Source organism: Macaca mulatta, chromosome 6 (genome assembly GCF_049350105.2).
Source record: "Macaca mulatta isolate MMU2019108-1 chromosome 6, T2T-MMU8v2.0, whole genome shotgun sequence".
Taxonomy (NCBI): domain Eukaryota; kingdom Metazoa; phylum Chordata; class Mammalia; order Primates; family Cercopithecidae; genus Macaca; species Macaca mulatta.
Window position 1 is genome coordinate 172584026 of NC_133411.1, and position 288358 is coordinate 172872383.

Consider the following 288358-nt stretch of genomic DNA (forward strand, 5'->3'; position numbering starts at 1 on the left):
ACATCATTTACATGTCCTTTTTTATTTTTAGAAATATCTATTTAGACCCTCTGTTCATTTTTTAGCTGGATTATTTGTTTTCTTTTTTTAGAGTTGTATGGGTTTCTTATGTATTTTCGGTATTAACGCTTTATCAGATATCTTGTTTGCAATTATTTTCTCCCATCCTTTAGGTTGTCTCCTTACTCTGTTGTTTGTTTCCTTGGCTGTGTAGGGGCATTTTAGTTTGATGTAACCCTCTTTGTTTATTTTTGTTTGTTTGTTTGTGCTTTGAGGTTCCTATCCAAAAAAGTATTTGTCCAGATCAGTGTCATGGAGCTTTTCTTCTATGTTTTTTTTTTTCAGTTGTTTTACAGTTTCTTTTATTACATTTAAGTCTTTAATCCACATTGAGTTGACTTTTGTATATGGCGTGAGATAAGTGTATATTTCATTTTTCTACATGGGGGTTTTCAGTTGTTCCAAGACCGTTTATTAAAGATATTGTCCTTTCCCAAAGGTCCAGTGTATGAGTCCTTGGCACTTTTGTCAAAAACCAACCAGTCATAAATGTGTGGTTTTGTTTCTGAGCTCTCTGTTCCATTGATCAGTGTATCTTTTTTATGCCAGTATCATGCTGTCTTGATCATTATAGATGTGTAGTATATTTTGAACTTGGGTAGTGTGATACCTATAGTTTTGTTCTTTTTGCTCAAGATTGCTTTGACTATTTGGGGTTTTTTGTAGTTTCATACAAATTTTAGAATTGTTTTTCTATTTCTGTGAAGAATGTCATTGGAATTTTGATAGGGATTGCTTTGAATCTGTAGATCACTTTGGGTAATAGTGACATTTTAACAATATAATTCTTTCAAACCATGACCATGAAAAATCTTTCCATTTATCTGTATCTCCTTTGATTTATTTCACCAGGTTTTAGTGTAAAGTTTTCAGTGTACAGGGCTTTCACCTCCTTGGTTAAATTTGTCCATAAGCATTTTTAATTTTTGTGGCTATTTTAAATGAGGTTATTTTCTTGATTTATTTTTTTGGATTGCTTATTACTAGTGTATAGAAATGCCTTTGATTTTTGTATACTAATTTTATATCCTGAAACTTTGTTGACTTATTTTATTAGCTCTTACAGGTGTTTTGGTAGAGTATTTAGGGTTTTCTATATAGAAGATCATGTTGTCTGTAAACAGGGACAATTTAATATCTTTCTTTCCAATTTGGATGTCTTTAATCTCTTTCTTTTGTCTAATTGCTCTGGCTAGGACTTCCAGTACTATGTTAAACACAAATGGTATGTGTAGGCATCCTTGTCTTGTTCCTAATCTTAGAGGTCCAGTACTTTTGATGATGACTTGGCAGGTATGCCGATGAATTAAAAAAGGTTTTTGTGCCATCCTACTGAACACTGCCAGAGTAATACTGTCACATATTAACTTTGTTTGCTGATTCTCTAAATAAGATAAAGTAGTTGAGCCAATTATATCAGCTTCTATTTTTTTTCTTGGGTCTTAGGATAAAATAATCCCTTGAAAAATCTTTCCTACCCTTCCTTCTGGCATGTTAACCTTAGAGGAGAGGCGCCAAGGAGAAGCTGGTTCTGCTCAGGTGGACAGAAGTTGGGAGAAACCCTTTAAACTCTGAGCTCTAGTTTGGAATCTGGAGATGTAAAAGTTTTATTAAATCTGTAACTGAGCAGCTTAGTGGCTTAGCCTTGAACTACATTTTAAAACTCCTTTTTTCTTTTCCCCCTTCTCCTCCTCACTGCCCAGTCTCTAGATATAACTGAGATAAACTGCATATGTGTTATCTTTCATCTTGAAATGCAGCCTCAGAATGTGCTGTGAACCTCCACTCCCTTTCCTTTTCCATTCTGTACTCCTATGCCTTATGCACATTTATTTACCTAGATGCTTGTTAAGCACACACCATGCTCACTTTTCCAGTCATATATTTCCTTAGAAGCTTCAGAGGTCGGATCCTGATAGGGACCAGACACTTCTTTCTAAGAAAAGATTACTTCAAGGCTGGAACCTACTCCCAGCTAAACAGTGGCTATAAGATTGACTGCAATTAATTCATAACCTGGTGGGATCCATGATGACATCCTCCCCTCACCAAATGGAACAATAATTCAATATGAGCCATTGGAGCAAGTCATGCCACCTGGTACCTCCTATTCCCCCTTACCTCTTCTGCATTCCAAACCCTTTCTTTAAAAACCCCTACACTCCCTCCACAAACTGAAGAGTGGAACTGCTTTCTACTCTTCCCTTTGCTAGCACCAATGATAAAGAAATCTCACTCTTTTTAAAATCACAACTCACTGTGATTTTAACTTCTTTCTACAAGCAGCCAGCAGCCAGACCCTTTTACCAGTCACATCCACTACATCAAGACAAAACTCCAAGACCCTGCTCAAGTCCTTTAGCTGCTCCCAGGATGGGGAAGATGTTTCTAGAAAAATCATAACATCAGGCCAAAGGCAAGCTACATCCATCCCAAAGCATGACATGCCCAATTATTGAAACTGATAATGGAAGAATATGAAGGTGAAGGAGACCTGGAGACTGGTGATATTACTATGTTTTCTTTTTTGTTTTAACACACCAAATAAATGAGATCTCCTCTCTTTTGTGTCCAGCTTAGAAGCTGCTTAATTTGCTTAAGTTGTATGGGTGACCTAGGGAAAGTTAATGGAAGTGAGAAATGATTGTGGTGAGCCCACTTGACCCATTGTGCAACACCTGCAGCACCTGGTACCTGTAAGCATTTGGGAAATGATTGCTTTCTTCATGCTGGATGGTCCTGGCACCTTTCAGGGGCTGCTTGTTGCCTTATTCGTTTCTTTTCCTAAACCTCAAATGATTCTTGTCGTTCCTCTGAAACTAAAGTTATCCCTTTGTCGTCATCTCTCCTGTCTTTATCTGTGGTGACTTGGTTATTCCTAAAGCCAATGATGTTGAGTCCCCTGAAATGGGGATAAGAGGAGTGTTCTGTTCACAAGCATTAATAATTTTTAATTAGCCTCCTCAATGGGCACCCTTTATGTTGCAACTTTTTATTTTCTTTTCTAATTTTTTAATTATCCCTAACCTTGAAAAAGTCAAGAATGATTCTTCTTGGGGCTGTGTTGGAGAGTACCTCAAATAGCATCATCCAATTTCATCTTTAAAATTCTTTCTCCATTTAACCTAATCAGTTTTGAGATAGGATTAAATTAAATTAAATATATTCAGTCCTTTTCTACTTTTGGATGACTGTGATTTATTCACATATATTTATTTCATGTCTATTATATGCCAAGCATTCTTTTCATATTGAGGAAAAAAAACCTTTCCAGCCCTAATGAGGTACTTAAAATAGTAGGAGAAATAGATAGGATGATCAGAGGAGGTGATATTTGACCATGAACTTGTATGAAATGAAGGATCACTCCATATGAAAGCCCTAGGTAAAGAGAGTTTCAGGAAGGAAACAGAGAATAAGACTAAGCCAGAAATGAGCCTACTGTATTCACACCATGGCCTAGGAGGCCAGGGACGCTGGATTGAGTGAGATGAGGGCATGGTGGCCCAGAAGAGTCTGGAGTGATAGCCACAAACAGACTGTACAGGACTCTGTAGGCCATGGCCAAGAGTTTGTATCTTAAATCTGTTAAGGAACATTCTCACTTATTTAAGAATTTCTATTCCAAAGTTGTCAGCAGAATTTGTCTCGTCATCTTTTCCCCCTGGAGATCCATCAGGGTTTCTCATATGATGTCATATCTCACTGGTTCTGAGATAAAATGATAAAAGATGAAATCTTTTTTTCATTTTTACGTCTCTAAATTTGGGATATGAGCTGCAGCTGAGAATGCCTTGGCATAGTGCCATAGTTTGACCTCACTTGTCTTTCTTAGAGGTAAAGAAAATAATGGGGCATCTTATAACAGATGATGTCTTAATTTGGGTGAAATATGGTATGTCTAGGACTCCAAAATGGTTCACAACTGACATCTTTCACATCTCTCTGGCTACATGGTGACCTTGTAGAACAGAACCACACTGGTAAACATTGAAGTTTCTTACAATGTCTCCTAATCATTTAGACTCAGGTATCAGTCATACTTCTAATTATGAATTTTCAAGATAATACTGATGAGAAACAGAAATGTAATGACAGCTCTGGGACTGTGATGTTATATATATATCATTTCTTTTCTTCTTTCTCTCTGTTGACCAGACTGGAGTGTAGTAGTGTGATCTTAGCTCACTGCAGCCTCTACCTCCCGGGTTCAAGCAATTCTGCCTCAGCCTCCTGAGTAGCTGGGACTACAGGAGCATGCCATCATGCCTGGCTGATTTTTGTATTTTTAGTGGAGATGGGGTTTCACCATGTTGGCCAGGACGGTCTTGATCTCCTGACCTCGTGATCTGCCTGCCTCAGCTTCCCAAAGTGTTGGGATTACAGGCATAAGCCACTGCACCTGGCTTATATATGTTTTTGTCCATGGCTCCATTAAACTTCCATAGTCCTTGTTTTGATGTTATGTGGTTTAGGTCTCAGGGAACAAAGTCTCACTCCTGTCCTCCTTTCACCTGCCTCAAGCCAGAACTCCCATCTTCCCCGTACCTATCTGATTGCAGGTTTTAACACTCTTCCCAGAGAGGGTCCCACCTCTGGGAAGGAGGAAGGAATGCTGACATCACGAAGTCTCCATAAAAACTCAAGAGGACCAGGTTTGGGGAGTTTTTGGGTAGCTGAACACGTGGAGGTTCCTGGAGGGTGGTGTACCCAGGGAAGACATGGAAGCTTCCAGCCCTTTCCCCATACTTCACCCTACACATCTCTTCATCTGTATCCTTTGTAATATCCTTAAATCAGTAAACATAAGTGTTTCTCTGAGTTCTATGAGCCACTCCAGCAAATTAACCCAACCCGAAGAGGGAGTTGTGGTAACCTCAACTTGAAACAGTTGGTCAGAAGTTCTGGAGGCCTGGACTTGTGACTGGTGTCTGGGGGTGTGAGAGGCAGTCTCCCCACGAAGCCCCCAGTCTGTGGAATCTGACACTCTCTCCAGGTAGATGGTGTCGGAATTAAATTGGAGGACATCCAGCTAATGTCTGCTGCTTGGTATATGGGAGAAAGAGGCTCCCACATTTGGTCAGAGTCTTCTGTGTTGATGATTGTTGCTGTGGTGGTGTGAGAGTAGGGGAAAAATGTGGTTTGAGATTTTTTTTCCTACACAGAACATAATGTGCTTATGTGCAGAGCTAACTGGGCCACAAAGGAAATGTACATACTACCCTGATTCACTAACCAACTAAACTAAATAAATAATGAAACATCTGTGGATATGGCACATTCTTCTAGTTTTTGACAACTTTGGCGATTCCTGTCTTCTCTCCTGAGGTCTTAAGACCATGCACAGGGGTCTCTACCTTTTAAATGAATGTTTGGAGTGCCCATGTTAAAATGATTTTTGCTTTCTTCCTATAGTGCAGCTGCAGAGCTCCTTGAGGGCAGGTACTGTGTCATTCGTTTCTGTATTTTTAGTGCCTACTAGAAATGCCTTGCTCATGGTAGACATTCAGCAAAAATTAAGTAGATGTCAAGAGTTCATCACGTCAAGGAGCTTATGTTCCAAAGAAAAGCTTGTTCTTAACATATTGAAAACTTGCACAGATTCCTCGTTTACTAGGACCAAAGATGTATTTTCTACAACTCAGAAATAAAAGTCAAGTGGCTATCTTGATGATTTTTTATAACTGACTTCATCTTGTTCTTGGATTCTCATTTAAGCGGGCAACAGAAAATGTTTAAACTTTATGTTTAAAGTTAATTCAAACTCTTCAGGTATAAAAACAATCTTCTTTGGATAAATATTCAGTTCAAAGTTTGGCAACTTGTCAGGCTTATTTTTCTCTTCTTGGGCAGCTTTCCTTCTTTCTTCTGTGATGACATCATGGGGAGAGTGACCTTGGTTCAAATTACCTACTATTTCCTGGCTGGCTCCAATGAAATGTTAGTTTATCAATTCACTGGGTGTTCTTGGCAAGTGATACTAAGATATGGCATGTTGCACCTGATCTTTTGGGGGATTTTATATTGGTCCCAAGCTGCCAGGGTGTGAGAAGACCCAGGCCCAGCAGAGAGTCCATGCCTATGTATTCCAGCTGACACTAGCCTCAGCTAAGGTGTCTGGTACAAAGCCAGCATTGACTGCCAGACATCTGAATGAGTGAGCCTTCTGATGCTTCCAGATTTCAGCTCTCAAGTCTTCCAACAGAGGTTCCAGACAGCAGGGAGCAGGGACAAGCCGTTCCTGCTGTGCCCTGTTCAGATTTCTGAGCCACAGAATCCATGAACATAACGAATGGTTGTTTTATGCCCCTAAATTTTGAAATAATTTGTTATTCAACCTTTTCCCCCTCTTTTGTCTGCCTCCTCTTCTTCAAAAAATTATTTTAAAGACTTGGAATATTTGGAGGGCAGTCTTAAAAATAGGACCATTTCTTCAAAACCATACTAATTAGTATTTTAATCATGGGGTCCTTTGAAAATGCATTAGAGAAAAGCATTCACTTTTTTTTTTTTTTTTAAAAAAGGACTTTTGTTAGAGCAAAATTATATAAGAGATTTTTTTTTTTTTTTTTTTTTTTTTTAAACTCAGGACAATTCCACCAGCTTCACCTAAGGCCAAAAGCTATTTTCATTAGAGAAAAAAATGTTTTTCATTTCCTCAAATGGTAATATGTGCACCCAAGTAAGTACAAAGTTGAAAGTCAAAAGTTGTGATACAGCTGGCTGCATTGCTTGATCTCTATCTGAATGTTAGTGGCATGATTATTGGAGTTTGCTGTCACAGCAGGGTGGGGGGACAACGTGGCAGCATCAAAAGGAAATTACATTTGCTAAAAAAATATGGGTGAAAATGTCTTCAGCAATTACCATAGGTCATCTCTGCTGCACACAGCAAATGGCAGAGAAAAAGGGCTTCATGTGGGAGGAGCAGAGAGGAGGGTTAGAACGGTGCTGTTGTGATGTGTGGAATCAAAAGGGACCCCCCGTCAAGCAGGCTTGCAGCAAACAGCAATATTAGTAGAATGGGCTGTAATAAATTACCAGTAGTTTTTAAGATTTCTTTTTTGTTCTTTCAGGTCAGCAAAAATGCCATAATCTTTCCTTGCTTTGTGTCGTCTGCACTTCCCTTTTAGATCCAGATGACTCCCATTCTATTCCAGCCGGCTGCCTTTAGATTTTTGAATTAGCACTCAATATATTTTAATTCAATTTGGGAACTAATGGATGCCTGAACTTATTTAGCCCATCCATTCAAGCATCTTGAAGTGCAATTTTGATTGAGGCAATTTTTCCAATTACAATTTTAATTCTTCATTTTTCTTTATGTCTCTCAAAAATTAAACTCTGCTTCATTGATGACTGGGAAATTCTAGGTAAGCAGTCTAGGAAAGTAAAATATAAATGGCTCTTCCAAATATTTTTTCCCAGTATGGTGGAACGATAAATATTAAATAATGTTGGATTTTTGTAGATTATAACAGCCTGGTGTTCAACTCACCTTATTTTTAACCAGATTTTATGGGTAGTCTGGGGGTCAAATTGTGTTTTCTCTAATCAGAAAAACAACAACACAGGAAACAAAGACCCAACTTGTCAGGGTTAACCTACCAAATGGGTGTTTCTCTTGTTACCTTGCTCCCAAGGGTTTTAAAAGGGTTCATATAGTTGCATTTAAGGACAAACTCAGTAGCTTTCCACTTCAATAAGGTAAGTATATATTCCCTATGTCATTTTGCTTTGCTTTTTGAAAGCATCTTCCTTCACACTGGGAGAGAGATGCTTGATGCCAAAATAGAAATCAAGATATCACTCTCTCCACAACGAGAAGGAAGGGTTGTTTTCCTGTTACTGAGATCAAAATGTCTGGACAGCCTTTCCGTTAACAGCCATGTTTAATCACCTAAAGTGGATAGTGGTAGCTCTTTCTTGGTCATCTCAGCAAACTTTCTCATCTCTCCCCTTTCTTGATAATGCACTAAGGACCCTGAATACAGGAATGGCCAGAGTGGGGGTCAGGCCTTAGTTCTATTATCCATCTCTCTAGCAATAGAAATAGAAAAGCCTGGGCTCGTGACCTGTGCAAAGACCAATAGACGCCTTAAGTGATGTCAGCTTATAGACACTGAGAGAAAGAGGCTTACACTTTCTGATAAGAGTATTTGTTTTGGCTAAGGTCCCTATGTTTCCTGTCATTCTGACTAACCAATTTCAGTTAGAGGACATGACGCATAAATGCAAGGAGAAACAGTGTTGCAATGATGAAAGATGGATGTGGGGAGAGCATTTGTGTCCCAACAGCACGAAGTCACTCATTCTTCTCCTCTAGGTCCTAGATTTTTGCAGTCTCCCCATCAAATCTGTAACCCACTCCAGTATTCCACCACATTACCAAGACATTTCTGTTTAGTAAAGTTTAGGCCGAGTTGGATTTCTATGACTTGTAATTAAGTCATGTTACATTGGACTGCACAGGTAGGGCAATGTGTTTAGGTGAGTATTTCCTTTTTCCATTGTAAGAGATACATGGGGCTGGCCATCCCTGTTACCCTTTTTTAGTACCTTCTCCTCTCTCTATACATTATTTCATAGAGATATTTATTAACAACATACTATGTACTGACTATTGAGGTTGCCAAGACCAATAAGAAATGAGTCCTATTTCCAGGAAGACTCTCTGGAACATGTAGATAGCCATGTAATAAGTCACATTTCCCGAAATATTTGGAGGAACACAAATTATTTGGTGAAGAAAGGGATTCCTGCTTTCAAAAATTTTATGACTGTGTAAAATTGGGAAAAATGCATCCAACCATAATCCCTTAAGTTTCATAGTGCGTATTAGCATATTAAAATATACAGAAATGCTACATCTTTAGCCAAATATTTCATAATATATAGAAAATGAAAACTGTGGTTTCCTGTATGATCTATTGACATTCCATGAAACTAGTGCTCTTTGGAAAGTATTTAAATAAAGATAGACAACTGTGAAAGAATGGAAATGAGAGAATTGGGTCACTTTTGGAGGGGATAGAAATGACTTCACAGAGGAGGGTAAGAACTTGAATTGAGCATTAATGAGTGAGTTTATCAGCTCAGAAAAGAGAAAGGTATTCCAGAAAAAGTTACGAGATGTAAAAAGGCAGAGGTATAAGAATACAACTAAAGTTTATCTGGGAATAGTTAGTATTTTATGGGACTAGAAATGGTAGCAAAAAGAAGAAGAATAAAGAGATTTTTTAAGAAGCTAAGATGGAGGGATATAAAGAGTCAGGTAAAGATATTTGGGTTTCTCATTATAGTGACAACCACTAAATATTGCCTTCTCCTGCAAGGTGTATATTTTATTTCAATCACAACACAGCACTTAATGTTTTGGAAACAAATATTTTAAAACATTTATCTAGGGCCTCTTTTCCTAACTGAAGTTTGAAAAATTTTGCTGATTGGAAGAATAAATGGGCTAAAATGGAGGGGTTTCATTTAGAAAGAATGAGTTTTGTTTTCTTTCACCCGCAAAAGTTTATTCCCTCTGACATTCTCTCTTATTTACATAGTGCCGGGCTTTACATTGGAACAAACTCGATGATAAACAATATCTTTGAGTGTTAACCATAAGGATATTTGCATTTTAGTAAGCTCCATTGTTTATCAAAAATTATTGGAAAGTCTCCCTTCATTCCATTTTACCTGTTTACACTCCTCTAAATCTGATTTGGAATGCCATCTCTTTTCTAACGTCTTTCTTCTGGAAACTCCAACCTACTCATTCATTTAATAGGCATTTTCTGAGTGCTTAATGTCTGCTAGAATCTTTGCAAGGCACTGGAAATCTACTACCATGCAGGAACTGCAGGTATCAGTGAACTTTGAGTCTAGTGGAGAGTCAGAGATGGAAACAGATATTCCAATATGGTATCTTGATTAGGGTAAATACAAGATGCTGGAGGAGTATCCAGGTGGAATAGCTTTTAAGTATATGTGTGGGATCTATCTGTCTGTCTTGTGAAGGGTCAGAGAGTCCTTCCTAGAGGAGATGACATCTAAAACTAAATTAAAATGAATAAACAATAATAATCCAGACATAAGAAAATGGTTGAGGGTAAGGTCATTCTGGGCAGTGAGAAGACAGCTTGCCAAAGGCCAGAGACAGGAAACCTTGGTGTTCAGTCTGGCCTTGAATATGAAGAAGAATGGTAGGAGATAAAGCTGCAGAGACAGGCAGAGAATGAAGAACTCTTGTATCATTTAATGTAATTTTGATTTTATCTGACATCTGGGGGGCATCCTCAAAGTGGTTAAAGCAGTGAAGGTGATTTACTTATGTTTGCATTTTAAAGACACTAATCAAAGTTCAGTATGGGAGCAGAAAGGCTGGAGTCTGCAAAGGCTGCTGAAATCGTCAAGGCTAGAGATGCTGGTGACTAGAACAAGGGAGGAGCAGTGGTGATGGTAAGAATGAGTTGAGGAGAGAGAGGGAGAAGGGAGAGAAGATGGGAATTAGTGAATGATTGGATTGAAGGGAAGGGAGGAGAAGGGTTTTGAATGAATTCCCCACCCTATAAACTTCTGTAACTATTGAGTTTATCAAGTGTTAGATGACTAAAAATATTTTGTCTCATGTAGTCACTCACCTTCCCTTTGCATTTGTCTTCTTTCCCCATCTAAGCATAAGCCTTACAAGGAACAGGGACATGTTTGTTTTATATGCAGCACATGGAAAGCATATAGTAGGTGCTAAAAAGAAAAACGGTGAATCCTTTTTTTTTTTTTTTCCTACAAAAAAGAGTCACATTTTGCTTTCATCTTTTTTTGTTAGAGAAAAAGCAGTAAGTGTTATTTGCCACATTGGGTTTTCAGAAGTTTAGTTTTTCTTTTCTTTTTCTCTTTTTTTTTTTTTTTAACTTAGATACAAACTATTAGCATCTAACCAGATTCTTAAACGTCTCTATTACTTTATCTGGATGTTTTAAAAGTAATTTTGGTTACTTTTCTCTTCCATTTTCTCTTAGTTTCCATTGTCTCTTCCAGTTGCCATTTAATTTCAGCTGAAAGTGCTTTTTCCCTTCTCTCACTAACCATGGCCACCATATCTCTAGCAAACTTACCATGGTAGTCGCATTTTACAGTTCTAGGTCAACCCTGTCCTGTGGGAGCAAACTAGGTGTGGAGTGTCTGATCTGGGCCTTCTAAAATATAAATGAGGGAAGGGAGGAATGCCTTTGCTATATCAAAACACTCCAGCCCCAGTTCCACTGAGCATTGTAGATTCTTCATTAATCAGAACAGGAAGTCCCGGAGACCTCACTGCTGGTTGCTCCCAAAGTATGTACCTGGTTCAGAAAGTCTGGATGAGCAGAGAGCCTGGGGGGCAGGCAGAGGTGGGAAAGAAAGACCTGCCATTTGTTTGTGCTTGCTATGGGGCCAGTCACTGTGCCAACAAACCAGGGGAGTAGATATTTATTCCCACTTTACAGATGGGTAGACTAATGCATAAAAATGTAATCAATGTGCTCAAACCTATGCACAGGACAAGAGAAACGAGTGGAATGAACACCTGACAGCAAGGCTTTGGTCTCTCCATCACCACTTGCAGCCTTTATTCTTTGTGGTTGGCTGGGGATAAAAACATGATGCAGATATTTGTAGCACTGAGCATGCGTGAGGAACACTAGTTTAAGGAGGGGGACCCAGGAGAAGACTGTTTTTTTTTTTTTTTTTTTTTAATGCTGTCATGGACATTTGGAGACTTTGATTCTGGTTCTGGTTCTGTTACTTTTAAGGTCTCTGGTTTTGAGCAATTTATTAAATCAACTTGGTCTTTAGTCAGGACTGCTGTGTCTGGTTGTGCCGTTGGTGCACTGCGCAAAAGCACTAGGCTAAACTAGCCTGAAACAAGGCTGCATTTCCCCAGAGGAGCTACACAGGCTAACATTGGCCTTGACTTTAGTTTTCATATCTTCAGAGTAGGTAAAGTCCTCAATGAGGAAGAGTATTATTATTATTCAAATAAGTGAAAAAAACCAGTCCTTTTCTGTGTAACATTTTATAATGAATACTCTTACCAACTTTTTGGACCAGCATTATTTGTGAAGAAATATCTCGTAAGATATTATGACAGTAGGAGTGAGAACTACATCTTTGAGGTTTATAGAATGAAACATTTATTCCTGGCTCTAACACTTGCTAATTTTGTGAATTCCTATATCTGTAAAGTGGGGATAACGATAATGCCTACTTCACAGGATTGTGAAATTTCTGCGAATGAATACAAGGAAAAGTTTTAGAGCAGCACCCGACAGGGCTCATATTTATGGAGTACTTGTTACTGTAACTATTATTTTCCACTTAGATCTTTGTGTCTCCCCTCTAAAGGCTCTGGAGCTTCCCTCACAAACAGTAAATAAGTTGTCAATTTTGACTTTTCATCCTTGAATATGGTCACTGAATTCTCTGTAATACTTTTTCTGTTAGCAGGACTTTTTTTTTTTTTTTTTTTTTTTTAAATCACCCACCTCAAATTGACTTAACACAACAACAGCAACAACTAGGATTGACACTGCAAGCTGCTAGAACCGGAGGTTCAAATAATGCCAGGGGATGGAGGACTTTCCTTCAATCAGGTAACTGTTCTCGTCTGTTTCAGCTTCATGAGTAAATGGAGTAGTCTGCTCTATAGGCTGAGCAGCTCCTTGCTTATCCCTTATTTTTATTCGGTTCTAGCAGAAACCTTTTCCCTCTGTCCAAGGAATCTAATAAAAGTCCCTGAATGTAGTCTATTTGTCTTTTTGGAACATGTGTTTATCCCTGAATCAGATACTCTGGCCACAGGAGAAATGTTCTGATTGGCCAGGTTTGGGGCATCTGCCTGTTCCTGGGACTGGAGGAAGGTATGGGGTCAAACAACATTTAATATGGGGACAGACAGCTTGTTCCTCAAAGGAAATTAGGGTGCTGTTGGCAGAAAAAGACAGAATGTATATTAGGAAGGCAAAAAATGACAGATGTCTACTATATTCCTCTTGCCCTTTTATGCTGCTATTGTGTTTTGAAATCTACATTTAATAATGGACCATCGTACAATAATACTCCTTTAAGCTATATGGAAAAAGTGCAACTCGGACCATGTACGTAAAGTGGTGGGGAAAACTGTGGTTTGGGATTTTTCTTATTGTACGTCTGCCTCAAATGAGTTGCAAAACCATTGCGAAGCATTTCTCTTTACATTGAGGAGGCTGCGTTCTGTCTTTAAGTATGCTTTCAACTCTAATGTTCTGTGATGGTTGTGAAATAATGCCCATTATTGGCAATCACTGGTAACCTCGGGGTTTTTTTTTCTATCTCAAAGTGGAGAATGGTGCATGTATCCCTTGCAAACTTTGGACTATCGTAAAACCTATAATCTGTCACTTTTGAAAAACAGAAAAAGGGCACCAATACAAGATACCAGCTTCTCTCTAGATTGCCCTAGAGTAATACCTCCAGATTCTGAACAGAAAAGGTTATGTTAGGAGAAAGACACATTTTATCTTTTACTTCCTTCTTTCCCCTCCAGCACCTTTGCCTCCACAAGGAAGGAATAATAGAGAGGAGGTAATGTGTGACGGGGATAGAGGTGACCCCCCCCCCAACCCGTGCCCTTGAAAGTTATATGCTGGAAATGGCAGAGCTTCTGACCCAGCTTTCCTGAATGACTGAAATACAGAGCAGGCGAGACCCAAATTGGGGCTTAGCTGGGGAAGGTTCTTGGCTTCACTCAGGAAAGAATTGTAAAGCAAGCCAGTGGTAGAAGAAAACAGCTTTATTGAGGCAGCTCCGTGACTGCATCTGCAGAGCAGGGCTCCCCCCAGGCGGCTTGGAGAGTAGCAGCTCAGGGGCAGTTCTGCAATCATGTTTATACCCACTTTTGATTATATGCAAATTAAAGGGTGGATTATGTAGAAATTTCTAGAAAAAGTATATTTCTGGGTCATTAGGCCATTGCCATGGAAAGGGGCAATGACTTCTGGGTGTTGCCATAGATAAACTGTCATGGCACTAGTGGGCATGTCTTAAAGAGAGGTGCTTTTGCCTCTTGCCTGTTTTTGCTAGTCTTCAATCTGGTCTGAGTCTGAGCTCTATGTCCAGAGTCTGCTTCCTACTTCACCTGTAGGCAGCAGGCCCTCCCTCACCTTCCCTGCATCCTATGTTCCCACTCATGTTAACTGATTTGGAACTACTGAGAACACTTTTCTGTGTGTTTAGCCACTGTCCTTTTGGTTTAATTTCCTACTGCAGCCCAATATAGCCTAATGCAATGTATTACAAATTGTGGAAGGGGATAATATTGGTTAGAAATCACAAACCACTGCACAAGTTTGGCCACACTATGTTTATTTTATTTTGATTGAATTGTTTGCCAGTTGATTTTATTTAATACCCAGATTTCCAGCGTCTCTAAAAAAATTGGAACGTGGCAATTCTTTGGCAAAATTAGAAGAATTGGCAATATTGCAATTCTACTCCTCATGAAGACAATTTTCTGGAGCTTGGTGACAGTTCTGTGCATGGGGCCTGTGTTCTCAAGTTGTCCACAGTTCCCATCATTGCCTCGAACACTCCTAGATGTTTCTGGCTTCACTCACTTGCTTTTCTGACTTCTGTAGGTGTTTTACTTTACACCCCTCATCTAAAGGGCAGACCACCAACTCAGAGGCAGCCACTGAACACAGCAGCCACCACGAGTACAAAAGTTCAGGAGCTTACCTAGCTTAGGAATAAATTTGACTGCAGTATTTTAAAAATTGTGTATGTAAAATATGGTGCTAAGAAAAGGTTTAGTGCTTAGAAGAAATGACATTTAAAAATTTGGCATGAGTCCTTTTCCAGAACTTGCTATGTCAGAAAATGGGATGCGCATGTGATTGTTTAAAAGTTTAACAAGCTAAATCTGAGTTTGCTTCACACTGCAGGCAGGGCAGAAGTGCGGGTGTGCGGCGGATCTTTACTGAGAGGGAATCTCCATCGGTGTGATTACTCAGTAAGGACAAGTGCCAAGCAGCATCCACTAACTTCTGTGTTTTCCTGTGTGAAGGAAAATGACACTCTTTCCTGCTGATGTTGGCATACTGAGTTTCAGTTCTTCTTAATTTAAATTCCCTCACATGTTTGGAGAAAGCACTGGAAAACACCCAATCATTTGCCATCAAGGACGTGAAGATGATAGAGAAGACTAGACGGAGAATGATCCCTTGGGTGCACCACCTTCCTACCCAATTACCTGGAAGAAGCATTGACCTTTTTCTCAAGCCGGGGAATCATCTAAATAGTAGTGGTCATGAGGTGTTATTCAGAAGAGGCAGACAGAAGAAAATAGGCCTGTGTGTGTTCTCTCATGTTTTAGATAGAGTGTCCTGATCAGAACGCTTTTCTAATGCTGGAGAGCACTCACAATCCCACCTGCCCCCAGTCTCTCTCTCACCTGTCTTCTTGTGTGGACTGCTCATTGGCACAACTCTGAGTCCTGGTCTTTTTGGTTTGACTGTGGGGCTGTTCCCTTGTGCTGTACCGCCAAGTCTCCTGCCAAACCTGCGGTGTCGGCATTCCCACTGCAGGTTGTGCTTACGTGTGCGTCTCGCTTGTTACATCTCTTAAATTCAATTAGCGCCCTCATGCTCTGGGAGGCCAGGGCGCTCTCAGAGAGCAGGGTAAAAACAACAACAACAAAAATCAGAGCTTTTCTGTGGCCCTGTCTAGGTGTTTTCATGAAGCCCTTACCTCGTCACAATTTAAATTCAGTCCACAGGATCACAAATCAGCAGTTATTGGAATGTATTATGAAGAAATAAACATTTATCAAATTGTTTTTCGAGGAGGTGAATAATTTAGCAAAAGAAAAAAATTACCACCACCGTCACTGCAAAATTGTGCTGCTGACTGACAATTTATTTTATTCCCGTGAGAGGCGAGGAGCTGACGCATGCTGAGTGCATATTGATCAGCTGGATGTGGAGAAATGGAATTTTTACATTCTTGGGTTACTAACTTGTTGCCAATTAAGAGCCAAAAGACAGTTAAATGCCCCCATAGTATTAGTAAAGACCCCAGAGTTTGCTGCTGACTAAGGTTGCTGGTTTGTTATTGCCAAGTTATTGCCTAATTATGAGTTATTGCAGGAGTACTGGAGAGAAGCCTTACTTCTTGGTCTATCCCTGTAAAGTTGTATTTCTTCCTGGAGAATATTTTCTGAGCATCTATTGATTTCATCTTTTCTAATATGTATTAAGCACTTACATTGTGTTAGGTACTATAGCATCTCTTTCTGTATAACTGATCTAATTTATTCCTAACAACCCTGTGTGAGAAGTCCTGTTATTTTAATTTTACCCATGGGGATATGAATGCTCAGAGAGGTAGTTCACTTTCCCCAAGATCACACAGCTTGTGAGTTTCAAAGCAAAAGTTTGTGTCCTGCTCAGTCTAAGTCTAAAGGCTTTGCTCATAAACACAACTGTATCCCATGTGATTTCAGACATAAGCCCCTTGTGACTGACTTCAAGTCATCCTCCATGAATGTTCGTGATTTTGGGAGTCAGTGATGGCATCTTCCTTTCCAACAAATGGGGTAATAAATAGGAGATTTTCTAAGCTTAAAATCAACAGCCTCTGGAAACTCACACAGGGAGCCCTTCACCTGTGAACAGAACCAGGGCTGCTTGATTAGCATTTCATCCAGCTCACTGGTCACACATTAAGCACCTACTGTGTGTTCATGGGTAAGGAGGAAGGCAAAACAGAGCAGTGAGCGTATTTGTGAGCACTGGATTGGATTAGATTGTGCGGCACTGGATTGGATTGGAGGGCAGTGAGAGATTATGGATAACAAAATCCATTGCACAGTGTTGAAGTTGGAATGCAGAATCAGTCCCGCATTAGTCTGTTTTTACCTTACTATAAAGAAATACCTAAGACTGGGTAATTTATAAAGAAAAGAGATTTAATTGGCCTATAACTCTGCACCCTGTACAGGAAGCATGATGCTGGCATCTCCTTGGCTTCTGGGGAGGCCTCAGGAAACTTAACAATCATGGTGGAAAATGAAGGGGGAGCAGGCATGTCACTTGGCCAGAGCAGGCGCAAGAGAGGGAGGTGCCACACTTAAACAGCCAGATCTCACATAAAGTCACTCACTGTTGCAAGGACAGCACCAAGGGCATGGTGCTAAGCCATTCATGAGAAATGCACTCCCATGATCCAGTCACCTTCCATCAGGCCCCAATTCATATACTGGGGAGTACAATTCAACATGAGATTCAGGCGGGGAGGGGGGGAACACATCCGAACTATATCTGATTTGTTATTAGATATCTAACTTTTGGTAAGTATGTCACATTTCAGCCTAAGTTCCTTGAACTGATAAACGAGGCTGCTGGTACTTCATGCATAGGATATTTGTCTCTTTGCTCTCAGAGTCACTCTTAACCCTTCCTCAGCTCTGAATCACAGTGGAGTCTGACACCTGCAAGCTCCCTTCTTAATTGGCGTATCCTAGGTTTGGCCCACAGAAGGCACTGGTAGGAGAGTAAAAGGTGAAGAAAGGGGAAAGTGAGAGTATTTCTCCCTCTGTGGGCTCCGTGCAGCTCCTCTGGCAGCAGCTGCTTTTCCTCCACTGTTCCAGCTCCCACAGGACCAGCTGACTACTGCTGCAGCTTCCCTGACAGATGGATATGGGGACATGCCGTCTCCCTGGTCTCTCCAGCCCTGAGCTAAGAGCTTATATTCTGGGTAGCCTTGCCATTCCTGTTAGGCTTCTCAACTCTTCCATACCCAGTGTATTGGATTTCATACATTCGGTTTCTTCTGTTTGAAATATCTAGAGTGGTTTCTGTTTTTCTAACGAGTATGACTGATAAATGTTACTTTCAGGTGTGCTAGGATTAAGTGGAGAAATGCTGTTACAGCACGCAGCATAGAAGAGGTGCCCAGTAAACCTCAAAATGCTTCAGGATACAGGGATAGTGAGGAAGATAAAAATCTAAAGAATAATGATAAAGTAGATTGTAACTGAGGTAGTAGAAAGTGCTTCAGGTGCGAGTCTGAATCCTCGTGTTTAATTTCTGGCTCTCAGTTTAGCCATCTATGAGAAATTAAGTGAATACCTTAGGTGCAAATGGGCTCAGTTTACTTACCTGTTAAATAAGACATTTGGAAAATAAAGTCTTCCTCAGCTACAAAGAGATACATATTAATTTGGTTTAGAATAAATGGTGGTGCTCAGGGAGAACTTCATTAAGAGGAAAAATTTGGCTGAGTCCTCAGAAATGATTTAACCCGAGGCTATAAATGTCACAGCCAGACTGGATAGCTGGTCAGGGTGTGGACATTCTAGATAAGGGCACTGGAAAAGATTATGTCAGAAAGTCGGAGAGCTCTCTACAAGGCCCAAAGAGAACCAAGTCTGTTGCAGATGTTTAGAATCCTTAATCAGGAGAAAAGGGATACGATTTGATGACATTCCCAAAGTCCTCCCACTCCTTATTTTATCCTTCTCTTGGCCACAAACCCTAATCTTAGAAATCCTGCTGAGAAATAACAATGAAGAATCCTAGCAAGTTTTGATATTCTATTTCCTAGTGAGAAATTTTGCCCTGTACTTCTGCCTCTTACCGGGTAATTTGGGATCCAAACGTCTTCTCAAGAGAGATCATCCTTTGTATCCTGAAGCAAATAGGGGTATTGGCGGGATATCTGCTACTCAGAGTTTTAGATAGTTTCTGAAACCTGAAGGTAACCTATGATACAGCCTCTGCAGAAACTCCAGAACCTTTCCTTTCCTAGGTAAGTAAAGAACTGTAAGCAGATAAGTCAGGATTCCTGGGACAAGGACCTTGCTACAGTCTTGTGATTTAATGTCCTGAGATACATCTGAATAAAGCCCTTCAAACAACTCAATAGTTGGAGATTGGTCTAGGACAATTTGGAAAACTCTCCCTTTAGAATTTTGGATGCATTAAACATTTTGGCATTTTCAGTGGCTAGAGGCTAAGAAAATATTTATTGGGCGCAGAAAATCTTTTCATCTGGGAGTGAAACCTGTCTGTATTTGTAGTTAGTGTTTTCTCCTGCGGGCTTTCTCACATGACGTTAATGAAGAAGTAGTTAAGTTGGAGTGAGTGGGACTGAAGGAACAGGAATATACATTTACAAAGAACGGTTGCATTTTTCTATCTGAGTTTCTACTGCCAGATAACTTGGCAGGCACCAGAAACAGCTACTGCAGGACTGGAAAGTTACATGAATACCAGAGGGAAAAAACTGATTTGCTCACTAGGAGGCTCTATTAAGTGAACATCTGTTAACTGTAAAAATCCCATGCACCAAATGGGAAAATATAATGAAATTCAGAGCTTTCGAGCAAATTAAAATCATAAAATACCAGTGGGCAGGAATCGCTGTGTGTTTCACCATTCTGAAATTTACACGGAAACTTGGAGCGAGGCAAAACAAAGCAGAAACACTTAAGCTTATTTACTATAGGTATGGAATAGAGCTATCCTGTGCTTTGAAAGAAAGCTAGGAGTTGGGGGAAAATGTGCTCAGTTAGGAAGTTCATGTGTAAAGCTCCCCAGCTGGTAAATATTGATACAATGAAAGATTGTGGCTCTGCAGTAGGAGGGCTCTAGTCCGAAAAAGAAATGTCTGGGACTTGGCTCTGTGCTTTGAAGAGTTGGGGACTGTTACAGATTTCTGCTGTCCAGATGCTACTGGATTCCTAAAGGAGGGAAGGGAGAATCAGGGAATGTGTGATTTTTCCATATGGTGTGTGCCTAAGAAAAATGCCTTAGCAATGTGGTGTGTGGAGGGAATTGTGTTTAAAATGCTCATCCCATTTGGTGCATTGAATACAAAGGACAATGCCAGATTGGGATTTGTGCATGCTCACAGTTGTGGAAATTCCATTAGCTGTTTCCTTGGTTGTTTTGAATTGTAACCATCCTAGACTGGGCAACAAGAGGAAAGCACAGGTTAACTAGGAAGAACAGATCTATGTCGAAGATAAGGTGAGGTCAGTTTAATTTCAATACTACATAAATCCCTGTGGCTCTGTGGGCATTTGTTATATTAATGGCTTTGAACATTTCAGCAGTGGCATTAGAGTTATTTAATCTTGTGATTATCTGCACTGATTTCCTATGGGAGCAAAGGAGGGGTGGAGAGTTAACAAGGGAATGTGAAGCATAACGAAGGGGTCAAAGGTACCTAGCACACGAGAAAAAATTTGATTATTGTCAGGTGCATATAAATGGAAGGGGCTTCTGGAAAGATGTGCTCTGCCCCATGTTTTACTGAGCTTTAATTGGAGACCTAGCTTCCCTAATTGTGTGGTGAGGTCCAGCTACTGTAGTTAAGAGGGAAGCTGTATATCAGGGGGCAGAGGGTAAAGCTTTTAAATAAGGCTTCTTTCCCAAATGCCTAAGCAAGAAATTGGAACAGAAATATACTGTAGAGCTAAAAAGTCTTAAAGTGCCTCTTAAATCTTTACTACAATTACCATAATGTAGAATAATAGAGCCGATACTATTTTTAAAAGCTTTTGAAGGTTGCAAGTAGCAGCCATAAATTGTGGGTTGCAGAAAATCTGTAACTGTAGTTTTTCAGAGGCTTTTTATTTTAATGAAAGAGAAAAGGTTTTAATAAAACCAGAGAGAACTAATAGGGGACATTATGAGGTAATGGGAATGTCTCCTTAGCTCTAGAAGTGCAGAGGAGTCTAAATGATTGGTCAGCGTGTGCTTATTAAAAAAAGAATCAGACACTCCTTCCTGGCCACATTTGGGGACATTCAGGTAAGTTTCATTTATTAAGTAAACAGCATGAAGGTAGCCAAGCGTGACAGCGACAAGGAAAAGTAATCTGACACTGTCCAAGATGTAAATCTTTTGGAGAAAATGAAAAAGGTATTCTGGCTTCCTTCATGAAAAACAACAGCAAAAACAACAAAATGCCGTTAGGATGCCCTTGATGTAAAGAGAAACTCAGTACCAATGACACGATCGCCCTGGTGAAAATTGTTCCCGTGTCTAATGAGATTTGTTGTGGGTGGAGTTCTGAAAGAGAAACGTCTGATCTGGAAGGGATGCTTACAGATGACTTCCCTCCCCCACCTCTCTATCCTCCTCCCCTGCACATTCTTTCAAATAGAAGAAAAGCAAATCTCTTTTCAGCATCTACAGTTAGATGCTAATCAAGGACACCATTCCCATTCCCATTTGAGATCAGTGATTAATCCATCATGCATCCACAAAAAGTCAATAATGATTTGATAGTTGACAGGAACGTTGTTATTAACAGCAAGTGGGTCTGGTAGGAAAGTCTGGCAGATGGAGGCCCAAGTGTTTTCAACTACAACACCCTTCTCAGCTCCACTGGCTCTGATGATGACCAGGCAAATAATGCAGAGGCAGAACCGAATGGTGTGTGAGAAGGATTTTTTCTTTATTTCCCCCTTTCCTTCTTTTAATCCCTTCTTCCCCACATGTTGAGCAAAAGCTCTTTGAAGGTGAGGACCGTCATGGTGTCAGGGAGGAAACGCGTAAGGCAGTTAGAGAGTAATGTGAAACTGCAGTGACAGTGGGGAGGGGACACAATGGTGGGTGCACACCCCCCCCACAGAATTGAGGAGGGTGGCCGAAGGCAGTAATTTGTCTGAAAATGTACTACTAAAAGGAGCTTTGATGGATGAGTTGGTTGGGGAGGAAAGGGAGGTGGGAGAGAGGAGTGAGGAATGAACAACGATGGAAGACTAAGACATTGCCCATGTGCTGGGGGAAACAACTGTTTGAGGTGGACAGGTGAACAGAGCTAGGATCACAATGGTGATGGACATGCTGCTTGGTGCTCAGGATGTTTTAATAAACATTTACTGGAAAAAATTTATGAATATCTGGCCAGTCGTTGACTTTTCATTAGTAGTCATCGTAATTATATGCCTCTGATTCCATCTAGTCAATTTCTGCCTTTTGCATTTTTAGTGACAGTGCCAAAGTATGTGTATGTCTATGTTGTTTTTACTCATGTGATTCTTTGCCCATGTATTTTTTACCAGCCATTTTCCAAGACAATGCCAATGCTATCTTCTCCACAGAGTTTTTCCTCTGTGATCTGTGGGATGTAAATATTCTTCACTCTTCCATGGTGGACTTTGGTACCACTTACGCCTCCATTTCTCCTGTTACGTTATTGCAGTGATTTATGAATCTCTCTTTTTCCTTATGTGATTCTGATCTTCTTGGGGGCAGTTAATCTGATTTTTGTTTTGTTTGCATTTCTTCAACTACCTAACACAAGATTGAAAAGTAATATTTATTTAAGTGAATGAACAATGGATTAGTAGATCTCATCAAAGGGTCTTCTGGTGTAAAGAGAATCTCTGTTTTAATCCTATTTTGTCTGGTTTCTGTTAATTTTATACTATTATTTTTTTGACAGCACTTTAGTAATGCCTCCGATAATCTTGTCATTGACGCTGCTGCTGTGTGTCAGTGCTGAGACACAAAGGAGAATAAGATGTCTCTCAGATTTTACATTTAGGCAAGAGAAGAGTGAGAGGCACTTAAAAATGATAGTATAATGGAATAGATAAGCACTAGAAAAGAGACATATAACCATGTGCTTTCAAAAAGCAAGGAAGGAAAGGACCAAATGTGCCTCAGGAAGATATCATAGCAGATGTATGGGTATTGTGACTCACAATTTTGAAATTATCACTTTGTTCATGAACTCCAAAGTAAAGGGCAGATTAATATTCTACTTTACAAGTTTGATTTTGGATACATTTGTTTTTGGTCTGTGTTTTAAATAATTTATAGTTTTTTTGGATTATAGTCATAAATCATGTGGAAAACTTAAAAAAGACAATTTTCACGAAGTTAAAAATTACTCATAATTCTATTGCTTAGAAATAATTCCAGCTAACATTTTTACATGCTTGCTTGTTTCCGCCTCTCCCTTCTCTCCCTCTCTCATTTATATGTATATGAAAATAGAACAATACATTTAAAAACTAATTGGGATTATGCTACATACATTTTTATATCCTTATTCCCCTTCCTCCCATTTCAGTTCTATGGCACTACAAAAAAAATGTCTGTACATACAGAGAATATATATTTCATTCCATAAGCTTACAAAAATAAAAACTATACATGTTTTAGTTTTATTTTGTTAATTTTTTTTGTTCTATAAGTGTATCAATAAGAGTAGAGAGAAATGAACCCCTTATATGCGCTTTACCCAGCTATAGTAAAAAATAAACAAATGGCCACTCTGATTTCATTTATACCTGTACATATTCTTCACCTTCTCCCCAAACACATTTGCAAATACCATAAATATTTCATCATGGATCTCTGGTTCCCTAATATTTTCAAATATCCAGTTAGTGCAACTTTAAAAAATTATAATCTATTAAAATTAGAATGGAAGTAAAATCTACACATTGAATTTGGCTGCTATATTTCTTAAGTTTCTTTTTATCTTCTTACAATTTGTTTGGTTAAGAAACAATGTAAACTACATTGTTTGTTCTCTAGTATTTCCCTTATTCTGAAGTTTGCTGGTTGTGACCACTTGTTGTTTAATATGCTCCTCTATACCCTGTATTTATTATTTATTTATTTATTTGAGACCGAGTCTCACTCTGTCACCCAGGCTGGAGTGCAATAGTGTGATCTCAGCTCACTGCAACCTCTGCCTCCTGGATTCAAGTGATTCCCCTCCCTCAGCCTCACAAGTAGCTGGGATTACAGGCATCCACCACCACGCCTGGCTATTTTTTGTATTTTTGGTAGAGATGGGGTTTTCCCATGTTGGCCAGGCTGGTCTCGAACTCCTGATCTCAGGTGATCCACCTTCCTCGACTTCCCAAAGTGCTGGGATTACAGGCATGAGCCACTGCACCCAGCTTACCTTGTATTTCTTATAAACTCATTTTTTGCATCTAGAAGTTTGATCTGATTCACGTTATTTTATTTTATTGTTTTTGGTCAAAATACATATTAGATTATTTTGTGTACTTTCATTAGGAGACAAATGATGTAAATTGTCTGTTTTGTGATGTTAACAGACTAGATGATCCTTGTCTAGATGAATTATTTTTGAGGGCAGATTATGGGTTTACTACATGATATTTTTTATTTTTCTTAAAGATGTCATTCCATTGTCTTTCAGATTGCATAGTTTCTGATGAGAAGTCTTTGAGGATTCTTAGGTTTTTCTCTTCTATATATGTAACTTGGATTATTTTTCTCTAGCTGCTTTAAATATTTTCTCTTTATCCAGTTTTTCGGCAGTTTGATTATCATATGCATTGATAGAGTTTTATTTATATTTTCTTTGAGGTTTCCAGACCTTTTTTGGTCTGTGGATTCCGAGTTTTCATCAAATTTGGCACAATTTTGGCCATTGTTTCTTCAAATACTTTTTCTGTCCCTGACACCATTCTTCTGCTTAATAGTTTCCTATAATCTATTGTGACTGTTTATGTTATTACTTTTTCCTCTGTGCTTTATTTTGGTGTATTTTTTTGCTATATTTTCAAGTTCACTTTGTTCTGCAAAGTGAATCTACTGTTAAGTCTTTCCAATGAATTTTTCACTTCAGATATTTTATTTTTCATGCTAGAAGTTCCATTTGACCTTATATCATCTGTGTCTCTTCTCAGTATGTTTATGGCTTTCTTTAACTATTTGAACATAGTTATACTAGCTGATAAATATGTGTCTACTAGCTCCATTATCTGTGTCACTGCTGAAAAAATTTTTTTTTTCCTTGACTGATTTTTCTCCTAGTTTTGTGTAACATCATTGCTGGGGCAGAATGAGCTGCTTATTTTATTTTATTTTTGATAGGGATATAAGCTCCATGAAGATAGGGCCTTATCTGCGTTATTCTCTACTAAATCCCCAGCTCCTGGAATAGGGATTAACTAAGTGTATCTGCCATGTCAGTGGCAGAGCTGGAACTGAAAATCCAGCTAGGGTTCTGTGGATGGGTAAAACCTGAGATGTGATATATTAACCAAGAACTAACGGTACTCACTCTGGTCTAAGAAAATATCTCGTATTTCTTTGCCTTTAATTTTGTCCTCTCCATCCCTTCCCATTCCCACTATTATATCTTCTATGATCTACCATTTATAGAAAAACTCTAAATGTGCCTCTTTTGTTTTTTGTCCTAGAAAATAAGTTGAAGAAGCAAACAACAGTTTGGCCATTAGCTTGTTACTTGGGGAGGGTGAGGAAATATAGAGAGAACAAATCAAATGAACATTTGTAGAAATTATTCTGATTTATACACACATACATATGTCTGGTTAGTTCTATATTATAGAGTCCTAGAAGTGGCATAATAGGATCTTGCCAAATTGCTAGCTAGTATGTAGAGAATATTTGGGTTGAACGTTAGCCAGATTTTCCAGATAAGAAGTAAAATGGAGGCCGGGCATGGTGGCTCACGCCTGTAATCCCAGCACTTTGGGAGGCAGAGGCGGGCAGATCACGAGGTCAGGAGATCGAGACCATCCTGGCTAACACGGTGAAACCTCGTCTCACTAAAAATACAAAAAATTAGCCAGGCATGGTGGCGGGCAGCTGTAGTCCCAGCTGCTTGGGAGGCTGAGGCAGGAGAATGGTGTGAACCTGGGAGGCACAGCTTGCAGTGAGCCGAGATCGCGCCACAGCACTCCAGCCTGGGTGACAGAGCAAGACTCCATCTCAAAAAAAAAAAAAAAAAAAAAAAAAAAAAAAAGGTAAAATGGAGAGCTCTACAACACCGTGATGGTTTATTTTGGTTCCCTCCTTAAATCTATACTCATTCAACAGCAAGTGCTCTGTCAGCATCTAAAAATCCTAGGTGTTGCCCCATTATCTAATCCAAAGTTGCACTTGTTTATTGAGTTCCAATAGCATCCAGTCTTCACCAACCCTCTGATAAGTCCATGGTTGGAGGAGTAGTTCAAAAGTCATGACATGAAGAGCAGAAAAAAGGAATCTGTTGTACATTTATTAGAGACTAATCCATTTCATCCCTCTTAATAATTTCCTGTTTCTATTCCAAAGCAATCTCTTGATATGAGTGCATTAGATGGAGGTGCACAAACACTTTGTCATTTACCGAAATACAATACATCATAGGCAGGAGAAAAACAAAACCCAAGACAAAAACCATGAAAAGATGTTAGCTCTGTGTTTTTTTCCATGACACTAAAATTATATTTATTATGAGTTTCAGTGTACAATAGCATTTGATCACTGGTCAAGCATATGCTTTCTTTCTTTTACATCTTTCCCAATTTTAATAATTAATATTTAATTACAAAAGTTTATTATGACATTACTTATTGAAAGTTTCATTGAAGGGGTGAACTTTTAAAATTATAATTGATTAATATGTGTTAATGATATTAAGGATATTGCTACGGACTAAATGTGTCCCCCCAGAATTTATATGCTGAAACCCTGACCCCTATTGGAATAGTATTAGGGGATAGGGGCTTTTGGAAGTAATTAAGTTTATATGAGGTAATGTATTAGTGCATTTTCATACTTCTGATAAAGACATACCCAAGAGTAGAAGAAAAAGAGGTTTAATTGGACTTACAGTTCCACATGGCTGGGGAGGCCTCAAAACCATGGCAGGAGGTGAAAGGCACTTCTTACAGGGTGGCTGCAAGAGAAAATGAGGAAGAAGCAAAAGCGGAAACCCCTGATAAACCCATCAGATCTCATGAGACTTACTATAAAAAGAACAGTATGGGAGAAACTGCCCCCATGATTTAAATTATCTCCCACTGGATCCCTCTCACAATGTGGGAATTATGGGAATACAATTCAAGATGAGATTTGGATGGGGACGTAGAGCCAAACCATATCATCCTGCCCCGGCCCCTCCAAATCTCATATCCTCACGTCACAAAATGAATCAGGCATTCCCAACAGTTCCCCAAAGTCTTACCTCATTTCAGTGTTAACCCAAAAGTTCACAGTCCAAAGTCTCATCTGAAACAAGGCAATTCCCTTCTGCCTATGAGCCTGTAGAATCAAAAGCAAGCTAGCTACTTCCTAGACACAATGTAGGTACAGGTATTGGGTAAATACACACATTACAAATGGGAGAAATTGGCCAAAACAAAGGGGTTACAGGGCCCATGCAAGTCCAGAATCCAGTGGGACAGTCAAATTTTAAAGCTCCAAAATGATCTCCTTTGACTCCATGTCTCACATACAGGTCATGCTGATGGAAGAGGTAGGTTCCCATAGTCTTGGGCAGCTCCACCCCTGTGGCTTTTCAGGGTATAGTCCCCTTTCTGGCTACTTTCACAGGCTGGCGTTGAGTGTCGGCGGCTTTTCCAGGTACACGGTGCAAGCTGTCGGTGGATCTCCTGTTCTGGGGTCTAGAGAACAGTGGTCCTCATCTCACAGCTCCACTAGGCAGTGCTGCAATAGGGACTCTGTGTGGGGGCCCCAATGCCACATTTCCCTTCCATACTACCCTAGCAGAGGTTCTCCATGAGGGCCCTGCCCCTGCAGCAAACTTTTGCCTGGGCATCCAGGTGTTTCCATACATCATCTGAAATCTAGGGGGAGGTTCCCAAACTTCAATTCTTGACTTTTGTGCACCTATAGGCTCAACACCACGTGGAAGCTGGCAAGGAGTGGGGGTTCCACCCTCTGAAGCCATAGCCCAAGCTGTACATTGGCCTCTTTCAGCCATGGCTGGAGTAGCTGGGACACAGGGCACCAAGTCCCTAGGCTGCACACAGCATGGGGACACTGGGCCTGGGCCATAAAACCACTTTTTCCTTCTGGGCCTTTGGGCCTGTGATGGGAGGGGCTGCCATGAAGGTCTCTGACAAGCCCTGGAGACATTTTCCCCATGGTCTTGGGGATTAACATTAGGCTCCTTACTACTTATGTAAATTTCTGTAGCTGGTTTGAATTTCTCCTCAAAAAATGGGTTTTTCTTTTCTGCTGCATCGTCAGACTGCAAATTTTCTGAACTTTTATGCTCTGTTTCCCTTTTAAAATGAAATGCTTTTAACAGCACCCAAGTCACCTTTTGAATGCTTTGCTGCTTAGAAATTTCTTCCACCAGACACCTTAAATCATCTCTCTCAAGTTCAAAGTTCCACAAATCTCTAGGGGAGGGGCAAAATGCCGCCAGCCTCTTTGCCAAAACATAAGAAAAGTCACCTTTGCTCCAGTTCCCAACAAGTTCCGCATCTCCATCTGAGACCATCTCAGCCTGGACCTTGTTGTCCATATGTCCATATCACTATAAGCATTTTTGTCAAAGCCATTCAACAAATCTCTAGGAAGTTCCAAACCTTCCTACATTTTCCTGTCTTCTTCTGATCCCTCCAAACTGTTCCAACCTTTGCCTGTTACCCAGTTCCGATGTCACTTCCACATTTTTGGGTATCCTTTCAGCAATGCCCCACTCTACTGGTACCAAATGACTGTATTAGTCCATTTTCACTCTGCTGATGAAGACATACTCAAGACTGGGAAGAAAAAGAAGTTTAATTGGACTTACAGTTCCACATGGCTGGGGAGGCCTCAGAATCATGGCCGGAGGTAAAAGACACTTCTTACATGGCCACAGCAAGAGTAAATGAGGAAGAGGCAAAAGTGTAAACCCTTGATAAACCCATCAGATCTTGTGAGACTTATTCACTATCACAAGAACAGTATGGAAGAAACTGCCCCCATGATTGAAATTATCTTCCTCCGGGTCCCTCCCACAATACATGGGAATTATGGGAGTACAAGATGAGATTTGGGTGGGAACATAGAACCAAACCACATCAGGTAATGAAGGTGCTGCCTTCATGATGGGATTAGTGTCTTTAGAAAAAGGGAAAGAGAATAGAGCTTCCTCTCTCTCTGCCTTGGGAAGATGGAATAGAATGAGATGATGGCATCTGCATAACAGGAAGAACACCCTCATTCTAGACACCAGATCTGTCAGCACCTTGATCTTTGACTTCCCAGCCCCCAGAACTATGAGAAATAAACAGTGGTGGTTCAAGTCACCCGGTCTGTACTCTTTTGTTAGAGTAGCCCAATCTAAGACATGTATACCATACAGCTAGATGGTTTTACAATGTTATTTTTAGCATTCTGCCTATACTTGTTTCTTCTCCTTTCTTCTCTGATTATATAATTGTTAAATCCACTCTTTAATCTCCTAAGCTTTAAAACTCTAAGTCATATTCAATTTTTCACTCTTCCCCCTAACTGCTATGCATTGTGTTTCTTCCATAATATCGATATTAATTTTCTGTTGCTGTGGTAACAAATTACTGTAAACCTGGCGGCTCAATACAGTGCAAATTTATTGTCCTGTAGTTCTGGAGGTCATAAGTCCAAAACTGGTTTTGCTGAAATAAAATCAAGGTGTTGCTGGGGCTACATTTCTTCTTGAGGCTCTGAAAGAATTCCTTTCCTTGCCTGTTTTCTCTCCTAGAAGTTACCTGCATTCCTTGGCTCATGGCCCCTATCTTCAAAGCGAGCAATGCAAGACTGAATCTTTCTCACCTTACGTCACTCTACCACAGACCCTTCTGCCTTCCTCTTCCACATTTAAGGAGTCCTGTCATTACACTGGGCCCATCAAGAAAATCCAGGATAATTTCTCTATTTTAATGTCATCTTATTAGCAACCTTAATTTCATCTGCAACACTCTCTTTTCACAGATTCCGGGATTTAGGTCGTAGATCCCTTTGGGGGAACATTATTCTACCTACCACAATACCTATCATATGTATTTCTTCTTTTATTATAACTATGTGACTCTTTTATTTCAGGCCCACTTAGTAAGATCATCACAGTAACTTTTGACTTTCTTTTCTGCCTTTAGTTTCTTATCTCTCTCTAGACATTCTAATGTCTGGTGGCGAACTCCATAAAGGCAAGTGTAGATTGTTAAATCTCTTCTCAAAAAGCTTCATTAGCAGCCTCTTCAGTAAGGCAGTGCTCACCAAGCTCTTTTAATTGTGCAACCCATCAGTACAAATTTGTACGTATACTAATATGTTCTTATTTAGTTATTTATGTTCATATACCATTGTACTAATATATTTTAAACTTATAAACATACATAAAACAAATTCAAAAAGATGAGCAAAAGACAAAACAAACAAGATATTCAGAGATTAAAATTTTTAAATTTGTAACTCAATATTTTCCATGATAGTATGATGAGTTTATACATGATTATATTATAAGAATCCTAGCTTAACATTTTGATTTAATAAATTGAATATTTTGGAGTTAAGTCCAAATTATTTGCTGTAAGTGTTATAATTTTGGAAGGTCCCTCAGAAAATACATACGAGAGAGTATAATGTTACTGCAACAAATCATGACACTCAATTTTGAGTGTTTTGCCAGTTATGTGAAAATTTTTTCTTTTTTGGCTGAAATTTGACACCTAAATTTCTGCCTTCCTTAACATTAACAGGTTTTCTTGCAAATTAATTATTCAAGTGTTACATATTAATAAACACTTCAAACCATCTGAAACTTCATTTAGAAGAGTTCTATAGACTAGAAAAATGCATTTCTAAATTTAAGTGTGGTGACTTTTTTTGAATACATGATATACTTAAGTCATTTTTAGTAACAATTTGTTTTTAAAAATGGAAGAAGTTTTCCAAACATTGATATTCTAAATGTTCTCTCCGTAGCTTTTTTTCTATCCCAAAAGCTGTACTTTTTTTTTTTTTTTTTACTTTCTTAGGTATGAAAATATTTATATTTACCAGGGAGAGGCAGGTAAGGCATATGTGAGAATAATCTATTGTTATCCTAGAAAGTACTTGCAAATTTGAAATATATTTTCTATAGAAGAAAAACATATAACTCATCATCTTGAATTTGACAACCGTATAACTCCTTTAGGTATGCTCCCTTCAGATAACCAACAAACATCTGGGTGATCCATAAGATGTTCTTGGTGAGTCTTCATCCTATTATTTAAAGTATGTAAGAATGCTACTAATTAAAATTACCCATATCAATAACATCTCAAGGTGGCTATGTAAGTGCTGAAAGTGAAAGCCAGGTTCAGAGAAATGGCCCTCTCTCTCTCAAGACTCCTTATATGTATCCCTTGGTGATTCATGTGCATCTGACATATATGTCAAATAAAGCCATTTCAATTTTTATATTTCAAAAACTTTGGTAATGAAATACTGTCATTTTCAGCAACATGGATGAAACCGGATGTTATTAGGTTAAGAGAAGTAATCCAGGCACAGAAGAACGAATATTGCATGTTCTCACTCATATATAGGAGCTGAAAGAATTGATCTCATGAGGTAGGGAGTAGAATGATAATTACCAGAGTCTGGGAAGGGCTGGGGAATAAGGGGGTTGAAGAGGGGTTGGTTAATGGGTACAAACATTCAGTTAGATAGAAGGAATTAGGTCTAGTGTTTGACAGCACAGTAAGATGACTAAAGTTAACAATATATTACATATTTCAAAATAGCTAGAAGATGTGAAACATTTAAAACACAAATGGTAAATGTTCAAGATGACAGATGTCTTAAATACCCTGATTTGACCATTACACATGTATGCATTTATCAAAATACCACATGTAACCCCGAAATATGTACTAATATTGTGTGTCAATGAAAAAAAAACAATGAAACTAGATGCTTTTAACATGTTCTTCCTATGTGGATAGATTGGTTATTTTTTAAACCCCAATTTTTAGAACTGTGTGCTAGGATATAAAACCCATGCTGTTGTAATGGAGTTCAGATCTCATTTCAATTTGATGACTCACCTGTGATTTTTCTACCCGGTACATTTCCTTATGTTATCGCTCTACATAGATTACCATTCTCTCTTCTTTCTTTAATTTTACTTTACCTGGTTCTCAAAATTCCATGCATCTTTCAAGCCACAGGACCTGACTTATTGCAGCTGCACAGCACATGCTGGCTGAATGAAAACCTTCTGTTTGTCTTTTGGTGTACTTTTCCGAACTTGTAATTACATAGCCATTTATTTGCTGACCTGCTTGTTTGTCTCACTGAAAAAATTCACGAAGATATATAGGGACTGTGGCAGCTTTATTTACCATCAAATAAATATTCGCACCTTTGTCAGTTACTTGTACAAAGTAGGTGCTTTATAACTGCTTATCAGTGAATAAAGGTTATAGAATTGTGAAGCTTTCACTGATATTTCTTACCAACTATCCATAATTAATATTTTCCTTTTCTGTTTTTTAGGATTTGTGCTTTGTATAAACTAGATACTCAGTAACTATTGAGTTAGAAAAAGATGCAATAAGTGACTCAGGCTTTTTTATTGTTTGCTTTTTGTTTTGTGGTTAGATCCGATCCAGCAGTAAAGGTACAAGTGGAGTGTTGATTGCCAGAGTGCTGTATAGTTGAGATGGAAAGTTATTTGGAAGGGTGCCTGATGCTGAACATCAAACCTTTAGTTGTTCACTTACCGAAGTCATGTCTGTATATGCCATTTCACAGCATTGTGCAAATTGCTTATGACTGTACCCGGTAGAAGGATATTCAACCCAAGCTCAATTGCAGCAGTTTAAAAATAAACTCCAGAGTCCAATATCACAACTGTTTTCTTCCTTTTTGATCTTACCTCATTAGGGGGACAGGGTAAGGGTGGTATAATGTGCCGAAATCTGTCAATACTTTGTGTTTCTCATTCATTAAAACCTTCAGATCTGTTTTCCTAGAGGCTCCATTTACGAGGGAGGGCAAGAAGAAAAACACTAAACAGGTGTTCTTGACTTGAAAAACAGCAATTTCAAGCAACTCACAAGGGGAGAAGTTGGAAATTTTCAGATTCAGAAGTTGTCACAGGGAGATAAATTTGGGTTACATATTTGTCTTGTAAACAGACTTTCTTTAACATAAATTTGTGCAGTGCATGAGACACCTGATTTCTCTGGGGGCAGACATGCTTCATGGAACAATTGTGCTGTAGAGAGAGAGTGAATATTTTCCCAGCCTTCTTCCAAATACACAAGCTTGAGCTGAAGGAGTACTATGCTAAGCTGCTAATATGGAATGCCAGCTTCCCCTAGGACGAAAAATATCTACAGGAAAAAAATATCTATGGTAAATAATGGGGTTGAATGATAGGAAGTGCCTGAATTTTGAGTAGTCTAAATCAACTTTAAATGTTTCTATAATGCAATCATATTATTTGTCAGATAAACAAGCTGGTACATTAAGTATCTTATACAAAAAGACTGGACAGTACTGTGTTCTTCTCTGTAGCAGCATCTATCTGAGGCAAGGAGAAAGTTCGAAGAGCTATTTTCTATAAAAGTTTTTCTCAAAATGTGGTCCACAGGGCAGTAACTTAGCGTCACTTAGTAGCTTGTTAGAAATGCATATTCTTGGGCTCCACCCCAGAAGTACTGAATCAGAATCTCTGAGAGTGGGGTCCAACAATCAACAGTTTTACAGGTACTCCAGGTGATTCTGATGTATTCTAAAGTGAGAAAACCATTGTTCTACAGAAATTCATTACTTCATTCAACAAGTATTTGCTGAGTATCTAATAAGTTTTAGGCGCTGATAATACAGCAACATGAACAAACACCCAAACTCTTGCTCTCTTACAACTTATATTCTCATGGATAATGTGGAAAAGTCAAGGGAAATAAATTCATTGGCTGGAATATACCATTTTTGGCCCTGCAAGATGCTCTCTCTTTTTTTTTTTTATTATTATACTTTAAGTTCTAGGGTACATGTGCACAACGTGCAGGTTTGTTACATATGTATACATGTGCCATGTTGGTGTGCTACACCCATTAACTCATCATTTACATTAGGTATATCTCCTAATGCTATCCCTCCCTCCTACCCCCTCCCCACAATAGGACCCGGTGTGTGATATTCCCCTTCCTGTGTCCAAGTGATCCCATTGTTCGGTTCCCACCTATGAGTGAGAACATGCAGTATTTGGTTTTCTGTTCTTGCGATAGTTTGTTGAGAATGATGGTTTCCAGCTGCATCCATGTCTCTACAAAGGACACGAACTCATTCTTTTTTATGGCTGCATAGTATTCCATGGTGTGTATGTGCCACATTTTCTTAATCCAGTCTGTCACTGATGGACATTTGGGTTGATTCCAAGTCTTTGCTATTGTGAATAGTGCCACAGTAAACATACTTGTGCATGTGTCTTTAGAGCAGCATGATTTATAATCCTTTGGGTATATACCCACTAGTGGGATTGCTGGATCAAATGGTATTTCTGGTTCTAGTTCCTTGAGGAGTCACCACACTTTCTTCCACAATGGTTGAACTAATTTACACTCCCACCAACAGTGTAAAAGTGTTCCTATTTCTCCACATCCTCTCCAGCACCTGTTGTTTCCTGATTTTTTAATGATTGCCATTCTAACTGGTGTGAGATGGTATCTCATTGTGGTTTTTCAGTTACCACGATGTTAGAGGTAGGCTCTTGTCAGAAGTTTCAAGGTAAGCCTTTTGTAACTGAAGCAGATTTATTTCATTTGAAAATGTAAATTGCATTTCCTGTCATGGCCATCTCTCCGGGGACTATTTTCAACATTTCTACTTGATACTCATACACAAATGGGTAGTTGATCTGCATATACTTGTTCTCCAAAATAATTTGTCATCTTTCTGTGCTTGACGCTGTAGGCACTGGAAATGCAGTGATTGACATGATCCTTGGTATCTGGGCTGTTACTCTGTGAAGGAATATCATTGAACCACGTGATATCAAGGACATACAACTAACAGTCAACAACAGATGGCTCAGATTATTAAATAAGTGTAAATAAACATTCTTATCGTAAAGCATTGGAGGAAGAGTGGGTTCTGAGCATTGGGTGTTAGGTAGGCTGGAATCAATAGGAAATAACCATCTTTCTTCCAGCTAGTCATTTATTCAAATGCTATTTTTTCCAACTTTGAAAATATTCATAATAAAACATGTGAATAGGTCAGGCACAGTACACAAATATAGTGGAGTACCTGACGTTCCTCATAACTGTTTTCCATAACTGCTCTTCACATTAGGCCTCAGTCTGCCCATCTGTGAAACCCACCTGTGAAATGTGTTTATTGAAAATGTTTGACATATTGGTGTGTCAAGAAAAACAACTCAAAAAGGAGACATTTACCAGTTATGTAGTATTTCTAGGGATTTGTAATCAATTCTTATGGTTCTGTGCAGGCCGATTTCTGTTTTTCATTTATGTGTTTCATGGTAAAATGGTGTGTGTGTGTATGTGTTTGTGTGTGTGTACGCATGCACTTCACTTAAGAAGTAAAATGGATAAATCAATTTTTTCATTATAGTACAAACATTTCAGGAAAATTAGTAGTTAATTTGCATACTTTCAAAAGGCTATGGTCTAGAGCAATGCTGTCTATCAGAACTTTCTGAGATCAGAGAAATATGCTAACTCTGTATTATCCAATATGATAGCCACTGGCCATGTGTGGCTATGGAGCTCATGGAATGTAGCTGGCATGAATGAGGAAGTGAATTTTTATTTAATTTAATTTAGCTTAATTTAATTAATCTTAATTTAAACTTAGCCACATGTGGCTGGTGACTACCATTTTGGGTAGAGCAGGTTTAAAGAGATGTTGAAAAATACCTTTTAAAAAGGTCAACATCTAGTTATGAAATCTACAAATTAGATTATTTTAGTCTTAGATTCTGATTATTAGTTTATTTTCATTATTTTTATGCCTGAATTACATTCTCAAATGTAATCATTGTATTCCGTGGTACTCATATTTGGTGGTGCTCATGTCTTCCTTCTTCTTCATTGTCTAGTAGTATTTGCAATGTTATCTGCCCCTGCTTTAAGATGGCACATTAGCCGCCTTAATGCTGCAGCATCCTGACTTTCTTCCTCATTCTCTCCTTGGTCTTTTCCTCTTCTTTCCAGTTTCCCTCAGTATTATGGATATTCACTACAACTCAGACTTACTCTTTTGGATTCAGCACAAAGCTCTGACTCATGTGTTCCATGAGAAAATATGTCTAATTCTGATCTTCCAGTGGTCTATCTTAGCATCTCACACTTTCTCCTTGAAATTTCCTATTTGATACTCAAAAATCTAAGTTTAAAATTAAAATCTAACTCATAATTTCTCTTCCAAAATTAATTCCCCATGCAATGTTGAAAAGGCACTGCTGTATTTTCTGTTATCTCAACTGTTATTTTCTGTTATCTATAATAGAAGGCTTGGCCATCCTTGACTTTTCACACTTCCTTGCACTCCCTTTCAACTCAGTCCATACATCCTAGCTGTTCTTCTTCTTCTTTTTTTTTTAAATGGACAGTGCATGAATTTGTATGTCCTCCTGGTGCAAGGCCTACGCTAATCACTGTATCATTCTAATTTTAATATATGTGTTGTCAAAGTGAGAACAGTTCTATCTTTTTACTAGATATTAGTTCATAATATGTTTCCTTTTCATCTGTCCATACCAGGCTTAGATCTTCTTTAGTTGACATGCATTATTTTCAGTCCCCAAATTGGTGTTATTACCTTCAGTCTCAACTGGGGTTGTACTACCCACTTCAATTCTCTCTCATCCAACTTTTCTTCATGCATCTTATCCTTCAGGTACATGGGACTGCCCATTCTTGCTGACTCAGGCTTGCTTTTCCAACCATGTGCTTTTGCTTAAAACAGCTAGCTCTGACAAAATTGAGTTGCCTTAATTGTATATTCAAATCCTACATGCCCAAGTCTTTAAGGTTTATTCTGTTATTCACACATTATTCATCAACTGCTTAGTGAGTGTATGCTGTATGCAGGCATTGAGCTGGGCTAAAGAAAGTGAGAACAGGATCTCTGCTTTCAAGGAACTGACATTTTAGTGGGAGAATCTGGCGAGTAGGTAGGGAGTTATGATAGAGTGTAATCAACTTTCATCTCATCATCTTCTGGAAACCATCCCAAGGCGTGTTGGCTCCTCAGAACTAAGATATTACTCTTAATTACACTTAATTATATTACTAATTTTTATCTGTTTCCCTATCACTGATACATTTTAATTTGTTAATCTTATTTGCTTGATTAGACTATAAACTCCTTAAGGGCAGAAAGTAAATTTCGTATAACTGAATATGCCTCATAGCCTCTAGCCCACAATATTTTATATAAAACTACATATTCAATATCCAGCAATTTATAAGAGAACTGTTTTTTTTAAACTTTGGGAATCTTGCCTATACACTGCATAATCATTTCTCTGCCCATATAAAATAGAAGAGTATAGTGAGAGAAAGTGAGGTTTGTTCATATTCAGTTTATATTGAATGCCACTTTTTTCCAATTTTGCTGTTGAGCCCATCCACTGGGTTTTTTATTTTATTTTATTTATTTCCATGGGTTTTGGGGAAATAGGTGGTGTTTGGTTACATGAATAAGTTCTTTAGTGGTGATTTCTAAGATTTTGGTGCACCCATCACTCGAGCAGTGTTCACTGTACCCAGTGTGTAGTCTTTTAGCCCTCACTCCCCATCCCACCCTTTCCCCTGAGTCCCCAAAGTCCATTGTATAATTCTTATGCCTTTTCATCTTCGTAGCTTAGCTCCCACTTATGAGTGAGAACATACAATGTTTGGTTTTCCATTCCTGAGTTACTTCACTTAGAATAATGGTCTCCAGTTCCATCCAGGTTGCTCCAAATGCCATTATTTTATTCCTTTCTATGGCTGTGTAGTATTCCATGGTGTGTGTGTATATATATGTCACATATATATATACCATATACATATATATACCACATATATACACCATATATGTGTGTGTATGTGTGTATATGTATGTGTGTATATATATATGCACCACATTTTCTTTATCCACTTATTGATTAATGGATATTTGGGCTGGTTCCATATTTTTGCAATTGCCAGTTGTGCTGCTATAAACATGCATGTGCAAGTATCTTTTTCATATGACTTCTTTTCCTCTAGGTAGACAGATACCCAGGAGTGAGACTGCTGGATCCAATGGTAATCTATTTTTAGTTCTTTAAGTAAACTCTATGCTGGTTTTCATAGTGATTGTATTGGTTTACATTCCCACCAACAGTGTAAAAGTATTCCCTTTTTACTGCATCCATGTCAACATCTATTATTTCTTCATTTTTTGATTATGGCCATTTTGCAGGAGTGAGGTGATATTGCATTGTGGTTTTGATTTGCAATTCCCTGATAGTTATGTTGAGCGTTTTTTCATATGTTTGTTGTCCATTTGTATATCTTCTTTTGAAAATTGTCTATTCATGTCCTTAGCCCCACTAAAAATCCTGCTTTTTGATGGGATTTTTTTTTCTTGGTAATTTGTTTGAGTTCTTTATAGATTCTGGATATTAGTCCTTTGTTGGATGTATAGATTGCTAAGATTTTTCTCCCACTCTGTGTGTTGTCCATTTACTCTGGTGATTATTTCTTTTGCTGGGCAGAAGTTTTTTACTTTAATTAAATCCCATCTATTTATCTTTGTTTTTGTTGTTTTTGCTTTTGGGTTCTTGGTCATAAAGTATTTGCCTAAACCAATATCTAGAAAGGTTTTTCCAATGTTATCTTCTAAATATTTTTTGGTTTCAGGTCTTAGATATAAGTCTTTGATCCATCTTGAGTTGATTTTTGTATAACGTAAGGGATGAGGATCCAGTTTCATACTGAATGCCAATTTTAAATGTGAATTGAATTGCTTATATTATTTAAAGTATAATAAGTATTAGAAAATGTTAGATGCTTATGCTTCAGATTGCCCTTATTCAAAATCCTCAATAAATCTTAAAAATGCAGAACATAAATTGGAATTGTAACTACAAACTACTATGAAATTTATGAAATATATGCTAATAATAAGAAGCCAATAATAAAATAATTGTAAGATTATGTCAACGGATGTTGACATTTTTTGAAAGTGCATCTTTTATTAATGTAGTTGAATATATGAAGCCCTAATTGGAAGAAGCAGATTTTTAAAATAGAGTAATTTTTAAAACTAAGTATAAATGTGCACTTGGCATCTGAGCAAAAAAATGAGAATTATTCTTTTTTTTAAATTATACTTTAAGTTCTAGGGTACATGTGCACAACGTGCAGGTTTGTTACATATGTATACATGTGCCATGTTGGTGTGCCGTACCCATTAACTCGTCATTTACATTAGATATATATCTCCTAATGCTATCCCTCCCCCCTACCCCCTCCCCACTATAGGACCCAGTGTGTGATGTTCCCCTTCCTGTGTCCAAGTGATCTCATTGTTCAGTTCCCACTTGTGAGTGAGAACATGTGGTATTTGGTTTTCTGTTCTTGCAATAGTTTGTTGAGAATGATGGTTTCCAGCTGCATCCATGTCTCTACAAAGGACACGAACTCATTCTTTTTTATGGCTGCATAGTATTCCATGGTGTGTATGTGCCACATTTTCTTAATCCAGTCTGTCACTGATGGACATTTGGGTTGATTCCAAGTCTTTGCTATTGTGAATAGTGCCGCAGTAAACATACTTGTGCGTGTGTCTTTATAGCAGCATGACTTATAATCCTTTGGGTATATCCCCAGTAATGGGATGGCTGGGTCAAATGGTATTTCTAGTTCTAGATCCTTGAGGAATCGCCACACTGTTTTCCACAATGGTTGAACTGGTTTACAGTCCCACCAACAGCGTAAAAGTGTTCCTATATCTCCACATTCTCTCCAGCACCTGTTATTTCCTGATTTTTTAATGATTGCCATTCTAACTGGTGTGAGATGGTATCTCATTGTGGTTTTGGTTTGCATTTCTCTGATTGCGAGTGATGATGAGCATTTTTTCATGTGTCTGTTGGCTGTATGAATGTCTTCTTTTGAGAAGTGTCTGTTCATATCCTTTGCCCACTTTTTGATGGAGTTGTTTGTTTTTTTCTTGTAAATTTGATTGAGTTCTTTATAGGTTCTGGATATTAGCCCTTTGTCAGATGAGTAGATTGCAAAAGTTTTCTCCCATTCTGTAGGTTGCCTGTTCACTCTGATGGTAGTTTCTTTTGCTGTGCAGAAGCTCTTTAGTTTAATTACATCCCATTTGTCAATTTTGGCTTTTGTTGCCGTTGCTTTTGGTCTTTTAGACATGAAGTCCTTGCCCATGCCTATGTCCTGAATGGTATTCCCTAGGTTTTCTTCTAGGGTTTTTATGGTATTAGGTCTAACATTTAAGTCTCTAATCTACCTTAAATTAATTTTCATATAAGGAGTAAGGAAAGGATCCAGTTTCAGCTTTCTACTCATGGCTAGCCAATTTTCCCAGCACCATTTATTAAATAGGAATCTTTTCCCCATTTCTTGTTTTTGTCAAGTTTGTCAAAGATCAGATGGCTGTAGATGTGTGGTATTATTTCTGAGGGCTCTGTTCTGTTCCATCGGTCTATATATCTGTTTTGGTACCAGTACCATGCTGTTTTGGTTACTGTAGCCTTGTAGTATAGTTTGAAGTCAGGTAGCGTGATGCCTCCAGCTTTGTTCTTTTGGCTTAGGATTGTCTTGGCAATGCGGGCTCTTTTTTGGTTCCATACGAACTTTAAAGCAATTTTTTCCAATTCTGTGAAGAAAGTCATTGGTAGCTTAACGGGGATGGCATTGAATCTATAAATTACCTTGGGCAGTATGGCCATTCCAATTCTGTGAAGAAAGTCATTGGTAGCTTAACGGGGATGGCATTGAATCTATAAATTACCTTGGGCAGTATGGCCATTTTCACAATATTGATTCTTCCTATCCATGAGCATGGTATGTTCTTTCATTTGTTTGTGTCTTCTTTTATTTCACTGAGCAGTGGTTTGTAGTTCTCCTTGAAGAAGTCCTTTACATCCCTTGTAAGCTGGATTCCTAGGTAAAAAATAAGAATTATTCTAATTCTCTTTCCATATAAACTTATTTCTCTTTGCTTTTGTTTTAATTTTTAAACAATGGTTTATGAAGGTATAGTTGTTCATAAAATAAACTACACATATTGTAAAATTTGATATATTTTGATGTATGTATGGGCCTGTGAAGCTATCAACACAATCAAGATGATGAAAATTTCCATCACTCTAAAACATTTCCTCATTTTTAAAAATTCTTCCCAACACCCCTCCTTATCTCCCCTGCCAAAGGCAATCGCTCATCTCTTCTGTCAGTATAGATTTGTATTTTTTTGTAATTTTGTGTAAATGGAATTATATACTTTCTTGTCTGGCTTCTTTTACTTAATATAATCTCAAAGAGATTCATCCATGTTATCGCATTTAACATTAGTTCACTCCTTTTCATTGCTGAGCAGTATTCTATTGTGTGTGTATACAACAGTTTTTCTATTTACTAGTTGCTGGACATTTGTATTGTTTCCAGTTTGGGGCTATTACAAATGCATGTACCTATGCTTTAGTCTATTGTAGATAAGTATCTAGGACTGGAAGGACTAGGTTGTGTAATAAGATGTTAGAAAGCCGTTTTTCAAAGTTGTTGTGCCATTTTACATTTCCAGTCACAGTGTATGAAAATCCCAGTTGTTACACATCCTTGTCTACACTTGGTATTATCACCCTTAAAATTTGGGCTGTTCTAATGCATATGTAGTTACATTGCATTATGATTTTATTTCATGTTTTCCTAATGACTAACAGTGTTGAGCAACCTTTTATGTGTTTTCCAGCCAATTAAATATTTTTGTGACTATCTGTTCAAATATATTGCCCGTTTTTTGTTTATTTTTCTTCTTCTTATTTAGTTATAAGAGTTATACTCTGACTACAAGTTCTTTATGTGATATGTTTTGTTACTGCTTTCTCTGAGTTTGTCGTTTGCCTTATTTTTTAATCTTTGAAAAGAAAGACAATTAAATATAATGATGTCTAATTTATTTTAAAAATTTTGTGCCTTATATTTTATATGTTATATCAAAAAAAACCTTTGCTTCCCTTAAAGTTACAAAGATTTTCTTGTTTTTCTTTTAGAAGTTTTGTGGTTTCAGGTATTGCGTTTAGGCTTATTTCCATTTGGTACGGATTTCATATATGGTGTAAAATGTGATTTAAAATTCATTTTTTGGCATGGATGTTTTAGCACTATTTGTGAAAAAGATGAATCTTTCTCCACAGAATTACCTTCATGATTTTGATGCCTTAAACAATCATTAAGCTAGTTTCTGTCTTTGTAGACTTGCCTGTTCTGGTTATTTCATATAGACGGAATAATAAAATATGTGATATTTTGTGACTGACTCATTTCACTTAGAATACTGTTTACGTGTTGTAGCATATATAAGTGCTTTATTCATTTTTATGGTTGAAAAATATTTCATTGTATGGATCTACTATATTTTATTTATTTGTTCATCATTTGATGAATATTTGGGTTATTTTCATTTTTTACTATTATGAGTAATGCTGCTTATGGACATTTGTGTACAAGTTTTTGTGTCGACATATGTTTTTATTTATTTTGATTATTTGCGTAAGAGTGGAGTTGCTGGGTTGTGTTTTAACTCTGCCTTACTTTTTGGGAAACAAAGTTTTCTCTAGTGGCCACATCATTTTACATTCCCACAAGTGATGTATATTGGTTCCAATTCACCAACACTTGTTATTTATTGTCTTTTTAAATAGGTGTGAAGTGTTATCTCACTGTAGTTTTGATTTGCATTTCTCTAGTGGCTAATGGTGTTGAGCATCTTTGTATGTACATATTAGCCATTTGTGTATCCTTTTTAAACAAATGACTATTCAAATTGTTTGCCCATTTTTACATTGGGTTTTAGTCTTTTTATTGTTGCACTATAAGAATTCCTTATATATTCTAATGCAAGTCCCTTATTGGATCCGTAATAGTCAAATATTTTCTCCCATTGTGTGGATTGTCTTTTCACATTTTCATGATTTCATTTTCTCTGTTATTTTAAAGATTGCTTTAGGATTTATGGTATACATTTTTAATTTATCACAGTCTACCTTCAAGTGATAGTGTGTTATTTCACATATTGTATAGAAACCTAGGAAATTTACAATAGTGTATTTTCATTTTCTTACTCTTGGCCTTTGTATATTGTTGTTAAGTATGCTGTGGATCCCACATTACATTGATAATTATTATTTTTGTTTAAGCAATCCATTATCTTTTATGTGGATTTAAGTAAAATAAGAAAATTTATGGTATTTTAGATTTATTTCTATAGATCTATATTTTTATCTGGTAGCACTTACCAATATTTCTACCTGAATAATTTTTTTTCAACATTTCTTCTAGTTGAAATTTACTGATGATGAATTCTTTCAACTCCTGTATGTCTGAGAAAACCTTTATTTTAATACTGTTTTTGAAAGGTATTTTTGCTGGGTATAGAATTCTAGGTAAAGAGTTTTAGTTTTTTCCTTACTTCAGTATTTAAAGGTGTTACTTCACTGTTTTCTTGCTTATGTTGTTTCTGATGAGCAATCTGCTGTTATTCTTACCCATAAAATATCTTTTTTCTTTAATTGCTATTATGATTTTCTCTGTCTCATTGATGTAAAAAATATTTATTATGATGTTCCCTAATGCAATTTTAAAAATATTTCTTGAATTTGGTGTTGATTGAGCTTCTTGGATCTGTGGGATTATAGTTTTTTTTGTTGTTGTTTGTTTTGTTTTGTTTTGTTTTGTTTTTTTTGAGATGGGATCTCACTGTCACCCAGGCTGGAGTACAGTGGCATGATCATGGCTCACTGTGGCCTTGACCTCCCCAGGCTCGGGTGATCCTCCCACCTCAGTCTTCTGAGTAGCTGTGACTATAGACATGCCCCACCACACCTGCCTAATTTTTTGTATTTTTGTAGAGACAGATTTCTCCATGTTGCCCAGGCCAGTGTTGGATTCCTGGGCTCAAGCAATCCACCTACCTTGGCCTACCAAAGTGCTAGGATAACAGGCATATTTTTAGCATATTTTTGTTTATTATTGCTTCAAATATTTTTTTCCTCCCCATTTTGGGGACTCCAGTTACATTTATGCTTAAAGTTATTCCATGACTCACTGATACTCTGTTCTTAATTATTATTCTTTTTTTTCCTTATGTTTCCTTTTAGATAGATTCTAATGGTATGTGTTCAATTTTAGTAATATTTTCTTCTGTAATATCTGCTCTTAAGTTATAACAATTATAAATATCCTTGCTTGTATTCTAACATCCATGTTAATTTTGGTTTAGTTTCTGATTATGGGTGATACTTTTCTGCTTTCTTGTATATCTGGTAATTTTTAATAAAATGGCAGACATTATGAATTTTATCTTACTAGGTTCTGGATATTTTTGTATTCCTACAGATGTTGTTAAGTTCTCTTTCTGGGATGTAATTAAATTATTCGAAAACAGGTTGATCCTTTTGTGTCTTTGTTTAAAGATATTATTGAGAGGGAGGCAATGTTAATCTAAGACTAATTACTCCCCACTACTCAGGCAAGGTATTTCTGATCACTCTGTCTAGTATCCCATAATTATGATGTTTTTAAGTCAAGCTGGTGAGAGTATGCATCATCCTGGTCCTACATGATTACTGAAGACCTTTTGCCTTTTGTATTGTTCTTTTTCCTTGGCCTTAGTTTCCTCACGTGCGTGTGATGATCAGCACTCTGTTGAATATTTGAGAAGAACCGTCTCCATATCTTTGGAGTTTGCACTTTGTGCTGCTTTCCCTTCCTTGGTACTGTGTCATTCAAGTTCTACTTTTCTGGTTTCCCTGGAAGCTCAGCTTCATCTTCTTATCTTAAAAAGTAGGATATGAGTGGGGCCTCTCCAAGCTGTGGCCTGGAAATTCTTTCAAGGTTGTACATTGGGAAAGTTGTAGGACTCACTTTTTTTTTTCTCTCAGAGATTACTGTTCTTTGTTTTCAGATGTCCAGTGCCTTGAAAATCATTGTTTCATATTTTGTCCATTAATATGGCTAATTTAGGCAGCAGGGCAAATCTAGTCCCTGTTACTATAGAGGCTGTGTAAGGCAGAAGTTTAAAAATGACCTTGCAACATTTGTCATCCTAATGCCCAAGACTAAATGTGGTAGGTTGTTAAGCCTGTGAATATGTTACATTACATTTCAAAAGCATTTTTGCTAATGTAATTAAAGTCAGCAGACAACTGACTTGAAGATGGGGAGATTATGCTAGATTATTTAAATGGACTTAAGTAATCCCATGAACCCTTTGTTCCAGGTGTGAGAGATTCCAGGTGTGGGAAGGATTTGTTGTATCATTTAAACTCATCTTTAAAAAAAAGTAGGGGGCTACCTAAGAAGGAATGCTGGGTGGCCTATAATAACAGCAAGAAGCTCCCAGTTGACATACATCAAGTAAATAGGGTCCTTAGACCTAAAGCCACAATGAAGTGGATTCTTCCAATACCCTGAATATGCTTGGAAGTGAATCTTCCCCAAAGCCTCCACACAAGAGCTCAGTCAAGCTGACACCTTCATTTTGGTCTAATGAGACCCTCTGCTGGATTTTCAGCTGACCTACAGACTGTAGTATGACTAATGGATCTTGTTTGAAACTACTAAGTTGATGGTTATTTGTACACAGCAGTGTAACGCTAATATAGAAACACATAGTCTTTACATTTTCCCTGATACCAAATGTATGGCTACTTTGTATAAGCTCTATGTATTAGCCCAGACTTGTGCTTGGTACCTTTCTAGTCTACTACTAGTATAATCCTCCTGCTTTACTGGAATTCTACCTTTTTTTTTTTTTTCAATTTTCCTGGTGATCACTTTTCACTTCTAGCTCAGTGTTGCTACTCTAGGCTTCTCCATCATTTATCCTGGTAATGAGAAGTATCCTCTATTTAGCCACCATTTTCTCTCTCTTTCTTTCTTTTTTTATTTTTTTGAGACAGAATCTCGCTCTGTTGCCCAGGCTGGAGTGCAGTGGTGTGATCTGGGCTCACTGCAACCTCTGTCCCCCGGACTCAAGGGATTCTCTTGCCTCGGCCTCCCGAGTAGCTGGGATTACAGGTGTGTGCCACCATGCCCAGCAGGTTTTATATTTTTAGTAGAGAAGGAGTTTCGCCATGTTGGCCAGGCTGGTCTGGAACTCCTGACCTCAGGTGATCGTCCTGCCTTGGCCTCCCAAAGTGCTGGGAGTACAGGTGTGAGCCACCATGCCTGGCCCAATCTTTCTGGTATTATTTGCTACATAAAGGTTTAGTAGCCTCTGTCTTTATTCCCATAAAACTCACATAAAAGGCTGCCTGAAGGAAACTGGAATGTAGAAAACGAGTAAAATGTAACTGTTCTTCATGTTCACAGGCTGTGCTCATTACAGGAGATGCCTCAACTCGCACCCTTGATCTGTGTTGTCCCATCCTAGCTGGCCACCTCAGTGATGAGACCCACACTCTTGATCATCCTACTGTCTCATTTCCAATGTTGGTATTTATTAAATACTATTAAATGCCATTGTTAGGATTAATTCATCTTCCCTTTGAATTCTGGACTGAAAGTTTTAAACTATAAGATACATACCTTTTAAAAAATGCCTCTAGTAACTAAGTACAATTACCATGGCTTAAAAAGTCAATTTGTTTTATTTTTTTACTTTGACTTTTTGATACTTTCACAGTTTATCAGCATATTGGAAATGAGAAATAATTTTATTTAAATGTATCTTTTGGTTTCCTTAATAAATATTACTATGACTATGCATTTATTAATGTTTTAAAAATCCCTGAAATATGTTTATTCTATTTGCCTAATTTGCCTATATTTACCAAATAAAGATCTCTTCTTCTGAAAAACTAAATAAATGTATCAAGTATCAAATATTAGGTTGTACCAAATTCATTTTACTGAACTAGACTTCTTAATTTAAAGCCTGAGTAATATGGCTTTAGTTATTGCATACAATACAATGTGATGATTGTCATTTAGGCTAATTTTTCTACTTATTTTAAATATTCAGATAGCAGGAATTACATGGTAACAGCGGCAGAAAGTTTTTGAGAGTAGATCAGTGTATGCATAGGATAAAGTAGTGTATATGTAGGATAAAGTTTTGAGAGTAGATGTATATATAGGATAAAGTTGTGAGAGTCAATCAGTGTATATATAGAATACAGGAGAAATTCTGTAGGCTGACATCATAGATTGTACAGCTGGATAAAATGGTAGTAGAAAAGGTCATCACCTAAGTAGAAACTGTAGCCATGGCATATAGAGTTGATAATCATCTTACTTTCCATTATTGTAAGTCTTCAGGTATCTGAAAAAGTCTATGGAAAATCCAGATTTTACCACCTGTTATCTCTGGTGGTTAGGATTCATTACTAGTGATTTTTATCTTTTTCTTTTATTGCTTTGCTGTATTTGTCTACAGTGTATATTTAGTTTTTGTGTAGATCTTTGAAAACGTTAATTTAAAAACCTCTTTGGCATACCATAGTCTTTTTTTCTAAATTTGTAATTGATAAATTAGGATCACTCAACTGACTTCATAGACTTTTGCATTAGAAAATTTTAAATGCAACTATTTTCTTAATCAGAGGATTGTTCGGGTGAAGTTAGCATGTGAGGGAAACGGATAGAAATGTAAACATAGAATACTTTGAAAATTACTAGCTATGGCATTCTTGTCTTTGGCATCACCAGTAGTTACTGTATAGGGCACTTTGGATTGCCGTATCTCTAAGGGAATTAGTTTCTATAAGGCTAAATATCAAGGGCTTTGTGACAGTAGTTTATTTTGCTATCAGCAAGATTAGTATCTCAGCATTCTAGACCCCATAGAATTCCTATAGCCATTGCAGAAGACTGACTATATTGACATAGGATCACTTGGTAATTACAGCCTTAGCATGAGAAGTCACTGTCCAAGGTGAATGGTATTTCTTATACATTCTAAATATCAGGAATACCAGTATTACCAGGGCTGATCCAGAGTGTCTGTCAAATTCTCCAGACTGCTGACATCTGAACATTGATCAGTAGCTTCATGTTAGCATTTTCACTGTATCCTGAACTTTAAAAATCCTGAAACTGGACAGGTAGCCTGGGATTTGGGGAAAATGCTCACTACATCTTATTGCTAAATCTGAAAGTTAAGAGTGGTTTAAAAATTATTGCTGTATGAAAGAAAATTGTCCATTTTTCTGATTCTATCATCCTTGTCCCCAAGAAAATTGAATAAAGGAAAGCTCTTGTTAAATTCATACAAGGGTATATTTCTGTCCTTTTTTCCTATAAACATTGGGAGTGACTAATTGAAGTTTTCCCATCATATTCTACGAAGTCAAAAAAGTAAGGAGGGCTGATTACTTATTAGCTTGGAATATAATTATCTAATGGAATGGAAAATTCCTTGGGCAATATTTGACGTCATTGAGATGAATGACTTCATGATGTATCCTAATTGTAATTTACAATCATGGCTTTGAATGCTGTCATACAAATCTCATGTACTGAGGAGTCACAACAGATGTGTTTATATAAATAAAGACAGGATTTGATTTTGTTAATATTGTCTTAGGGATAGACACAAAGGTCAATGAATAAAAGTTACAGGAACAGAAGGAAGAATTTACCAGAAAATGGGGTTATCTTAAAGTATGGAGTGAGCTTTCACTATAGGTGGTGAATTCCTTTTTTCTGAACAGGACAATTAGTAATGGGACAGGTAGCCTTTGATGTTACTCCTTTACTGAATTCTTGTTATGTATTAACATTGTAGACATAAACTCAAAGGCCTTTCAGTACAGATAAACTCAGTTTCATTCAAATGGAGAGTGGAACCTATGGCAAATTGAAGAGAATGCCTGCTCTGCCTAAAGTAATTTAAATTCAAATAATAAATAAACTCCATTGTGCTGGCTAAATAACATTTATTATCTGGCTAACCTTCAGATCCACAGTGGTAGGCATATTCATATGCAAGATTTTTGTCTTACCATTAAAATCTATATTATTCTGATTTTACCCATCAAGAATATGAGATAAAGGAAACCGGGTAATTTGTCTAAGGTCAAATAGATATTCAGTGGAAGAGCTAGGATCAAACTCCAAGTATATTATATCATTTAATCTTCCTGATAACACAGACATTGAAAAGTTAAATCGCTTACCTAATATACCCAACCTGTTTTTTAAAAAAGCCCCAAACTGGTATATTTGCTACTTTATTCTAAGTCTGTTTGAGTTGTTGCATTGACATCTGTTGGTAGTGATGCTATTTTATAGATGACATCATGGGTCCTTGGGAAGGGTGATCCACATTCAATTTCAGGCGTGGTGCCATAAGGAAAATGAGAGAGGGATACACAGACAGAGTCATACCTTTATTTAAACAAAATAGTTGACCACAAATAAGATATGGTGAGCGTAGTGAGCTGAAATGTCTCTCTTCCAAATTTATGTCCAGCCAGAACCTCAGAATGTGTTTGGATTTGGAAATAGGGTATTTGTGGATGGATTTAATTAAGGATCTAGAGATGAAATCATCCCTGAATTTAGGTGGGCCCTAAATTCATGTCTTGTGTCCTTTTAATAGAAAAAACAGAGAGACCAACTAGCAAAGAAGAGCTAGCAACACAGAGAAGAAGGCCATATGGAGACAGAGGCAGATATTGGAGTTAAATGTTGCCACAGCCAAGTAATGTCAAGGATTGCCAGCAACCACTAGAAACTAGGATAGAGGCATGGGACAGATTTTTCCTCAAAGTCTCCAGAAGGAACCAACCCTGTTGACACCTTGATTTCAGGCTTCTAGGCTTCATAACTGTGAAAGAATAAATTTCTGTTGTTTTAAGCCAGACCATTTTTGGTACTTTGTTATAGTGTCCTCAGCAAACTAATATGGTGAGAAATTCTAAAAATTTACCCGCCCTTCACCCACGTCTTCCCTTCCACCCACCCATATACATATATACTTTCTAGCTTTGTGCCCTTGAAAATGCCACCAGTAGAATTCTATTAAAGCATATTCTTAATAGACTTTTATAAAAATAAAAATATGTTACCTGGGAAGAGTAACACATCAAGCTATTAAGTATTAACATAATAGCAGAGTTCTTTAAAAAATGATGATTGTTTCTAAAATCCCACTATAGAAGCTCTTATGCTGATTCAAACAGTATTTTAACTGGATTTGAGTGAGAATATTTGAAGGTAAAAGTCAAGTGCTTCTGGCTATTAGTTTCTGAGAGTTGCAATTATTATAAATCATGAATATATCTTTAAAGCATAATTTATATCGTATTAATGTAGTAAAACTCATGGTGGTATAGAATACATGATTATAGTTTGCAGCTCAAATAAAGTATTTTTAAAGCAGTAGATTTAAATTTAGTATTAAACTTGTTCTCTATTTTTCAAGTATAGTAGGACTACAAATTCAGGTGGTGGCTGAGAATCTGAGAAGATAATTAAGCCTATATTTCTTACCACTTTAGGTTACTTGGAAGGGTAAATATTTTAATGGGTACATTTTCTATGTACTTTCTCTTCAGATGCTGTGTGCAGGCTTTATTAAGCATAAAGAAATGAACCCAGACTAAATTTATGGCAAGTCTTTTTATTCTTAATAGAATAAAGCATAATTTTTACTTCCTCTGCATAAAATGCACATACATCGCCCATATAAATTTGAATTATTTTTTATCATTTTCTTAGAGATGATGATTTCCTAAGAAGAATTCTAGCCAAACTTCTGAATTGCTATTAATGTATTTAGATATTATTTCATTCTTTTAAGCTTGTCTTTACAAACTATTCTTTTATCCTATCTGCAGAATGCCCTGAAATTCCTGGCATATTCTTGTCTCGCCATCATTGGCTGCTGTAAATACTACTTCTGTATCATCGTAGATCAGCATTTCTCAAACTTGTACTATTAACATTTGTGCTGGGTAATTCTTTGGGGGAGGTGGGCTGTTCTGTGCTTTGCAGCATATCTGGTTTTATCCAGTAGATGTCAGTAGCACCTCCTAGTTGTAATAACACACACGTCTCCAGATATTGCCAAACATAGCTTGGGGTGCAGAGTGCCCCCTGGTTGAGAAGCACTGAAATGTACATGCATTTTCTTCTTGATGTTAAATCTGCTGAAGGACTTCCTGAGGATTTTGGGATTGTTACATTCTTCGATTTCCCCCATATCACTGACATTACAGACTGCTGAAATTTTATAATTAATTTCAAAGCCTTTTACACAACTTTAAAATTGGAGATTCAGAAAGCCTATGACTTGTAATTCTCAGTCAGAGAATTATTAAAATATTAGCCTAGACTCTAATATTCTTTTCATTTTATAATCCTTGTTTACCTTCCCCTGATTTAGGACTCATTAATGTTAATTTGCATTTACTTTTTCCTTATTCTTCCATCTAAAAATCTACTCTTCTCAATATTTCCTTCTTCATTGTCTGGAGTTACCATCTCTCTAATCTGCTCCATGAATATTTCTAGTTCTGTGCAGTAGAAAAATTTGCATCATGCATTGTTTATTTTTCTTTCCATTTAATCATTTTATTCATCCAGCAAGTACTTACTGAGTGTTTTTCTAGAGTAAGATCCTGTGCAAGATTATGGGCATACAATAATGAATAGGACTGTAACTATTGAATCAAAGACATGTTTTGACACGAGCAAATTAAAAATATTTTTGTAGAGTGTTAATCAGACTTCTCTTGGCTTCATCTTCCATATAGCTCTCATCAGCTGAAATCTGATTATGTAGCCCGTAGCAGATGTGGCATTTTTCTTCTTTCTGGCTCTCTAGTTTCATTTGCCTAGAACTTTAATCGGGTTTATCATATGGCCTGTGGAAGCCTCTCCCTCCACCCCCAGTGAATATCCAGCTATGATCTTTTTCCCACCTCTTCAGAGGATCCACATATTGTTCCCTTCTAAAAAGCACAGTTTTATTTTTGTCTAACGATCTGGTCTGCTGAGGATTTGCTGGGTCATCATGGCTGACAATGATACAATTGTTGAGTGAGTCACTTGGACCACTTTACCAAATTAATTCTCAGTACTCTGGGTTATTATCATTCTTTCCAAAATTGTAAGGACTTACCCATGAAGATGTATTTGGTGCGCTCCTGGGTTTACCCACCTCCCATCCCCCGATACTTATTTTTAGGGTTAAAATACTTCTCTTTCAAAATGCCTGGTGCAGAAGAGTGATGGACAATAGAAAGATTATGTGGGCCACATATGTACTTTTAAAATAAATAGTAGCCCTATAAAAAAGATAAAAAGAAATTGTTGAAATTAATTTTAACAATATATTTTGCTGAATCCTACATACCCTGTTACCATTTCAGCAAACAATATAAAAATCATTAATGAGATATTTTATGTTCTTTGTGATGTGCTAGGTGAAATCCAGTGTTTATTTTATGCTTACAGCACATCTCAATTTGGACTAATCATATTGCAAATTTTAATAGTCCCATGTGGCTAGCAGATAACCTATTGGATGGCAAAGGTTTAGAATATTAATTTGATAGGTCCACCACACCCAGGGTACAGAAAGTTCCAGCAAAAAGGTTATGGTGACTTCAGGACTGATATATCTTCCCAGTCAGAGATTTTTATCTTGTTATTATCTTTAAAATTTTTCATTTTGTAATTGAAAAATCGTTTGAGTTTGCTTTCCATGGAAATGAAAGGGTTATTCCTGCTGGATTCTTCACCATAGCGAAGGTAATAGTTTGGGGTTTACACTATTATGTCCCTATAAAGCATGCTGTACATCTCCTAACAAGACTGCCATTCATTTTTTCAATAAATCCTGCACAAGGGTATTAGGGTCTGTGAACTGACAATTGATTTACTGCCTGGAAAATTATTCTTTATTGATTTATATTACATGGAGGCGACTGCAAATCTATAGTGTCTCTAATCAGAGAGAAAATACTAAACTTGGTGTCATTCCTACTAGACAGGCAATTCCAAGTAGGAGAATTGGTTTAGCACCCCCAGGTGACATCTACATATTATTCAATTATGAATTCCAGTAATCCATAAATTATAATAGATACAGCAAGTGAGAGCAGGATAATTGATTAAAAAAGAAAACCAAGTGTCTTTTGTGCAAACAAGTACTTTAAATGTCAACCTAGCATTCTTTTTTGGTGTGAAATTGGACACCTTGACTTGATTTTTTCCTGAAAATTCTGCATCATATCTGGCTGGTTATTTACACATTGAAAATGCAAAAGTGTTTTTAAGTGAGTAAAACCTTTTAAATAGAAAAGTGCCATAAGTTGATTAATCAGGTTAGGGAAGGTTTCTAAATACTATGTTAAAATGATTTACTAATTTCTGTGAGCTACTTCAGGAAGTTCTCTAAAATTGGGAAGGGTCTGAGTGAGATCACCTGCTGTCTTCCCTGCCTTTGCAAACTTCTTTTTGCAGCATGTTCTAATCAAGAGGTTTCTGTCCAGAAAATAACCTGAATTTAATTGAAATGAAAAGAGAGGAAACATAGCAGCATGTAGATCACTGCTTGGGCAGAAAGCAATGGAAGATGTAGGATCTATATCTATATCTATATCTATATATATCTATCTGGTTTGGTTTTGTGTCAAGTAATTTCACTGAAAGGAAACTTGGGTACAATTTGTTATCTTGATCTCTTTTGAACCAAGTGCATTTTAAATGATAAATGCTTTCTTTTGACAGTTATGGGCTTATTTTGGGACCTGTAGTGACATGCAAATATGTATTTCTGTATATATATATATGTGTGTGTGTATATATAGAGCATATATATACACACACGTATATACACACACATATAGAAATCCCACAGCTTCCATTATTTAACAGTTAGTATTCCAAATAATTTAACAATATCCAGCTGTAGGATTTTGGGAGGATCTACAACCTCTTTGAAATTGTATGTAAAACAAGTACATGTTTAAATGTCCATTCCCCTGGGGAGAGGGTCTGTATAACAGATTGTCAAATTTATCCATGACCTCAAAAATTCTCAGATATACACTGCATGTTCCTGTTTGAATCCGTAGCACCAAGCACAGTGCTTAGCAAACAGCAAGTTTTAGTAAATATTTGTTGGATAAATGAATGTTTTCAAGTTGTGTCAGCATGATAAGTGGGTTTCCTAGAATACTCCAGTTTGTCCAAAAAACATTTTTCACTTTGCGTAGTTTCTTACAATTCCGACCAAATGTAACCATTGTTTAATTAATGGTATAACTGTACGTATTTACAGTCAAGCAAAAATTGCCATTTGGAGTTTGGACCTCAAGATCTTGATCTGATTATCCCTGGTGACATTTGTCCATTTCTTATATATATTTTTTTCTTGTCTTGGCTCCCAAAGCTCTTTCTCTTCCTTTGATGTGCCCCCAAAATGGGAGAAAAAGTGAAGCTTGGGAAGGAGTTTTCTACCCCATAAAAAGTTAATGATGAAAGGTATCATTGTGACATCCATTCAGAGACACTTTTTGTTTGATTCAATGAGAAATTAAAATCCATTTGTTTATTTAAAAGTCACCCTCGATTGTAGGCTTGGACCTGGTGAAATACACAGAGGCCTTGTCTTTATGGAGCTTACACTTTAATGTTGAAATAGCAAAATATATATTTTTAGTCAACAGTGCAGTGGTTTGGTTTTGTATCAAGTAATTTAACTGAAAGGAAACTTGGATGCAGTTTGTTACCTGGATCTCTTTTGAACCAAGTGCATTTTAAATGACAAAAGCTTTCTTTTGGCAGTTTTGTGCTTATTGCGGGGCCTAGAGTGACACGCAAAGTCCTAGGTAGCAGGAACTGTGCATTTGAGTTTATTCTTGCTGGGTGGGCCCTGCTTTGGGGCTCAGGGCAGTGGGTTAAGGCTGTGTGTGTGTGTGTGTGTGTGTGTGTGTGTGTGTGTGTGTAAACAAAGGCAGGCTACTCCTGTCTTCCTTTATTTTCCTGTCTTCCAACCTAAGACAGCAATAACAAAGGTGTTCTCAGTCCTGTAAATAATGTCTAATTCTATTCTTCTCTACAAGGAAGCACACATCTAGATTTTGTATTTACCATACAGTGCACCATTAGGTTTAGTATTTTTCCTCATTCGATTACTTTTTGTTAAAAAAATTGAAACAACAGAGATACTGGGTCTTTAAAAACTGAAAACTAGATTTTTTTTTTTTTAGTCATTGTAGACAAGCAGTTTAATGAAAATGCTACTGAAATGCTTTTTCCTTTATGAAAACTAGTAAATCAATTACAAAAGCAATTTCCTTACACAGTATGATTTTATTGTGTTTGACCAGGGCATTTGATAAGTATTAGTTCTTGCTGAGAGCAAAGAGTAAATTTTATTTCAAGCTTTTCTTTCATGCAAACAGCGAGAGAAACCTTACAAGGACAGTTGGATGCAGCCTTGCCTTGGTTATATGTGCACAGAGGATAAGGGAATCCATGGGCTGGCCCGACTGCTTCGACATCTACACTGAGAAAAGCAAGAGAGAGACTCTCTTCCTAATAAAAATGGTGGAAATGATGACAAATTCTCATTTCTGGGCTTATTGAATACGGAAGCAAGGGTATTCTTTCTTTCTTATTTGAAAGATCGTTCCCCATTACGCAAGCACATGTCCACATTCTAGCAAAACAGTATATGAAAATACAAATAAATAAATCTAGGTTTTTATGTGTGAACATATTAGAGTGGAGGATTAGCAGCTATGAATTTCCTTTCAGTTTCTGAGAGTAATATACAGATTGTCTTTGGGCCTAATGATATAAAAGCAGAAAAAAAATGCTTGCAGTTTTCTGTGTGCCTAGTACAGTCTTAGGATTCATGTGACTCACATACCCCACTTTCTTTGTCCCCAGTGTATTTTATGTCACCCACCAATGACTGAGGCAATACATGTATATTGACTCAGTGTCTCTGTTTCCCAGCTGTAAATTGCTGAATATAATAATATCTATGCCATTCTATCTCATACAGTTGTAATAAGAGTGAAATGAATTAATAGGTGTGCTCAACAAATGTTAGCCACAGAAAGTGCTGGAATGAATGAGACATGCTATTTTATAACAGGAATATAGACAAATGAAGTATAATAATATTCTTAATGACTTCTCCCATTCATCTTCCTCCTATGCTCAGTCAGAGGGTGCTCTCTTCTCCCTGCTTCCACAGTGCCATGTATATACCTTATCACACATTAATTGTATCAAATTCAAGGCCAGGCACGTTGGCTCATACCTGTAATCCCAGTACTTTGGGAAGCCAAGGCAGGCAGATCACTTGAGGTCAGGATGGCCAACATGATGAAACCCTATCTCTACTAAAAATTAGCTGGGCTTCGTGGTGGTGCCTGTAGTCCCAGCTACTCAGGAGGCTGAGGCAGGAGAACCATTTGAACCCAGGAAGCAGAGGCTGCAGTGAGCCAAGATTTCTCCACTGCACTCCAGCCTGGGTGACAGCAAGACTCCATCTGAAAAACAAAAACAAAAACAAAAACATATATGTATATATGAAATTCAAATACCAGCCATCCCCAACCTCAGCATGCAGACTCTTACATGGGAGAGTATATTACTTAATTTTGTTTTCTCAGTAACTAGTCCCATTCCTGAAATGGACAGGAATAATTGAAAAATGTTTGTTTACAAAGGGGGCAGAAAGCCAAGAACTGAAGTAGTCCTTTGAAGATAGGATAAAAAATTAATTGGAAGAGATGAAAACATCCAAGATTATGGCAACAGAGCAAGCATAGGTCACAGGAGGAGATAGGGGAGGAAGGCAGTACAGAAGCGTAGGTAAAGAGGGAAAATATTTGAAAATAGGCTAAAAACACACAAAATCGATGTTTTGGTAAGAGTGTTGAAAACATTATACGTATTTTGTTGATAAGGTCTTCAGTGTCAACTTGAAGAATTTGATAGGAATTTAGATTTTTGAAATAAGAAGGCATGTAATTGATCAGATATTTTATATATTATGCAAAGTGTGCAGTTTGAATCCTATGTGAGTTATTAGGTAAATTCCAAACACAACCTTTAACCTATCAGAAGACTTACAGTATCATTTGGGAAGACAAGGCTTGAATTCTGATGGGTATAAGATGAACAGAAGATTAGCGATAGCTGACTAAAACTTTTCAGTCTGTAATATTAACAAGACTCATTCAATAAATATTCAATGATGAACTACTGTTTTCTAGGCACATGACTAGAATATAATTTTTTTTTTTTTTTTTTTGAGACAGAGTCTTGCTGTTGACCAGGCTGGAGTGCAGTGGTGCAATCTTGGCTCACTGCAAACTCCGCCTTTCGGGTTCAAGCGATTCTCCTGCCTCAGCCTCCCAAGTAGCTGGTACTACAGGCCTGTGCCACCACGCCTGGCTAATTTTTTGTATTTTTAGTAGCGATGGGGTTCCATAGTAGTGTTAGTAGTGTTAGCCAGGATGGTCTGATCTCCTGACCTCATGATCTGCCCACCTTGGCCCCCCAAAGTACTGGGATTAAGGCATGAGCCACTACACCCAGCCGGATCTAATGTTTTAATGGCAAGCATAATAAAAGCGGTCCTTGGCTTAAAGGAGCATTCAGTCTGGCAGAGGAGACAGAAAATTAACTAGGCAACATCACTGTGTGCTAAGAGTTGTGGGATTATATATGTGGGATATCTAACCCAAACCTAAGAGAGTAGAGAAGACTTCTCCAGGGATGTGAGGTCTAATCAGGACCTAATCATAGAGGTACTTATAAGCCATATAACAAGAGCAGAATTCCCTATCTATCTATCTATCTATCTATCTATCTATCTATCTATCTATCGTTCTGTCATTCTATCTATCATCTACTGATGATCTATTTTCTCTTTATATAGTTTGGAAAATGATTGAGAGGCTAAAGACTGAGAAGCCTTTAGGAGGCTTTTGGGGTATTCCTGAGAGTTAGTTGTGGCTTGACTAGAGCAGGGAGAATAAGGGCTTAGAGACAGATGAACATTAAAAAAAACATTTAAGGAAAGACTTGTGGAGTTAGGGAGAGGGGGCAGATTTAAGTTTCATTGGCTTGTGCACCATGCTGTTTTGGTTACTATTGCTCTGTAGTATAATTTGAAATTAAGTATTGTGATTCCTCCAGTTTTCTTCTTTTTGTGTAGGGTAGCTTTGGTTATTCTGAGTCTTCTATGGTTCCATATAAATTTTAGGATTCTTTTTCTATTTCTGTGAGGAATGTCATTGGTATTTGATATGAATTGCATTGAATTAATAGTTTGCTTTGGGTAGTATGGACAATTTTGCAATATTGATTCTTTCAATCCATGAACATGGAATATTTTTCCATTTTTTGGTGCCCTCTTTAATTTCTTTCATTAGTGTTTTATAGTTTTCATTATATAATTCTGTCATTTATTTCCAGGTATTTAATTTTATGTGTGAGTATTACAAATGGGATTACTATTTTTGAAAAATTTCTTTTTCACATTGTTCACTATTGGTGTATAGAAATTCTACTGATCTTTGTATGTTGATTTTGTATCCTGCAATTTTCCTGAATTGGTTTCTCAGTTCTAAGAATTTTCTTGTGGAGTCTAGGTCTTTCCAAATATGAGATTATATTATCTGCAAGCAAGGATAATTTGACTTCTTGCTTTCCAATTTGAATTTTAAAAAAATTCTTTCTATTGTCTGATTGCTCTAGCTAGGACTTCCAGTGCTATTTTGAATAACAGTGGTGACAATGTGCATTCTTGTGTTCCAGAACTTAGATGAAATGCTTTCAGTTTTTCCCCATTTAGTTTGGTACTAGCTCTGGGTCTGTCATGAATGGCTTTTATTATGTTGAGGTATGTTCCTTCTATCCCCAGTTTTTTGAGAGTTTTTATCATGAAGGGATGTTACATTTTATCAAATGCTGTTTCAGAATCAATTGAACTGATCATATGGTTTTTAGTTTTCATTCTGTTCATATGACGTATCACACTGACTGATTTGCATACTTCAAATTGTGCTTGTATCCCAGGGATAAACTCCACTTGGTCATGATGAATGGTCTTTCTAATGTATTGTTGAATTTGGTTTGCTTGTATTTTGTTGAGGATTTTTGCATCAATATATTCATTGGAGATGTTGGCCTGTAGTTTTCTTTTCTTTATGTGTCTTTGGTTTTGGTATCAGGGTAGCAATGGCCTAGTAGAATGAGTTTGAAAGTATTTCCTCTTCCTCTATTTTTTGGGTTAGTTTGAGTAGAATTGGTACTAGTTCCTCTTTAAATGTTTGGTGGAATTTGACAGTGAAGCCATCAGGTCCCAGGCTTTTCTTTACAGGGAGATTTTTTTTTTATTATGGCTTCGATCTTGTTACTTATTGGTCTGTCCAGGTTTTGGATTTCTTCCTGGTTCAGTCTTGGTAGATTGTATGTATCTAGGAATTTTTCTATTTCTTGTGGATTTTCCAATTTCTTGGCATATATTTGCTCATAGTAACCACTTTGAATTTCTGCAGTATCAGTTGTACTGTCTCCTTTTTCGTTTCTGATTTTATTTGGATCTTCTCTCTTTTTTTCTTAGTTTTGCTAAAAATTTGTCTATTTTGTTTAACTTTTCAAAACACCAACTTCTCGTTTCACTGATTTTTTTTTACTATTTTTTTAGTTTTAAATTTTAATTTCATTTATTTATGCGCTGATCTTTATTATTTCTTTTCTTCTACTAATTTTGGGTTTGGTTTGCCCTTGCTTTTCTAGTTCTTCAAGATACATTGTTAGATTGTTCATTTGAAGTTTTTCATCTTTTTTGATATAGGCATTTATAGCTCTAAACTTCCCTTTTAGTAATGCTTTTGCTAACCATAGGTTTTGGTATGTTGTGTTTCCATCATCATTTATTTTAATACATTTTTCAATTTCCTTCTTTTTTTTTTTTTTTTGAGACAGAGTCTTGCTTTGTTGCCCAGGTTGGAGTGCAGTGGTGTGATTTTGGCTTACTTCAACCTCTGCCTCCTGGGTTCAACCAATTTTCTGCCTCAGCCTCCTGAGTAGCTGGTATTATAGGCGCCCACCACCACGCCTGGCTAATTTTTGTATTTTTAGTAGAGATGGGGTTTCACCATCTTGGCCAGGATGGTCTTGAACTCCTGACCTCATGATCCACCCACCTCAGCCTCCCAAAGTGCTGGGATTAACAGGCACGAGCCACCACAATTTCCTTCTTAATTTCTTCATTAACCCACTGTTCATTCAGGAGCATATTGTTCAATTTCTGTGTATTTGTATAGTTTCCAAAATTTATCTTTTCATTAATTTCTAGTTTTATTCCATTGTGCTCAGAGAAGATGCTTGATATTTTTTCAATTTTTTGAATGTTTTAAGACTTGTTTTGTGACCTAACATATGGTCTATTCTTGAGAAAGATTCATGTGCTGAAGAAAAGAATGTGTATTCTGTAGCTTTTGGAAGAAATGTTCTGTAAGTATCTATTAGGTTTATAGTGCAGATTAATTCTGTTTCTTTGTTGGTTTTCTGTCTGGAAGATCTGTCCATTGCTGAAAGTGGGGTGTTGACATCTCCAGCTACTATTGTATTGGGGCTTATCTTTCTCTTTAGCTCTAGTGATATTTCGTTTATATATCTGGGTGCTCCAGTGTTTGCATATATATATTTGAAATTATTGTATCTTCTTGCTGAATTAACCCCTTTATCATTATATAGTAACCTTTTTTGTCTTTTCTTATAGTTTTTGTCTTGAAGTCTATTTTTTTCTGATGTAAGTATAGTGACTCCTGCTCTTTTTTGGTTTCCATTGGCATGATATATCTTTTTCCATCCCTTTGTTTTCAGTCAATATGTGTCTTTATAGGTGAAGAATGTTTCTTGTAGGCAACAGATTAATGGTTCTTGTTTTTTTTTTTTTTTTGTCATTCATTCAGTTGGTCTATGTCTTTTGATTGAAGAATTTATTCCATTTATATTCAATGTTGTTATTGATAACACTTTATTACTTGTTTTCTGGTTGTTTTGTGGTCTTCTCTTCCTTCTTTCCTTCATTCCTGTCTCTCTCTAGTTAGGATGATTTTCTCTGGTGATATTATTTAGTTTCTTGGTTTTTTTGTGTGTGTATTCATTGTATGCATTTTTAGCTTCAGTTTAGCATGAAGCTTGCAAATACTATCTTGTAACCCATTTTTAAATCTGATAACGACTTAACACTATTTATATAAACAAACATGCAAGCAAAAAGAAAACCTAATAAAAACTTGTCTTAACTTTGTCCCCCAGCTTTTTAACTTTTTGTTGTTTCATTTATGTTTTATTGTACTAAGTCTTGAAAAGTTGTTTTAGTTTTTTAAATTAATTTATCATTTAGTCCTTCCACTTAAGATAAAAGTAGTTTATGCACCACAGTTAGTGTTATAATATTCTGTGTTTTTCTGTGTACTTACCATTACCAATAAGTTTTGTACCTTCAGGTGTTTGTTTATTGCTCATTAATGTCCTTTTTTTTAAATTGAAATACCCCCTTTAGCTTTTCTTATAGAATGGATCTGGTATTGATGAAGTCCCTCCGCTTTTGTTTGTCTGGGAAATTCTTTATTTCTCCTTCATGGTTGAAGGATATTTTTACCAGATATACTATTCTAGGGTACAATTATTTTTCCTTCAGCACTTCAAATATGTCATGCCACTCTGTTCTGGCTTGCAAGGTTTCCACTGAAAACTCTGTTGTCAGATGTGTTGGAATTCCATTGTACATTATTTGTTTCTTCTCTCTTGCTGTTTTTAGGATTCTTTCTTTATCTTTGACCTTTGGGAGTTTGACTATTAAATGCCATGAGGTAATATTCTTTGGGTTAAATCTGCTTGGTATTATATAACCTTCTTGTACTTGAATATTTATATCTTTCTCTGGGTTTGGGAAGTTCTCTATTATTATCCCTTTGTATAAATTTGCTACCCCTGTCTCTTGCTCTATCACCTCTTTATGGCCAATAACTCTTAGATTTGCCCTTTTGAGACTATTTTCTAGATCTTGTAGGCATGCTTTATTATTTTTTATCCTTTTTTGTCTCCTCTCACTGTATTTTCAAATAGCCTTTCTTCAAGCTCACTAATTCTTTCTTCTGCTTGATCCGTTCTGCTATTAAAATACTCTGATGCATTCTTTAGTAGGACAATAGCATTTTTCAGCTCCAGAATTTCTGCTTGATTATTTAAAATTATTTCCATCTCTTTGTTACATTTATCTGATAGAATTCTGAATTCCCTCCTGTGTTATCTTGAATTTCTTTGTGCTTCCTCAACACAGCCATTTCTAAAAGGTCATATTTCTCTATTTCTCCAGGATTGGTCCCTGGTGCCTTATTTAGTTCATTTGATGAGGTCATGTTTTCCTGGATGGTTCTGATGCTAGTAGATATTGTTTAGTGTCTGGGCATTGAAGAGTTAGGTATTTATTGTGGTCTTCACTGTCTGTGCTTATTTGTAGCTTTCCATCTTGGGAAGGCTTTCCAGATATTTGAAAGAACTTGGATGTTGTGATCTATGCTGTTCCTACTTTAGGGGGCACCCCAAGCCCAGTAATGCTGTGGTTCTTGCAGACTCTTAGAAGTATTGTCTTGATAGTCTTGGCTAAGATCTGGAAGAATTCTCTGGATTACCAGCAGACTCTTGTTCTCTTACTTTACTTTCTCCCAAACATACAGAGTCTCTCTTTCTGTCTTTCTGAGCCACCTAAAGCTGGAGGTGGTGTGACACAAGTACCCCTATGGCCACCACCACTATGACTGGGCTGGGTCAGACCTGAAGCCAGCACAATACTGGGTCTTGCCTATGGCCTGCTGTAACCACTCTCTGGCTACTGCCTATGTTTGCTCAAGGCCCTAGGCCTCCACTATCAGCAGGGGGCAAAGCCAGTCAGGCCCATGCCCTTCCCTTTAGGGTAGTGAGGTCCCCTCAGCACTGGTTGAGTCCAGAAGTGTTGTCCAGGAGTCAGAGGCAGGAGCCAAAAACCTTGGAAGTCTACCTAATATTCTATTGTATTATGGTTGAGCTGGTACTCTAACCATAAGATGCAGTCCTTCCTACTTTTCCCTCCCCTTTACAAAGGCTGAGGAGTCTCACCCCCATAGCTACCACCACCCCTGGCCACAGGGAGTACTGCTGGACCACCACTGATGTTTCCTTAAGGCACAAGGTCTCTTAAGTCAGCCTGTGGTGAATGTTGCCTGGCCTGGGACTAACCCTTCAGGGCATTGGGCTTCCCGCTGGCCCAGGGCAGGTCCATAAATGCCATCCAATAATCAAGTCCTGGAATTGGGGACCCCAAGAGTCCACTTGGTGCTCTATCCACCTATGGCAGTGTTGGTACCTGAAGCCAGCAAGTCTCAGAGGCTCAGTAAAACCCTTCGTGTAGTACCTAGGTATCACTGCTGGTTATTCAGGGCCCAAAGGCTGTTCAGTTAGCAGGTGATCAACGCTGGCAGGACTGGGTCCTTTCCTTCAAGGTAGTGGTTTCCCTTCTGGCCCAGGGTGTGTCTACAAATGTGGTCTGGGAGCTAGTGCCTGGAATGGGGGCTTAATGACACTGACTGGTGCCTTACCCTGCTGTGGCTGAGCTGGTATCCAAGATGCACGACAAAGTCCTGCCACTCTTCCCTCTCCTCTCCTCAAGCTGAGGGAAGGAGTCTCTTTTGGAGCTGCAAGCTGTGCACCCTGGGGTTAGGGGAGGGGTGATGCCAGAACTCCCTTGGCTGCCCTACCCGGTGTCTCAATATATCACATGCCCCCCATCCCCAGTCCACGGTCTCTAGGCCAGGTTCAGCCCTAGGACTCACCTAAGGGTTGCAGTCCTTATGGCCTAGACTGCCTTTCGAGTTTACTCGGAGACCCAGAGCACTTTGTTCCTCAGTGGCGAGGTTTGTAGGCGTTCCTCAGTGGCGAGGTTTGCGCGCGTTCCTCAGTGGCGAGGTTTGCACGCAGTTCCTCAGTGGCGAGGTTTGCGGGCGTTCCTCAGTGGCGGGTTTTGCGGGCGTTCCTCAGTGGCGAGGTTTGCGGGCGTTCCTCAGTGGCGGGGTTTGCGGGCGTTCCTCAGTGGCGGGGTTTGCGGGCGTTCCTCAGTGGCGGGGTTTGCGGGCGTTCCTCAGTGGCGGGGTTGGCGGGCGTTCCTCAGTGGCGGGGTTTGCGGGCGTTCCTCGGTGGCGGGGTTTGCGGGTGTTCCTCGGTGGCGGGGTTTGCGGGCGTTGCTCGGTGGCGAGGTTTGCGGGCGTTCCTCGGTGGCGGGGTTTGCACGCGTTCCTCGGTGGCGGGGTTTGCGAGCGTTCCTCGGTGGCGGGGTTTGCGGGCGTTCCTCAGTGGCGAGGTTTGCGGGCGTTCCTCAGTGGTGAGGTTTGCAGGCGTTCCTCAGTGGCGGGGTTTGCAGGCACTCAAATTCAGACCGTTATCTAGGGTTCGTTTAAATGCTCCCTCTGTGGATGGGTGTTAGCTAGTTAGCTTTGCTTTTCCTTTCTGCTCTAACAGAACAACACTGAGTTCAATGCCTCACCATTTTTGTGTTCTCCCTCCTCCAGTGTCAAAGATGCTCTCTGAACCACGCTGCTGCTGCTGCCAACGGTTGGGAAGGGGTGGTATCAGTGATTCAAGACTGGTATTTCTCACTCTTCAGTGCCTCTCTCAGTGATGTGTTAAACCAGGTACTATGAGTGCTCACCTGTTTTTTGGTTCTTAAGAAAAAACAGAAAGTGTTTTTTCTGTGTAGATAATTGTTAACTTGGTGTCCTTGTTGAGGGGTGATCGGTGGAGCTTTCCAGTCTGCCATCTTTCTCCATCTCCTCTCTAAAATTCCTAGATATTCCTTGTATCAGTAAAACTTATAATAAACTTTCATATGTATATATGCACATAGTTTCACGGAGAACTGGCCGTTAAGCATTTATTTGAACAGCACTGATCACATACATCTCCCCATGCAGTTCCCTCACACCCTTTTGCTTGTTGCCTTCATCCCTGGCCCCATGTAACTGTTGATCTATTGTCATTGTAGATTATTTTTGCCTGTTCTACAATTTTATATGTATTATTATATATTTCAATGTATTATTTTATATAAATGTAAACATACTCTTTTGTATAGTGCTTTTTTTTTTTTTTTTACTCAATATCATGTTTTAGAGATTCATCTGTGTTGTTACAACTATCAGATGTATCTGTAGTGGGTATTATTTTCTGATTGCTACATAGTGTTCTACTGTACATAGGTACCATGATTGCTTTTTCATTCACCTGTTAAAGGACTTCTTTTTCTTTAGTTTTTGGCTATTATAAATAAAGCTGCTCTAAGTTTTTGTAAACAAGTTATTTCATGGACTGATATTTATCATTTCTTTTGGAGGAAATACCTCAGAGTAGAATTGCTAGGTCATATGACCTATGGAACATATGTTTTATGTTCTAAGAAGCTACTAAACTTTTCCAAAGTGGCTGTACTATTTTACATTCCCCCAGTCTTGTCTGAGAATTCCAGCTACTCCACATCCTCACCAATACTGCATTGTCTTCATCTTCTTAATTTTAACCACTTAAAATGTGTGTATAGGTAATTCATTGTGGTTTAAATTGGCATACCATTTATGAAGACGTGAAGAAGCATAGTAAAATATCTGGAATATGGAAGTGAAATCCAAGAGGGGAGCGTTTAAAGAAACAGAGATGTGTGCAGTGTTACGTAATGCTAAGAGGATAAAAAAGGCAAGAACAGGAAAGTGTCCATTTGATTGAATAGCAGAAAAGTCATTTTTACTTTGGTAGGAGTGATGATGGAGAGAAAACTGGAATCATTCAGTGGAAACTCCCACTATTTTCCACTCTTAATCCTAGAATTCAATGCTATTCATGTCATGAAGGGTCCAAGTATATTATAAAAATTATCTTTTCTTGTGGCTCAAACCTCACAATTGGACAAGGAAGAATCTCTCTCCTCAAGTAGAATCTTAGGCTGACACTGACCTTTCTCTTGCTAGGACATTTGATGTTCAGATGAACCTAGGAATAAGCTATTCTCATTTATTTGCTCTCATTATTTGCTGGAAAATTCCTTTTTGAAATGAATTATTAGAGAGTAAGTAAAACTTTATCCCATTCCCAATGTCCTTCTAACTTGGTGATTTTCTTTTTTCCCAAAAGGGGATGATAAATCATCTGAATTGTCCCCTGATTTGTTCAGTGTCGACAGCACAGGTTTTTATTAAATCAGTGATTATATTAAATGAGTGAAAGGATGAATGAATGAAGGAGTGAATGAGATATATAAAGTAGGTTCTTGGTTAAAATCCTCTGTTTTCAATTTTCATTCCTTTTGGTTTTGTAAGTACTGAAGGCTGTACTAAAAGGAGCGGGTATGTGTTAGCTGCTGACAAGAAGTCTTGGAAGGAAGCTTGGGGAGTTGGCACTCTAGATTCTAGTTCTGATTCAAGTCTTTGAATACAAGAAAGAGGAAAGTCATCTCTTCCAAAGTATCTAAGAAAATGTCCAACAGCCTAAAAGTGGCAATAAAAAAAAAATCTCATTATGGGCCAGGTGTGGTGGTTTATGCATGTAATCCCAGCACTTTGGGAGGCCAAGGTAGGTAAATCACCTGAGGTCAGGAATTTGAGACTAGCCTGGCTAACATGGTGTAACCCTGTCTCTACTAAAACTACAAAATTAGCCAGGCATGGTGGCTTGTGCTTGTAGTCCCAGCTATTTGGGAGGCTGAGGCAGGGGAATCACTTGAACCCAGGAGGCAGAGGTTGCAGTGAGCTGAGATTGCCCCATTGCACTCCAGCCTGGGCAACAAGAGTGAAACTCCATTTCAAAAACAAACAAACAAAAAAAGGATGCAACTTGTTTGGTAATGATATTTGGGGCTTCTGTTTGGTCTTCGATCCAGGTTTCTGTTGAAGGTATGTGGTATCTGATTCTACAGAAAGACCAGGTCTCTTAATGCAAAATTTTTCTTAAAGCGGGAAAAGATAGTCAAGGTCTATAGGAAGGGCATAAAACCATTTTGTGAGCTAATGCAGAAAGCTAGGAGAGACAGCTGAAATGTATCATAAAGGAGCTCCAGTGCTCAGTGTGCTCCTGGCAAGAGCCCTACTTCTGGCTTCCCCCATACCTGTGGTCTCTCCTCTACACAGTAACTTGGAGTCCACCAGGAATAATCCCATCATGCCCTTTTTTCCATACACTTCAGCCTCTGCAAAAAGTCTAAGACTGCCCAGAACACCTCTCACAAACAGGACGACTTCATCCCCATTTGGCTCTGTACATCCTCTTATGTGACTTCACCCCTCTGGCTCTGTTCAACTCTGCCTAGGGGTGTGCTGTTTTTGTTTTGTTTTGTTTTGTTTTTAAATCATTGTCAATTAGAGATCTTTGCCTTTCTACTCCCCCAGAGTCTCTAGTCTTAAAACTTAAAGGTCAGGCTGGGTGTGGTGGCTCATGCCTATAATCCCAGAACTTTAGGAGGCTGATGTGGGCAGATCACTGAGGTCCAGGAGTTCGAGAACAGCCTGGTAAACATGGTGAAACCCCATCTCTACTAAAAATACAAAAATTAGCTGGGTGTGGTGGCACACACCTGTAAACCCAGCTACTCTGGAGCCTGAGGCAGGAGAATTGCTTGAGCCTGGTAGGCGGAGGTTTCGGTGAGCCAGGATTGTGCCACTGCACTCCAGCCTGGGCAACAGAGCGAGACTCTGTCTCAAAAAACAAAACAAAACAAAACATCCCTTCCCCCCCTTAAAGGTCAGATTATACCTCCTGTTACCCCTTTTTTGTTGCAGTATTCTAGAAACACAAACACCTCTCTTCCTCATTTCCTGGAGATCTTAGCTTCTAGCCCACTGTTGTTTTCTCTAACACTTTCCCATCATCTTGTTCCTTCTTTCATTTTTGGGCTTAATAATTCCTCCACCCCTGTGACTTCAAGTTCCTCAACTCCTTCCCTTCCGAGGGTCTTGTAATCTACCTTAATGCAGCCATAAATGTCCTTATTTGAACCCCAGAACTTGAGATTCTCAAAAGTTACGCTCCTATAATTTTTATTACAAGTATTTCATGCTTCAACTATCTTATCTTATCTTTCAAGCTGACTCCCTCTGATATCTAAACCAACAATTCTTTCATTCCATAGGTTTTACATAACCTCAAGTTTCACTACCATTCTCTTCCCTTAGGCCCTGCTTAACTTGAGTTCTCTGGTGTGATTATGAAATATCTCGGCTCAAAACTTGCACTGGAACTTCAAGGTTTGACCACCGCTTGGTCCTAAGTCTGTTCCAATCTTGTACCTACTCAGAAAGACTAGACTGGATCACTCTTTACCCCTAAACCAATTTGACTCTAAGTTACTTTATCCCATCTAATTTGGATTAGGATCTGTTGTATTCCCATTTAAATGATCAGTTATACTGAGATAAGGACTGATCCTAAGAAATACTTTTATTATCTTTCTTTACAACTGAAAATAACTATTAGAATCCCATCCTATTTGAATAGAATTTCCTCCTTCTTGCCCTGTATCTAGCCTCAGACTTCATACTCAGAGGACCTCATTGCTTACTCTAGAGTAATTGATCTTTCCTTTACCTGGCAAACTAATACATTCAGCTTAGATATTTCTGGACTTTGGTTATTCTTTAAACAAGTACATTATTTTAGTCACTTCCCTGTATATACTCTCAAGTACATTGTCCTTTCTTCTGTTATCCCTTCATTGTATTTACCCAGCAACATCCAACCGTGGATGAATCCAGCTTTCTACTTACTCTGCTTCTGAACGTGAACAGTTGAACATTACTGGACATAAACCAAGCTATGTGGAAATTCATGGTCACTTTCTTCAAGAGGGCTCTTCTACTTTTGGGCAGTTATATCTTGTTTTCCTAGTCCATTCGTTCTACTCTCCTAAATCAACTTTTTCTCTTTCATCTCCTTTACATCAGACTTTCAACATGTACTTTCTCACTTTCATTCTCAGCTGATAACCTTGCTTTCTATTTCGCCAAGAAAATAGATGCACTTAAAACTGTGTGGTCTCACTCTGACATCTGCCAGTCTACTTGAAACTATACCCATGCAATCTGCCTTTCTTGCATTATTAAGAATGAAATCTCTGTGCTTTTCTCTAAGGCCAAAGTCAACACTTGTGCTCCAGCAATTTTTCTATCTTTCTTCTTTTTTACTTTTTTACTGATAAGAATTTGCATTCTTATCAGCATGCAAAGAGGCTGTAATTTCTCACATACAAGAAAACATTTTCTAACTTCACATATTTCTGCCCTATTGTTCTGCCCTGCTTTGCAGCAAAACCCCTTAAAAGAGAGGTCTGTTTGCTTGCTCCCATATTCTTCTGAACGTACTCGAGGCAATTTTTACTCCCACCACACTACTGAAGGGACCTCTCAAAACCAATGACCTCGTTAATCCAATGTCAGCCTCTCAGTTCTCATCTTTCTTGATGTCAGAGTCTACACTGGGATTCTGGGATACTGTTTTCCTCTTAGGTAACTAGTCACTCCTTCATCTCCTTTGATAGTGGCTTATTTTTATTTTTTATTTCCCCATCTTTGTCCTTGGATCTCTTCCCTTTTCTATTTACTCTTACTCCAAAGTGATCTCATACAGACTTTTTTCTTAAGACCATTTAGAAATCCATGACTTCCATTTTTTTTTTTCCTGAGACAGAGTCTTGCTCTGTCTCTCAGGTTGGAGTGCAGTGGCGTGATCTCAGCTCACTGCAACTTCTGCCTCCGAGGCTCAAGCAGTTCTCCTGCCTCAACCTCCTGAGTAGCTGGGATTACAGGTGCATGCCACCACACCCAGCTAATTTTTGTGTTTTTAGTAGAGACGGGGTTTCACTGTGTTGGCCAGGCTGATCTCGAACTCCTGACCTCGTGATCCACCCACCTCGGCCTCCCAGAAGTGGTGAGATTACAGGCATGAGCCACCACACCCAGCCAACTTCTAAATTTCTATCTCCAGCTTGGGCCAGTATGACATCATATAACTGGCTGCTCTCAGCAATTCCACTTAGATAACAAGTTGGCATCTCTAACTTAATGTGCCTACAATTTAGCTGCCAATTCTTCTCTCCACCCTAACTTCTTTCCATCTTCTCCATCTCAGTGAGGAATACCTCCATCCTTACAATGATTTATGTCAAAATCTCAGATTTGCCCACAACTCTTGTCATTTTTCGCTATTCTGCCTCCAATACATGAGAAATTTCATTTGGTGCTACCTTTAATTTATATATATATATAATTCGAATCATTTCTAACTACCTCCACTTCTATTTTCCTGATTCAACAACTATAGTTTCTCACCTGAATTATTGCAATCACCTCCTAATTGTTCTCCCTGCTAGATTGACATGGTAAGTTCCATTTCCAATTCAGCACTCAAAATGATTCTTTTAAAACATCTCAAATCATGTCACTTTCCAATAGCTTCCAATGATGTGGTAATATCAGAGCAAAAGAAAATGTTCTTCCATTACATTGGCTTATAATATCTTTTAATATCTGGCTCTTTCCAATCTTTCATATTGCAACTTTTGCATATGTTGCATATGTTTGCATTACATCCTGTCCTACAACTTTTCCCTATGCTTTCTAAACTTCAGCATCCTGGCCTCCTAGCCCTTCTTCAAACACGCCAAGCACACTTCTGCCTTACGGCCCAACCTCATGTACTTTTCCTTCTGCCTGAAACATTCATTCTCCAATAATCACATGGCTTGCTTTCTCTTATATGTGCTCAAATATTTTTTATTAGAGAGGCCATCTTTGACAACCAGAAATAAACTTCACCCTTACCCCTACTGTTTTTTCTTTCTTTGTTATCTTGCTTTATTTTTCTTAATTCTTATTTATTACCATATTTTATATTTATGTTTTTGTTTGTTTACCATCTGTCTTCCAATTAATAAACTTTAAGTTGTAAATTCTAGGCCACTATGGGCTTTGTGTTCTAGTGGCCAGCACAAAGCAAGTGTGTATTGGTAAATTAATTAATAGGATATCAGTTTTTAGCTTGGTTTCCAGATTTTGGCTTACAAAATGCTACTCCTAGTTCATCATTGGCTTTAGTGACTGGCCTTGCATGCCATTTCCCAGTGTTTTCCTATTTGATTAAACAAATAAACAAAAAGGCAAGAAAATAAGCATAGAGGCATATAGAGAATCCTAACAATACATTTTATTAGCACGCGGTAAAAATTAAGAAATATTCATGGAATGATAATGGCGTCTGATGATGTTTCCAATTGCTGGAGGTTTGGCTAAGTTGGGGAGATCTGGACAGGCTGCTACAGATGTCTCCAGCACTGGAACTGAAGGCTTGAGGAGCAGGCCAAGTTTGCATAAGTAAGTTGGAATTCATCCAGAGTCAACATTCTTTGCAGGCATTTTAATTGATTTAAATTGTTGCAATTAGCACTAAAAACCATTATTTATCTATTTCAGCATTTTAATCGGAGTGCCATGTACTCATTAAAATGCACATTTTGTATAAAGCTCATGATCAATCTGCCCCTTGGCCTGAAAATTTGGTACTACAACCCCTGTGCCAAGGAAGTGTCCCTTTGTCTTGTGGCAATTGGGGAGGTGGTAACCTCAGTTCAGAATACAGATGGTGATTGAAAACAATGCAATTTAACCTTCTTAACATGACCTTGACTAGGCTGCACAGGTCTCCCTGTGCCCTATAAATTACAGGTAATTACGCAGAAATAGGAGAGAGGCTCATTCTCTTGAGTCACCAGTGAAGTGCAACTGATTTCACTTAAGGCTGAACAGCAGTAAAGTATATTAATATCAGCTTAATTTGTGGTAATTGAGGTAGCAATAAAGAATTACCCCTGGAATATTTTATTCCCATGATTATCCGAGTGTTTAAACTATGGCAGTGATTTTTTTTTGGTCATAGTATAAAATATCCCATTCTCTCCCATCAGGAACTTAGTGTAATTATCGTCTGGCAGACAACACTGTGTTCAGCCATTTCCCCTGTCCCTTGGATGCATTTTTATTAGCCGAACCATCAAGTAACCTTATTTATTATTCTAGATAGAAGCATTTTGATCTCATTAACATGGATAATTTTCTCCAAACTTATGTAGTCATACTGCAGCCAAAGCTCCCTTTATGACAATTAAGATATACTGTTTTTTCGTCGGGTGCCCTAATATACAATTAAGATACCATTCAAATCAGTAAATTTATTAGTATATTAACACACTAATTGGATTACAAACACATCCTCTTATTTCTGAAATGTTTATGATTTAATTGACTTGTTTAAACTAATTTTCATCTCCCCGTGCAATTATAGTTTGTTGTTAATTGAACTTATTTACACATGGAATACTGATACTGTATTCCCTTGTACCATGGAAATAGATCTAAAGGTCTCATCAGAGGGCTAGATTTTTGGCTTTATTCTTTGGGCACCTGAAACTGCTACCAGAGATAATAATAATCATGTAATATTCATTTGCTGAGATGTGTAAGGATTAGTTGCAATAACTTCTAGAAGAAGTAAGTATGATTTCATTAATTTATAATTATTGACTTATTCATGCACACTATATGTGGAAGAATTATTACTTTAAAAACATTCTTTTCCTCCCTCCCTAATTCAGTTATGGGTCCATAACTGAGATGGTCAAGCCCAGTGTCACAGAGATAATGGGATATGGTGACATATTTTGGAACGCTGGCAATCTGCACTGCTGTTTCCATGTCTGGAATACTCCCTGAATTAAAGATTTTAAAAAGAGTCAAAGAGACATGCATGCACATTTATGAAAAATAATTCCAGGTGCATTGTAATGCCTAATGGTAATGGTTTACTTTCAGGGATAAATTTCATGGCTTGAGCTTGTATGTTGTCCTAGAGAAAGGTAGCTAAGATGTAAAAAGAATTGCTTGCAGTAATTTTGAGGGCTTTTAGCACTGTGGTTTTCCTCCTTGCAGCTTCAAATTCCTTCTTTTTTCATTATTTTTGTTGTGAAATATAACCCACATTTAGAGAAGCACATAAAACAAAGATGAATACCTGTGTGACCACTCCCTAGATCAGGAAATAGAATGTTACCTGCATGTCTCAGCTCTCCTTTCTGTCTCCTCTCAGTGCCTCTTAATAAAGGTTACCACCATGCTGACTTTCATGGGAATTACTTTCCTACTTTTCCTTATAATTGTATACCTAAGTCTCCATTCTTAAACACTATAGTATAACTTTGTTGCTCTTAGCTTTATGTGGGCAGGTACACAATATATATTCTTTTGTGTCAGGGTCTTTTACCTTAATAATGTTTGTGAGTCTGTGTTCAATATCCAAGTTGCCTGTAGCTATAGTTTACTCGTTTTTATTGCTGTATAGTATTGAATTGGATGAACATAACCAAATGTTGTGTCCATTCCATTGTTGATGAACATTCTGGTTGTTTCCAGATTGGAACGGTGATATATAATGCTACTTTCAGGTATACGCTGAAGTGAAATTGCCAGACCAAAGTTGCACAATTTACTTCTTCGAAGTAGCTCAGGAGGAGTCCCATTATTTCACTTTCTTGCTCACCTTTATTGTCAATCTTTTTACCCTGTGCAATAGTATTTAGCTCTGATTTTTATTAGCATTTTCCTGATGACTAACAAGGCCTAGAAACTTTATATTTATATTGGCTGTTTGGATAATTCCTTTTGTGCAGTGCCCACTAAAATCATCTGCCGATTTTTCTATTGAGTTTTTATGAGCTTTCTCTTACTGTTTTTTGGCAAATTTCATTTATTCTGGATGCAGCCTTTTGTTATATGTGTTATACATATCTTTTCTTATTATGTGTTTTGCCTTTTACTGACACACATCTTTCAATGAGCAGAAGCTCTTAGATTTTATTTTTTTGTTTGAAGTCATGATGATATTTGGCTGTATTATTTTCTACAAGTAAGTTATGTTGTCATTTACATTTACATATATAATTCATTTAGAATTAATCTTAGTATATGGTGTGAGGTGGATGTCTTCTTTTCTTGTATGGTGTGAATTTGGTGAGTTGTATATTTCAAGAAATTTTTCCATTTTTTTCTAAGTAGTTGAATTTGTTGGCATATAATGTTGATAATTTCTTTTTTTTATTGTTAGTAAGAACTGTACTGGTCACTCACGATATTGCAGATTTGTATTGTTTCTTTTTTTCTTTAGTTCAGCAATGTGTTCATTGGTTTCATTGATGTTTATATAAAATGAACTTTGGCTTATTAATTTTCTGAATTGTTTTTTCATTTTAAAATTCCGTTTACCTTTGTTCTTCTTCCTTCCTTCCTTCTTTTTGCTTCACATTTTATTTCCCTTTTCAGTGTTCTTCAGGTACAACCTTAGGTCAGCATTTAAAGCTGAAAGCTAACCATTTCCTCTAAGCACAATTTTGGTTGAATCTAGAGATTTTGATATGTTGTATTTTAATAATCATTTAGTGCATAATGTTTTCTAATTTTCTTTGTGAGTTCTTCTTTAACCCAGATTACTTAGAAGTATGTGCTTCAATTTTAAAAAGATGGAACTTTCTGAGATAAATTGTTATTGATTTTTAAGTTAATCTTATTGTGCTCAAAGAATGTACTCTATATTATTTTAAAAATAATAGACTTTGATTTTTGAGCAATTTTAGGTTTAAGAAAATTTAAACCAAGGATACACAGAGCTCCTATATTCCCCCTCAACCTCTCACACCTGCCAGTTTCCTCCAAGCCCCTTGTCACTTACATGCCGTTTCCCCCATGATTAACATTTTGTATTAGTGTGATGCACGTGTTACAATTAATGAATCAATATTGATACATTATTGTTAACTGTAGCCTATTCTTTACATTAAGGTTCACTCTTTGTGTTGTATAGTTCTGTGGGTTTTAACAAACACATAATGTTTAATATCATGTTTCCACCATTTCAACTCTACAATGAGGGAGGGTCTTAACTCTGCATCTGCTTCAGGTTGCTCCTCTGAGTGAAATCTCTCAGGGTCCTCTTTTTCTACATTTGGGTCAAGGCAGTGTTCTGGCCCTGGTCCCTAGGAACTGATGACCCAGGTCAATCCTGTCCTCTTAGTGGATGTTGTGACCTTGGGAAGTGGCCAAAATACAAAGATACAAAATATGGATCTCCTCTGTACATATTTTGGGCCTGGGACTCAGTGCCCTAAGAAGACAAATTATTTGAGTCAAGGGCATTCCAATGGCAAAACAATGAGGCTGGGTTGGCAGATCTTCTTCCAGTTGGAGCTTTGATCCTCTTGCAAGATGGTCTTTCAGATATGGTTTGCCAGATCTTTATGTCTCAGCAGGCCTGAAGGTACAGATCATTCCTCAGTGCCTGGAGCCCTATGTTGCTCAATTCTCCATTTACAGTTTGGGAGCTTCTATGGTTATTGGATCTCTGGAGGTGTCTTGACTTGTTTTGGGAGCAGTGGACTCCATAAATTGTTAAACTGCTCTGATTTGTCCTCACTGCCCTGGAAGGCATGAAGTAATGCTAAGGTGTTCACAGAATGCAGCTTATAGCCCTGCTCGGTCGTTCTGGACATAATCCTTTCTCTTCTCCAACCACATCTGAATGTGCACCCTCTTTATTGCACATATCCAGCTGCTCATGACCAACAAGTGGAAGGATAAAAAAATGTCTAACCACCACATGACAGGTTGCAGCTTAACCCCAGAGAGAGGCCAGCACGTGATGAAAAGAACCACACTCTACATGGAGAACACAGTGTGAGAAGGAAGAGGGACAAACCCCTGCCCGATCCCTGCCTCCAGGAGAAGGCTGTGATGGGCAGGCATGAGTCTCCCTGGCCTGCGAATGTGGAGGCAGAAGAGGTCACCCACAGGAACTCTGGAGATGAGCTCCCTGGGACAGTTCCATAGAAAGGGAAGGGGGCCAGGCCGAGTCAGCAGGAAGGCGGTCAGTTCCGTGGGGGCAGTGGAGGGTCTGCTGGTGGAGGGTGATTCCATGGATCTGAGGTTAATGAGTGATTCTGGGCGAGGGCATGGGTTCAGGTGAGGACATCTTTCCCTTGTCTGCCCTGGACCCTGAAGGACTCAGAGACTGGGACCCAGTTCTCATACTCTTCTCCTTAGACAAATCTCAGTCCATCGTTAATCTTGAATAATGCAACTTTCTACCTGAAACTCACACAACTCTGTGTTTCTTTCCTGTTACTCTTTTTAGGAGAGTAAAAATCATTCTTTATTGTCCCTTTTTGGAAAACTCAAAGAAGTGCTTTTTGTGCATGATCTGCCATTGAGATTCTGGTCCGTGGTCCTCTGCCGAGAACAGGTGCATTCGAGGAATGTGTAGCCCACAGGTGTGTGTGTGCCCCATCAGGTAGGACTCTGTTCCCTGAAGACAGAGCTCAGATTTTAGCATCTGATCAGAGGCTTCCAGAGACTTGGCTTTGCTCTTCACATCAGTCCTGAAACAGGGGCTGGGCCCAGAGACACCTGACATATGACAGAGGATGATGAATAACCATTGTGTGACTCTGTGTCCCCAGACAAATCCTACACTCTCTTAACAATCCGTTCCAAGGACACGGAGTCACAGTTTTTGAAATTTTACCCTGGAGTCCTCTACCATCCCCTGATTAGTCTATGAGCTTGGACTGAAGCCTTCTGCTGCTCACTCTCTTTCCTTAAAGGAAAATGTCCTAATTTTTCCTGAGAGAACTCAGCTCAGAAGTCTGTTCAATAGAAGTGATTCAGGAAAGTGGGAGGAGGAACAGAGAACACGAGAATCCCTCTGTGTTCTGGAGGGGTTGGATCTGGGGTCCCTTACCTCATTTCTGTCTCTTTCTCAAATGGATTCATTTGGAGGAAGTACAGAAAAAGAAGGAAGAGCTATGTGGCACACGGTAAGAAGAAAACAAATAAAATGGCCCATGGAGGGTGAGCTCAAGCTACAGCTCTTCAGGAGGTAGGGATCCATCCCTGTCTTCCATGGTGCACTCCAGCCTCAGGCAGCACTGGGCCCTGGACACTGAGCCTGTGAGCTCTTGCCCAGAGATGCAGCATCACTAAACCAGGGGATGGTCCTGAAGAACCCTCAGGAGGGGAAAGTGAACCCATGCTCTTTACCTCTGTACAAATTTCTTTCAATATGTTTCCAGATATGAACTCAATCCAACTGTACTTGTTGGCATTCCCTCCTTTGTAGTCACTAGTTCCAAGATCTGAGAGTTTCTTGTTTTCCCAGGATTTTTGATTAATTCCCAGGGCTTTACTCTGTCTTTTGCTCCAGTTTCTCCACATAATCGGGCCTCTGTAGAGTAATTTCAGTGCCCTAAAAATTCCCTGTATTCTACCTGTTCATTTCTCCCTTCCCATAACCCCAAGTAACCACTGAACCTTAATTGTTTCTGAAAGTTTTGCCTTTTTCTAAAACATATTGTTGGACTCATATGGTCTTTACCCATTCCAGAATGACTTCTTTCACTTGGGAATATGCATTTAAGGTTCTTACTGCCTCTCTCTGCTTATGCAGTACCCCACCTTGCTAATCCGTTTCTCTGGGGTCCCCACACTCCAACATAAGTCACTCATGAGTATACAGAGTAGTTCTACTCTCCTAACCATCTATCTCAACCTGCACAGTTAAATCCATCTGGGTTTGGAGCCTGGGTGAGGTCTTCTGTTTAATAGTAGTTTGAGTTTTATAAAGCAACATATTTGCTTTTTTTTTTTTTAAATTTATGCCTGTGGTTACTTACCCTGGGAATGGTTTTCTTTTCTTCTTCTTCCTCCTCCTTTTCCTCTTCCTCTTCTTCTTCTTCCTCCTCTTCCTCCTTTTCCTCCTCTTCTTCCTCTTCTTCTTCTTCCTCTTCATTTTTCTTTTTTTTTTTTATGTTCTATTTCCTGTGTTTTCACCCAAACTGCTTTTGGTCTCTCAAAAATTCTCAAAACAAACAATGAGGTTATATACATAGAGTATACAGTGGTCCCTAGGTATTCTTGAGAAATTAGTTCTAGAAACTTTCGTATCAAAATCCTCAGATGCTCATGTCTCTTCTATAAAATGGCATAGCATTTACTTATAACCCATGTACCTATCCAGTATACTTCAAATCAAGCATTTCCAACTCATGGTCCATCGTTCACATGTGGTCCAGGAGGGCTTTGAATGAGGCCCAACACAAATTCGTGAACTTTCTTAAACCATTATGAGTTTTTTTTTTTTTTTTTTTTTTTTTTTTTGCGATTTTTTTTCTATTTTTTTTTTTTTTAGCTCATTAACTATCATTAGTGTTAGTGAATTTTATGTGTGGCCCAGGACAATTCTTCTTCCACTGTGGCCCAGGGAAGCCAAAAGATTGGGCACCTCTGCTTTAAATCACCTCCAGATTACTTATAATACCTAATACAATGTAATGCTATGCAAATAGTTGTTATACTAACTATATTGTTTTCTTACTTGTAACATTGTTATTGTATTGTATTGTTATTTTTTGTCTTTTAAGAATATTTTTGTCTGTGGTTGATTACATCTGCAGATGCTAAACGTGAAGATAGGGCCAATTGTATATCAGATTTATCTCCCAAGATTTGGCAGCATTTAACAATGTATAATACTAACTGCTTCATTACTGACAGTCTGTGACTAGGTATTCTCTGAAACAATATATATTTTCTCTGCCATTCCCATCACTTCCTTGTGTCTTCATTGGCAGAGTCATTACCATCCATGTTTCTACTAAGACTTTATTCAAGGCAGTATCAGCTTTTTCTATCATGTTCCTCAAATTTCTCTCATCCTGTTCCCAATTCCCACTTCTGAAAAAGGCCTTCCACATTTTTAGGTATTTTATGTAGCATCACATCACTTCCAGGCACCATTATGTGTATTAAGTTTCCCTTTGCTGCTCTAACAAATTAACACAAACTTAGTGGCTTAAAAATGCATATGTACACTTTGGGAGACTGAGATGGGTGGATCACAAGGTCAGGAGTTCAAGACCAACCTGGGCAATATGGTGATACCCCATCTCTACTAAAAATCCAATAAAATTTAGATGAGCATGCTGGCGGACGCCTGTAGTCCCAGCTACTCAGGAGGCTGAGGCAGGAGAATTGCTTGAACCCGGGAAGGGGAGGTTGCAGTGAGCTGAGATCAGACCACTGCACTCCCGCCTGGGTGACAGAGCAAGACTCTGTCTCAAAAAAAAAAAAAATATATATATATATATATATATATATATATGTATATGTATTATAGTATGCTTCTGAAGGCCAAAAAAGGGTCTCACTTGGTGAAATTAAGGTGTCGACAGGGCTGCACTGCCTTCTAGAGGGTAAGAGGGAACCTATCTTCTTGCCCTTTCCAGCTTCTAGAGACTGTCCACCGCCCTGGGCCTGTGGCCCCTTCCTTTCTAGCATCAGATTTCTCTTACACTCAATATCCTGCCTCTGTCTTTCATTTACAAGGATTCTTGTGATTACACTGGGCCCACACACATATTCCAGGATAATCTCTCTTTCTCAAGGTCGCCTGATTGGCAACCTTAATTCCACCTGCAGCCTTGACATATAACATAACACATTCCCAGGTTCTAGGGATTAAGAGGTGGGCACGTTTGGGGGTATACTACTCTGTCTACCACAATGGTTGTATGGGGAAAGGGTTAGGAAAACATCATGAATCACAAACGCATTCTGGTTTATGCAATCTTTATCATGAATAAGTTTATATCCTTGAACTTATTTATATCTTTGTTGTCAAAGTAGAGAATTGACCTCAATATTGTAAAATTTTGCAGACAAAAACTCTCATAGGTAAAAATTCGTAGGAGAAAAAATTGAGGGTAAGTTCCTGGTCAAAATAGATCATTTCAAATCTGGAGTTGACATAGTTTGTTTGGGAAGTTCCTTTTACCCTCAGGCAGATCATACGGCTTGAAACAAATCTGTTACACTGCAGACATATTTATCATTTTTACCACTTCTTTCAATTTGCATTATAAGAAATTCATTTGGGAAAACTGGAGAATACTTCTCAAATTCACGCTGTTGATTAAACAGGGCAGAGTAGCTGTGGACCAGAATTGGTAAAGACTTGTAGAGAGAGAAAGCAGTGGGAATTGATGTGAGTAATGGTGTCTATCCACGTCTTGAAAAATCCTCTTTAAATTACACTTGTGAGTGGATGGGAGAGCACATTCTCTTGAAGCCACCATCAATCCTCTGCAGAGGTTACAGTTCTCTTTAATACATCAGCGAGCTTCTCTTTCTTGCAAACCCACTCTTCTGCTGTGTAGAGATGAGAAGCCATCGTCTTCACAGTGACAGAAGAACATGAGGGCCATTGATTCAAGAGTGAAATCAAAGGACAGACTATTTAGTCTCAAATCCTCTGGACAATTAAGCTAACCACCTATGGTGAAGGTTTTCTCAATATAAGGTGTTTGAAATTGGGCTGAATTGAAGTTTTGACTGATTCTTTTTTAAAGGAAGTAGAAGAGTCTGCTGATGAAGAACAAATTAATCAGTTTTCTTTGCTAATTCTTAGAGTATGTTCTGATGTTTTTTAGCTATTGCTTGAGAGTTGTTTATAACAGAAACATTTACAACCTAGTTCTCTAGTAGAAGCAATTTAGCCTAGAATTTAGGAGCATACCATTGGGATAATTTCGATTTGGAATTAAATCTCAGCTCTACCATCAGGGAATTGTGTTGGCTTAGGCAAACTAATCAATTTCCTTATCTGTGAAATGGGAATAACCATATCTAACAGATAGGATGATTGTTAGTATTAAATGGGTCATATGTACAGCATATAGTGAAGTGCTTCTGTATAATGTCCTGCTATCATCATAATCATCTTTCACCAGACTTCTTAATTTCTTTCAAGAGCCATGCAATTGATGCACCTCTGTTGGAAGCTGAGTGTAAAATATAGTACGTAGGAGAATTATAAAAAATTGGTGGGCAGAGGAACATAAATTTAAAATTCCCTAAAACACTTGGTGCACCAAATAACATGTGACCATGGAACAACATTGACCTTCAGTTTACTGGCCTTCCCAGAGACCTTTCACTCACCAGTAATCACACAATCTTGGAGCCTTTGGAGCTAGACACACCAGAATTTTAGGACCTGGTTCTACTCCTTCCCTGGCTGTGTGAACCACTTTTAGTTTCAACTAACCTTAAGCTATAGAATAAGAGCATTCATATCTACCTTACGAAGATGCTGTGATGATTAGAGGTAATATCTTTAAAATGTCTAGGAAGAGCTTTGAAACTGTAGATGCATAATGTATGATGGAAATGTATTCTCTCAAAAACAGACATGGAAGAGGTTTTCATCTTCCACCATGCTCATTATAGTTATTTCAGCCTTTCTGGAACCACCTACTTCTGTCTCCCCCATTGTGAAATGATTCTTATTTTGCTCTCTTACTTTATCACAAAACCCCACATAATTAGCTGTATTCAGGTTTAATAGGGCACAAGGGAAAAGGAAAGATATTCCGTTATCCAGCTACATAAATAGAAAATCGATTCCTGCGATGCAAGTTGAAAAGCTTTGGCATGTATTGTCTCAAAGTAACAACCGTACACATTATAGTCAGATTTTGTGTAATAGTATTGGTACTTTTATACAAATGCAAAGTACTTTGTGGTTACTCATAGTACCATAAATATTGTTTATAACGTGGTTTCTAGGGGAAAATACTCCAACCAAGCAGCTTATACATGAGATACAACGTAATAGAGTGAAAATATAGGTTTGGGAGTTAGAGAGCCTTTCATTTAAGTCCCAGGGTTACTGCTTACAAGCTGAGTCTCTTAATCTTTCTGTCCTTGAGTTTCTATATCTGCAAATGGGAAAGGCATGCATACAGTCCTCATGCAGTGTTTGGAAAAATAAATGAGACATTGTATGTCAAACATTGGGTAAGCATATAGTAAGACATCAGATATTAGCTGTTTAAAATTATTGTCACCATAGGTTATGTTTAAAAACTCTTTTTAATGTGAGCCAATGTTTCTATTTAGATTCTTGGAAATGAGAGGGCAATTGAAAAAGGCCATTTGAGATACAAAACATAATTTCCTAAATAAATATTTTATTTTGTGTATTTATGCAGCAGTTAAGAACCCTGTCATAAAAGCATTTGGTGGTCTTAAACTTAATTATTGTTATTCCTAGCTTAACCCTGAATAAGGCTAAAAGCAGACACAAAGTGGAGAAATCAGAAATGAAAACCTACTGATGATATTAGAATAGTGACAAATGTTTTCTTCTATTATAGTGAAGTTTAAGGTAAATATATTTTGGAGGTAAAGTCATTTTGGAGTAAATATATAGTGTGGCCTTTTCCTAATACTTTCAATAAAGTGTATGGAAGAAAATATAATGCTTTGTATTATACTGTAATTGATTTCTCCTATATCTTTACATGCGCAGACACACTGTTGTGTTTTCCCAGCCCCTGTATCTTTTATTAAACGAAATAACATGGACATAATATTAAATAAAAGAACAAGGGTGAAGATAACTCAGGAGTTTCTGTCTGTGGCATTTTCTATTACTTATCCTGGGAGGCACTAAAGCATAGTTTCTGTTGATTCACAGTAGGAAATAAAAGTTAAAGAAGTTGACTGTGTAATCCATCTTTCCACACACAAATTAAAGGTCTCTCTCAATGTTTATATAGTGCTTATTGCAGAATATAGAAGAATATGCCTTAGCACATCATCTAAGCTGATTTTTACTTGATATTTAGCAAGATGTTAGACCTATTTTAGAGACTAAAACTAGCGCTAACACCGATATAATGAGCAGGGCACACCTGATTTTATTCTAAGGTGATTGAATACACTATAATGTAAAATATTATAATGAAAGATATTATATAAATTGCATTGACTGTGTTTTCTTATTTTCTGTCTTAGTGCTCTGGCATATGGGGCCTCACTGGCTGGGGGAGAAACTGCCTCTCCCAGGGGTAACTATTTCCTAGAGATGGCAAACACTTGCTGGTGAACATACTTTTGATGGGCAAACCAGCCAATTCTGTGTTCATACCTTTCCCTGGCTCCATTTATCAGTCCTGCAGTTGGGGACACTATTTCTCTGTGCCAAATCACCCTAGAGCCAAGTACCACACAATTAGAGACCACTCCTATATCCCAGGGCTTGACAAAATTATTTACAGTATCTAGTGACCTGCTCAGCTGCTTACCCTGCCTTGCCCACTTCTCTTCCCAAAACCCACAATACAGACTTTTGCCCAGGGTTTCCTCCCTACTTTGCCTCCTGACTGACGCTGGTGCCTCTTCCTGTGGCCCTATGCAACGGTGCATGACTCATCCTCTTGGGAACAGTTAGTAATAAACCATCTTTTCCCTGGGAATCATCTCCTGATCTCTTGGCTTCACGATAACTGAATAAAATCAAAATCCTGGGTTCATTTAAAGGCATATATCTAGTATATTTTTATAATTAAGATTAGTTTTAGTATCTTAAGGATGATAGAAGAAACCTTTTCCTCTCAAGGAATGGTTGGTAGAGAAAATAGTAGCAAAAAGAGTATCTTTTCCCCTTGTTTCATTCCTTATTTTTCCTCTCTCCCAACAGTTATTGATTATTTTTTATGTTAGATGTGACTTAAATAGGAAATAGCTTTGGGGAGGGAAAACACCCCTCAAAGGAGCCCAATCTCATGGGAGAACAGACAGGAACATCAGTGAGTTTAACCAAGTGTGCCAGGTGCAAGGATGGAGGCCCATCAAGTTTGGTGAAAAAAAGGAGAAAGGAATGATACACCAGGCTGAAAAGAATGGGGGCAGGGAACTTTCCAAAAAGAGAAGATAGTTCAGCCAAGTTTTCCTTCTTTTTATTCTTTAAAAGTCAGGCTTACTGAGGTAAAATTTATATTCAATAAAATTTACCCTATGAAAGTGTTCAGTTCCAGGGCTTTTGCCATTATGTAGTTGCGTAATTACTACAACAATCAAGATATCATATTTATATCTCCACAGGTTATTATTTTGCCCTTTTGCAGTCAATCTTTTATTCTTAACCCCAATCACTGGCAATCACTGATCTATTTTCTGACCCAATAGCTTTGTCTTTTTCAGAATGACAGATGAATGAATTCATACATGACGTACTTTTTTGTTTCTGGCTCCTTTCACTTAGCTTTATGCTTTTGAGATCAAACCTTTGTGTTGCATGTACCAATAATTCACTACCATTCATTGCTTAATAGTACTTCACTATATGTTTCTACCACAATCTGTTTATCCGTCTACCAGTTGAAGGACATATGGATTGTTTCCAGGTTTCAGCAATTATAAAAAAGAGTAGCTCTAAGCAATTGTGTTCATATCTTGTTGCGGTTATATATTTTCACTCCCCTTGGGTAAATACCTGGAATTGGAATTGCTAGGTTATATGCTGGGTCAAACTGTTTTCTTAAGTAGTTGTACCATTTTGCATTCTCAGCAGCAGTAGATGAGAATGTTATTTCCTCTGCATCCTCACTAGCAGTCAGTATGGTGAATATTTCTTCTCTATCTTGTTCCAGATTTTAGGCATTCTGCTGGGCATGTAGTGGTATCTCATTGTAGTTTTAATTTGTATTTACCTAATGACTAATGATGTTGAGCTATTTTCCATCTATATATATTCTTTGGCTAAGTGTGTGTTCAAATTCTTTGCCCATTTGTAAAATCTGGTTGTTTCTTTTATTATTACATTGTAAGAGTTGTATTTATATTCTGGATAAAGCCTTTTTATCAGATATATGTTTTACAAATATTTTCTTCATTTCATTTCTCTGTCTTTTCATCTTTTTTTTTTTTTTACAGAACAGAAATTTTCAATTTTGATAATGTCTAATTTACCTATTTTTAATTTTATAGTCTTTGCTTTTTGTGTCATAGTTAAAAAATATTTGCCTAACCCACGGTCACAAAAATTTTCTCCTAAATTTTCTGGAAGTTTTATAGTCCTAACTCTTGCATTTAAGTCTATGATTCTTCCACTTTGAATTAATTTTTATATACAGTGTGAAATAAGACTGGAGCTTCTGTTTAAAGACTATGTTTCCTTGATAACTGAGTTAATCTTCAGCATTCTTACCACACACACAAACACACACACACACACACACACACATACACACACACAAGGTAACTATGTGAGGTGATGGATATGTTAGCTAGCTTGATTGTGGTAACCATTTCACAATGTATATATGTATGCCAAAACAGTACATAGCATATTTCGAATATATACAAATATTTCTCAATTATACCTCAATAAAGCTGAAAAAATAAAGACTATACATTTTCTATAGAATTTTCTTGACAATTTTGTTGGAAATCATTTGCATATGTGTGTGTGTTTTTCTCTATTCTCTTCCTCAATTTGGTGTCCAGTAAGACACTGTTTTGATTACTTTTGCTTACTAGAATGTCTTGAACTCTATTCTTTTAAGTTCTTCAGCTTTGTTCTTTACTTTCAAAATTGCTTGGATTTCTAAAAGTCCTTTGCCTTTCCATGTTAATTTTAGAATCAGCTCCCCAATTTCTGCAAAGAATCTGCTGACATTCTGATTGAGATTGCAGTGACTCTATAGACCCACTTTGAAAGTATGGACGTCTTACCAAGAATGAATTTCTAATCCATCAACATGGCTTTTTAATGTACTTACTTAGGTCTTCTTTAATATTTATCAGCAATACTTTGTAGACTTCAGTGTATGGTTCTTGCATATATTCTGACCAATTTATTCCTAAGTATTTTATGTTTCAATGCTATTGTAAATGCTATTATTTCTTTAATTCCAATTTTCAACTGTTGGGAAAGTGTACCTACTAAGCTTTTTTGGGCACTCACTTTGACCTTCCAGTTTCTGTTATGCAGAGTGATCAGAGTTTCATTTTGTCACATGATTAAATCTTAGAAAGAACAAAAAATAAGACAAAATACTCAGTTATAACCTGTTTTTATGTTTTTTTATTTTTTATTTTAAATTTATCTGGTAACAAACACCTCTCAAGGATAGCTTGGGACTGCTAACTCATTGCTTCATGTTGCCAGGAGAAGTATTCACTATTCCCCTTACTTGATGTGCTGGACAGTTGTGCTGTGGCCAGGCCATGGCCTGTAAGACACATGAAGTAGGCAGATCACCAGTTGGAAGAGTCAGTGGTTAACATGGATAATTATTGATTAAATGTATGTGAAATACATGTAGGAAAGGGAGGATGAGAATATTGAGAGTGTTCTGAACATTATTGCGATAACAATGTTGACATTATATGGAAAAACATACAGATATATACAGATATATATTTTATTGTTTGGCTATTTTTTTTTCATGAGAATAACAATATATTTAAATTTGATTGCAATGAACTAAAAAACTAACAGTGCATGCTTGTAATAATTTAGTAAATTTAGTACTTTATTTCTGCTTTTCTAAAACATTGATGGAGAACATGTAGCTTACACAAAATATTTGTCTGCAATTACTATGTGCCTTGGAGACCACAGTGATATCAGTGACCACACAGAAACAGAAGACGAACATGCTAAGGAAGCATCAGTGTCTCCTTATAAGTTAATGGTAATATTAAGAATTTGCCTGATGACTATGATTTAATTTGCAGCTGCAACAGATATTTTTACATATCACTTTGTGAAATATCATTTATCATTTAGATAAAATGACCATTTCTGATGGCTTTAATTCACTTTTTAGTTCCAGATTTTCCTGTGCATGTATGAAAACTGAAGCAGTAGCTGTGAATATATTTGCTGCATTCACAGAAGAATATTTCCAATTATTAAGTGATGCCAGGCTTATATTAGTATGTTTGGATCCTTCAAACAGAAAACTATTTAATTCCAATACTGCATCCATGTTTTTTTCTATCCAGTTTACCAACTCAAAGTAAATGCTTTTGATGTTCAGTCTGTCAAATGTGAAATATCTGATATTATGGTGGATGCTTATAAAATTCAGTTAAAAGCTTCAAGATTAAAAATAAAATAATTTGGTTTTGCTTCATTACTACAAATTTGGGTTTTATTTGGTTTTGCTGCATTACCATGTATGGTGGAATGCAGAATCACAGGGAAACAATATAGTTACTAAATTGAGTGACCTTGGAGCGATTCATCCTGGTGAGCACATAATGTATTATTGTTTCTATTCTATTAATGGTAATAGAAACAATACTTGTCAAAATTTCTACACTTTTAAATATATAACAGTTTACAGTAACTGAATATAAAATGTTTATGTAGGAAGCTTCTTTCAATAAGAGCAAAAAATAGTTGTAGCTGGCAGATGTGCTTTTCATCTTTGCTGCCCACCATCAATCAGATATTAGAAATGTAGGCTCTGAAGACTTTGGAAACAAATCTAAATGCCCTACCACGATGCTGAGTTATTTTTGAAAAAGAGTCATCTAAAATTTTTGTTATATTTCATTCAGAATCAGTAGGACATAGTTAATCAATGCATTTTTGGATGAATGGAGTACCAAAACACATTAGCTTGTAATGCTTTTAGCAAATTGCAAGTGTTCGAAACAAAACTTATGAAAAGGAAACTGTTGCAGTGCATCCCCATAAAAGCAGGGGATGATTGGAACAAATTAAATATTATTTCTTAAATGGTTTACAATTTAAATTTGAAATTTTATAGCTGCATTTTGAAATATCTCAAATTAGGCTGGTCATGATGTCTCACACCTGTAATCCCAGCACTTTGGGAGGCTGAGGCAGGAGGATTGTTTGAGTCCAGGAGTTTGAGGCCAGCCTTGGCAACATAGTGGGACCCCATATCTACAAAAAAATACAAACAGAAAAATTAGCTCATGTGTTGGTGTATGCCTGTGGTCCCAGCTACTCAGGAGGCTGAGGCAGGAGGATCACTTGAGCCCAGGTCAAAGTTGCAGTTAGCAGTGATGGTGCTACTGTACTCAGCCTGGGTGACAGAGTAAGACGCTGTCTCCAAAAAAAAAAAAAAAATCTCAAATTGGGGGAATTTTTTTTTTTTTGATGGAGTTCCTATTTCCAGTTGAATAAATTTATATCCTATACTGGAAAGGATTGAGTTTGAATGGTTATTTGAGTTTTCAACATTTATATTTGGTGAAAGTTTTATAAAAATTAGAGAAGACATTTGAAGGTTCTTATTTTGTACAAATGGTTGTGAAGAAAGGTGCTTGGAATGGAGACAAAAAGCTAGTCAGTACTTATAAGTATATTGGGCTTAAGTATTTACAAAGTTTCACATGAAAACATTAGAAATGAGGATATTCTCCATGTCACAGAGTTTATTCTATTTCCCTTGGAACTCGGAGTGTAATTCCTTATTTAAAAGCATTGAAGTCTACAGAGAAGGGTCAATTAAAATTTTTTTACAATTTCATATTTATTCACTGTCAAATGCAAACTTGAAAAAATTGCAAGAAAATTTGCTAATAGCATTATTATATAAATAATATGTTTCAATATAATAAAATTTTACTATTATAATCTTATTATTTCATAAGATTATATTGAAAAATGCACATTTCAGAAAAAGACCTGTGGCATGATATGAGAGACATATGAAGTACAAACAATTATTCTTTTTACACTGCTTTTAAACATTCAGGTAATTAATGGAAACAAATGTGCTTAAATGAACACATGTATATGTTTTTACTTTTAGAAGATATTTTATTCACTTTCTGAAAGTAGTTTTTGAATATAACTATTTTACAGGTCTAAAAATATGAAGCAAACTTGTTAGTCAACAAATACATCTTTTGAAAAGTGTATATTTTAATAATTTAGCATTGCTTTTGCTTCCCCAACTTTCTCAATTTGAATGGTACATTATATGGTCTCCCTATCCATCAGTTTAATTCTCCAATAATTGCCTTTGGCAAATTATCTCAGCTAATTCTCTTTCCAAAGGCATGTATCTATATTTAAGAAAGTGATTCAAATGTAATTCTTCACTACAAGATTCCTCTTTTACTTAACTATTTCAATACTGTCTGTTAGAAGGTTTATATTAATATAAGCTTAGCAAACTAACACAGGAACAGAAAACCAAATGCTGAATGTTCTCACTTATAAATGGCAGCTAAATAATAAGAACACATGAACACATAGACGGGAACAACACACACCGAGGCCTGTTGGAAGGTGGAGGGTGGGAAGAGGGAGAGGATCAGGAAAACAGCTAATGGGTAGTAGGCTTGAATACCTGGGTTCTGAAATAATCTGTACAACAAACCCCCATGACATAAGTTTAGCTATATAACAAACCTGCATATGTATCCTGAACTTAAAAGTTTTTAAAAAAGACAAAAACCATTACTAATATTTTGTTAGAATATCTCATGTTTATATGATTAATATTCAAAGTATAGAATCTATTGAATGTATTAATCATTGTCCATGCCCTTTCTAGTCTATTTATTCCTGATTTCATTATGTTTATATCATTGTTATAATTATTTATATTATGTTGGGCAGGGGTCAGCAAACTATGGCCCGCATGCCAAATCTGGCCCCTTGCCTCTTTTTGTAAATAAAATAAAGTTTCATTAGAACACAGCCACAGTATTTATTTCTACAGTGTTTGTGGTTACTCTGACAACTTTGTTTTGAAATTTTACATTTTGGTTTTATGCATCATCAAATTTTTCTATATGGATGGATGTAGGTGTTGTCTACAAAAGTTTCTGTTCAGCTTCTTAGTTACTTAGCCTCTCAGTTAAATTGATTGACATTTGCCAATGGAAGTAATTGATTAATTGGCACTGAATGTTGAACTCTGGATAATAAATTTATGCAAATTTCTAGTTGTTCTCAGGAGAAAAATTTATCCAAAGCAAGGTCATTCAATAGAGCCACAGAAGTTATTCCCCTTGTTTTTAATATTTAAGTTTTTCCATACACTCAAATATTATTCTCTGTTCATGGACATCCAAGATGGCTTCACTGACATATCTTGGTGGGAATAGCTAGAAGGCCAGGCTCAGCTGGCACTGTCAACTAGAGTGCTCACAGTATATTTTTTAGCCGTGATAGAGACCGGCAGGCCATAAAGCCAAAATACTTACTATCTGGATATTTACAGAAAAAGTTTGCCAAGTGTAATATATAGAGAAAATGTGTTAAAAAATTATTGTAAGGAGACTTTCCTGAGTGGAAACACTTTCTATATGCTAGAGCTAGGAGAGTCCGGGGCGTGGTGTTGCAGAGTCATCGTTTAGCTGCATAGTATCACAAGCCAATAAGAACAAAATCAGTAGCTTTTCCCTCACTCTGGGTATTTCTCAACAGAAAGTAATATGGACTGGCTTCACCTCAGGTTTAGAAGAAATGATAATTGCGCATCAATTATTAAAAAATCTAACAAAAATTTGTGATTTAGTAAGTTAATATGAGATGCATATAATTAAGCATACATTTTATTTGACTTGAATACTGAATTTACCGTTATGTAATGCCCTTCTTTGTCTTGTTTTTTATCTTTGTTGGTTTAAAGTCTGTTTTATCAGAGACTAGGGTTGCAACCTCTGCTTTTTTTGTTTTCCATTTTCTTAGTAACTCTTCCTCCATCCCTTTATTTTGAGCCTATGTGTATCTTTGCACGTGAGGTGGGTCTCCTGAATATAGCACACCAATGGGTCTTGACTCTTTATCCCATTTGCCAGTCATGCTACCTGATCTCAAGCTATAGTACACGGCTGCAGTAACCAAAACAGCATGGTACAGTAACCAAAACAGCAAGGCTACTGGTATCAAAACAGATATATAGACCAATGGAACAGAACAGAGGCCTCAGAAATAACACTACACATCTACAACCATCTGATCTTTGACACACCTGACAAAAACAAGCAACAAGGAAAGGATTTTCTGTTTAATAAATGGTATTGGGATAACTGGCTACCCATATGCAGAAAACCAAAACTGGACTCCTTCCTTACACCTTATACAACAATTAACTCGATGGATTAAAGATTTAAATGTAAGACCTAAAATGATAAAAAACCTAGAGGAAAACCTAGACAGTACCATTCAGGACACAGGCACGGGCAAACACTTCATGACTTCAAAACTGAAACCAAAAGCAATTGCAACAAAAACCAAAATTGACAAATGGGATCTAATTATGCTAAAGAGCTTCTGCACAGCAAAAGAAACTATCATCAGAGTGAACAGGAAACCTACAGAATGAGAAAAAATGTTTGGAATTTATCCATCTGACAAAAGGCTAATATCCAGAATCTACAAGGAACTTAAACAAATTTACAAGGAAAAAACCCAACAACCCCATCAAAAGTGGACAAAGGATATGAACAGACACTTTTCAAAAGAAGACATTTATGTGGCCAACAAACATATGAAAAAAAAAAACAACTCATCATCACTAGTCATTAGAGAAATGCAAATCAAAACCACTATGAGATACCATCTCATGCCAGTTAGGTTGGCAATCATTAAAAAGTCAGGAAACCACAGATGCTGTAGAGGATGTGGGGATATAGGAATGCTTTTACATTGTTGGTAGGAGTTTAAATTAGTTCAACCATTGTGGAATACGGTGTGGTGATTCCTCAGGGATCTAGAACCAGAAATACCATTTGACCCAGCAATCCCATTACTAGGTATATACCCAAAGGATTATAAATCATTCTACTATAAAGACACTTGCACACATATGTTTATTGCAGCACTATTCACAATAGCAAAGACACGGAATTAACCCAAATGCCCATCAATGGGAGACTGGATAATGTGGCACTTATACACCATGGAATACTATGTAGCTGTAAAAAAGAATGAGTTCGTGTCCTTTGCAGGGACATGGATGAAGCTGAACCCATCATTCTCAGCAAACTAACACAGGAACAGAAAATCCAATGCTGCATGTTCTTACTCATAATTGGGAGTTGGACAATGAGAACCTATGGGCACAGGGAGGGGAACATCACACACTGGGGCCTGTTGGGGAGTTGGGGGCAAGGGGAGGAATAGCATTATGAGAAATACCTAATGTAGATGACAGATGGATGGGTGCAGCAAACCACCATGGCACATATATACCTACATAACAAACCTGCACATGTATCCCAGAAGGTAAAGTCTAAAAAAAATTTCATATGGATTTTTCAGTGCATTGTTGAATAATTAATTTGAATTAGGATTTCCACATTACTTATGTTTATAGGATTTCTTTCCAGCAAGTGTTTTCAAATGACTTTTAAAGTAATTTTCAAAATTCATAACTTCTCTATATTTCCCAAACTACTGGGATTTTAATCTTGTGTGCTTTCTTATATTTGTAAGGTCCATCTCCATTGTGCATTTTCATGAGCCTTTGAATGAATATGAGAGAAATAAATGCATGTCCACATCCCATGCATTATTTTTTTTTCTGCAGAGTAAGTTATTTTATGTCATCAGATGTAACTGGAATAACTAAAGACCATATCATATTTTGTGCATTCATTAGGGTTTCCTTCAGTGTGAGTCCTTTCAACATTTCAGAAAGAACTGAAAAACCAGATGGCTTTTCCACATTTGTTACATTCACAAGCTTTTTTTCCAGTTTTATTCCTTTCATGTCTTTGGAGGAAACTGTGAAAATTAAATGCTTTCCACATTCCTTACATTCATAGGATTTCTTTTCGATATGTGATCTTTCATGTATTTGACAGAAAGTAGAACAACTGAAGCCTTTTCCACAATTTTACAATCGTGGGGCTTTTCTCTACAATCATTTTCATATGCTCAAAGGAAACTGAAAAAAGTGAATGCTTTACCACATTTCTTACATGCATAGAGGTTTTCACCAGTGTGTCTTTTATATGTTATTGCAAGTTAGCAAGACAATGAAATGCTTCCCCACTTTTCTTATATTCACATGGTTTCTCTCCAGTATGAGTTCTTTCATGATAATGAAGGTTACTGGAACAGCTGAAGATTTTACTAAATTTCTTATATTCATGAGGTTTCTCTCCAGCATAAGTTTTTTCACAGTAAAGAAGGCTACTGGAGTGACTAAAGGGTTTACCACATTCCTCACATTTATACAGTCTTATTCCAGTATGAGTTCTTTCATTGTCTTAAGGGGAACTGGAATATCTGAAGGCTTTACCACATTTCTTACATTTTCTGGGATTTTCTCCAGAGTGAATTCTTTGGTGTCTTTTAAGAGTATAGGAAAAACTGAATGCTTTTCCACACATTTCTTACATTCATAGGGTTTCTTTCCACTATGAGTTCTTTCAGGTATGAGAAAGGAATTCGAAACACTGAAGGCTTTACCACGTTGTTTACATTTATAGGATTTCTCTCTCGTGTGACTTCCCTGAAGGATTTGAAATGAACTGTGAAAATCAAAGACTACCATATCTCTTTGAACACTTGTAAGATAAATCAAGTAAATGAAGGCATTCCAACATTGGTTATCATTGTATGGTGTCTTTACACATTACTAATAGTCATATGATTTGCCTCTAGTTTGAGATATAATGTGCTTTAAATTTTTCCAAGAATTCTTTACTGATCTTCAATGTTGATGTTCCCATTTGTTTCCATAGAAGCCAGATTTATGACAATTTCCTGCATCACATCTCTGTAGAAATTCTGGGAAGGATCTAGCAAAGCCCACTTCTGTTGGGTGAAGGTTGCAGCCACATCTTCAAAGGCAACTAAGTCCATATTCCAGATTCCTGTGTGTCCTGGCATCCTCCCCATGCATCTCCCAGTACCTGCCGGTCACAGAGTGACAAAGGACATGCCATGGCAGAACTCCCTGGGCCTCCTACAGTGAAGAAGAAGGAGTCGTGAAGACTGACTGAGCAACGGACATGTGGGCATGAAAGACCTGAGTAGATTTATTTATTGAAATGTGAGTTTAATATTGTACTAGGCTCAGCTAGTTTTTATGAATGAAAGATGCTAGTTTTTTTTTTGATTCTTCTAATTTCTTCCTTAATTTCAAAAAATAAATGAGCCCAAAGGAGAGGATACAGAACTTCTACTTCAACTAGTTCACAGGCTAGCAGAAAATTATTAAGTCAATATGTTCTAAATTATTTTTGTACATTATTTAAGAACCCTAAGGGTTTCTAGAAAATTAGAATGTTTATTTGTTTTAAAAATCACTTGCTATTACAGAAAAGATTGGGAAGTCAAGTAATGGAAAGAGGAAGGGAAGAATGGTAAAAGTAGTGGAAATTGAGCTTATTCTTTCTTTGACGCTTTGTTGCTTTTACTCATTCATTGATTTAGTCATTTGTGTATCAGTCCATCCGTCTAACTGTCCAGTCATTAGAATTTTGAATTTCTTTCTTTTCATCAAAGTCTTGACCACTACTGACTAATCTAAGCAGAAAATGAATTTATTTGCAGAAAACCATGCAGTTCATTGAATCAAAGTCCTGAACACAGAAAACAGGTCAGGAAGACATCGCAGAGCACAGTCAGGTAGGTGCCCAAGCTTGTGCATGGTCTTCTTATAACTATGATTGCCAATCATGGTATCCATAAGCTCCTGAGATCACAGATGCCACTGTGAGAATAAGCTTTGTCTTATATGCTTTGTTTTCTCCCATGTGGATTTATAGTCCTGAGTAGGAATGTTCAGTTGACCAATCCTAGATCTGATGCTTATCCTCTAATTTCCAGATGTCAGAAAATGAGCATTTCTAGTCCCAAATGACTTCTATCATCTTTGACTATTACCAAGACTCATGTTTTCATGAGTTTTCAGTAAAAGCCAGGAGGTTTTCATGGAGGTTTCAGTAAAAGCCAGGATACTACGTGGATACTGGAGTATTAAAAAATAACATATTTTAACTATGGCCAGTCATTTTTCAGGATCTGTATTGAATACTCACGATGTAATAATAAATTTTTTTCCTGCTCAAAAGAATCTCACACTGTGATAATTAAAGATGTGAGAAATTAGTGATTTATACTATTTGATTACACAGGACATAGCTACTAGACCAGCTGGGGGCACCACTGGGAGACAGGCTAGTTGGGAACAGAAAGCTTCCTGGATCACTCAAACTTAGGAAGGATTAACAGAAGTTAGCCAATGATGAAAATGTTGAAGACAGATGATCTATGCTAAGGGGTGAGAATGATTGAAGTTTTAGGGGAAGCAGAAAAAGTATCTCATTCAGGTAAGTTTAAGATGTTCAGAGCAAGTAGTTTTGTAGATAGTAATATGCATTTGTCCTGGAGAGGTGCCATACCATGAACAGTGCTGTATGCCATACTAAGATGTTTAGACATTATCTTGAGGGAATGGGAAGAGAAGGACAGAGGGTAGCTTTGAGGGATTTTAGTCAGGAGAAGGGAGTAATTTTATTTGGTCTTTGAAAAAAAATACTCTGGGTTATTCAAAATATTATGAATTTAAGGCTAGGGGAAGGGGATGAATTAGGAGGGGTTCTAGGAAAAAGTCCATGGAGATGGAAATAAATACGCTGGGTATATTACTTACCTTAGAAACCTGAACATTCTTTTGTTGAAAAACTAAAAATATTTTTTTTCTTAGTACAATTGAGTGAAAAGTTAAGGCACTCTAGGGGAGATTTAATCTGGGTTTCATTTCTTATTTCTCAAGTTCTCTATCAGATTAGTTTAGTGGAAATATTATTGTTTTCCCTTACCAATTGCTAGTAGCTTTTTATTCTGCAGTTAGTGAAATTTACCAGCATGACTGTAGCTGGTCCATGTACCATACTATCTGGCACTGTTTCAGAGCGCAAGACCTTATATTAGAGAACAATGCACTCTCATTTAGTCCTGATCAATTTTGAAAGCTTCAAAAATAATTTGCTCCTACTCGCTTCTCAGCTTCATTAATGAAAATACAACCCTTAAGCCAGAAAATTCTCTAAATTCTATATTTAATAAACAGCTCTAATAATGATAATAATTTCAGTTTTCAAACTTGATATTTTATACTACAATATTGGTATCTGTATTATCCAACTTTAACCACTAATTATTTGAGAAATCTTCTAATATAAATTTAGCATTACATAATAACCTGCAGAAATATTATTAGAAAACAAACAAAGTGCTCATGATATTTTAATGTTAAGTGCTAGTTAAATGGATAACACAATTATGAAGTCCTTTGAGGCAGGCTTAGTTAAGAACATTGTAGTAACTGGTAAATCCAAATGTTTCCTGAACCATTCCTCATATCAATAACCCACACTGTTATTCCATTCTTCTATGCATGAGAACTTCAAAGACAGAGGAAAAATTTCCAAAGTCATTCTGAACTGCTGTTTATTCAAATTATACATAAAGATTTGCTGACATGGCATGTTCTATGGTGAGCAGTCCCATGCAATTCTACCTTCAAAGGCAAAGAGAACTGAGAGACCAAAGAAATAGGGACTATGGAACAGAAGCCATTATCTTTGGTGGCTTTGAGACAAGATGGTTGATCCTGGTGCCATTACCTCTAAGACCCAAGGCTTACATCACATAGGGAATCAATATGTAGGACAATTGAATCCAAACCCTCAGGGAGAGGCAAGAGTGCTATGTGAATTTGCCTAAAATCAGGATTTGTGGTCAAGGTTGTTTTGACCTAAGGGAAGGACTTAGGGTAACACTGTATAAAGTAGAAATCCTAGAGGCATTTCTAGAACAGGGGTTAATCAAAAGTCAACATAGTGGATTAGCACCCAAGATAGAGTTGCTTTTATTTTTAGTGAGCATTCTGGAACCCAAATCATTTCAGTTCCTCTTCAGAATTCATGGATTTTCAAAGTTGTATCGTAATAATCAAGCCTAAAACTTGAGATAGGACAGATGGTGGCCAGGGTTCAGGGGAGGAGTGGTAGCAGAAGGAAAATTCTGATAGTGACTCTATAATGATGAAGACTCAAATTATTCCATCAGAAATTCTCACAGTACCTTTCTGACCCCTTCCCAAATAGTTATCATGTGCCACAAGAGACTGTTAACTATAGGCCAAATAGTTTTTTGAAAGCAACCCCGAATGGCTTCCTCAATTTGCTAGAGTTCTTATTCATACTAGTTTCACATCAAGCTGTATAAATAATATTTATAAATTTAAGTTTCTAAGGAGCTGATGTATGGATGTATCTGCCTATAGACTATTAGAATATTGCCTTTATATTTTTAGCTAATGGTTTTTATTACTACCAAGTGTGACTCTGATTTTTTTATATATGTAGATCAGTTCAGCAGTTCCTGTCCTCAAAAGAAAATCTTCTTATAAATTTCTGGTACATAAAGATGTGCATCTATGTGTGTGTTCACATACATACATACAGTTTGTAGCTCTAGCTGCTGAGAGGACTTGATGCAATGATGCCCAGAGAACAATGAACTCACCTAGCATTCCAGTCTTGGTATCTAAAACCTAGATTACTTGCTTTCTACATATTCCTTTATAAAAGGAATCAGGGATTGTTGGAGAAATGAGTGCTTCCATAGCTATGTCTGAGAAAATATAAGATGAATTAGGAACATGTTGAAAGTGGTTCCAGAAAGTAAGGAAGTGCTTAAAAAATTATATGGTCAGCTTGAATGGATACAAAAGCAAACCTGAAGGAGTTCCCAATGGCCAAAGCTGGGATACTCTGGGCAGCAAAATAAGTAATGATAGTATCAGATTATAATTCAGAATAGACAATTATCCATGAGTTTGTACAGAGCATCTATATCATCTATATCTGTGTCTTAAATAAATAAATACATGGGAAGCAAAGGATAGCTCTTCTTGACTGAAGAATTTCAATTAACAAATGTAAATCCAAACAAACTTGCCTCATCTTTTCTCACACTTAGGATCTCTATATCTGTCCTAGTACTTACCTAGTACCCATCTGTACTAGTATCCACCAAGTATTTCGGGATGCTTATACATCTCCCAGGCAGCTCCTCTAGCTCCCAATGTTTTCTCGTTTGAAAATGTTTTATGTTTTTCCTCCTACACAGATCAGGTTTCTAGACCTACTTCCTTTAGTTGTCTCAGTCTCTCAGGAAAACCAATGGTTCTTTCCACTATTACCAAGTGATTCTTCTTACTCTCATTCCATATCTCAAATTTTACTCTTGGTTTTACTTGTTATATTAAAACACTTTTAAAACTACCTGTATTCTGGCGCTGTACACTTCCAAGAGAAGAGATTACAGGACCAAAACAACCCCAAATACTCTGGGCAGATTAGGAAATGACAGATACTCTTCTGGATTCTTCTCTTAATTACATTTGATTGCTTCCCTCTTCCACCTCAAGCCCATACATAGGCTTCGTAAGGACAATCTCTATCGCTATGTCGTTAACTTTATGTACACGAATGCATTACATTTCCCATCCTACCATGCAGACAATATTATCTTCATTTAAAAAATATAGAAACAGACACTCATAGAGGTTAAATTATTTTCCCAGGGCTACTTGACAAACAAATAATTCAGTCGGAAATTGAATCCAATGGTGTTTTAAACTTTAAAGCTAATTCAGTTTGTTCAAATTGGATTACAATTTTTGTATTCCTATTCTAGTGCTTTATATCCATAAATGCCTGATTTTTTTTTTGGTCTGTGGAGTATATTCATTCATGAAATTTGGTGCTTTGGGGTTCCGCCCTATGGATAATAGGAAATGAGTCACTTTTCTTGTGTCCCTGCATCTGCAGGACATGCACTCCTCAAAAGTTCATGTGACATCATTGAGTCCTTGTTTCCTGTGACTGTCACCTCTGCTCTTTTGTGCCATAGGGCTCCCTGACTTAGTTAATATCATTGGAGTTTTGACAGAGATTTTCTTATTAGTTGATAAAACCAACTCTATCTAGTCTTATTTTGTTTTCTTAAGATGAAAGAACACAAGGAAGGACATAGTTCAGAACCAAAAAAAAAAAAAAAAAAAAAGACTCTTTTGTCATTGGGTAAAGGGAGAGAAGGGAGAGTCAGAGAGAACATAGAGAAAGCAACAAAATTTGAGGCAGGGCAGGCATGCAGGCTCCGAGGGCATAGTTTCTGAGTACAATTTTTAAGTCTGTGTTTTCATGAGGAAAGATGAACATTGTATTTCCATTTTGGTGACCTCCTCTAATAACTTTCTCTCTGTCTCTCTCTCTCTCTCTCTCTCACACACACACACACACACACTTTTTTTTTTCTTTTCTGGGAGAGGGGTCCTTTCATTTCTTTCAACTGTAGCTTTAAAAAAAAAACAGTGAATTAGGACTATCTAATTAAAAAGTGAAACCTATATTTGGCACCACATAAGACCATAAAATGGTTTCATTAATTTTTTCTTTAGAATTTTCTTTAAAAACTTCAGTCACACAGATTTGTATATAGACTCTGGCAATTAGTTTCCACTGAACGTGGTTCTACAGGAAGATCTGATTCCAGAGTATCTAAAATCTCTGCTAATATTGATGCAAAGAGAAAATCCATCAGAATCACACTTTTTTTTTTGATGGTTCAGGCATATTAGATAAATACAATTTCATCTAATACTCACTTTTAATAAGTAAATCCAGGGCATAAAGGACAGGGGGAACAAAAGAATGGAAATATTCTTCAATTGTAATTGACGGATAGGTCAGTTTATAGTATGATCAGACATTAGTTTAAAAAAGTAAAATGAATTCAAATAGAGTTTACCCTTTTTATCTAATTGCAGTATTTCAGAGAAAGCACATCTAATTCAGATCATTACCTTGGGCTGAAAACCCATATTCTTTATTTTTACCTGATCTTTAGTATTTGAAACAATAATTTTCCCATATGACTCAGTTTTTTCAGCATATATGTCAATGCATGTAACCGAAGATTTCAGTTGTTAGTCATGAGTGAAAAGGAGGCATAAGATTCCACATCATCTCGTTTTCCATAGGAGTTTTCTAAGTAGCAAGATTTATTGATCAAGTAGATTTTCTGATTGCCAAACTTGCCAGTAGTATGTTTTTTTCTCCCAATCCAAGTAAATACACCCTTCAGAAATTACTCTGAATCAAATTATTTGGGATCTGGACTGAGAAAGCTGAGGAAAAGTATGCAGTAACTATTTTATGTTTATTTTGCATCACACATTGTGAAGTGCTAAGAGAAGAGCAAATGCTTTAATTAAAACGAACAATTTTCTTAGGAAAAACAATCACAGTGTTTGCTAACTGAATCTAATGTGTTGCATAGCCAAACTGGGGCTTTAATATATGCCATCTTTTTAAACGTCAAATCAACCAGCAGCAGTTGTGACTGCATATTTATTCAGTGTAATTGATAGAAATGTTTAATTAAGTATTATGAAGGGTAATTCTCTAGCTTTCTCTATCAGACAAATTGAAACCATCACCAGCTTCCGAGATTATTCTTGTATAATTAAATAAAAACACCCAAAGAACAGAAAAGCAACACTGCCGGAGTTCAAGATGGCTTTAAAATACTTTTGTTTGTTAAAACCCTTGATATACATCTCCCCAGTTGTTTTTTCTAATCTCTCTCTCTCTGCTTCCCTCCTTTCTCTCCTCTTTTGTCTTGCACCTGTAATGTAAAATGATTATAGAGCAAAAAATTCAGGAAAATATGGACCTGTCATTAGTTTGTGGACTAGTTGTAATGGATTCTCTAATAATTAATGCAGATAATAAATGTTACAGAGGAGAAGAAAATAAATTATACTTTCAAATTGAAGGGGTGATTTTTACTTATTTTTTTAGAACCCCCTTTGAAATTATTCAAATTTAAAATTTTTTCCCAATTAAACAAATATACTTTCTTGTTATATTTTAGACTCTCTTCCTTGCCTGAAAGATATATATATATATATATATATATATATATATATATATATATATATATAATTTAGTAATCAAACTTTAAATAGACGCCCCTATCACAGTGTGTGTTAGCCATAAGTCAAAGCCGTATTATTCCAAGGTTAACTATTAATTTCTGCACTTGTATATTTTAACCATGAGCATTAAATGGTAAAGGTATGATCCCCTTTGAAAACTTACTTTTTTTTAACAAAGTATCTTACACAAGTGATTAAATATAAAATAAGACTAAATGACATAGTTAAAACAGTTGTCCCCTGCTCCTTCCTTCACCGGCCTTCTGCCCCCACATCATTCTCCAGAACAACTATTTTAAAGTATTCTAGCTGTTTTATCTGAGATTTACCTCCATGTCTTTAAATAGCAAGATTATCCTGCATATTTCTTTGTTGAATGGCATAGCTATACCAAAGACAGCAATTTGGAAAGTTTTCTATCATGCACATCTATTTGGCCTATTTTCAGAAAATGATAACTAGCTTTCCTTGGATGATCTGAAAAATTAATTTATGCCTCAGCCTTTTCGAATAGAGATGTAATATAGTTTTACCATTGAACAGACAACCAGTCTTTTCTAGGTGTCAATTTAATTTATAGAAATTATTTGTGCCAAGTAGAAAATTAATGATGTCAGAAGGGCAAATGCTTTACCTTTATTATGTTTGCTCTATGAAAAACAATAGTGACATGCCAGGAGCTCCTATTTTGCTAAGCAAAGACGCATCTTGAATGTGAATGTTGCTCTCTAGCCAAACTCACATATCCTTACACGACTGAATCCTATGATGGTATACACCATGGAAATGAACTCCTATTTTATGTGGCATCAAGGCCGAATCCCTTCATTGGGTCTTGCTCTCCATCCTCAACCCATGAGATTCCACTGATCCCAATGATGGATGTGCCGATTAAGTTTATTTTTCTTACATGCCCTAAATAATGCTTGTTTTATCTTTATGGTTTTTTAAATGTGCTTCCTAAACTGTGTTTCATTGTATGTTAGTTCCATAATGTGTTGGCTAGAATTCCATGGTCAAATATATTTGAGAAATACTATATCATATTCCTCTCTAGGAGATTCACAATACGCAATAGCATACTGAAGGCTCTGAAAATTCCTACAGTGTTAAAAAAGGAAGCAAAATAAAAATGTCTTTTACTCAATTTAAACCAGACTTTCCCCAGCTTGTTTGAGACAGAACACTTGTGCTTTGTAGTACACTTATTAACGGCCTGCAAAATAATGATGAGCAGGAAACTGGTTCTGGGAACCTTGTTTTATGCTATTCCTTTGTTGGTAATGTTCACTAAATTTTTTTTTTCACCACTTTCTTTTAAAATGCCAATCATCCTACAAAAATTGCATTCTGCTTCCATGGAAATGTGCATTACATTTGAGTAAGTAGGGAAAGGTGAAGGGCACTGTGAGTAGGGGAATAACCAAATAATACAACCACATTATTCATCACACATTGTCAGTATCTTAGCTTCTTTTATCAACTATATTCTAAGATTCTTGAGAGCAAGGATTTTTTTTTAATACTGCAAACCAGACTCAGTACAACTTTCCCAATTATCCTGAATACCAGTTGTAATTCCAGCAGTCACACCTCAAAGAGACATAATGCCAATTAAAAAACAGATCTAGTGAAGGATTGAGGACAAGGAGTTACTATGTGAAATTAGAGTTAGAGACATTAGTCTAAAGAAAAAATCGACTTTTTGTCCAAATCTGGTAATATCAGTCACCCCAAGGAGACCTTATGTGTGATTTGAGCAAAGTAAGTATAGGAAAAAAATGAAAGGAAAACACGACAGAATCACTAGCAGATGGGTGAAGCAGAAAACATAAATGAACATAAAGAGATTTTAGACAGGTTTAGAAATAGCATAATGCCTCTTAAGAGAAGCTTAGAATACACTCTTATTTTTTGTTTGTTAAAGAAGAGAACAAGTTTCTTCTATGGGCTAAAAAGACTTCCTGAGATGACAATTTTCCTAACATGTTTCAGACGACTATCATGTATTGGCTGTGCAACCTTATGCAATTACTTAACTTCTCTGTGCTACAGTTTCTTCATCTGTAGAAAGGAGAATTACAATCGTGCTGATGTCATGGAATGTTATAAAGATTAAGCAGCTCCTGTCTCTTAGAAGGGCATAGTAGGTATTTTTATTATGATTTCTTCTCTATTCCCCATGGTGACTGATAATGATAATATTAGTGACTATCATTTGGTGAATTGTTAACATAAATTTTATTACTCACTTTCATTATCCACTTAGTTTTCACAACATGGATAAGTAAGTATTATCATCTCCACTTTACAGATACAGGAAGAGAAAGTTAGTTAGGTTAAGAAATTTCTCCAAGTTCAGGCAGCTAGTAAATCAAGGTTTGAATCCAGAGTTCAATTCTGAAACCTCTGATTAGGAATCAGGACATGCTCTTCTTTGATTTGCAGCTTCTCATCAGTGGGCTGGGAATGAGTTTCAGGGGTGCCAAGCATGTTTCAGTTTGCTTCTTTTAGTCCTAGGAGGGAATTTTACTTCAACGCATTAGTGTTACAATGTGAGACACTTAGAAAGGAAAACGGCTGGCCCTCAAAAAAGGCTAGTGAACTGAAGAAAAACACAAATTTGTTTGCAAGATTTTGCTTGGAAAGACTTTTGCATTCTCTTCTCCTGATAGTAGCCACCATTTACTCCAGACTTCAACCCTGCAAAGCAGCCCATGCACTTTTATGTCTTGACAGATGTTCTTCCTCCATCACAAATGCCCCTCTATGTTAGATTATTTTCTACCTGTCTGGGACCTACTCCTGCTCACGAGGCAGAGTGTGATTTGTGAAACATGTATTTCACTTAATAGTGACTCCATTAGACCTAAAGTGTGACTCCCAAGTTCATTTATGCTCCCACACATAGTGTGCATACCTGGATTGTGATTCTTACCACTTTGGCTAAAACTCTCCCTGTGACGGTAAGGTGTGCTACAATGCAGACTTTCTGAGAGTGCAGGAAGGACCTTTGCCTGTTTAGTTTTGTCTCCATTGCCTAACATATGGTGTAACATCATAATCACTCAGTGTCTTACATTAATGGAACAAAATCTTTAACTTATTCAAATTGTTGTCCTTAGTGTAAAATGATTTCCTTGGATTGTGAAGATGGAACGTAGGTTTGGACTTCACCTACAGTACTTTGGTTTGCAACTTCTGTTTTGATGATGGCATTGTGTTTTTGACAGGAGAAAACTGTGAAAAACTTTTTTAAAGCACGAGAGCTAGGAATTAATCAATCTTGTGTATCCATTAAGATCTATATCTAAATTTTGCTTGAGACAATTTTTTAAAAATTGATCATTGATTTTGTAAGTGTTGTTGCTCATATATAGTAAAAAAGAAGAATATAAATGCAAGTGATCTGCAAATGATTTGACAGCTTTTCAGCATTATAGGGATTGTATTATTGAAATTCTTCTTCCACGATGGCATCTTACTCAGGCATGGTATGAAAAACTTTCCTAGACTTCAGTTGCAGCAAGTCTTATTAGGGAAGAAAGATTTTTTTTACATATCCCAAGACATCTTAAAATATACAAGGTTATTTATCGAGGAAATTATTGTCTGTGAGTGTGATTCTATTTAATGATTTTGATTTATAATCATTTGATCTTATGTAAAAGAGAATATTCCAAGGATACCAAGGTGTCATGAATGTGATTTAAAGATTTTTGAACTAAAAAAGATTTTCATTCCGATAAAAGAATTGTAATCTTGAACTGTCCTGTGGCCTGGTGATGTATTTTATCTATGCTAAACTTGCAGCGTCACCATTCGGATGTCTCACTGTATTTACAGGAAGCTTAAAAAAAATACAGGTTCTGAGATCTGGCAGATTTAGGGGTGGTTTCTTTCCTCTTTATTTTTTCCTCTACTAATTTAACTTGCCCATGAATTATAGCTATTTATTAATTGAGTAAATTTCCTATTATTGGTTTATTAGTCATTTAGTCATTTTAATGAAATGTATTCATTGTGTGAGACACTTTGATCATAGTTCCTGTCACCATGGCAACCAGTTATTGATATTAATAGTGCCAGAATCATAGATTTTATACCCAGAATTGACCCCTTAATATTACACTATTTTAGGCTTTGAAGTACACCCAGGCCAATACTTCCTGTGTGCGTGTTTCACAGAAACCACAAAAGGTATTACAAATGAATTTATTAAATTGATCCTTAGCATTTGCGGTAGAGAGGGCACAACACCCCAGACTTCTCAAAGTGTGGTCTGTGGACCTCTGCTTATGAATCCATCCATGAAGTTCTGTTTAAAAGGCAAACCTGGGGACCATAAAACTGACCTACTGAATTAGATCCTCCAGGAGTCCTAGAAACTGCACATGGTACAAGCAAACCAAGTATAGTCTGCTTACTGTGGGAGATTAAAAAATAATAGTATTTTCAATTATGGAGGTCAACAGATTATCATTAAATCTATTAGTGACTAAATAGATGATTATTTAATGCTTTATTCAAATCCCAGTGGTTTCTTAATCATCCACAGAATACAAACTTTCCTGGACTTTTATTTTGTATTGTGGTTGAAAAGCACATATATGAGATCTACCCTCTTAACAATGTTTTAAATGTGTAGTACAATATTGTTAACTGTAAGCACAATGCTGTATGGTAGATCTCAGGAACTTTTTCATTTTGCATGACCAAAACTATAACTATTGAACAGCAACTTTCCATTTGACCTTCTAGACTTTCTTCTATTTGGTGGAGCATTTCTGATTGAAAAAGAGGAATTCTAGTCGTTCATTCAATAGGCACAGTGTCACAAATTCAAATTGTCCTTTCAATTCAATGGTCTTAGGCATAAATAGGCATGTTTGTACTTGTACTTTCCTTGGATTTATTGCTTTGTCACCACTATTATCCAATTGAAAGTTGTGTTTTATGTGGAATAAATCAGAATAAATGAAAGAATGTAAAATTTAGTCTAGGAATTAGAAGAGAAACACGTGAGTTGTAAGTTACTTTTTTTCCTATTACATAGCGGAAGAGGCAAGTGATAGAGAAGAAGTTTAATGCGTAATAGCATCTGATATTTACATATAGCTTCATCTTTTGTGGAGGTCACATTTTCATTGCTTCTTTACACTGGGTGGATGAATGGTTATAATCTTTTTGAGGAAAATGCCTATCGTTCATATCAGCCATACATAATTCACTTCATTTGTGTTCAGCCTTTTACAAATGTTACAAATGACATAGCAACAAACAAATATGGAATGATGATTTGTGAACCATGTGCAAGGTACTGCTAGTAAATGAGTAGGTAAAAATAATCTTTACACTGAAGAAACAACAATATTGAAAGAGAGATGATGCTTTCTGAGTGATTTGATTTCCTAGGGTAGAATGAGGATCAAGACTCAAGTTTTTCTAAAACCAAAACAAATCTACACTTAGGGGTTGTGTCTTTTGGAAGGAGATGGAGATAGAGAGGTAGAGAGAGAGGAAGAGAAAGAGCGGGAAGAAAAGAGAGACAGCATCCATTAAACAGTGCTTTCTGAGACTGAAGTTCAGACACTTTAAAAGGGACATATTGACCTTTCCCTCCTTTTTTCGTGCAAATGAGAGCAGGGGGGCAACGAATGAATTATAAATCCAACAAGTATACAGTACTAACATAGATTTTATGAACCTTTTGAAATTGGAGGCTTGGGGGGTCATTGCTTTGTCACTTTTCAGTCACATAGAATAATCAGCTCTTTTCATTTTAATTTCTTTGGAATCCTTGGATTTAGACAAATGTATGGAGGATTTTGCTAAATTATAAGGGCAGATCATTTTAAGGTTAAAGGATGCAATGCAATTAGCCTCTAAATTCAGACCTGATTATTGAAGTCAGATTATCCTTTGGTTTAGAACAATGTAACCAGACATTTTAATGCACAAATGTGTTCACTAGTGGACAATTAGAGTTGTCAGTTTAAGTAGTCAATTGCAGAGACAGGTTAAACTGAAATTGGTAGTGTCTCTGCGACCTTGTGCTTAGAGACGTTTCTCTGGAAATAAAATCGTGAGATTTGAATTGGTGAGGGAAGTAGCAGAGTCTAATCATGGCTTAAGTACCAATATCTACACTCTTTTCATATACATCACAAACAACTGACCCATGAAAGGACAGACACTGGATGGATATTCTAAAAAGGCAGCAGTAATTGGTACTCAGGTAACCAAGAGGATCAAGCAATTTTTGCAGCCTATAATATACTTTTGAAATAGAGTTCTGATTGGGGAGAAAGAAGGATAAAAGAAAACACTGTTTTCTTTACCTTTACCTCTCTCCTGTTTTATGTGCAGGTACATGAAATTTGCAAGAATTCTGGTTCTCACATGAACATGCAAATAGCATCTTCTTATCTGATGGCTAATTAGTCATTTTTAATGATCTTTATTCACTCTGAGACACTTTGTCCAAAGTGCCTGCCACTATGGCAACCAGTTATTTAGAAAGCACATTAGGCTAAAAACAAACATTTGTATGTGGGAGAAAACTGCTTTTTCCATTTAAATTTGTATTTAATTGAGTGAGTGATAATGCGAGGTGAAATGAGAGATAATTAACCCATACTATCAAGAGTTTCTCAGAGCAAAAACCTGAGCGAAGTATTCTTAATCCAATCTCAGCCTGCAAATAGCAGCTAGGGACATGTGAATTCCAAGACAAGCAAGAGAACAAAGACAGGGACTTTAAATGGGTGTGGCCTGCTAATTTTGGGAAGAAAAGATCATCAATACTTCCATCTAGATTCAGTGTTGAACACTGGCTGTAATATATTCTCTTGTTCTTAAGACAGAATTATTCTTAGTAATTAGACGTCATAATATCATTTAATTTTACACTTTGACTTGTCTGTAAGGAATTTTGTAGGTTTTGAAGAAGGCAAATGTAAAAATGGTTATAAGGGAACAATTGTTAAAAATGAGTAGATTCATCAATTGTACTATAAATAGTTGCCAAACTAATGCATTAATTTAGTCCCCTTTTGACTTTGCTCCTTTGCAACCTTTTTCTGTAACAATTCTTTGCAGAGTATTTCTCTCTATTACCACATATAAAGTTAAGTCCAAAAGAATATTAATGAAGTTAAACTAGATAAAAGCAACTGCTAGCCAATAACTAAGACTTTGCTTAATTAAAATTTATAATATATAGTATCATTTCATCACTAAACTTGTGAATATAGATTGGGTGACATTTTCACTTATTTCTCTCCTCTACTTTCCCTCCTACATGAGAGCCTAGTAAATGTTTAGTGAATTGCAAGATACTATTTACTTCAATTCTTATTTGAAAGTAATTTATAGACTAATAATTCAATTTTATGAGATAAATGCTATTTTTTTTCATAAATTATTTACTTACCTATAAGGAGATCAGAAATCTATCAGAGGAGAAAATTGACTACCCTTAACCATTTCTCATGATTTAGTCTGTACATGTTAGGTATCTTTTTATCAAAAGGTGAAGTTGCATGAAATGTGAAGATAGATACATGAAGCCATGGATTACCAGTTTGTACACTGAGGTGCTCCGATGAAGTGATATTGTTATGAAACTCTAACCATCTAGATAGGAAAGAGAAATTTTGAGTTCTTGATTATTATACTTCACTGAAATTGAGTCAGATGGAGTTTTCTTTGTTGTTGTTGTTGTTTTCAATTTTGTTGCTAGAGTCTCACATCAAATGTAAATTTTAATTATATTCTTTTGTGAGACTCCTGGGGCAATGAATCATAATTCTGAACAATAGTTTTTATTGTATAATGCTAGAGATGTAAATAAATAATAAAGCGGAAGGAGGTAAATGTGCTCTGAGCCCTGGACCAGAAATTCCCAAGCTCTGTGTCAGCCACACATTCCAGAGGCATGGCTGATTCAATAAACAATTTGTCTTTCTGAAATATATTCCATGTTTAAAGTATATGCACTTCTCTAATGGATAATGAATTATATATTCATTTATAAGCACTACTGAATTCATTGTAATGTGGTCATGGCATTTTCTTTTTTTTAGAAAACCTAGTTAAAAGTAAACTACTATAATGTGAGAAGAACAGGCACTAATATTTTAAATTGATGATAAACTAATGTTTAGTGACTGTTAATTACACATTAGATACTTTTCTAAATACTTATATTTTCTAATTTAAATTCTTACTGACGTTATAGCATAAGTGGTTTCACTTCCATTTTACAATTAGAGAAAATGAGGTAGAGAAATGAATTATCTAGTCCAAGTTCATATAGACAGGTATTGGTAGTTAAGGAGATGTTTAAAAAAATTTCTTCCTACTAATCAATACCGTGAAAATGGCCACATGGCCCAAGGTAATTTATAGGTTCAATGCCATCCCCATCAAACTACCAATGACTTTTTTGACAGAATTGGAAAAAACTACTTTAAAGCTCATATGGAACCAACAAAGGGCCCACATTGCCAAGACAATCCTAAGCCAAAAGAACAAAGCTGGAGGCATCACTCTACCTGACTTCAAACTATACTACAAGGCTACAGTAACCAAAACAGCATGGTACAGGTACCAAAACAGATATATAGACCAATGGAACAGAACAGAAGCCTCAGAAATAACACCACACATCTACAACCATCTGATCATTGACAAACATGACAAAAACAAGAAATGGGGAAAGGATTCCTTATTTAATAAATGGTGCTGATAAAGCTGGCTAGCCATATGTAGAAAACTGAAACTGGATCCCTTCCTTACACTTTATACAAAAATTAATTCAAGATGGGTTAAAGACTTTAATGTTAGACCTAAAACCATAAAAACCCTAGAAGGAAACCTAGGCAATACAATTCAGGACATAGGCATGGGCAAGGACTTCATGTCTAAAACACCAAAAGCAATGGCAACAAAAGCCAAAATTGACAAATGGGACCTAATTAAACTAAAGAGCTTCTGCACAGCAAAAGAAACTACTATCAGAGTGAACAGGCAATCTGCAGAATGGGAGAAATTTTTGTAATCTATCTATCTGACAAAGGGCTAATATCCAGGATCTACAAAGAACTCAAACAAATTTACAAGGAGAAAACAACCCCATCAAAAAGTGGACAAAGTATATGAACAGACACTTTTCAAAAGAAGAAATCTATGCAGACAACAGACACATGAAAAAATGCTTATCATCACTGGTCTTCAGAGAAATGCAAATCAAAACCACAATGAGATACCATCTCATGCCAGTTAGAATGGCAGTCATTAAAAAGTCAGGAAACAACAGGTGCTGGAGAAGATATGGAGAAATAGGAACACTTTTACACTGTTGGTGGGACTGTAAACCAGTTCAACCATTGTGGAAGACAGTGTGGCAATCCCTCAAGGATCTAGTACTAGAAATACCATTTGACCCAATAATCCCTTTACTGGGTATATACCCAAAGGATTATAAGTCATACTACTATAAAGACACATGCACATGTATGTTTATTGTGGCACTATTCACAATAGTGAGGACTTGGAACCAACCCAAATGTCCATCAGTGACAGACTGGATTAAGAAAATGTGGCACATATATACCATGGAATACTATACAGCTATAAAAAAGGATGAGCCCATGTCCTTTGCAGGGACATGGATGAAGCTGTAAACCATCATTCTCAGCAAACTATCACAAGGAAAGAAAACCAAACACCGCATGTTCTCACTCATAGGTGGGAACTGAACAATGAGATCACTTGGACACAGGGCAGGGAACATCACACACTGGGGCCTGTCAAGGGTAGGGGCCTGGGGGAGGGATAGCATTAGGAGAAATGCCTAATGAAAATGATGGGTTGATGGGTGCAGCACACCAGCATGGCACATATATACCTATGTATCAAGCCTGCACGTTGTGCACATGTACCCTAGAACTTAAAGTATACTACTAATAAAAATCCAGCACTCAGAAAAATATATTTCTTCCTACTTGAAAAATTTGGGACCTATTTCTCTAGATGACAGCATTAGTAAAAAAATTCCTTAGGAGACTTTGTTTTGGTCATTTGTCAGCTGCTAATATTTGAGGAGATAGTAAATCTGGTAGATAATATGGAAAAATTGGGCTGAAGTTAGCTGTGGTTTATTCCAAGTTGGTATGACAGAGAGGTCTGATGGGCAATATTACTGTCACAGGGAATGTGTCTGCTTAGTATTCCTTGAGAACAGCTGCTTTTAGCCTTTTTTGAGGTTTTCAGCACTGCAACAGTCATAGTCCCTGGGGTCTCTGTAGAATCCAGGCGCTTGTTTGCCAGGCAGACCTGAAATAACTGTTATTTATTTATAGCCTCTGGCACTGTCTGAAACATTGTGCAACACAACTAGGTTAACAACTTCAAGTTAATGTAAACACTCCAAAAATGAAAGCACCAGTGCTGAACTGCAAATATGACCAGGCAAAGAAGAGGATAGGGAAAAGGTGAAGGCACAGGCCACACACAGACTCCAGAGTCCCTGAGACATTCTCTTAGGGGGAGGTTGCAACGGATGGGTTGTTGGTGACTGTTGGATGCTATGAGGTTGTCCACTGTAGGTTTGTGGCTCTCACCATTTGGATATAGCAATTATAGGTGAAGGGAGTGGGACTAAGAGACAAAATTTTATGACGGAATGTTCTACTCAAAATTTTGAGCCACTGCTTAAAATTCTGCAACTCACTGAATGTAAATATGCGTCCTTGCAAATGGCTTTCATCATCAGCTATCATCTGAGCTATACATTCTTTTATTGATTGATTGATTGATTGATTGAGACAGGGTCTCACTCTGTTACCCAGACTGGAGTGCAGTGTCATGATCTTGGCTCACCACAACCTCCACCTCCCCTACTCAAGTGATTCTCCTCCCTCAGCCTCTTGAGTTGCTGGGATTACAGGCATGAGCCACTACTGCCCAGCTAACTTTTTTTTGTATTTTTAGTAGAGACAGGGTTTCACTACTCTATTATTTTTATTTTTTTGAGACAGGGTCTTGCTGTGTCACCCAGGCTTAAGCGCAGTGGCATGATCATAGCTCACTGCAACTTTAAACTCCTGAACTCAAGCAATCCTCCTGCATCAGCCTTCCGAGTAGCTGGTACTACAGGCATACACTATCATGCCAGACTAATTTTTAAATTTTTTTGCAGAGACCAGCTCTCCCTGTGTTGTCCAGGCTGGTGACCTCAAGTGGTCCTTCTGCCTCAGCCTGCCAAAATCCTGGGATTACAGGATTACAGGCATGAGCAACCATGTCTGGCTGACAATCCATTCTTTACTTAGGCCATTTCAGCTACAGGACCACTTGGTGTTCCTTGAACATGCCTAGCATGTTTTCACCTGGGTGCTTTACTTACTGCCCTCTTTGCCTGATATTGGCATGGCTTACTCCCTTATTTATTTCAAATGTTTGCTCAGATGTCACCTTGTCAAATAAGTACTTCTAACTACCTGTTCCACTTATCTATTTCTGAATATGAAACTTTTCCCAAACACAGTAGCTTAAAATAACAACCATTTTTATTTTAGATCACAATTTGGGTAGGGCTTTGCTAGGTGAATTTTTATTTTTATTTTTTTGAGACAGAGTCTCGCTCTGTCACCCAGGCTGGAGTGCAGTGGCGTGATCTCTGCTCACTGCAGCCTCCACCTCCCAGGTTCTAGCGATTCTCCTGTCTCAGCCTCCTGAGTAGTTGGGATTATAAGCACGTGCCACCATGCCTGGCTAATTTTTGTGTGTCTAGTAGAGACGGGGTTTCACCATGTTGGCCAGGCTGGTCTCGACTCCTGACCTCAGGTGATCTGCCCACCTCGTCCTCCCAAAGTGCTGGGCCACCGTGCCCGACCTAGGTGAATCTTCTATTGCCAGGCATCGGCAGCAGGTACTTAGTGTTATTCAGTTGGTGGATGGGTTCCAAGGGAAGCAAGACTCCCATGCCTGGCACCATAGCAGGGATGAACGGAAGGCTGGCCTCAGCTATAATTGTCTTACAGTGTATTCATTGTCTGTTGCAAGCTACTCCCCCAAATGAGTAGCTTAGTATGACAGAAATTATTATCTCACAGTTTCTGCTGGTCAGGAATCCAGGTCACTTAGCTAGATCCTCTGGCTCAGCAGCCCTCACTAGGCTGCAATCAAGGTGTTTGCTGAGGTTGCAGTCATCTCAAGTCTTGACTGGGAATGGACCAGCTTCCATACTCATTCATGTTGCCGTCAGCAGGTCTTATGTCCTTGGTGGTTGCTGGCTGGAGACATTAGTTTCTTGTCACATGGGCCTCTCCATAGGTTTACCCACAACATGGCAACTTGCATTCCCCAGAGGGAGGGATCATAGGGAGAGGGAAAGCGAAAGAGAGAGAGAGAGGGACAGAGAGAGGCCAAGCAAAACAGCAGTGACAGTTTTTTAGTAACATACGCTGGAAGTGATATTCCAATACATTGGTGGTATTCTCTACGTTAGAATAAAATCACTAGGTCCAGTCCATACTCAAGCAGAAGAGGGTACACAGTATGTGAGTATCAGAGAGTGCGTGTCATTGGGAGCCATTTTAGATGCTGCCTATCACAGCCAACGTGTCTGTCTACACAGGACATCTCCAGCTTGGTGCTCTCAGGGGTCCCAGGGAGACTATTCCAGGAGAACTTCCTTTAGCAGAAGCTGCAAGAATTCTTATGTTCTAGCCTCAGAAGTCTCTGAGCATCACTTTCACTGCATCCTATCGGTCAACTTAAAACTCACCAAGACCAGCCAGATTCAAGGGGAAGGGAATCAGATTCGACCTGTGAACGTAAGGAGTGGCGAAGAGTTTGCCATCATCCTTCATTCACCACACTTTTCTATATAATGTCATATGCCTCCCCCGACTATGCACCAATTATTTCCCTTACATCACCTTTTTATTACAGCCCATATATTTTTAAAAATCTGTTTGTATCTAACAACTAGAAAGTGAGCTCCCTGAAGTCAGAAAATTCTACTTTTTTTTCCCTCCCACTGTTCTAATCCCCAGGATTTAGAGCAGTGTCTGACACAGAGTAGGTTTTTAATAAATACTTAGTACAATTATTTGGGCTTTGGTCAGGCCTTTCATGATCTTTGCCAACCCTTTTCTCTAGGTCAAAGTTGGTGGACTTTGCCAACCCTTTTCTCTAGGTCAATATTCTCTGGCTCCGTTGACCTTTTTTCTGGTCATTCTCACTAAAACATGTGAAGTTTTTCATTTAAATTCTCACAGTGTTGGCCTCAGCTGTCCCAATTTTTGCTTGATTTCGGAAGAACTGGGTGCTTTTTATTACTCAGGTGCAAGTTTGAATGGGACACCTCAGGAAGTGCTATATTAGGTGTCTGGCCATTTTCCATCTTTTCTCTAGTTTTATTTTCTTCATAGCACTTCTAACGAACTAATAGTTTCTGGTATATCTGCCCCCTTTGTTTTTTTGCCCCGCTGAAAAATAGATTCTGTGAATTTAGGGTCCTTGCCTGTCGTATTGAAAACTCTATTCTTTAGCACCCAAAACAGTGTCTGACCCATTGTAGGCCCTCAATTTATTTTTTTTGAATGAAACAAATGTGTTGATAATCAGTGCTTTAAAATGGTGGCTTTCTTAACTTTTCTTTTTCTCATACAACTTAGTTAAAATCCAGTGCCTGTAAGTCTCCTTTTCATCATCACTCCTCCCCCATTTATTGCTATAGTCATGAAATCACTGAATGTCATTACACCTCTTTTATTAATGACAGTAAAATATCTACTCAAGATGAGCTTAATGGCCTGGAAGTAATGGCAAGAGTATGCAAACCAGAGGGCTGCCAGTTGGCCAACAGGGCTGGTATTTTATACAGAGAACCTTATCCCCACAGCAATAAATCAGGTTCTGCACTTGCCTGTAGCCCCGTCATGTGAATTGAGAATTAAAACTTGGGAGAGTTTGAAAAAAACACCTGAAGACTAAAATCCTTTTAAAAGGTATATATGTGAATTGGTGGAAGGTAAAATAAAGAGAAACCTTTAGTGTACGTAGGCTACAATTAGACTCTCCCAAATTGTCAACAGATAGAGATATCTTCTTGATTTAAATTATTCTAAGAAAACATTTTTGGTATTTTAAGTATGTAAGGGAAGAGAGGCGTGTTTTTAAGTTTTTATAGTTGGTGACTTTATGGTAGCACAAACAAAATCCTTTGTATCTAACTTTTCTCAATCCCCTCTTCAGGTGCTTTACTGATGGGAACGATTTCTATATGTTCCCTTGGTACCAAGAGGTACTACGCAGAGAAACCTATTACACCAAGTTACTTGCTTTGCTTTCCTCCCTATGATGTGATAATACAGTAAAAGCTTCCTTATCCAGCAGAAAAAAAGTAAAAATATAAAATACAATAAAATCCATGCCTTTGTTTCTCCCTTTTTATTCCTCAGCTACAAAGCCATTTTTGGGGGGAAGACAATAAAGATGTCAAAATATTATTTCTTCTATCACCCCAAAGCACAGGAAAAAGTGATGAGCTCAGCATCATTGGACAGTTCTTGATTCCCTGGATAAACTTGTTCAAATGACTGTAGGGGAATTGATCAGGTAAAGGAGAAAAGATCAGTGGAATTCAGTGAAGTCTCATGTCTGTTAGTCACTGGGAACGTTGGAAACATGACCACTTTGACCTAGTTTGTTTTAGACAGTTATATCCCCCTTGATGGATCCAAATGCCTTTTTAAGCATACTTCATTTCTAGTACCACTATTAGCCAGAAAACCATGCATGTTGAAAAATAACTTTAAGTCAGATCTGAGTTTTCAAAAAAAGAGAAAAGATTAAATGATTGAAGAATCTGATGGATCAAAAGAAGATAGTTCACGAATTCCAGGCTCAGGTCACTGGATTCTGTCCAGCTGTCTCCTTTCTCCAGTCGGGATTGTAGCATATTTAATGAGAGAGCTGTCTGAACTAGGAGCTTGTCTAGTGCTACTTCTTTACAATGACATGCAATTATATATATATGTGTGTATGTGTATGTGTGTATATATGCATAATTCATGTATATGTATTGATTTACATACATATTTGGATAAATCAATCATGTGTTTTATTAGCATAATAACCAATATCATAGGGTTTATTGAGTGATGAACATAGCCTTGAACCTTACTGCTATGAATATGAAGTTGAATACATTGGCAGTTCATAGAGGTAAAAAGGTTTTGACTTAGGTTATATTTTAGTGGGTAAATAGTATCAGAACTTATTGACTAGAATTGCATTTAGAATGTAGTCTTGTGCTTTGTTAACAATAGCTTTTTCATCCTTTTCAAGAAGGTAGTAAATCTTTCACTCTCCTGATCTTTCTCATTTCTAAATTCCAGTCTTCTGCCTAAATGTTCCTTCAAAGTCCATGTGAAAGTGACAAATTGTAGGATGGCTTTTAGAAGGCAATAAGATTGTGGTAGAAAAATCACTGAACCAGGAGGTGAAACTCTTTTTTTTTTTTTTTTGGTATGTTTCCCAGCTTTATCTTTTGATGACTTTTGACAGGTCAAAAGATGACCTTTTTTTCTTTCACATTAATACATTTTAAAAGTTATTTGAGGTTAAAAGAAAAGTTATGTGAGAAAGTGTTTTAAAAAATATATAACTCCACAGGAAAATAGGTGTTATTTTGTACATGTGTGTTTATGTATGTGTAGTGTCTGCTTATAGATGCAGCTACAAGTGCTCTTGGAGACAGAAAAACTAAGATGCTAAATTTAAAAGTACCATCCTTTCCATAATGGAATTTACCATATATATGACTAACTGTTCCATATGACCCAGTGTTTTAAGTGCTATATTCAAGGTAAAAATAAAACCTTGAAGAGGAGGGCAGATCAATCCAGATTGCTTGGAGGTAGTAAAAAATATTTTCTGAGTCAAGTTGGTAGTAAGGACTTATGTTCGGATTAAGGGGGCAGTGTAAATAATGGAATAATAATGATCTTTTACCAGATCATAAACTTGTTAAAGGAAGGGTCCAAGGTGTAAGGTTGTATTTCAATGTCCGAAAGATAGTAGATGCTTTACAAATAGTTGGGAATGAATGAATGAGAGTATAATTAAGGAACAATGAATATTTTGATGTATTTAGATAAAGCTGGAAAAGAAGATGGATATGATGTCATGGCTTCTGAGTAATCTAGGCTTCCTTTTCTTCCTCTCTTTTTGATTAAGACAGTTTTATAATGCTTGTAATGGTGAACTGATAGTACTAATTCCCACAAACATTTGAAGAATTTTCTATTTTCTCCATTTCCCAAGTCAGGGTAATAAGAGTTAGGTTAAGTAATTGGCCTGAGGCAATAATGCCAGTAGTGGCAGGGCTTTCATGTAAGAGGAGGCACAGGCAGAAGCCTGCAGTAATTCATTCCTTTATGTTACTTTCACTCCGAAGGGCTTTTAGATCTTGTATCTAAGTCTTGCAGATGATCTTGCGGGGTTATCTATTAAGTGAGTGAACTATTGTGTTTAAAAACATTGACAACACAGAATTCCTCTGAATCACAAAAAATGACTACGTTTGGAATGTCAGAGATTCAGGAGCTCCAATTTAATATTTATTACTATCCTTCCATTTATATTTTAAAGATAAAGAGAAAAAAGTGTTTCTTGATGTAATCTTGGACCACCATGTTGTCTTTAATGACCTTACTTTAAAATCTCACAAAATGAGGATAAGCAAGATGCTCCATGACTGATTAAAATCCCTATTCTTTCAAGCCAGTAGTACATTTTAGAAGAGTAAAGGAAGCATCCCCCTGCTGCTGTCTTATTGATAATCCACCAAAATAGAATGCTTCCAGCATCTGTGTATCTGCTCATTTCATAATCAACACTATCACCTTCATCATAGTCCTAACAAGAGTTTACTTAGGGCTTTATTCTGTAACAGATACCCTGCTAGGCACTTTAAATGCATTATATGGTTATGTGTGCACAACAGCCTATGAGGTTACAGAATCTGGGAGGAGACTCAGACTTACACAGCATACTCTGCAGGTTAGATTGTGATAGTGAGTTAATTAGTCAGGTGGATGCTGAGAGACAGCAGGACCAGACGCAATACATTTTAGCAAAGCTTCACATGTTTCCCAGAGTCCCTAACTGGAGATCTATGTTCATAATGGTCTGTCTAACCAAAGATAAAGAGAATATTACGAAATAGCTAAGAAAAATTGCTTTCAGAGGTGTAACAACAAGAGGTATAACAACACATTGCTTTCAGAGGTGTAACAACAAGAGTGATGAATGGATAGTCAGTACAAATGATGGAAGCCAGGAGATATTAAAATATGTCTCTAAAGTGATAACAGGAAATAATACACAACCTTAAAAACTCAACGTGAAGAAAATAGCAGTATCAGGACTAAAAAGGAACTCACTGTCAGGAGATTCAGAGTAGAAGAAAAATTTAGAGGTATTCTTCAGGCAGAAGGAAAATGATTCCTAATAAAAATATGAAATTTAGAAAGTAATGAAGAACAATGAAAGTAAATATATGGGTAAACCTAAATGTATATTCACTTAAAATTATAAATAGAATGAATTAAAATAAATTAGAATTATGCAAAATTTTGGAGAGGAGTTAATTTATTTACAGTATTCTAAAACCCTTGCATTTTCCTGGTAGTTGCAAAAGTACTCATTTATAGTAGAATTTAACAGTCAAGTATGGTAGTATAATCTTTAGGGTAACATTTAAAAATAATAAAATAAGGTATAACAAGTAAATCGTGAGTGAAAATAAAACTAAATATTGTTGGTTACTTCAAAAGACTACAAGAGAGGAGGCAAAATGAATAAAAAAACAGATGGGGCCTTTAGAAAACAAAAAATAAGGTAGTAGATAAACCAAAATATATTAATAGTGACACTAAATGTAAATGAACTAAAAAACCCAAGTAAAACAAGTATTCTTAGTCTAGATGTAAAAAAAAACCTGAATATATACTTTTTATAAGGGATATAGCATAAAAATAATAACAGAATACTGAGAGGATTAAAAGTAAGATAGAAGAGGTAAATACAATGCTTGCATGGTTATACTAACATCAGGAAAGTAGACTATGAGAAAAAGAATATGACTGGCTGTGCACAGACATTTCATAATGATAAATGGATAAATTTATTATAAAAATATAACAATTCTTTTTATATAAAGTAACATAAGTAAATAAAGCAAACCTAATAAATCTAATATTAAAAAATAGTTAACTTTACAAGTTGTAGTTGAAGATTTTAATGAACCTTTCTTACATGATATAATAGACAAAAAATTAGCAGACACATAGAAAATTTTAGCAACTCACGTGACCTTATTGACACATGTAGAACACTGTATCAACATCTGTATCAGCATCTGTATTTCAAATGCACGTACAATAGACCATATGTTGGTTCCTAAAGCAAATCTTTACAAGTTCCAAAGATTGGAATCACACAGAGTGTGCTCTCCTCCAGAGTGAAATTAGTGGAAGATCAATAACAAAAAGCTATCTTTGATAATATAGCTTACACTTCTAAATAATTCATGGGTCAAAAAAGAAATAAAAGCAAAATTTGGAAAACATTTCAAACTAAATCATAAAAATACCATTTACTCAAACATGTGGGGCGTGGCTACAGTCATAATTACAGGGAAATGTATTGCCTTAAAATGTGTATATTGAAAAAGAAAAACCTAAAAAGACAATGATTTTATTATCCAATTTAATAGCAAAACTAGAGAAACAACAAATGATGTGTGTTACACAGAAAACAAAATGTTGTTGTGAGAAATTAAAGACTTCAATAAATGGAGGGTTATACCATATTGATGGAATAAAAGACAGTATTGCAAAAATGTCAATTTCCATCACAATAATTTAGGAGTGCAATGCAGTTTCAGTCAAAATATCAGTAAGTTATATTTTCTTGTGGAAATTGATAATTGATTCTTAGGTATACATGGAAATGCAAAATACTAAAATAGCCAAAGAGTTACTGAATACGAAGAACAAAATTGGAGGACTTATACCATCAGATATTAAGACTTGTGAAACTACAGTAATTAAGGCATGTGTTATTGACACAAGGATAGACAAATAGAATAGGGTCTAGTAATAGACCCATGCATAAAGGATCAATTGAGTTATTAAAAAGATGTCACTGCAGTGCACTGAGGCTGAGAGTTCTTTTCAATAAGCTGTGCTGGATCAATAGGAAGTCTAACTGGAAAATAATAATTCTAATTCCTCTTTGGCACCATATAAAAATGTGGATGGTGGACTCAGTTTGAAAGGCAAAATAATAAAGATTTTAGAAAAGAGCATAGTTCACTTTGTGAACTTCAGAGAAGAAAAAATTCTTAAGGAAAACATGGAACATACTAACCATACAGAAAAATAAGGAATTATTGATGAACTGAATTTCTTTAAAATTATGAAGAGCTGCTTAAGGACTCGCGAGTGAAAAAACAAACGACAGTCTATAAATAATTTGCGATATGCGTATCTCACAAAAGATTTACATCTGCTATGTAGAGAGAGCTCTTAAAAAAAAAAACCAAAAAGATGAATAAATTTAATAATGGCCAATGACTTCAGTGGCTATGTCACAAATGGCCAATAAATATGAAAGTGCATTTAACTTTGTTAGTCACCAGGGAAGTACAAAATTGTAACACAAAACTACTGTATACCCACTAGATTGCTAAAACTGCCCAGTGCTGCAGAGAATGTGGAGCAATTGGAACCCTCATATACTGCTGGTAAGTATGTAAATAGGTATAACCATTTTGGAAAACTCACCCAGCTATTCCACAACTCGGTCTAATCCTATAGGAAATGTATACACATGTTTACCAAGACATACATAAAAATGATCATAAAAGCACCCTTGGTAATCTCCTAACCCAGTGGTCTACAGCCTTTTTGGCACCAGGGACCAGTTTTGTGGAAGACAATTTTTCCATGGATGGGGTGAGGTGGGAAGTGGGGGCTGGGAGGATGGTTTTGGGATCTGTTCCACCTCAGATCATCATGTGTGTGTTAGATTCTCATAAGGAGCACGCAACCTAGATCCCTTTCATGCACAGTTCACAATAAGGTTTGCATGCCTATGAGAATCTGTTGCCACTACAGGAGGCTGAGCACAGGTGGTAATGCTCACTTGCCCGTCACTCACCTGTTGTATGTCCAGGTTCCGGTCCATAGCCCAGGGGCTGAGAACCTGGTCCTAAATGACAAAGATCCCAAGCGTACATCAACAGTGAAATAAATAACTTGTGACATACTTATAAAATGTACTTATGTATCACAATGACAATGAATAAAATACCCCTACATGCAGCAGTATAGATGAATGTCAAACATAATGTTGTGTGAATAAAGCAGTCACAAAAGAGTAAATACTGTATGCGTCTACTTACATACATTTCAGTAAGATGTATAATAATCTTTGGTGCTAGAATTGGAATAGTGCTTCACTTGTGGGAGGAAATGGGAAGGAGCATGAGGGAGCTTCTGGGGTACCAGCAACTTTTTTATTTTTCAATCTGGGAGGGAGTTATGTGGTCATTTTAAAAACATTCCTCAAGCTATACATGTATGATTTGTGTGCTTTTTGTATTTATTATATGTCAATAAAAATTTAAAAGCTGTAAGAATTTTGAAAGTCTTTTGGAGAAAGCTAAAGGAAAAATCTTGATTAAGAATCAAACTTTCTAAATTGCCTAAGATGTGATGAGTTTCCATTTAATAGATGCATCGGTTCAGTGGCCTCCCTGTTCCATTATCATATGACTTTTCTGACCCTATCTTGGTGACCCTTGCACAGGTGACTTAATCTTCTTAAGGAGCAGTTTTTTAAAATATAGATTTTACTTCTATATTTAAATCAACTGTGCTGAACAAAAGAGATGGATTAATTGATGCTTTAAAATCCTATAAAAATGCTAAATCCCAGCACATGAAATCTACATCTTAAACAATCAATTTCCACAAGAGAATGTATAAGCTCAGGAAGAAACAGACTGGCAAATTCATCTGGTGTTCTGTATAAATACAATTGTAAAATACCTGCAGTTTCTTCATGCTATGCCATCTGCTGAATGGCTCTTGGAATGGAATTTTAATCTCTAATTGCAAATGCAGGGATTAAAAAGGTTACGTTCAAAATGTGCTGGGAGACCAACTAACAATTCAGAAAGGGAAAAAATCTGTATCTGCAGGTTTTGCTGGCGTAGATGTTTTCTGGAAATGATAACCTGACACCAGGTCTTTCACAGTCAGAGGTGGAAAAGGAAAATAACCTGCCTCGATTGGGTCTGAACTGTCTGGACCTTGTTAAACTCCAGCTGCTTTTGACTATGGAATTGGAGCAAGAGTGGACAACTTCACTCTTTCAGTTTCTTAGAAATTAGAGCATCATTTTACCTGTCACTGAAACAATTAAAGCAAAGTAAAAAGCATATGCCATACTTTTTGGTTGGGGGATACCCAGGATAGATTCAGTTAAATGAAGACATTGAAAACAGTCACAATTGGAAATGGTAAATTCTATGCAAAAATATAAAATCTACAAACAAAATTACAAACTGATACCCATGCTTCTAAGGTGAGTAGACATTTGTAAAAAGGTTTTATCTTAATTTTTAGTTTGATGTGTAGACGTAGGCATCATGTCTCTTTCCTTCTGAACTTTCTTTCTTCCTGCTTCTTCCCCCAGGCCTTCTGCTCCTTTGTAGATGATACATTAAAATGTGCACACCGTGCTTGTACCCTCTCCTGTGGGTACTTTGCCTGTACTGTATCTCTTACTTGGACTGGCAAGCCAAATCATTTATATGATATCTTTGACAAGGTGGAGGGTCATTATGGAATAGGATTGTGTATATTTCTGTACTCTTTAACACAGAAACTTGAACTTGATTTTCTTGTTCTTCAATTGTTTTACATGTAAATCTTTGGTCTGCTCAACTCCAGATCAGGGCCCATGACTTCTTGTTTAATGTTCCCTAATAAAAGAGAGATTACAGGGGAATTATAAAATAAGGGCTTTAAAAAATGCTCCAAAAAGACCATTTAAAAATTACAATATAGGCCGGGCGCGGTAGCTCAAGCCTGTAATCCCAGCACTTTGGGAGGCCGAGACGGGCGGATCACGAGTTCAGGAGATCGAGACCATCCTGGCTAACACGGTGAAACCCCGTCTCTACTAAAATACAAAAAAAATTAGCTGGGCGAGGTGGCGGGCGCCTGTACTCCCAGCTACTCGGGAGGCTGAGGCAGGAGAATGGCGTGAACCCGGGAGGCGGGGCTTGCAGTGAGCTGAGATCCGGCCACTGCACTCCAGCCTGGGCAACAGAGCTAGACTCCGTCTCAAAAAAAAAAAAAAAAAATAAAATAAAATAAAAATAAAAATTACAATATATAGCATTGTTTTTGTAATATAAAATATTTTTATAATAATTTTTTTTTTTGAGACGGAGTCTCGCTCTGCCACCAGGCTGGAGTGCAGTGGCGTGATCTCAGCTCACTGCAACCTCTACCTCCCAGGTTCAACCGATTCTCCTGCCTCAGCCTCCTGAGTAGCTGGGAGTACAGACCCGTGCCACCACGCCCAGCTAATTTTTCGATTTTGAGTAGAGATGGGGTTTCACCATGTTGGCCAGGATGGTCTTGATCTCTTGACCTCATGATCTGCCGGCCTCAGCCTCCCAAAGTGCTGGAATTACAGGTGTGAGCCACTGTGCCCAGTCCTTTTATTCACACATTCCATGTTTTATATGACTTTGAATGGGCCATGCCTGTATATATGTAAGCAAATAGTCATTCTATAATGAACTTTGCAGTCTAAAAAAACTTCTAATATTCATCTTCCTTCCTTTCTTCATCTCTAAAATGACTCAGAACACCCAATGAAATTAATGTTAGATATGATCAAACAGCTGAAATGGGAAAATATTATGTCTCCCAGAAGTTCCTGCTAGAAAAATTGTGGTGAATGTATCTAATCTTGTCTCTGAATATTGGCGGTGGTATGGATAAGCTACTGAAACTTAACCAAAAATTATTCTTGCTAATGGAGAAATGGAGGAAAAATGAGCTTCCAAAGTACGTACAGGGTAAATCTTCCCTTAACATATCATTAGCAACTCAAAATAGGGACAGACAATGAAACAATCAAGGATTGATGATTTGGAGTTAGTTTTACCCATCCACGAGCGTAGACCCCATTCAGGAATATTATCTCACTTTTGAAATCTAAACATTGTTTAAAACTAAATGAAAAATTCTTCTATAAATCTAATTTGAAGAAAACAATGTGACAAGCTGTAAATTCAAGAGTGAGATGGTCCACTGCTTTCTTATGTGATTTTGTTTTTTTTTTTTTAAGACAAAAACCCTACCCCAAATTCATAACCTCACTCTTTAAGCCTTTCCATCTCTACCCTTTCCAACCTTCATAATTCTGCCATTGCTTTATGCTTGAAAGAGAATAAGCAACTTAAAAAAGTGTTTCAAAATTCAGCGGTCTCCAGTCTAACAAGATGGTGACAGAGACGTCACTGGAATTTCAATAAAAGCCCTCGCTCTTCAAAACAGCATCATTTCTGCAAAATAAAACAAGTCTTAATGATCACCCAGAACATCTGCTTGGGCAAGAGAGACTTCTCAATCCTTGAGATCCTGAACTTCCATCTCTTCTGCTTCCAACTAGGTCCCCTGTTCTGCCTTTTGTTCTTCTAGCATTTCCTCCGCAGACACGTGTTGCAGGGATATGTTGACCTCCTTTTCCAGGTCAGTTTTTCTTTATACACCACAATTTCCTCCCTGGATGACAAAAATATACCCAGGGAGATCACCATATTTTTTTTTGCCAAGATGAATAAAGTTAGTTTAATGTAGCATTAAGTTGACAAAATAATCACTGCTTCCCAAAGGATCTTTTGAGTGTCTTACCATCTCAATCAAAGAGTGTGTAAACTTTATTGTGAGCTGGCTTAAAGGGTGAATGGTGATGAGTGTACATACAGAACCCCAAATTCTATGTCTCCTTGTGTCCATGGCAGTCATTTCCTCACGTGACCTGTCATTTTCTGTTTTCTTAAAACAGACTTCATGAAACTGTAAAACTTTTCATGCGTAAATCTATAAAAATTGATGACTCACACAACTCTATAGTCTATATAGGATGTGTTGCAACTAAGATTGTTTCTTTCTCTGTGATGATTTTATATTGCCAACAATAAAAAATCATTGACTTATCCCTAAATATCTAGTGTGTGCTATTACAGTGTCTTTTGCAGAGTGTATATAAACTTTATTTTTATTATTATGATTTTCTTTTTTTACCAAAACTGTTATTGGCTTTGGAAGTGCCTAAGAGTCAAATGGCATATTTTGCAAGATACACTTTAACGATATTCCATGAAGCCATTCTGGTGGGTTACGCTGGTCTCCAAGGAAATCACAAAACTTATTAGTGAGTGTATGATCTGAGAGACGAAAATAGACACCCCTTTATCAACTAAGATGAGCTCTAAGGTTAAGGAAACCAAGTGACCTACAGGTCAAGGGTTCAGGGTCTGGCTGGTGTGGCACATTTCTAAATTCTTATGGCTAAACTCCCTAACAATAGGAGCTATCAATGCTGATGTACATTTCAGACCATTACTATGATTGAACAGAGAACTGGCTTTGCAAACATTCTTTTCTCTTGAACGACTGCAGACTGGAGACAGCCAGCTTACAGAGGCTGCCCACAAACCATCTTTGTGTCCTACAGTTTACCTTTTCATATAAGAAAAATTCCACCTCATTTTAATGCTAAAACCCTGCCCCAAAGTGAACATGGGATGTCTGTTACATACGTGTTCATCCAATCCCTGTGCACTCGGCTCCCGTCATAAATATGTATGGCTTTCCCCCCAAACCTGCTTAATATGTATGATACCACCTCTATGAGGCATAAAACCCAACCTGGCCTTCCTTGGAAGAGAGGGTACCTTTGGTCCTCATGGAATACTTTCTCTTTTCTGATTTGCAAACTGATATTGCCAACAAAGCTCTCATTTCTACTGTTTAGCCATCCTGGTGGCCTTTTGGATGACAAGTGTTAAGGCAAAAAAGCAAAGCAAAACAAACAAACAAAATCTTCCTCCCGCCCCCAAATCCAAAACAAATACAAAGCTCTTAATGTTGGGAAGCAGTACCATTAAAATAATTGTGTCAGCTGGAATCAAGTAAATGTACCCATCATTTTATTACCAATGTGTTTCCTGCTCGTCCTAATTGAATCACTCATGTTAAAGCTTTGCCCGATCTATCGTATGCCTGGATTGACATCAAAATGGAACATACTGTCAAAGCCAGCTGTTTGTTGGTGTAGAGATAGGGTATGAGATGGAACAAATAAAAAAAATTCTCAGTGCCTATTGAGCTTTGGAAGAATTTGACTGGACTATGTCATCCTATACTGCCTAAGTGAAAAAACTTTGTAGAAGCCACGTGCTCCTGTCTGTCATCAATCTGTTTGTCAAAGTGAGAGGAGCTAGAATGCTGAAGAAAAGGCTTCAAAATGATGAGATGTGGGTAGGAGGGAGAGAAAAGGCCTTGAATTGGATGTTACATGCAGAAATGAGGAGAAAATATGAGTGGAGAAGTCAGGAGTGATGAAATATTGAAAGACTGTGTTGAAAGGCTGTGGTTCAAAGAATGCTTTTTAGAGATATCTGGTCATTATTAATGGGTGACTGAAATGTGTAAGGGAGTTTGTGTGGTTAGTAAAAGGGCAAAGATTAAGAATTGGGGAGAAGAATAATTTACACGTAGTTTTCAAATCAACTACACCAGTGTGAAATGCCAGCTACCAAGTCACTTGTTCTTTGTATAGGACTGAAATCTGTATCTCCTTCAAAGTTCTGTTATACTGTCTTATAGCCCACAACACACCAGCCCAGGTATGTGTACACACACACACACACACACACACACATTCCTGTATATTTGGGAGTCTTCATAACTTGAATTGATAAGGAGTGATGATAATGAATTTACTGATTATTGAATAATTACTGATTATTAGTGATATGTGTTTCAAACAAGGGGCAGAGTTTCTTCCTTAAGCCTCTTCACTGAAAAATCTCCAGGATGTTTGAGGGAGGGTGTTCACTTTGGTGTCTGAGCATGGTATTTGTTATTATAGTTTTCACCCTCATGGAAAGAAGCTTTTCCACCATTGGAATGGCTGGCATATGTCAATAGAAATCAGGAGAAATGTGCTTGAACTTAATCTGTCTTTAGTGGCATCCTCGTTGCTATACATCAAAAGGGTTGGGAAGAATGTCCTAGTCTTTGGTTATACAAATATCTGCATTTCTTTATTTCCCTAAAGCAAACTTCAAAACAGATAATGGACCTCCTCTCTAGCACTTCAACAATTCTTCTGACAGATAAATTTGAGGGCTTCTATTTTATGAAATGCATTTGGAAGAGCAAACCTAATTTGCAAGGGGGAGCATATAACTGAAACATAGTTTAAGATTGATGAAAACATATTTGTGGGTAGGTAGGGGTGAGGAGAACCAGTTCAGAGCATATTCACAGAAGGAAATGACTTCTTTGATACAGATGGAAAGCAATATTTTAATGTCCTCCAACCTCTTTCCTTACTGAATACCTCTCACAGTGTCAGACACTGGGCTAGACACTGGGGATGAAAAGGTAAATACAATGCTGGGTTTGCCCTCAAGTCACTCATGGATTGGATAGCTATTTGATGTTTTGTTTTTCTGTTGTTGTTGTTCTGAAAATATGTGAAGGGCATCAGCAGAATAAGAACAAGAGTGCAATTGAAAAAGAAGAAAAAACTCTCAATTGAAGTTTCTTTGTTTATTAGCACGTTTGTTTTCATAGGTAGCTGGGAATAAAACATGAAAGTCACAGAACAAGGCCGGGCGCGGTGGCTCAAGCCTGTAATCCCTGCACTTTGGGAGGCCGAGACGGGCGGATCATGAGGTCAGGAAATCGAGACCATCCTGGCTAACACGGTGAAATCCCGTCTCTACTAAAAAATACGAAAAAACAAAACAAAACAAAACAAAAAACTAGCCGGGCGCAGTGGCGGGCGCCTGTAGTCCCAGCTACTCGGGAGTCTGAGGCAGGAGAATGGCGTAAACCCGGGAGGCGGAGCTTGCAGTGAGCTGAGATCCGGCCACTGCACTCCAGCCTGGGCGACAGAGCGAGACTCCGTCTCAAAAAAAAAAAAAAAAGAAACTGAAAATCACAGAACTACTGGTAGGGTTACCAACTTCCATGGTTTGCCCAGGACAAAGGAGTTTCACGGACCATGTGATTTTCAATCCTAAAACGATAAACGATAAAATTCTTATGCAAACCTTTGCATTTTGCAGAGAAAGAGCCATTTTTAACTATTTAAGTCTTTTTTTGGTTTGGGACGGAGTCTGGCTCTGTCATCCCAGGCTGGAGTGCAGTGGCAGGATCTCCGCCCACGGCAACCTCTGCCTGCTGGGTTCAAGTGATTTTCCTCTCACAGCCTCCCACATAGCTGGGATTTCAGGCATGCGCCACCATGTCTGGCTGATTTTTGTATTTTTAGTAGAAATGGGGTTTCTCCATGTTGGCCAGACCGGTCTCGAACTCCTGAGCTCAGGTGATTTGCCCAACTCAGCCTCCCAAAGTGCTGGGATTACATTTGTGAGCCACCGTGCCTGGCCCTATTTAAGTCTTTAAATTGCTTATTTTTAAGGAGACTATTTGATAAGAAGTTGATGTGTACTCACTTCCTTTGGCAGAATGTACAAAGGGAGTATCTTATGGAGTGTTGCATTTCTTTTTGATAATGTAGCTAAATATAAGGGTAATGATCTGCAGTGAATCCTTATGTATGGTAAAGTTATTGCAGTAGAGTAAGAAAGACGAGATAGAGAAGAACCTACTAACGATTACCCTCTCTTCCTGAGTTTTTCAAATTGGTCCTTACTGTAATCATTTATAAATGTAGATTCCTGAGGTCACTTCCAAATTCATAGATTCAATTCTTTGGAAGTAAAGTCTAAATACCTTTAGTTTTCATAAGCAATACACGTTAACATGAAGAGATAGCTGCTTTATCCTTCTTGTTTTGTTTAAATAAATCATGCAATTCAACTCTAAGTCTATAGTTTTCATCCTGTCTGTAATCTTAGGGCAATTTTAAATAATACTAGCTTCTGTGGGGAAGCATGCTTGAAGGGATTAAAAGATGCAGAACATTAAATTGTAACTGTGGATGATATATTCACCACTTCCTTTTGTCTTACTCTTAATTTAAACATCCTTAGGAATGTTTTCTTTGTTGCTATTTGTTGTTTTACTTTAGAGAAGAACTATTTATTGCCCCTATAGCTCTTTCATGCTTAATAATGAAACAAAACCCTCCTGTATTTCTGTAAACATGAGCTCTTTTTGTTGTTATTGTTTATTTATTTATTTGTCTCTGACTTCAAGTTACACTTTATTTCTTATTTATTCTTTGAAAAATGTACTTTGGTTTCTAGTGTCATAGGAACATTCAAAATTATCTGGCAATATGAATATTCCGTTGTAAGAAGTGTAAAATTTACACCTGTAGCAAGATTTGATGAAGCAAATATGAAATTTACACATCAATTAAACTTGGCACAGCAATTGAAAATCACTGCGTTAGCTGTCAGTAGGAAAGCACCAGTAAATGCTTACCACTATAAATGAATAAAACACTTACAATTTTTTTTGGCCATAACACTTAGGTGTGCAAGAAAACATAATATATCTTTCCATAATTGAACACAGTTTCTAAAGTACCTACTGGAAGAAAACATAACCTTACATTTTTGGAGCACACCCATATTTTAATGGTCTCAAAGTATCATTTTCACTGAATTGATTTTGTTGTAGATATGGTAGAGTTTTGATCTATTTTATTCTATTCTGCATATTTACAGTTCAGGTGTTTTTATATATCCCTCATACTTCTAATGAAGCAATAATTTAAGACCCTAATGCTGATGAGTAATCAATTTATCTATGGTTTATGAATTTCTAATTCTAATATATTATCTATGATATCTGTGATAATATATTATATATGAAATAATAGATTATTATGACGATAAATTTTCTATGGCTAATAAATTAACTATAGATTAGGCTAATGATTCTCATAGTGTGGTTCCCAGACCAGCAACATCAGCATCACATAAAACATTGTTAAAAGTTCTCATCCCTCATCCCAAACCGCCTGTAAACCAAAAAGAAAAGAAAAGAAAAAAAAAAAAAACAACTAACCCCCTCAACCATCTCAATAGACCCCTCCTCTTGGCCAAGGGCATTCCAGCGTTAACCTGAAAAACTAGTTCAGGCCATGTTGGGAAGGTCCCCCTTCCCAACGTGCCTAAATATATCCTTTTCCCTTTAGAAATTCTTGATAGGACAGACTCCTTAAGTCTGATAAGAAACACTTACAATCTATTCTATCTGAACCTGCTACCTGAAGGCTTCATCTGCATGAGAAAGCGTTGGTCTCCACAGCTCCTTATTGTAACCCCAAATTCCTCCTATTGATAACTCTTTCAACCAATTGCCAATCAGAAAATCTTTGAATCTGTCTATGACCTGGAAGGCCCCCGCCCTTTCCATTTATCCTGCCTTTTCAGACTTAACCAATGTACACCTTGCGTGTACTGATTGATGTCTTATGTTTCTGTAAAATGTATAAAACCAGGTTGTGGCCTGACCGGCTTAGGCACCTGTTCTCAAGGCCTCTTGAGAACTGTATCACAGACCATTGGTCACTCATATTTGGCTCAAAAAAACTCTTCAAATATTTTACCAAGTTTGACTCTTTTTATCAATACTACTGAATTAGAAACTTGGGTGGAACTGAAATTTGAGTGCTTCTGGCTTAAGCATCTTGTGCAGTGGTAACATGATGGACTTGGCAATTCATCCTAAGTGTTTTCTCTCTAGAGAAATCCAGTATGAAAGACATAGAGAAAAGATGACCAAGAAGAACATGTTGCTACTCACCTAGAAACAATGCAATAATTCTCCTCTTGTCCTGAATGCTGTGAATATTTTCTAAAATTTATAATTGTAGTAGGCACAGTGAACTCATCTAAGATATAATATGCCCACTATAACTTAACTTTGAATGAGAGATATAAGAAAGTTTTAATATCTCTTAAAAGCATTGCAACTTGTAAATGTTTTTCCCAGTGAAATATTTTGGGGTTCAAATTAGCTTATGGGACAAGAGAAGATAAATTGTTGTTTTAAATATGCTAGCCAAGTTTTCCTTTAGAGAGTGATAAGGTGTGATACCATCAGCATCCAGTGAACAAACCCAGATAAATGATCTACCATTTCCAAAAAGGTGAGAGTATAGGGACTACTGGCTTAGGGCAGACTGACCTTGAATTCTGTCTCTTATTTTCAAAGGGATTTCTGTTTTCCATTCCACTCGACAACTGTGAGCTGCACCTCGGTGAACTCTTTAAAAAGGATATCAATAAAGATGCTTTGCTTTGCATCTCTAAGCCACACAGAAGTGACTATTCTGTTATCTGTCACCTTCCATCTCTTCTAACTATGCTTGGCATCAGCAACAAAACTAAAGCAAATCAAATTGGAATGGAAAAGTTTTCTTTTTTTCCTTCTCCTTCTAACAGGATAAGATATTTTAGACATAGTGAAGATATTATCTTGGGTGTTGAGGTAAAGCAAAATGCTTCCTGGAAATCCTGTGCTCCAATTCTGTAACTGATACTCAGAAAGTCAGAGATTTGGGAAAATTTTTGAAAGCATATAGTTCTCCTGCATATCAGCAGGAGATATGTTCCAAGACCCCCAGTGAATTCCTGAAACTATAGTGCCAAACCCTGTATATAGTATGTTTTTTTTTTCCTATACAGACATACCTTTGATAAAGTTTATACGTTTGGCACAATAGGAGATTAACAGCAATAACTCATAATAAAATAGAACAACTATAACAATATGCCAGCATTACTACTCTTGCACTTGGGGGCCATTATTGAGGAAAATAAGGGTTACTTGAACACAAGCACTGTGATACCATTACAGTCAACCTGATAAACAAGAGGACTACTAAGTCACTAATGGAGTCAGAGAGCATCTACAACATACATATGCTGGAAAAAGGAATGATTCATATCCTGGGGAAGATGAAGTGGGATGGTGTAAGATTTTAACATGCTATGCAGAATGACGTATAATTTATAACTTATGAATTGTTTATTTCTGACATTTTTCATTTTTGGACTGCAGTTGACTGTGGGTAACTGACACCATGGAAAGAAAAACCACAGATAAGGAGGAACTACTATAGTTAGAGCAAAATGATGAATTTTTGTTCCTGAACTGGAAATAGAGGGTTACATGGTGAATTGCTGCATATGTACATAAAATACATTAAAATATCACAAATCTAAAGATATGCAAGATTTGATATGCTAGTTTATTGCACTTTTAGACAATAGTATAACAATATGAGTAATGATAGTAGTATTCACATAAAATAATACAAATACACACACACACAAATTTTTTTTCACGTAATTTCAGGTAAATAAAGAATTCTCCACAAAGCTTAGATTTAGTATTTGTTCTAAGCAAATCTGTAAAGTTGAAATGATTACCCTATTTATGGGTAATAAATAACACCATACTGTTATTCTTGTTATTTAAAGAAGACTTCTCCCAAGAGCTAAAGCTACCTCTTCCTTTTTTTCTTTGTCTTTGGTCAACCTAATGTTTTATTAATGAGAGTTATTTGAGATAATCATTCTGAGATCTTAGTGGAGATTACAGTGTACTGTGGACTCAAACATTAAGTCATGTTGGAAATTGTACCTAACATTTATTGGAAACTCATAAATGTGTAAAATGCACATAGTATATTGGCTTACAGAGAATGTGTCTTTGTTCAACTGCTATAAAAGAATACCATAGATTGGAGCCTTGTAAACCACAGAAATGTATTATAGCTCTGGGGGCTGAAAAGTCCAAGATCTGGTGCCAGCAGATTAAGTATCTGGTGAGGACCTGCTTCTTCATAGGCAGCCATCATCTAGCTCTAACCTCACATGGTAGAAGTCAGACAAGTGGTCTCTCTTGGGCCTCTTTGATAAAGACACTAATCCCATTTATGAGGGCTGTGCCCCATGACTCAATCACTTCCCAAGGGCCCTACCTCCTAATACCTTGGTTTTGAAGATTTCAACATATACATCTGGCAGAGAAAGGGCATAATTATTCAGATTATAGCAAGATGCATGGCAATTTTTTTTCCTTGGGGTAGAATGAAAAGAGAAACAATACTTGCAGACATCTCTGTATATCTCCCTCTTTTCCTTATATGGCCCCAGGGACTGAGAACTAAAATACTTTTACTGAGCTCTGTATATCCTGTTAATTCAAAACTACACTTCTGTGAGAGTCAGGCCCCCAGAGCCTTTACGATTCATGTTTAGAAAGTGAATATTGAATATTTATTTAACACTAATGACCCCTCTGCAAAACTTCCTTTGTCAGATGTGTTTTTTTTTTTTTTTTGGCTTCATTCTATTATAGTCCATCATTTTTGTAATGTATAACTATGCAAGTGACATCAAATATGAGAAGGTTTTTGATTCATATTATTTTTCCCTACCTGTTCTATCAGAATTATTGACTTTTAGAATATATCTGTAGTTCTTGCCTGTGAGTACCACCTATTATACAATAGTTATTTCTTATGAACTACATGTCCTGTCAAATTTACTTCTGATTTCACCAATCTTGTAATTTATTTAATACAAACAATTGTGTACATATAGACTGACTTCATATGTATTAACTTGTATTCAAAATAATAGTAATACAAATGAAATTTATGGCAATTAATCATTTATACAATATTATTAATTATTAAATATCCAGTACATACGCTAGGGGAAAATGAAGAAAAGTGCATGTATGTGTGTGTATGTGTGTGTTTAAAAACAATGGTACCAATAAATCACAAGCCACATTTAACATTTACTTTTAAAATATCATCCATTACAAAGGTACCAATAAATCACAAGCCACATTTAAGATGTACTTTTAAAATATCAGTCATTACAAAGGGAACATGGGAGGGGCATTTTCATGAAGACAGAGTCTTTTCTTTCTTTTTCTCTTTGGTTTCTACAATTCTCTTTTCCTCTGTGGTTATAATCTTCAGCTCATGGTATCAAAGTCTCCTCTATAGTAACGAAATTAGTTGTGATACAATGAGTACAGCATTTTGACTAAAGGTGAAAAATCATCCAAAGTAAATGAAGTACAGAATAAATACTAAAATTCTGTTACTCTAATTATGTAAATATGATCTGATTGTTTTGGGAAGTCAGGGACCCAAAACGGAGGGACTGGCTGGAACTGTGACATAGGAACATAAATTGTGAAGATTTCATGGGCTTTTATCATTTCCCTAATAATACTCTTATAATTTCTTATGCCTGACTTTTCTTCAATCTCTGAACATAAATTGTGAAGATTTCATGGACATTTATCCGTTCCCAAATAATACTCTTACTTTAATCTCTTAATCTTGTGATCTTTATAAGCTGAGGATGTACATCACCTCAGGACCACTATTGTACAAACTGACTATAAAACGTGTGTTTGGACAATATGAAATCAGTGCACCTTGAAAAAGAACAGAATAACAGTGATTTTCAGGGAACAAGGGAAGACAACCATAAGGTCTGACTACCTGCGGGGTCGGGCAAAAAGAGCCATATTTTTCCTCTTGCAGAGAGCCTGTGAACAGACGTGCAAGTAGGAGAGATATCACTAAATTCTTTTCCTAGCAAGGAATATTGATACTTAATACTCTGGGAAAAGAACTGCATTCCTGGGGGGAGGTCTATAAACGGCCACTCTGGGAGTGTCTGTCCTAGGCGGTTAAGGACTGAAATACACCCTGGTCTCCTGCAGTATCCTCAGGCTTATTAGGATAGGGAAAAATCCCCACCCTGGTAATTTGAGGTCAGACCAGTTATCTGCTCTCGAACCCTGTTTTCTGTTGTTTAAAATGTTTATTGGCCAGGCTCAGTGGCTCAAGCCTGTAATCCCAGCACTTTGGGAGGTCGAGATGGGTGGATCACGAGGTCAGGAGATTGAGACCATCCTGGCTAACATGGTGAAACCCTGTCTCTACTAAAAAATACAAAAAACTAGCCGGGCGTGGTGGCGGGTGCCTGTAGTCCCAGCTACTCGGGAGGCTGAGGCAGGAGAATGGTGTAAATCTGGGAGGTGGAGCTTGCAGTGAGCTGAGATCCGGCCACTGCACAGGCCCTCATCAGTAATTCTAATTTTGCCCTTTGCCTTGTGATCTTTGCTTTGTCCTTGCCCTGTTTCTTCAGAAGCATGTGATCTTGTTCTCCTTTTTTGCCCTTTAAAGCATGTGATCATTGTGACCTACTCCCTGTTCATAAACTCCCTCCCCTTTTGAAATCCTTAATAAAAACTTGCTGATCTGTGGCTCAGGTGGGCATCACGGACCTACTGATATGTGATGTCACCCCCAGCGACCCAGCTGTAAAATTCCTCTCTTTGTACTCTTTCTCTTTATTTCTCAGACCGGCTGACACTTAGGGAAAATACAAAGAACCTATGTTGAAATATTGGGGATGGGTTCCCCCGATATCTGATGAAAAAGAAAAAATATTACAAACTAATTAAATATACATTTGAGTTGTTCATCAAAGACCAGATGATGTAGATAACCACAAATTAGCTCCAGTTTTCCAGAGTACACAACATGTTGATTTGGCTGCCTGGTGTCTATTCGACCACCTTCTACTAACTATCTCAATTCTCCTAGGAGCCACCCACCATCACCAGCTGTCTTTCCAAGGTTTTCCAGGAGAGTTGACTTCATTCTTTATTCACTAGTGCATCATATAGCCCGAGCCTTAGCTATGCACAGTGATTAAATCAGAAGTGAGTCCATGACCTAATTAGAATCATTTAGAACTAGTGATACAATGAAACCTTTCTGAAAATTCTGGAAAGCATCTCTCATTCTTTCCTGTGGGCTTACAGTTTAGAAGAGAAGATCTGGATTGGATTCACTTATCATAGAAATGCAAAAGAAAAGCTCTCTAAGAACAAAGCTAGCACACAGAAGAGAGCAGAGCCAGGTCGGAAGAGTGTCATTGTAACATCAATCTGTACCTGAAGTGAGCTCTACTGCTCTGATCTTTCCATTCAGAAGAGCTAATAAATTCCTTTCTGGCATAAAATCATTTGATTTGGGCTTTCTGTAATCTGTAGCTGAGATTGAATAGGCTCTGCCCATATGAAGAGGACATATAAAGGGTTGGCAACTCTTAAAGTTTCTCCCCTTGGGTAAGAGACTAGATTATCATCAGAGATAGGTCATAAGTTTATAGCATACCAGCGAATCCTGGACCTGCAACAACACAAACATTAGTGGTAGAAGAAATGAGAAAATGATGTCATATGCAAAGGCACATCCACGATAAAGAAAGTAGCAGAACAAGAATGGCCATTATGTCCATGTTGCCATAGGCACAAACCTAGCTAAAAGGTTTACTAATTTGAGTATGTGTACATAATATAATCCAAACATTTGCCTAAATTTTCTGTTACAGACATACCTCATTTTACTGCACTTCAATTTAATGAACTTTGCAGACGTTGCATTTTTTAAAAAACTGAGGGATTGTGACAACACTGCAGTGAACAAGTTGTTCAGCACAATTATTCCAACAGCATATGCTCACTTTGGTGTCTCAGTGTCACATGTTGACAATTATTACAATATTTCAAACTTATTTTATATGTGCTATGAATATCTGTGATCAGTGACCTTTGGTGTTACTATTGTGATTGTTTTGGGGTGCAACAAATTGCATTCAGATGACAATGAACTTAATTGATAAATGTTGTGTGTGTTCTGACTGCTCTACAGATCAGCTGTTCATCAGCTCTCTCCCTCTCCTCAGGGCTCTCTATTATCTGAGACACAGAATATAAAAATTAGGTCAATTAATAACCCTACAGTGACTTCTAAGTGTTCAAATAAAAGGAAGAGTTTCACATCTTTCATATAAATCAAATGCTAGAAATGATTAAGCTTGGTGAAGAAGGGATGTTGAAAGCTGAGACAGGCTGGAAGCTAGGTCTCTTGCACCAAATAGCCAAACTGTGAACACAAAGGAAAAGTTATTAAAGGCAGTTAAAAGTTGTACTCTAGTGTACACGTGAACAATAAGAAAGCAAAACAGCCTGATAGCTGATAGAGAAAATTTTATGGTCTGGATAAAAGATTAAATCAGCCACAACATTACCTTAAGTCAAAGCCTAATTCAGAGAAGATAACTCTTCAATTCTATGAAGACAAGAGAGGTGAGGAAGTTTTTCATAACCTAAAAATGCAAAATATGGCTACAAGTGCTGATGGAGAAGCTGCAGCCAGTTACCCAGAAGACTTAGCTAAGATCATTGATGAAGATGGCTACACTAAACAATAGATTTTCAATGCGATGAAACAACCTTATATTGGAAGAAGATGCCATCTGGGACTTTTATAGTTAGAGAAGAAAAGTTAATACTTGACTTCAAAGCTTAAAAGGACAGGTTAAGTCTTGTTTGGGGCTAATGGAGCTGGTGACTTTAAGTTGAAGCCAATGCTCATTTACCATTCTGAAAATCCTAGGGTCCTTAGGAATTATGCTAAATCTACTCTGCCTGTGCTCTACAACGAAGCCTGGACGATAGTGCGTCTGTTTATAGCATGGTTTGCTGAATAATTTAAACCCACTGCTGAGACCTGCTTTTCAGAAAAAAGATTCCTTTCAAAATATTACTGTTCGTTGACAATGCACCCGGTTACCCAAGAGCTCTGATGAAGATATACAAAGAGTTTAATGTTGTTTTTATGCTGCTAACACCATCTGTTTTATAGCCCAGGGATAAAAGAGTAATTCTGATTTTCAAGTCCTATTAAAGAAATACATTTAATAGGACTATAACTGTGATAGTGATTCTTCTGATAGATCTGGGCAAAGCAAATTGAAAACCTTCTGGAAAGAATTTCCCATTCTAAATGCCATTAAGAACATTCATGATTCATGGGAGGAGGTCAAAATATCAACATTAATAGGAGTTTGGAAGAAGCTGATTCCAGTCTCCATGGATGCTTTGAGGGGTTCAAAACTTCAATAGGGGAAGTCACTGCAGATGTAGTGGAAGGAGCAAGAGAACTAGAGAATTAGAAGTGGAGCCCAAAGATGTGACTGATTGCTGCAATCTCATGGTAAAACAGATGAGGAGTTGCTTCTTATGAATGAGGAAAACAAGTGATTTTTTTGAGATAGAAAATACTCCTGGTGAAGATGCTGTGAACATTGTTAAAATGACAAGAAAGAATTTATACTGTTACACAAACTCAGTTGATAAAACAGCAGCACAGTTTAAGAGGATTGACTATAGTTTTGAAAAAAGTTCTACTGAGGGTAAAATGCTATCAAATAAGAGCACATGCTACAGAGAATTTTTTTCTGTGAAAAAGAATCGATCAATATCACAAACTTCTTTGTTGCCTTCATTCAAGAAATTGCCACAGCCACCACAAAATTCAGCAACCACCACCCTAATCAGTCAGCAGTCATAAACATTGAGGCAAGTCACTCCAATAATAAAAAGATTACATTCACATTACTAAAGGCCTACTTACTGCAATTCCTTTTACCCAGTGCATCATATTTGACTATCAAGAAAAAATTGTAAGATATACCAAAAGAAAAAAAACACAGCTTGAAGAGACCGAATTACAACCAGACTCAGGTGTAGCAGGGATATTGGAGATTACTGTCTGTAAATTTAAAATAGTGTGATTTATATGCTAAGGGCTCTAACAGATAAAGTAGAGAGAAGGTAAGAACAGATGGGGAATATAAACAGAAAAGTAAAACCTCTAAGAAAGAATAAGAAATGCTTCACTGTAAGAGAAATGAAGAATGCCTTTGTTTAACTCATTATTAGACTAGGCATGACTGAGGAAAGAATGGCAGAGTCTGGCTGGGCATGGTGGCTCATGCCTGTAATCCCAGCACTTTGGGAGACTGAGGGGGGGTGGATCTCCTGAGGTCAGGAGTTCAAGACCAGCCTGGCCAACATGGTGAAACCCCATCTCAACTAAAAATACCAAAAAAAATAGCTTGACATGGTGGTGAGCACCTGTAATCCCAGCTATTTTGGGAGGCTGAGGCAGGAGAATTGGTTGAACCCAGGAGGTGGAAGTTGCAGTGAGCTGAGATTGTGCCATTACACTCCAGCCTGGGTGATGAGAACAAAACTCTGTCTCCAAAAAAAAAAAAAAAAAAAAAAAAAGAAAAAAAAAAGTTACAGAGCCTGAGGATATTTAAATACCAATTTCTAAAACTAAAGAAGCAAGCAAGCAAACAAACAAACAAGAGAATAGAATATCCCAAACACTGTAGGAGAACTACAAAAGATGTAACACATGCATAAGGGGAATATCATAAGGAGAAGAAAGAGACAAAGAAAAAAGACATATATACAGCAATAATGACTGAAAATTCCCCTAAATTAATATTTGACATCAATCCAGAAAACTCAGACAACACTGAACAGGAGAATTGCCAAAAAAAGATACCAAGGCCTATAGTATTCAAACTGAAAAAAATCAAAGAGAAAGAAAAACTGTTGAAGGAAGCCAGAGTTTGGTGACTGGGGACACCTTACCCATAGAGGAGCAAAGATAAGAATTACATCTGATTTCTCCTTAGAAACTATGTAAGCAAGAAAAGAGTGGAGGGCAATATTTTAAATGTTGAAAGAAAAAATCCACTGTCCTGAAATCTATACCCAGAAAAGTTATTTTTCAGAAGTGAAAATGAAATAAGGACTTTATCAGATGAATAAAAATTGAGGGAGCTTGTTGCCCATAAATCTGCCTTGTGAGAATTATTAATAGAAGTTTATTAGGGAGAAGGAAAGTAATATATGTAAAAACTAGGATCTACATATAGAATGGAAGAAAATCAAGAAAGGAATAGTGAAGGTAAAATAAACTTATTTTTCTTAAGTGATGTAACATAATTGTTCATTCAAAATAATATAGTAACAATGTATTTGATTATACACACACATGCTGCTTATTTACATGTGTTGACATATAAGTGAAATGCATTACAGCAGTGATATAAGAGATGAAAGGAAGAGATTATAATTATTTTGTAATTTTAAGGTACTCATTCTACCCTTGAAGTGGCATAGTGTTATTTGAAATTGAACTTCGATTTGTTGCTAATGAATTCTGTAATATTGCACACCCTAGGCCAACCACAAAAAAATGTATTAAAGAAAGAAGTATAATATGCTAAGAAAGGAGAGAGAATAAAAATATGTACAATGCTCCATTAAAACCACAAAAGGTAGGGAGAGAATAAAAAACAAAAATAGAAAGAACAAGAGCAATGAATAAAAAACGGTAACAAGAATGGTAGGTGTTAATCCAACTGTTTTAACAATTACTTTAAATGTCAATGGCCCAAGTACACCCATTAAAAGCCGGAATCATCAGATAAAAACAAGAGCTAACTATAAATTGTCTACCAGAAACTCATTTGAAATATAAAGAATCATATAGATAGGCTGGGCGCGGTGACTCATGTCTGTAATCTCAGCACTTTGGGAGGCTGAGGCGGGCAGATCATCTGAGGTCAGGAATTCGAGACCAACCTGACCAACATGGAAAAATGTCTCTACCAAAAAACAAAAGTAGCTGGGTGTGGTGGCACATGCCTGTAATCCCAGCTACTCAGGAAGGCTGAGGCAGGAGAATCGCTTGAACCCAAGAGGTGGAGGTTGCAGTGAGCCGAGATCACACCATTGCACTCCAGCCTGGGCAACAAGAGCAAAACTAAGTCTCAAAAAAAAAAAAAAAAAATTCATTTAGATTAAGAGTAAATGGATGGAGAAAGAGATGTGTTGCTAACAATAACCAAAAGAAAGCAGAAGTAGCTATGTTAATTTCTGAAAGAGCAGAGTTCAGAGCAAGAAAAGAGCAAGCAAGAAAAGTTATCAGGGCTAACAAAGAGGGGCATTACAAAATAATAAGGAACCACTTCTCCAAAACTGTATAACAATTCTTAACAGGTGTGTGTGTAAAAACAGAGTGTCAAAGTATGTGAGGCAAAAACTGATAGATAGGCAAGAAGAAGAAATAAATAAATAAATCTACAATTATGCTTGGAGACCTCAGCACTCTTCTATCAGAAATAGGCATATTCAACTAATTCAGTAAAATAGTAGAATAAAAAATTATCACACAAAAATTAACATCAAGCTCTACAAAAAAGAAATCAAGAAAACAATGCCATTTACAATAGAATATAAAAAAATACATACTTAGGAATAAAATTAACCAAAAAGATGAGAGGTCCATACACTGGCAATTACAAAATCGTTATTTAAAAAAATTGGAGAAGATACAAATAAATGGGAAGATAGCCTATGTTCATGGATTGTGGAATTTAATATTATTAAAATATTCATAGTACTCAAATCTATAGATTAAATGCAATTCCTATCAAAATTCCAATCACATTTTTAACAGAAATAGAAAAAACACTATCCTAAAATTCATGTGGACTCTCAAGGAACTCTGAATCATCAAAACAATTTTGAAAGAGAAAAAGTTAGTTTCACACTATCTGATTTTAAATATATTACAAAGCTATAGTAATCAAAATGGCATGGCAACAGACTAAAAACAAACATATAGACCAATGGAACAGAACACAAAGCCCAGAAATAAGCCAACACATGTAAATTTACAAGATCATTGCAAGCATGCCAAGACCACACAATGTAAAAAATTTAGTCTCTTTGAAATATGGTGCTGGTAAAACTGGGTATCTACCTGCAGAAAAATGAAATTATACTCTTTTCTCATGTCATATACAAATATCAACTAAAAATGGATTAAAGTCTTAAACATATATCCTAAAACTGTAAAACTAATAGAAGGAAACAGAAGGGGAAAGTTTATTGACATTGGTCTGGGCAATAAGATTTCTTTTTTTTTTTTTTTTGAGACAGAGTCTCATTTTGTCACCCAAGCTGGAGTGCAGTGGCGTGATCTTGGCTCACTGCAAGCCCCGCCTCCCGGGTTCACGCCATTCTCCTGCCTCAGCCTCCAAGTAGCTGGGACTACAGGCGCGCACCACCACGCCCGGCTAGTTTTTTGTGTTTTTAGTAGAGACGGGGTTTCGCCGTGTTAGCCAGGATGGTCTCGATCTCCTGACCTCGTGATCTGCCCGCCTCAGCCTCCCAAAGTGCTGGGATTACAGGTGTGAGCCACCGCTCCCGGCCAAGATTTCTTATAAATTATCCAAAGGCATGAGGAAAAACAGCAAAAATTGACAACTGGGATTGAATCAAACTGAAAATTTTTTGAACAGCAAAGAAAACAATGGAGTGAGGAGACAACTTATAAAATGGGAGAAAATGTTTGCAATCTATATGTCTGATAATGTGTTAATATTCAAAATAACAAAAAGGCAAACAACACAATTTTAAAAATGGGCAAAAGAACTTAATTAGCATATCTTAACAAAAGACATACAAATGGCCAAAAGTGCACAACTTAACTGCCAAGGAAATGAAAAAACCACAATGAAATATCACCTCACACCCATTAGAATGACAATTATCAAAAATTACAAAAGCTAACAGGTGTTGTCAAGAATGTGGAGAAAAGGAAACCCTTTCACACTGTTTGTGGGAATGTGAATTAGTACCATAATTATGGAAAATAGTTTAGCGGTTTCTAAAAATTAAAAATAGAATTACCATATGGTCCAGCAATTCCACTTGCATGTATATATCCAAAGGAAGGAACCTAAATCAGGATGTCAAAAAGATACATGCATTTTCATGTTCACTGCAACAATATTGACAGTAGCAGCCAAGACATGGAAGCAACTTAAATGCCCAGTAATGGATGAAGAGATAAAGAAAATATGGTGTATCATGCAGCCTTAAAGAACTGTTTCTGACAACATAGTTGAACCTGGAGGACATCGTGCTAAGAGAAAGAAGCCAATTACAAGACAAGTCCTGGGGTGGCCTTGGCCAGCCCAGCTCTTCTTGTATTATCCCTTGTAGTTCTCAATAATAATTATAGAATGTGCTGGGAATGCAACATCCTGAGATAAAGAGAAACTGGTCAGAACAGCATAGGCTCTGTTACTGTCCTTCCTGTGACAGAATATCCTGTGACACTTTAGCCCGATGACTAAAGTTTCTCCTGGTTATAAAACCCAGGGAAGAGCACATTTGAAGTCAATTGGAAAAAATGACTATAGACCTTATTAGATAGTTGAAATATTAGTTTTATCAAAGTTGGAATTTTGTGGGTATGATTATGGTATTGTGGTTATGTGGGAGATATTTCAAGTACTTATGACTAAAGTGTCTTAATGTTTGCAACTTTAAGAAGTTTCAACAAGAATATGTAAACATGAATTAAGTTATTTTGTCTTTCAACATAAAAAAGGTTAACAATAATAATAATAATAATACCTGCGTATAATGAGACCATGTAAAGGTAAATTCATATATTACTAATTGAAATATAAATTGATGTTACTCTATAGGAGGCAATTTTATACAATTTTAGGAAAGTTTAGAGTATGTGTGTACACATTGACACGGCAATACCACTTCTAAGAATTTATTATATTGAAATAATCAGAAAATAGTGCAATGACATACATAAGAATATTCCTTGTAGACACGTCTATAATAAAAATGCAAATAGACAACCTAAATTTCTACTGATATTGGGTTGACTTTACTCAGGTTTTCAGGGCTGGGCATATGTTAGTCTTGGCCAATGAGAGCATTATATCTTTCCACCTGCAATGGTTGGTTCAGGATTAGGCACATGATCCAATCAAAGTAATGTTGTGACTTTTACTGGGGTGTTTAAGAGAAAAACATTTACTTTTTTACTCTATTTGAACCCAAAAGAATGTAACCCAACTTGCAGGAGAACACTTTAGGCAGAACTTTATTCAAGGAAAAAGCTGGTGCATAGGAAAAAGGATTTAAGTTATGGAGAGAAACTCATTTAGAATCTGGATCCATCCATAGTTGAAATTCTAGACTCTCATTAAGTAAGTTACTAAGATTGTTGCTATGGTTTGAATGTATTTGTTCCCTCAAAAATTCATCTATTGAAAATGTAGTCACTCAGCTCGGCACAGTGGCTCATGCTTATAATACCAGCACTTTCGGAGGCCGAGGCAGGTGGATCACATGAGGTCAGGTGTTCAAGACCAGCCTGGTCAACATGGCAAAACCCTGGCTCTACCAAAATACAAAAATTAGCTGGGCGTGGTAGCATGTGCCTGTAGTCCCAGCTACTCAGGAGGCTCAGGCAGGAGGCAGAGGATGCAGTGAGCTAAGATCACCCCACTGCACTCCAGCCTGGATGACTGAGTGAGACTTCATCTAAAAAAACAAAAAAAAAAAAAAAAAAAAGAAAAAGAAAAGAATACTTAGTCATAAATGCAGCAGTGTTGGGTAGTGGGGCCTAATAAGAAGTGGGGCCAAATACTTGGTGGGGCCTAATGGGAAGTACTGCTGCAGAGCCCTGGTGAATAGATTCATGCTTCTATCAAAAAGGTTTGCAGGAGTGAATTATCTTTCTTCTGCTCTTCTGCCATGTGAGGATATAGAGATTCTTTCCTCTGGAGAACACAGCATAGGCACCATTTTGGAAGAAAAGAGACCGGGTTTTCACTTGCCAGTGATCTCATCTTGGACTTCCCGGCCTCCAGAACTGTGAGAAAATAAGTTTATGTTCTTTATAAATTACATGTCTGTGGTATTCTGTTATAGCAGCATAAAATGGACTAAGCTGGATTTTGTAGTAGTTGTGTTTGCTTTTGTTTTTGTTTTACTTATTCCGGTTTTTCTAAATCCAATTTGAGTAATATTTTCTGTCACTTGAAACAAAAATCATTCTGACCAAAAAGATATTCTTAGACATGAGAATTAAAAATTTTTCAACATAAGGGATGTGTAAACAGGTTTTCAGGGTATAGACCCATTATTTACACTTGTAGAGTGTAAATACACTTTCAGAGTATAGACCCATTATTTACACTTGTAGTCAGAAATGAAAATTGCCATTAAATATGGATTTAAATCACATAATCATATAATACTTCTTCTCAGTGTTATTTTTAATCTCTGCTTTTTCTATCATTATTTTTAATTTGGACGTTTAACTTAATGAATCATGAAAAAGATTCACAGGATGCTCTTTTTGTTTGTTTGATGGATATCACCAAGCTCATCTCTATCACAGTGATTCCCTCTTCTGTTTTCTACTGAGTCACCTTCAGACACGTAGGGCAGCAATCTAAATTGTAATTCACATTGTAAATGGAGTAAGGATGGCTCCAGTGAAAGCAAGATGAAAATAAGAAATTTTTTATGTATGGAGATGGAGGTTGCTATATGAAGTATTGGGAGTCTCAAAATCAGTTTTTCAATGGTTTCAAATGTCTTAAATAGGCTAGTGCTGTGGATATGCAATACATAAAAATATAAGCTGATTTCTTCTATTTGTCCTTTTTAATGTTTATTATTCTGTGAAATGTTTATTATTCTGTGAAATCCGAACAATAAAAATAAAATAAAGTAACATAGGCTTTTGAAATTAATGTATTGACTTTCAAACTTGGTTCCTTGAAATGGTGCTTTAGCCATTTCACAACGTTTTACTTCTTTCCTTTGATTTAAAAACGTGCTTTTAGTATTGTAGGGAGTTGAATGCTAACCTGCCTCCACCCAGCTAAAAAATGTATCCAAGTTCTAATCCCTGGTAACCTGTGAATGTGACCTTGTTTGGGAAAAGGTTATTATGGATATAATTAAGTTAAGGATCTTGAGATGAAATTATCATGTATTAATTGGTTGGGTCCTAAATCCAACGACAAATATTCGTATAAGGGCCATAAAATAAGGGAAAGCAATTTGGATGGGGGTAGAGATTGTAGTAATAAAAGCCACAAGGAATGCCTGGGGCCACCAGAATCTGGAAGAGGCAAGAAAATTTGTCTTGCTGAAATCTCTGGAGGGAGTACACTGCCTAGCTGACACTGTGATTTTGGACTTCTGGCTTCCAGAGCTATGAGAGAATAAATTTTTTGTTTCAAGCCACCAAGTGTGTGGCAATTTGTTACAGCAGAAATAGGAAACTAATATGATACAGATAGTTCTTAAATCTTCCATTAAAATAAACTATGAAATCACACACACACTATATATGTATATGTGTGTATGTGTCTATAAGTATTACATATGTATATATGTATTATATATAATTATATATTATATATATTTTTATAATTATATAATATACAATACATATATGTATGATATGTGTATATATACATATTGTATACATATATACATATATGTAGTATGTTTGTGTGTTTGTAGATAATCTACCAAACCTAAATACACTGGAAACCACTAGTGTATTCTACCTTTCAGGGGATCCCATTTTTGTGCAGGACTTGGATATCTGGATAAATATTATCTTGACCTTTACCCTTATATTAAAGTAATATTATTCTAAAAATTCAAGATAAGGTGTTAAAATATTATTACCTTTCAATTAATTATCTTAGTGCATCTGATTGTTTAGTTAGATAGGGATTTTTCAGATGCAAGCAAAAGAGAGACAAACAGAATTTATTGTTTTATAAAACTTAAACATTCTAAAGTAGTAAGCTTGATTCAGGAACACACTCTTAGAATAAAATTAAAATTCCTTTTCTTTAGACTAAAAGTTCCTACAGTGCCTGAATTCCTTCTATTCACTGATGTCATGTCTTTCCATTCCTCATCTGATCCATGCCAGTTCAGCTTCAGTAAACTTCTCAAAGTTTCTAGAATACATTATGTCAATTAAGCCTCACAGCAATGTTTGTTTGCCTGGAATGTTCGGTTTGAACATAGTTTCCTCATCCATAGCATTATAATCTCTGTTCAGATGTCACTTCCTTAGATAGTACTTGTTATGAGTTCAATGCTTGTATTCTCCCAAAATTCGTATGCTAAAGCCCTAACCCCCCAAAGTGATGATATTTGGAGGTAAAGCTTTTGGGAGGTTATTAAATTTAGATTATATCTTAAGGGGGGATCTTTATAACTAGATTAGTGTCCTTATAAGAGAGAAAGAGGGAGAGAGATCTTTCTTTTTCCAAATACAAGCATCAAGGAAAGGCCATGTGAGCACCCAGTGAGATGACTGCCATCTGTGAATCAGGAAGTGAACCTTCACCAGGAGCTGAACCTGTTGGCACCTTGTTCTTGGATTTCCCAGCCTCCAGAAACATGAGATATAAATGTTTGCTCTTTAAGCCACCCAGTCCATTGTGTTTTGTTATAGCAGCCTGCACTGACTGTGACAGAGCTTCTTTGGCTACTCTATATAAAATAGACACCTGTCTTTTATCTCTTGCTTTATAACAAACCACCAAAAGCTTAGTGGCTTAAAACAGGGACTTATTGTTTATGATTCTGTGTGTCAGGAATTCAGGAAAGATTCAGTGGGCTGCTTGCCTCTACTCTGTGTGGTGTTGGCTGAGTGGATCGACTAGTGCTGGAGGCCCCAATACGCCTTGGTGTTGACCTTTCAGTGTGGCACCTCAGTTCTTCTCCACTTGGCTTCTCTCCTCACACAATCTCTCATCCTGTGGATCTTCTCTTTCCTTGTGTACTATCTCTCCAGCAGGATAGTCTGCACTTTTCTGTATGGTAGCTGCCTTCTAAGAGCTAAAGCTCTAGGCCTGTAAAGGCCTAGGTTTGGAAATCTCAGAATGGCATTTGTATTAGTCTGTTCTCATGCTGCTAATAAAGACATACCTGAGACTGAGTAATTTATAAAGGAAAGAGGGTTAATGGACTCACAGTTCAGCATGGCTGGGGAGGCCTCACAATCATAGTAGAAGGCAAAGGAGAAGCAAAGGCATGTCTTACGTGGCGGTAAGCAAGAGAGTTTGTGTAGGGGAACTCCCCTTTTAAAAATCATCAGATCATGTGAGACTTATTCACTATCACAAGAACAGCATGGGACAGACCTGCTGCTGTGATTCAATTACCTCCCACCAGGTCCCTCTCATGACATGTGGGAATTATGGGAGCTTCAGTTCAAGATGAGATTTGGGTGGGGTCACAGCCAAACCACATCATCATTTCTACCTTATTCTATTGTTCAAAACAAGTCACAAGACCACCATAGATTCAAGTGGTGGGAAAATAGACTCCCTCTCTTGGTGGGAGTTGTGATATGTGTGTTCAGTGATTGTTGGTGGCCATTTTTGCAGATAATCTTCTTCAGTCCACCTTCTGGCTATGTCCTTTCACATTTGTTCCCATGTGCAAAATATATTCACTCCCTGAAGACCCTCAAATATTGTCCAATTATAGCAACAGGGTATTTTTTTAGACTTTTATTTTAAACTCAGGAATACATGTACAGGTTTGTTAGGTTGGTAAACTTGCATCATGGGGGCTTATTGTGCAGATTATTTTGTTACCCAGGTATTAGGCCTGGTATCCATTAGTTATTTTCCCTTATCCTCTTCCTCCTCCTGCCTTCCAAACTCAGGTAGGCCTCAGTGTCTGTTTTCCCATTCTTCATGTTCATGCATTCTCACCATTTACCTTCCACTCATAAGTGAGAACATGCCATATATAGTTTTCCATTCCTGCATTAGTTTTCCATTGCTGCATTAGTATGCTAAGGATGATGCTCTCCAATTCCATCCGGTTCCTGCAAAGGACATGATTTTGTTTTTTTCTTATGACTGCATAATATTCCATGGTGTATATGTACCACATTATTTTTTTCCGGTCTACCTCTGATGGGCATTTAGTTTGATTCCATGTCTTTGCTATGGTGAATAGTGCTGCAGTGAACATACATGTGCATGTGTCTTTAGATAGAATGAGTTATATTCCTTTGGGTACACACCCAGTAATGGGATTGCTGGATCAAATGGTAGTTCTGTTTTTATCTTTTTGAGGAATCACCGCATTGCTTTCCACAATAGTCGAACTAATTTACATTCACACCAACAGTATGTAAGTGTTCCTTTTTCTCCACAATCTCACCAGATCTGTTATTTTTTGACATTTTAGTAATAGCCATTCTGACTGGCATGAGATAGTATCTTGTGGTTTTGATTTGTATTTCCCTAATGATCAGTGATTTGAGCTGTTTTAAATATGCTTCTTGGTTGCATATATATCTTCTTTTGAAAAGTGTTTGTCCATGTCCTTTGCCTACTTTTTAAGAGGGTTTTTTTTTTTTTTTTTTTTAAATTTAAGTTTCTTACAGATGCTGGGTATTAGACTTTTTCAGATATAGCATCAGGTTTAAAATTCAGGGTTTTGTGATGCACATCTGCTCTGGAGAGGATAAACCCATTTGAATTTAGTTTCTCTTGGTCTTGAGATTTGAGAATTAAAAGTCGGGTTATCCTTTTCCCACACCAACATACAGCGGTGAGACAAGGACAGGCTAACTGCAATAGACACTGTCAGTCAGCAATGGGAGAAGGAAGGCCCATCGTAGTTCCTGGTCTGTAGCAATTCTGAAATCCTTCTCAACATATCATCTACTCACCTATTCAGTAAAATGTTTATTCATTAGGGCCTGATTCTTCTACTCCTTGATAGGGGTCCACTAGTCCACTGTTTTCCCTCACACAGGGTTGCATGCACTGAAAATTCCTGAGTTTGCAGTTTAGCTGATTCCTCTCCCTGCTTCCTACTCACAGAAACCTGAGGCTCAGAGGCCTCTCTTTATTTTCCACTGTCTCAATTTCATTTAATCCAAGCTGGCAGTGCTTCTGTCACTGTTGCTCTCTTAAAATATTTATGAGGTTTTCAGATATCTGGAACTTTTCAGATATCTGAATCTTTTCAGATATATATAAATATTGAGGCAGATATCTCTCTACTTTGGGAATATCAGATTGCTGTGAGGCATTGTCTTAAGATTCTTAGATGTGTCTTAACTCAGCCAAAGGTATAATACCCATCACTTTAAATTCTCTGAATTCTTAACCAAGAGTTTTATGGACATATTCTTGATTTGATCTTTGCTTGGAGGCCATTTCTTACTTTCAGAACATTTTTCTCACTGGCAAAATTATCCTGGGTCCTCTATATTTTTCTCTAAATTATGCTTGAAAAAGAAACACTTTTTCTTTAGTCTCTATTTCCCTCCTTTAATTAATCATACACAGCTATAAGAAATCAATTGGCACTTTTAATCTTATGCTTAAAAATCTTATCCAGATTCACAAATGTTGTTAAATGTACTACCACTATGTAACACAAATCATCCTTTCTCCAGTCTTTTATAGGATTTTGTTCAATGCTTTCCAAACTTCCCTTAAAGGTTCCTCACCTTCCATCAAACCTCTGCCTGCTACCCAAGCCCAAAGATGATGCTTTGTCTTTCAGGTTTCTGTCACAGCCAACTCTAGTTCCGGTACCAACTTCTGTTTTACTTATCTATTACTGCAAAACAAAGCATACCCAAATGTAGTTGCTTAAGGCAGCCATCATTTTATTGCTTATTATTCTGTGAGTCAGGAATTCTTGGTGGGGTTTAGTAGGAATGGTTTATCTCTGCTTCACATGGGAACTATTGGCAGAAGAGCCTTGACTGAGGCTAGAAGACCAAATACAGCTCCATTCATGTGTCTAGGGCCTTAGTACTGTGGCTTTTCTCTCTACATGGTCTCACATCTTTCACTCTCTCTCTCTAGAATAATAGACTAGACTTCCTTACATGGGGTCTGGTTTGCAAGAGTAAAAGTAAAAACTACAATGCCTCTTAATATCTAGGCTTAGAAATCTCAGAATGTTACTTCTACATCATTCTGTTGGCCAAAAATGTTTACAAGCTCAGCCAAGATACAATCAGTGGTGAAATAAACTCTACTTTTTGATGAGATAAGTGACATGCTTGTAGAGGAACAGAAAAAATTCTTGACAACTATTTGGTAGAACAGCAAATTTTTTCTATAAAGGGACAGATAGTAAGAATTTTAGGCATTGATAGCCACATACGGTATCTGTGGCATGGTCTACCTCCTCTCTCCCTTGTAATAATGCTTTCAAAATGTACAAACTACATTTGGTCCATCTGATGTAGTTTGCTGCCCCATGCTTTTGACTATATAGAACACCTACCTAGTCCTTCTTAGTATGTTTTGCCTTATTAGTTTTACATTCTCCTATCACTCTGAAATTATTTAAAAATTTATATTACTTTTGTCCTCACTACACATGTCCTGGTCCCTAGTAAATGTTTTAATAAATATTTGTTGAGTGAATAATTTAATAACTAAATAAATGCATCAGAATTTACTTATACTTTATCTTGTGGGGCTGTTTTCTGTTTTGATGGAGTCATTCTCAGGCCCTGTTTAATGTTGGCATGGCTGCCAATAGCTCTAGGCCAAACGCTTCCAGGTTCAAACCCAGTGCTTTTCTCAGTAATTGCAGACAATTTTCAGGGTGGGACTCTCCGTTGGCTCTTAACTGTATCAAATACTCTGTTTGAAATTACTATAGCCAGGAAAAATGAGAAGGCCTGATTGGCCAAACCTACATCATATGCCAGGGATTGAGTCATGAGCATCACCAAATATGTGAAATGAAAGTTGGTAAGTGTCTTCCAGAGGAAAATTACTTTACTACACAAAAGATGAATAGATACTTTCTAGTCAAAATATGTCCAAATTGAAGCCGGGCCTGGTAGCTCACACCTGTAATCACAGTACATTGGGAAGCCAAGGTACGCGGATCACCTGAGGTCAGGAGTTTGACACCAGCCTGGCCAACATGGTGAAACCCCATCTCTACTTAAAAAAATAAAAAAAAAAGTCCAAATCATAGACTTTTTTTTTTTTTTTTTTTAACACCAAGCATATTGCTTTAGTGGACAGGAAACATCTTCGCTAAAGCAAGAACTTTCCATCAGAAATCTATTGTCTCATAGAAATCTGAAAATCCATATATGATTATTTTTCTACATACTGCTTAAAATCAGTTATTTTATCTAACATGTTGATTAAATTTTTTAAAAATTCAGCTTATTGCAAATAATTTTTTTTAAAAAACAATGAGTGTTTGAGCATATATATCCTACTCTTCCTCTACTATCTGAAGCAAAAATGGATGTAGAAAACATCAGAATCTTGTCTGTTCCTATAATAGCTCTTACATTCATATAGCTTCAGTTATGACCCATTTCCAGCCTAAATTTTTCAGGCCAGATAAACACAGAATAGATTCCCATATTCCAGTTTTTAATCACTTGGCATTGTTTGCCTCCGTACTTTGCTAGGTTGGTTCTTCATTTGCATATTTTGGGTAAGAAGTTTCTTCATTCAATATTACATATTAATTATGCCCTTTCTCAAAGATTGCACGGATGACAATAGGAGACCAAAGGTGTGGTTTCCAGTATCATTTAGAAAACATTGATTGCAAGTTTTTACCAAGACTGTTGTAGGTTTTTCTAACAACCAATTTGGAAATGCAGGCAGAGTTGACTAGATGGTACTATTAGCAAACTGCCCAGACTGATGCAATTACTATTTTGGAACACCTCTTTTCAGCCAATTTAGAATCAAAGCTATATTTCTGAGGAATTACATAAGTACCAGTTATTCCACGTTATTTTCAAGGCAGTGTGCAATATTGTTACGTGCTTGAACTCCCTCTATAATTTTGTACACAACAAAACAAGAGATTTTGTTCCTTTTTGGTAAACACTAACATTGATGAAAATAAACAAACAATAATTTCACTCCTACAGTCCCCTTGTTTTATCCACCCCCCCCACCTTTAAGTAGGCGTGTATAAAATTGGGATTATAAACAGCTCATCAGAAAAATCTTTCTCCCTTTTCCTCATTCAGTGAATTACAGCACAACAGCTATGTATTTCAAAGTGACATGCACAGAAGAGACTGCCGAATGCTTTTTCTCTAAAGCAATGCAATCTATGGATAGCTCACAGTAACTTTATTTTATAGTAAGTTCTTGTTCTCTTTTCGTTTTCCCATCCCTCTCTTATTTTACGATAAATTCCAAGTCCTCCCCAAGAAGTCACCATAATCATGTAAAGACATAAGGAAATGTACATTGTTTTAGTTATCCCAAGAGTTGAAATGAATTAACACTCCATATTGATTATTCTAACTTCTCATTCTTCCCTGAAAGATATTTGATGGTTCCTTCTGGTAGACCCCAATGTGTCATCACTTTTCTGCCAAGCTCTGGTGCAGTTTTGTTTTTTTGTTTGAGCCATCTGATCTAATCCATTCTGTCTTCTTATATTGAAATTAACAAGGCATATACCCTGAGGCATAGGCCTTATCTACAATAGTGAGGCACAAATGAACTTGAACATGAGGTCAATCAAGTGCACAAAATACATCACACAGTTATTCCAGGGCTCACGCTGTGTCTATAATTGCCCCTTGTTCTGTCATTAGAGCGCCCTTACAAGTCATTATTTTGAGTCAGCAGAGCTACAGGGAATATTCTTCCTGATGGTTAGTATAAACTTGAATTGATAACATAAATATCTCCCAGCACAAAATATAAGTAGCAGGTATTTAGATTAGATCTAATAAAGTGTGCAGCTGTTCAGTCTCTTTATGAATCTCAGCTAAAACAATAATCACAACTTTCAATATGGGTTCTCCTTCAGTAGCTCTGTGAAAGAGAAGCTATGTTTTTCTAAATGAACGGACAGATGCCCTATTAGAATTTGCCTGTCTGCTTTTATCCTAGATTGCTACTGTTTTTATTTGGCCAAGACCAACATTATTCAGATTTCATGGGATTTTTTCCTTAGTCAGCATGGTATAAAAGTCATTCCATTTTAAAGTAGAAGCATCATTTATTCATGTGTTTTGTGGAGGGAGGAGGTATGAGTTTAATGCCAAAATTATATACCAAGTTTGTAGCCTCAAGCACATTTTTAGAAGTATTACCTTTGCTTGGAAAGGAGAATTCAGATGTCCTGCTCAAAAAATGGCAGCTGACAGGGCTCAGATGAGGCTGATAGAGAAGAATGCAATATTTTCTTCATGTGGATCTAGCCTCTGGACAAAAACAAAGTAATAGAAAGAATGGAGAGGGAAGGCCCAAGTGATTTGGAAATATCCATGCACTCAAATGAGGACACTAAGTTGTTTTTTAAAACGTGACCAAATTAGATGAATTGACACCCCTGAGGTCCAATTACTTGGCTTTGGGAAATATATATTATCTCTTTGAATGTCTTTTCTTAATTGTAAAATGAAGGGATTAGAATGGAGAATGCAAAATACTGGCCTGTGGTCAGGATCAGATCCATAGAAATGGTTGTGTTTGAGCAGCTATTAAAAAAAAAAATTAGCTGCTAATTTTTAAAAATTAGATTTCACTTTCCTAGGTTCTTATCTGAATTTCTGTATCAGTTATCTATTACAGTGCTAACAGTGGGTAACAACACTCTATAATCTATCTGTTTATTGAGTCTGCTGTCCTGGATTAGCTTTTTTTCATGCAAAAGTAAATATGAAGTTACTGCATAATTACATTGCTTAGATACACAAAGAGTGGGGAGGGTCATTTTCGTCATCTACCACATTTTGCTTAAATATTCAGGACATTTGACAATTTTGGAATCACATTTCATATGTGGCAACAATGGGTAAGCCTGGGTTGCAGCTACCAGCTTTAGATGCTCATAAATTTGCCAATTCATGGTAATACCTACCCACTCCTTATTATTTCTCTGAGACTAGGACCAATGATGGTTTGTCACTATCATGGCACTTTTGCTGTAATTTTCCTTAAATTATATGCTGTACCCATTCCTTTATGAAAAATGGGCACAAGAGGCACACCAAATTAGCTATATATATGTATATATATATATATATTTTTTTACATGCAGATTGCTTCATTCACTTGTGCTATTTGCCCAGATTCTGGAGTCATCTAAATTTGGGACCCAAATGATTTATAATTTTGAAACAGTCTTCAGAACTTTAGAATAAAAGTAGAACAGATGCATTGGAAATCTTCACACAGTCCGAACAAACAGAACGTTCATAATGAAATTGTAAAGTTTGTAAAAATATTCCTGTGAAAACTGGAAAGAGCTGTTAGTTAGAGTGCAAACACACACAATTGATTTGCTCCATAAACATCAATTTACCTTCTACCATGGACAAATATGCATATCCTACATAGATAATGGATGGGTTTTTAGAAAAAAACAAAAGCGCTAATCCAGGCCAATAGACTTAAAAAAAGTAAACAGATTAAAAACATGCTTTTTGTTTTTTTCCACATTGCCTTGCATTATATCTCTCCAAGAAAAGCTTTTAGGCATGAATTGCCAATACCTACCACAAAACATTTATTTTCTGTCTTTTTACTGTCCTCCAGGCTAAGAGAAAGATGTATTCCCAAGCGTTCTGTAAGTCTGTCTTTATTCCTCATTTCTTGCCCCTTTAGGGCCTCACTCCATTTATTGTTCATTCTTTCTATTATTCATTCTTCTTCATGCAGCCTTTTGAATATATGTGGATATGTATATGAGTGTATACATACATATATGCCTATATACAATTTTCTTGTATCGCTATGATCACTATAAGTTGTATCATGTTTGCATGTTTTTGTGTGGTAGAGAAGACGACAGGTTAGGGTAAGATCATTAGCTGTGGGGAAGTTAATTTGTTAAAGAGGCAGGCTTATGTACAGTTAATCTACTTTCATGCCTCAGTTTGGTCATCTATGTAATTGGGGATAATGGTTTATAATGTAAATAGAATATGACCCAAATCACAGTATTAATATTTGCTATTACTATTGTGAATATTACTGCTGTTGCTATTCCTGTAACTGTCATTGCAGAAATTGTGTGGAAACACAAAGATAGAGTTAACATGATATAGGTATGTGCTTTTAGCATCTTTTTATTCCTTCTTTTCACTTGCCCCCCAGCCCCCATTTCCTATAAAAGGATATTTCTTTGTTTTGCCTCTATATTAGAGTATTTTACTTTTCTTAAATGAACATACTTTAAAAGCTATTTTTCTCTCCAAAAATATACATACAAACATCACACTCCATTGCTAGGCTTTGGGAGGAGACTTATGAGGGCTCCTTCCCCCATCCCTCCACACCCTGCTGAAACGGGAGAGTTCCCTTATCTCCCTCGCAGGGAGTGCAGTGACAGTGCCCTGGTGCTCAAAGCCCTAGGGGCAACATGCAGATGAGCAGGTTGTGGGGAGCGTTTTTGGGCTTCAACCCCATGGCAGTGTCTAGAGGTGGCTTGTGTTAATCAGCTCAATTACACCCTCTTCCTTACTACAAGGACAGAGGGCTTTCTGTATCCTGGGTTCTTGCCCTTGTGTACTGCAAAAATCGGGTCACACGTGGGCTTGGAGGATGAGTGCAAGATTTTATTGAGTGGTGAAGGTAGCTCCCAGTGAGATGGATGGGGGGCCAGAAGAGGGATGGAGTGAGAAGGTGGTCTTCCCCTGGATTTGGTCCTCCCCAGCGGCCAAACTCTCCTCCAACTGCCCCTGGATGACTTCCCCTTGGCATCCATGTTGTTCTGCCATCACTGGCCTGCCGGTGTCTGCTGGTGTGTTCTTCTGCTCCTCTCAATGTCCAGCCGCCTGTGTGTGTGCCTGCTACGTTCCCGAGTTTTTATGGGCACAGGATAGGGGGCGTGGTGGGCCAAAATGCAACATTTTGGGCACAGAAACAGAAATGCCTGTCTTCATTTAGGTCTGTGGGCACAGACCACCTGAGAGTGGAGCCCTCACCAGGGACCCCCACCCTTCTCTACCCAGCACTTCCTGCCCCCTCTCCTGTATCACTTCTAGAGTGAGGGAGATTGCTCTGTAAACCAGCCTCATTGCTCTCCAGGAAGCTCTTGCCTTGCGGTAAGCTCAAGGTTCCCTTTTGCAGTCAGTTTGAAATATGAAACCCTGATACATTCTATGCTTCACTGAGGACATTACATTTTCCCCCAGAGTAGGAGTCATGTGACCCTCGATGGTCTTAGTGCCAATACAGTGCCTTTGTGTGGTGGCTTCACCATCACTAGCGAGGCCATATCAACCCTCTCTAGGGCATAAACACATAGAGAGGGATGCATTATCGATCCTTAGTTGGTGATTTTCAATGAGCAAATATAAGCATCCAGGACAGTTTTATGTCCCCTTAGTATGTTACAAAAGACCTCTATTATTACCTAGAGCAGCGTGTGTTCTGCAGATAACCCATTCAGTGGGTTATTTTGCCAAAACAAAACAAAACAAAACAAATCCATACTCAAATGTATTTACGAAGTGTTGCAAGCTGCTGTCCTCAAGAGTGATTTGATTATAAGCAAAGGAACTCTGGCTACCAAGCCTGAATGGAATTCTGTGGAAGGATATGGGGTAGCTCAGAGCACTGAAGGAAGCCTGAACCCCTAGGCTCTGGGAAGGAAGGGGGAACCCCTTAGCAGGAATAAAGCAATGATGCTTCATGGCCCTAATTTTTACCTCTGTGTCCGTTTGCTAAAAGTGGCACTTTCCTCAGAGGGAGAACCTGATGTGCCTAGAATGGGTCATTTTGAGACAGGCGGACTGTCTGGTTTCCTGTTTTGCTGTGGTTTAAAGGAAAAAGAACAAGCCTCTTACCCAGCTTCCCAACTTACCCAACTTCTAGCCCATCAATAACAAAAGACCCAAGAAGCCATTAACCTCAAGTTCCTGGTTTAGCGGGTTAGGGACTGCTCCAGGGTCCCGTCTGCACAGTTCAACTTGAAATTACCCCTTCCTCATTTTAATGCTAAAGATCACACCCAAGGATGGGGATTTAAAATTTCATTATGCTACATGAGATGTACGAAGAAACACATAAGGCCACCATGCAAGCGCCAGAGAAGCCCGTCCTATACATGCCCTGCTGAAACCCTTTCTTTCCTATAGAAAGGCCCTTTAAAACTACCCTACATACTACCCTCAGGGAGCAGCCATGTCTACTAATTTGGAAAAGGGGGGTATAAATTGAACACTCTGATAAAAATCCCAATGCAAGCAGCATTTTGCTCTCAAAAGGAAAAGTAGGGGTGATGAGGGAAGAAGAGACTTGCATGTATTTCACACCTCCCTTTTGGAGTTTCACAGTGCACATTTCCTCTGAATACTCTTGACAGTGAAGAAATCTGTTCAACAACATTTAACTTACCCCTTTTCATATTTTTTGTTTTTCTGTAGTATCTATTACCCTCAGAAGAAACTAGTACACCTTTGTATACTCCCTGGAAATGTTGACATATCTCTTGCACATCACACTTTAATCTTTGATTGGATTCCTTCCATAGGATTATCTTAACAGTGTCCCATATTTTAAAATAACTACTATGGGTAATATGGGTGTTTGCTTCTTAATCACTTTGAATTGAAAAAGTGTATGTAAAGGTGCTGTTTTGCGGCCATCAGTCTTTCTTCCCTCCTCCGTGCCATTATCCCAGTCTACAATGATTCTCCCATTTCTGAAGTCCTTTGGAATGTCCTTTGTCCTCTCTGGCTCGTCTTTGCACACTTCACTCTCAGCTTTGAGGCCATACACGAATACAGCTCCTGACAAAACCTTCTTTCTCAGGACTTTCAGTTTTTCTTGTTGTTGTTGACCTTGAACCCTTTCTTGCCTCTCAAGTGGACGTATTCTGTAAATACTGCCACTCACAGGGTAGCCCACACCTGCCCTGCATCTCACTGCTGTCTCATTCTTTTGTGCATGTGTCACTTTACTTATTGATGATTTGATCTTTCTTCCATCCAGGGTACCTTCGATATACTTTTTCAGGTCGTTTCAGGATTTGACTTGTAATAGCAAATTCTGAATTGACAGCAACTCTGGAAGGAGAGGGAGATGATTCACACAGATTATAACAGTAATAACTGTTTACCAGGCATGAGGCCATCCTGTAGTCTGGGGGATATAACTCAAAACATCAAATTTCAAAATACAGGCAAATTTGTGCTTGACTGATTCTTGTTTAATGACTGCTTACTAATTCTGTGGTTACCATCAGGTGATCATCTAACTGGTTAGTAAGTGATGATCATCTTTTATGGGGGGTTATTCACATCTATCAAATTGTTTTCATAAGCCTTCCTTTAGGTTTCTTTTCTGTCAGTTTCCCACAGCCCATCTCTCATTCTGCTCTTGTATTTCATTTCTTTTGCTTTAAAATTGGAAAGGGACATAAACTGGCTGCAGAAAATGGACACCTGTTTTATTCCCTCTCTTCTCAAGGCCAAGATAGTTTACTACATTCTACCTTTTTTATATTTATTTAACAAAACTCCTAGTAGCAATATAAGAATAAAGAAAGATAAACCCTTCCCACTCTGGTTTTTGACAGTTTCCCAGTGCCATTCTCTATTTATTATACAGTGATGGATGATAGAATTGAAAGGACTTACTTGAGTCCTGTCCCCTGGCTTTATGCCATATATCTAATCTTTTCTAATAGACATCCAGGCTTTGTCTGAATCAGATCAGTAGACACAGTGTTTCAATGTCACTCTTGATGTTCCCTCTGTGGATCATCTAATGTGGTTCCTGACTTGAGTCTGGGAGATGGGAGGAGTTGCTGGAACATCAAGGGCAAACCAAAACTAGGTATGGAGAACTTAAAACTTCTAGACTATTATTTGTGACCCTTTAAACAAATGTCATTAATTTCTAATTCTAAATATCAATGATGGCAAATGTTTATTGAGACCTCTCTGGGTTGCAGTCATTGGGCCAAAACCGTTAAATTTATTTCACATTTAATATTCACAACCAGCGAAGTAGGTAGAAGTGGCAGAGACCACCAGATACCCCCACATATAGATTCCTCTCTTTTTCCTTTAATAGGGCAATGTGTCTAGTTATAGCTGGACATGTCACCAATCAGCAATAGACTACCTTCCCCACATTCCTTGCAGCTCGTATAGACATATGACTAAATTCTCACCAATGACACGAGAGAGGGATCTGTGCAGATACTGGGTTATAACCTTAAAAGGAAAATGATCCTTCTCCTTTAATCACTTTCTGCCTAACAAAACACCCCAAAATGTAGTGGTTTACAACAACAATTTATTTTTCACTCATAATTATGCATGTTGGCAACTTGGGCTGGGATCAGCTGATGGATTGTTTTGGCAATAGCTAAATGTATTGATATGGTTTGACTGTGTCCCTACTCAAATGTCATCTTGAATTGTAGTTCCCATAATGCCCACATGTCCTGGGAGGGTGCCAGTGGGAGGTAATGAATCATGGGGGTGATTACCCCCATGCTATTCTTGTGATAGTGAATAAGTTCTCATGAGATCTGACAGTTACGTCAGGGGCTTTTACCCCCTCTTCACTCTGAACTTCTCCTTGCTGCCACGATGTGAAGAAGGATGTGTTTGCTTCCCTTTCTGCCATGATTGTAAGTTTCCTGGGGAGGCCTCCCCAGCCCTGTGGAACTGTGAGTCAATTAAACATCTTTCATTTATGAATTATCCAATCTCGGGTATATCTTTATTAGCGGCAGGAGCACAAACTAATACAGTAAATTGGTACCGGGTAGTTGGGCACTGCTGCAAAGATACCCTGAAATGTGAAAGTGACTTTGGAACTGAGTTACAAGCAGAGGTGGGAACAGTTTGGAGGTCTCAGAAGAAGATAGGAAAATGTGGAAAAGTTTGGAACTTCCTAGAGACTTGGAGGGCTCAAAAGACAGCAAGATGTGGGAAAGTTTGGAAATTCCTAGAGACTTGTTGAATACCTTTGACCAAAATGCTGTTAGTGATATAAACGATAAAGTCCAGGCTGAAGTGGTCTCAGATGAAGATGAGGGACTTGCTGGGAACTGGAGTAAAGGTCACTCTTGCTATGCAAAGACACAGACAACATTTTGCCCCTGTCCTAGAGATCTGTGAAACTTTGAACTTAAGAGAGATGATTTAGAGTATCTGGCAGAAGAAATTTCTCAGTAGCAAAGCATTCAAGAGGAAGCAGGGCATCAAAGTTTGGAAAATTTGCAGTCTGGTGATGCAGTAGAAAGGAAAAACCCTTTTTCAGGGCAGAGATTCAAGCTGGCAGCAGAAATTTGCATAAGTAACAAGGAGCCAAAAGCTAATTGCCAGGACCATGGGGAAAATGTCTCCAGGGCATGTCAGAGACCTTTGTGGCAGACCCTCCCATCACAGACCCAGAGGCCTATGAGGGAAAAATGGTTACCTGGGCCAGGTCCAGGTCATCTTCCTGTGTCCCCTGCATCCTAGTCACTCCAGCCATAGCTAAAAGGAACCAAGGTACAGCTTGGGCTGTGACTTCAAGGGGTGCAAGCACCAAGCCTTGGCAGCTCCCACGTGGTGTTGAACCTGTGAGTGCACAGAAGTCAAGCATGGGGGGCGGAGCAAGATGGCCAAATAGGAACAGCTCCAGTCTCCAACTCCCAGCGCGAGCGACACAGAAGACCAGTGATTTCTGCATTTTCAACTGAGCCTCTGCTGCTGATACCCAGGCAAAGAGGATCTGGAGTGGACCTCAAGCAATCTCCAACAGACCTACAGCTGAGGGTCCTGACTGTTAGAAGGAAAACTATCAAACAGGAAGGACACCTACACCAAAACCCCATCAGTACATCACCATCATCAAAGACCAGAGGCAGATAAAACCACAAAGATGGGGAAAAAGCAGGGCAGAAAAGCCGGAAATTCAAAAAATAAGAGCGCATCTCCCCCGGCAAAGGAGCGCAGCTCATCGCCAGCAACGGATCAAAGCTGGACGGAGAATGACTTTGACGAGATGAGAGAAGAAGGCTTCAGTCCATCAAATTTCTCAGAGCCAAAGGAGGAATTACGTACCCAGTGCAAAGAAACTAAAAATCTTGAAAAAATAGTGGAAGAATTGATGGCTAGAGTAATTAATGCAGAGAAGGTCATAAACGAAATGAAAGAGATGAAAACCATGACACGAGAAATACGTGACAAATGCACAAGCTTCAGTAACCGACTCGATCAACTGGAAGAAAGAGTATCTGCGATTGAGGATCAAATGAATGAAATGAAGCGAGAAGAGAAACCAAAAGAAAAAAGAAGAAAAAGAAATGAACAAAGCCTGCAAGAAGTATGGGATTATGTAAAAAGACCAAATCTACGTCTGATTGGGGTGCCTGAAAGTGAGGGGGAAAATGGAACCAAGTTGGAAAACACTCTTCAGGATATCATCCAGGAGAACTTCCCCAACGTAGTAGGGCAGGCCAACATTCAAATCCAGGAAATACAGAGAACGCCACAAAGATACTCCTCGAGAAGAGCAACTCCAAGACACATAATTGCCAGATTCACCCAAGTTGAAATGAAGGAAAAAATCTTAAGGGCAGCCAGAGAGAAAGGTCGGGTTACCCACAAAGGGAAGCCCATCAGACTAACAGCAGATCTCTCGGCAGAAACTCTCCAAGCCAGAAGAGAGTGGGGGCCAATATTCAACATTCTTAAAGAAAAGAATTTTCAACCCAGAATTTCATATCCAGCCAAACTAAGTTTCATAAGTGAAGGAGAAATAAAATCCTTTACAGATAAGCAAATGCTTAGAGATTTTGTCACCACTAGACCTGCCTTACAAGAGACCCTGAAGGAAGCACTAAACATGGAAAGGAACAACCAGTACCAGCCATTGCAAAAACATGCCAAAATGTAAAGACCATCGAGGCTAGGAAGAAACTGCATCAACTAACGAGCAAAATAACCAGTTAATATCATAATGGCAGGATCAAGTTCACACATAACAATCTTAACCTTAAATGTAAATGGACTAAATGCTCCAATTAAAAGACACAGACTGGAAAACTGGATAAAGAGTCAAGACCCATCAGTCTGCTGTATTCAGGAGACCCATCTCACACACAGAGACATACATAGGCTCAAAATAAAGGGATGGAGGAAGATTTACCAAGCAAATGGAGAACAAAAAAAAGGGGGGGTTGCAATACTAGTCTCTGATAAAACAGACTTTAAACCATCAAAGATCAAAAGAGACAAAGAAGGCCATTACATAATGGTTAAGGGATCAATTCAGCAGGAAGAGCTAACTATCCTAAATATATATGCACCCAATACAGGAGCACCCAGATTCATCAAGCAAGTCCTTAGAGACTTACAAAGAGACTTAGACTCCCATACAATAATAATGGGAGACTTCAACACTCCACTGTCAACATTAGACAGATCAACGAGACAGAAAGTTAACAAGGATATCCAGGAATTGAACTCATCTCTGCAGCAAGCAGACCTAATAGACATCTATAGAACTCTCCACCCCAAATCAACAGAATATACATTCTTCTCAGCACCACATCGTACTTACTCCAAAATCGACCACGTAATTGGAAGTAAAGCACTCCTCAGCAAATGTACAAGAACAGAAATTATAACAAACTGTCTCTCAGACCACAGTGCAATCAAACTAGAACTCAGGACTAAGAAACTCAATCAAAACCGCTCAACTACATGGAAACTGAACAACCTGCTCCTGAATGACTACTGGGTACATAACGAAATGAAGGCAGAAATAAAGATGTTCTTTGAAACCAATGAGAACAAAGATACAACATACCAGAATCTCTGGGACACATTTAAAGCAGTGTGTAGAGGGAAATTTATAGCACTAAATGCCCACAAGAGAAAGCAAGAAAGATCTAAAATTGACAGTCTAACACCGCAATTAAAAGAACTAGAGAAGCAAGAGCAAACACATTCGAAAGCTAGCAGAAGGCTAGAAATAACTAAGATCAGAGCAGAACTGAAGGAGATAGAGACACAAAAAACTCTCCAAAAAATCAATGAATCCAGGAGTTGGTTTTTTGAAAAGATCAACAAAATTGACAGACCACTAGCAAGACTAATAAAGAAGAAAAGAGAGAAGAATCAAATCGACGCAATTAAAAATGATAAAGGGGATATCACCACCGACCCCACAGAAATACAAACTACCATCAGAGAATACTATAAACACCTCTACGCAAATAAACTGGAAAATCTAGAAGAAATGGATAATTTCCTGGACACTTACACTCTTCCAAGACTAAACCAGGAAGAAGTTGAATCCCTGAATAGACCAATAACAGGCCCTGAAATTGAGGCAATAATTAATAGCCTACCAACCAAATAAAGCCCAGGACCAGATGGATTCACAGCTGAATTCTACCAGAGATACAAGGAGGAGTTGGTACCATTCCTTCTGAAACTATTCCAATCAATGGAAAAAGAGGGAATCCTCCCTAACTCATTTTATGAAGCCAACATCATCCTGATACCAAAGCCTGGCAGAGACACAACAAAAAAAGAGAATTTTAGACCAATATCCCTGAGGAACATCGATGCAAAAATCCTCAATAAAATACTGGCAAAACGGATTCAGCAACACATCAAAAAGCTTATCCACCATGATCAAGTGGGCTTCATCCCTGGGATGCAAGGCTGGTTCAACATTCGCAAATCAATAAACATAATCCAGCATATAAACAGAACCAAAGACAAGAACCACATGATTATCTCAATAGATGCAGAAAAGGCTTTTGACAAAATTCAACAGCCCTTCATGCTAAAAACGCTCAATAAATTCGGTATTGATGGAACGTACCTCAAAATAATAAGAGCTATTTATGACAAACCCACAGCCAATATCATACTGAATGGGCAAAAACTGGAAAAATTCCCTTTGAAAACTGGCACAAGACAGGGATGCCCTCTCTCACCACTCCTATTCAACATAGTGTTGGAAGTTCTGGCTAGGGCAATTAGGCAAGAGAAAGAAATCAAGGGTATTCAGTTAGGAAAAGAAGAAGTCAAACTGTCCCTGTTTGCAGATGACACGATTGTATATTTAGAAAACCCCATTGTCTCAGCCCAAAATCTCCTTAAGCTGATAAGCAACTTCAGCAAAGTCTCAGGATACAAAATTAATGTGCAAAAATCACAAGCATTCTTATACACCAGTAACAGACAAACAGAGAGCCAAATCAGGAATGAACTTCCATTCACAATTGCTTCAAAGAGAATCAAATACCTAGGAATCCAACTGACAAGGGATGTAAAGGACCTCTTCAAGGAGAACTACAAACCACTGCTCAGTGAAATAAAAGAGGACACAAACAAATGGAAGAACATACCATGCTCATGGATAGGAAGAATCAATATCGTGAAAATGGCCATACTGCCCAAGGTAATTTATAGATTCAATGCCATCCCCATCAAGCTACCAATGAGTTTCTTCACAGAATTGGAAAAAACTGCTTTAAAGTTCATATGGAACCAAAAAAGAGCCCGCATCTCCAAGACAATCCTAAGTCAAAAGAACAAAGCTGGAGGCATCACGGTACCTGACTTCAAACTATACTACAAGGCTACAGTAACCAAAACAGCATGGTACTGGTACCAAAACAGAGATATAGACCAATGGAACAGAACAGAGTCCTCAGAAATAATACCACACATCTACAGCCATCTGATCTTTGACAAACCTGAGAGAAACAAGAAATGGGGAAAGGATTCCCCATTTAATAAATGGTGCTGGGAAAATTGGCTAGCCATAAGTAGAAAGCTGAAACTGGATCCTTTCCTTACTCCTTATACGAAAATTAATTCAAGATGGATTAGAGACTTAAATGTTAGACCTAATACCATAAAAATCCTAGAGGAAAACCTAGGTAGTACCATTCAGGACATAGGCATGGGCAAAGACTTCATGTCTAAAACACCAAAAGCAACGGCAGCAAAAGCCAAAATTGACAAATGGGATCTCATTAAATTAAAGAGCTTCTGCACAGCAAAAGAAACTACCATCAGAGTGAACAGGCAACCTACAGAATGGGAGAAAATTGTTGCAATCTACTCATCTGACAAAGGGCTAATATCCAGAACCTACAAAGAACTCAAACAAATTTACAAGAAAAAAACAAACAACCCCATCAAAAAGTGGGCAAAGGATATGAACAGACATTTCTCAAAAGAAGACATTCATACAGCCAACAGACACATGAAAAAATGCTCATCATCACTGGCCATCAGAGAAATGCAAATCAAAAGCACAATGAGATACCATCTCACACCAGTTAGAATGGCGATCATTAAAAAGTCAGGAAACAACAGGTGCTGGAGAGGATGTGGAGAAATAGGAACACTTTTACACTGTTGGTGGGATTGTAAACTAGTTCAACCATTTTGGAAAACAGTATGGCGATTCCTCAAGGATCTAGAACTAGATGTACCATATGACTCAGCCATCCCATTACTGGGTATATACCCAAAGGATTATAAATTATGCTGATATAAAGACACATGCACACGTATGTTTATTGCAGCACTATTCACAATAGCAAAGACTTGGAATCAACCCAAATGTCCATCAGTGACAGATTGGATTAAGAAAATGTGGCACATATACACCATGGAATACTATGCAGCCATAAAAAAGGATGAGTTTGTGTCCTTTGTAGGGACATGGATGCAGCTGGAAACCATCATTCTTAGCAAACTATCACAAGAACAGAAAACCAAACACCGCATGTTCTCCCTCATAGGTGGGAACTGAACAATGAGATCACTTGGACTCAGGAAGGGGAACATCACACACAGGGGCCTATCATGGGGAGGGGGTAGGGATTGCATTGGGAGTTATACCTGATGTAAATGGCGAGTTGATGGGTGCAGCACAGCAACATGGCACAAGTATACATATGTAACAAACCTGCACGTTATGCACATGTACCCTACAACTTAAAGTATAATAATAATAAATAAATTAAAAAAAAAAAAAAGAAGTCAAGCATTGAGGTTTGGAAACCTCTGCCTAGATTTCAGAGGAAATATGGAAATACCAGGATGTCCAGGCAGAAGTTTGCTGCAGGGGCAGAGCCCTCATGGAGAAGCTCTGCTAGGGCAGTATGGAAGGGAAATGTGGGGTCAGTACTCTCACACAGTCCCCACTGGGGCACTGCCTAATGGCACTGTGAGAAGACAGCTACTCTCCTCCAGACCCCACAATGGTAGATCCACAGACAGCTTACACAATGTGCCTGGAAAAGTGGCAGACACTCAATGTCAACCCTTGAAAGCAACCAGGAGAGGGGCTGTACCTACAAAGCCACAGGGGTGGAGCTGGCCAAGACTGTGGGAACCTGCCTTATGTATTATCATAGACGTGAGACATGGAGCCACAGGAGATCATTTTGGAGCTTTAAGATTTGATTGCCCTGCTGGATTTCAGACTTGCATGGGGACTATAGCCCTTTAGTTTTGGCCAGTTTCTCCCATTTGGAATGGTTGTATTTACCCAACACCTGTACCCACTTTGTATCTAGGAAGCAACTAACTTGCTTTTGATTTTACAGGTGCATAGGTGAAAGGAACTTGCCTTGTCTCAGATAAGACTTTGGACTTGGAATTTTGAATTAATGCTGGAATGAGTTAAGACTTTGGAGGACTTTTGGGAAGGCATGACTGTGTTTTGAAGTGTGAGGACATGAGACTTGGGAGGGGCCAGAGGCAGAATCATATGGTTTGACTGTGTCCCCACCCAAATCTCATCTTGAATGATAGTTCTCATAATCCCCATATGTTATGGGAGGGAGCCCTGGTAGTTGAATCATGGGGTTGGTTACCTCCTTGCTGTTCTCGTGATACTAAGTGAGTTCTCACATGATTGATGGTTTTATTAGGGGCTTTCCCCTCTCTTCACTCTGTACTTCTTGTTGCCGCCATGTGAAGAAGGATATGTTTGCTTCCCCTTTTTCATGATAGTAAATTTCTTGAGGCCACCCCAGCCATGCTGAACTCTGAGTCAATTAAACCTGTTTCCTTTGTAAATTACCCAGTCTTAGGTATGTCTTTATTAGTAGTGTGAGAACAGACTAATACACATCTGCATCTGTGATCAGCTATGAGATTGGCTGGAAAGTGGCCATCGGCTGGGACAATGACACTTAATGTAGGGACATTTGTCACTTAATGTAGAGAACTAACCTGGACTTATTTACACAATGGCTGTCAAGATGCCACGAGAGCAAGAGGAGGGGTACAAAGGCTCTGGAGGTCTAGATTCAGAGCTCCTCACTTTTGCTGCATTCTCCTAACTAAAGTAATTATATGGCAAGGGCTGGGAAAGTAAACTATTTATGGGAGTTGCTGTAAAGTCACACTGTGAAGGGCCGTAGATACAAGGAAGAGTGATAAATGGTGATCATTTTTATAATGTACCTTATCTTCTCTTCCTTTATTCATTTTCCCACTAGTTGGTATATGTACATAATAATGACAGCAGTTTTTGACTGAAATATAGAAGTTACATGTTGAGGCCGGGCGCGGTGGCTCAAGCCTGTAATCCCAGCACTTTGGGAGGCCGAGACGGGCGGATCACGAGGTCAGGAGATCGAGACCATCCTGGCTAATCCGGTGAAACCCCGTCTCTACTAAAAAATACAAAAAACTAGCCGGGCGAGGTGGTGGGTGCCTGTAGTTCCAGCTACTCGGGAGGCTGAGGCAGGAGAATGGCGGGAACCCGGGAGGCGGAGCTTGCAGTGAGCTGAGATCAGGCCACTGTGCTCCAGCCTGGGTGACAGAGTCAGACTCCATCTCAAAAAAAAAAAAAAAAGAAGTTACATGTTGAGAATGACAGAGCAACATTCTGGTACCGTAGAGCTGTTGTATTAGAATGTTATGCTCAAAGTGTTATTTGAGAAATAAACATCTATTTTGTTTTAGTCAATATTATTTTATATTCTGTGCTGTAGCAGCTCAACTGGAATCAGAATGATTACTATACCTATTTTACAGATGATAAAATTGAGCTTTATAGACTAAGAAACATGTCCAAAGTCGTTCAGCAGCGAGGCAGAAGTGGCTCATTTTAATATAGGTTTGTCTGATTCCAGAGCCCATGTGTTTTTAAGGGTTCTACACATTTAAATATTACAACAATATTTACTTTTACTTATCTATAGGGAGTAAAATTGAAAGATCGGTTTTTCATTTTTAGTATTAGCTTATATCAGATGGGTACACTAAATTTAAGGTCTTAATCATTTGTATTTCAAAACATATTTGGTCAGTATAGTTGAAAACATATATGTGTATTGGATATATGTACACACAAATGAATCAGATATGTAAATATTAGTTCTTTGACCAGTCTGCTTTTGTACTTCATCCCTTAGGTGTTTATGTGGTATAATCAAGGCCAAACATGAATGGTCAGTGAACCAAAAGAGAAAATATACAAAAGCTTAAATAATATTGAATGCTATTAAAATTTACATCTCAGGCTGAGTATTACAATAAATGGAAAGGCTCTGCATTGATCTAGTCTTGATACATACATTAAAAAAAAAATAAAGAAAATGGCCAAGTGTAGCAGTCACACTCAGGTATTAGGATATCCATAGTCAGGGACAACTTAAATATCTGGAGATAAATCATCTCTGGTTTGTATCTGTAATGGCATATTTCCCTAGTCTAATGAAGTTTAGCACTATATCACTTGCATAGGGATGTGTTGAAATTGATAATGAAAGCTCATTATTTGTTGAGGTATAATTTTTGTCTGGTCACAGGTAAAGGAAATTTGTGATCTAGAGTAACTGTTCACCAGTACCTTGCTTGCTCATACCTTGGGCCATTGTGTTGTTATTTTGGTTTGCTCCAAAGACTCGAAACCAGCTATTTCTATTTTCACGTGAAGATTTTCCCATGTCAAATTATTAGAGAAGGAAAAAAAGACTCACTGCTGCCTATGAAGAGAGCGGAGAGTCTTCTACAATTTCTTTCAATCCTTTGTGTACATGATGAGCTAGAATAACCTCACTGAACTGAATTATCCTTCCATGGTATGGCTCAGTGAATACCATTATATTTCAGCACAGCTTGAGTGATTTTTAATGCCAAAAACATCAGCAAGAAATACAAATGTTACAAAAATACTGAAACAATACCATAAAAAAGCCCAAGATCATAAATACTTTACTTTGCAAGGTCTCAGAGGTCAAAATAGCAATCCCATGGAAAATTAAAATGCTTTCTGTGAGAGTCTTTTAGGGAAAAAGACACACACACACACACGTGGTAGTGATTTACTATAAAAATGCTCAAAATCATTTTCTGAATCTATTTTAGGCTTGATTAATAAAGAAAAAAATAACCATTTTCCAGGAGAAAGAAAAACTTATGAAGTTATTCATCTGCATGTTTCCTTATTTGGTTTTAATTACAATCTAATTAAAGGAGAATTACAGCCTGTGAAAGAGAGAAATGACTTTTATATGAATTATGTCCTTAACCACACAAAATAATATAGTGTGCAGTTAGAAGTTTGCCGGGGATTTGGATATGGGCAGTTAAACTATCAAAAACTCTTGCTTAAGAACAGAGGCTTTAAATCTGAAAATTTCCTTTCAATTGAGCACCCTTTGAGAGGCTGTGCTACAGGTGTGTGTAAAATCAGTTAGGAAAGAGGGAAAAAAAAACCATCTTGCAAGATCTGTGCATGGAGATGTGCACATCTTTATTCCTTATTCATCCTATGGTACTCAGGTGCATGCTGGCTACTAATAGATCTGGCCACCATGGGTCAAATCCTTCTGTCCACTGGTTTTCTGGGTAATGTGTCAGCTTCAATTTAAGTCAGGGATTCCACAGAAAAAGAATCTAACCTGATATTTCTAATAAAGAGGGGTGGCCCAGATGCTTGGAAATACCAGCTTAGCAAAGAAAAATGGCTCTGTGTTATCATCTCAGGCATCTGATAATTTTAGAGACCTGTCAAATGTCTCTAAAATGTCAGTGTTCTGTCAAATGTCTTTCTGTCTATCTCCTCAAGTATCTATTTGTGCTTCTTATTCTCCTTGTATATTTTAGGTAGCTTGCTTCATAGATTTTAAGTACTAGTGAGTTCTATCATTTTCTTAGTCTCATTTTTTTAAAAGTATGTCAAGGAGTACAAAACAGTCCTATCTATATAGCCAATTAATTTTAGACAAAAGTGCTAAAGATGAATGGAGAAATAAGTATCTTTTCAAAATATGATGCTGGAATAATAGGATATCTATCTGCCAAGAAAAAAAAAAAGCCTGACTCACACCTTGCATCTTACATGCAATTAACTCAAAATCGTTCCTAGACATAAACTTAAAACCTAAAGCTATAAAACTTTTAAAGAAAAATAGAAGAAAATCTTTGTGATCTTGGGTTAGGCAAATATTTCTTAGGTATGATATCAAAACACAATAATTAATAAAAGAAAAATAATAAATTAGACTTCATCAAAATTAAAAACTCTCTGTGAAAGACACTAAGAAAACAAAAATCTTTGGGCTGAGAGAAATCGTTGCAAAATACAAATCTGATAATGAATTTGTATTAGAAGTATGTGAAGGACTTCCAAAGTGCAATAATAGAAAACAGTCCATTTAAATATATGGGCAGAAGTTTTTAACAGACGCTTCACCAAAAAAATCATATGGATAAAAAACAGGATCTAAAAAGATGTTCAACATCATTAGTCATCAGGGAAATACAAACTAAGACTACAACATGATAAGCGGTTGCTAAAATGGCTTAATCAAATTTGATAAAACCCAGTGATGGTGAGGATGCAGAAAAGTCGGAATTCTCATATATTGTTGGTAGAATGATAAATGGTATAGCCACTTTGGAAAATAGTTTGTCAGTTACTTATACAGTTAAAAACATACTGTATGGCCCAGCAATCTCCCTCCAAAATTCTTATATAAGAGAAATGAAAACTTATGTTCACCTTCAAACTTTTATATAATGTTTATAATGGCTTTATGAATAATTAGCTAAATCTAGTAATAACACCATGCCTTTAAACTGGTGAATTGATAAATTGTGTGATGCATCAATACAATAGAATACTACTCAGCAATGAAAATCAATGAGGTATTGATACATGCACATATTGATAAATCTCACATGCATTAAGCTAAATGGAAGAAAACAGACTCAAAAGATGACAAACTGTGATTGCATTTATATTACGTTCTGGAAATGCAAGCCTAGAAGACAGAAAGTGAACCAGTTGTTGTCATTGGCTAGAGGTTAGGGAAAGGTAGGGAAGAGAGTGATTACAAAGGGACATAAAAAATTGGGGGGAGAGGTGGGACTGTACTATAGTTTGATTGTGTTGGAAGTTATACAACTATATGTGTTTTTCTGACTCATAGAACTTTACACTAAAAAGATCTAATTTTACTATGTATAAATTATAACCCAATAAAGTATTTCAGGCAATCAATAATTAATAATAATCTTAATAAAGATAATAAAGAGTTGAGTCTATTATAATTTGTATTTTGCCAGATCACTAGTGGATTTTGATTGCTGAATGCCTTATTTGGGTCAAGAACATATTTGCTTGTATGTGGCTTGGGAAGAAAGAGTGTTGAGGCATTGAGGGTGGGAAGAGAATATAACAGCAATCTTGTATTCCCTTTTTCCTTCTGTGGTTATGTTTTCAATATACACAAAATAGTTAAGGTAGCCATTTTAATTCTCAGGAACTAATATCTAACTTATCCATATTCATGTGTGTGTGCATGTACACACAAACACACGCACACACACAGTAGAATCTTGAATTCATCTCCAGCATCATCTTCTATTTCTACCACTTGTCCTCTATCAATACTGAATAACTCAAATCCCTTAATTATCCTTTCATTCCTTGCTCTACATGTTTTTTTATTTGCTGGAGGTCTGCTTGGAATGTCTTGGCCCCACTATCTGCCTGGTGAGCTCCTCCTTATGTTTCAGGTCCTTACTGGAGCTTCCTACCTCCTTGAGCAAGAGCCCCAGCACCTTTCTTCTAGCCTATTGCCCTTCCTCCATGCTTTCACACGTCATACTTTCATGTGACTATTTGATTACATGTCTGTCTTCTTTAGTAAACAGTGGATTACTGGGTAAAACTCCTCTTTTTTTTGACATTTTATGTGTCCTCAGCTCCTAGTGCAGTGCATAACATATAGAAAGTGCTCCGTGTATTTTCCTTGTGAACTAATAAACAAAGCAGGCTTTTTTGGAAAAAAAAGTTTGCCAATTGTTTTGAACATTAATGTCTTTTAGTGTTTGCTTTCAAATTGGATTGTAAATATACATACACAGCCTCATCTCTCACATGCATTCAAGGAATACGGGGGTCTAATTTCTTAAAGATGTATTCTTTAATTTTAAATCCTAATCTTCACATAAAATGAAAAAGCGAAACAGAAGAGTGAAATGCCACCTCTAAATATGTTGGGACTATGGATATTTTCCCAATCTGGGAATATTAGTTTTGCTTTAGTTTAGGATAATAGGGATAGGGCCATGTTGTTCAGAACTAGCTCTATTTTTGTGGTGTTGGTACTTGATTCAACAGCCCCCTGGAAAATATAAACAATTGATCAGCATCTTTATTCATTTGTAATTCACAGAGCCTGGAAAAGCAAGAGATATGATGATTTACATTTCCATGTGAAACATGGAGTTTATTAATCGTGGTCATATCATTATACTATGCTTGTGAACAAAAGAAGTTCAACATCTATTTTTGATGTGTGACCAAGTCTCACGAATGTACAAAATGGTTGACAGCGCTTGACTAGTGGTTATTACTAATTTAATAAGCAGTCTTCAAAGCTTTTGCAGATACAAAAGAATTTGACGTTACATATGTAATATGCGGCATGTGCAAAATACTTAATTCTAGTCGCTTTGAAAGCTAGAGGACAGTTATTAAAATTTTATGGTGCAAATTAAAATTTAAGATTAAAATACAAGATCAAAAGAATCACTTTTTTTGCTCAGCACTATTAAGGATCAGCTTTTTGAATAGAGAGATTCAGTGTTCAATGTCATGTCCTTTCCTTCTGGAGAACCAGATTAGAGCTAATCAGAAGTGACGAGAGAAACATATCTTTCTGTATATTTTTTCAATTGGGAACAATTTTTTATTACTTTTTAATATAAATGTAATTGTAGTCACAGGGTAGAAAATGTAAGTCAAATAAAAATGTAGACAATTTTGGAGAAGGAAGTGTGATGTAGGGAAAAATGTTTGCATCAATGACACTGTTAAAACTGTGGAAAAGTGCATCATCATTTTTTTGTAACACCAGTAAAATGAATAAATATAGCCACAAGTTCACCTTCAATCTAGCCTATATATTTTTTAAAAATACACTGTGCTTTTGCATGATCCTTTTATAAGTGATCTAATAACTTGCAAGATAAGTTATGAGGAATGATTGGAAATTGTGCAACAGCAAATCTCTGTAGTTGTGGTGGTAAGCTTACATCCTGAGACCTGGCCACATCTCACGCTACAGTGGAAGTGTTAGGCGTGGTCCAGGGCAGAAGGCCACAGGTGAATGAAAAACTTCCATCTCTACTGTACTAGTCTATTCTTGCACTGCCTTAAAGAAGTACCCGAGACTGGGTAACTTATAAAGAAAAGAGGTTTAATTGGCTCATGGTTCTTCAGGTTGTACAGGAAGTATGCTGCTGGATCAGCTTGGCTTCTGGGGAGGCCTCAGGAAATTTACAATCATGGTGGAAGGCAAAGAGAGAGCTAGCATTTCACATGGCCAGAGCAGGACAGAGAGAGAAAGAGGAAGGTACTATACACTTTTAAGTGACCAGATCTCATGACAACTCACTCACTATCACAAGAACAGCACCAAGGAGGAAATCTGCCCCCAGGATCCAACCATCTCCCACCAGGCCCCACCCCCAACATGGAGGATTACGATTCAAAATGAGATTTGGGTGGGGACACAGACCCAAACCATATCACTTCTCACACTATAATGAAAGCACTGAACATCATCCAGGACAGAAGGCCACAGGTGAATGAAAACACTTCCATCTCTACTGGGTTGTCTCTTTGACTGCTGTACAGGAAGAAGTCACGTATTTAAATCCCTTGTCCCACATGGGAAATTCTAAGAACAGCGTAAGTATAGTCAGGGGGCAAAAAGCTTATAAAATTAGCCATGTTTAAAGTTTAATGCTAGTGAATAACTTTCATTTCATTGATGAAAAGAGGCAGTTGTAACTAAAGCAACTTTTCCCCGTCAATTGTAAGACGTTACTATTCTGAATATTCAAACATTTAGATGTTTTTTACACTGAGGTTTTGAGAAGAGCTCATGATAAAGAAACACACTACTGTGGGCAACTTTTCTTAAACATAAACAGCTTGCCAAGTCATAGGCAGAGCATAAATTCTTACCTTCACCATCATTCCTTTATTTGTTAAACAACAAAATAAAGTTTGAGTGCCTACAGTCTACTGCCACTGTACTTGGCAATCCTCTTATAAAAGTAGATGACTATATAATTTATTGTCTAAACCAGGACACTTTAGAGGGTGAAAGCATGTCTATTAATATGTTGTGCAGACAATAGGCATAAACCAGTTGTATCCCAGGCCAACCAGAATGTATGGTTTCTCAATAAATAATAATTCCTGTTCAGAAGTGGGCCTAAGCTCACTTTATTTGACCCTAAGGTATGTTATATAATTTAAAAATGTCACATTAGATTTAGTATGCATTATATTTTAACACATGATAAAGCATGTTAGCAGAGTGGTAGAGAGTTTGGCTCTGGAATCTTGGTTCAAATTCCAGCTTTTACAAATTATTGGCTGTGAAACCAGGGAGAAGTTGCTAACCCCATCAAGCTCCAGGATCATTATTTGTATTCTTTTTTTTTTTTTTTTTTTTTTTTGAGACGGAGTCTCGCTCCGTCGCCCAGGCTGGAGTGCAGTGGCTGGATCTCAGCTCACTGCAAGTTCCGCCTCCTGGGTTTATGCCATTCTCCTGCCTCAGCCTCCCGAGTAGCTGGGACTACAGGCGCCCGCCACCTCGCCCGGCTAGTTTTTTGTATTCTTTTTTTTAGTAGAGATGGGGTTTCACCATGTTACCCAGGATGGTCTCGACCTCCCGACCTCGTGATCCGCCTGTCTCGGCCTCCCAAAGTGCTGGGATTACAGGCTTGAGCCACCGCACCCGGCCCATTATTTGTATTCTTAAGAGGACAAGAACACACACACACACACGTGCGTGCACACACACACACACACGCATTGCTATATATAAGAACAAACTGAAAAATTCATGAAGCATGCTTGGCACAAAGTCTGCCACACAGGTAAATGTCCAATAGAAGGCTGATACTAAGGCAGTATAAATTCAGTACAGGTCAGCAAATTGAAATGAGAATTAACTGAACCATTCTCAGGGTAACTATCTATTCAAGCCTAGGGCATGGAAAATAGCAGATACTTAACATGTCCTTGTTGAATAAAAATAAATAAAATGAGAAATAAAAATCCAATTGAAATGTTTCATAATTTTTAGCTATTCTAGAAGCATACAAGTTTATTGGATATTTGCTTTTCAGTTTAAATGTTCAAAATTGGTTTGAATGTACAAAGCCCAGAATAAGAGACGATGATGTAGTGTTATTGCTCTAATTCAGTGGTTCTCAAAACTGTTCTTTTTACATTAAAAACCACCTGGGGTGCATTAAATATTGACTCTAGGACCAAATCCCCTAACTAGTTTAGAAGACTCAAGTGCCGCAACTGCTCCCCAAAGTGTTCCCAAGTAATTTCAATACACAGCTAGAGTTAACAACCACTTCTTTAGGATCTGTGCTAAGTAAATAAAGAATTGCAGTTTATATTGGGTGCCAAATGAAAAGGCACCTGATATGGTTTGACTGTGTCCCCACCACAAATCTCATCTTGAATTATAATCCCCACAATCCCAGTAATCCCCATGTTTCAAGGGAAATACAAGGTGGCAGTAATTAAATCATGGGGGCATTTCCCCCATGCTATTCTTGTGATAGTGAGTGAGTTGTCATGAGATCGGATTGTTTTATAAGTATTTGGTAGTTCCTTCTGCATTAATTCTCCTTCTTGCTGTCTTGTGAAGAAGGTGCCTTGCTTCCCCTTTGCCTTTCACCATGATTGTAAGTTTCCTCCCCTTTGCATTTCACCATGATTGTTAGTTTCCTAAGGCCTCCCCATCCATACAGAACTGTGAGTCAATTAAACCCCAGATCTTTATACCAGTTCTTTATAGCAGTGTGAGAATGGACTAATACAGCACCCAATACAAAATGCAATTCTTTATTTACTTAGCACAGACCCTACTTAATTCTTTATCTAGGGAGTGAAACTAGCACAAAGGAAAGGGGTTGTGTTGACAGAGGATCGAGAAATTATGGCCCAGAAGGAAATTCTTTGAAGAATTCAACAAAAAAAACTTAGGATGAGAAGAAATCTGTGTCACAAACTCAAAGTCATATAAGATTGAAATAGGTCAGAAGTTTATGTTCAAACAAAAGTGGTAAGTTTTTTGCTTTGTGGGAATACTGTCATGTGGGCTTAGGGTTGCCAGATATTCAGATTTTACAAAAGGAGACAGAAAGAAAGGTTTTCATGTGTATTTTCTGATTTATAAGTATCAAATTATTATTTTTAACCACTTGGTGGTCTAAATGTATCTGTGGATTGTCTGGTTGTTGTGTTGTCTGTTGGTTTATGCTAGGAGGCAGGAGACTATGTCCAAAATGGTCTGTCATCTATTTTTGTACAGCCTGCCTGATTGGAATGGTTTTTACACTTTATCAATGATTTAAAAGAATCAAAAGAAGATTAATATTTTATGATGTAAAAATTATGTGAAATGTAAATTTCGATGGGAGACACAATCACATTTATTTATTTACATACTGTCTGTAGCTGCTTTCATGCTATAAGTCCAGAGCTGACTAGTTGCAAGAAAGGCTCTCTTCTCATCATGCGCCCTGCATTACAAGTTGCAATGATGCAGCTATAACTTGATGTCATTTCAAAATGCATATTATTCAATGTCTTTTTTATTTATGTTTCATTATCAGCACACACCTATTATGTTAAAACAAGAAAAGAAAAGTGAACTTCAAGTGTGTAGTAGGCTGGATATCTCACAGGTGTCCGTGTCCTAATTTGTGGAACCTGTATGTTACTTTATATGGCAAAAGGGCCTTTGCAGCTATGATCAAATTCAGGATTTTGAGATGGGGAGGATATTCTGGGTTATCTGGGTATATCTGATATAATTACAAGGGTTCTTATAAGAGGGTCATAGGAAAGTCAGACAGAAAGAGAAGGCGATATGATGATGAAAGCAGAGAGGGTAGTGATGCAAGACACAGGCCAAGGAATTCGAGCAGCCTCTAGAAGCTGGAAGACATAAAGAACAGATTTACCCTGGAGCCTCCAAAAGAAACTAACCCTGCTGACATTTTGATTTTAGCCCCTAAGACTGATTTCTGACCTCTGACCCAAGAACTGTAGAAAAAATATATTTGTGTTGTTTTAATCCACTTAGTTTGTGGTAATTCATTATAGCAGCCATAGGAAACTAACACAGAATTCCAGAGTTTCGAAGCACAGTGGAGTGTGAATGATTTCATTATTGAATTAGAGGCCGAACATTCTGTTTATTATTTAATGACAATACAGATGTACTAAAATACTATAATGAATAACAGCACTACCAGAATAAATGTTCATCATGATTATTCCCAACGCACAGGAAAGCAATGGTCAAGAAGAATTTTAAAAAACTAAAAAAACAAAACAAAACAAAACAAAAAAACTCATCTGAGAAGAAATTTTCACAGCAATGAAAACAAAATGAAGTTGCAATTAAAGTAAAATTTTTAATGAGTCATTTGTAAACTTAGCAAGAAAAGTCACTTACTGATGGTGAGTTAAATTGTGTTTGGGGAAAATAAATTTGCTTATCACCATAAGTAAGTTTATAGTTTAGAGTCATAAACTAGTCAAAAGTTTTTCTCTTTTGTTGAGAACAGCTGCCTGAAGAGTTGAGGACATTTGGAACAATATCACTATTTAATTAAAAAACAAGATGAACAACATTGAACACATTTCTTTGGTTATTAGCAAGTTGACAGATGTTACCATACTGTTCAGCTATTTATCTGAAAAGTCAATACCAAGTTTTAGGAGACTGAAGAAATTATTTATGTGAAACGTTTGAAGGAAAATAATTTTTCAAATAATTTAAGAAAATACTGACTCAGTACAAGCTGAAGTGGAATCTGCTAAGATGTGTTATATATAAATGAAGGCAGCAAAAATAATACATGAAGAATAAATAGATTTAATTAGACAAATTTACAAAGCTTCTGAAAATGTGAGATATTTAAAGCCTATATTTGTGTATTGTATTATTAATTGGCAGATATTTTGCAGAAAATATTTTATCATGTCTTACTGAATTTACAGTATCAATGGTGAATGTCACTCTAGTGAATTTAATCATTGTCAACTTTGTGAATAGATGCTGAATACCCTGACTTGTCCTACCACAGCAGTCTGACAACTAACAGTAATGGTTTTCTTGCAATTACTTTATTTAATAACTTTATTAAAATTAAAGTAATAGTAACTTTATTACTATTGAAAGTTTTATGAACAAGAAGAATCATTTTAAACTGTCATTGTGCAACACTGCATGCTTTGCAAATTAATTTGCAGAGGGGCCGATGGCCAAATAGAAACAGCTCCAGTCTGCAGCTCCCAGCAAGACAAATGCAGAAGGTGGGTGATCTCTGCATTTCCAACTGAGGTACCCAGTTCATCTCATTGGGATGGGTTAGGCAGTGGATGCAACCCATGGAGAGTGAGCAGAAGCAGGGTAGGGTGTTGCTTTACCTGGGAAGTATGTGGAGCTTGATAGACCTGCCTCCCCCAGCCAGGAGAAGCAGTGAGGGACTGTGTTACCCACCCAGGGTACTATGCTTTTCCCATGGATTTTTGCAACCCATGGATCAGGAGATTCCCTAGTGAGCCTATACCACCAGGGCTCTGGGTTTCAAGCATAAAATTGGGTGGCTATTTGGTCAGGCACTGAGCTGCAAGAGTTTTTTCAAACTCCAGCGGTGCCTGTAACTCCAGTAAGACAGGAGAGCCTTCCACTCCCTGGAAAGGGGGATGAAGCCAGGCAGCCAAGTGGTCTTGCTCAGTGGATCTCATTCCCGTGGAGCCCAGCAAGCTAAGAACCACTGGCTTGAAATCCTCACTGCCAGGACAGCAGTCTGGAGTTGGACTGGGATGATTGAGTTTGGTGCAGGGAGGGGCAACCACCATTACTGTGGCTTTAGTAGGCGGTTTTCCCATAACAGTGCTAAGGAGACTGAGAGGTTTGGACTGGGTGGAATTCAACATAGTGCAGCAAAGTGGCTGTGGCCAGACTGTTTCTCTAGATCACTCCTCACTGGGCAGGTCATCTCTGCAGGAAATGAAATAGCATCTCCAGTCCGGTGCTTACAGATAAAACTCTCATCTCCCTGGGTCAGAGCACCTGAGGGGAGGGGCAGCTGTGGTCAAAGTGTTGGCAGACTTTATCTTTTCTGACAGCTCTGAAGAGAGCAGCTGATCCTGACAAGGGGGATTCTGCCAGCAGAGTGCACAGCTCTGCTAAGGGACAGACTGCCTTCTCAGTCAGGTACCTAACCCCGATGCCTCCTGACTGGGAGATACCTCCCAACAGGGGTTGACAGACACCTCATACAGGAGAGCTCCGGCTGGTATCAGGCTGGTGCCCCTCTGGGATGAAGCTTCTGGAGAGAGCAGCAGGCAGCAGTCTCTGTTGATCTGCTGCCTCCACTGGTTATACCAAGGGGAACAGGGCCTGGAGTGGACCTCCAGCAAACTGGAGCTGACCTGCAGAAGAGGGGCCTAACTGTTAGAAGAAAAATCAACAAACAGAAAGCAACAACAACAACAACATTAAAAAAAGGGCTCCCCACAAAAACCCAAGTCAAAGGTCATCAGCCTCAAAGATCAAAGGTAGGAAAATCCATGAAGATGAGGAAAAAGCAGTGCAAACATGCTAAAAATTCCAAAATCAGTGCAGAAATGCTAAAAATTCCAAAAGTCTTCTCCAAATGATTGCAACACCTCTCCAGCAAGGGTGCAACCCTGGACAGAGAATGAGATGGACGAATTGACAGAAGTAGGCTTCAGAAGGTGGGTAATAACAAACTCCGCTGAGCTAAAGGAACATGTTCTAACCCAATGCAAGGAAGCTAAGGAACTTGATAAAAGGTGACAGGAGCTGCAAACTAGAATAACCAGTTTAGAGAGGAGCATAAATGACCTGATGGAGTTGAAAAACACAGCATGAGAACTTCGTGAAACATACACAAGTATCACCAACTGAATCAATCAAGTGGAAGAAAGGACCATCTTGTTGAAATAAGGCATGAAAACAAGATTAGAGAAAAAAGAATGAAAAGGAACAAAGAAAGCCTTCAAGAAATATGGGACTATGTAAAAAGATCAAACCTATGATTGATTAGAGTACCTGAAAGAGACAGGGAGAATGGAACCAAGTTGAAAAACACGCTTCAGGATATTATCCAGGAGAATTTCCACAACCTAGCAAGACAGACCAGCATTCAAATTTAGGTAATACAGAGAACACCACTAAGATACTCCATGAGAAGATCAACCCAAAGACACATAATCATCAGATTCTCCAAGGTCGAAATGAAGGAAAAAGTGTTAAGGGAAGCTGGAGAGAAAGGTCAGGTTCCCTACAAGGAGAAACCCATTTGTAGGCAGCAGTGGGTCTTTCAGCAGAAATCCTACTAGCCAAAAGAGAGTGGGGACCAATATTCAACATTCTTTTTTTTTTTTTTAATTTATTTATTATTATTATACTTTAAGTTGTAGGGTACATGTGCATAACGTGCAGGTTTGTTACATATGTATACTTGTGTCATGTTGGTGTGCTGCACCCATCAACTCATCATTTACATCAGGTATAACTCCCAATGCAATCCCTCCCCCCTCCCCCCTCCCCATGATAGGCCCCTGTGTGTGATGTTCCCCTTCCTGAGTCCAAGTGATCTTATTGTTCAGTTCCCACCTGAACAATAAGTGAGAACATGTGGTGTTTGGTTTTCTGTTCTTGTGATAGTTTGCTAAGAATGATGGTTTCCAGCTGCATCCATGTCCCTACAAAGGACGCAAACTCATCCTTTTTGATGGCTGCATAGTATTCCATGGTGTATATGTGCCACATTTTCTTAATCCAATCTGTCACTGATGGACATTTGGGTTGATTCCAAGTCTTTGCTATTGTGAATAGTGCTGCAATAAACATACGTGTGCATGTGTCTTTATAGCAGCATAATTTATAATCCTTTGGGTATATACCCAGTAATGGGATGGCTGGGTCATATGGTACATCTAGTTCTAGATCCTTGAGGAATCACCATACTGTTTTCCATAATGGTTGAACTAGTTTACAATCCCACCAACAGTGTAAAAGTGTTCCTATTTCTCCACATCCTCTCCAGCACCTGTTGTTTCCTGACTTTTTAATGATCGCCATTCTAACTGGTGTGAGATGGTATCTCATTGTGCTTTTGATTTGCATTTCTCTGATGGCCAGTGATGATGAGCATTTTTTCATGTGTCTGTTGGCTCTATGAATGTCTTCTTTTGAGAAATGTCTGTTCATATCCTTTGCCCACTTTTTGATGGGATTGTTTGTTTTTTTCTTGTAAATTTGTTGGAGTTCTTTGTAGGTTCTGGATATTAGCCCTTTGTCAGATGAGTAGATTGCAAAAATTTTCTCCCATTCTGTAGGTTGCCTGTTCACTCTGATGGTAGTTTCTTTTGCTGTGCAGAAGCTCTTTAATTTAATGAGATCCCATTTGTCAATTTTGGCTTTTGCTGCCATTGCTTTTGGTGTTTTAGACATGAAGTCTTTGCCCATGCCTATGTCCTGAATGGTACTACCTAGGTTTTCCTCTAGGATTTTTATGGTATTAGGTCTAACATTTAAGTCTCTAATCCATCTTGAATTAATTTTCGTATAAGGAGTAAGGAAAGGATCCAGTTTCAGCTTTCTACTTATGGCTAGCCAATTTTCCCAGCACCATTTATTAAATAGGGAATCCTTTCCCCATTTCTTGTTTTTCTCAGGTTTGTCAAAGATCAGATGGCTGTAGATGTGTGGTATTATTTCTGAGGACTCTGTTCTGTTCCATTGGTCTATATCTCTGTTTTGGTACCAGTACCATGCTGTTTTGGTTACTGTAGCCTTGTAGTGTAGTTTGAAGTCAGGTAGCGTGATGCCTCCAGCTTTGTTCTTTTGACTTAGGATTGTCTTGGAGATGCGGGCTCTTTTTTGGTTCCATATGAACTTTAAAGCAGTTTTTTCCAATTCTGTGAAGAAACTCATTGGTAGCTTGATGGGGATGGCATTGGATCTATAAATTACCTTGGGCAGTATGGCCATTTTCACGATATTGATTCTTCCTATCCATGAGCATGGTATGTTCTTCCATTTGTTTGTGTCCTCTTTTATTTCACTGAGCAGTGGTTTGTAGTTCTCCTTGAAGAGGTCCTTTACATCCCTTGTCAGTTGGATTCCTAGGTATTTTATTCTCTTTGAAGCAATTGTGAATGGAAGTTCATTCCTGATTTGGCTCTCTGTTTGTCTGTTACTGGTGTATAAGAATGCTTGTGATTTTTGCACATTAATTTTGTATCCTGAGACTTTGCTGAAGTTGCTTATCAGCTTAAGGAGATTTTGGGCTGAGACAATGGGGTTTTCTAAATATACAATCATGTCATCTGCAAACAGGGACAGTTTGACTTCTTCTTTTCCTAACTGAATACGCTTGATTTCTTTCTCTTGCCTAATTGCCCTAGCCAGAACTTCCAACACTATGTTGAATAGGAGTGGTGAGAGAGGGCATCCCTGTCTTGTGCCAGTTTTCAAAGGGAATTTTTCCAGTTTTTGCCCATTCAGTATGATATTGGCTGTGGGTTTGTCATAAATAGCTCTTATTATTTTGAGGTACGTTCCATCAATACCGAATTTATTGAGCGTTTTTAGCATGAAGGGCTGTTGAATTTTGTCAAAAGCCTTTTCTGCATCTATTGAGATAATCATGTGGTTCTTGTCTTTGGTTCTGTTTATATGCTGGATTATGTTTATTGATTTGCGAATGTTGAACCAGCCTTGCATCCCAGGGATGAAGCCCACTTGATCATGGTGGATAAGCTTTTTGATGTGTTCCTGAATCCGGTTTGCCAGTATTTTATTGAGGATTTTTGCATCGATGTTCATCAGGGATATTGGTCTAAAATTCTCTTTTTTTGTTGTGTCTCTGCCAGGCTTTGGTATCAGGATGATGTTGGCCTCATAAAATGAGTTAGGGAGGATTCCCTCTTTTTCTATTGATTGGAATAGTTTCAGAAGGAATGGTACCAACTCCTCCTTGTACCTCTGGTAGAATTCAGCTGTGAATCCATCTGGTCCTGGACTTTTTTTGGTTGGTAGGCTATTAATTATTGCCTCAATTTCAGAGCCTGCTATTGGTCTATTCAGGGATTCAACTTCTTCCTGGTTTAGTCTTGGAAGAGTGTAAGTGTCCAGGAAATTATCCATTTCTTCTAGATTTTCCAGTTTATTTGCATAGAGGTGTTTATAGTATTCTCTGATGGTAGTTTGTATTTCTGTGGGGTCGGTGGTGATATCCCCTTTATCATTTTTAATTGCGTCGATTTGATTCTTCTCTCTTTTCTTCTTTATTAGTCTTGCTAGTGGTCTGTCAATTTTGTTGATCTTTTCAAAAAACCAACTCCTGGATTCATTGATTTTTTGGAGAGTTTTTTGTGTCTCTATCTCCTTCAGTTCTGCTCTGATCTTAGTTATTTCTAGCCTTCTGCTAGCTTTCGAATGTGTTTGCTCTTGCTTCTCTAGTTCTTTTAATTGTGATGTTAGAGTGTCAATTTTAGATCTTTCTTGCTTTCTCTTGTGGGCATTTAGTGCTATAAATTTCCCTCTACACACTGCTTTAAATGTGTCCCAGAGATTCTGGTATGTTGTATCTTTGTTCTCATTGGTTTCAAAGAACATCTTTATTTCTGCCTTCATTTCGTTATGTACCCAGTAGTCATTCAGGAGCAGGTTGTTCAGTTTCCATGTAGTTGAGCGGTTTTGATTGAGTTTCTTAGTCCTGAGTTCTAGTTTGATTGCACTGTGGTCTGAGAGACAGTTTGTTATAATTTCTGTTCTTGTACATTTGCTGAGGAGTGCTTTACTTCCAATTACGTGGTCGATTTTGGAGTAAGTACGATGTGGTGCTGAGAAGAATGTATATTCTGTTGATTTGGGGTGGAGAGTTCTATAGATGTCTATTAGGTCTGCTTGCTGCCGAGATGAGTTCAATTCCTGGATATCCTTGTTAACTTTCTGTCTCGTTGATCTGTCTAATGTTGACAGTGGAGTGTTGAAGTCTCCCATTATTATTGTATGGGAGTCTAAATCTCTTTGTAAGTCTCTAAGGACTTGCTTGATGAATCTGGGTGCTCCTGTATTGGGTGCATATATATTTAGGATAGTTAGCTCTTCCTGTTGAATTGATCCCTTTACCATTATGTAATGGCCTTCTTTGTCTCTTTTGATCTTTGATGGTTTAAAGTCTGTTTTATCAGAGACTAGTATTGCAACCCCCGCTATTTTTTGTTCTCCATTTGCTTGGTAAATCTTCCTCCATCACTTTATTTTGAGCCTATGTATGTCTCTGCGTGTGAGATGGGTCTCCTGAATACAGCAGACTGATGGGTCTTGACTTTTTATCCAGTTTGCCAATCTGTGTCTTTTAATTGGAGCATTTAGTCCATTTACATTTAAGGTTAAGATTGTTATGTGTGAACTTGATCCTGCCATTATGATATTAACTGGTTATTTTGCTCGTTAGTTGATGCAGTTTCTTCCTAGCCTCGATGGTCTTTACATTTTGGCATGTTTTTGCAATGGCTGGTACCGGTTGTTCCTTTCCATGTTTAGTGCTTCCTTCAGGGTCTCTTGTAGGGCAGGCCTAGTGGTGACAAAATCTCTAAGCATTTGCTTATCTGTAAAGAATTTTATTTCTCCTTCACTTATGAAACTTAGTTTGGCTGGATATGAAATTCTGGGTTTAAAATTCTTTTCTTTAAGAATGTTGAATATTGGCCCCCACTCTCTTCTGGCTTGGAGAGTTTCTGCCGAGAGATCTGCTGTTAGTCTGATGGGCTTCCCTTTGTGGGTAACCGACCTTTCTCTCTGGCTGCCCTTAAGATTTTTTCCTTCATTTCAACTTTGGTGAATCTGGCAATTATGTGTCTTGGAGTTGCTCTTCTTGAGGAGTATCTTTGTGGCGTTCTCTGTATTTCCTGGATTTGAATGTTGGCCTGCCCTACTAGGTTGGGGAAGTTCTCCTGGATGATATCCTGAAGAGTGTTTTCCAACTTGGTTCCATTTTCCCCCTCACTTTCAGGCACCCCAATCAGACGTAGATTTGGTCTTTTTACATAATCCCATACTTCTTGCAGGCTTTGTTCATTTCTTTTTCTTCTTTTTTCTTTTGGTTTCTCTTCTCGCTTCATTTCATTCATTTGATCCTCAATCGCAGATACTCTTTCTTCCAGTTGATCGAGTCGGTTACTGAAGCTTGTGCATTTGTCACGTATTTCTCGTGTCATAGTTTTCATCTCTTTCATTTCGTTTATGACCTTCTCTGCATTAATTACTCTAGCCATCAATTCTTCCACTTTTTTTTTCAAGATTTTTAGTTTCTTTGCGCTGGGTATGTAATACCTCCTTTAGCTCTGAGAAATTTGATGGACTGAAGCCTTCTTCTCTCATCTCGTCAAAGTCATTCTCCGTCCAGCTTTGATCCGTTGCTGGCGATGAGCTGCGCTCCTTTGCTGGGGGAGATGCGCTCTTATTTTTTGAATTTCCAGCTTTTCTGCCCTGCTTTTTCCCCATCTTTGTGGTTTTATCTGCCTCTGGTCTTTGATGATGGTGATGTACTGATGGGGTTTTGGTGTAGGTGTCCTTCCTGTTTGATAGTTTTCCTTCTAACAGTCAGGACCCTCAGCTGTAGGTCTGTTGGAGATTGCTTGAGGTCCACTCCAGACCCTATTTGCCTGGGTATCAGCAGCAGAGGCTGCAGAAGATAGAATATTTCTGAACAGCGAGTGTACCTGTCTGATTCTTGCTTTGGAAGGTTCCTCTCAGGGGTGTACTCCACCCTGTGAGGTGTGGGGTGTCAGACTGCCCCTAGTGGGGGATGTCTCCCAGTTAGGCTACTCAGGGGTCAGGGACCCACTTGAGCAGGGAGTCTGTCCCTTCTCAGATCTCAACCTCCGTGTTGGGAGATCCACTGCTCTCTTCAAAGCTGTCAGACAGAGTCGTTTGCGTCTGCAGAGGTTTCGGCTGTGTTTGTTATTGCCCTGTCCCCAGAGGTGGAGTCTACAGAGACAGGCAGGTTTCCTTGAGCTGCTGTGAGCTCCACCCAGTTCGAGCTTCCCAGCAGCTTTGTTTACCTACTTAAGCCTCAGCAATGGTGGGCGCCCCTCCCCCAGCCTGGCTGCTGCCTTGCCGGTAGATCACAGACTGCTGTGCTAGCAATGAGGGAGGCTCCGTGGGTGTGGGACCCTCCCGGCCAGGTGTGGGATATGATCTCCTGGTGTGCCTGTTTGCTTAAAGCGCAGTATTGGGGTGGGAGTTACCCGATTTTCCAGGTGTTGTGTGTCTCAGTTCCCCTGGCTAGGAAAAGGGATTCCCTTCCCCCTTGCGCTTCCCAGGTGAGGCAATGCCTCGCCCTGCTTCAGCTCTCGCTGGTCGGGCTGCAGCAGCTGACCAGCACCGATCGTCCGGCACTCCCCAGTGAGATGAACCCAGTACCTCAGTTGAAAATGCAGAAATCACTGGTCTTCTGTGTCGCTCGCGCTGGGAGTTGGAGACTGGAGCTGTTCCTATTCGGCCATCTTGCTCCGCCCCCCTCAACATTCTTAAAGAAAATAATTTTCAACCCAGAATTTCATATCTGGCCAAATTAAGCTTCATTAGCAAAGGAGAAAGAAGGTCCTTTCCAGACAAGCAGATGCTAAGGAATTTCATCACCAGCAGGCCTGCCTTGCAAGATCTCCTGAAGGAAGCACTAAATATGGAAAGGAAAAACTGGTACCAGCCTCTGCAAAAACACACCAAAATATAGACACCAATGACACTATAAAGAAACTGCATCAACTAGTGTGCAAAATAACCAGCTAGCATCATGATGACAGGATCACATTCACACGTAAGAATATTAACCTTAAATGTAAATGGACTAAATGCCCCAATTAAAAGACACAGACCAGCAAATTGAATAAAGAGTCAAGACCCATCAGTGTGCTGTATTCAGGAGACCTATCTCATGTGCAAAGACACACATAGACTCAAAATAAAGGGATGGAGGAAAATTTTCCAAGCAAATGGAAAGCAAAAAAAAAAATAAAAGAAAAAACAATACAATGAAAAAAAAAAAAGCAGGGTTTGCAATCCTAGTCTTTGATAAAACAGACTTCAAACTGACAAAGATCAAAAAAGGTAAAGAAGGGCATTACATAATGGTAAAGGGATCAATGCAACAAGAAGAGCTAACTGTCTTAAATATATGTGTACCCAATACAGGAGAACCCAGATTCATAAAATAAGTTCTTACAGACCTATGAAGAGACTTAGACTCCAACACAATAATAATGGGAGACTTTAACATTCTACTGTCAATATTAGACAAATCAATGAGACAGAAAATTAACAAGGACATTCAGGATCTGAGCTCCACTCTGGACCAAGTGAACCTGATAGACATCTTCAGAACTCTCCATCCCAAATCAATAGAATATACACTAATCTCAGTGCCACATGGCACTTATTCTAAAATTGACCACATAATTGGAAGTAAAATACTCCTCAGCAAATGCAAAATAAGAGAAATCATAACAAACAGTCTTCAGACCACAGTGCAATCAAATAAGGACTCAGGATTAAGAAAGTCACTCAAAACCACACAACTACATGGGAATTGAATAACCTGCTCCTGAATGACGCTTGGGTAAATAATGAAATTAAGGCAAAAATCAAGAAGGTCTTTGAAATCAATGAGAACAATGAGACAATGTACCACAATCTCTGGGACTCAGCTAAAGCAGTATTAAGAGGGAAGTTTATAGTACTAAGTGCCCACATCAGGAAGTTGGAAAGTTCTCTAATCAACACCCGAACATCACAATTAGAAAAACTAGAGAAGCAAGAGCAAACAAATCCAAAAGCTAGTAGGAGATAAGAAATAACTAGGATCAGAGCAGCACTGAAGGAGATAGTGACATGAAGAACCCTTCAAAAAAATCAATGAATCCAGGAGCTGGTTTTTTGAAAAAATTAACAAAATAAATGGACTGCTAGCTATGTAGAAGAAAAGAGAAGAATCAAATAGACACAATAAACAATCATAAAGGGGATATCAGCACTGACACCACAGAATTACAAACTACCATCAGAGAATACCATATATACCTCTATACAAATAAACTAGAAAATCTAGAAGAAATGGATAAATTCCTGAACATACACAGCCTCCCAAGACTAAACCAGAAAGAAGTCAAATCCCTGAATAAACCAATAACAAGTTCTGAAATTGAGGCAGTAATTAATAGCCTACCAACCAAATAAAGCCCAGGACCAGACAGATTCACAGCCGAATTCTACCAGAGGTACAAAGAGAAGCTGGTACCATTCTTTCTGAAACGATTCCAAATAATTGAAAAGGAGGGAATCCTTCCTAACTCATTTTATGAGGCCAGCATTATCTTGATACCAAAACCTGGCAGAGACACAAGAATAAAAGAAAACTTCAGGCCAATATCCCTGATGAACATCATGTGAAAATCCTCAATAAAATACTGGCAAACCAAATCCAGTAGGACATCAAAAAGCTTATCCACCATGATCAAGTCTGCTTCATCCCTGGGATGCAAGGCTGATTCAACATATGCAAATCAATAAACATAATTAATCACATAAACAGAACTAATGACAAAAACCACATGACTATCTCAATAGATGGAAAAAAGACCTTTGATAAAATTCAACATCACTTCACGTTAAAACTTTCAGCAAACTAGGTGTTGATGGAACATACCTCAAAATAATAAGAGATATTTATGACAAACCCATAGCCAATATCATAATGAAGAGGCAAAAGCTGGAAGCATTATCTTTGAAAACTGTCACAAGACAAGGATGCCCTCTCTCACCAGTCCTATTCAACATAGTATTGGAAGTTATGTCCAGGGCAATCAAGCAAGGGAAAGAAAAAAGAGCGTATTCAAATAGGAAGAGAGGAAGTCAAATTGTCTCTGTTTGCAGGTGGCATGATTCTATATTTAGAAAATCCCATTGCCTCAGCCCCAAAACTCCTTAAGCTGATAAGCAACTTCAGCAAAGTCTCAGGATACAAAATCAATGTGCAAAAATCACAAGCATTCCTGTACACCAACAATAGAGGAGCAAAGAACCAAATCATGAATGAACTCCCATTTACAATTGCTACAAAGAGAATAAAATACGTAGAAATACAGCTTACAAGGGATGTGAAGGACCTCTTCAAGGAGAACTACAAACCACTGCTCAAGCAAATAAGAGGGGACGCAAACAAATGGAAAAATATTCCATCTTCATAGATAGGAGTATCAATATCATGAAAATGGCCATACTACCCAAAGTAATTTATAGATTCAGTGCTATTTCCACCAAACTACCATTGACATTCTTCACAGAATTAGAACAAAACTACCTTAAATTTCATGTGGAACCAGAAAAGAGCCCATATAGTCGTCAATTCTAAGCAAAATGAATAAAGCTGGAGGCATCACACTACCTGACTTCAAAGTATAGTATAATGCTATAGTAACCAAAACAGCATGGTACTGGTACCAAAATAGACATATAGACCAATGGAACAGAACAGATACTTCAGAAATAACACCACAAATCTACAACCATCTGATCTTCAACAAACCTGACAAAAATGCAGTGGAGAAAAGATTCCCTATTTAGTAAATGGTACAGGAAAAACTAGCTAGCTGTATGCAGAAAACTGAAACTGGACCCCTTTTTTACACCTTATACAAAAATTAACTCAAGTTGGATTAAAGACTTAAATGTAAAACCCAAAACCATAAAAACCCTGGAAGAAAACCTAGGCAATACCATTCAGGACATAGGCATGAGCAAAGACTTCAGGACAAAAACACCAAATGCAACTGCAACAAAAACCAAAATTGACAAATGGGATCTAATTAAACTAAAGAGCCTCTGCACAGCAAAAGAAACTATCATCAGAGTGAACAGGTAACCTACAGAATGGGGGAAAGTTTTTGCAATCTATCTGTACGACAAAGGTCTAATATCCAGAATCTACAAGGAACTTAAACAAATTTAAAAGAAAAAAGGAACCCCATCAAAAAGTGGACAAAGGATATGAACAGACACTTCTCAAAAGAAGACATTTATGCAGCCAACAAACATATGAAGAAAAGCTCAACAACTATGATCATTAGAGAAATGCAAATCAAAACCACAATGAGATGCCATTTCATGCCAGTCAGAATGGTGATTATTAAAAAGTCAAGAAACAATAGATGCTGGTGAGGCTGTGGAGAAATAGGAATGCTTTTACACTGTTGATGGGAGTGTAAATTAGTTTAACCATTGTGGAAGACACTGTAGCAATTCCTCAAGGATATAGAACCAGAAATACCATTTGACCCAGCAATCCCATTACTGGGTATTTACCCAAAGGAATATAAATCATTCTACTATAAAGACACATGCACACGTATGTTTGTTGCAGCACTACTTACAATAGCAAACATATGGAACCAACCCAAATGTCCATCAGTGATAGACTGTATAAAGAAAATGTCATACATCTACACCACAGAATACTATGCAGCCATAAAAAAGAATGAGATCATATCCTTTGCAGGGAGATGGATGAAGCTGGAAGCCATCATCCTCAGCAAACTAACACAGGAACAGAAAACCAAACACTACATATTCTCACTCATTAGTGGGAGTTGAACAGTGAGAACACATGGACACAGGCAGGGGAACAACACACATTGGGGACTCTTGGGGTCAGGGCCAAGGGGAGGGAGAGCATTAGGCCAAATACTTAATACATGCAGGGCTTAAAACCTAGATGATAGGTTGATGGGTGCAGCAAACCACCATGGCACATGTATACCTATGTAACAAATCTGCACATTCTGCACATGTATCCCAGAACTAAAAAAAAAAAAAATTAATTTTCTTTTGCTGAAGTCTTGATAATATTGTATAATTAATTAAACCAAAAATTACAAAGCAAAACAGTGTTTATATGTGAAATTTATAGTGCAGTAAAGATTTTTTATTGCTATTATTGTTAAAATGAAAATATTAATGTTATTTAATTATAACATTACTATTTAATAGTAATGCCAAGCTGCTTTATACGTGTCTTCTGCTGAAAGTTTAAAGGTTAGCCAGGTGCAGTAGCTCATGCCTCTAATCCCAACACTTTGGGAGGCCAAAGCATGACAATCACTTGAGCCCAGTTGTTTAACACCAGCGTGAACAACATAAAAAGATCCTGTCTCTACCAAAAATTAAAAAAAAAAAAAAATAGCTGGTCATAGCGGTATGTGCCTGTAGTTGCAACTACTCCAGGGGCTGAGGTGGGAGAATCCCTTAAGCATGGGAGTTGTGCAGTCAGGGCTGCAGTGAGTCTTGATTGCGCCACTGCACTCTGGTCTGGGTGACAGAGATCCTGTCTCAAAATAAATAAATAAATAAATAAAAGTTAAATGAAGAAAGACCTTCACCACACTAATTTTAGCAGATACATTTTTTTAAATGTGGACTATAGTTTTAGCGGCATTTTTCAGACCTCAAAAGGAATTTTCATATTTCAAAATACGTTTAACTGTATAACTGAGGCGCTTCCACCTAACCTTAAATTGCAAGTAATTAATCTACTTTGTAGTGACATGCCGAAGGGCAAATATCAAAGGAAAGAATCTAATAGAATCTACAAATGCCTTCCCAATAATGAATATACTCAATTAAAATTATATGCTGATGAATTAGTATCAGTACTTGGCAATACTTTTCTATGGGAAAAAGACATTTTTAAAGATGAAAGAGGTAAAATCTCATTACATATCAGCATTAACAGATGAACATTTATAGCTGGTTTTGATTATAGGGAATACTAACTTTGAACTTTATTTAAGTGAAATGTTATTCTCCCACCAAAAAGAAAAAGAAATTCAGTTCTTTTCATTACTAGATATCTGTTACCAAAAACATATTCAATTACTATTATTTTTTGACTTTTTTCTTTCTTTCTTTATTTTTTGAGGCAGTCTCACTCTGTCACCTAGGCTGGAGTGTAGTAGCGCAATCTTGGATCACTGCAACCTCCGCCTCCCAGGTTCAAGCAAGTCTCCTTCTTCAGCCTCCCGAGTAGCTGCGATTGCAGGCGCCCGCCACTACACCAGGCTGATTATTGTAGTTTTAGTAGAGACAGGGTTTCTCCTTGTTGGCCAGGCTGGTTTTGAATTCCTGACCTCAGGTGATCCTACTGCCTCAGCCTCCCAAACTGCTGAGATTACAGGCATGAGCCACCGTGCCCAGCCTTTGAGTTTTTTCAGTAAGAATGTGTGAAAAGCTGTTGTTTTTTTTCTTTTGTTACATAACTACCTACATAGTGTTCTCAATTTTGCCTCTTAGTTTACAAAGCCTGAAATATTTATAGACATACCTCATTTTATTGCCCTGCATTTTATTACCCTTTACAGATACTGCATTTTTATACATTGAAAGTTTGTGGCAACCGTGCATCAAGCAATTCTATTAGTGTCATTTTTCCAAAAACTTCTGTATCCCATTTTGGTGATTCTCACAATATTTCAAAGATTTTCGTCGTTATTATATCTATTAGGGTGACTTGTGATCAGTGATCTTTGATGCTACTATTGTAATTATTTTGAGGTGCTACGAGCCATTCCCATATAGGACAGTGAACTTAATAGATGAATGTTGTATGTATTCTGACTTCCCCACCAATCAGCTGTTCTGTTGTTGCTCATCCTCTCCTTGAGGCTTCCTTATTCCATACAGACACATCAATATTGAAATTAGGCACATGAATAACCCTACAATGGCCTCTGAGTTTTCAAGTGAAAGCAAGAGTCTCATGTCTCTCACTTTAAATTGAAAGCTAGAAATAATTCAACTTATTGTGGAAAACATGTTAAACACTGTAATTTATTGTACGTTTTAAAATAGCTAAAATCGTATCATTGGAATGTTTGTAACACAAAGAAATGATAAATTCTTGGGGTGATGGATACCCCACTTACCCTGATGTAGTTATTACAATGCATATTGTTTGCCTGTATCAAAATATCTCACGTACCTCATAAATATGTACACTTACTGTTTATCCATAAAATTAATTTTAAAAAAAGTTGAGATAAACCGAAAGGTAGGCCTCTTGCACCAAATAGCCAAGTTGTGAATGCAAAGAAAAAGTGCTTGAAGGAAATTAAAAGTACTACTCCAGTGAACACAGGAATGATAAGAAAGCAAAACAGCCTGATTGCTGATGTGGAGAAAGTTTGGGTGGTCTGGATAGAACTTCAGACCAGTCACAACATTCCATTCAGCCAAAACTTAATCCAGAGCAAGGCCCTAATCCTCTTCAATTCTCTGAAGGCTGAGGGAGGTGAGCAAACTGCAGAAGAAAAGTGTGAAGCTAGCACAGGTTGGTTTGTAAGATTTAAGGAAAGAAGCCATTTCCCTAACATAAAGTGTAAGGTGAAGCAGCAAGTGCTAAATGTAGAAGCTGCAGCAAGTTAAGACCTAGTTAAGATCACTGATTAAGGTGGTTACAATAAACTATAGATTTTCGAATGTAGATGAAACAGCCTTCTATTCAAGGAAGATGCCATCTAGGACTTTCAGAGCTAGAGCAGAGATCAATGCATGGCTTCAGAGCTTCAGAGGATAAGCTTGTTAGGGGCTAATGCAGCTGATGGCTTTAAGTTGAAGTCAGTGGAAAGTTCTTGAGTCAATACAAATTATACTAAATCTACCCTGACTGTGCTCTATAAGTGGAACAATAAAGCATGGATGACAGCACATCTGTTTATAGTGCATGGTTTACTATTTTAAGCCCACTGTTAAGACCTATTGCTCAGAAAAATGATTCCTTTCACAACATTACTGCTTGTTGACACTGCACCTGGTCCCATGAGCTCTGATGGAGATATGTAAGGAGATTAATGTTGTTTCCATGCCTGTTAGCACAGCATCCATTCTGCAGCCCGTGGATCAAGGAATAATTTTTTTTCCCAAGTTTTGTTATCTGAGAAATATATTTCACAAAGCTATAGGTACCATATATATTCATTCCTCTGATGGATGTGGGCAAAGTAAATTGAAAATCTTCTGCAAAGAATTCACTATTCTAGATGACATTAAGAAGACTTAGGATTCATGGAGGGAAGTAAAATATTAACAGGAGTTTTGAAGAAGTTGATTCCAACTTTCATGGATGGCTTTGAGGGGTTCAAGAATTTAGTGGAGGAAGTCACTGAAGATGTGGTAGAAATAGCAAGAGAACTAAAATTAGAAGTGGAGTCTGAGGATGTGACTGATTTCTGAAACCTCATGATAAAACTTTAACAGATGAGGAGTTGCTTCTTATCAATGAGAAAAGCAAATGGTTTCTTGAGATGGACTCTACTTCCAGTGAAGATGCTGTGAACATTGTTACAAGGACAGCAAGGAGTTTAGAATATTACATAAACTTAGTTGAAAAAGCAAAAGTAGGGTTGAGAGGATTGACTCTAATTTTGAAAGAATTTTTACTGTGGGTAAAATGCTATCAAAAAACAGCACGTGCTACAAAGAAATTTTTCATGAAAGAGTCAATCAATCTAGTGAGTTAGTAAAACAATGTACTTCTCTTCTGTTTCATTTTCCTGCTTCTCTACCAGTGCCTCTGGAATCATCTCCCAAATAAACTACTTGTTCTTGAACCCTCGTGCCAGGGTCTTTGTCTTTGACAGTTCACATAGATAGTGATCATATAAAATCCACTTTGAAATATTTTTGCAAAATCTTCTAAAGAAAATTAGGAAAACAATCCTCTTTACAATAGCATCAAAAAGAATGAAATACTTAGAAATAAACTTAACCAAAAAGCAAAAGGCTTGTACACTGAAACTACCAAACATTGTTAAAAGAAATTAAAGACAACTCAGATAAACGGAAAGACATTGCATGTTATGGATTGTAAGCTTAACATTGTTAAGATGTCCATACTGCTTAAAGCAACTTACAGATTTAATGTAATCTTTATCAAAATTTCAATGACTTTTTTGTGGAAATAGAAAAAACTATAGTAAAATTTACATGGCATCTCAAGGGACTCTGAATCATCAAAACAATATTGAAAGTGAAAAGCAAAGTAGGAAGCATTATAATTTCTGATTTCAAAACATATTACAAAGCAACAGTAATCAAAACAGTGTGGTACTGGCATAAAGACAGACATATAGACCAGTAGAAAAGATTAGAAACTCCAGAAATAAATCTGCACATATCTGCTGAAATGATCTTTGATATGGATGCCAAGAGTACACAGTAGAGAAAGGGAACTCTCCTTAACAAACAATAATGGGAGAACTGCATTTCCACATACAATATAATGAAGTTCACCTTTCATTAGTGATGTTGAGAATTTTTTTGTGTGCTTATTGGCCATTTGTGTATATTCTTTGAAGAAATATCTATTCAAGTCTTTTACCTATTTTTTAATGGAATGGACAGTTTTTGTATCATTGTTGTTGTTTTGAGATGTCTTACACTGTCACCAAGGATGGAGGGCAGTGACACAGTCACAGCTTACTGCAGCTTCGTCAGGCTCAAGGGATGCTCCCACCACAGCCTGCGAAGTAGCAGGGACTACAGGCTCGTGCCACCATACCTGCCTTGATTTTTATGGTTTTTTTTTTTTTTAGGACAGGACCTACCTATGTGGCCAAAGCTGGCCTTGAACTCTTGGGCTCAAGCAATCCACTCACCTAAGCCTCTTAAAGTGCTGGGATTATGGGTGTGAGCCACTGCGCCCAGTTGGAATTGACATTTTTTAATTGAATGGACACTAATCAATAGAGAAATACAAATCAAAATTACAATGAGGTGTCACTTTACATTCCTTAGGATGGCTATTACTTAAAAAAAGAAAATAGCAAATGTTAGCAAGGATGAGGAGAAATTAAAACCCCTGTCGACTGCTGGTGGGAATGTAAAATTGTACAGCTGCTATGAAAACAGTACTGAGGTATTTAAATATTTTAAATAGAATCTGATCTAGTAATCCCACTTCTGGGTATGTATACAAAATAACTGAAAACAGGCTCTCAGAGAGTTACTTGCACACCATGTCCATTGCAGCATTATTCAAATTAGCCAAGAAGTGGAAGCTTAGCCAAGAAGTGGAAGCAACGCATGTATTCCTCAGGAGATGAATGTTTAAATAAATGTAATATACACATACAATGGAATATTATTCAGACTTAAAAAGAAAGGAAATCTTGTCATGCCGCAACATAAAAGAATGTTGAGGACACTATACTAAGCAAAATAAGGCAGTCATTAAAAGACAAATACTGTATGAGTCCACTTCTATGAGGTGTCTGGAATAGTCCAACTCATAGAAACAGAAAGTAGACTGGTGATTGCCAGGGAGAATAGGAAATTGAGAGTTGCTCAATAGGTGTAGAGTTTCAGACTTACAAAATGAAAAAGTTCCAGAGATCTGTTATGCAACGGTATGGACATACCACAAATTAAATACATATTTTTAAATGATTACGATAATAAATTTTATGTTATGTGTTTTTATCACAACTAAAATTAGCAATTAAAAGAAAAAAAAACTTAGGCTGCACACAGTGGCTTATGCTTATAATCCCAGCACATTGGAGGCCTAGTTGGGAGGATCACATGAGCCCAGGAGTTCAAGACCAGCCTGGGCAACATAGTCCTACTCCATCTCTACAAAAATTTTAAAAATTAGCTGGATATGGTGGTGCATACATCTAGTTCCAGCTACTTAGGAAGCTGAAGTGGGAGGATTTATTGAGCCCAGGAGTCTGAGGCTGCAGTGAGCTGTGATTGTGCCACTGTACTCCAGCCTGCTTGACGCAGCTGGACCCTGTCTCAAAAAAAAAAAAAAAAAAACTTAAAAAAAATGTGAGATATTATAGGATTATATAATATCGTTGCCCAGAAACCCACTTTTGACATACTTTCAATTAAAAAGTAAAAGCAATATATACTTATAAAGTTAGAAATTTTAATATATATAAGAAGATTTAAAAAAACACATAAATCCACACCTCATTCCTTTACCTTGCTTACTGCACTACTATTAGTTCATTTATGATTCCTTTTCCAGCAGGTGAACAGGGAATTTATCACTCAGTTTTTGATAAAATGCTGGCTAGTAAATAAGGTGAAATGTTTCTTTAAAGCTTGTACCAAACAATAATTTGATTTTTGAGTATCTACCAATAACCACCTGTAATTTATACAGTAATATTTAAATGACAGGATTGTTCCAGTCACTGAATATGCATGTGTTAACTCAGTTAATTTACCAGTAAAGATACAAATGAAGTGTTTTTAAATTGAGAATGGCAACTAGCCATTCTCAATTTAAATGGAAACTATCACCATAGCTCTCAGGAGAATATTTTCATCCCCAGGGTAATCAATTGTTTCACAAATCTGTTCACAGTCATGTACTTGAGTTTTTCAATCAGTATTTTAAGTGGTTTATGAGCCATGTTTATGAAAGCTTCCCAGTACTGACAATATTAAGTAAAAAGTCTCTGACATTTTAAAGATTTTCTTTCTTTATATTTAAAGCTTTGATTTTACTGATATTTATTTGATGGAAGGAATGAAGTTGAGAACTAAAGTTCTTATCTGTAGATAGGTTCTGCAGCTTTTAGCAATGAGCACAGATTAATGACTACAGATAGCACATACACAAAAAATCCCACACAATATTTTCCAAAATGAGCTGACCACCGAGACAGAAAGAAATCTAGTGCTTCTCAGAGTAGCTTCCCTTAGTCTTTACCTCTTGAATGATGTCAAGCATCTGGGAGTGATTTATTTTTCATAACAGTAGGATCAGCTAGATCAGGAATATTTAGTTATTATCAATCCATAGCTCTTTTTTACTTTCTGCTTTTATGATCCCTCCAGAAAATGAAACATACACACATACACACTAGTAGGCATTTTTATTTGTGAAAATATACAGAAACATCCTGTTCCACTGTGTAAGCTGTACATCCACAGGGCCATATTGTCATCTAGGGTAGAAAAGTGAGGTCAGCACCCGGGTATTTCTAAGCAAAGATCTCAGCCTCCATTTTCCATCATTCTAGAAATCATTTCTTCTCAGCTACCAATTGGCTTCAACAGAAATCATTAATTGAAAAATATCCACTAACTATTTGAAACACCTCATGACAAAACTTTAAATTAATCTCTGGACTCTATTTCATTTATCTTTCTGTCTACCCCTGTACCGGTGTCAAACTGCTTGAAGTATAGCTTTATACTTTATACTTATACTTTATGTGGATTTATGCTTTCTATTACATTTTCTCTAGCAAGGGCTAGTTTTCAAGGGGCTAACCCTTGTTTTTCAAGTATCTTCTTCATATGTTTGCATAATTTTTTTTTCCTATATGAATTGATCTGGGTGTCCTGAGCCAAGGCTTCCTCATTAGAATTAGAGATTAAGGATATCAAAGTAACAAAATGATACAGTACTTGATTTCCATAGTTCATGATCTAAATAATAAAACAGTCAGGAGTATAGCTCTGGTATACCCTTGCTGAAATGGAGAGATAAATCTGGTATATTGCTTTTATATATATATATATATATAAATCTCATTATTTAAAAATATTATTGAAAAGCAAATAGGAATTTGAGTAGAAACTTAGGAAGTAGAAAGTCAAAATCAGTAAACCCTTCACAGACTAAGTAATAACAGGTATTAACACTAAAAAGCAAATATGTTACACTATAGAACTCCCACTGCTCTTAAAGAGAAGGCCTCACCTGAGCCCCACGGCCAGATGGATTTGGTTTGGCAGGTTGGGGCAGGACTTGGGAGCGCTGAATTACTCTCTCTCCAATTATGGCTGAAATTATATTGGTCGGGGAGACCTGAATAGATGGACCAACAAGATAAGGCCCAGCCTGGGCTGAGGGAGAAATTTGGGGGTTAGGGAGAGTTTTGTAGACAAAATTACTAATTTTAGGTTATTAAATTTTTATCATTATTAAGTTATTTACATGGGGCATGCTAGCATCTCTCTCCCACTTTGTCATCCTTAGATTATCCTTAATAGAAACCCCGTGACTCACCCATGGTTTTGTGTGTGTGTGTGTGTGTGTGTGTGTGTGTGTGTGTGTGTGTGTGAAAGTGGATTCATTTAAGCAAACTCAAAGAGGGGAGCTGAACTCTATGTTTAACTTGTTACAAGGCAAGGCTAGATGATATGGGCAACCTGGAGTTGAGACAGTGGAAATTCTGAAAGTGTAGAGCCCTGGAAAAGAGCAAAAAAAAAAAAAGAAAAAAAAAAACCCAAAAACAAAGAAACAAAGAAACAACCAACCAAAAAACAAAAAATGGAAAACTTCAAACATTCAGGGCTGTAGAAGTGGAGATTTCAAGTAAAGCTGGACCTGGTTCATGTCTGAATATGTGGAATGGTTAGGAAATTACAGATACATTGTAAATTCAGGGTTGCAAAAGAGCAAGGCCAAGGTAGGGTGAAGGGATTTGGTAGCCCAGGCCATGCTGTGAGCCTGGATGGTAAGGGAGGGGCAATGGGATCACTTTCCCCTCCCTGCTCCTCCACTATCCTGAGGGTTCTTCATGACTGTCCCCTGGATTAGTGATGCTACGTGGATCTCTGGACCAGACCTTCCAGGCTCAGTGTCCAGGGCCCAGTGCTGTCTGAGGCTGGAGTCGCCGTGGAAGACGGATGGATCTCGAACTCCTGAACAGCTGTAGCTTGAGCTCACCCTCCATGAGTGATTTTATTTGTTTTATTATTACTGTGTGCTGAGTAGCTTTTCCTTCTTTTTCTGTACTTCCTCCAGATGAACCCATTTGGGAAAGAGACAGAAATCAGTTAAGAGATGCCAGATCCAACTGCTGCAGCACACAGAGGGACTCTCATGTTCTCTGTTCCTCCTCCCACTTTCCTGAATCACTTCTTTTTTCACAAACAGACCTTTGAGATGAGCTTTCTCAAGAAAAATTAGGACATTTTCCTTTAAGAAAACAGGGTGAGCAGCAGAAGGCTTCAGTCTAAGCTCATAGACTAATCTGGGGACGGTAGAGGGCTCCAGGGTAAAATTTCAAATGCTGTGACTTTGTGTTCTTGGAACAGATTGTTAAGAGAGTGTCGGATTTGTCTGGGGGCACAGAGTCACACAATGATTATTCATCATCCCCTGTCATATGTCAGGTGTCTCTGGGCCCAGCCCCTGTTTCAGGACTGATGTGAAGAGCAAAGTCAAGTCTCTGGAAGCCTCTGATCAGATGCTAAAATCTGAGCTCTGTCTTCAGGGAACAGAGTCCTACCTGATGGGGCACACACACACCTGTGGGCTACACATTCCTCGAATGCACCTGTTCTCGGCAGAGGACCACGGACCAGAATCTCAATGGCAGATCATGCACAAAAAGCACTTCTTTGAGTTTTCCAAAAAGGGACAATAAATAAACGACTTTTACTTTCCTGAAAAGAGTAACAGGAAACACAGAGTTGCATGAGTTTCAGGTAGAAAGTTGCATTATTCAAGAATAATGGTGGACTGATGTTTGTCTAAGGAGAAGAGCATGAGAACTGGGTCCCAGTCTCTGAGTCCTTCAGGGTCCAGGGCAGACAAGGGAAAGATGTCCTCACCTGAACCCATGCCCTCGCCCAGAATCACTCATTAACCTCAGATCCATGGAATCACCCTCCACCAGCAGACCCTCCACTGCCCCCATGGAACTGACCACCTTCCTGCTGACTCGGCCTGGCCCCTTGCCTTTCTATGGAACTGTCCCAGGGAGCTCATCTCCAGAGTTCCTGTGGGTGACCTCTTCTGCCACCACATTCGCAGGCCGGGGAGACTCATGCCTGCCCATCACAGCCTTCTCCTGGAGGCAGGGATCGTGCAGGGGTTTGTCCCTCCTCCTTCTCACACTGTGTTCTCCATGTAGAGTGTGGTTCTTTTCATCATGTGCTGGCCTCTCTCTAGGGTTAAGCTGCAACCTGTCTTGTGATAGTTAGACATGTGTTTATCCTTCATCTTGTTGATCAGGAGCACCTGGATTTGAGCAATAAGGAGACTGCACACCCAGATGTGGTTGGAGAAGAGAAAGGATTATGTCCAGAACAACCGAGCAGGGCTATGAGCTGCATTCTGTGAACAACTTACCATCACTTGGCATTGGGCAGGACACCCCAGCTCCCACACCTTCCAGGATGGTGAGGACAAACCGGAGCAGTATAACAGTTCATGGAGTCCACTGCTCCCAAGCCGTATCAAGACCCCCGCTGAGAGCCAGTGTTCATCGAAGTTCCCAATTGTAAGTGGAGAATTGAGCATTCTAGGGGCACCAGGCACTGAGGAATGACCCACACCACCACACCTTTTGGCAGAGAAAGATTTAGAAAATTCAAGTCTGAAAGACCATCGTGGTGGAGAGCCAAAGCGCCAGTTGGAGGAAGAGCTCCGATGGGCTCCTGACTCAGAAAATTTGTCTTCCAAGGGCCAGTGCATGTGCCCAGAGTGTGTGAAGAGGAGATACAGCCACTTCTCAGGGTCACTATGTCTACCTTGAGGCTGGAGTGAGTTACCTGGGAAGGAAGGAGCAAAGGGCCCTGAAGGCTCAGGCCCCATGGATCAGAACCAGGGCACTGCCTTTGACCCAATTTTAGAAAAAAATAAGGGGTCCCTGAGAGGCTTCACTCAGGAGAGCATCAAGAAGGAGAAGTAGAGTCAGTGACTTTTCTCACCAAAGAGATGTTAATCCACCATGCCCAGGCAGAGGATCAACGGAGACCCTGATGTCCCAGTTCTTGCCCAGCAGAGACAGGCTCCTATAAAAGGCGAATGCCAAGTGACGATGAGCCTCTTGTTAAAGTGTATTGTTCCAAGGAGAAAAGGGAAAAGTCTGCAAGTATCCCTGAAACCCATTAGGCCAGTGTGAGGCTCCCAGCAACTGTGTCCAATGAGTCCTCCTTCTATCCCTCCCAGTGAGCCTGTGTTTCTCATCAGGACCTATCAGCAGGTGCCATGGGATCAGGTCCCACAGGTTGCCATAGCCACTGCTCTCTGCGCTGTATTATAGAGTTCATCTCCTGAGGGAGCCCTAAGGTCCACCTTTATCCATGTCACATATTCTTTGAAGAGGATGATCTCACTTTTTCCTACTCCAAATAGTTTTTTCTTTAAATAAATATACATGTGTGTAGATACATGGGACTGTGATATCCTCTCCTGCAGCATTTGGGTCAAGATTCAGGGTATCTCAGTAGCCTGTGCTTATATAATGGGGTAGCATCAGTGCAGTTCTTAGTATGTGCTTGTTTTGGCTTTTAAGAGTTCTTGTTCATGGAGGGAAGTTGACAGTGAGACTCCATATACACTACCATCGATCTTATTTCATTTTTATTGATCCACGTATTCTATATTTAAAATATACTTTTTTTTGATTTTATCATTGAAAAAAATTATTTAAAAATTACCATAAAATCTCCGAGGACCCATGAAACTAAGAAAAATCGTGGAAGTCCCAAGCTGTGGTCCTGGCTCAAGCAGTCTTTCTCCTTCCTCCCTCGTCCTGCTGAACTCCATACAACTGTAGGGTCCATAAAGCTACATGGGCCTAACAGGGCAGAAATCTCCCATGAAGGATAAAAGACAAGAAGCTTCACATATCACCAATTCGGGATTGGAAACCTGTGGTAGCTACGCCTTGAGTTTAGAAGGGTGGGGAGAAATCTACGTCCCTCAATCTCTTGGTGGTCAGAGCTATTACCTTCACCCAGAGACTTTTCCCTTCCTGATGAAGGCTGGGTAGACGGACACTGCCCTCACCTCTTCATTTAGTCCTAATGAAATGGGCAGCAGCTCACCCCTTCCCCTTCTCTCCTTATGCATGCTTTAGAATTGAAGGTAACACAGTACTTCCAGATCTGTGTAGGTGCGTGTGCCTGTGTGTGTGTGCGTGTGTGTGTGTGTTCCCTTCCGTACCTCAAATTAAAATGTTAATAATTTATATAACCCTCCTCCCTATCTCAAACCTTCCTCCCTGTCTCATCATTTATATAACCCTCCTCCCTAATCTCAAGCCCAGACAGGGTGCAGACAACTCTGTGTGAGTGGAACATAACTGCTCCTCTGTGTGTGGTGACCTTGAACATGATGGACCTAGGTGGGTTGAGAGTGGGACATGAAATTATTAAAACAGTTTCTTTTTTCTGTTCTTCTTTTCTCCAATGGGAAGGATACCAGAGGGATGTGTGTTTCAAAGGAAGGGTTATAGCAAAACTGGAAGGGGAAGGACATGATATTTACAGGCTTGGGCCAGATATCTCTTCATGTATTCAAGCATCTCTCAGGTCTGTTTCTAGCCACAGAATGGGCAGTGGATTTAAAAGTAGGAACAAGGGAATTGACTCCAGGCTTGGATCAGGTCTCCTTACCTCTTTCTCACCACAAGACAGCTCATCTGTGAGGTGTTTCAGTGATGGGGACATTTGCCTGAAAGAGCTGGTTTTGGTGTTCTATAAATTCAGAGTGACAAGCTGTGGGAGCTTTCTGCATGGAGGACACATGTTTTGTGGGTATTGGTGTGATAGAGGCTGGGATGGGGTAAAGCTGCAGATCACAGTAGTCGTTTAATGATCCTAACAGCTGGGGTGCTGACCTAGAATCAAACTATGACCTTGACAATGATGTCACTGCACTGGAAGGATTCCTTCTGGAAGGAAAGGCCCTCCCCCATGGAGTCTGTCCAGTTCCCGGCTGGAAGACCTCTTTGACCTCTTTGCAAAAACAGAGAGAACCAGTCCTTCATGATGACAATGGACACAGTGCAGCTACACAATGCCCTAGGGAAAATTGAGTCAGTGTGAGGAAAAACGTGAGTACAATGAGTGGGAAATAAATGGAACAAAGAGGGGAAAGAACCAAACCTCAGTTGGAAGAAATGGAAGGTCTCCATTTTCCCTAATTGAAACTCCTACCCTGTGGTCTTCATGACCTTATTGGGGCCCTGACAGGTTTTCTTCAGAGAGACCCTCAGCTCCTGCACCACAGGTGGAGCAGCTGCTGACAAATATGATTTCAAAGAAGTAAGAGCTATCAAAGAGAGAGGGTTTTTTGAGAGGTCCCCTTGATTGTTGTGGTGAAAAACCTTCCTGGAGGCTTCTGATTTGCCCCTGCCAGCCCTGGGGGGCAAGAGTGGGAGCACCATGGCTCGTCCTGGCTCCTGTCCAATACCTTGCCCTGCCTGAGCTTCTGAACCATTGGTCTAGAAAGAAAATGCCATAATAGCTGAGCTTGTTTCTATTTCTCTTCTCTAAAGCCCCCTGACGTGGTCTAGTTTAAGTAAAGGAAAGACTGTCTCCTGAGTTTGAGACCCTGTCTGGGTCCCTTGTCATGTTCTCCATCACAGCCTCACATAAAGGTCAACACTTCAAACCAAATCAGAGAAGGATGTGGGAGAACAGTTGAAGCCCATTCCGTGTGGGGAAGCCTCAGGGCAGATTGCACAGAGAGAGACCCATGCAGGCAGTGCTCAGGAAAGGGCTGAGAGGCTGCATCCGGACCATGGGTGAGTTCACTGGTGGTTCAGAGATGCTCCAGGCAAGGCGCATCTCATGGGGAAAAGCACTGAGGCAGGAAGTAACACAGCACTTTCTAGAGGAGCCAGGAAGTAGGCCGTACTGAACTGGGTAGAATTGTCTCACTAGACATAAGATGATTGCTCCAGGAGCCAGCAAACATTTATTTGAGTTCCTCCTCTGCCACTTACTTGCTCTGAGAACTTGATCCAGTGACCTAACAACCTGAGCCTGTTTCTTCATCTGTAAAATGCTGGTATTGATTTTGTAAACCTCAAAATGTTATTCTTAAATCCCATTCAAATGTAACCCCCGATTATTTTTCACGTGGAAGATAAATATAGATACGTACCTAATAATACTAAAATAATAGTATTCAGGAGGGATTTCAACACATGGAGACAGAAGACAAGAAAAACAAAGTTTATTTATTTCAGTTATAATGTGGTGAGGGTAGCAAAAATATACAGAAAGGGGTATATATAATAGATGTGACAAATACCAGATGGTAACTTATTTCAAGTGCTGTATTTCATGGAAAGCTATGTTTTCTCATGAAGAGTTAGAATGCAGAATGAAAGGCTTAGTATTAGAAAGCCTGTTAATCTTTCTTGCTTCAATATTTCTTATGTTACCAAACTTAGCAATCTTTCATTCATCCATTTAATTTTTTGTTTGTTTGTTTTGTTTTTTGAGACGGAGTTTCACTGTTGTTGCCCAGGCTGGAGTGCAATGGCACGATCTCAGTTCACTGCAACCTCTGCCTCCCAGGTTGAAGCAATTCTCCTGCCTCAGTCTCCCAAAGTAGCTGGGATTACAAGCGTGCACCACCATGCTTGTATTTTTTGTATTTTTAGTAGAGATGAGGTTTCTCCATGTTGATCAGGCTGGTCTCGAACTCCTGACCTCAAGTGATCGGCCTACCTCAGCCTCCCAAAGTGCTGGGATCACAGGTGTGAGCCACTGCACCCAGCCCCATTTAATTTTCTTTTTAGTTTCTCCCCATGTATCCTTTTGCTCAACACCTGGCAACCACCAATGTGTGTTCTGTCTGTATACATTTATCTATTTTGGATATTTAATATAAATGGAATTATATAATATGTATCCTTTCGTCTAGCTTTTCCCACTTAGCATGTTTTCCAGGCCCATCCATGTTGTACCATGGATCACTGCTTCATTCTTTAGTATGACTGAATACTGTTGTGTTGCATGGATACACATACATGTGTATACATTCATGTTTTTACTTTTATGTAATGTAATGCACACAGCCCAACCCAAAAGTTTCCTACTCTGAGTGGCCTTCCCTGATCACCCTCTCTTAAATAGGGCATTCCTTGTCACTGTCTAGCCTACCTATTTTGCTTTATTTTTCCTTATGGTACAAGGTACTGAGAAAGAGATGATCTATTTTAAAATATTTTAAAATTTATTTCCCTCTTCCTATACTAACCTTTGAACTCTTCAAGGGCATGGACTTTCCCTATATTTGTTCACTGTTACATCCTTTGTGCCCAGTTCCTGGCAAATAATAGAAACTCAATAGGTATTTCTTGATTTCCATTGTTTTGGGAGATCCAACATTGTCACGGGTCTTGGCTAAGTACTGGTAACTTAAACATTCAAACTATATGTCAATAAATTAGAGTGTATGTAAGTGAGCTATTTATTTCTCCTTGACAAAATTACCTGCAATTAATGTCCTTAACAGTGCTTTTTGGTATCTCCTCATTTCTGTACAAGATAAAATAACTTTAAACATTATTATTAATAATGTGAACATCACAGCCTGGATCAAGTAGGTTCCTCTGCTTTTCTCAGTTGGTGAATATAAACCGTGTGCTTGCTTATACATTTTTCCACTCCTTTAACCTTTGTTTTGCTTGTATAATTTTATTGTGCTTCTTTGTAGTGTGTCTGAATATCATCTAAAATTGGTTTCTTCAGTTTTGCTCAGTTTTCAGACATAAATGATTTTATCTTCCTGATTTCTATGGCTTCCTTCTTTTTTCTTTCCCTTTCCCTCTCATTCCACGTACATATGTTTGCTAGAACTGCATCCCATCTATATGATTTATGCGATACGGTATAATAATATTACTTTCCATGATACTATGTATAGCAAGATTTTGAGTGCCTTCTCAATCATCAGCGCATGATAGTCTAACAAAATTTTGAAAAGTTATAATCTACGAGAGTAGGTGTGGTAATTCATAACTAAAATTAGAAAACCAGACTCCATTATCATGTTGGATAATAGAATTTGAAGTATGTAAGTTTATTTTTCTTTCTGCTTTTTTATACATAGTCATTTTGATTCTATTGCTGACATATGACCAAATAACTTATTAATTAACACCTAATATGGAACTTAGGACAGTACATAGAATGACAAAAGTTAGTTTATTAATATTGATGATAGTAATAATTATTATAGCTAAAGTTGTTGTGCTAGTACCATCTCAAGTGCTTTCATAAGAACTTTCTCATTTCATTCGTTCAATTCTGTGAACCAGATATCATCCTCTACCTCATTTTACATATGAAGAAATGAAATCCTCCCAGAAATTTAAAAAAGTTTCGAAGATCATATGACTAGAAAGGGGTGAAACTAGAACTTGAAACCAGAGGAGTGTGACACTAACACCTGCACTCCTAACAATTGTTAACATTTTGCCATATTTACTTTATCTGCTTTTATCTATGCTGAACCATTTGCAAGTATGTTGCAGACATCAAACCATTTTGCCCATAAATATTGTAGTGTACCTAATCCAAAAATGTACACATTCTCATACATCTAAGAAAACTAACAGTGATTCTCTAATATTATTGAAATATAGTCCGTATTTAAATTTTCTCTTTAGTTTCATTTAGTCTGAAATGGTTCCCATACTTTTCTTCTTCTTTTTCTTTTAAGTGATACTGACTTGTGAAGAGAGCTGACCAGCTGTCATGCAGAGTCTCCATTCTGTACTGTCTTACTGTGTTCCCGTGGTGTGAACTTGTTTGTTTGTTTTTTCAATCTGTCTTAATAGTAAACCAGAAGATAAATCTGAAGGCTTAGTTAGATCATGGCCACAATTATTGGTGAGAATACTTCACAGGTGATATTATGTACCTCATGTTGCCCTTATCAGACGACACTTAGATTGTCTCACTGTTAGTGATGCTTTTGCTTTGGTCATTTGTTTAAAGTAGTGACTACCGTATTTCACATTTGTTAAAGCCCATTTTGTTTTACTTTTTTTTTTTTAATTAACAAATTATCTGTAGGATGATACTTTGGCAAAATGGAAATATTCTGTTCCCTGTCAATGTTTCACCTAGTGGGCTTGATGAACCTTGTCTGAATCAATTTATAGTAGAGCTGCAAAATTGTGATTTCGTATTTCATTCCTTACATGCATACTCTTAGGGAGGTGCAAAAGTAATTGCGGTTACGTTACTATGAATGGCAGAAACCAGAATTACGTTTGCGCCAACTGGATCGCTTGTATTCTTCTGTTCTCTGAGCCTCTGGTAGCCATAAAAGACAAAGCTTAATTTCCCTTCTTTCAGCAAAGGCCTTCAGGGCGGAAATGAGCATCAGTGTTCTGCTTATCTGTCTGAACTACATTTTTGTAGTTTTTGCCCTGAATATTTCTTACTTTCTTGAACAAATATTTAGTGAAGATATTTTTATATTTCATCTAGAATGTATAGTGTAAATGTATTCTTTTAGCTATGATTCTGTTTATCTTTATTTTTTAGATTGGGCAAATTTTCTTTTTTACTTTTCCTTCCTCTTGCCTGTTTGAACGTTGCATATTCAATACATTTTAAAATTTTAACATGTATATTTGCCATAAATCTACAGTTAATTTACTTCTCTTCCTTCTTCTGAAGAATAGAAACATGAATACCTTTACCTGTTATTTGTTTTATAGTATTCTAATTTTATTTTTTTTTCTCATTGAAAACTACCCCTAGTATTATCTTATATAGTGTTATGTATTAAATTATGCATGCTACAAATTCATATGTTGAAGCCCTAACCGCCAATATGACTCTATTTGGAGCTAGGTAATTATGGTAATTAAGGTTAAATGAGGTCATAGGGGTGGGGCTGTAATTTAATGGGACTGGAATCTATATAAGAGGAAGAGGGCCAGGCGCGGTGGCTCACTCCTGTAATCCCAGCACTTTGGGAGGCCGAGGTGGGCGGATCAGGAGGTCAGGAGTTCGAGACCAGCCTAACCAATATGGTGAAACCCCGTCTCTACTAAAAATACAAAAGTTAGTCGGGCATGGTGGCACACGCCTGTAATCCCAGCTACTCAGGAGGCTGAGGCAGGAGAATCACTTGAACTCAGAAGGTGGAGGTTGCAGTGAGCAGAGATCACACCACTGCACTCCAGCCTAGGCAACAAGAGAGAGACTCCATCTCAATAAATAAATAGGAAGAGACATCAGGGATGTGCATGCACAGAGAAAAGGCCCTGTCAGGTCACAAGAAGACCTCCATCTGCAAGCCGAGGAGAGAGTCGTCATCAGAAACCAGCTCTACTGATGCCTTGATCTTGGACTTTCAGACTCCAGAACTGTGAGAAATAAATGTCTGTTGTTTAAGCCACCCAATCTGTGCTGTTTTGCTATGGCAGCCCTGGCACACTAAAACCTGTATTCCATGCTTCTTTAGACTTAGCAATTAATACACTGCTTTCATTTCTTACTGCTCCTTCCTGCTACCCATTCTTTCCTTCTGAGATTAATTTCTTCTTTGAAGTATATCTGTTGGTAGTTCTTATAACAAATGTCCTCTCTCTGTCTCTTTTATTCTTTTTAATTTTATTCTTAAAATTATTCTTTTAATTTTAACTAAAATTTCTTTTATATTATTTCTCACACTGGAATAATAGCTTAGTTAGGTAGTGATTCCATAATTACTTTTAATGCCTTAATTTTATTCCAGTGTATTCTGGACTCCATTTTTGCTACTTAAAAATATTAAAGATACAATTGCTTTTTTTTTTTTTTTTATAAGGTGACCTGTTTCATTTTCTTGGCTACTTCTGAAACCCATTCTTTCTCATTATGTTCACTATATCCAGGTATGGGTTTTATTTTACTTGTCTTCCAGTTCTTTCTGTGTGTTTCCTGGGTCTGAGGATTCTTGCATTTATAAGTCAGTTATAAGAAATTCTCAGTGGTAATCTTCAATACATCACCTCCCCCCATTTTGGGGTTCTCTTCTTTGGTGTTTTCTATCAAAAATACCTTAGTCCTTCTCATTATATCCTCAATGTCTTTTGGCTTCGCTTCCAAGTGTCCTATTTATATATGCGTGCTCACTCCCGGATAATTTCTTCACGTTTACAGTTTACTAAATCTCTCTTCAGTGATTTTGTCTTTCCAGACATTTTACTTGGTTATTTCTCAATTTTTAATCTTTTAATAATTTTTTTGATATGCCCTTTCAACTTCTGATTATATTAATGTAATCAGTTCAAGCATGCTTCATCTGGTAGCTTTATTGTCTGAAGTTCTGCGTGCTGGATCTGCTGGCTTTCTTCATGGTCTGTTGTTTCCTCGAGTGTTCTGCCGCTTTGTGTTTTGTGTGCTTTTCTTTGGAAGTCTTTTATCTGTGATAATTCATATTCAAAGGACGTTTGCACTTGCTTCTGCCAAATCCTATGATGATTATCACTGCCTTTTTAATGTTATTTTTTAAAATTCGGAAGTGTCCACATTGAGCAAGTAGTTTAAACCTGAATCCCAGGCCTATAAATTCATAGCAAAGACTTTTTTTTTTTCAATCATAATCTAACCTTAAGTTTTTTTCTCATCTCCTTGTACCAGTTGTTAGATATTTACTCATTTAGTAGCCCTTTACTGATTTAATAATCACTCAAGTGTCCTGCCTTCATCTGAAAATTTCTGTGTTGGTTTGGTTTTATTTTGGTGAAGTCCAATTTATCAGTTATTTTTATGGTTAGTATGTTCTGTGTTCTCTATAAGAAATCTTTGCATACCTCAAGGTTATGAAGATATTTTCTATATTTTCTTCTAGGAGTTTTATACTTTTGGTTTCTGTATTCTCTTCTGTAATCTCAGGACCTTTAAATCCTAAGCCCTTTGGTTATGCTTCTATGGGATCAGTTCCTAACCAGGGCCTCTGGTTTCCAGTTTTATTTTAGTTTTGTTTCTTAGGAGACCCAAAGGCATACACAAAATAAATACATATAGGTATGATTTTAAATGACTGTTTGTAATATTTTTTCAAGAATTTTTATTTGGTAGCAGGATGGTTTGCAGTCAACTATACTGTAGAAATAAAAGTCCGTGGTGTTTGTTACACAAATCACACACTGAACGGGCTACCTTGTAAAAATCAAGTTCGCGATAAAAAGAAATATACACAAAAGGGCAAACAGCCACTTCATTGGGAATATATAGAGGGTTGAGCAGGACAATTTCAGTGCCAAGAATTTATCACAGAAATCTTTTACTGTAATGTAAGATTATAAAATTCAGGTAAAGAATACATGAAGTTACTGGTATGCTGTCAAACAATAAAATCCCCAAAGCCCTATTTGTAGGGCTCGCTAATTTCCATAGTGTCAAAACTCCTACAAATGACTGACTTCAAACTATCAATGGTTTACCAACTAACTCACAAAATTTTTGAAAATTTAATCATGGGTTCTTGCAAGATAATATAAGCCAGCTTCCACACATCACTGTATTTCGCGCATATTCCTGGATACTTTTTGTGCTAGCTGTAGTACCTTGGTTCTAGTTCTCTAGGTACTAGTTTGCTTTTTTCCTGATAAAGGAAAAAGAAATCCTAAGTTTGAATTTCAGACTACGCTTCAAAATATAGACAAGCAATTTTTTTTCTGTAAAGTACAAAGTAATAATATATTTTAGTTTTTGCTGACTACATACAGGATCTGTTCCACATTTCCCCTTCTTTCTCTCCCTTCCTTCTTCTCTCCCTCCCTCCCTCCTTTCTTTCTCCCTCCTTTCGCCCTCCCTCCCCACTCCTCCTTCCCTCCCTTCCGCCTCCTCCCCTCCCCTCCCTTCCCCCTCCTCCTCTCCCCTCCCCTCCCTTCCCCCTCCTCCTCTCCCCTCCCCTCCCTTCCCCCTCCTCCTCTCCCCTCCCCTTCCCTTCCTTCTTTTTTCAACCCTTTAAAAATGTACACATCATTCCATAGCAGGCCCCCAGCTGGATTTGATCCAGGACTGTAGTTTGCTGACTTCTGCCTCTATTCTAGAAGCTTTGTGATTATTACTGCCCTCAAACTTTAGTTGAAATATCGTAATGTTAATAAGATTACCATAGTGTATATTTTGTAGCTTCTATTCCTATAATTATCAAATCAACAAGTTTTCTCTGGAATCCTGTGCTCAGACAGTCCATTTTGAGTTTGAGACTTTGGAAATTATTTTTACTGTAAATGAATGTATAAGTTAATAAGGAGAAAAGATTTTATTTCTGGGATTTTTCTTGCAGGGTATCTTTGGGATACTTATTGTTTCCTTTTTTGGCATTTCGAAGGCTTACCAAGTAAAGCAAAACATTAGAGCATGTGAATTATTTTGCCCTTATCCAAACGCTTGAGGTTATTAATTTTTCTTTGAAAAAATGTTTTTACATTCTTCCAAACAGGACTTAAGCTCACTTCCAGTGGTAAGTAAGACTTGAAACCCCATGGCTTAACGGCTTTATATTATTTTAAAGAAATCAAGAAAATGAAACCAGTTTTCAGAAATACTTTGCTTAGAGAATTGAGCCTTTCAAAGCGTGCCCCCTCCTCAAACACCAAGCATTATGTGGTTTAAGCTCCTATTATTTCTGCAAAGAGCTTAAAAGACTGGCTGACCAGCATGAAAAAGCAATCGAACATTAATTGAACAGATTTGAAATAATTGAGTTCTACAATTGCTAAGAACATAATAAAGAATGTTATCAAAATTTCACCTGTGGATATGCCATCCCAAAAAATGCTTATGAAAATCATAGACTTTGATGCTAACAATGAAAACGTATATGCTAAAAAATTCATTACAATACATCTCATAGAAATGAACCCTAGACATTTCTGCCTTATTATAGAAATACCTTCTGACAGGCTGCAGTTATTAGTTTTCAGATTTGTGTATCATTGAATCAAAATTGATGAAAATATAGAGTATCGTAGATTGAATATAGAAAACTCCACTCCCTAAAAGAATTCAAAAATAAAAAATGAGAGAAAAAGGGCAACAAGGGGAAAGAAAATGAAAAAGAAAAATGTTTTTCTTTTATCTATAAAGTGAGTCTAGGTGGCAGAATGGAGATGGTTGTCAGTATAAGCAACATGAAATCAGAGTCTAGGCATATTGTGTCTGTTCTTTGTGAATTTGATCAGTGTGGTAGTTAGAAATAAGTGTGCCAGCTCATTTTAACTCAGAAATATAGTCTTCACAACTCTTCAGTTGGGAACTATTTGGTGTAAACCGATGTTTGAATAGTTAAGAACTTACCTGTTTTTTTTAAACGAGCAAAAACTTTAAGCAACAAGATAATACTCTTGCAGATCTGACAATTACATTGAATTTGGTTGTCTTTTACAAGCTCATCAAAACCTTTTGCTACTGCTTTGGTGAATGCTGAGAAATAAATACTTTTTTTCAAGGGTGATGATGATAATCCACATAACATGTATATTCTAAAACAAAAAGCAATTTCCATGTCACTCACTGATGGCTCCCTGGTAGAAGATTATCTCTAGGTTGCCACACATGGCTGATTAAATTCCATGGTATATTACTCCCCTTTGTGATACAAGAATGGGCTAGTTTACTATTTAAAAACTGAGGCAGGTAAGGAAAGTATTCATCCAATTTTTCGGCAAATGTTTAATGGTTGCCTCCTTTGTTCCCCATTCTAAAGATAGAGCAGTAAATAAAACAAAGCTAGAAAATTACCATTTGTCCATTGTTGTGACGATAATTGATCCAGGCAAGAATTTTTGTTATTATTATTATACTTTACATTCTGGGATACATGTGTGGAACGTGCCGGTTTCTTACATAGGTCTAAATGTGCCACGGTGGTTTGCTGCACCCATCAACCCGTCATCTACATTAGGTATTTCTCCTAATGCTATCCCTCCCCTAGCCCCCAACCCCCGACAGGCCCCACTGTGTGATGTTCCCCTCCCTGTGTCCATGTGTTCTCATTGTTCAACTCCCATTTATTTGTGAGAACATGCGGTGTTTGGTTTTCTGTCCGTGTGTTACTCTACTGAGAATGATGGTTTCCAGCTTCATCCATGTCCCTGCAAAGGACATGATCTCATCCTTCTTTATGGCTGCATAATATTCCATGGTGTATATGTGCCACATTTTCTTAATACAGTCTATCACTGATGGACATTTGGATTAGTTCCAAGTCTTTGCTATTGTGAATGATGCTGCAATAAACATACATGTGCATGTGTCTTTATAGTAGAATGATTTATAATCCTTTGGGTATATACCCACTAGTGGGATTGCTGGATCAAATGGTATTTCTGGTTCTAGTTCCTTGAGGAGTCACCACACTTTCTTCCACAATGGTTGAACTAATTTACACTCCTGCCGACAGTGTAAAGTGTTCCTAGCTCTTCACATCCTCTCCAGCATCTGTTGTTTCCTGATTTTTTTTTAATGATTGTCATTCTAACTGGTGTGAGATGGTATCTCACTGTGGTTTTGATTTTCATTTCTCTAATGACCAGTGATGATGAGCTTTTCTTCATATATTTGTTGGCAGCATAAATGTCTTCTTTTGAGAAGTGTCTGTTCATGTCCTTTGTCCACTTTTTGATGGTTTCTTTTTTTTTCTTGAAAATTTGTTCCTTGTAGATTCTGGATATTAGCCCTTTGTCAGATGGATAGATAGCAAAAACTTTCCCCCATTCTGTAGACTGCTTGTTCCGTCTGATGATAGTTCCTTTTGCTGTGCAGAAGCTCTTTACTTTAATTAGATCCCATTTGTTAATTTTGCTTTTGGTGTTTTAGTCATGAAGTCTTTGCCCATGCCTATGTCCTGAATTGTATTGCCTAGGTTTTCTCCTAGGGTTTTTATGGTTTTAGGTCTTACATTTAAGTCTTTAATCTATCTTGAGTTAATTTTTGTGTAAGGTATATGGAAGGAGTCCAGTTTCAGTTTTCTGCATATGGCTAGCCAGTTTTCCCAACACCATTTATTAAATAGGGAATCCTTTCCCCATTGCTTGTTTTTGTCAGGTTTGTCAAAGATCAGATGATTTTATATGTGTGGTGTTATTTCTGGGGCCTCTTTTCTGTTCCATTGGTCTATATATCTGTTTTAATACTTTATTTGGGAAGAAAGTATGCACATATAATTTAAATTTCAATGCAAATCAAAATATAGTCAGTGCTGAATGAAAGTTGCGTGCATACATACCATAAAAATTTAGATAATTGAGTTAGACAAAGGACTAAGAGCACATGAATAAATTCGGAAGTGACGTTCAACTGTGCTTAATGTGTAGAGTTAGGTAAGTTACTTATCTTTCCTGAGCTTTACTTTGTCCATTTTTGAAACTGAATCATTATAATATGTGCCTCATAGTTTAGTTGTTGCCTCCATCAAAAATTTCTGCCTCCCCCAGAAATCCCTTTATAAGGATAAGGCCCATGTCAGCCTCTGTTAAATACTGTTTCCATGTTATAGGCACTTGATAAATAAATGTGGATTGAATGAATGAAATGATTTTTGCAAATTTGATGTCTTCATAATGAGAATGAAAATTCTGATACAGTCAAGGTACTCTAAGCACAACAACTGGTAGATAGTAAGAATAATAGCTCTGTGTATTGAAAAACTGATATCATTAGCATCACCAAGTTGTGACACCATCTGTGGAAGGTTTGAAGAAAGGGTGACCCTTCTCAACACGGAAGAGAGGTGTGAACAGGCAGAAAAAATGGTGTGAGCAAAGTTCCTAAGGGAATGTTGACATCTTGTTCTTGCAGCAATATGTAGAATAATTTGACTGGGAGGATTTATCCATTGTAGCAGTGGGAGTTAAAGTTAGACAGGTTGGTGGCGTAGACTTGTCAAATCTCCAATTCCAGGAAAGAATATTGGAATCTATTTAGTGTCTAGTAAGGATGCATTAAAGGATTTCAAGGAGAAGGTGGTATATCCTAAGCATTAGGAAGATTAATTTAATAATAATTTAGTGAAGTTCTCAGAGGTAAGACAACCAGCTAGGATATTATTAAAATAACATTTTATTATTTTAATGTAGCTAAGTCTGTCTACTATTAAATATATGTAAAATCTTGATATTTTGCGAATACTAGTTGCTTTTTAAAAAACCATCTTTATTCTACATAATTATCCTTCCAAGGACTGAGGTACATATAATGAAAAGTACTTCAGGCAAAGCTTGATATTGGTTTACCCTACAGGGTAAGGAGGGTTATATGTAACCCCTAGCACCCTCTTATTTATTTTAATTGCAACTGAGACATTCAGGGCATTTCCATCAAACTATATTAATGATCATCATAGTTATGGTTACCTGGAAGCAAGAGATAACGCCCAGGGAAACTTATTACTTTATAAAAAGTTCATCTCATAGTGTCTTCCGGACACAGTTAAACATTTAGGGTCTTGGCTATGTCTCCAGAGTGTAGCAGGGCTATAGTAAATGGACTTAGAAAATGCAAAATTGCTTCATTTCAGATGGTTGCCATAAGTCATCCGTTACATGCTGACTGCACCCATAAAACACCTCATTTTTGTATATTTCCTTAGGGATTGCCTCTTTTCCACATACAAATAAAAAAGAGATTGGTTTGGGAAAGTTATAACAGATGATCAAGCCAGGTAGTACATGTGAGAAGCGTGCGGAAACCAGGAACTCTTGTTCATAGAAATGTTTTCTTAGTCTTGCCTACTTAAAGGGCGGGGCCAACAAACTCTAGGCAGAAACTTCTATTTGTTGTTTCTAAAGACCTTGTTGGCTTTCTTTGTGAATGTCTATTTGTACCTGAAATAATCAGTTGGCTCATTTTTCTAAACCCACAAAATTGCATAAGCCATCTGTGGTATGTAGCCAATAAATTGCTAGACTGATTATTGGGTATTTTTATGGAAATTGCTTAGACACCAGGTCAGTTGCCCCACATACTGTGAAGAATTTGAGGGAAGTTATTAAAAATAACAACAAAAGCCTTAGAAAGACTATATTTATATCACTGGCTGCTTTTATACATGCTACTTTTTCTCTACTTCCATATTTGCAAGTAGAGAAAAAAGTTTAGATTCTAGCACTTCTTGCGTTTCCACCACCATGTGCATGTAAAAAAGATGTCTGATATATCTCTATTTTCTCAAAGTATATATTTGCCTTGATTTTTTTATTTCACATTGATTATCCAAAAATAGTGTTAGGATTCTATAATTTTAACTAATCTTAATTCATTTTCTACAAAGGAAAACAATTAGCATATAGTAAATCCATATTTTAATATGTATTTTCCCCACATGAGAAAATTCCTATGAATCTAGTTTACGGACTGTAGTGAGTTCTTTTTTGAGATGGGGAAACAAAGTTATTTTCTGTCTGTTTTAAAGGCCTCCTTCCGGGAAGCCAGCTGCACAGGGCTCAGGTTTCAGGAAGGCTGTGAGGATTCCTGGAAAGCACATTTTTGGCTGGGTAGAGTGATACTCTTGCACAGGACTTAAATCTTGTCTGCAATAGGTGATATGTGACTTAAGAGCCTTAAGGAAGGTGATTTGTCATGGAATGTCAAGAACAACTCTTCAAAGGGACGATCAGGTGAAGTGGAAAGAAATCATATAATGTGCCATTCTTTGTTCAGAAGGATGCAAAATGAGCAGTTGTTCTGAAATGGAGTTGTGCTTTTAGAACCGGCTTTGTCACTTACTTGCAGTCCTGCAGAAACATGCCACAAGGGTGATATTTTCATTCCCTGGGAAAAGAATAATGAGAAAGCTTTTTCTGTTTTTGTTTTTTTTCAGGGATGGTGTTTTAGGAAACTTGATTTTGCCAATGCTGCTATTTTTGCTTCTATCTTCATAAAAGGTGTCATGGTGGCAGATAACTAGAGAAGGTGTCACAGTTTGTATCTTATTGCATATTATATTTATCCTTAAGGTGGTTTAGCACTTTTTATATCTTAAGAGAAAATCAAGATTAAAGGAATAATGGACTTCATTTTCTTCTATCAATTCACATTCATAGTTACTCATGGGTGTTTATATATTGATAGCTGCATAATAGTAATTTATTTTACCTGTCTCATTAAGAGTGTACAAGAACAAGAGTCTATAATGTGTAAATATCTTTTGATAACTCAATTCAGCATTACATTTGTTGATGGAGTAAATGGATGTTCAGATGATATAGTTTAGTTGAGAAGATGTGGAGTTCTTATTGATTACTAAATCTTTTTTACTATCATCTTGGGAATACCAGGAATTCTGCCAGTAGAGGTACATTCATTTGAATTATTCAACATTTTCTCAGGTGGTTTCTTAAGATGCAATTAAAGCAATAATAAGCACCACAACGTTTCCTTTAAGGTGAGAGGGACAGAGGCTGTGCAATGGCATTGACTACAAATTGTGTGGTAGGTAAAAGCTGTAGATGATATGTCATAATTTTGCCAGTATTCCTCACTGCACTTGAAATTGTGTAATAATCAAGGTAATCAGTAGTACAATTAATATATAATACATATTATATGTATTTAATATATATATATTATATGTAATAATAATATTCATAATTACATGTTTTATGTAACTATATATAATTGTAGGTTATATATAATTTATATAATTACATGTTATATGTATTTGATGTATATAATATATATGTACATTTTAGCAGTACCAAAATTTTAAACATATTTTACTTTATGGATACATTTCTGGAGCTCCTCCTCTAGTTCTTTTTTATTGTTATATGTAAGGGATGCAACATGATATTTTTATATGCAGATGCATGGTGAAATGATTACTGTAGTCAAGCCAATTCATTTATTTGTCTTCTCATAGAGTTATCTTTTTTGCATATAGCAAGTGCACCTAAAACCTACTCTCTTAGAACATTTTCAATATACAGTGTAATATTATTAACTGTATTCCTCGTGTTGTACTTTCGATCTCTAGATGTATTTGTCCTACAAAATTGCAACTTCCTCCTTTATTTTTATTTTATTTTATTATGAGACAAGGTTTCACTCTGTCACCCAGGCTGGAGTGCGTTGGTGTCATCCCAGCTCACTTGAGTCTTGACCTCCGGGGCTCAATCGATCCTTCTGGCCTCAGCCTCCCAGGTTGCTGGAACTACAGGCCACCACACCTGGCTAATATATATATATATATATTTGTATTTTTGTAGAGACGAGGCTTCGCCATGTTGCCTGGGCTGGTCTTGAACTCCTGGGCTCTAGCGATTTGCCCACCTCAGCTCCCAAAGTGCTGAAATTATAGGTGTGAGCCACTGTAACTGGCTAACTTCCTCCTTTAATTTTTAATGGTTTGACAGTGGCCTCTAGTACTTTTACTTATAAAAAGAACAAATTATTTGAAATATATACATTGGATGTTACAAGAAATATAATTTTCTTTTTTCTTTTTTTTTTTTTTTTGAGACAGAGTCTCACTCTGTCGCCCAGGCTGGAGTGCAGTGGCCGGATCTCAGCTCACTGCAAGCTCCGCCTCCCAGGTTTACGCCATTCTCCTGCCTCAGCCTCCTGAGCAGCTGGGACTACAGGCGCCCGCCACCTCGCCCGGCTAGTTTTTTGTATTTTTTTAGTAGAGACGGGGTTTCACCGTGTTAGCCAGGATGGTCTCGATCTTCTGACCGCGTGATCCGCCCGTCTCGGCCTCCCAAAGTGCTGGGATTACAGGCTTGAGCCACCGCGCCCGGCCAAGAAATACAATTTTCAATACAAAGACACACATTGCTTGCAAAGGGACGCCATACTATGAAGATAAAAAATGAAGCTGTGATTAAAAGAAGCAACATGAGACATAAAGATGTGATTTTTTTTTTCTTTTTGCCTGATTTGGGGACTGAGGAAAGAAGGGTAAGGTTCAAAATGTAGAGAAGAGAATAAAGTTATTTCTTTTTCACTATTTGTTTAAACAAAAAAGCAATTTAAAGAAAGTGGAAACATAAAATCATTAAGATTATTTCTTTAAAGTAAATGTTCAGCCAAGTGAAAGGATGAAATGTAGAGTTGGGCATAGATTTTCTGGGATCCTGGGCCAAGTGTTGGGGCAATAAATCATGCAAGTAGCCACATAGCTAAGCAGCATGAAGCCCAGGTATGTTTACAAAGGAGCATTCACACCAGGCCCTGGCAACTTGAGCCTCATTTCTACTGAGCCCCAAATGACTGATGAAAGATGATTGCTGGAAGGTATTATTTCTTTTTGTTTAAAAAACGACATATTGTGCAGCAGTGTAAGACATTCAAAAGCAGCTATGGGTATGCAGGCCAGATCTTCTTATACTTTCCAAACTACCTGAAGCTGAGTGCTCAGACCTGGTTTATCAGTTCCCCAAGCAGATGGGCCCAGAAGGGTACAAGTCTGATTATGACTAATATAATCTTTGTTTTTAGGGGCTGTGAAAATTGACAAACAATATGGTGTAATGGTCATTACTGCAATTTGACTTTATGATTCCCTATTTTTTCCCTTGCTCTTGAAAAAACCTGAAACCTAGTGCTCTCTCTCTCTGTCTCTCAATCTCTCTCTCTGTGTATGTGTGTGGTTTGTGTGTTTTAATGATGAGTTCTAAACTGTGCCCAAGCTCTTCTTATGCCCCAAGTTTTTCCCTTTCTTTTCTTTCCTCTACTTTCTCCTACTTTTCTTTTCTTTTTTCCTTCACCTCCTCATCCTCCTTCTCCCCTACTCACTTTCTTTCTTTCTTTCTTTCTCTTTTTTTCCTTCCTTCCTTCCTTCCTTCCTTCCTTCCTTCCTTCCTTCCTTCCTTCCTTCCTCCCTCCCTCCCTCCCTCCCTCCCTCCCTCCCTCCCTCTCTCCCTCCCTCTCTCTCTCTCTCTCTCTTTCTTTCTTTCTCTCTCTCTCTCTCTTTCTTTCTTTTCTTTTTGAGAGAAGAGGACAAGCAGAAAGGAAAGATTCTTTTCAAGATAAATATGGTTAAATAAATATTGCATGGGACACTCACAAAAGAAAATTGATTAACTTTAAAACTAACAGTTTATCAGGAAAGTGAAAGGTTTTGTTTCTCTTGGCTTGAAAATTATTTGCTTTTCTAATCTTTCAGTTTAATAACAAATCTCCATCTTGAGCAACATCTTGCTGCCCTCACCCTCCTTATGTTCTTAGATTGCATGTTGAAGAAGATAGTCACATGATTTATCAATTTTATAAATATTTTACACAAGAATAATTACACATAATCATGAAATAAGCTTGTTTTGTTATTCTTGCAGAAGAGAACAGGTTCTGGTAGACTCTTAAAAAATATGTAAGTTGAGCAGAATTACAGGGCATTTATTTTTAGGGATATGTAAATGCTAAAAATGGAAATGAGCCATATGTCTTCATAAACATTAACAGTGTTTATAATATTGGCTAGCAAAGACTGTATCAAATTCTTGATTGCATTCATAAAGATATCAGAGGAAAAAGAAAATAGCCTTGTGTTTGAGTTTTATGTTTATGATGATCAGGATTCTCAATCATCATGTAAGCTATGGAATAATTTTAAATTCTCTTTTGTCTGGGCTCTTATTTATATTTATAAGTATAGGCTTCCTTTTCCTGTTTCCCTGTCAAAGTAACTTACTGTCTCATTGTAATGTAGCAAACGGAACTGCCTTGGAGACAAGTCAGTTTCCCTAATAAGGTATTAAGCAACACAACATAACACATTTTGCAAATTCTTCCAACTGTCAAAACTCTTGTAATGCATATAAAATAAGAAATACACAGCAATTGTGTTATTAATTATGAAGAATAAAATTGCAATTGCTGAAACATAAAATACATTTACATCTTCAGGAAAAATGTCTCAGTATGAAATGATGATAAATTTCAATTAGAGAATAAATCTCACAGTATAAATGTGGTTGTTCTAAAATGGAAATATACGTAGCATAACTGCACTTTATTTAATACAACCATATGTTTGAGTATTTCCCTAGTCATCTACTGGATAACTGATTTCAGGAGGGTGCTGTTGGGAATAAGGTTGTTGGAACACTGTAGATTTTCTATCCCAGGGCAGAGTTTGGAAATACATTTCTTGATTGTCCATCCAATTGAATTTAATAGTTTTGATAACCATTGAGTTGAGAGTCACTATGACTTTGAAATAAATCACAGGGGTTAGTGTTAATTCCTCAAGATCTCCTTTTTCCCGCTGCGTTGATCACTGTCTGGAAAGCTCATATTCAAGTGTGTTGTTCTGCTTGGACTGCCCTAACAAAATACCATAGTCCTGGTGGCTTTCCGCTAGAATTTATTTTCTCACAGCTCTGGAGGCTGGGAAGTCTGAGATCAAAGCCCACTGGGGTTCAGTTTCTGGTGAGGGCTCTCCTCCTGGGCTTACAGATGGCCACCTTCTCACTGCATTCTCATTGGATGGGGAGAGAGAGAGTGATTTCATTTTCTCTCTCTCTTCCTCTTCTTATATGGCCATAGTCCTATCAGATCAGAGTCCCACCCTTATGACCTCTTTTAAATTTAGTTACCTCCTAAAGACCCTATCTCCAGATATAGTCACATTGGGGGTTAGGACTTCAACATATGAATTTTAGGGGGACAGTTTAGTCTGTAGCATCAAGAATGAATTTTTTGGCTTCTGTTCTATTTCTATTTATGTATTTATGTATTTGTTTACGGGGGAGGTATTGGAACATTCAATAAATAAAAATACCAGCATCAAGCGGAATACAAATCATTTCTTATATATTAAACAAAAATGCTGTCAGCATCCTTCAAATTCTATTGTGTATGTTCCTTTATAATAAGCAGGATTTCTCAACCTTGGTGCTATTGAAAAGTTGGGGTAAATAAGGTATTTTTGTGGTGGTAGCTGTACATTGTTTGAAAGCATCCCTGGTCTATACCCACTAGATGCCAGTAGAACCATACAATTGGGATAACCAAAAATGTCTACAGATACTGCCAAATGTCACTAGGGAGTCAAAATTGCCCCCCAGCTGAGAACCACTATTTTACAGAAAAGTATCAAAAAATTTAAATTTTGAGGAATTATAACAAGCAATTATGTTCTTTATATTTTTATAACTAAATTAATTCCTATCAAATATAGGATTAATTAGAGACATTGGGATTGAAGAAACAAAACGTGAGCTTTGTTCAGAAACTCTCATGCCTAAAGCCCTTGCAGTGGCTACTTATGTTACATAAAATAAAATCCACACCATTTCAGTGTTGTCTGTTAAGTACAAATATTTTTATGATCTGGCCTCTGTTGACAGATCTCACCTCACCCTCCACCATTCACTCCTTGCTCACTCCAGCCACTATCTTTTCTGTCTGATTCATGAACAACTCAAGCTTTCCCTGCCTTAGGGTCTTTGCATACATAAGCTATTATTTCTTCTCAGACTGTTCTTTACCCAGTTTTTATACAACCTCCTTGTCATTCAGGTTCTAGCTCAAATATTGCCTCATTTGAAAAGACTTTTTGACCACCCTATTTAGATGGCAAATTCCAACTCATAGCACCTACTATCTCATCTATTGCCAGATTATTCCTTGCACCATTAACACTATCTGAAACTATACTGTTTATTTGTTTATTATTTTTCCTCTCTTTCCCCTTCCCATCAATCTGTGCTTCTCTAGAATATAAGCTAAGTGAGGGCAGGGGTCTTATCTGTCATGCTCACTGTATTATCCCCAGGACCCGGAATATTCCTGACCTGGACTGATGCTTCCTGCATATTTGTTGATAGGGAATTATTTGAAAAAAGGCATTTTAGATATGCTTTTAAGGCTTATGATTGCTAAATTCAGCTGCCTTCCTTCTCTTTGAATGCTACCGCTTCCTACCTCAGGCCTTGCTAGGAAGATGAGAAGGCAGAGTACCTCCAAAAATAAAGTGTTGGAAACCTATTTGTATCCCTTCATCTCAAACTAGTTTTTGAGACCTATGAGAGATACTTAAAACACACAGTTCCTATTCTTTTTCAAAAAACCCACATACTTATAGTGCCTTTGCAAATGTGTCATCAAAGATTTCAGACTTAAGTAAATAATGATTTTAGCCGTTTCCTATTCTTATTTCCTGATATATAAACATTTTAAGAGAGAGTACATCTCCCAACTTGAAAGTGCATTACTGATACCAAAAATACTTGCAGAGTAATAGATAAAAAGTCCACAGAATTATATTTTATTTGATGGTCTTGAGATTTTTCTCAATGACTGCACAAAAGTGTTAAAAAGAAATGGCCTAGGGTTAGGCATTGAATCAATATGCACCAGTAAGTTTGCAAAATCAATTTTTTTTTGCTCCTCAGATACAGGAAAATTGATGTAACTGATGCTGTGTTACTCCTATTAATTGCTCACGGCGACAGAAAATTTATCAATTACTTATTGACTTCTTTGAGACTATGGGAAAATGGCAGTAGTTTCAAGGTTAAGTGTGCAATATAGAAGCTTTCCCTGAGAAAATGAAGGTGTAACTAGAAACCAATCAGATTTTATCAAACTAAATAGCTTTAGGTATCTATATCTCTACATTTGGGTTCACATATACATATTTGTCTGCCACTCGTGTCTTGCCTCAGAAACTAGGTATCTCAGAGGCATCTATTTGTTAGGGTTTATGAAAGAATCCCTGCTAATAAGAGTGGTTAACATTTACACCCACTTCGTGCTAATCAGAAAACACATGGATGAATGCAATCACTGTCTTCAGATAATATCAGAAGGGAAAAATTACTGGACTGAGCTCTGCCTGCACATTCTACAAGCAACAGAAAACATATAAAATAGAGGCTTAATCAATTGAGATTTGGTTTATAGGTGTAGTGTCCAGAGTTGATGCATTTGTTACATGGTGTCATAAGAAATCTATTGATCTTTCTACTTTGACATCCTTAGTCACACCCAATATGACTGCTGCTCCTCCAGCCGTTGTGTCTACATTCTAGACAAGGAATAAAACGGGGAAGGTGAAAGAGCAAAGGGCCAAAATGGAAAGCCACGTGACTCTGCCCCTACTGGGAGCTTTCTTGGAAACTCTACTCAAGAGCTGCTTCTTCCTTCTCCCTGACTAAAATTAACCTATGGGAAGTTGAGTGTTAATCAGGAACATTAATGTCCCAAATGGATTGAGGTTTATATCGAAGTCCAAAGCAGAGAATGGATATTGAGAAGGCAACACACAGCATTTGCCAGTAAAACCTAGACAAACCAGGTAAAGTAACCCAGAATCACATGGCAAATGAAAGGCTGATCCAGGCTTTGGGCTAGGTCTATCTAACTGCAGAGCACTGCTCTCCTGACTCTACTCAACGATCAGAAAATTGAGGAGTATTGATTTTGTTGCTGAACTGCTGTATGAGTTGAAAATGAAGTTGCATGACAAAAAATATAAGAACCATAAAATTCAAGCAGACTTTGAGAAAAACAAATTCACTTTATTTATTACTGATAAGGATAGAAAAAATGTGCTTAAAACAATAGACACAAAATTAGAAATGCAATTTTTGAATTTGACACAGAAACTTGTTCTGCTATAGGTACTCATTTTCTTTCACTGTAACGTGCACAGGTATGACAAGTGTGATTATATCTATATTTTTTGTTTTTCTGTCTTTAAAAGGACATACTTTTCTGGTGATAATAGTAATTAAAATCCATCCTTTTAAAAATGTTCGGGTATACAATATAGTATTATTAACTGCAGTCACCATGCTGTACATTAGATCTCCAGAACTTATTCATCCTCCTTAATTGGAAAATTATAGCCTCTGGCCAATATTTCCCCATTTTGTCTAATCCTCCCAGCTCTTGGCAACCACTATTCTATTTTCTGCTTCTATGAGTTAGATTTTTTTAGTTCCACATATAAATGAGATTATATAGTATTTTTCTTTCTGTGTCTGACTTTTTTTTTTGTTAGCATTATGTCCTCCAGATTCTCCTATGTAGTCATAGCTGGCAGAATTTCCTTCTTTTCTATGGCTGAATAATATTCTTTTATATAGATACAGATGTATAAATATCCCATTTTCTTTATCCATTCATCTATCAATTATACCTCAATAAAGCTAGAGAAAAAAAATCAGAAAAGGATATACAGTTTAATGTAATGGCTTAAGTTTCATTTCTAAAATTGTTCCCCTTTTTTAAATTTAAAAGCTACAATTGTCAAAAACATCATTAACAATCTAAATGTTCTAGAATAGAAGATGAGTTGGAACAATTGAAGCTTTTTTCCTATGCAGATGGGAATTAGATGAGCCAGCATGGTCTTTGGTTCAGAAAGGCTAAATGTCTACTTTAATGTTATTCAGCTATTAACTAGTAGAGCCAAGATTTGACCCGAGGTTCATTATGTCTTTTTTTTTTTGGTTAGATTTGCTTGGGTTTTATCTACTTTATCATTTTTTAAAGCTTATTGTTTTCTTATTGATGTCCTTATTACTATTTTTTGTTTTTAGTGTTCAATATATTCCTTTTGCTTTCCTAGGTGCTTAATTAATGTTTACTGAATAAATAAATGGATAATCACTCTGGTTATTGTTGGTATATAGACCAAATATATATGTATATACACATACATATATAGTTGACCCTTGAACAACACAGATTTGAATTGCACGGGTCTACTTATTCATGGATTTTCTTCTGCCTCTGCCATCCTCGAGACAGCAAGACCACCAATTCCTCATCCTTCTCTTCAGCCTACTCAACCTGAAGATGATGAAGGTGAAGAGCTTCATGTTGATCCACTTCCAATCAATGAATAGTAAATATATTTTCTCTTCTTTTTAATTTTCTTAATAACATTTTCTTTTCTCTAGCTTACTTCATAATGAGAATACAGAATACAATACATATAACACACAAAATATTTGTTAATCAACTGCTTATGTTATCAGGAAGGCTCTCAGTCAACAGTAGGATATCAGTAGCTAAGTTTGGGGGGACTCAAAAGTTACATGTGCATTTTCAGCTGCATGAGGGTCAGCACCCCAACCCCTGCATTGTTTAAAGTTCCACTGTATGTGTATATGTGTGTGTATGTATATATATGTGCATATATGTACAGATACACACATATATATTCATTATTTCATGATACATTACGTTGTCTTTTTTAATGTAACAATTTAATTGAGATATAAGTCATTGGCCATACAATTCACTCATTTTAAAGTATAAAATTCAGTGGTTTTCAGTGTATTAACAGACTTGTACAACCATCCCTACAATCAATTTTAGAACATTTTCATCACTCCAAAAAGAAACTCCGTATTCATTAGCAGTCATTGTCCTGTCATCCCTGCCCCACCATCATTAAGGAGTGCCTAATCTAATTTCTGTTTCTGTAGATTTTCCTATGATGATATTTCATACAAATTGAATCATACAATATGTAATCTGTCCTGATAGACTTCTTTCACTTAGCATTATATTTACAAGGTTTATTCCAGTTGTAGCACATTCAGTATTTCATTTATTTTTATGGCCAGATAATATTTCATTGTATGGATATGCCACATTTTATTTATTCACTTATCAGTTTTAGAACATTTGTGTTTTTTTTTTTTTTTTTACATTGTTAGATATTATAATTACTGGTGCACTAATGTACAGATTTTGGTGGGAATGCATGCTTTTATTTCTCCTGGGTATATACCTGGGTTGAAATTGCTGAGTCCTATGGTAACTCCATATTTAACGTTTTGAGGAGCTACCAGAGTGTTTGCCGAAGTGGCTGCCTCATTTGCCATTTCTACCAGCAGTGTAGAGGTTCTGTTTGTCATTGTTTTAATGTTGTTTATCATTAAATACATGCTTTCCTAGCAATGTTGTATAAAGTTTGGAGGAGATTTCCTGATATTCTTAAACGAAGAAAAGTCATTCTCCTTGGAGGAAATCCAGATTGATCACAGGTTGGTCAGGAGATTTTTGACTAATGAGGTCAATGAACATCAGAACTGACTGGAATCTTTTCCAAAGAGGGCATTAGAAGAGGTCTGTGAAATGCCCAAAGACATATTTGAATGTTTGAGGTCAAGAATTCATGGATGAAGACTATCTATAGTGTTTTCATGCTTTCCACAGAGTTAGAATTTGGTTTATCTTACGTCAGGGAATTCCCTATGAAAATACTTTGAAATTTTGTAATTTTTTTAGTAGCCATCAATAAGTCTAGACATAGTATTGATTTGTTCAACGGAGATGGGGCCTACACATATACATTTGGTGAAAGACCTCAAATGTGTCCCATAAAATCTCAACATTTGGATCATTATTATATGCAGTATTTCCTGGAGAGAATGGCTTAAGATGAAGACTAAAATTCATTTTCAAGTTCCTTTGTTGGAAGATTAACCAATTGGATTAACTTAAAAGAGTGGGCTGGGTGCGATGACTCACATTTGTAATCCCAGCACTTTGGGAGGCTGAGGTGGGTAGATTACTTTAGGTCAGAAGTTTGAGACCAGCCTGGATAACATGGTGAAGTCCTGTCTCTACTAAAAATACAAAAATTAGCCCGGCATGGTGGTGTGTGTCTATAATCCCAGATACTTGGGAGGCTGAGGCAGGAGAAACGCTTGAACCTAGGAGGCAGAAATTGCCGTGAGCCAAGGTTGTGACACTGTACTCCAGTCTGGGCAACAGAGTGAGACTCCGTCTCAAACAAACAAACAAACAAACAAACAAAAACAGTGCTGGCCAAAATAAAATTTAACGAAATTCAAAATGCAGAACAGAAACATATTGTTTGTTTAGTAAAATCCTACAAGGAAAGAAAACTTTATCACTAGATACAATGAAATCTGGCAAGGACCAAATTGTGTGCTGGGATTCTTTCAAGTTTGATCTTCTAGGAAGATGGTTAATTTTTTGTTACAAGAAAGAAAAGAGCAACAGAAACAACAAAATAATAAATAACTCAAAGGACCTCAAAATAATTTTTGTAATAAATGTATAAGCAAATAATATGGGGTATTATTTATTTTTATCTGTAAATATTATATTTTGATATAATACACTAAAGGTAAATTTCTCGTTTAGAAGCTACATCTTTTCAGAGAAGATCTCACTAACAAAGCAAGAGTAGAAATTTTTGTTGTTATTTTTGCAAGTCTTGACACCGCTTTTCTTGTTAGACTTCTATAAATTCATGAAATGACTTTTGCAATAACATATTGTTAGGATTAAAAAAGTATCTTTGCTTCTCTATTGCTGGTTTAAGGTACATTTCCAAATTCTTTTTTTCTTTCATCAGAAGACAGGAAGACATCATTCATAATTTTCTGTCTAGCTAGTTTTCTTGCTTTTATCTATGGCCTCTTTCAAGCACTCCTTTGAGGCACTAAATCCATTTAATACTTTTGTTATGAATAAGCACTAACACCTTGTTAAATAAGACCATCGAGCTTTTACCATTTGCCAATTTTTCATGCCTTCTAGTGTGTATTGGCTAGATTTCACAAACTATTTGAAAAGTAATCCTTAGTAACATGATTTTAATGGTAACAAATTACATCTATGACACTTCTTTATAACAGTAAAAATCATCAACTCTTAAGTTTGGGTCCAAAATATATACCATATTCAAAAAAAAATTAAAAACAAGTATTTCGATGTAGAATTCATTGGTGATGAATGAAATGCATAATGTATGTGGAAATCATTGATTGAATTAGCACTTAGAGGAGAGATGGAGATGGAGTTAAATTTTAGTTACTTAGGGGAAAAATCCTTTTACTGAAAAGCCTTGGGAATATAAAATAAATAGCAGCATAAATAATTTTAAAAAGCATCAATAATAAATGCACTGAATAAAAGGAAAATAACCAAATCAAGTCCAGTCATGAGATATCTCAAAGTAAAGTTTTTATAAGGGGAAAAAAGGAAATGTGTAGATGTTGCTGATGACTTCAGGGAATCTTTGTAATGTGGATTCTGTTTTGTTTTGTTTTGTTTTGCTGTCGAAGTGTGTATGTGTGAAATGAATAGGCCACAGAAACATAAAATTAAACATGTTGAAACAGGAGAATTCCCTGATTTTCCTGACAGAACATGCTACAGGGGTGTGGCTTGCCTGTTCAGTCACCCCTGCTGCTGCTCAAACCCCTGACGGGAACGGGAGCACGCAGACAGGCAGGTGCAAGAGCCAGGGTGAGTGCTTTGGGCTCCGGCCGCAGGCACTTGGTAATGTCTAGGGGTGGGTACCTGCGGCGCCAGTGTTACAATGCTCTTTTAGCCTTACCATCCACAGACTGCTTAAGTGTTAACCAGCTCAATGGGCTCTACCTTTTTGCAAGGCTAGAGGGCCAGTGCAACAGCTTTCTGTATCCCAAACTCTTGCCCAGAGTCCTGGAAGTATCGGGTCACACATGGGCTTGAAGGATGAATGCAGGATTTTATTGCATGGTGGAGGTGGCTCTCAGTGGGATAGATGGGGAGCTGGAAGGAGAGTAGAGTGGGAGGATGATCTTCCTCTGGAGCCTTGCCATCCAGCGGCCCAACCCCTCTCCTGCTGCCCCCAGCCGAACTCCTCTTGGCGTGGCGACATTCCTCCTCCTCTCTCTCTGCTGCATCGTTCTGCCGCATTCGTCTGCTTGTCTCCTCATCTCCTCATCCGCTTGTGTGCTTCTGGAGCTTACATTTGCACCAGCCTAATACAATGGAATATCACAGAGCAAGGAAATCAGAATGAACTACTGCTACATGCAACAACATGAATGAAAATCATAAGCATATGTTGAGTTGAGGAAGCAAAATTATATGTTACTCAAAAATGTCAAAAGTAACATAGAGTAAAAAGGTGAGAATAAGGATTTTCTTTGATGGATTACTAATGGGCAAGCGGTATGGGAGGCCTTCCGAGACTCTACATATCTTGGTCTGGTTGGTAATCACATACTTATACATGTCTAGAAACTCATTATCTTATGACAGACACTATACTGAACACGAGTTACACTTCAAATAATTTTAAATAAATATAGGGATGAGATGCTATTTCTAGTCATATCAGTGAGTTCCCATCAGAATAAGATAAATGCTGGTCAGACAAAAATAAAATTAAAATGAAACAAATATTTTCTACTTGGACCTCTACCTGGTGAGTTCCCTATATGATACTCCTCAGAGGTACCTTCCCAGCTGCTCTTAAACTTTTGTGTGAAAGATGCTCCCTGTTCTTCACTGAATTTAGCTTTGCTCTTCATCATATTTATGAACTTGCTTATTGCTCAATTCTGTTTCTTAAATATGCCTTTCCTCATAACTGCCTGTCAAAATCTTCATTCTTCAAAAATCCAGCTCAGATACTTTCTTTCATAGTTACTTTCTCATTCACACCTACAGACCTTTCCCATGTTTTCATTTTATACCCACTTTTGATCCATCTTTCTTTTCTCCTATTTTTAAATTATTCATTCAATAGACGAGTTGGACTTGTGCTGAAAGCAGGGCATACATGGATGCCTGAGACCATCTTTGTCCTGAGGAGCTCATGGTTTCTTAGATAATGGCCCTTTTCCTATTATGCTTTCCACTGTAGGTATTTTGTTCCCCGACTGAAAGTTCCTCTACTAGATGATAACTTCTTGAAGGTGTGAAAAGAGGAGGAGTAACTCTTATTCATCTGTACATTTACTATAATGTTTCAGCAAGAGAAAAAATAGGCACTCAATAAATACTTGTGAATTGAAATGAATTCATTGGCTGAATTGCTTGAAAATTGTCTGTGGGAAAATGTTATAATGAATTTCACAGTTTGTCTAACAATAGGTGACTGATAAGATTAGTTAAGCACTTTTAATAACTCAGATTCATTGTACAGAAAATACACTACCAATAATTTAAGCTTTTCCCCAATAGAATGACTGACTTCCCAGGGTTCCAGCAGATACTGTGCAAATGAAATTAGTGTGTTGCAAATGATTCTGCTTACCTCAGTTTTAAACATGGCTCTTTTCACAGTTTGGACACAGGGTAGATAAGATCTGTCACCTGGAGCCCTGTGAAGTGACGTTTTGTGGTCCATACCACTTCCTTTCCAACATGCCTATGTGTTACTCTGAAGTTGACTGCCCAATTCAGTTTGAATTAGATTCTAGTCAGAGAACACATTGGAGAAGCTAATTTATAAATGTTTTAGTAGAATATTTTCTTCCTGTTCCCCTGTTGTATTACTACTTATCTTCAATTCTTATGGAGATATACCTTAGTTTACCTCTAAGATGATCCATGAGATCACAATGACATTATATCCTACTCTGTTGTGTAGTTTTTCAAACTTTCTTAATTCTTACAGTCAATGTTACACTTAGAAAGAATCTGAAGTTCTGTATACATATCTAAAAACTCAAACAGGGATATTTAATATTAAGAATAGATATATACCACATATTGAATTCAATATATTGTATACATAATTTAATGAGTAAGTTAATATTCATTGTTTCTATATATTTCTTGTTTTGTAGATTCAACTGTTCAACACTTTTTGAACAGTTGAATATATTTTAGGACAAAATATATTCATGAAAATGATTCTTATCTGGGACTATGGTGTTCTAAAGTAAGAACACCTTAGAAAAATATTCCAGAAAAAAAAATCTTAAAGCAGGTGGATGGGAATTTCAGAAAGGATATTTAATAAATTGCGAAGGCCTTGTCAACAAACATATTCCAGCAGAGGATGCATAACCATTTGTTAGAGATTCTGTACAAATAGTTGTTACCTTGGCTAAGAGGTTAGTCTTGATGACCTCTTAGAACATTTGTAATTCCAACTGTCTAAGAAGAAAGGAGGTATGTGCCACAGAATTGAGATTTTTAAACAAGAATGGCCTATTTTGATTAGAATAATAATACCAATAAAAGCTCCACTATATTGAGCGCATATTATTTTCAAGTCACTTAGCTAAACAGATTTAAATTGCTCTATGATGATTTTCATAAAATAAACAATACATTTAACATTTTTCCAAATCCAAATAAATCTAAGTTGATGACTCCACTTCCAAAATTGGCCGGAAGTACAATAGTAGCCATTTTCTAATGGACCCCTTTTCTTCTCCCTTGTGCAGTACATGCAGAATGAGTAGGGTCTTATTTGAATCCACACTTGACACTTTGGCAACTGCTTTTTCCCCACGGCCCAGCTGGTCATTGAAAGGTAGGCTGCTCCACCAGTGCACCACTTCCTGTAGGACAAATAGACCAGAGGGCCTGCACTGAGATGCTGAAATAACAGAGCCTGGTCTTCATTGTTACCCACACACATATTCACCCAACATTCTGCCATCTTAAGAATATGGCATTTATTCTGCTACAGTGCTTCTCAATGCACAGTGTCAAATCCCAGGAAATCCAGCACACCTAGAGTCAATCCTTCAATACTTTCGTCTTTGTTTTGTCAAGTATATGTTCTGTTGCCATGGGTTTAAAGGCCTGTTAGGGTACGACTTCTTGAGATTTCAAGAATAATTTTAAAAACTACCCTCTAGGGATAATAAAAACAGTGAAAATTTGGAATTATAGGCCTGAACGTTCTCATGAACATTGAAAGGGAGCCAGAGGAGAGAGAGAGAAAGAGAGAGAAGGTATTTGAGCATTTGATTTCGTTCCTTTTTAGTAAATCTATAGTAGCAAGAACAACTTATCAGCAAGTTGTCCCACTACATTAATTTGTGAAGAAAATTAGTGGCTAATAAATTTCACAAACATTGAATGTAATACTTAAAATGGCATTGTTATTGGAATTATTGCCCCATTTCATAGATGAGGAAACTGAGACTCAAGAAAGTGAAGCAACAATCCAAAGTCCACACAGGTAATAAGCAGAGGGAACCAGGATTTAAAATCTGGTCTGTTTCCTTGGGAAGCTGTGTTCATAATCACTACAGCACCCCACCTCTATAGTATCAGTATCCTGCTCAGGAACAGTTCATCCACAATATTCCAAACACCTGCATAGGAGGTTCATAAATCTTTTTTCTCCTGTGGACGTAAGAGTCAAGGATTTAGTGCATTTGAAATCATATGGTATGATTAGATTAGAGTTAGCTCCAAGTTATTCAATTCATAAAAATTAGTGACTGGGGAAACTTGTCAGGAGCTGTGAAGAGTCTGAAATTTTACCCTGGTCCAAGGTAACAGGCTAGCCTGCAACAGTTTCAGGGTTATTGGCAGAAGACGGGAAGAGCTGTATAGATGGGCCCAGATTGATATCTGCACACAAAGTGTGTTTCTAAGAGAAACCCTGTCCTGACAGAATCCAAGTTTTTTATAATGGACAGTAAACCTGTCTATTTTTTTTTGCCTTGAGAGAGATAGTAATACTTTCTCTGTCTCCCAAAGCTCTTTACTATACAAATATCTTTGAGACAATTACCTGAAACAAAAGGGCAATCAGTGTCTTTCTCACAGATGTGCAGAGATGCAGGAGCTCCATGAAGAATTATCTCCCAACACTGCCACTTAAACTGAATTATGGGGAAATTTGTGTAAATAAGAAGTATTATATGAAGCACTTGATTATGATGTGAAATCTTACTTTTCTATATTGAAATAATGGGTTACTTTGGAGTTGTATAGATGCTACCAATTTCTGTCTTTTTAGTAAAACATACACTACATTCACTAGAGCAAAAATTTGCAATTTTAAATCTTTAAAAATGTCCCCCACCAGTAAGATAAAATGGGTGATGAGGCTTAACTACAAGGCAATTATTAAATGGGCTCGGTGTTGGAGACACAAGCAAGAATGCTGCAGAATGTGAAAGTGTCCATTTCATTTAAGAGAGAGGAGTATGGCTGGCACAGGGCTCATGCCTGTAATCCCAGCACTTTGGGAGGCCGAGGCAGCCGGATCACTTGAAGCCAGGAGTTCGAGACCAGTCTGGCCAACATGGTGAAACCCCATCTCTACTAAATACAAAAACTTAGCCAGCTGTGATTGCCCATGCCTGTAATCACAGCTACTTGGGTGACTGAGACAAGAGAATCCCTTGAACCTGAGAGGCAGAGGTTGGAGTGAGCTGAGATCGTGCCACTGCATTATAGCCTGGGCAACAGAATGACACTCTGTCTCAAAATAATAATAATAATAATAATAATAATAATAATAATAATAATAATAAAAAATAATAGAAGAGGAGTGATTTAGGTTTGGTTAACTGCTTCCAGATTTTCCAGTTATTTAAGAGAGGTCGGAATGCAGTGTGTATGTAGTATCCTGATTTTTAAAGTAGACAGTTTAGCAATTGCAACAGCCTCAGCAAAAATAACAAACTGTGTGTGTGTGTGTGTGTGTGTGTGTGTGTGTGTGTGTGTGTCTGAGAGAGAGAGAGAGAGAGAGAGAGGGGGAGAGAGAGAGGGAGAGATCAGAACAGATCTGGCCTGGGGGCTTCCAGTTTTCATCCTCTGATTTGGTGCTTTCTAAGAGGAGAAGAGAAAAATTGGAATATAGTTTCTGGATCCCCCAGATCTGAGAACATTCATATGATTTAATAAGATTATAAATGATTCAACTAGATTGAATGCTTACAAAGATATTCATTTTTATTTCTACTATTCATTAATTTTCATTCTTGTTGAGCAATACTATAAAAAGGACCCATGTGGATACTTTTTTCCTGTACTGTTTCAATAACTGTGGCTTAAAAAATACTGAATGCATCAGTACTTTTTAAAAGGAAAAAAAAAAGAATGTTTCTTGTTGCCATGCTATTTTTATTTTCTCCATTTTTTTGACAGCCATTAGCTACTATGTTTTTCATACTGGTCTGCATTTGAGAAGCCAAATTCAAACCGCTGGTAGAAATGACAAGGCGTATAAATGATGGATCAGTTTTGACTTATCCAAGTGTTCTTTTTGGAGCTGTCAAGATTAGCATTCTTACACTGTGATTTGAACAGTGTCCACGAGGGAGTCACCATATATTTTAGGCAAAGAACTTAGGAAGGGGAAGGATGTTGTTCATAACAATAGGGAACATGATGGATGTAATGTCACATGTGTACTAAGAATCCAAATTGTGTGAAGAGAACTCACGTTGTTAAAAGCCTCATATCGTGTGTGCATCTATATCTGTATATCTATATCTAAAATTGCATATACTTTTATTATAAATTATGTATAGTTTAATGTTATGTATTAAATGCTATATAAATAAACAGGCAAATTAATGTACAGAATGATGGTGGGAAAGGCATAGAATTTTTCTATCAGGGACATACTGGAAAAATGGGGCAGGGTATAAGGTACAGGGGAAAATAAATTGTACTGGGAAGGGATAAACTTCCATTATTGTTTCAGTTTTGTTACCAATTTCCCATCTGACCTTGGGAAAGGTATTTAAATTTTTTAGATTTCAGCTTTCCTGTGTGTAGAGTGAGTGGGTTGGGCTAAGTGCCAATCTGCTAAGTGGTTAGGTAGTTGCAACCTTCTGCTGTTTATGCTGATACATCACAGAACGCAAAGTGAAAACAGTTGGTCCTTGGGCATCCATTGAAATACACTGGAAGCTTTAAAGCAGAGATTTAAAGTTGCTTATTGACTCCCAAGAGTGTATTTGTCTCAAAAATCGGTTGTTGATCCACGTGGAGTATTCGTCTTTAAAATGATTGATAGGATTTTAAAATTAGGAGATTTCCTATTTTAAAAAACCCTTATTTCTGAGTCCTTTAAAAAAATGATCAACACTTTAAAAGTTTCTGTGCCCACATTTCTGCCTACTAACTATTGGCTAGAGCCAAATAACAACTGCCCTTCTTATACAGGCACATGCTCACCACTCTAAAATCATTAGAAAAATTGTATGTCTATGTGGGACACATGCATTTTTCTAGGGAGGAAATCTTTGGTTTTCATCAGAGAAATTTTAACCCAAGAATTTTAAGAACCGCTGCTATAGGCATGATGAAAATAGTGCTGTGGGAAGTACCTAAAGGACAACAGGCAAAATGGTGTGTAGTGGAAAGAATAAAAAATGTAGATTAGTTGGAAATGTATGACATTAACCACTGTTAATTGAAAAAGGATTAAATTAGAATCATAGGCGAGACAGCATAAGAGTGATTAAAAAGAAGCATGGTATGATTTCAAAGTCGAGGGACCATGTTCATCACTCACTAATTTAATAACTGAGGAAACAGACTCAGATAGGTTAAGCAAAGTGCTGAGGTCACGAGCTGAAAACAAAAGGCAGGATTTGAATTCATTTTTACTGACTTCTCATCCGACTCATTTGCATCACTCCTTTTTCCCTCTTTCAATTCCCCACCTTAAAGAGGCTCCCACTACTGTTGAGGCTGCTCATTGATTACTGGTCTGCTGCAAGTGTCAAATAAATGTTTATAAGCCCTTTTAGGGGTGAGCTCTAAAAGAGATAAGCACTCAAAACTAAGTGGCTGACATATAAATGGTACCCTAGAGACATTTTTTCGACAAAGGAATCATTATTTACCCCGAACAAAGTCCAACATTTCTTTCTAAGCCGGATGGCCCCTCCTCTGGTGTGGGAAAAAGGCAGAGGAGCCCCATTGTATCCCATTTTGAAAGATGTTATAGTAATGTTTATAGTAGTAGAGGATGGATGGAGGGAGGAGATTCATATAAGATTATGAGGAAAACCACAATTAATTACATTAAAAGGTTGCATTTAACAAGAAGAGATTTTAAATTATAGGCTAAATATTCACCAAGAATTAGGTGGCACAATACTCATTAATTACCCAGACTGTTAAAGTCAGCTTTCTTTCTTCATTATCCATTCTCTATTTTGAAAGAAGATGTATGTGTGTGTGTATGTGTGTGTGTGTGTGTGTGTGTGTGTGTGAGATGGACTACAGTTTCATAATATTAATGACTGCTATAATCATGCACAGTACAGGTTCTGTTGGAAGATAGTAGCTTAATGCTACTGAACCAAAAATTGTTATCAGTATTTCTAACAGTATCTTGGGACAACAATGACCTAAAACCACCTGCTGTTTTATGAAGTTATCACAATTAAGCAACTGCCTGGTTGCCATTAACTTTATTAAAAATATAGGGTTACTATTTTTAAACAAATGTAATGGCATAAAATGAGTGATATTATTACACATCATGGCACTTAAAAATTAGGTGCTTTTGATATAAACCCAACTTGTAGGACAAAAATTAAGCATACTTGATTTTACCCTGAAAAAAGCCAATGATTTAATTCATTTTCAGACATTAGATAATTTCTCTCTGGACTGGGGGCAAGAGGATTTCTCAGGTTTACAGATAAGAAATAATATCACAGATATGGGAAAAGAATATATATATGCTGCTTTTTAGTACACACTGCCATTGTAACAATAACCACAATTTAATTGGAGTTGTTGGAATGATCTTTCTGGTGATTATGCATCAAAGAATAGCTACTACCTTGTACATTGTCTGAAAGAAATGTTGCACATATGGAAGAGAACATATTTTATGTATAATTTTAGAGAACATCTTGCACAATATTCTTTCTTGTAATCTTATTTCCAACCTAGGGTAGTCATCATCATCATCATCATCATCATAAAAAGCTAATAAGATTCATTATTGTTATTGCTTGCTATTATTAGTCTCATTGTCATTTCCAACGGTAATAGTTGAGGTATCTATTAGAGCAGTAGTTCTCTCATTCATTCATTGGCTCTTGGCTTTGCTAATCTCAATCTGAAGATAAGAAATCAATCAATGCCTGAATATGTCTTTCTTTTTTTTTTTGTAGTTGGTTATTTTGCTTATGGGTGTTTAGTGTGATGCTTTACGAGACTAGAATATTGAGAGGCAAAACTTTTAAAATTTAATTTAATGAAAATTAGACTGTAAAACATACAAGCTTAGAATTGACCTACGTTTATTTTATAATAATTGAATAGTCACAGTTAGAGGCATCTCTGACCTGAAAATGCTGGTTGAATGGTATTTGCATATTTACAGAGCAGATACCATAGCTAAAGTGTATTTTACCAGCATTATCAAATACTGGATTAAAAGTCTCTTTTAATATATTTCTGATAAAAATATATGCTGATACATTGATGGAAAATCTGTTAGGTGAAATCAACCCTAAAATGGTACCAATTTCCACATTTGGAAATTCGTTTAAACTTTGTTTTGTTTTGATCTTGTAATTTAATGAAAAGATCACATTGCACGTATTCTTTGCTCTGTAAGAATGTCAAAATTTAAATTTATTCCATGGCTCAGAATGTTTCTCTGTATACTATTAATATATAAAATTGAGGTTCTGGGTTGAGTTCAAGATGGTGTGATTAAATTTAAATAAATAGTTGTGATTTAAATTTTTTTTTCTTTTTAACAGGAGCTGCTTCACCAAATCTTACTTTATATGAATTTATTCCTTTCTCTGTCATAAATTTTTTCTCCCTATCCTTTCCCTTTGAAATTTGAACCTGTTTTGTTACAACCACTTTTTTCATAATAAGTTTTTATTACCACTATGCACTCAACTCTCTTGTTCTACTAGAGATTGTATGGCTTTTGTTCATTGTTGCATTATTTTTCTTCATTATTTTTAGTTTTTTTTTCATATTTATAGGTGACTTGCTTTGGTAATTTTATTTTGATATTTCACAGACTGCTTTATCTGTTAGCAATACTCCATATGAAATATAGATTTCTTTCAAAGGTATAATACATATAAAAGCTAATTGTGACTTCAAATACTAATTGCCTATGCTAAACTATTGTTTCTTTAGAGATATTCAGTAATATATCTTTCTCACTTTTTGTTGAAGTATAAATTAGAAAATACACTCACTTCTCATTTTCCTCACATTCATATTTTATTCTGTGCTTTTTCTCACAATTAGAAAATTAAAACAACAAAGAAAGTTAAAGGAGAGGAAGAAGAGAACACTTAGTTATAAGAGAAATAATTAGAATAGTGACTATTTGAAAGGCCAAGCCTGTTTCACATAAAAAACAAAGACAGGAAATGATGAAAAATGAGATGTGGAAGAGAGTAATAAAAAATCTCTATGATTTTGATGAAAACACAAAGAGGAATAAAATGTACATTACTCCTCTTCGATCCTTTGTGACCGTGCACAGGCTTTGGCATAGAGATGTAGTCACTGATTATAATTAGTTGAAGACTTTATTCCCAACTTCCCATCTTTCAAATGCAAATTAATGGTTTCTATGACAAAAATAAAAGTCCTTGACACCCTCTTGAAGAAGGACTCAAGTAAAATGAATAATCAGTCGAGATGAACAGCCTAAAGTTATCAAGAAAGGATTCACAGATCCTGCTTTTCCAATAAAACAGAAGGAACCGTTGGAATATAATACTTGCTTCAAAGAACCATTTTATTATGAACAGGTAAAACAATAATATCCAATCAAGGTCTAGTGAAATGAATTGCCTGTGTGAGGATGGACTTGGCTGCACAGCCTTATTTGATTATGCATAACTTTACCTTCACACCAGGCATTCATATTTTTATATTTAGAGGTATATTCCCCAAAAAGTAACTCTTAAAATATCGTATTATCAGAAGTGCTTCCATCATTTCTTTCTAACAGCAGCATACGTTGTTATTTAAAAAAAGAAAGAAAAACACGAAAAGACAAAAACCTTAATTTAATTGCTTTTCTAGGCAGATAGTTATCTTCCCAGTCCTGTCTAACTTGTGTTAGATGCTAATTTGATTGAAATATTTGTGAGATTCTTCCCCCCTTCCCGCACAATTTTTCTCTTTTTATTACATCTGTGACAGGTTAAATTTCTATAATGTATCTTTGTTTACTTTTTCCTTATATATGTGAAGATCTTTTTTCACTAATGTTAGGATTTCTTCCTGGTAGGACAAGCAGACATTCTTGGGATGACTGACAAGATTTCTCAAGCTTATTCAGAATGGCCTGAAAGCAGATGGAATCATGTAATATCTGAACAGATTTTACTCCTTTAAATACAAACTACTGTTTTAGTGTGTCAGAAATAGTTCCTTTAGGTATTTGTGCACATCTGGCTTTTATGAAGGACAGTAATGAAAATGAAAATATATTAATATTATCATTCCAAAGAGCCACTATTTGTTAAGTACCTATGATGTGTCGGAAACTGTGAAAAACATTTTATGCATTTTATGTTATTGAATTCCCATGGAGTCCCATGAAATGGCTTATATTATTCCCTTTTAAAAATAAATAAATCCAGGGGAGTTAATGTTACTTGCCCTAGATCACATAGACAGTTTGTAGCTGTCAGTATGATAGCAAAACCCATTCTAATTCAGCTGAAATATAATTAGTTTTAAAGAAACAACCTTATATAGCAATTACTCCCAGAGGAACTTTAGCCACCTACAAAAATATATGTAAATATCTTGAAAAGGCTGAAAAATGTTTGAATGTGAAGCTATATAGTAGTAGGCTATCTATGGCTGTGTAACTGTAGCCCTAAAACTTAATGGTATGAGCAAACAGTTACTATCTTCTCATGTTTGTGGATGAGTAGTTCAGGTAGGGCACAGTGGGGATGACTTGTCTGTTCCATGATGACTTGGACTTCAGCTGGGGTGGCTCAGTTGTAGCCATATGCTTAGTGTTTCAGCCCTTGCTATTGGCTGGATTCTTGGTTCTTTTCTATGCCAATTCTACTATGTCTGGAATGTCCAGGATGGCTTTTTCCCTCACCTAATGAGGCTGCAATGGCTGGAACTCATCTTTCTTCTCAGGCCCTCTCTAGATGACTAGCCTGGACATCCTCACAGCATGGCTATCTCAGAGTAACTGAACTTCTCACAGGGCAGCTGGCTTCTCCCAGAACAAGCGTTCTAGGAGGCTCGGGCAGAAGCTGTATATCTCTGTTGAACCATCCTTGAAAGACTTGGAATGTCATTTCTAACTCCATCCTGTTGAGCAAGGGCATGAGAGCCTTCTCTGGCTTGAGTAGCAATGTGGATAATGGTGAGACTTCTGTGACTTTGCAAAACTGCACTAAAAACATCCTCCTGACAGGAGAATGGCCTCACAGCAAGTCTGAGATGGGCTGCGTTGCTGGGGCACTGACAGAGAAAGAAGAATTAAACCAGACGCTCCCATGCCAAAGATTTGTGTAGCTGGGGAGGACACTACACAAATACACATACTCACAACATCCTTCACAGATTGCCAGCCAGCTAGCTAGAGAAACAAACAACAACTAGCTTAAAATCAGACTGTGGGCCGGGCGCGGTGGCTCAAGCCTGTAATCCCAGCACTTTGGGAGGCCGAGACGGGCGGATCACGAGGTCAGGAGATCAAGACCATCCTGGCTAACACGGTGAAACCCCGTCTCTACTAAAAAATACAAAAAAAAAAAAAAAAAAAAAACTAGCCGGGCGAGGTGGCAGGCGCCTGTAGTCCCAGCTACTCGGGAGGCTGAGGCAGGAGAATGGTGTTAACTCGGGCGGCGGAGCTTGCAGTGAGCTGAGATCCGGCCACTGCACTCCAGCTTGGGCGACAGAGCGAGACTCCGTCTCAAAAAAAAAAAAAAAAAAAAAAAAAAAAAAAAAAAAAAAAAAATCAGACTGTGTTCTTGCTCAGTTAGGACATCAGATATTGCCCTTGTCCCTAGTTCTGCCTCAATATTCCCTACAGGTGAGCCAGCTCCTACATGGGGCAGGAGCAAACCATGCTTCAAGATGCTCTATCAAAACTTGGTGTGTGATTTACAGATAATCATTTTTAGTTAAAAGGTTAAAGCAGGCCTGGTGGGGTGGCTCACGCCTGTAATCCTAGCACTTTAGGAGGCTGAGGCACAATGATTACTTTAGGCCAGAAGTTCAAGACCAGTCTGGGCAACATAGTGAGAGCCTGTCTCTACCATAAATAATAAATAAATAAAAATAAAAATAAAAATAAAAAATTAGGCAGGTGTGATGGCCCATACCTGTAGTCCCAGCTACTCAAGAGGCTCGAGTGTGTGACAGACTAAGATCCTGTCTCAAAAACAAGTTAAAGTGATTAAGAGTATATAACATATAATACATAATGAATGTATATATAATGTATATAATATATAAATACATATATTATAGTACATATTTTAATTTGTTCATAATATATTTATTATATATTACATAAGTATCATTGATATTAGATATTACATATATGTTTAAATTTGCTACTTTGACTTTTTCAGGTCACTTAACTGAATAAGGTTAAATAAGAGGGTTTAACATCTACTGTAGTTATGAGTCTAGACTTAGGAAATGATATAACCTCTGGAATTACCACTAACTTTTTGGCCATGTTTTATTTTGTGGGTTGTTAAAGAGAGGCATATATAAAGACCCATGTAATATAAAAAATCAGTGACTTCTAGAAGCAGATACAGGATATATAAGGGGAGAAAGAGAAAATATACCAGACTGATGTTGAATTTCTGGCTCTTGGTTCTAAGTGTGTATAAAGATCAGGTTTATTTCCAGACTTTGGCTTCCATAAAACAATCATTAGCTATAAACAAAGTTCATCTTTTCCCTCAGCTAGACAACAATAATAACAGTTAGAAACGACATCTTGAACAAGATCTCAGGATGTCTAATAGAAATCTCTTATAAATGTTTCTCTAGAGACATGTTTGGTTTGAGACCAACCCATGACCTGTAAGAAACTTTTCAAGAGGGATATGAAGTGGCCAAATTAAGGCTATGTCTAAGATTATATCTGTAAAAATGGAAAATGTCATTTTTCATTTCCAGAACTTATTGTACTTATTAAAAAAATGTTCTCCTTTTTTTTTCTTCCTGTGTTAGGCTGTATTACTGAAATAGACCAAAATATATGGAAAAGAAATTCTTCTATTTAATATAATTTTGCTAGCCCATCAAAGAATTGGAAAAAATGGAATACATTATTAATGTAAGAAAATCAATCTCCCAACTTTCTAAGCTATTTTACTTATTATTTCTTTCCATTTATTCCTATTTATCATTACCTGTTGACTTTTAAGGGCCAGTGCTGATATTTATCTTTTGATGAGGTTACTTTATTTCAGACTCAGAGACTGGAACAAACCATTATTCACTAATAAGTATCATTTATTTTCATTTGGCCTCTTGGATTCTTACTAGGTCGATGATTATTAAATTGAAATAATAAATACACTTGAGGACTGGCATGTTGCAAAACATTTTTTTTTCTCAGTGCTCTTGAGATGAGAACATTTATAAGATCCTGCGACCCTTGGGTTTGATTTTCCCTACTGCTGCTCACCAGTGACCTTGGGCAGTTATCTCTCAGCATGCTGTGACTGTGTGCCAGTTGAACTCCAGAAGCAGCTAGAAGCTTCTGAGGCCTGAAGCTCTATAGAGATCCTTAGATTGAGGCTGTTAGCTTTTAGCAAAAAAATCCGAATTATGCCTCCATTTAGTGACAACTAGGATGTTGGTATTATTGACCATTGAGATATTTAAAAAAGCATATTCCTTTGATATACTGATTTCTTTTCCTTTGCATAAATACACAGAAGTGAGGTTTCTGGATTGCATAGTAGTTTTCTTTTTAGTTTTGTGTGAAATCTCCATACCGTTTTCCCTAGTAGCTGTGCTAATTTACATTCCCACCAACAGTGATTAATAGTATCCCTTTCTCCACATCCTCAACAGCGTTTGTTATTTTTGTCCTTTTAATAATAGCTATTCTAACTGGGGTAAGATGATATTTCATTGTGGTTTTAATTTGCATTTCCCTGATATTGAGCATTTTTTCATAATACCTGTTGGCCATTTCTCTGACTTCTCTTGAGAAGTGTCTATTCATGTCCTTTGCCCATTTTTAATGGGATTATTTATCTTTTTACTTTTGAGTTGTTTGAGTTTCTTGTATGTTCATAATATTAATTCCTTGTTGGATGAATAGTCATATGTTTATTGCAGCACTATCCCCAATAGGAAAGATATGAACTCGACCTAAATGTCCATCAACAAATGAATGGATAAAGAAAATGTAGAATATATACACAATTAAATACTATTTGGCTATTAAAAAATGAAATCATGCCATTTGCAGCATTGTGGATGGACTTTGAGATCATTATGTTAAATGAAACAAGCCAGACATAGAAAGGCAAATTTTGTATATTTTCAGTCATATGAGGGAGCTCAAAAATTTGATCTCATGGAGGTGGAGAGTAGAATGGTAGATATCAGAGGCTAGGAAGGGTGTGTGGGTATGAGTGGGGGATGAAGAAAGATTGGTCAATGGATCCAAATATAAATTAGGTAGAAGGTATAGGTTCTAATGCTCTATAGCAGAGTAGGGTCACTATAGTTAACAACAATGTATTATATGTTTCAAAGTAGCTAGAAGAGAGAACTTAGAATACCCTCAACTTAATCATTATACATTCTATCCATGTAACAGAATGCCACATGTACTCCATAAATATTTCAAATATTATATATAAATAGAAACTGAGAAAAAAGGAAAAGCACATTTGTATGTATTTGGCTGGATTTGAGTTATCTCTTAGGACAGAAACTCAATTTCAAATAAATGTTGTATGTTCTTTATAATATTAAATATAGGCATATTAATGCCAAGTAAATAGAATATGAAAATAAGAGAAATTTGTTAAAAAGCCATTAATTTAGAGTAAGTAAGGGGAAAAAATCAGTACATTGATTGGATTGGCAGATATTTGATGGACAAATAACCAATAAAACTTGTGGCATCTCAGATAGAGCTTTGGCTTTGGCAGTACACACACACACACACACATACACGGCACGCGCACACACACACACACATATATTTATATTTATACTTTAAGTTCTGGGATACATGTGCAGAATGTGCAGGTTTGTTACATAGGTATACACATGCCATGGTGGTTTGCTGCACCCATCAACCCATAATCTACATTAGTCATTTCTCCTAATGCTATCCCTCAGCTAGCCCCCACACCCCCAACAGGCCCTGGTGTGTGATGTTCCCCTCCCTGTGTCCATTGTGTTCTCATTGTTTAACTCTCACTTGTGAGTGAGAACATGTGGTGTTTGGTTTTCTGTTCTTGTGTTAGTTTGCTGAGAATGATGGTTTCCAGCTTCATTCATGTCCCTGCAAAGACATGAACTAATCTTTTTTTATGGATGCATAGTATTCCATGGTATATAAGAATGTATTTTATCTTCAGTTTGCCATTTGAAAAGTGGGCCTACAATTCGTAAAGATGACAACTGTTTGAAGTCTTCTGAGACAGTTTTAACATAATTAGGGATCAATAACTTGCTGCCCTTCCCCTATGCGTATTTCTATTCTAAATAATATAATCAGTGAAAATTAATACAAAAATAGATTAAGTTTTGAGGTATCTATCTATTTAGCTATCTTCTGCATGCTTAGTTAGTACTCCATTATGTTGAATACAGGTAGATAATAGAAACAGACAATACAGAATTGGAAGTAGTTCACACTCTAAATTTATTAAAATTATGGAAAGTTATAGTTCTATTCTTAATGTTTGCTTTATACTAGAACAAGAGTTATAGTTGCATCTTGCGACTTTTAAATGTGGTTAAGTGAGAGTCACCTTCAAATCATTTTATGATCCTGTCTGTCTTCTATTGGTTTTAATTTCAGCTGAAATTTGTAAGCTGAGAATTCCTGGATTGTAATTCTTTCTAGACAGAAGAAAGGAAAGATGTGCTTGGAAAATCTGGGTGTTTTGTCATGGTTCCCAAAGTAAGCATGAACAGGAATTATCTTATCCACATAGTGATTGATCTGTTATGACTCAGATAGAAAGCTGTTGATATTTATAGAAAGACTTAAAAATGCCTGAGAGTGAGTCTACAATCCTAAGATACATGTTTTGTTATTTTCGTTCCATTTGAGTGTCTTTCATGAAAAAGTAAATTCAATCTGTTGCAAATGTGCAGCATCTTAAAGTTGATTCCCTAAATATACCTCTCAATCTGACTACTCTTCAGTACATTAGCATATACTCTAGTTTACTTGTGACTTAAAATTGTGATTTTGAGCAACTAAGTGAGGAATCAAATTGTATCTTCATATTTCATAAACTGATATTTTATATATGGCTTCATGGTAAATGGTTATTCAGTTTTGTCATTAAAATTTAAAAAAAAAATTAAAGTTTTGATTATAACAATTCTTCATTCAGTCATTCTATCAGCAACTCAATTGCTCAGTTCAAAACTGGCATATTCAATTTTATTTAAACTTGAAGCTCTGAGAATGTTTTCTTTAAGAACTTGGGTTTCTTCCCTTTGTACCTCTAATTACTATTTCTTTCCATAGAATTCTGTTTACATAGAATGTAAGAAACTGTTGATGACCAAAATTATGAAACCTGGTACAAAACTGTTTCAGAAAGGTTTGAAGCAAGGAAAGAATTTGTTTCTGTGATTTAGAAGGCAAATAAAAGTGCAATAACTATAAAGTGTATGCGGTCTTAGCTGCTGAGTCAGTTTTACAATTCAGCTGGTGAAAAACAAAAGTCTGAGATGTTAGTACACTTCCCAAAGTATGATCTGTGGAACACCACTTCTGTGAAATACTTTGAGGAGAAAGATTCAGTGATCACATACATTTAGAAAATGCTTATGATATATCTCCTTTCTGAAGATTTACAAGTCCTCAATCATATTAAATATTCTGAAAAGTTTGCTAAAAAATAAAAAATATCTATATACAATTTATTTTCTCAATTTTACGAAAATAGAAGTTTAAAAAATACTATTGACATCTCACAGAACAATTTTTAAGAATCACTGACCTAGGATAAAATAGGAGGGGGCAGTATCAGATAGCTATTTAATTTACTGACTGACTTTGAAATTAGAGAGAAAGAGAGGGAGAGAGAATATCTATCTATCTAGAGAATATTGAGGTTTTTTTAAAAAACAAAAACCCTTAGTAATTTTCTTAGAAGGATGTTGATACCACTTAGAAATGAGATTGTTAGGTTCATGTTGATATTTAATAATAATAATTGACATGGCTAAAATTAGCATATGTGCCATGTGTTGTTGGTGGATGTTATGACCGCACTAGATCTCATCTCCATTTTATAGATTTGAAGCACATCGGAGAGATTCAGTACCTTGACCAAAGTCTCTCACTATTACGGGCAGGGACATGGGTTCACAACCCATGGGTTTTCCTCATACCACAGTCCCTTCGCCTACTAAACTGGGTGTTTTATGGAGACAGAGAAGTAGGAGTGATTAGATATAGAGTTGAAGTAAGAGTTCAACTGTGAAAGAGCCTTGAGAGAGAGAGAGAAAAAGAAGGAAATTTAAATAAGTGCAGAGTAGTTAAAGGATATATGAAGACTGTACAAAGAAAAACTTTAGAGAAAGAATAATTGAGATTTGTTGGAAGGGTCTCTATAATTACAAGTGATTTTCCCCAGAGCAATTGACAGAGTACTATGGGTGTCAATGCAGTGTCATTATTGCCAACCAAAGAAAGAGAAGCATCTGTAAAAGCTTCTAATATATGTGTATACACACACATACACATATATTAGAAAGTTGAGAAATATTTCACAGCAAATATTATCTGAAATGACTACCCTTATAATTAGAAACTCAAAAATTATACTACCAGACTCAGCTAAGGTCTGCATTTCTCAGCCTAGTAGAATTTAATGAATGTACTTTACTTTCACAATTTTGTATGCTTCATGTTTTAGTGAAAATGCAAGAATATCCAATTTTCTGATGTGTCAAGTCACTGGACTGGGGAGATTATTAGATGTGCATCTAGTCCCTGGTTTTATTTTCCTTCATTTCATTCAAGTTCGATGGGTCTTATTGTTTTCCCAAATTGTTCTCAGATTGTGTTCTGGAATTTTGAGATTTTGTTTTCTCTTAATGGTTTTCCACGATAGGCATTGTGGAATAGAATAGGATGAAACACTGTGAATATGTTGCATTTGCTGCTGTGTGCTAATTCTCAAAGAAGGAAATTGTGGTCAGAACAAGAACCTCTAATCCCTCTAGAACTGTGCTGCTCAGTAAGAAGTCAGTAACACAGTGTGGATGGCCCGAACAGAGACCTACTATCAGTGTATATAATACAGACTGGGTTTTCAAAGTCGGGACAAAAAACAAAAAAGACATATCTCATTTATAAATTGTATATTAATAAAGTTAAAACTATAACATATTGAATCTTTTGTGCTATATAAAATATATTAAAATTAATCTCACTTGTGTCTTTAATCTCACTTAAAAAAATCTAGTTACTAAAAAGTTTTTAATGTATTCTATTTCTATTGGAGAATGCCGCTTAGAAATTACTATATTTACTTAATGAATTTAAACAAATATATCATCATTGGGGTTAACTCCAAGGCTTGAACCATTTTGGTGTTAGACTAAAATATAATGTATGATTCAAGAGGAAATTCTAAAGTATGATGAAAAAGAATACCAGTTGTATGTATCTATGGCAACTCAGGAAATAGTCCATATGCCCACTCGCGAAGTTGATATTGCTCCGTCTCTTCTCTATGTGAGTAGAATGTGATTCTGTCCAGTGCTTGACTACACCATGTTTTTCTTGGTGACTCCCCTACCAAGATGCAGGCCAGGCACAGTGACTAATGCCTGTAATCCCACCACTTTGGGAGGCCGAGGTGGGTGGATCACCTGAGGTCAGGAGTTCCAGACCAGCCTGGCGAACATGGTGAAGCCCCGTCTCTACTAATAATCAAAAAAAAAAAAAATTAGTTGGGAGTGGTAGTGGGCACCTGTAATCCCAGCTACTCAGGAGGCTGAGGCAGGAGAATCTCTTGAAACCAGGAGGCAGAGGTTGCAGTGAGCCAAGATCACGCCATTGCACTCCACCTTGGGCAACAAGAGCGAAACTCTGTCTCAAATAAATAACTAAAAATACAGCGGGCGGAAGTGTTCAAACTTACACTCCTGTTAATAGGCAACAGATGTCACTTGCTCAACATTAGTATTTTAATAGAATCATTTTTGTAAAACACTTGAGACTAACTAAAACATCATCAGTTTTGGTCTCTTATTGTTACAAGTTAATTAAGCAAGGATAACTAAATCCTGCTATCCCTGCATCATGTTTCTTATCCTCATATTTCTTTTTTAAGTGGCATGGCCAAACCTAAAAATGTACCTTGCGATGTCTCCATTTGAATGCCCTGTTGTGCTTCTGAAATTGAGTTTCCGAGTGCAAACGACAAGAATCATCATATTGTATTTGACTAATGTCTAGTGTTTGAAATCCCTGAAACATTTTTTGTTGGTATAAAGCTTTAACTTTTCCTAGTTGAGTTACATTCATATAAATAGAGGCCATATCTACTTTTAAAAAAAGAAATCACAAGGAAAGTACTATTAATAGCCAGATTATAATGATTTTGAATCTTATTTTAGATGTACATGCTGAATCGTGATTCTAAAGCATGTAAGTGAATTTTCTTTCTTTTATCATACCCCCACTGATTGTGCTGTTGGATACATATAATGAGCTTGATCTTGTTTACTGAGACTAAACACCCAAGACTACGCTTTGAATTCTATAGAACTTCAAAAAACACTGCTTCAAATATAATAATAATATTTTAATATAGGTACATTATTTAAATTGTTGATTATCAAACTATGCACTAGAAGGAAATAATTAAAGTAATTTGTGTCATTATTAATTTCTTTCTACAATAGAGAAGTGTGAAAAATAGGCCACAGAACTACAACAAAAAACCCCCCAATTACTTCCATTGATGTTATTCTCAAGTCATATGATAGTTTTATACAATACGATTTAGCTTAGCCTGATTGTGCCAGAACAGGTTTTCCTGAAAGACTCACTGTGGCCCAAGTGACCTATTTTGTTTCCTTTATATGTCGAAGGATTTTCATTTGAAATACTATACCTTGGAATGTGAAAGTGATTGACATAAATGGACATGACCTAACCCATTTCTCCTCCCTGCTCTTAGCCTTGTCACTTTCGACTCCAGACCAGTTTCTTTAGACCTGAAAATTGAAAGGATCTGCTGGGGAGCAAGATTATCAGGCTCGCTGGCCTCTTCTTCTCCTGCACTTCTGTTTGGCATCCAAATAAGCCACACTGAACTCTCAGTGCAGCTTATTATTTATTCTTCAGCACATACTTTCCCTGTCAACGAATGAAAAATTGTGCTGAATTTTTTACATGCAATATTTTATTTTAAAAACCCTCACAAAAACCTTCAGAGGCAAATCACTCATCTAAGGACATGCCAGTAGTAATTAGCCATATTAGTCAACACTCTTGGCTGTGAGAAATAGAAACCACACTTAAATTGGTGAAAGGAAAAATAGGGAGGTATGATTTACTGACTTATATAATCAAAAACTCAGTGGTTCTTGCTGGCTTCAGATATGGCTTGATTGAAGGAACGTAAATGTAGGCTCATTGATACTTGGTTCCTTTGCATTACCCATCACAGCTTCCCGATGTGTTGGCTCCACTGTCGGGCAAACAGTTTCCCTCGTGGTGGTATGATGACGGCTGGCAGCCAGACTTAGATGCTTTACTCATCATCTTCAGTGAAAGTGAGAATCTCCATTCTTAGCAGTTTCCAAAAAGTCCTGGGGCTGGCTCTGATTGGACTAATTACTCACATAGCCATCCTTGATGTTCACAGGATAGAATATGCTGAGATGGTCAGGCTTGGGTCACTCACCCACCTTGGAATGGGGGTCAGATAAGGCCCTCCCTCCAAACACAGGACTCAGTATAATGGTGGGCTGATCTCCAAAGCAAAGTGGGAAGCTGTTACCAGAAGAGTAGAGAGTTCACCCAGGGTGGCAGTAACCACAGATGTGTATTACAGAGGCCAGCCGGGATCCGCACCCAGGTTGATTATTATTATTATCATTGTTATTACTATGATATTCAAGTCCATGATATCAATATTATACTATGTCCCCTTCAAACTAAAATGTTGCCTTCTCTAAAAGTGTTTGCCCAAATACTTTGACTGACACTGCTTTCTCCTCACTAAAAAGTAGCACATACCTAGTCTGAATTATTCCTCTCAGCAAAAATATACATTTTTGCAGTTGATTTCTATTTTTAAATTCACAATAATTTGATGAACATCTCAAAAGCAAGGGTCATCCTTTCCTTCTCTTTGGGATAGCCCATATGTATGGTGACCAATGTGAACCACAGCGTAAAACCCTACCTATTCACAGTGGTCTATATTCTGCTTCTGAATTTGGTAGCTACATCGTGACTTCCAAAGAATAAGAACAATTTATTTTCTAATAACTCAATGAACAAGCATATTTAATCTTCCTGGGATGCCACACTCTGCAAAAAATTGCTCAGATGCTTAATATCGCAGAGAAATGTTCTCAAAATCTAGGTGTAATTCTCAGGAAAATTATGGTGGTTTCTCACTTTCATGAACAAGTCCCCTATCTTGTACATATTTACTTTAAAAAATATTTTCAGCTTTTAAAACAAGGAATATATTACGTTTTTGAGTGGGAAGAATAAGGATTTAGATCCACACAGGCTTGGAATTCAATTTTTTAGCTATGTGGACTTGGGAAATCTTAAAGTCACTGAGTCCTGGTTTTTAAAATTTGAAAAGATATGGTAGCATTTATAAAATACTATATGTAACGTAAATGCCGTATACATATAAACTGTTATTAGTCCTCTTTCTTCCTGAACCTAATCTGTTTTCTACCCCACATCTACTCCTATCATTTTTGTATTTTCTTCACAATTTATTCCATGCCTATAATATTTTCTTAAATCAAATTCAATTCAATTTTTGCTTAGCTTTATATTAAGCATTTTAGCTATAAAATCATTAATCTTATGTGTTTTCAAATATTTTTATTATGATACATGAAGTAAGCATGTAACCTTATAAAAACAGTTGAGAATGTATTATCTCAAAGCCCGTCACACATTGTTGGTATTATGTATACCACATTAGTTGGCAGTTTTGTGCTCTTTGCTTGTAGGTTCAAATCCAGCAAAACCAATCTATTTCCAAATGCAAATGAGGGTATATATATACATATATATATATATATAGAGAGAGAGAGAGAGAGAGAACGAAAGAGATGCAGGCAACAAATGAATCACAGTAAGATAAGGATATTATGCTAAATATAGCCATTGATTACTGAGGCAAACCTATGTTTATCTGGTTTGTCTATTTAGAAATAATTTTTACTGTAGAATGACAAGACACTTTTGGTCCTAAGAACATACAATATGTGTCCATAAAACACAGTTTGTATATATAACACATACATACATGCATACAAACATGTATACATATATACATGTGTGTACATATGATCACACACAGGTATGTGCATATATGTAGATAGTGAGAGACGGAGAGCCTTTTAATGAGGCCATAAAGAAATGCACATAATGAAGAGTTAATGGTGCACTTTTCTTTATAACATTGCATTATTCATGCATAAAAGGTTTAATATTTGTGTCTATATGATGAGCTTTTAACAATGGCTCTGAGAGCATTCTCTAATAGTGATAAGGTACAGATTTATCTTCTTAAATAGTTAGTACTATGGTATCCCATCTGACCTTAAGAAAATGCCAAGTAATTCTCTAGAAATAGAACTATGAAATGGTAACTTCTTAGAATGATAGCTCTCTCTGTAAAGGGTCTGCTAATCATTTTCATTTCTCAGTAGAAATCAATAACTAACTATTGTTTAATTGGTAAATGCAGTGTGACCTAATCATCTTGATGAGGTTCTCTATCCAGGAGCTTCATCCCTTGGGATAACAGGAAGAAGCCTCAGGAATAAGGAATTAATTGCAGGAAGATAATGAGCAAGGTTTCAATCAGGCTGAGAGAGAGAGAGGCAATGGAATAGAGAACTGAAATCTCAAGATTCCGATTTACCTACTTTATTATTAATTAGCACAAACCTTTAATTAAGCATGATACCAAACTAGGTACTGTACAAAAGACACAGACTAAATGTATTAGCAGGGTCACAAAGAGGCAGACTTAAAACTCAAACCTAGTCTCAGGACTTTGATTTGGAGTCTGAGGAAGAGCAGATTCATACAGTGTGTGTGAAGATTGAAGAGGTGGCCAGGCACTGTGGCTCACGCCTGCAATCCCAGCACTTTGGGAGGCAGAGGTGGGTGGATTACCTGAGGATGGCAGTTTGAGACCAACCTGACCAACATGGTGAAACCCCATCTGTACTAAAAATACAAAAAACTAGCCGAGTATGGTGGCAGGTGCCTGTAATCCCAGCTACTTGGGAGGCTGAGGCAGGAGAATCACTTGAACCCGGGGGGCAGAGGTTGCAGTGAGCTGAGGTTGTGGCATTGCACTCCAGCCTGGGTGACAGGGCAAGACTCCGTCTGTAATCCCAGCTACTCAGCAGGCTGAGGCAGAAGAATGGCATGAACTTGGGAGGCGGAGCTTGCAGTGAGCCGAGATCATGCCACTACACTCTAGCCTGGGCGACAGAGCGAGACTCCATCTCAAAAAAAAAAAAAAAAAAAAAAAAAAAGGAGATTGAAGAGGCTTTCAAACGTCTTCCTTCTCACAGACACCACCTTCCTTTCTCCCTTGGCCTGGACAGAGGTTCACACTTTTACTTCAGAAAACAGAACTGGACATTGTCTTCCCAAAACACTGTTATTTTAGGCCGGGCGCGGTGGCTCAAGCCTGTAATCCCAGCACTTTGGGAGGCCGAGGCGGGCGGATCACAAGGTCAGGAGATCGAGACCACAGTGAAACCCCGTCTCTACTAAAAATACAAAAAAAAAAAAAAAAAAAAAAAAAAAAAAATTAGCCGGGCGAGGTGACGGGCGCCTGTAGTCCCAGCTACTCAGGAGGCTGAGGCAGGAGAATGGCGGGAACCCGGGAGGCGGAGCTTGCAGTGAGCCGAGATCGCGCCACTGCACTCCAGCCTGGGCAACAGCGTGAGACTCCGTCTCAAAAAAAAAAAAAACAAACAAAAAAACACTGTTATTTTAACTTGTTCTTTTTAAACAAACAAAATAAACCAAACAGTCAACCTACAACACAATAAAACCATCCTCTGATGTGAGCCTTTCTTTTTCAGCCAAGTGAATAAGCACACACAATGCTTGTTGCTTTGATCCAGATCTGGGCACTGCCATTTCATAGCCATGGAATTTTAGGCAAAGTAATATCACACATTAAAAATGAAATGTGGCCAGTAGTAATACTGAATATTTTGATGGTCATTTCTGGCCTGCATGTCAATGTTAGGGTATAGATAGTAACAATACACCCATGAAAAGTTCTGGGCAGCCAAGGGCAGTTGACAATACTGCAGGAATATATTATAAATTTGCCTATACACCCATAGTCAGGTTCAGTAGTAAAATAATAACATTAGACTAACATGATAATTAATTTGCTAAATATTTGTTGGACATTTACAAAGTTAACAGAGATTCAAAGGGAAATAAGACAAGCTTTCTTCCTCGAATGAGCTTACATTTTAGCAGAAAAGAGACATAATAAGCAAACAACTGACAAGCGATCTCATCAAGTGCCCTGGCCAAGCACAGCATTAATTCTTCAGGGCAAGAGAGAGGGAGTTGGAGAGAACTAAAGATCAGGTCTTTGCTGAATGGACATGTTGCTGAAGGATATTCTAGGTAGAACAATGTCATTGTAGAGTGGGATTTTACTGGGTAAGGCTCCACGTGTGTGCCTTAGGAGTGAATACCTGTGTACATGTAGGAGGTATCTAGAGATAAGGCCAAATTCAGGCTGGGGAAAGTCTTAATATTTCCAGGTGACATAATCCAACTTTTGCTTGGAAAGTTAACTCTAATAGAAATAAAGACAATGCATTGGCAGGAGGAGAGACTGGGGTCAGCAGTTGAGATATTTTAGGTACAAACTAGAGCTCCGGACTGGAGAGGAGACAGGAAGAGGTTTTGAGCCTGGCAAAGAGGGAGCCAATGGCAAGGTTTTCTTGGTAAATGTCGGAGAGGTTGTAGCAATAGCATCCAGAAGATTAAGGAAGTGAGAACGAGGAGTCTGTAAGAATATTCTCTTCATTTAAGAAGTTTGGTCATCGAAAGAGGCAGAGAGATGGGGATAGTAGACTTGAAAATGAGGCTGACAGGTGGAAGAAGCCTCTTTATTATTATAGGAGCAACCTGTAATATTTATAAACAGAAGGAAAGAGGTGAGAGGGTGTCAGGATGCACAAGATAGAAAATAGCTAAATAATGAAGAAGGTCCCAGGAGAAGTAGAATGAGACCAATGCTACAGGTATAAGTGGTGGTCTTGGGAGGGATTTGAATGAGCTTTTTCTCTAATTAATAAAGGAAAGACAAATCAGTATTACTAAGAATAATCTTACTGACTTCCTCTGTTCTTTTGTTGCTTCTTTTTTGACTAAATAGGAAGAAACTGTGAACTTTAAACATAGAAGGCACTTGGGCTACAACATCGTATAGATATGAATAATACAGATACATATATTTAAGAGATGAGAGAAAGTAAACAATTGATGTGGATCATAGCTTGTGTTCCTCTTATATTGTCAGCCAGAAACACCAACTCATGTGTCAAGTCCAATTTCAACTCTGTAAGCCCCAGGAGGTAGCATATTTACCTATTCTACCTCTTCATGGTCCTGAATTCATTTTACATTTTATTAAGGTTATGAGATTTATCTTCTTTATTACAAGGACTTGCAAATCCCTTTCATAAAGTAGTGGATAAAACATGAATAAATACTGAGAATATTTTACAACCAGTCTAAATATGGGAGATATGAGGCCATATCACTGATGACTAAAATGATCAAACCCTAGAAGAGATACCCTAGGATCTCATGTTGAATCTGGGCTTCTTGAAAATACTAACAGGTCTTTAGATTCCAGCAGGCACCAGCCTAAGGGCTGAGGCAGCATGAGAGAGCACAAAGAATTACGTGGCACTCATAGCTCTGAGGGCTATTGTATGTCATGGTTTGCTTTACCAATTCAATTAAGTCAAGTTCAGAGTCTCCCAAGACCATTTAACCTCAGCCCTAATTTGTTCCTCTCTCTGCTGAAATTACCCATAATGCTAAAAGATAAATCCCCTCTTGATATCACCATGAATTGACTAAATCCAAAAGTCAACAGAACTGACATGAAGTTTTGCATGGTCCTTTCTGAGAGACTAAGTGCTGGTATAAATCTCTAGACATGAAAAGACACAAGAAAATTATTTTTCAGAGTCTCTGATTAAATAAACTAAATTAGTTAAGCCCTAACATCGAGATTTGTCTTGTAGAAGAGAAGTTTAGCTTTCCAATGAGAGGTCGTTGGAGCCCTTAAGAAAAAAATAAATCGTTATTGGAGATAACCTTATATTTCAGCAAAGAAAATACACTACAAGTGTTTATAGCAATATGAGAAGCCATAAATGCATTTTGGTTTATTCTGAAACTGTAAAGAGAGAGGTTTTATTTTGCAAGAGGCTCAAGATGACATCCTGAGGGCTGAAGAGAAAGTTTGACCATTATGCAAACAGTAGTACTCTCCAGCCATTGTCCTTCAGACAGGAGCCTGGCCTATTCACAATGGAAGAATCTTATCACACTCTGAATAAAGCATGTCATGTAACTTCTGCTTTCTTTTTTTTTTTTTTTTTTTTTTAACTTCTGCTTTCAAACATACTTCCACTGACTTACTAAGATTACTAAATGAGAATGGACATCCCTTTTTGGACTTTTTCCTGCCCTTTATTAGTAATGTTGAGGTGGTTCTTTGTAGGTCTCTTAGGTGGGGTCTTCAAATGCTCCTTCCCTACCTAGGCCTCCTATTCTAACAATAATAAAATGGGAAGGCACTCTTGTATTTGCTGAAGTTCTCACTGGGCCATAATTGATAACCAAAACTGAATGCTTAGCAATTAAATCCCTGATGAAAATATATAAATAAAAGCAGAAATGTTATGAGCTTTTTTTTTTTTTTTTTACTAAACTTCTGCCAGGTCTTGCAATGTTTTATGAAGAGATGCTGGCATATTCTATAAATCTCAACTGGCTGTTATCCAGGATAAATTATCAGCAACTCGTTGAAGGATCCTCTGGCTTCTCCTTCGGAGAGACGGGAGGAAGAATCATTCTGGTTCATTCTGAGTTGTGCATTATACATTAAATTAAAATATATGTTTCACCCATTTAGCAGTCTGAATAATAAAAGCTGTATACAGCTGCAACATCTCTGCTCTATGCATTTTAATGACTGATTTGTGAATATACTAGAATTATAGCTGCTATTCAAATATTTTCCTATTTTAAGAAGTCACAAATCTCTCCCTTTAAAAATGCACAAACACTTTATAATCTTTTAATAATTTCTGCTAAAGAGTTTTAAAGCTTAGGATATGTGGAAATTATTTGTTTTAGAACCAGTAAATATAATGGGCTTGTCAATATGGTATTCAAATAACTGTCAAAATATTTGGAGTGTCTCCAATGAAGGGAACCTAGCTCGATTTCTGCATTCAAATGAATTCTAAACAGAAAAAAGTGATATACAGTTCAAAAGGAAGCATTAGACTATAAAGCACCTTTCCATTTCTCCTAGGAATTATGATCTACTGCTCAAATAGACTTTTAAATGGTTGCTGAGTTTTCAGATGTTTGTACTTAAATCAGTTTGAACTAGTTAAGTAGAGTCACAATTAGAATTGTAATTTCTTTTCTTTCTGTTTTTAACCAATTGTGAAGAAAACTAATAAAATTGGGAAATGAACTTCTGCAACCTTTAATATGATAGTTAGGTCTTGGAAGGGTGAAACAATGCTTTATTAACCTCTGGAGTTTATTTCCCCAAACATAATACCAGTTTAGATTTTGGAGCTCTGTACTTTTTATGTGATGACTCATAAACCATAAACCAGAAGATTCCTCTGATGGATTCAGAAAACCAGAAGATTTAGATTCAACTCATAAGGGAAAAAAAAAAAACCTATTATGACAAACGTGGCAATATTGTAGCCTCAATTTCTCATCAAAACTTACAAAAATATCTATTAGTTAAGCAACCAAAAGTTTAGGATGCTTATGATCTGTGTAAGGAAATTCTCGGTAATTTACCATTAATTCAGATGTCCGTTTTTAGGTTGGGAAAGTGTCAGTAAAACATGAGGTTGTGTGGAATGTTAAGCAGAGCAGAGGACCTGAAGTATTCCCCTTTATGTTTGTTCATTTCAGCCTCAAATAACCCTCAGTCTCTTAACACTGCCCCTAGGATCTCATTTTACAAAGCATGGTTTCAAAGAAAACAATTTGAAGATTTTTTTAGAAGCTAGAAAATAAAGTTTTATTTCTGAACGCATCTGTGGTTTGTAACGCTGTGATCCAAACTTCTTCCTAAGCAGTTTTTTGCATCTGTTAACTGACCTAAATGTCTGTTATGAGGATTAATTTAGGAAAACCCATTTCAAATTGTTGTTCTAGAGCAGGGGTCAGCAAACATTTTCTGTAAAGGGCCAGATAGTAGATAATTTGGACTTTGAGGACCCCTTGGGGATCCTCTTTGTCACAATTAGTCAACCTAGCCATTATAATGCAAAAGGAGCCATATACAATATGGAAACATAGATATGTGGCTGGTGGATGTTTTTCCATCATCTTTCGTTTGCTGACCCTTTCTAGAGCAGTGATTCTCAGTTGATGTGGGGCGAGGAAGGCACTTTGAGAATTTCATTGAGAAAAAAGGTCAAAAGACTTTACCACTATATTACAATCTGTGCAACTCACAAAATTACACTTATACCCCATAAGTTTATACAAATGACAAATAAATAAATAAAACAATAAAAACACTGAGAAAATTGAATTAAAAAAGATAAATAGAATCTCTACTGGAAATTTTCATTGTTTTTCCTTTCGAGAGTTATCTCCTTTTTTTTTTTTTTTTGGAACCAAATAATACTTTGGTGGGGTCTGTAGTTCAATGGAAATTGCACAAATAGTGTAAATGAAGGCCAGTAACTATTTTTACCATTACTACATCACTATATTATATATTAAGACATATAATATGTAATAATATTCAACAGAAATATAATTTGAGGCACATATGTAAGTTTGAATTTTTCTAGCAGCTGCATTAAAAAGTGTTTTAAGGTAAATTAATTTTTGTATTGTATTTAGCATAATATATCAGAAATATTACCTTTTTACCAGCGTTAATATTAAAAATTATTAATGAGATTTTTACACTCTATGTTTTGTAGCAACCCTTTGAAAGCTGGTGTGTGTATTATACTTACAGTATATTTCAACTCGGACTAGTCACATTTCTCATGCTTAGAGCCACATGTGGCTGGTGACTGCCATATGAAACGGCATAGGAAAAAATCGAATAATATGTTGCTTATGTTCAGTGGATTGCATTCTGAGGACGAGTGAAGTAGGGCATAGGACAGCTATCTCTTTCTTGCCTTCTGGAACACTGAACTTGGCAGCAGCCTCAGAAGCTTCATAACGCACATTTGGGGCAGTTGCCGCCAATCAAGAGACCTGGCATGTAGGATGAAACCTCTCTGCCAGTCAGTTTAGGGAGTATAACATGAATTCTGCCACGTAATTGATCATTTGAAATCTCAGGACTCATTTTGAACGGTTATTTTCTTTTATTTGCCAAACATGGGTCAAAAATTCCAAAGCCAGGAGAGACCAGAGAGAGAGAAATGAGAGAATCCAGATGGGTTGAGCACAGTAGAAAATGATGGGACCATTGGTGGCAAATGGCAAATATAGGACCCTCTTCCAAGTAAACACATTCCAAAATTAAACACTGTCATCAAACAAGACATATCTGCAAGACCACCACTGGCTGTATGGACCTATTCGTTTGTAGTCTCTGGCCACATACATTAAGCCTAAGAATGTGTCAGTATTCCAAAATAATCATTATTGGATTGCAAATCTTCCTTTCTTCTTGCATCTCCTGTTACTCCAGTTCCATTGCTGACTTGACATTCCCTCTCAATATTCTGTCTTCTCTCACCATACACCATGCTCATTAATCCTCGTAATGATATTATGTGTTTGTGCTATGTGTTTCCATCTAACAGGCTGGGGAATTGAAGCTCATAGATGTTAAGTAATTTACACAAATTCACATGGATCATTTCTGGCTGTACTAGGATTCACTCACAGGTCAGCTGATCTAAAATTTTGCCCATGTACACTTCACATCTTCTTGTCTCTCACTGAACTACTTCATACAATTTCATCACTGTAAGAATAAATTACAAAATTATTTAAAAAATACTAAAATAACCCATGAAACTTCTTATAATTGAACTTCCTACCTACTGACTCAGTGAAGAAACCTGAAGTTAATTGAATATTCTTCTCAGATTCACTAGCACTGTATTTATGGTCTTTACATAAAATATTTGCTGTGTGCCTCTGTTCAGCCTATACATTTCTCTTTTAAGGCCAGAATCTTTTTTCAATCAATCATATTTATCAGCAAAACACAGTTCATGTCACCAAAATAAAAACTAAATGAAACCAGAGGACAAAGGTTGAGTTAAAAAGTTCTGGGCAAAAGCTCTTTGACCATAAATGAATTCCAGATTGGAAATTTGATTTTTTTTCAAAAGTCATTAATCATAACAATCCCTAGTAAACAGTAATAAATATTTGTGTGCAACTTCTTTATACATTAAAAATGATCAGATCAACCTAGCACCAATTCATTCTGTTTGTTGGATTTTTTTTAAAGAATATCAATGTGTTTTTTTTTTTCTTTAAAAAAAAAATGTTCTGTGAACATTTTGATTGACTGGAAGTTAAAAAGAAGAGCAGGCTTTTTCCTTTCCTTGGGCTTAAGTCCTGTGAGGATGTCTCTAGAACTTCAAATAAGTCCTCCAAGGGAGAAAAAAATCTCAGCAGTTAACAACATGCAACCTTAGTGCCTGGGAACTCCCTGTCACCTCACATTGGAAAAGTGGCTGGTGAACTATGCAGATCACGAAGATTGGGTAATAAAATCCCACCACCATCAGACCAGGAAAATCTATTACTCACCTCTTCTATTAATAGAGTTAGAACTTCGATTTCACAGTGCAAAAAGCTCAGATTTATTTTGCTTACTTGAATCTCAAAGCTTGAGTGGTCTCTGATTTGGGAAATGTAAATTCTGCTTCCCTTTAAACTAAATAATAGTTCTATTTATAACACTTGTCATAGCCTTTACACTCCTTTTTGCATATAAAATGCTGCAATACATATACCTACTCTAATGTTTCTAGTAGGTTACGTTTAGCACAGTGATTTATTAGAAAATAGGGGAAAGAAAAGAACCATGGTCACCTCTGGGGCGAGGAGGTGGGTGGGTAAACTGTTGCCCATTCTACCCCTTTATAGACGAGAAGTGAAAATCTGTCCTGTTCATTTGTAAATTCACATGGAGCCTTTCTTCCTGTTGAGCTGTTTGATAGCAGAAACGTGCTGAGATTTTTGTTTCAAGACAATTCCCATTTCTCAGAACTGCCCCTACTTTTTCTGTAACTATCATTTTGGAAAATGGTGAACAGCAGCTTAAACAGTTAATAGTCAATTCCGGCTCCCATTTTTATGAGTGAAAGACAGTTTCTCTCTTAGGATGGTTAACAGTTAAATGCAAAACTAACCTAACCAGCCATTGGGTGGCACTGTTGCTCCACTGAATTCTTGGTTAACGAACATTTCTCTTATACTAAAAAAGGGAAAGGAAAAGAAACCCTGATTGTGCCTTAAGGAAAGTAGAATTGTTTAAGTGGGAAAACTGACTTTCCCTGTTTCTTTGATTCTTTCTATCCAGTAAACATTCTTTGACCCAGAAATGACAACTACTTGTCATTGTCCGTATTCAAATGTAAATATTAATTGTTTGATGGGTGCTACCTGGAATCTTGTGTTGAGAAGGATTCTGAGGCCGCATCCAAGACAATGGAGAGAATGTTATGGATTGATTAGCAATATCGGCTATGGGTATGGAATATTGGAGTGATGACATTCTTGTCATTCTTGCTTGAACCTACATTTTGAACTCCTTATACTGATGGCCTCAGTATAAATTCTGCACTTTCACTGGGGCCAGAATGGAGAATATGTGGTTAGAACAGAAAAAAAAATGTTAGAGTAAGTTAAGTGATATGTTAGACTCAGGATATTAGAGCATAGTGTTCATTCCTGATAATGTGAACATGACCTGAATTATAAGTGCCCTCTTTTCTTGCCTACTTGATCTAGGCCAGAGTTTTAAGATTATGAGAAAATGATGTCATTAGCACAAGGAGGATAACCATTTTGGATTGGTTGTTGAAAGAAGGAGAAGGTCAAAACAAATTGTTTTCATTGCAGCATCAGAAACCTGAAAGCCCAACTATATATTCACCATAGAGTTAACGATGCCGTGCTTATTTGATTTAAAATCTATTATGGTTTTAAAATTTGCCATGAAAGAACTATGACTACCATGTAGATATGATTCTGCTAGTATATTAAGCTTTCTCCAGCTCTCTGAAAACCTTGCAATATTCCTTGACACTGGGGTGTTTATTGAATGTGCTATGCAAAAGAATTTTCTGTGATAATAAAAACCTTCTATATTTGTGCTGCCCAATAAGATAATCACTAGCCATTTGTGGTTACTGAGCACTTGAAATGTGGCTAGTGTGATCGAGGAACTGGATTTTACATTTTTGTGTAATTTAAATTTATTTAAATTTAAATGTAAATAGCCAAATATGTCCACTAGCTTCTTTATTGAACAGCAAAGTTCTAGTCACTTCAGAAATTATGAACTCTGGGATTTGGAGGCTGCACAGTCTGTCAAACCATATGACCTTCACACAAGCACAATCGTATCCAATAGAACAGTTAAGGTTTATTGAGCATTCACTATGTGTACTGCACTGTTCTAAACATTTTACATCTTTAATCTTCCCAACAACATATGTAGAAATACCCTTGTCCCCATTTTACAAATGAGAAAATTGATAACAAAGTGATATCTGCTAAAATGTAGATAGATGCCCAACTGGGATACTTTGGTCCTGTGTGCTGGCTGAGGTTTGGTTTCTCTTTCAACTGATATTATTTAAATGTGTATTCATTGTTTGTTTAGGAAGGAATTTGAGCTCATGGATGGAAAGGCAGAGAAAGATGGGCCCTGGCAGTCTCAGGTCCTCTCTGCAAAACAAGAATCCTCTTTAGAAGGTAGTGTCATGGCCATTTTGTTTGTGGGAGTTGCCTCTTGAGAGTCTCATCTTCCTTCCTCTTCTCTAAGTAGCTTATCCACGTATTCCCTCTAACCAAACAGACTTCCGTCCTTGGAGGTTTTCCGGCAAATACAATTTTCTCCAACTTATTACATTTACAGTGTTGTTCTAAACATCTTTTACAGATAACTGCCCTGGGCAACCGCCTGTACCTGGCTCTGAGGGGTCTCACAGTGAAGGTTTTGTGGTGGCCAGAGGACAGTGAAGTTTTACGATAGCAGAAAATCAGTGAAGGCTTCTGCTGAAGATAGAATAATGTTACTCTCAACCCCTACCCCAGAACACATGAATATGTTACCTTACATGGCAAAAGAAACTTTTCACATGTGACTAATGGGTCTTGAGGTGGGGAGAATACCATGGATTATCTGGATAGGTCTCACATAATCGGAAAACACCTTATAAAAGGCAGGCATAAAATCAGAGAGGAGAAAGCAATGTGCTAATAGTGGGGAGAGAGAGGGAGAGAGAAAGGAGAAGATGCTATAATGCTATAGTGCTGGATTTTAACAAGGAAGTAGCCAAGAGACAAGGATTATATATGGTTTCAAGAAGATGGAGAAGGCAAGGAAACAGATTCTCCCCAAAAACCTACAGAAGGAATGCAGCCCTGCCAGACCCATTTTTGAACTTCTTACCTCCAGAATGGCAAGATAATAAGCTAGTATTAAGGTAATTTGTTGCAGCAGCAATAAGAAGCCAATACACATTCTTCGAAAGGGAGACTTTTTTTTTTTTTGTTTTAAGTCTCGCTCTGTCGCCCAGGCCGGAGTGCAGTGGCAGGATCTCAGCTCACTGCAAGCTCCGCCTCCCGGGTTTACGCCATTCTCCTGCCTCAGCCTCCCGAGTAGCTGGGACTACAGGCGCCCGCCACCTCACCCGGCTAGTTTTTTGTATTTTTTTAGTAGAGACGGGGTTTCACCACGTTAGCCAGGATGTTCTCGATCTCCTGACCCCGTGAAACGGAGACTTTTGAACCAAATCACAGGATTGAAGAGCATTGTGAGATAAAGTCTTAGTCCACTGGGGCTCCTGTAACAAAATGCCTTAGACTGGATGATTTATAAACAACAGAAATTATCCCTCACCGTTCTGGAGGTTGCAAAGTTCAAGAACAAGGTGCTAACTGATTTAGTGTCAGAAGGCTTGCTGTGTGCATCTAAGATGGTGCCTTCTTGCATTTGCATGTGTCAGAAGGTGATAGCGGGCTCTCCCAAGCCTCTTTTATAAAGGCACTAATCCCATTCATGGAGCCCTCATGACCTAATTATCTCCCAAAGGCCCCACCTCTTATTATTATTGTACTTGGGGTTTAGGTTTCAAAATACAAATTTTGGGGACACACACACATTCAGACCATGGCAGGTAGAGAAGGGAAGGGCATTCCAGTAAATTCAAAAGCATGAAGCTTCAGAAAAACCATTCAGTGCATGGGAGAGGTATGTATGTCTGGTTGCCTGCAGTTTAGGTATCTTTCGGGAATTAAGAAGCAGAGCTCTAGTGTCATTCCCAGAAGCACGCTGTGTGGTATGGGAAAAGGAGGCTTCTAGTTTCATTGTTAATCACTAGTATTATAAGAGCAATACTGGGGCCAGTCTTTCCTGCCCTGTACCACACATACACCTCAGGAGTCTCCCATGGTGTAGCTCCTTGTATTTCTTTTCCCTTACACATCAAGAGAAAACCCCTAACTATTTGCTATAAGAAAAGATGAAGGATTCAGAGCAAAGGTCACCATTAAAAATAAGAAAGTAACTTGAAAGAGATAAAACTACTTCTGTTACCTTTGATAGAATTGTTAGCTGCCATTATGAAGCGAATGAGAAGACAGAAAATTATCAATTTCATATTGGAGAAAGGCTCATAAGGGAATTCTTTTTGACCCTTATGTATCTTATGCTTTTATCACATATATATATGTGATAGCAGGATGGAGAAAAGTAAAATTGGTAGAAGATTTCTTCTTAAGGAAAAGCCTTCTTTCTCTTTTTGAAAACTTTTGTGATAAGCTAGCTGTCTTGGGGGAGAAGCTAAAGTTCTACAAGGCTGGATGCATGAGCCCCAAGCATCAATAACACAGACACTGATTTGTTCAGAATCCCTAGAGATTCATTGGTAGACAGGGCAGGGGCTAGGCTGAGGTGAGGGAAGAACTTGCTTAGGTTACAACATTTAACAAACATCAAAAACCCAGTCATCAAGATAAATGATATTGAAGCATAATATCTTAAATAAGTTTAAATTAATGTAAAAAATACAGTTCCATTATGGAGCTTGAAGCAAATGAAAAATCAGTAACACTGATTCGATCTCTGCTTTACAGTTTTGATATTTTCATCATTATGGATTTCATATTAATTTTGATTTTTAAAAATGTTGAGTTCACCCATTATTTATCTTGATTTTTCAGTTTTTTGGCACTTTTCATCTTAGATTCTAGATGGCCAATAGCAAGCTGGGAAATAAAAAGGCCAAGAGATTCAAGAGTAAGAATTCATCACCTATAAGTTTGCAGGTTTTCTAAACTTTATACATCAACTAAGGCGAGTAGGTACTAATTCTGCTAGCAGCATTTGATGAGGAGAACAAGGCACTGTGAGGCAAATGTCTTACGTGCAATTTCAGAGCTTACACAATGTCTTCTGTTTTTAGGTCTGTGTTTTTACCATAGTTCAGGTAATTTCTTGGCTGAGATTTAGTGTTTTCTTCTCTCTTTTTCTTTCTAATGCTTTATCTCCTTGTTTCTTTCAAGGATGGTGCTGCTCTAGTTTGTAGAAGGAATTGAGAATATCTAAGTATGTATGTTTAATTGTCACTTTTTTCTTATTTCTTAGTTTGTTCTCATTTGTATGTTAAAGCAGAAAAAAATGCTGCAGTATTAATTTGGTTTTAGGAAAATTGTTCTCAGCTACACATATCACAATGTCTAAACGCAAGAGCTGATAAGTTTCTGGCAGAAGTCATTATTTAAATTTTGGTTGTAATTACAGTTTAACTAGGATAACATCTACTGGTATTTTTCTATGTTCTTTTAAATTTATATGAGTAAATGTATATGTATATGTATAGGTAGTAAATGTATATGTATAGGTAGGTGTGTATATATATATAAAAAGATGGATGGATGGATTGGGTAGATAATAAACATAGTTCTTAACCATAATCATAACGCTATCCATTAAATGTCTCAATTTATTTGATTCATATTTAAATGGACAAAAAATAATTGTATAAATTTATCATGTACAATATGATATTTTTAAATATGTATACATTGTAGAATGGTTCATTTGAGCCAATCATCATATGCATTATCTCACATGCTTATTTTTTTGTGGTAAGAACACTTAAAATCTACTCTCAGAGATTTTCAAAATATAATACAAAATGTCTCAATTTAAATGAGGGTTACATTTTGCTACCAAATGGTGGATTCATTGATTAATTAGGGGCAATTCTTATTATTCATATCTCATATGGTTTTTCTCTGGTCTAATTTCTGATGTATGATTCAGAAGAAAAGCAAAAATAAAAAAGAAAGAAATAACTTTAATAGAATAGCATATGTGTCAAGCTGTTTATTATTATTATTTTTGCACGTAATGAGAATGCTCCAGATGGTTGAACTCATTTTGGACATGTAATAATGAGGAACCTTTGGATTGTACCCATGAAGACACAGACAGTATTTACAGAGACTAATGAGGGCAGGCCCTGTCACTGGTACATCATGGCTGTGTTCAGATGAGGACAATGTGATTATATGTCAAGGAACTGCAGAATGGATGTGCTACCCAGGAAGGAGACAGCTGAGAGGACAGGACAAATCCCAAGTAGCTAACTAAAAGGCAGTGAACAGGAAAATTCGCCTGTAAAATCTGACTCTCTATGTAGGACCCGGTACATAGGGTGAGGGTGGGATGACATCCTCTTCAAAAGGAATCTTTTAACCTATGACCAGATTGCCTTGGATCTAGAAGAAGCAATTTTAAATAGTTATAACATGTTTATGCTTCACTTGAAGGTTACAAATTGAGTTTGGTGTCTGGTATAGTTGGGATGTTAACTCTTTCACCAACTAGTTGTGACTTTGGCTAATCTACGTAATCTCTCTAAAATAGGAAGGATGATAGTATTTAACTCATAGTGTGATGGTTGAAATTCAGTGAGATAAGAGACTTAAAGTACTTCCCCACAGGGCAGCCAGAGCTGCATTTTAAGACATAATCACATTATATCACTTACTTAGACACACAAGGCCCTCAAAGATCTGAGTCCTGCCTGGCTGACCTCATCCATGACTTCTCTGCCCTTCATTCACTATCTTGTAGTCACTGACATTTTTTCCTGTTTCTTGTACACACAAATTAATACCTACAGCAAAACCTTGACACCAACTGTTTCTGCTGCCTGAATGCTCTTCTCTCAGCTGTTTATAGAGGTCTTCCTTGACTATTTAACTAAAATACTATCCCTGCCACCCCACAATCACCTTCTGTTCCATTACCCTATGTTATGTTCTTCACGACACCTGACACTATTTGAAATTGTCTCTTTGATTCTTTTTTAAAAATTTTCTGTCACCATCCCCTTGTCTCAATGAGGATGTAAGTTCTGTATGAGCTTGGACCTCATGTGGGACTTCAACTGGGCATTCCCCATGTTTATAACAGCACCTGGTAGTAGGCATTCAGTTAAAGTGTATGGAATAACTGAATGAATGAGCACAAGGGCACAAGGCCTATGGTTCAATCGAAGTTGGCTCCTGTCTGTATCCCTGTTGGTAACACTACATACACCAATGGGATGGGGAATTTGGGCCTTGTCAGAGTTGTTCAGTGGTTCTGCTCAGTGTGATTTCTCTCTGAGGTCCAGAGAGTTAAGGAGCCTTTTGTCTCAGGATTAGGAAACTATTTGCTTTTACTCCCTGGAATATGTACTGTCACAGTTGAGCATTTGAACTTTCATGGTACTCAAGTGCTGATGTGGGTATTTAAGGTCTTAATAGCAAAAGTAAAAAGAATATTTACATAGTTCATAAATGGACACCCTATGCTTCCATTTTGCTTTTATAGCACTTCATCACAGTGAAGAGTGGATTCAGTGATGCACTGTTTTTATATCATCTCCGACTTGCACCACAGTTAAGTGACCCCCCGGCTTTAAAGCTTCCTGAAGCAAATTACCTATTGCCACTGATACTAAAATGATACTTCTTCCTTAAATCCCAATAAATCCCCCAAATGTTATGCAAATTGAAAACTACCCCTGTCAAAAGACTGTCAGATAACACCTCTCCTTCCTAAAGACTATTTGTAAGCATAAAGAAACATCCAGAAAGAAGTAATAAATTGTTCTAGTAGGCTGTTCTGGCAGCCATTAATAAATCAATATGAAGGGGAGTTCTGAAGGGCAAAATGTTGCTGTCGGTGGGTGTCCGATTTAATTTTGCTCTAAATTAATATTTCGAATATGATAAGTGAGCTGGCAGGAACAGATTTCATGATTAATTCTATGGAGTCAAAAATGCTTTGATGGCACTTTAATAGCTGCTCCACTGATCTAAAAGTGCCTGAAACGGGCTCACGTGGGCAAGCTCACAAATTGCATGATAATGTGGATCCCACCCAAGGAGGAGATTTACTTTTTATTTTCAAATCTCTGGCATACCTTCGGTTAGACGTGTTTCATCATGCAAGTCGAGACATTTTTATAGCATTGTGAGCCATGGCTGAATGATACATGTGGTATGAGTGAGCAGAAAGTGCCGTTAAAACTCGCCTGTAAGTCCTGCCTCCCAGAAGCCATTGTAAATCAGCTTACAATGAAATCGTTGCTCCTTTGAGAATGAGAGTCCCTAGAATGAAAAAATATATATATTTCAAAAACACCAGAAAAATAGATATAACCTGAGCTCATGAATGAGAAACAAGAATGAAGCACACATGTTTACTTTGGGGTCAACTCTGCCTTTAAGTTGCTGCTAGCTTGATAGGCTTCCATTATGTGAACTGGGAGGCTCCCACTGAATTATGGCATTTATTAGCAGTGTATTGAGTGCATCAGGTATTTTGCTAAATGTTGAGACATTAAGGAAAAAGGCAACAGAGTGCCTACACTTATAGAGCTTACATTCCTCCTTGTGAGGCAGATATTAGCTGAAGGCACAAGAAAGGCCGAATAGAGGACTGAACAAAGGGTCTTGGTGCCATATGAGAATACAGAATAAGCTCTGTCCAGGGACTTCTATGTTGCCTGTCATTCTTAAAGTATAAGATTCTGACAGGGGTGCCCAGATATTTTAGGGTGAGAAAATAAAGGGGAAAAGCCTAAAGGTACACATCCTTGGGCAGTAAAAAATTAGCTTTGGGTCCTAAGGGAGGTAGGATCATGATATACACTTTAGGAAGATTACTGTGGAAACTACATTTATGTTGTGGATTATGTTAGAGAAATATGCATGTCATCATTAACCCAGATTTCTGGTTAGAACAACTCATCGAAGGTCCCCTTACTCAGCACATCGCCTAGAGCTGGTTTGTGGGGGAAGCCAAAAAGTTTCAGCTAAATTGCATTTTATGCGCCTGGAGGACATTAAAAGAAGCTTACAATTCATTACATATATGGATCTATGGATGTGAGGCTCAGAGATCTTGATTGTAGACATAGATTGGGGATCACAAATTTCAATGAGAGCATGCAAGTAGAGTGGGTAGAGTGAAAAGAGAAGAGGTCTTAGGTCCAAATCTTGATGAATATCAACAATTAGAGATGAATGGGAGAAGAAAGAAGGCTTTATGAGAATGTGTTAAGTCTTTTCCATGTGAAGGAGTAAAAATGGTAAGAGAGAAATGAGAAATCAGTTACTCCGCTTAGATTGTTTTGACAGGCTGAACATTTGAAGTTGGAGGTATACTAACTGGTCATTCAGATCTCACCAGTGCCACAGCAAACACAAAGGACAAGCATTCCTGTGTTCTCTGTTCTTGCTAGAAGCCTATGTGATTTTTAAGTTATATGTGGTTGGGTAAATGTTTGGGCAAAAGCAGTCCTGTGACATCTTTTTCTATAGGGAGGAAAAACAAAACTAAGCTTTAATTAGGTCCCTCACACTTACTTTTCTTTCAATCTGCTGACTTATGCTACTTTTTTCTTTTTGTTGCCTTTGCTGTTTCAAAGTACACATCAGTGATGCTTAGGATTATTTACTATGCATTGGCATTATACTTTTGCTATTAATATTCATTAGAACCCTGGAAAATTGATTAGTTAATTAAGTGCAAAAGACTTGCCTGAGAAGCTGTTCGTTTATTCTTTTGTTTAATATGCTTCATATACATAGTATCATTCACTAATTTTTTTCACTCCTCCCTCAAAGACTTCCCAACAAATTATTACTTAACAAACACACATATTATTTTGTTTGTTTGTTTCACTGGCACTCTAAGTTGTCTGGTTACAAATCTAATATCTGTGTTTGTAGACAAATGGGTAAGGGAAATAACCATACTCTTACGAGTAAGCCTTTTTGTTCACTTTGGATTTAGCAAAACTGAAGTTTAAAGATAAAAACTGTTTTGAGGATTCAATATTCATTCAACTTGGTCCTGCCCACTGATAATTATCTGGGATGCAGGCAACGTAAGGTATATTTTTACTCTTCAAAGTCACTGTGATGATTAAAATTCCTCCATTGAAGCTGAATGAATGCAAATGTTGAATTCAAGATGCCAAGCCCAGCCACCTCTATTTGGCCACTGGCCATGCAGAACCCTGGTGTCTTCAGTTTTCCAGAATTACTCATATTTGGAGGCCCTGGCTTTTCCTGGAAAGGGCCATAAGAGACTGAAGTGTCAAACCAGAATTGTTAATTTGTTAATTTGCCTAGAGAGAGAGGATTGTCAGGAGGTCCAGATTATGTTCTGACTTAGCACATTCTCTCTCTTTAAGCCTTGGGATGATGTGAGGATGGTCTTTACAATCATTCCAAAAAATTGCATGAAAATTGCTTGTGTGTGTGTGTGTGTGCGCGCGCGCGCATGTGTGTGTCTGAATGCAACCTTTGTTTTCTGCTGTGGAGAGGACCAAAGCTTTCTTTGATTCTCAAAGTCAAGAACTCATGCAGTAACCAAACTGCAAGTGAAACCCAATTATTCTTGGAAGATTACTTGACAAGCATAGAACTAAAGAAAAGGGAGGCAGTAAGAAAAGGTGAGTGGCACTGCAACCAGAAGGTACATCCTCCAAGGAGACAGGATCATTGTGCTTGGCGAGGGTATCCCTCTTAGCCAGACAGGTTTGCATGTGTGTTCTGAGAGGTTGCTTTGAATAAATCCTTCTCTAAGACTTCTGTATCTGATCAAGCTCTCTTCCATTCCAGAGTCTTCCTTGAGGTATGTTGCCATCATCAATCTAGTTAAATTCAACTTTTCCAGACCTGAGAACACTTAAAAGTAATGTTTACTACCTAGTCTGATCTGTTCAATATTGATTTTGTTTTTTAAATTTCAGAGGACGATCATAATTGTCTTATTTCTGCAATTTGGTAGAGTCAGGAGAAGGCAGATCCTCATAATCTTGAGGTATGGGCAGCATGAATATCAATAATTTTTTTTATTATAAGGCAGTTTCTGTTGAAATTCATATATGCCTGAGGGGAGAAACACAGCTTTAACCCACTTGATTCCCTGTTTTGAATTTATATATCTGATCTGATTTTTTTGTGGAATAAACTTGCAGGGTGATTATCAGTTTCGACTTTGTATAGTCCTTCTATTTTATGCTTGTTCTCTATCTCACTAACTTCTGATATTTTTTAAAAAATTCCTGCTTTGGACTTTCATTGGATTTATTATGCTGCTGTTTTCTTTCTTCTTGAAATAATGTTTGGTTTCTTAATGCTCAGTCTTTCTTTTCTATTATGTGTATTTAAGGTTTTAAATTTCCTTACAGTACAGTTTTATCTGCAAGCCATATGTACTGACAAACAGTGTGAGTTCAAAATATTTTCTGATCTCCATAATGATTTTTCTTTGACGTGGATTATTTAGTTCATTTTTAAATTTCCAACATATGGAAAATTTCCAGTTATCTTCTACTTTATTTCTAGCTGAATTTCAATGTGATTTGAAATTACATTCTGTAGAATTTTAATGTTTTGAAAATTATTTTTTTTCCTTTTAGACTCAGGGGTACATGTGCAGGTCTGTTACAAGGGTCAATTGTGTATCGCAGGGGTTTGGTGTACAGATAATTTTGTCACCTATGTAATTAGTATAGTACCCAACAGGTAGTTTTTCAATCTTCACCCTCTTCCCACCCTCCACCTTTAAGTAGGCCCCAGTGTCTGTTTTTCCCCTTTCCGTGTCCACGTGTTCTCATCATTTAACTCCCACTTATAAGAGGTAACATGCAGTATTTGGTTTTCTATTCCTGTCATTGTTTGCTAAGGAAAATGGTGTCCAGTTCCATCCAGTTCCTGCAAAGGACATGATTTTGTTCCCTTTTTATGACTGTGTGGTATTCCATGGTGTATATGTAACACATTTTCTTTATCTGGTCTACCCTTGATGGGAATCTAGGTTGATTCCATGTCTTTGCCAATGTGAATAGTGCTGTGATGAACATACATGTGAGTGTATCTTTATGGTAGAGCAATGTATATTACTCTGGGCATAGATCCAGTAAGAGAATTGCTGGGTTGAGTGGTGGTTCCATTTTAAGTTCTTCCAGCAATCTCCGGACTGCTTTCTGCAGTGGCTGACCTAATTTATATTTCCACCAGAAGCGTGTAAGTGTTCTATTCTCTCTGCAACCTTACCACATCTGTTATTTTTTTGTAATAGCCATTCTGACTGGTATAAGATGGTATCTCATTGTGATTTTGCTTTACATTTCTTTAATGATTAGAGATATTGAGCATTTTTCCATAAACTTGTTGATTGTGTGTATGTCTTCTTTTGAGAAGTGTCTGTTCATGTCCTTTGTCCACATTTAATGCAGTTGTTTCTTTTTTTGCTTGTTGGTTTGTTTAGCTTCCTTACAGAATCTGTTTAGATCTTTGTTGGATGCATATTTTGCAAATATCCCCCTACCATTCTGTAAATTGTCTGTTTACTCTGTTGATAGTTTTCTTAAAAGAAAGCGCAGTATTTAGTTTAATTAGGTCCCACTTGCCAATTTTTGTTGTTATTGCAATTGCTTTTAAAGTCTTCATTATGAAACCTTTGCTAGGTATGATGCCCAGAATGGTATTTCCTAGGTTATCTTTTAGGGTTTTTATAGTTTGAGGTTTAAGTTTAGTCTTTAATCCATCTTGAGTTGATTTTTGTATGTGGTCTAAAGAAGGGGTCCAGTTTTGGTTTCCTGCATGTGGCTAGCCAGTTATCCCAGCACCATTTATTGAATAAGGAGTCCTTTCCCCATTGCTTGTTATTGTCAGCTTTGTCGAAGATCAGATGGCTGTGGGTGCCTTGCTTTATTACTCCTTTGAAATGTTTTGAGACCTGTTTTATATTTTAACATGCATAAGTTTATAAAAATATTGCATGCATGCTTGAAAACTATTTATATTCTGTAGTTGTTGGGAGTAGTATATCTGTAGATTGAAAGTGTCAGTGGTAATCAAATCTTCTCTATTTCTGCTGGTATTTTTTTCTCGTGATTCTAACAATTTCTGAGTGTGGAATATTACAATATCTTCATGTGATTGTGAATTTTTAAATTTGTAGGTCTGTTCATTTTTGCTTTGTAAATTCTTCAGATTATGACGTCAAGTGCATATAAGTATAAAATCTGAAATCTTTCTGCTGAATTGAAACTTCTGTAATTATATGGGAAAACTCTTCATTTCTAATCACATTTTATTCTAATATTTTTTCATATTAGTGTAGTTATCCCATATTTTTTCCAATTTGTATTTAAATGGTGACTCTTTTTTCTACTATTTTACGTTCCTACTATTTTTCTACTTTATTAGTCAGAATAATTAGTCAGGGTATATCTTCTTTATTCAGTCTACTGATTCAAATGCTAATCTGTTTTAGAAACACCCTTATAGACACACCCAGAAATAATATTTTACCACCATGTAAGCATATCTTAGCCCAGTTACACTGATATATAAAATTAACCATCACATTTATATTTATGTAGTCTTATATTTTAATAATAGGTTTGGACTTTTAAATCTTATTTTGCAATTTATCATATAACTGAATATTTATTCATTTAAATTTCCTGTAATTAGTAATATTTGTTTATTTGTAATATTTGTTAAACATAGTAGGCATTGTGTTTCAAATCTAGATCTGACAATTATAGTTTCTAAGTTATGTCCTGGTCTTTTGTGATATTTGTTGTTTCTGCTGGGTTTTGTTCCATGTTTTCCTTTTTCTTTGGACTTACTTATCTTAGACTGCTTGATAGTAATTAATTGCCTCTGGAAAATTATCTGTAGTATCCCTCAAGGCTAACGATGTATTCACATACTTCCAGAATGGCTTTGCCCTACTCTAGCCACAACCACATGAGGGCTGGGGATTCCTTGATAATTCAGGCTATGTGTAATCTTGGATACAAATTCCCATGAAACCCCATGTGTGCCCACAGTTCTAAAAGACTGCTCTCCATATATATATTTTTTCATTTTGTCCTGCCTTGCTCAACATCAAAGCAGACACTTTTTAGCTTTTGTTTCAAGAGATGATGGTTGATCCCAATAACCCAATATAGCCTGCCAATACTGGAAGTCAGCCAGTTCTTCTTAATGTATCAACTGTATGTGAATAGTTAACAAATACAATGTCTAGCAGATATATTTAGTGGAGGAACATGCAGATATAAAAGTCCAGATCCGAAGCAGGATCTTTTTTTTTTAATAATAATAATAATTATTATTATACTTTATGTTCTAGGGTACATGTGCATAACGTGCAGGTTTGTTACATATGTATACTTGTGCCATGTTGGTGTGCTGCACCCATCAACTCGTCAGCAGCCATCAACTCGTCATTTACATCAGGTATAACTCCCAATGCAATCCCTCCCCCTTCCCCGCTCCCCATAATAGGCCCCAGTGTGTGATGTTCCCCTTCCCGAGTCCAAGTGATCTCATTGTTCAGTTCCCACCTATGAGTGAGAACATGCGGTGTTTGGTTTTCTGTTCTTGAGATAGTTTGCTGAGAATGATGGTTTCCAGCTGCATCCAAAGGACACAAACTCATCCTTTTTTATGGCTGCATAGTATTCCATGGTGTCTATTTTCTTAATGAAGCAGGATCTTGATAGTCATGATGGAATTGATAGTGTAGAAGAGGAATAGTTCAGACTTTTTCATAAAAATAATTAAAGAAAATAGCCAAGGAAGTGTGCATTAATACTTCTGTTCCCACAGCTCACAGCAGTTCTGATATGTTACTTAATCAGCAATGAATATGATCGGAAGGGTAGCAATACCTACTAGAAATACAAATAGCTCCCTGAACCACAGAAATGAGTACTTCCAAAGACTTGAGAAAAGTGTGTCTCCCTTTGTACATTTGATATTGGGTGCTGGTTGGGACTTCAGGTGGTGGCAGTAAGCAAACACAGTCAACACAGTCAAATGGTGATAGAGAGGAAGGAATTCTCAGAGTCATGGGGTGCAACGCAAAGCAAAACATGAAAGGCAGGTTTTAGAATAAGTGCTTTTCTTCAGAAATCCTCAGAAAGAATGAGAAAATAAAAGAGCTGGGAACAAAAGTCAAGATAAATAGCAAGCACAGTCTCAGTAGTTTTCATCCATTCAAGTTCACTAAGTTCTAAGATAGTGCTGTAGAGCCCTTAGTTTCTTTCTTTTCATTTTCCCCATTAGTCTTTTGACATTTGGGCCAGGAATGAGGAGGGGGAGAGGATGTTATTAAACTTTCCAAGTTACTAGTTATTTTCTTCTTTTTGGTTAATAAAACCAGAGTTTCATCAAAATTAAAAGTTATGCGTATGTATTTCATGATTTCTCAACCTCAGCACTGTTGACATTTTGGACTGGATAATTCATTATTGGGGGCTGCCCTGTGTGTAGTAGAATATTTGGTACTGTCCTCTACCCACTAGACACCAAAAGCATCCTCCCCTCCTTTTCCAGCTGTGACTACCAAAAAAGTCCCCAGAGTTTCCCAAATGTCCAGTGGGCTGGGGGATGGAGGAATGTGAGCAAAATAGCCACCAGTTGAGAACCAATCTATTCCAATATCAAATAACTGGGTGTTTGTAGGAGTATGAAGGTTGGTTTTGTCCTTGTCTCAAAAAAAAAAAAAAAAAAAAAAGAAAGAAAAGAGAAAATCACAGGATTCCCTTTTGTGGTCAGAGAGATTGATCCAAGGAACATGTAACCTGGTCTTTTCCTTATTGTTGGATTATTGGTTGAACTGGGAGGACCTTAGTTGTACTTCCTGTAAAATGTGATCCTTCTTCAAATGCCAGGCCATGTGATTGATTCATTGATTTAACAGGAATTGACCCAAGGATTAGTAAGTGAAGAACACAGTTCCAGATGCTGAGCATGTCCAATAGGGCTGAACATTGTATCCAGTGGGTGTGATTTCCACAATCCCCTGTTCTAGGCAAGAGGTTAAAAGAATGAACTGGGAGTCATTCCATCTGTGTTGAAATCCTGGACTTGCCACTTACTGGCTTTGTGATTGTGACCATGTTATGTAATTTCTGTGAGCCTTGGTTTCTTCTTTGTAAAGTGGAAATGATAATAGTTATGTATCTCACAAGAGTGTGCTAACAATTAAGTAAAGGTTTAGTGCTAGTGGCTGCTATGGTAGCAACAATATGTAGCACCTCTGCTTTTTAATCTCCTATGTCAGCTGAAATTATTTGCTTTCTGTGTACTTGTAGGAACTTATGATTAAAATAGAAATACTATGAATAGTTATAATTGTTTAATTAGTATAATAAATATAAATTTTATATAAATCATTTTTATTTTAAAAATAAATTATGTTATAAATTATATTGCAAATATAACATTGAATGGTTTATTAATAAATAGGTAAAATGGGCCAGGTGCAGTGGCTCATGCCTATAATCCCAGCACTTTGGGAGGCTGAAGTGAGCAGATCACCTGAGGTTAGGAGTTTGAAACCAGCCTGGCCAACATGGTGAAACCCTGTCTTTATTAAAAATACAAAAATTAGCCAGGTGTGGTGGTGTGTGCCTGTAGTCCCAGCTACTCAGGAGGCTGAAGCAGGAGACTCACTTGAACCTGGTAGGCAGAGGTTGCAATGAGCCGAGTTCATGCCACTGCATTCCAGCCTGAGCGACAGAGCGACACTCTGTCTCAAAAATAAATAAATAAAAAATAAATGGGTAAAATGTATGGCTACTTTAAATTATTTCTAGTAATTTTGTTGTAAGATTAAAATTATATCTTGAAATGGAATACTTAGGAATATTTGTAAGTGATATTGATGTTAACATTCCATGAAAATGCTTCAAGAATTTTATTTCAATTGGTTTATTTTTAAAAATATTAATATAGCAAAATTACATAAAAGTCCAGACAGAGCTTCATAAATACTTTATTTTTAAATAAAGAGTAAGCTTTTTGAGCTTTTTTAAAATTCATATGCTTTTGAAATACTTATTATCTTGGACCACAAAATCAGATAGAAAAAGGTAAATGTTTCTGTGCAGAATCTTCACCTTTTAAAAATTCTCTCTAATCTGAACAGTGTATACCACTGAATAGGGCAAAAGATGAGATAAGCACACACCCCTTGGGCCTCATGCTAATTCTACATTCCTAATCTCCTCAAGAGGAAGCTGTTTTTTTATGCTTAAGATTTAAAAAAGACAAACATTTGCACTCTCGCTTCTGGTTTTGACTTATTCAAAAACTGACAGGTTTCAACTTCTTATACAAAAAAATGTGAGATATGTGTATATATATGTTCATATGTATGTGTATCTATGTATTTATGTATATACATATTCGGTTTATCTGTAATGAAATGTATATGTGTATATGTGTGTGTATATGTGTACATAATACATATAAATTTATCACTAAGAAAACCAGAAGTTGAACAATATTTGAGTATTTCAAGAAACATCATCAAATGCAGTAAGCATCAAAGATAGCTGTGGAATCATGATGAGAGAAGATGAAAATGAATATAGAACTTACACAAAGGCAGAGTTCCTCTGAAGTAGGAAACACATTCCATAAGGACAAAACCCATAAGAAACAGGAAGAATATAAGATCCTGCCAGTACATTCTGCTGGCATAGAGTTTCAAGACGCTATCTGAGTTTCAGCGACAATCACAAAGATACACATTTTGCAGGAAGTAGTATATTAATATCATTGAGTAGTATATCAATGAGTAGTATATCCATGGATGAGGGGAGAAATCTTATATTGTGCAAAGTGGTACACCGCCAACATATATAAATATGTATGTGGCTAGGAAGAGGTAAATATGAAAAGAGCTCGCAGTACAATATGAGGACATATGATCTCCTGTTAAGCTGTAACATGGCTCTGGCATTCTTTCCTCATAAATTTCCTTTAACCAGATGCTCCAAGAATTCATTTCACTAAACGAAACCATAAAAATGACCTATAATATAAATAAAGGTTGTCTGTATTAAGATAATATAAAACTACATGAAGAAAGCAAAAAGAAAATTAATAGGAATGACATGAAGAATGCTCATTATAAAAATGTTGCAATGGGGTATGTACAAATTGTGAAGAGAAATATTTGTATTTTGAAAATCATGGCGTCAATGAATAGTATAAAATAAAAATTCCAAGTAAAATTTAAAGAATGAAAACAAAATATGTCCAGACAATCGAAGAAGATGAAATGTGAGCTAGCACACCCCAAGAAACAAAAGGGGAAAAAATCACAAAAATGCAGGCAGATTGGATACAGTGTAAAGAAAGATGCCATTCAAAACTCTAAAGTCAAAAGAGCCTAGAATCGAGGGAAGCAAAAAAATGAAATGGAATAGAAAAAAAAGGTTTCTTTTTAAGATTAGAGAGAAATTTATAGATATTGATCATGGGCAAAGAAATGCTAAGATACCTGGAACTGGCGTTCTGGGAGAAGAGAATAAAAATAATGGGGCAGAAATAAATATGTATATTAACTGAAAGCTTTCTAGAAATAAAAGAGGGCTTAAATTTACAGTTTGAAAAGGTAAAATGTGTATTACAAAGTATCTAGAAAGACTAAGATACATTGGATTTTAATGAAAAAGAGCAAATCCATTAGTCAACCAGGCAAAAAACATATTGGGGGAGGGGTACTAAGTGATCAGATATGCCTCATACTCCTTGTGGCGGGTCTTAATTCCAGGAATCAGGAGTGCAACGTCTAAAAACCCACAAGAGTTTGTGTGACCTGATTTTTTTTTGTCTACCTAAAATGTCACTCAAATATAAAGGTTATTAAAAATGTACTTAAATATTCACCAGCTCAGAGACTGTATATCTCATGAGCAGTTAGTGAGACAAAATCTCAATGAAAAACTTAAGCCAAAGACAAAATTAATGAAGAAACTATAGCAAAAAAATTGCTGGTGAGAATTAAATCCATTTAATTCTAGATTAACAGTAAATAAGTGTGGATATTACGGCTACAAAACAGAATATAAATGTTATAAACGCTAACAACATAGAAAGTTATCTTAACAAAAGTTTACCTTAGAAGGAGCTAGTGGACAAGATAGGGATCAGAATACTGATTTTCTCAATTTTTATACAGGAGTCAGTAAAGAAAATGGCAGCCAAAAATCACATTTTAAACTTCAACAATTAAAATATGGAAATATATATATATTTAAAGGCATAAAAGTAAATAAGAAAAAATGTAGATACTAAAATTGGGTAGAAGAGAATTTGGAAAAATAGCACATCATTTATTGTTTTTATGTAAAAGTAGTAAATATTATCTTTAAAATATATTAAGTATAGGCCGGGCGCGGTGGCTCAAGCCTGTAATCCCAGCACTTTGGGAGGCCGAGACGGGCGGATCACGAGGTCAGGAGATCGAGACCATCCTGGCGAACACGGTGAAACCCCGTCTCTACTAAAAAAATACAAAAAACTAGCCGGGCGAGGTGGCGGGCCCCTGTAGTCCCAGCTACTCGGGAGGCTGAGGCAGGAGAATGGCGTGAACCTGGGAGGCGGAGCTTGCAGTGAGCTGAGATCAGGCCACTGCACTCCAGCCTGGGCGACAGAGCGAGACTCCGTCTCAAAAAAAAAAAAAAAAAAAGAAAAAAAAGAAAAAAAATATATAGTATATTATAAAAAGCTATTGCAAAAGTAAGCATTAGTACAAAGATATTAATATAAACTAAAAAGCACCAGAAGGAAAACCATAAAGAAAGATAAAAGTATCTGTGAAAACTCAAAGCAGAACAAAATATTCTAACATATATATCTTACCAATAATACTACAATTGGATCAAATTTAATGTATAAAACTATACATATATAAATTTATATGTGGGTAAATATAAAATCTCAAACCAGTTGCCTTAAAAGATTGAAATTTAAACAATTGCCAAAGATATACCAGGTCAAGGAATGTAAAAAATGCAGCGTTGTGATATTAATATCAAATACCTTGACTTAAGATCTATTCCCCCACTGAAAAACATCACTGAAAATAGACAAAGAAGGACATCATTCTATGAAATGGGATTTAATCCAAGTACATATTTGTCACTTGTGAAGATGTACACATAAAATACCAAAGGATCAACATTAATACAACAAAAGTTAGAAGAAATACAAAGAATGCTCAAAACACATTACGATTATATCTTTTTTCATTTGCTTGCCATATTTTGACATAATAAGTGGGCAAAAAATTAGGAAGAATATGAGAGATCTAAATAACATAAAATTTAATAATATTTATGTAATTGATATTTGTAAGACTTTGTACCTTGAAAACTAAGAATATACTGTATTCTTAAATGTCCAAATTAAAAAATAATAAAATTTGATTTTATATTAAGCCTTAAAGAAAATATGGTACACATTCTCTGATCTCAATGTAATAAAACTAAAAATTAACAACAAACCAGGAACAAAAACCTACCAGATGAAAATTAAGAAAATTGAAACTCTCTCAATAAATTTTTGAGTCAAAAAAGCAACTGAAGATTACTTGATTATCTAGAAAATAATGGTAATGAGGATTCCACATGAGAAATAGCAAAACCATACTCAAATGATATCTCACAGCCCCAAGGACATACAAATACAAGAAAAAATTAAGATGAATTCAAGTTAAAATACTAACTTATGAAATAAACAAAACAGATACAGAGAAAGGAAAAAAAAAAGGGAGCAATACACATAAAGGCCAAAATTAGTCAAAAACTATAATATAGAAAAGCCATTAACCAAGCCAAAAATAAAACAAATGAGAAAGCAAAATAAGATGTAGAGAAATAACACAAATGCAGGTGAAAGTAATAAAATTATTTTGTTTTAGGAAAGAAAGGTTTTCTCAAATTGAAAGTGCAACAGAACAGCAACTCAAACTTCTATAGCTTTAAAATACTAAGAACAGATCTAGTAAAGCAGATAAAATAAAAACATGTAATGAAGTAGTTAAGACAATAAAACAGGTTTTAAAAAGTCACATTTTTGTCTTAGAACTTTTCTCTGCTGTAAGATAAAAATAATAATTATATGTCATAGCCTTTATAATATTTTCACTTTTGTTGCTGTCTGCAAATTACGAAGCTAAATTTTAATTCTTTTTTGAAACGTTTTGTTTTATGCTTATGAATAAACTGAAATACACACACACACGCGCACACACACACACACACCCCAGACAGAAATGGCCCTTAATACCACCATTTTATGTCTGTGCTCTGCAAGCTCTTGTATTATGCCATTTCTAGGTCTGTTTGACTTCCCATATCCTGTCAATCACTCCTCAGCATCAATTTAAAAATCACCCTATCTCATAACTTCAGCACCAAACAGATCCATTCAGTATTACGTATTATATAATTAGAGTGACCATAAGTCATTATGCTAGGACAACAGGTAAACATAGGGACTGTCCTGGTTTGCTTAGGATAGTCTACATTTACACTTGTTATCCCAGCATAATTATTAATAGCTCCCTCCTTCCATTTTATTTTAAAAATTACATAATCATTCCATGTATTGTGATGCTGCTTGGAACTAAACCACATGCTGACATGCATAAAACTGGTCTTCTAGGACCTTTCGGTCATCTGTTAGGTTGTGAAATGTTTTGCCTATGTGCTACCATCCTCCACTATTCCATGCATGGCAGACATGCTTAGTCAAGCGTGGTACCTTTTCCCACTGATCCTAAATTTACTTTCAAAATCCTATTCAACGTACTAGTCTAAATAACTACATTTGGTCAAGGATGGAATGAATTTGGAAATTATTTTGTCATCCTGTGTGGTATATTAAGCTTTAGTATAGTATCTTTAGTTAAATGGACTTAGTTTAGAGTATTTAAATCAAATTATTTATTAAGTCAGAACACATTTTCGACTTCAGGCTTTAGGAACCTAATTTTGTTATTGACTTTCGCTTTAGAGTTTTAAAATTAATTTTAACTTTATCAAAGAATATGCGTATGCTTTAAATAAGCCCGCATATAATTTATCAAGTATATGCACGTAATTGGTCTCCATTTCATAAAAAATAACTGTCCCCATTCCATTCCCCCAATTGTTTCCCACTCCTCATGGTAACTCCTTTTTTTTCTTTTTTTTTTTTTTTTTTTTTTTGAGATGGAGTCTTACTTTGTCACCCAGGCTGGAGTGCAATGGCACAATCTCGAGTCACTGCAACCTCCACCTCCCGGGTTCAAGAGATTTCCTGCCTCAATCTCCCCAGTAGCTGGGATTACAGGCACCTGCCACCACACCCTGCTAATTTTTGTATTTTTAGAAGAGACGGGGTTTCATCATGTTGGCCAGGCTGGTCTCAAACTCCTGACTTCAGGTGATCCACCCGCCTCGGCCTCCTAAAGTGCTGGGATTACAGGTGTCGGCCACCGTGCCCAGCCATGGTAACTACTTTTAATCCATTTAGCTCACTCCATATTTCTAAATAATGTATGTATACATTTAGGTTTTCATTTTTCAATTTTAAACATTACGTATTGATGTTCCTCTAAAAATCATCAGCGTTTCTTTTTCTATCCCTTTCTTCCCCCCTAACCTGCTCTACCATGTTAGGTCGTTCTTGTATTACTATAAAGAAATACCTGAGGCTGGGTAATTTATAAAGAAAAGAAGTTTAATTGGCTTGTGGTTTTGTAGGCTATACAAGCATGATGCTGGCATCTGCTCCTGGTGAGGACTCAGGAAACTTCCAGGCATGACAGAAGGTGAACGGAGAGCAGGTGCATCACATGGTGAGAGCAGGAACAAGAGAGCAAGGGGGAAGGTGCCACACACTTTTAAACAATTATCTTTCAGATGAACTAACTGAGCGAGAACTTACCCATCACCAAGGGGATGGTGCTAAACTATTCATGAGGGATCTGCTTACATGATTCAGTCACCTCCCACCAGGCCCCACCTCCAGCACTGGGAATCGCATTCCAACATGAAAGTTGGAGGGAGCAAACATCCAAATCACATCATCTACCTGCATATGTGCATGCATCACACACACACACAGACTTCCAATATTCTTATTCTCCCAATACAGTTATATCATAATTTTCCTTAGATGAATATTAAGCATTTACATTATTTGACTATGCAAATGCTATTCTCAGCTGATCTAGGTATCATGATTAATTTTATTTTCTGGTAAATTTTTGTTTCCCTGAAAAAAATTGTATTACTATTTATTAGCTTAATTGTCTGTGAACTCATCACAAATGCAACTGCAAATTCTTCTATCAGTTGTGTAAGTCTTCTGTTACTAAGAAAAAAGGCATCAAGTAATCTACCTGTTACATGATCAAAGCAACTTCTCCTGGGAGGTTCATGCTGCTAGTTCTCCAGGCATCTACTCAGCTGTGCTACTGAGTGCTACATTCATGATTTCCTGGGGACTGATCCCTTTTGTCTCTTTTTGAATTGGAAGAGAAGTATATTTTCTACTTGCTTTAAGAGAATGGCCTCATTTGGAGTAGTTTTTTTTTTCTTTTTTCTTTTGATATAGCATATGCATATATCTACAGAAACCATTCTTCTATCTTTATACTAAATTTTAGTTCAGCCAGTTTTACAATTAGGGAATCTTTTTTGTTTCAGAATTTTGAAGGCATTCTGTCTTTGTTCTATAGCTTCTCAGATGGGTGTTGGAGACTCAGATGCCATTCAGACTCTTCTTTTTATGTGAAGTCTGCTTATTCTCTCCACAAGAAGGCGTGGACCACCTTTTTTATGTTCCTGGTGTCATAAAATTCCATGAGGATATTATTGTGTGTGTCTGTTGTTAATGTGGGTCCAAAGTCATCCATTGTGCTGGTTACTCAGTGGCCCTTTTCAATGTCAAAACTAAAGTCCTTTAGTTCTTGAATGTTTTGATATCCTGCTTTCCTTTCACTGCTCTTTGTGGAATTCTAAGTATACAGATATTGGGCCTCTTGTTCTACCTTTTTTATTTTGTTATCTTTTCTATTATATTTTCCATCTCTAGCTTTTTGTTCTTCTATCACTTCTTTTGAATCTTATATTTCTGTTGTCATAGTAACTTATAAGATATCTCCCTTATTCTGTGAACATTCATCTTTTAAAAATAATTGTTTTGCAGTTTTGAAAAGAGTGTTCCTCTTTTATAGCAAACTATTCACTTATCTTTCTAAAAATATTAATGACTGTTTTTAATTAAATAAATCTCTGCACAATTCTGTTTCCTTCATATTGTTTGCTTGCTTGTTGGATTCTCTGTATTTCACCACAGAAATTTCCTAATAGCTGGCGATCCTTGACTCTGCATATTTTAATAGTAGAAAACAGAAAACGAATTTAGAACTGAGCTTTTGACTGTGATTTGTTAAATGAGTATTTAACTTAGCCTGATCTGGTTGGGCAGTTGTATTGGAGGAGACAAATGTCAGTATTGTTATATTTTCTCTTTTTATTGATTAAATTGCTCAGAATAGTCGCTTCCTAATCTTTCGTATAACATAAGCATTCCAAACATTTTGTGTAAGAAGAAAGCTAGGACATGTAACATTCTGTGTGTTAAAATTTACTTAACTTTTCCTCCTTCCACTTTTTTCAGTATTATACCACCACCGCCACTGCATGCACCTAGTATTCTGTTAAAAAAAAAAAAAAAATCCCTCAGAAGAGAGTAGCTCTCCCATCTTGTGCTGGAGTAGGGATAATTCAGCAGTAAGATGCATCACAAGCAGGGTCCTGGTTTGGGTATCACTTTCATCTCCACTTTCAGGAAAATAGGGCGCAATGAATTCCTGA